Genomic DNA, 274,098 nt, shown 5'->3' with positions numbered 1-274,098 from the left:
ATAAGAGAAACTCTAACAGACATGAGCAACTCGATTTCCTCCACTTCCATAGTAGTTGGAGATTTTAACACCCCTTTAGCAGTCCTGGATAGATCCTCCAAGAAGAAGCTAACGAAAGAAATTTTAGATTTAAAAGCAACCATTCAACATCTGCACTTAACAGTCATCTACAGAGCATTTCCTCCCATAAAAACTGAATACACATTCTTGTCATCAGCCCACGGAACATACTCCAAAATCGACTACATCCTGGCCACAAATGTAACCTCAGCAAATTTAAAGAAATAGAAATTATTCCTTGCATTTTCTCAGACCATCATGGAATAAAAGTTGAACTCAATAACAACAGGAACCTGCATACCCATACAAAAACTTGGAAGCTAAACAACCTTATGCTGAAGACGGAAATCACCATAGTTTTGGAATAAAACAACAATCAAGACATGAATTACCAGAACCTCTGGGATACTGCAAAGGCAGTCCTAAGAGGGAAATTTGTAGCACTACAAGCCTTCCTCAAGAAAACGGAAAGAGAGGAAGTCAAAAACTTAATGGAACATCTCAAGCAATTGGAGAAAGAAGAACACTTCAACCCCAAACGCAGCAGAAGAAAAGAAATAACCAAAATCAGAGCAGAATTAAATGAAATTGAAAACAAAAGAATTATACAACAGATCAATAAATCCAAAAGCTGGTTTTTTGAAAAGATCAATAAAATAGATAAACCTTTGGCCAACATAACCAGGAAACAAAGAGTAAAATCTCTAATTTCATCAATCAGAAATGGTAATGATGAAATAACAACAGACCCCTCAGAAATTCAAAAAATCTTTAACGAATACTACAAGAAACTCTACTCTCACAAATATGAAAATCTGAAAGAAATCAACCAATACCTGGAAGCACGCCACCTACCAAGACTTAGCCAGAATGAAGTGGAAATGTTGAACAGGCCTATGTCAAGTTCTGAAATAGCATCAACTATACAAAATCTCCCTAAAAAGAAAAGCCCAGGACCAGATGGTTTTATGTCAGAATTCTACCAAACATTTAAAGAACTAGTACCTATACAACTAAACCTCTTCCAAAATATAGAAAAAGAAGGAATATTACCCAGCACATTCTACGAAGCAAACATCACCTTGATCCCCAAACCAGGGAAAGACCCAACAAGAAAAGAAAATTATAGACCAATATCACTAATGAATATAGATGCTAAAATACTCAATAAGAACCTAACAAACAGAATCCAACAACACATCAAGAAAATTATACACCATGACCAAGGCGGATTTATCCCAGGGTCTCAAGGCTGGTTCAATATACGTAAATCTATAAATGTAATTCAACACATAAACAAACTTAAAAATAAAGACCATATGATTCTTTCAATTGATGCATAAAAAGCTTTTGATAATATCCAGCATCCCTTCATGATCAGAGCACTTAACAAAATTGGTATAGAAGGGACATTTCTTAAACTAATAGAGGCCATCTGCAGCAAACCCACAGCCAATATCATATTGAATGGAGTTAAATTGAAATCATTTCCACTTACATCAGGAACCAGGCAAGGTTGGCCATTGTCTCCATTGCTCTTTAACATTGTAATGGAAGTTTTAGCCATTGCAATTAGGGAAGAAAAGGCGATCAAGGGTATCCACATAGTGTCAGAAGTGATCAAACTTTCACTCTTCACAGATGATATGATAGTATATCTGGAAAACACTAGGGATTCTACTACAAAACTCTTAGAAGTGATCAAGGAATACAGCAATGTCACAGGCTACAAAATCAACACCCATAAATCTGTAACCTTTATATATACCAACAATAACCAAGCCGAACAAACAGTCAAGGACTCTATTCCTTTCACAGTAGTGCCAAAGAAGATAAAATATTTGGGAGTATACCTAACAAAGGACGTGAAAGATCTCTACAACAAAACTATGAAACTCTAAGAAAAGAAATAGCTGAAGATGTTAACAAATGGAAATACATACCATGCTCATGGCTGGGAAGAATCAACATTGTTAAAATGTCCATACTGCGCGGCGCCTGTGGCTCAGTGAGTAGGGCGCCAGCCCCATATGCCGAGGGTGGCGGGTTCAAACCCAGCCCCGGCCATACTGCAACAAAAAAATAGCCGGGTGTTGTGGCGGGGGCCTGTAGTCCCAGCTGCTCGGGAGGCTGAGGCAAGAGAATCGCGTAAGCCCAAGAGTTAGAGGTTGCTGTGAGCCGTGTGACGCCACGGCACTCTACCCAAGGGCGGTACAGTGAGACTCTGTCTCTACAAAAAAAATAAAATAAAATAAAATAAAATGTCCATACTGCCCAAAGCAATATATAATTTTAATGCAATTCCTATTAAAGCTTCATTGTCATACTTTAAAGTTCTTGAAAAAATAATACTTCATTTTATATGGAATCAGAAATAGCCAAAGAATAGCCAAAACATTACTGAGCAATAAAAACAAAGCAGGAGGAATCATGCTACCAGACCTGAGACTGTACTATAAATCCATAGAGATCAAAACAGCATGGTACTGGCACAAAAGCAGAGAAGTAGATGTCTGGAACAGAATAGAGAATCAAGAGATGGATCCAGCTACTTACCGTTATTTGATCTTTGACAAGCAATTTAAAACATTCAGTGGGGGGAACAGCTTCCTTGCATCTGGGCACCGTGAGTCTGGGGAGATAGGACTCCAGGCATCTCTGGCTGGCGGGAACTGCCTATCATCACTCCTATGAAGATACAGGGAGTCAGCGAGAGACTTCTGGACCCCAAGAGGAGGACTAAAACAGTGGAAAACCGGCAAGTGGTCGCGTGTGTTCAATCCGTCCAATCCCGCCCACAACTTCCACAGGCACAAGAACTTATAGAGCAAGAGGAAGTGAAAGGAAAATTAGGGCAAGGAAACAGATAAAAGAAATCACCCATGAGGAAGAATCAGCAGAAAACTCCAGGCAACATGAAGAACCAGTCTAGAACAACGCCACCAAGGGACCATGAGGAAGCTACTGCAGATGATTCCACCAGTATAGAAATGTTAGGAATGACAGAAAGGGAATTTAGAATACACATGTTGAAAACAATGAAAGAAATGATGGAAACAATGAAGGAAATTGCTAATAAAGTGGAAAATAACCAAAAGGAAATCCAAAACAGAATCAAATAAGAGATGAACGATATGAAGAATATAAAAAGGATATAGCAGACCTGAAGGAACTGAAACAGTCAATTAGGGAACTTAAAGATACAATGGAAAGTATCAGCAACAGGTTAGACCATGCAGAAGAAAGAATTTCAGAGGTAGAAGACCAAGTTCTTGAGATAACTCAGACAGTAAAAGAGGCAGAAAAGAAGAGAGAGAAAGCATAACGTTCACTGTCAGAATTATGGGACTTTATGAAGCGTTCCAACATACGAGTTATAGGAATTCCAGAAGGGGAAGAAGAATGCCCCAGAGGAATGGAAGCCATACTAGAGAATATTATAAAAGAAAATTTCCCAAACATCACCAAAGAGTCTGACACACTGCTTTCAGAGGGATATCGGACCCCAGGTCGCCTCAACTCTAACCGAGCTTCTCCAAGACACATTGTGATGAACCTGTCCAAAGTCAAGACAAAAGAAAAGATTCTGCAAGCTGCCAGGAGTAAGCGCCAGTTGACCTACAGGGGCAAATCCATCAGAGTTACCGCAGACTTCTCTAATGAAACTTTCCAAGCAAGAAGACAATGGTCATCTACCTTTAACCTACTTAAACAGAACAATTTTCAGCCCAGAATTCTGTACCCTGCTAAGCTAAGCTTCAGAATTGACGGAGAAATCAAATCATTTATGGATATACAAACATTGAGGAAATTCGCCACAACAAGACCAGCTCTACAGGAAATACTTCAACCTGTTCTGCACACTGACCACCACAATGGATCAGCAGCAAAGTAAGAACTCAGAAATCAAAGGACAAAACCTAACCTCCACACTGATGCAAAAGATAAAACTAAGCAATGGACTCTCACCAAATAAGATGAATAGAATACTACCACACTTATCAATTATCTCAATAAATGTTAATGGCTTGAATTCCCCACTGAAGAGACATAGATTGGCTGACTGGATTAAAAAACACAAGCCATCCATTTGCTGTCTGCAAGAAACACACCTGGCCTCAAAAGACAAATTAAAGCTCCGAGTCAAGGGTTGGAAGACAATTTTTCAGGCAAACGGAATTCAGAAGAAAAGAGGAGTTGCAATCTTATTTTCAGATACATGTGGATTTAAAGCAACTAAAGTCAAAAAAGACAAAGATGGTCACTTTATATTGGTCAAGGAAAAACTACAACAAGAAGACATTTCCATTCTAAATATTTATGCACCCAATTTAAATGCTCCCAGATTCTTGAAGCAGACCTTACTCAGTCTGAGCAATATGATATCTGATAATACCATCATAACAGGGGACTTTAACACACCTCTTACAGAGCTGGACAGATCCTCTAAACAGAAATTGAACAAAGATGTAAGAGATTTAAATGAGACCCTAGAACAACTATGCTTGATAGATGCATATAGAACACTCCACCCCAAAGATAAAGAATATACATTCTTCTCATCACCCCATGGAACATTCTCCAAAATTGATCATATCCTGGGACACAAAACAAATATCAACAGAATCAAAAGAATTGAAATTTTACCTTGTATCTTTTCAGACCATAAGGCACTAAAGGTGGAACTCAACTCTAACAAAAATGCTCAAGCCCACCCAAAGGCATGGAAATTAAACAATCTTCTGTTGAATAACAGATGGGTGAAGGAAGAAATAAAACAGGAAATCATTAACTTCCTTGAGCATAACAACAATGAAGACACAAGCTACCAAAACCTGTGGGATACTGCAAAAGCAGTTTTGAGAGGAAAATTCATCGCTTTAGATGCCTACATTCGAAAAACAGAAAGAGAGCACACCAACAATCTCACAAGAGATCTTATGGAATTGGAAAAAGAAGAACAATCTAAGCCTAAACTCAGTAGAAGAAAAGAAATATCCAAAATCAAATCAGAGATCAATGAAATTGAAAACAAAAGAATCATTCAGAAAATTAATGAAACAAGGAGTTGGTTTTTGAAAAAATGAATAAAATAGATAAACCATTAGCCAGACTAACTAGAAATAGAAAAGTAAAATCTCTAATAACCTCAATCAGAAACGATAAAGGGGAAATAACAACTGATCCCACAGAGATACAAGAGATCATCTCTGAATACTACCAGAAACTCTATGCCCAGAAATTTGACCATGTGAAGGAAATGGATCAATATTTGGAATCACACCCTCTCCCTAGACTTAGCCAGGAAGAAATAGACCTCCTGAACAGACCAATTTCAAGCACTGAGATCAAAGAAACAATAAAAACGCTTCCAACTAAAAAATGCCCTGGTGCAGATGGCTTCACTCCAGAATTCTATCAAACCTTCAAGGAAGAGCTTATTCCTGTACTGCAGAAATTATTCCAAAAAACTGAGGAAGAAGGAATCTTCCCCAACACATTCTATGAAGCAAACATCACCCTGATACCAAAACCAGGAAAAGACCCAAACAAAAAGGAGAATTTCAGACCAATCTCACTCATGAATATAGATGGAAAAATTCTCAACAAAATCCTAGCCAATAGATTACAGCTTATCATCAAAAAAGTAATTCATCATGATCAAGTAGGCTTCATCCCAGGGATGCAAGGCTGGTTTAACATACGCAAGTCTATAAACGTTATCCACCATATTAACAGAGGCAAAAATAAAGATCACATGATCCTCTCAATAGATGCAGAAAAAGCATTTGTTAAAATCCAGCATCCTTTTCTAATTAGAACACTGAAGAGTATAGGCATAGGTGGCACATTTCTAAAACTGATTGAAGCTATCTATGACAAACCCACAGCCAATATTTTACTGAATGGAGTAAAACTGAAAGCTTTTCCTCTTAGAACTGGAACCAGAGAAGGTTGTCCTCTGTCACCTTTACTATTCAACGTAGTGCTGGAAGTTCTAGCCAATACAATTAGGCAAGACAAGGAAATAAAGGGAATCCAAATGGGAGCAGAGGAGGTCAAACTCTCCCTCTTTGCTGACGACATGATCTTATACTTAGAGAACCCCAAAGACTCAACCACAAGACTCCTACAAGTCATCAAAAAATACAGTAATGTTTCAGGATATAAAATCAATGTCCACAAGTCAGTAGCCTTTGTATACACCAATAACAGTCAAGATGAGAAGCTAATTAAGGACACAACTCCCTTCACCATAGTTTCAAAGAAAATGAAATACCTAGTAATATACCTAACAAAGGAGGTGAAGGACCTCTATAAAGAAAACTATGAAATCCTCAGAAAGGAAATAGCAGAGGATATTAACAAATGGAAGAACATACCATGCTCATGGATGGGAAGAATCAACATTGTTAAAATGTCTATACTCCCCAAAGCTATCTACCTATTCAATGCCATTCCTATCAAAGTACCTACATCGTACTTTCAAGATTTGGAAAAAATGATTCTGCGTTTTGTATGGAACCAGAAAAAACCCCGTATAGCTAAGGCAGTTCTTAGTAACCAAAATAAAGCTGGGGGCGTCAGCATACCAGATTTTAGTCTGTACTACAAAGCCATAGTGGTCAAGACAGCATGGTACTGGCACAAAAACAGAGACATAGACACTTGGAATCGAATTGAACACCAAGAAATGAAACTAACATCTTACAACCACCTAATCTTTGATAAACCAAACAAGAACATACCTTGGGGGAAAGACTCCCTATTCAATAAATGGTGTTGGGAGAACTGGATGTCTACATGTAAAAGACTGAAACTGGACCCACACCTTTCCCCACTCACAAAAACTGATTCAAGATGGATAAAGGACTTAAATTTAAGGCATGAAACAATAAAAATCCTCAAAGAAAGCATAGGAAAAACACTGGAAGATATTGGCCTGGGGGAAGACTTCATGAAGAAGACTGCCATGGCAATTGCAACAACATCAAAAATAAACAAATGGGACTTCATTAAACTGAAAAGCTTCTGTACAGCTAAGGACACAATAACCAAAGCAAAGAGACAACCTACAAAATGGGAAAGGATATTTGCATATTTTCAATCAGACAAAAGCTTGATAACCAGGATCTATAGAGAACTCAAATTAATCCACATGAAAAAAGCCAACAATCTCTTACATCAATGGGCAAGAGACATGAATAGAACTTTCTCTAAAGATGACAGACGAATGGCTAACAAGCATATGAAAAAATGTTCATCATCTCTATATATTAGAGAAATGCAAATCAAAACAACTCTGAGATATCATCTAACCCCAGTGAGAATGGCCCACATCACAAAATCTCAAAACTGCAGATGCTGGCGTGGATGTGGAGAGAAGGGAACACTTTTACACTGCTGGTGGGACTGCAAACTAGTACAACCTTTCTGGAAGGAAGTATGGAGAAACCTCAAAGCACTCAACCTAGACCTCCCATTCGATCCTGCAATCCCACTACTGGGCATCTACCCAGAAGGAAAAAAATCCTTTTATCATAAGGACACTTGTACTAGACTGTTTATGGCAGCTCAATTTACCATTGCCAAAATGTGGAAACAGCCTAAATGCCCACCAACCCAGGAATGGATTAACAAGCTGTGGTATATGTATACCATGGAATACTATTCAGCTATTAAAATAAATGGAGACTTTACATCCTTCGTATTAACCTGGATGGAAGTGGAAGACATTATTCTTAGTAAAGCATCACAAAAATGGAGAAGCATGAATCCTATGTACTCAATCTTGATATGAGGACAATTAATGACAATTAAGTTTATGGGGGGGGAAGCAGAAAGAGGGATGGAGGGAGGAGGGTGGGGCCTTAGTGTGTGTCACACTTTATGGGGGCAAGACATGATTGCAAGAGGGACTTTACCTAACAATTGCAATCAGTGTAACTGGCTTGTTGTACCCTCAATGAATCCCCGACAATAAAAAAAAAATAGTCATTAAAAATTTTATGAAATATTTATAAAAAAAAAAACAAAAAAACATTCAGTGGGGGAAAGATTCCCTATTTAACAAACGGTGCTGGGTGAACTGGCTGGCAACCTGCAGAAGACTGAAACTGGAACCACACCTTTCACCATTGACTAAGATAGACTCTCACTGCATAAAAGATTTAAACTTAAGACATGAAACTATAAAAATACTTGAAGAAAGTGCTCGGAAAAACTCTTGAAGGAATTGGCCTTGGTGAACATTTTATGAGGAGGACTCCCCAGGCAATTGAAGCAGTATCAAAAATACACTACTGGGACCTGATCAAACTAAAAAACTTCTGCAGAGCCAAGAACATAGTGAGTAAAGCAAGCAGACAGCCCTCAGAATGGGAGAAAATATTTCCAGGTTATACCTCCGATAAAGGTCTAATAACCAGAATCCACAGAGAACTCAAACATATTAACAAGAAAAGAACACATGACCCCATCACAGGGTGGGCAAGGGACTTGAAGAGAAACTTCTCTAAAGAAGACGGACGCAAAATCTACAAACACATGATAAAAAGCTCATCATCCTTAATCATCAGAGAAATGAAAATCAAAACTACTCTGAGATATCACCTAACCCCAGTAAGAGTAGCCCACATAACAAATTCCAAAACCAGATATGTTGGTGTGGATGGGGAGAAAAGGGCACATTTCTACACTGCTGGTGGGAATGCATACTAATATGTTCCTTCTGGAAGGACATTTGGAGAATACTTAGAGACCTAAAAATAGACCTGCCATTCGATCCTATAATTCCTTTCATAGGTTTATACCCAGAAGACCAAAAGTCACAATATAACAAAGACATCTGTACCAGAATTTTTATTGCAGCCCAATTCATGATTGCTAAGTCATGGAAGAAGCCCAAGTGCCCATTGACCCACGAATTGACTGGCAAATGGTGGTACATGTATACCATGGAATACTATGCAGCCTTAAAGAAAGATGGAGACTTTACCTCTTTCATGTTTACATGGATGGAGCTAGAACATATTCTTCTTAGCAAAGTATCTCAGGAATGGAAGAAAAAGTATCCAATGTACTCAGCCCTACTATGAAGCTAAATTATAGCTTTCACATGAAGACTATAACCCAACTATAGCACAAGACTATGGGGAAAGGACCAAGGAAGGGGAAGGGAGGGGGGAGAGCTTATGGCTGCAGTCCATGAAATTGTATTAACACAATTCGTTGAATTGTTTCAACTAGTACATACTTCAAAATGATTGACAATAAATGAAATTGGGTGCCCTTCTTTTCTTTTGTTTTAATTAATTAATTTATTTATTTATTTATTAGTTTTGTTTTTTTTTTTATTGTTGGGGATTCATTGAGGGTACAATAAGCCAGGTTATACTGATTGCAATTGTTAGGTAAAGTCCCTCTTGCAATCATGTCTTGCCCCCATAAAGTGTGACACACAACAAGGCCCCACCCCCCTCCCTCCCTCCCTCTTTCTGCTTCCCCCCCATAACCTTAATTGTCATTAATTGTCCTCATATCAAAATTGAGTACATAGGATTCATGCTTCTCCATTCTTGTGATGCTTTACTAAGAATAATGTCTTCCACTTTCATCCAGGTTAATACGAAGGATGTAAAGTCTCCATTTTTTTTTTTTTTTTGTTTTATCCATTTTATTTTTTTTTATTTTTTTTTAATTTTTTTATTAAATCATAACTGTATACAATGATATGATTATGGGGCATCATACACTCACTTCATAAACCATTTGACACATTTTTATCACAGTGGTTAACATAGCCTTTCCGGCGTTATCTCAGTTACTGTGCCAAAACATTTATATTCTACATTTACCAAGTTTCGCAAATACCCCTGTAATATGCACCACAGGTGTGATCCCACCGATTCCCCTCCCTCTACCCACCCCCCCCTTTCCCACTTCCCCCTATTGTTAAGTTGTAGCTGGGTTATAGCTTTCATGTGAGAGTCCCAAATTAGTTTCATAGTAGGGCTGTGTACATTGGGTATTTTTTCTTCCATTCTTGGGATACTTTACTAAGAAGAATATGTTCCAGCTCCATCCATGTAAACATGAAAGAGGTAAAGTCTCCATCTTTCTTTAAGGCTGCATAGTATTCCATGGTATACATATACCACAATTTATTAATCCATTCGTGGATCGATGGGCACTTCGGCTTTTTCCATGACTTAGCAATTATGAATTGGGCTGCAATAAACATTCTGGTACAAATATCTTTGTTATGTTGTGATTTTTGGTCTTCTGGGTATATGCCCAGCAGAGGAATTACAGGATTGAATGGCAGATCTATTTTTAGATCTCTGAGTGTTCTCCATATATCTTTCCAAAAGGAATGTATTAATTTGCATTCCCACCAGCAGTGCAGAAGTGTTCCCTTTTCTCCACATCCACGCCAACATCTCTGGTCTTGAGATTTTGAGATATAAGCTAGTCTCATTGGAGTTAGATGATATCTCAAAGTAGTTTTGATTTGCATTTCTCTGATGATTAAAGATGATGAGCATTTTTTCATATGTCTGAAGGCCGTGCGCCTGTCTTCTTCAGAGAAGTTTCTCTTCAAATCCCTTGCCCAGCCTGCGATGGGATCCCTTGTTTTTTTCTTGCTGATGCGTTTGAGTTCTCTGTGGATTCTGGTTATTAAACCTTTCTCAGAGTTATACCCTGCAAATATCTTCTCCCATTCTGAGGGCTGTCTGCTTGCTCTGCTTACTGTGTTCTTAGCTGTGCAGAAGCTTTTTAGTTTGATCAAGTCCCACTAGTGTATTTTTGAAGCTGCTTCAATTGCCCGGGGGGTTCTCCTCATGAAATACTCACCCAGACCAATTTCTTCAAGGGTTTTCCCTGCATTCTCCTCTAGTATTTTTATAGTTTCATGTCTTAAGTTTAAATCTTTAATCCAATGAGAGTCTATCTTAGTTAATGGTGAAAGGTGTGGGTCCAATTTCAGTCTTCTGCAGGTTGCCAGCCAGTTCACCCAGCACCATTTGTTAAATAGGGAATCTTTTCCCCACTGAATGTTTTTAATTGGCTTGTCAAAAATCAAATAGCGGTAAGTAGCTGGATTCATCTCTTGGTTCTCTATTCTGTTCCAGATATCTACTTCTCTGTTTTTGTGCCAATACCATGCTGTTTTGATCACTATCGATTTGTAGTAAAGTCTGAGGTCTGGTAGTGTGATTCCTCCTGTTTTGTTTTTATTTCTGAGTAATGTCTTGGCTATTCGAGGTTTTTTCTGATTCCATATAAAACGAAGTAATGTTTTTTCAAGATCTTTAAAATATGACAGTGGAGCTTTAATAGGGAGTGCGTTGAAATTATATATTGCTTTGGGTAGTATGGACATTTTGATAATGTTGATTCTTCCTAGCCATGAGCATGGTATGTTTTTCCATTTGTTAACATTTTCAGCTATTTCTTTTCTTAGAGTTTCATAGTTCTCTTTATAGAGATCTTTCACGTCTTTTGTTAGGTAAATTCCCAAAGATTTCATCTTCTTTGGCACTACTGTGAATGGGATAGAGTCCTTAACTGCTTTTTCAATTTGACTGTTGTTGGTGTATATAAAGGCTACCGATTTATGAATGTTGATTTTGTAACCTGAGACGCTGCTGTATTCCTTGATCACTTCTAGGAGTTTTGTAGTAGAGTCCCTAGTGTTTTCCAGATACACAATCATATCATCTGCGAAGAGCGAGAGTTTGATCTCTTCTGACCCTATATGGATACCCTTGATCGCCTTTTCTTCCCTAATTGCGGTGGCAAAAACTTCCATTACAATGTTGAAAAGCAATGGAGACAATGGGCAGCCTTGTCTGGTTCCTGATCTGAGTGGAAATGATTCCAATTTAACTCCATTCAATATGATATTGGCTGTGGGTTTGCTGTAGATAGCCTCTATCAGTTAAAGAAAAGTCCCTTCTAGACCAATTTTCTTGAGTGTTCTGATCATGAAGGGATGCTGGATATTATCAAAAGCTTTTTCTGCATCAATTGAGAGAATCATATGGTCTTTGTTTTTTAATTTGTTTATGTGCTGAATTACATTTATAGATTTACGTATATTGAACCAGCCTTGAGACCCTGGGATAAAACCAACTTGGTCATGATGTATAATTTGTTTGATGTGTTGCTGGATTCTGTTTGTTAGGATCTTGTTGAATATTTTTGCATCTGTATTCATTAGTGATATTGGTCTATAATTTTCTTTTCTTGTTGGGTCTTTTCCTGGTTTGGGGATCAGGGTGATATTTGCTTCATAGAACGTGTTGGGTAGTCTTCCTTCTTTTTCTACATTTTGGAACAGGTTGAGTAATATAGGTACTAATTCCTCTTTAAAGGTTTGGTAGAATTCTGACGTGAAACCATCTGGTCCCGGGCTTTTCTTTTTAGGGAGGTTTTGTATAGTTGATGCTATTTCTGAACTTGATATGGGTCTGTTCAACATTTCCACTTGATTCTGGTTAAGTCTTGGAAGGTGGCGTGCTTCCAAGTATCGGTCTATTTCCTTCAGATTTTCATATTTCTGAGAATAAAGTTTCTTGTAATATTCATTAAGGATTTTTTGGATTTCTGATGAGTCTGTGGTTATTTTGTCTTTGTTGTTTCTGATTGATGATATTAGAGATTTTACTCTTTTTCTCCTGATTAGGTTGGCCAGAGGTTTATCTATTTTATTGACCTTTTCAAAAAACCAGCTTTTTGATTTATTGATCTGTTGTATTATTCTTTTGTTTTCAATTTCATTTAATTCTGCTCTAATTTTGGTTATTTCTTTTCTTCTACTGGGTTTGGGGTTGGAATGTTCTTCCTTTTCCAGTTGCGTGAGATGTCCCATTAAGTTGTTAACTTCCTCTCTTTCCGTTCTCTTGAGGAAGGCTTGCAGTGCTATAAATTTCCCTCTTAGAACTGCCTTTGCAGTGTCCCAGAGGTTCTGATAGCTTGTGTCTTCATTGTCATTTTGTTCCAAAAAATTGGTGATTTCTTTCTTAATCTCATCTCTGACCCAGCTATCATTCAGCATAAGGTTATTTAACTTCCATGTTTTTGTATGGGTATGCAGATTCCTGTTGTTACTCAATTCAAGTTTTATTCCATGATGGTCCGAGAAGATGCATGGAATAATTTCTATTCCTTTAAATTTACTGAGGTTAGACTTGTGACCTAAAATGTGATCAATTTTGGAGTAAGTTCCGTGGGCTGATGAGAAGTATGTGTATTCAGTTTTGTTGGGATGAAATGTTCTGTAGATGTCTGCTAAATCTAAATATTGGATGGTTAGGTTTAAATCTAAGATTTCTTTGCTCAGCTTCTTTCTGGAGGATCGATCCAACACTGCCAAGGGAGTGTTGAAATCTCCAACGATTATGGAGCTGGAGGAAATCAAGTTACTCATGTCTGTTAGAGTTTCTCTTATAAATTGAGGTGCATTCTGGTTGGGTACATAGATATTAATAATTGAGATCTCGTCATATTGAGTATTACCCTTAACAAATATGAAGTGACCATTCTTGTCCTTCCTTACTTTTGATGGTTTAAAGCCTACTGTATCTGCAAATAAAATTGCAACACCTGCTTTTTTCTGATTACCATTTGCCTGAAATATGGATGACCATCCTTTCACCCTGAGTCTGTATTTGTCTTTTAAGTTGAGATGTGACTCTTGTATGCAACAAATATCTGGCTTCAGTTTTTGTATCCAGTCAGCTAACCTATGCCTCTTTAGAGGACAGTTTAAGCCATTCACATTGATGGAGAGTAAGGATAAGTCTGGTGGAATTTTGGGTATCGAGTTTTTCAAAGGTCCAGTGGACATTTTTAATCCTTTCGCCAGTGTGGAAGTTGGAGTTGGATCCGAAGTTTCTGAGTGAGTTTACTTTTGTGGTATAGGATTGGGTTGGTCATTGTGGAGGATAGGTCTGAGAACATCCTGAAGAGCTGGTTTACTTATGGCAAATTTTTTCAACATATGAAAGTCATTGAAGTATTTAATTTCTCCATCATAGATGAAACTCAGTTTAGCTGGATACAAGATCCTGGGTTGAAAGTTTTTTTGCTTTAGGAGATTAAAAGTTGATGACCAGCCTCTTCTGGCTTGAAAAGTTTCAGCAGAGATATCTGCAGTTATTCTAATATTCTTACCTTTGTACGTTATAGTTTTCTTTCGCCGGGCTGCTTTGAGAATTTTCTCTTTCATGTTAACTTTAGTGAAGCTAATTATGATATGCCTGGGAGATGGCTTATTGGGGTTGAATCGTGCTGGGGTTCTGAAGCTGTCTGCTATCTGAATTTCAGATTCTCTAGGCATGTCTGGAAAATTTTCTTTCATAATTTCATGTAGAAGGGCCTCTGTGCCCTTGGCTGCCACTTCATCAGTCTCTGAAATTCCTATAACCCTTATGTTATTTTTTTTCAAATTATCTGAGAGCTCTCTGAGTGAGTGATCCGTTTTAGCTCTCCATTTCTCTTCCTCTTTGAGAGATTGGGAGCGTTCGAAGACTTTATCTTCAATGTCAGAAATCCTTTCTTCTGCTTGCTCCATTCTGTTACTGAGGGATTCTACTGTATTTTTCATATCTTTGAGGGCTATAAGTTCTTGTTTCAGTGTGTCTAAGTCTTTTGTGGTTTTGTCTTTAAATTCGTTAAATTCTTGAGACAGTTTTTGAATTTCTCCTCGAATTCCTAATTCCATTTTATTAATCTTGTCTGCAAACCAAATTCTGAATTCGACTTCTGACATCTCAGCCAGTTGTTTATGAATGGGATCTTCAATCACATCTGCCGTATCTTTTCTTGGGGGGGTTGATCTATTCTGGTTATTCATGTTACCAGAGTTTTTCCGCTGATTCCGCCCCATGGTTTACTCCCTTTGGTTTTTCCCCTGGGGTTTTATCGAGGGCCCGTACAGTGTTGTGGCCTGAGAAACTGGGGCCCTGTCTGGTGTGGTGGAGCAAAGTGGTTCTGTCTTGTTTTCAGCTGGTTTCTGTTTGATCCTATTGCAACTTCTACTCTGGCTTGAAGTCTCAGCTGTGTGGAAAAATCAGCAATTAAGTCACCCCGCCTGCCCACCTCTGGCCCCAGTTGGAAAAGGAGAATCAAACCTTCCTACAATCGCACACCCAGGGCACCACCTGAAAAGTCTTCAGTCTATTAGCCCAGTTCTAAAGGTCCGAATCAACTGTCTCAATCGGCACTTGTCTCAGGTGGAAGGGTTCAAGAGGTCTCTGGGAACTGGATCACAGGGGCCTGGTGACTCCTCTGAGACAGCTCACCCCAGTGCAGCGTGGAGTCAGGAGGAGCCACCCCGGAAACAGAGCAGTCTGGGAAGGTTGACGTCTCCTTCCCCACTTTGCCCCTCCGTCGGACCCAGTCACTGGTATCTCTGCAGATGGCTAACCCAGTTGCCTGCAGTGAACAGACACTCCAGGGGTTTGCACCTGCCTGAATTGCGAGGAAGTCTGCCAGGCCCCCACAGACTGCCACTATCTAGCAGGAGGAGATGGGGCCTGACATCTTTGAGTGTTTGATGCAGGTGATGGGAAGGAGGTGTTCACTCAGGCTTAGCCCCGTCCCTGATGGATGCTTTTGTTTGCGTCCTTGTGATCACAACTTGCCTCAGCGGTGTTGATGTGCGTTCTTCAGCCTTCTCTCTTGGTGAGGCTCAAGTCCACCAGGATACTTACTAAATTCCTGTCCCTTAACTCTCCTTCTGGACGGGAGCCTTTGTTGAAAGCTGGCTTCAGTCCGCCATCTTGTCTCCCCTCCTCCATTTTTTTAATGGCTGAATAGTATTCCATGGTATACATATACCACAGCTTGTTAATCCATTCCTGGGTTGGTGGGCATTTAGGCTGTTTCCACATTTTGGCAATTGTAAATGGAGCTGTAATAAACGGTCTAGTACAAGTGTCCTTATGATAAAAGGATTTTTTTCCCTTATTTTCTATCCTGTGTTTAGCTGCCAGGCCAGTTCAGTTTTCTGTGTAAAAGTCTTACTAGAAACTGCTCCAGGCCGGACATGGTGGCTCACGTCTATAATCCAAACAATCTAGGAGACCAAGGTGGGAGGATTGCTTGAACTCAGGAGGTCCAGACTAGCCTGCACAAGAGCAAGACTCTACTAAAAATAGAAATATTAGCTGGGTATTGTGGTGGTTACCTGTAGTCCCAGATACTCAGGAGGTGGAGGCAAGAGGATCTTTTGAACCCAGGAGTTTGAGGTTGCCATGAGCTATGATGCCACAGCACTCTACCCAGGGGACAGAGTGAAACTCTGCCTCCAAAAAATAATAAATACATACATAAATAAATAAATAAATGGAAACTACTGTATTTTGATTAGATCCTTCCATTCCAGCGGACTATATTAATTGGAATATAAGCTAGCTGCTACTATCTGAGCAATGCAAGTAAGAGCAAATATACAGTTGGTCTCTTTAAACCATCAGGACTTCAATAGGCCAGCTTCCAGGGTGACAGAAGTAAAGGCTGTCAAAGACAGAGGAGGGAAAGATAGAGTTAGCTAATAGATGATATCCACTCATTAGCAAATAGCATTTACAAATTATTCAAAATATTCCTATTGCTAAATAAGTCATGGGACACATTTTTCTTCTAAAACCAGTCTAGGATAAGGTGATGAAGTCCATTTAAAAGCCTGCGCTGAATCACTATGGCCCACCCCACATCTTTGGAAGGCTAAGAATGAGGAAGATAACAGAATTAATTCCTGATTTGCATATTGTGCTAATAAAGTGCACGTTCTTATGAAACAAACGCAACAGCTGCAAATTATGTAGTTATGTATCTGTATGCAAATTTGCAGACAGCTCATATGTGCTGGGATGCTATTTGCAATGCTAATTGAGTGGCTTTTATTGCAGCTGCATAATTCGTACATGTGATTCCCAGGTGTCACTGTAGCTTGTGAAACTTTCATTATCAGGTTAGCTGAGGTAGCACATGTTAACACCACTCACAAAACCTCTACCCGTAATTAAATTACTTGCAGTGACTCAGGGATTTTTCAGCATGTTCCTGTCTAACTCTGTTCCTCACACAGTATGCAGATTGCATGGTGACAGGAAGTTTTGGCCAAGGACATTTCTCTGTCTCTACATGCCCACACCAGTAGCCAATCTGTTTACTATCATCCGCATAAACTAAGTTCAAGAGTCTAACGGCCATGGGAAGCAGACAACAGACTGAGGGCAACACTGAATTGTTAGCAGATGCTATACGGTTTTATTTTACATTTTACAGTCATAAAAGAAGAATATTTCCTTTTGCTAGAATCTAACATCAGTATGTTAACAGCCTGAAGAATTAGTCTTTATTTTATAATAATACAAAATGTTTTGAGATCATACAGAGGGAGTTAGTACCATACTTTTAATTCACAAGCAAGAAAAAAAAGTGGCTTTAAGAAAAAAGAATACATATTTGTAAACCTCTCCTAAGAAAGGGGGATCATTATTGCTTTAGTCTTATTTGGGGGTCATAACCACAAATATACTATATGTGCCTTCAAATAGTTCACAAATACTTTGGCAGGCAAGGTGGAAAAAAAGTTCACAGTAAAATACAAGAATAATTTATAATTTATTTGTCTCTTCTCCTATCTCACTTCCATCAGAACCATAAAACTATAAGACAAATGAATTGCTCCTTTCTACTTCTTCTAAGAAGAATCAGAAAAATTATACAAGCACCCCTGATGCCTGAAGCACTGAGTTTCCTTTAGGCAATGCCATAATGAACATAATGAACACGGCATAATGGACAGCAAAAATTATTGTGAGTGGAAAAAACACCCAAAGAGCTGAGGGAGACTTTCTTGGTCCCTAGAGATGTGGTTATGACCCCAAAATAAGACTAAAGCAATCATGAGCCCCCTGCTCTGCAGATGAGTTCTGGACACTCCTGGGCCCTCCTGACAGGGCTATGAGGCAGCAGAGCTGATGTTACTTCCATTAACCACCAGAGTCACCCACCCCACCCCCCACCCTCATCACAACCTCCCATCCCCGCTGTCTGCAGACAATCTCAGCAGGGGAGGAAGAATCTGAGACTGTGGGAGTGTGCAAGGGTGGGAGTAGCTGTCATCACTTAACTTGAAACCTGCATAGCTGGTGGCCTGGAACAGAGTTGGACAGGACAGTGCCTAGAGATGGGATTCTGTACCCTGAAGGTGGGAGCACCTGTGAGCACAGAGATGATTGTTAGTTTCTCAGTTAAAGGACAAGCCAACAGGATTTGAAGGACTCCTCACAACCTACAGGGGAAACAAGAATGGGTCATTTCCCATCACAGTCCCCTATGGGCCTGGAGAAGCCTGAAAAGATAACCAGCAGCTCCCACAGCTCGCTGGGGAATCCAAAGATGTCCAAGGAGAAGTTACACCAGGTAAAGAAGCTCCAAACCTGGGGACACGATGGGGGGACAGGAAACGCTGGCAGTGCCAAAGCAAAACCAGTCTGCCCTCCATATAGTGAGACCAGGAGCCATGCTGAAGGTGGCACCAGTCTGAGGGTGACGTGAAGGCCACCCTGCGGACATCTCAGCGTGACCAAAGGCCACTGACATCAGGATGGACCAGACCCAACCAGCGTCAGAACAAGTTTGCTCCTCTGCACGAACACACGCCAGTTATCAAGAATATCTCAGTTCCATCATCTATCCTCTTACGCTGTCTGTGCCCCAACAGCAAAAGAGCCAGACCTGAAACAAAAGGGCAAGTTCCAGAAATGTCTGCCAGGATCTTTAAGATGTTTATAGTATGAACCACACAGGAGTGCTCACTTCCTTCTCTCCCTCCATATGTCATCCTATTTCCACTTTCCAAGAGACTTCACAGTTACTTAGCTCTAAGCTGATGAAGCTAAAAGATCTAAAGAAAAAGGAAAGTAAGTAATATGGCTATTGGTGGATTACGAAAATTGAATCATTTAATTTAAAATAAATGAAAGATTGTATGAGAACATGCCTGATGTTTATAGGTAGAACAGCCTTCTCTGGTTTATAGCATTTTATACAGTGACAGACAATTTCTTAATATAAGTATATAAGAAATCAATTCTGGGTGAAGACAAAATGATAGTGATCCCTGTCACGGGGCATGCTTTGTGAGAGAGCATCATTGTGGTTTTCCATGATGTTGAGTATATTAAATGAACCATATGGGTGTTTCATTTATGATTTTATTTAAAATTTACTTGTGTGTATATAAGAGGGTGCAAAAAATGTATACACATTTTAAGAAAGGAAAAAACTGTGTTAAAATTGTCATACTCAAATCACATTTGACGTCTGCAGTTACAAGAGGAGCTCCACAAGACTTGCATTCATCTTTTGCTATCAGTATAGATTGAGTATGAAAAATTTAATACAGTTTTTTCCTTTCTTAAGATGTGTCTGCATTTTTTGGCACCCTCTGTATATACAAATTCTCTTTATTTTTTTATCTCTTATTTGGAGGCATAAAGATTGTTTCTTCATGGCTTTCTAGGTGGTTCAGAAAAATGCTGAGTCAGATGACAAAATGCTTTAATGTACAATTTGCTGAGGGTATATATTCATATATTCTCTTTTATTACAGATTAATATGAGGGTACGATTGGTTAGGTAAAGTCCAAGTTGTAGCTGTGCCCTGCCCCCAGGGGTATGTCATATGCCCCTACATTATGCACATTAGGTGGGAGCTCACTATTCCCCTCTCTCTTCCCTCCTTCCCTCTCCCCCCAACTTGAACTGAACTGTGTTTTTCTCTTGTGTGGGTGTGTATTAGTTTGTATACTGGCTTCATATTAGGGTTGAGTACATTGGATACTTACTTTTCCATTCTTATGATACTTTACTAGGGAGAAGGTTATTCAACTCCATTCATGTTGATATAAAAAATGTAAATTCTCCATCTTTCTTTATGGCTGAATAGCACTCCAGGGTATATATATGCTGTAAAAAATCCAACTTGATTTCAACTTTAAAGTATTTATAACTCTTTAAACCCTTAAATACCAACATTTCCCAGACATAGTCTGATATAAGATAGTCCTGTATAATAAAATAATAACTAAGACTCATTTAGGTCTTGAGCTAAATCCTCAAGGACCATCAGGAAGCTCTTTGACCAGACTTGCAAGCTTCACACCTCAGTCTCACCTCTACTCAGTTGTGAATGATCATTTTTGTACGATCCTCTGCAGCTGTTTTGCTCACTGCTGCCCCAAGCTTGTCTCTCCACCAGAGTTACTGAAGGAGAAGTCTGTATGTACAGTGGACTGCAAACCTTCCGTTAACATGCAGTGAGTTCACTGTCTTATTCAGCTTGTGACCATAGTTGTGGTTAAATTTTCCCAGTATTTACTAGATTCCTTTCCATGGATAAAAAACCATTTACAGTTACAGATCATGTTTTTATCAATGAAGAGATTGTATTTCCAAATATAACTCTTATTTGTTCTTTCATTAGCTTAGCAACTTACAAACTTCACTTATCATCCCTCAGAAGATTCTGACTGTTTGGTAGAAGTTCAGCGTGCAAAATATAGTGTCCCTATCAGAGAGATCTACAGACAAAACTAATAATTTTAGAATGATCCTACCAAAAAGTAAAAATAAGAGGGCCTCAGCTGGGCATAGTGGCTCACACCTGTAATCCCAGCACTTTGGGAGGCCAAGGCAGGTAGATTGCCTGATCTCAGGAGTTCAAGACCTGCCTGAGCTCAGGAGTTCGAGACTAGCCTGAGCAAGAGTGAGACTTCATCTCTACTAAAAATAAAGAAAAATAGCCAAGTGTGGTGGTAGGTGCCTTATAGTCCCAGCTACTCAGGAGGCTGAGGCAGGAGAATCACTTGAGCCAAGGAGTTTGAGGTTGCTGTGAGCTGTGATGATGCCACAGCACTCTACCCAGGGCAACAGAGTAAAACTCTGTCTCAAACAAAAAAAATCCCATAAACACAGGGAACTCCTGAGCTCAAGATATCCACCAGCTCGGCCTCCCAGAGTGCTGAGATTACAGGCATGAACCACTGCCCTTGGCCTTGTTACAAATATGCATTGGCTTCTTTTTTTTTTTTTTTTTCAATTGTTTGAGATTCATTGAGGGTACAAAGAATTAGGATACACTGATTGCATTTGTTAGGTAAAGTCCCTCTAATAATTGTGTCCTGCCCCCAAGAGGTGTGCCATATACCATGACCCCCCATCTTTCTCCCTCCTCTCTTCTCCCCACTTGCTCATTCCCCTACCCCTCCACCCCCTTGTATTAGTTCATATTAGAATTGAGTACATTGGATTCTTCATTCTCCATTCTTGTGTTGCTTTACTAAGAAGAATGAAGACTGTGTTCCGGGCGGCGCCTGTGGCTCAGTGAGTAGGGCTCTGGCCCCATATACCAAGAGTGGCAGGTTCAAACCTGGCTCCGGCGAACTGCAACAAAAAAATAGCTGGGAGGGCGGCGCCTGTGGCTCAGTCGGTAGGGCGCCGGCCCCATATACCAAGGGTGGCAGGTTCAAACCCGGCCCCGGCTGAACTGCAACCACAAAAAAAAAAAATAGCCGGGCGTTGTGGCGGGCGCCTGTGGTCCCAGCTACTCGGGAGGCTGAGGCAAGAGAATCGCTTAAGCCTGGGAGTTGGAGGTTGCTGTGAGCTGTGTGATGCCACGGCACTCTACCGAGGGCCATAAAGTGAGACTCTGTCTCTACAAAAAAAAAAAATAAATAAAAATAAAAAAAAAAATAGCTGGGTATTGTGGTGGGCGCCTGTAGTCCCAGCTACTCGGGAGGCTGAGGCAAGAGAATCACCTAAGTCCAGGAGTTGGAGGTTGCTGTGAGCTGTGATGCCATAGCACTCTACCGAGGGCCATAAAATGAGACTCAGTCTCTACAAAAAAAAAAAAAGAAGAAGAATGTGTTCAACTTCCATTCAGGTTAATACAAAAGATGCAAAGTCTCCATCTTTTTTAGTGGCTGAATAGTATTCCATGATATACATATACCACAATTTGTTAATCCATTCCTGGGTTGGGGGGCATTTAGACTGTTTCCACATTTTGGCGATTGTAAATTGAGCTGCAATAAACAGTCTAGTGCAAATGTCCTTACGATTAAAGTATTTTTTTCCTTCTGAATAGATGCCTAGTAATGGGATTGCAGGATAAAATGGGAGGTCTCATTTGAGTTCTTTGAGGATTCTCCATACTTCCTTCCAAAAAAGAGTATATTAGTTTGCAGTACCACCAGCAGTGTAAAAGTGTTCTCTTCTCTCCACATCCACACCAGCACCTGCAGCTTTAAGACTTTGTGATGTAGGCCATTCTCACTGCTACTAACTGCTATCTCAGGGTAATTTTGATTTGCATTTCTCTGATGATTAGGAACAAAGAGCATTTTTTCATATGCTTGTTAGCTATCCGTCTGTCTTCTTTAGAGAAGATTCTATTCATCTCTCTTGCTCAGTGATATATGGGATTGTTTGGTCTTTTGTGTTGATTAATCTGAGTTCTCTATAGAGTCTAGTTATCAAGTTTTTGTCTGATGCAAATATCTTTTCCTATTCTGAAAATTGTCTGTTTGCTTTGGTTACAGTTTCTTTATCTGTACAGACGCTTTTCAGTTTAATTAAGTCACATTTGTTTGTTTTTATTGTTCTTGCCATAGCCACAGAAGTCTTCTTCATAAAATCTTTCCCCAGGCTGATATCTTCAAGTATTTTCCCCACACTTTCCTCAAGGATTTTTATTGTTTCATTCCTTAGATTTACCTCTTTTATGCATCTTGAATCAACTTTTGTAAGTAGTGAGAGGTGCAGGCCCAGTTTCAGTCTTTTACATGTGGTTATCCAGTTCTCTCAGCACCATTTATTGAATAGGGATTCATTTCCCCAGTGTATGTTCTTGTTTGGTTTATCAAAGATCAGGTGGCTGTAAGAAGTTAGTTTCATCTCCTGGTTTTCTATTCAGTTCCAAATGTCAATGTCTCTATTTTGTACCCATACCATGCTGTATCGATCACTATGGCCTTGTAGTACAGCCAAAAGTCTAGTAGGGTGATACCCTTGGCTTTGTTTTTATTACTAAGAATTGCATTGGCTATATAGTGTTTCTTCTAGTTCCATACAATGCAAAGAATTGTTTTTTCCAAATCTTGTAAGTATGACCTTGGTATTTTAATGGGAATTGCATTGAATCTATAGATTGCTTTGGGTAGTGTAGACATTTTCACAATGTTGATTCTTCCCAGCCGTGAGCATTGTATGTTCTTCCATTTCTTAATATTTTCTGCTATTTCTTTTCTTAGGGTTTCATTATTTCCCTTGTAGAGATCCTTCCCTTTTTTCATTTTATTTTTTTGTGGTTTTTGGCCGGGGCTGGGTTTGAACCCACCACCTCCAGCATATGGGATGGGCGCCCTACTCCTTGAGCCACAGGCACCGCCCCGATCCTTCCCTTTTTTGTTAGATATATTCCTAGGTATTTCTTTTTTCTTTTTTTTTTTTTTTAAGCTACTGTAAGAGAATTACGTCCTTGATTAGCTTCTCATCCTGGCTGTTATTGGCATACACAAAAGCTACTGATTTGTGGACATTAATTTTATAACCTGAGACATTGCTATATTTTTGATGACTTCCAGGAGTCTTGTGGTTGAGTCTTCGGGGTTCTCTAAGTATAAGATCATATCGTCAGCAAAGAGCGAGGGTTTGACCTGCTCTGCACCCATTTGGATGCCTTTTATTTCCTTCTCTTGCCTGAGTGCATTGGCCTCTTTACCTAGGAGCCAAGCTGCGTCATACGCCCCTCCCTTCTCACAGACAGCCACTCTCTTGGTTCCGAGGCAAATGACACTGTATCCTGTTAAATTCACTCAGCATCTTCCTTCTGAACTGTGTGATGACTTCGAGTGTATAAATCTTAACTGGGGTCCTGTCTGCATCTTAGGGGTGGGAAAAATTAGGAACAAAGAGAGGAAACTGAGATAGCAACAGCTGCAGAAGCCCCAAGTCCATGTCTAAATAGACATCATCTCCAAAAGAGCAAAAGCCACTGCAATCACTACTAGTGTTTACTTTGTGACGCTGCCCTGGGACAGGAGAGCTTCCTGGGGGCAGTCTCCTGAAGGGGTTTGCATTTGGCGCAGTGAGCTTGGGGCATTAGGCAGGAAGAATAGATGCCTGAGTCTCCACACTGTCAGGGGAGAGTCCCAGGCTGTGCCGGTGACACTCTGCCTGAAGGGCAGGAGAGTTGCCCAGCCAAGGGGCAGGTTAAGGGAGCTGACAGTGAAGTCACAGCCTGGAGTCTGCACTACAGTGCTATAGAATGGGTTTCTTCCAAGACCCACTTACCAGAGGACAGGATATGGTGGCTCTGAGGACACACTGTCACGGCTGCCCTCCAGAGGGTTGTGTGGAGACCAAGGCACATGCTAGCCTAGGCTCAGCGAAATGCTGGAGACCAGGATGCCTCCATGGAGTTCTGTGCCCACCAGCTGCACACAACAGCAAAAGCTGTATCAGCAAACCTCATTGTCTCTGACACTGAGACAATCAGGTCAGAGTCACCAGAAACAGTCTCATCCAGGATGTGGGGCTGGTGGCCCTGGTGTATCAGGGCTCCACAAGTCTGGTCCTCACTACCTCCTGCTGTGGTACACTGCCCCCTCCTGAGGGTCTTTCCCCAAGGAAGTGCAAAAGTGAGGGCCATGGGGTGATTTCCAGAATAAGGTGACATCATTGGTCAGCCCTGCCACAGGCGCTCACTGCCCACCTCTGCCCTCTCCATCTGGTGCCAAGCTGCAAGTGTGCAGGGAACAAGGTGATGGTCACTCTCATGGAATGTGTGATTTAGAGAGACACACACAAGAAACACACAAAAAATAAACAGGTACACTTTGGGGTAGGAGCTGAGATAGAGACTCCTGGGGCTTGGGAGGGATCTCCCAAGAGCCATGGGGAGGCCTTGTGGAGGCTGGAGTTCAGCTCAGGCCAGGGCGATGGGGACCAACCAGGCACAGGGAGTGTGTTTTGTATACCTGTGTGTGCCTAACAGATGTGGTGGGATGGAGCATCTCCTACAGGGAAATTTGGCTCAGAAAGGAAAATATTGGGTCTAAGGAGTAGAAAAAGGGAGAGACATCAAAGATAAAGGTGGGGAATTGGTCAGGGAATCTGGGAGAGAAGTCTGTTTTATACTCTAGGTGTAAAAAAATATAATAATAATGAAGGATTTAATTCAGAGGAGAAATATGATTAGGATAAATATCTGCTGAATGAATGAACGGATCACTTCCTTCTAGTTAGGCAGTTTCGGATAGAGTCTGTGCCCATCCTCGCTCCTCCCCTCCCTTCCCTCATATGTTGCTATCCCATCATCACCGTTCGGCTTCCTGGACCCCACCCTCTCTCCCTCACAACCTGCTCTCTCCACTTTTGCATGTGATAAAAAAAAAAAGCTGTTTTGCAATTTGCTAACCTCCATCACTAGTTTGCCCCCCTCTCCGTGGGACACATAATGTCGTTAATGGAGATTCCACAGGAACAGGACACTCATGGTCTCTGCTGTAGTTCCATGTGAATATGGAATATATCCCCTGATTCTAGGAAAAAGTTGGGGAAGACCACAAGCAAAGGACTTTAGCCCATGTTTCTGGAGAAAAATACCTTCCCTCTCTAGCAGGGGAAATGTTTTGATTTAAGGTAACTTTTTTAAACCAAAGTTTGTTTTATGAGATTGGTAGGGAAATCTCCTCTGTTCTTAGCCTTTGTGCAGTTTAGCCTTTGTGCAATTTTAAAGTACCAGAAATCTGACCTTATCTTTCCACAGAGAAGCCTGGTGGCTTCTATCCAAAGCAATTCTTCACATAGGGTGTGTTTTGTGTAAGTTAAATTGGTAATGGATTACTCAAGGGCTGTGTAATATTCTGCATTTGTTTTTCTTCTCTTTATCTTTTTTATTTTTTTCCTCCCTACCTCCTTAACATGATTCATCCAGTGAACTTCTTGATCCAGCTAGGAGAGATGAAGAAACATTATTTGCATTCCTAAGAAGACATTTCAGATGAGGAGCAATCTACCTATTGAATACATTCATATAAATGGAACAAATGTTTTAAAGCTGAGGGGAAAAAAAAGCAAGCAAGAGGCACCTGGGAGTAGAAAAAAAAAACTACCTCTCACCATGAACAGTATGGGACTTTGATCATAATTTCAAATGAGACCAGTGTGACAGGCACTGGGTCCACACAGACAAGCCCCTCTCACTTCTCACCTGCATCTGAACAGTGAGAGCACATGGAGCGAGGAAGGAGGAAGAGCTTCAGGCTGAGGGCGAGAAGCCTTTGTGCTCCACTTTCAACTGAGCTGATAACAAATGTAATTATTCCTGGTAAGATTAAAACTCAAGGCATAGTTTTAACAATATTAACAATAAATCCCACATTAGAGCTACATATGTGTCCTGTATTATACAAGTGTTAAAAAATAGCTTTAAACAGCCTAAGCCTGAGTTTATTTGAGCAAAAGTGAACTGAGTAAGACTCTAAACTAAAAGGGGTTCAGAGAGCTCTGCTGGGGAGGGAGGCAGTGAGCCTTCGTAAACGTAAAGTACACAGAAAATGGTTGGGTCACCTCCAGAGAGATGTCTGCTTTATTTGGACATGGCCTGATAGGTAAGTTGGCTACCTGTGTTGGCAGAAGCTTGGCTGCTTGTGATTGGCTGAGGCTTGATTGTATATGACAAAAAAAAATAGGCAGTAAGTTCTTGAAGAACATAACTTCATTCCACGTCATTTTCTTATATTAGTGAGAAAAAGAAATCATTTCCTGGCTCTGGCTACCAGCCACCTTGGTAACAGGTGAAATAACAGACTTGAAACAGACTTGAAAATGAATGAACAAATGAATATAAATTATCATAAAATTAAAATTCATAAAGTTTATGATAATTATACAAATGCACTGCCTTAAAAAATGAGGCACAAAAGCATGTCGCCAGCTGGCCATATCCATTTGACTGTGGGGTTGTAGGGAATGCTCCTTACAATTTCCACTTTGCAAACTTTTAATTTTTAAATTTTTTATTTTTGAGGCAGAGTCTTACTCTGTTGCCCTGGGTAGAGGGCAGTGGCATCCTCCTCAAACTCCTGGGCTCAAGCGATCCTCCTGCCTCAGCCTCCCAAGTAGCTGGGACTACAGACAGCCACCACCACCATGCCCAGCTAGTTTTTCTATTTTTAGTAGAGACGGGGGTCTCATCTCTTGCTCAGGCTGGTCTCAAACTCCTGAACTCAAGGAATCCTCCTGCCTCAGCCTCCCAGAGGGCTGGGATTACAAACATGAGCCTCCACACCCAGTCCAGACTTATCAATATTTCTTGAGTGGAAACTAATTTTTAGCATCTTGGAAGGTTTTAAGTTTGTTCCCAGGTATCTTAATAAATGCTTACAATTCTAGTAAAGGAATGCTATGAGAATAACACAGAGAGCACCTGATAACATTTTACCGATTTATCATTTGTTTTCTGTCTCCCTGTGTCTGTCTCTCCACCTTTCTTTATATATACAGAGGGTGCCCAAAAATGTATACACACTTTAAGAAGGAAAAAAAGTATTAAAATTGTCATACTTATTATAAATCAATAACAAAAGATACACACAGGCCACACTGAGAACCTCTTGTAATTACCGAAGTCAAATGTGACTTGAGTACGACAAACTTAATACAGTTTTTTTTTTCCTTTTGTAAAATGTGTATACGTATTTTGGCACCCTCTACATCAGCTTTTTCAACTCTTTTTTTCTCATGGCACACTTGAACCTATAGTCAAACTTCCGTGGCACACTTAAATTATGTATGTGGATCAAATAAAAAAAGTGAAAATAAAAAAGAATATACTTATTGTGCTTTGAACTTCTTTTGAAAATAATTTAATTAATGGTCTTTTAAAATTTTTGCTGCGCACCTAAGATCCTAATGGATCTTAGTGGATCCTTAATGGCACGCCGGTGTGCTATGGCACACCAGTTGAAAATCACTGCTCTAGATAGATGACATAATATAGAGAGATGACATTAAAATATGAGGGCTTTTCAGAAAGTATGCAGCCATTGTTAATGCTATTGTCATATTACATGCCTGGATACTTTTTGAAATCCTGTGTGTACATCATGTCATAAAATATATGCTTTTAGCCTTTACCTTTCAGCTTTTATTTCCTAAGAATAGGGATATTCTTTTACATAATCTCAGTATTATTTCCAACTTTAGTAAATTGATACAGTAGTTTTATGCATTGCTTTTGTATAATTTTCTATCTACTTTACTATCTTTTCAATTGGTCCAATATTATGCCTAATACCATTTTTCTCATCCATAAGAGAAGGCAATCTAGGATCAGAAATTTTATGTGGTCATCATGTCTCTGTCTTTGATGACATTAATATTTTTAAAAAATATGCTCCATAGCTATTTATGAACAGAATCCTTTTCACTTGGGGTTTGTCTGATGTCTATGCATAATTAGATTCATGCCATGCATTCTTAGCTAGAGTACTAAGAGGTGGGTTTTATTCCTCTCAGTGTAACATAATGTCCATCTGCCCACATTTGTAATGTTAATTTTTATTACCTGGGCAAAGTGTTGTCTGGTTTCTCCATTATAAAATTACTGTTTTCCTTTGGAACTAATAAGCTGTCTGTGGGTGGGCAAACACTTCAATTTGTTCTTCAGCAAAAAGATTTATCACCAAGGATGATTCTGGAGGGATCCCATTTTTCAGCCACATCCCAAATTATGGGAACAATGTTTATAAACAAAAAAGAATGAGAAAGAGGGAAGGGGAGAGGGAGAGAAAAGCAGGGAGACCAAGAAGATAATGAATTTACACTGAAATTGGCACACTTCATTGCTCTACATAATTATTCATTTTTTGTCCACGATTATATTAAGTTTCCAAGATCAAAAAGAAGAAAACACTGGTGCGTCTGTGTGCGTGCGCTCTCTCTCACTCCTACCTCTCTAAATTCCAGAAAGATTGATATTTCAAAGGATGATATTTTTTATTTCCTAAACACATTCTTTTACTTTGAGCATAGGCTGACTTTAATGTAAAGATTTTCTACATCTACGTTACCAGAGAATAACAGCACTATTTTTCCAGAATCAATCCAAATTCACGTTAGCTCTGGATCTCATTTTCAGTCTTATAATCCAAGTGGCAGTGAACCTAAGTGGTGCTTTTGCTTCCATTAAACATGAAAAGAAGGTATATCTTATTGAAATTTATTCTTACGGGGATGTGAAAAAAACCATGAGATTAAGTGAAATGAAGACATAATTCCACAGATGACACATCTGAATTCAGATGCATGTACGCCCTGGAATACTATTCAGCCATAAAAGGGTGTAGACTTTGTATTTTTTGTATTTACCTGGAAGGATCTGGAGAACACTTTCCAGAGTAACTAACTCAAGAATAGAAAGACAAGCATCCCATATACTCAACACTATGTCTCACTAGTAGATCAACAACTACAGGCCCACACAAGAGAAAAACACAAGTATATTCAAGTCGGGGGGTCAGTGAGCTCCCACCTGATGACCACAATGTAGAGGTACATGGTTCACCTCCTGGGTGAAGGACTCAGCTACAACCTGAACTTTCCTTACACATACAAACAATGTAACCCAATCATATATAACCTCATATTAATCTGAAAAGAAAACTCTTAAAAATATATATATCAAAAACAAAAATCTTTGCTTCTTCATGGAATGAAGAATTCACCTTTCACTTTGGAAGTAAAATCAAAACTCTGTAAAATAAATTTGAATTTGGATTCCTGATTAATATATTCAATAGTTACTGAATTGAATTCCCTCTGTTCAGTCATTAAGAGTAATGATCCCGGGCCAGGTGCAATGGCTCATGCCTGTAATCCTAGCACTCTGGGAGACTGAAGCAGTTGGATTGCCTGAGCTCATGGGTTTGAGACCAGTTTGAGCAGGAGTGAGACTCCGTCTAAAAATAGATGGGCATTGTAATGGGTGCCTGTAGTCCCAGATACTTGGGAGGTTGTGGCAAGAAAATTGCTTGAGCCCAAGAGTTTGAGGTTTCTGTGAGTTATGATGCCATGGCACTCTAACAAGACAATTAAGTGAGATTCTGTTTCAAAAAAAGAAGAAGAAAGGAAGAAAGGAGTAATGAACCCTCTTCATAAATAATTTTTGTTTTTAATTAAGTCTTTGGGGAAAATCTTTCATAAAAATGGGTAAGGGCTTCTTCACATATGTGAAACTCTAAAGTACTTTCTGGCAGCAAAGAAAGGCGAGGACAACCATTTGAGATCCTTTTAACATAAATACTAATTAATCTGCATTATGGATGCATAAATATTAGATTCAATTTAAAGTATAATTGGAGGGTATCTATTTAAAAATTACATATATATAAAAAGAAATTTGTTGTCTGTAGAGGTTTGTACTATCTTCTTACACTAAGAAATGGCAAAAATTAAAGAAAACATTACTGATGATAATCTGTATTTTTCTCTTTCATTCCAAGGGAAAATCTCTTCACCATTTTTGGTTTAGTATATAAAAAATGGCATTGGTTTATCTTATAAATTTCAGTGATATGGACCATCTGTTCCACATGATGAAATAAAGATGGTGATTTACTTAGGTACCTTTTTCATACTAATAAAACCCAACTCAGATTTGCATCAAAGAGCAAGACCAAATTAATTATACATTGAGATGAATATAAACACAAACTTCTCAAAATCTTCATTGTGAAGAGGTAGGTCTTAATTGATTATAATCCAAATCAGATTCAGGTCAGATTGATCAGGGTTTTTATAATTTATATGAATATAAAACAAAAAAAAAAGGAAAAATTCAAATGAGATTCTCCAAATGAATAAAGTATTTGCCATTCTGTGCCCCACTCACTAAGTTAAAATGGAATTCCAGTTATCAATCAAGTCTTATATAAGAACTATCAAACAATCTGGAAGGGTGCAGTGGAACCTGTAATGAAACATTAGGTACAGCTCTTGAGAAAATAAAAAAGAAAAAGAACAACATTTGAAGACAGAGATTGCTTTGTGCTTTTGGAGATCTAAGGAATGCTGATATGTCTTTATTTTGTCAGATTCCCCAAATATCTACCAGGTTCTAATGTAATCATATCATGAGGAAATATACATTTTTGGAAATTCTATCTAACCCTTGGAAGCCAACAAGTTAAATGAAGTAAACTTGGTGGTTTCTTTTATTCCTGTCTCTTTCCCCCATTTATCTTACATGTTACCTCTCTTTGTTTCTCTAGTTGAAAGAAACAAGAGTAACTCCAGGGACATGAAAGTGAGTTATCGGCCAAGGGCTGACCTTATAATGGTAGTCTTCAGAGCATTCAATAAAACAATCACTTTTGGTGGAACTTCCTTCTTCTCAGACTGTCATTAATTGTGCTCCTTGTAAGGATGTGACAGTTGAGGTATCAGCATATCATCTGTTTTTTGGTTGCTTTTCTGGCTGAATGCACACATTACATCTTCCTTCTGGTTATCCCCATGAAAAAGTGTGCTACAGCAAATTTATTGGGCCTCTTGAAGATCAATATTCTCAGGGTCTTTCTTATTCTTTTTTTAGCTAAAACTCAAATAATAACACCAAATTCACATATTTTATCTGGATCAAATCAGACCTAGAAGCTAAAAAAGTGTATACTACACTAAATGCTTATAAGTATTTGTCAGATATGAAAATCCTAGTCTCACTAGTGATTACACATAACATATACACAAACTGAGGGAACAAAGAATGATTTCTTCTTTAAAAAGATTAGCAGATTTAGAGGCCAAGATCTTCAGTCCTTTATATTTTAAACCAGAAGTGGCCTCACAGAGAACATGGACTTAACCATTACTGCTGCGGCTACTGTCCCAAAGTGAAAAGCAAAGGCGCTCATTACCTCACATGCAGAGTTTGGATTCTGCCAAGTTTGCCAATGCTGCCCATGTCCTGAGAAGAACATTTAGAGTAGCACCACTGTGTCACTGGTGAAGATCCAAGGTGGACTTGCAGCCTGAGGAAGTGCCAGAATAAAGTCACTGCAGAGAACCATCATTCTCCTCCAGCCCGGGGTGGGGAGAGACTCCAAGAGAATCATCTCTGAAGATAGTGATCCCTGCACAAAGAGAAGGGTGGTTTTTGTTGTCTAGCAATGAGTTATCCCGGTCTGGCGAAGGTTCTGAGAGAGGCTGAGGCAATGTGAGCACCCTGTGAGTATGGCAACCCATGGGAAGTAGCCGTGTTTGAAGCTTCTTGTTGCTATTCCTCTCAAAGTGTCCCTCAGACAAAGGGACCTGGCAGCAAGATAAGGATGGAAGGCTGTGTGGGGGTGGAGAATGGAGCAGAAAGGCAATGGCAGGACACAGTGGGGAGGTCCCCTGTCCCCTGGCTCTTTGAGGAGCCCACACATGCCCAAGAGGACAGGCCACAGCCCAGCCACCACTCAGAGTAATGTGAGAGAGCAGCAACCAGCAGAGGAACCTTCCCTAGGCAATTATGGAAAAGGGTTTCCATTTTTTTTCTTCTTGAAGTACCCTAACACACACTGAAGGTGCTGCCTACCAGAGAAAGAGAAAGGGACATTGGAAAAAGCAGATACACCTCCTGCTCCCCCCACACACATCCACAGTGGGATCAGGTTTCTGTAACCACATTAGAAAGGAAAGGACATTTCTTTTCTTTTTTTTCTCTTTATTTTTTCAGAGATAGTCCCACTACATTGCCCAGGTGGGAGTGCCATGGTGTCCGCCTAGCTCACAGCAACCTCAAACTCCTGGGTTCAAGTGATCCTCCTGTCTCAGCCTCCCAAGTAGCCGGAACTACAGGCACTCACCACCACATCTGGCTAGTTTTTCTATTTTTAGAAAATGGGTTCTCTCTTTACTCAAGCTGGTCTCGAACTCTTGAGCTTAAGGAGTCCACCTGCCTTGGCCTCCCAGAGTGCTAGGATTACAGGTGTGAGCCACCACACCTGGCTGGGAGACCTTTTTGGTAGAACATCACAAATCAGTGCTAACATTTATATGCAAATATAAAGGAACAAAAATAGCCAAAATAAAGAAAAACAAGGGTGGAAAATGTACACTCTCCCAGATTTCAAGACTTTCCATAAAACTATAGTAATTAAAACAGTGTGGCTTTGGTGCAAGCACAGGCTGTAAAAGCCTGTTAGCTCCCAAAACCCCAGCCACCACCACCACCCCTCCCTAGGTAGATTCCGAAAAACATTTAGCTCCCAAAAGCTCAGTCTCCCAGTCACCCCCCCCTTCCCCGGGGAGATTCCAAGAAATGGCTTCAGAACGAGAAAGCACAGAAAGTCCCCAAGTTCCCAAAAACCCCCCTAGTTCCTGGTGAACAAATAATAGTGAAAATTTACTCAAGCTGTGTTTCTCAAGCTGTAACCCCCCCTGAGCTAACCTCAATATTCCGCTTCTGTACTAGCTTGCTTGCCACGCGGCACTAAAAAAGGGTATAAAAGTCAACCTGCCTTCCACTTCAGGGCCACCTGCCTCTTTGAGCAGCAGTCCCCTGCGCAGGTGTAATAAAATCACCATCTCATTTTACCTAAGTGGGGTCCAAGTCTATCTTTACAGGCTGTGATGGATACTACAGGCCAATAGGACAAGGGCACAGAATAGAGTGTCCAGAAATAAACCCACACATAGAAGGTCATTTGGGCCACAAAGAACAGCACTGGAGCAATTGGATATTCAGGTGGTCAAAAAAAAAAAAACCTCACCTTCACACTTACTTTACATTCTACATAAAAATTAATTTGAGATGGATCATAGACCTAAGTGAGAGATACTAAGCAATAAATCTAGTAGAACTGTGCTACATTTCATTCCATGCATTTCTTTGCAAAATTAGATGCTCAATGGTGGCTGTCATAAAAAGCAAGGACTATGCAAAAATTACCATGGAACCAAGTATTGGTGTTGAATTGATAAGATTTGATAAGATTTGATAATTGATCAAATTGATCAGATTTGATTTCAGATAATTGATAAGATTTGATTTCACAACTTATCAAGATTTGATAAGTTGTGAAATTTAATAGGCATACATCCCATTAGTAAGAAGTTCTGGCTATTTATGAATAAAATGAAATAGTATTTTTATTTTGTTTGTATTATTTTCCCAAGAATCTGCTGTTTTTTTAGGACACAAATCTCTTAAAATTGTTTGGACCTGACCATTTAATGAACAGAATTGTTAGATGTTTCTTTTATCTTAGCAGCTCCATGAAAATATTAAATATTAAAGGCTCCATAAGTCAAGAAAGTTTGGAAAACTCTGCTGTGGGAGAAAATATAGAGGAAAAACATTCATAACCTCAGAGCAGGGAAAAATGTCTTAAACAGGAAAAAAAAACGCTAAACACAAAATACTTTTAAAATACTTACATGCTGGTTTCTCTTCAGATCACATAAAATACAGGCTTTATTTTATGTTGCTTTTTATTTTTATTTCAGTGTATTAATAGGGAACATTTACAGAGATGTTCTGTAGATAGAAGTTCTGTAATAGATGTTCATCTCTTTACAGAGATGTTCCCTATTTTAATAGGAAGATGATTTATAGAGAGCGAAGGCTTGCCATAGACTGAAGGACAATATTCACAATGCATATATCTGAAAAAGAATTCCTCTCTAGAATATATAAAGAGCTCCAACAAATTGATGGCAAAGACAACTCAATTTTTTTAAATGGGCAAAGAACTTGAACAGACATTTGTGCAAAGCAATTGTTGAAATAGTCAATAGGGCCAGGCGTGGTGGCTCACACCTGTAATCCCAGTACTCTGACAGGCTGAAGCGGGTGGATTCCTTTGAGCTCTGGAGCTCAGGACAAGACTGAACAAGATTGAGACCCCATGTAGACTAAAAATAAAAAAAGTAGCCGTGTGTTGTGGCAGGCACCTGTAGTCCCAGCTACTCGGGAGTATGAGGCAGAAGGATTTATTGAGACCAAGAGTTTGAGGTTTCTGTGAACTATAACACCCCACTCCAGCAACAGAGTCAGACTCTGTCTCAAAAAAATAAATAAATAATATATACAAAAGTATAGAAAGTCAGTTTCATTGCTTATAAAGGAAATGCAAATTAGAACCTTAGTGAGACACCACCCTACACCCATCAGAATGCCTAAAATAAAAAGAATGGTTAACGTCAAGTGTAGGTAAGAATGTGAAATGATAGGAAACTCTGACACTTTCCCAGTGAGAACATACTGGTGTGACCACATTGAGAGACTGTTAGCATCACACTAAAGTTAACACACAGCTATCATCAGCTCACTGATTCCGTTACTACCTACATACCCAAGCAATATGAACATATGTGTCCATCAGAAAACATCTTTGAAAATGTTTAGAAGAGATTTATATTTGTGATAGTCTGTTGTGGTTTCTCCTTAATTTGGTCCTAAGGCTTCTCTCAAAGTGGCCATAAGCCAAGATAAACAGTCTTGTGGGGCACTTTGAAAGAGAATTGGTTTCAGGTGTGTGTGTCAGGTGAGCTGCAACGAAGAAGTGAAATTAAATTTCATGAAGCAGAAGAAACATGCTATAGGTCCCAGAGAAGTTAGCAGTGCTGACAGGAGGTTGACAAGAAGGCCAGTGGAGGCAGTGAGGTGGAGAGAGACAATGTGGGACTAGGTCTTCATTAAGGGCAGGGCACCATCCCTTAGGTTTCCTGTAGATTGGCTTATTTAAAGAAAATACTTGCAAAGAGGGGGAAACTAGTCCCATGACTTAGGTGTTGACCATTAGGTCTCCTGGTGGTAAGCATCTGTGGGTGTGCCTTGTGCAGTGAGACACACCACACACGGGCCACGCCTCAGACCACCACCACTGGACCAAAGGAGCCAGGGTGTGGCGCCACTACTGGGGCAGCAGCTTCAGCCGACATACAGATGAGAGTCCAAAACCAATGAGTACCAGCATCTCCTAACAGAGAGCAAATTAATAAGCCGTGATATCCTCAAACAGTAAAATATAAAAGAACTAACTGCTGTTTCTGTAACAATACAGATGACTCCCAGGCTTTATTTTATCTTGCTTTTTATTTATTTTTATTTCAGATTAATGTGAGGATATAAATGATTAGGCTACAATGTTTGCATTTGTTAGGTAAGGTCCCTGTTATAGCTGTGTCCCATACCCAAGAGGTGTGCCATATACCCTTACATTGTGCCTTTTAGGTGGGAGTTCACCCGCCATCTTCTTCCTCTCCTCTCCTTCCTTCCCCCATCTTGAAATGAATTTTTTCTCTTGTGTGGACATGTAGATCATCTGCTGGCTTCATATTACTAATAAGTACTTTGGATACTTGCTTTTCCATTCTCATGGTACTTTACTAAGAAGAATGTTCTTCAACTCCATCCAGGTTAACACTAAAGATGTAAAGTTGCCATCACTTTTTATGGCTGAATAGTATTCCATGTACTCATATACCACAGTTTGTTAATCCATTCATGGGTTATGGACACTTGGGTTGTTGTCATATCTGGAAAATTGGGAATTGAACTGTGATAAACAATCTAGTGCAAATGCCCTTATGATAAAATTATTTTTTTTCCTTTTTGGTAGATGCCTAGTTGGAATTGTGGGATCAAATGGAAGGTCTAATTTGAGTTCTTTGAGGATTCTCAAATCTTTGAGTATTCAATTTGAGTTCTTTGGATTCTTGCCAAAGAGGCCAGGCCCTACAGAATACATGTTCTGTGATTTCATTTAGCAAGTATCCAATGTCTGGCAAAACTGATTATTGAATTCAGAACAGTAATCACTGTGAAGGGAGCACAGTTATCAGGCCTGATGCAGGTATAGTAAACGTTCTGCATCTTAACGTAGGTGGTACTGATTTTGTGCATAGGTAAAAATCTATTGAGTTGCCATTTTATGTACTTTTCTGTACTTGTACCTCCATAAGTAAATAACCAGGACTGAGTTTCAGTCAACACAATAAGAGGTTTCTAAAATTAAATGTCTATATTATGATGTAACTTGAGCAAACTAGATTAAGTGCAAGGGATTAGGCCTACTTAGCAGGATTTGTGGTAGTTATTTTAGATCTCCAACAATTTGATATTCCTTCATATGCAGATTAGTAAATACAACATAGCAGATTTGATTTATAGTTACATTACTTATCATGTGTGCAATTCTGAAAAGTTGCCCAGCTTCTATTTACAACCAAAAATGTCACCTACCATACTAGATTGTTGAACAAATTAAAGAGGATATCGTGTGGGGGGCAGAATCTAAGAACTAAATACATTTTGTGTTTTATCATTATAATAATTATTATCTCTACGCCTGTAATCCCAGCACTCTGGAAACGGAGGCAAGAGAATCCCTTGATCTCAGGAGTTCCAGACCAGCCTGACTAAGAGTAAGACCCCATCTCTACTAAAAATAGAAAAACTAGCTTGGCATGGTAGCAGGTACCTGTACATCCAGCTACTCAGGAGGCTGATTGTAGGAGGATTGCTTGAGCCCAGGAGTTTGAGGTTGCTGTGAGCTAAGATGACGTCATAGCACTCTAGCATGGGCAACACAGTGAGACTCTAAATCAAATTAAATAGTTATTATTATGGTCAGCACCTGTGGCTCAAAGGAGTAGGGCACCGGCCCCATATGCCAGAGGTGGCGGGTTCAAACCCAGCCCCGGACAAAAACTGCATAAAAAAGTTATTATTATTTCTCTTCCACAGATCTCTGGTAAACTTGACTATGCTTTTATAGACAATTTGTGCAACCATAAAGGGTTATCATTAACTGTAGCGTTATATCATTTTCAGCATATACACAATTTTAATCACTCTGATTGAGGTCCTTTTAAGACCAGGAAAGTGCCCCGGCCCGCGGAGAATTCAACGGGGACCTGGGAAACAAAGGGGTCAGTCAAATGAGGGGACAAGAGACACGAAAGAATGAGAGCAAGTCAAGAGTCTGATCAAGCTCCGTCGAGTTTATTTTTCAGCTGGACTTATAAGCACACAAACGAGGAAGTAACTAAGGGCTATTCCTAACAGGGCGGGGAGGGGGCTAGTTCCTGGAAAACTACTAGGAGAAGGACCCTAAGGCGGGGGGTGCATTTTTGAGGAGATATGCAAGGGGAAAGTACCGTTGCTGTTTACGGTTGAATTCCTGAGAATAGTTTGCTCGTAAAATCAAGATAACAAGGGGTATTCTTGTGAGATGTTTTGGCTCCCGGCATCTCCTCCCTTTTAGTTTTTTAAATTGTTGGGGTCTGTCAGTTGTTGGTGTAGAAGAGAGGGCATTAACCTTTTGGGGGGAAGTATTGACCTGATTCCTCCCGAGGGCATAATGACCGCATGATAAGTTTGAGCGTCTTTTGGGGAGGAGAGGAGAAATTTTTACGACGCTAACCTCTATGCATATCAGGTTTGCTTCTAAGGGACTCAGAGAGGCTGTTTATGCCTTCCCTCTGCAGTGTCTTTATTGCACCCCGTAAAAAGGTACCCAGGTTGTACTCACATATGATGGTGAGTCAACGTGCATAGCTCTGAGTGCTTACGCGGTTCCCGGAGGAATATCTTCGTTGGCAAGGCCCCGGTCTGTAAGGTCGAGTCTATGATAATGGACTTGAATGGGTTCTGATGCCAGGGAGTCAATCTGTGATTTGATAAAATTCATGATTTTGTTAAGAATAATGGGTCCAAGGGTGATTATTAATAGCAAGAATAAGGGGACCTGCAAGGGGTATGAGTAAGGAGTACATGGAGGATTTCCATCACTCGTTTGCCTCAGAAGAAAATTTTTGTTTTTGTAAATCTAAGCTAAGCTTATGAAGTTTGTCAATCTGTGTTTTCATCAGTCGAGTTTTCAGTTAAATAAAAGCGCCAAGCGAAGGGCTTGGTAACTGCTGGAACAGGTTGGCCCAGTGCCGGGAGGCAGAAGATCAGGAGATAAGGCAGCATCATGGATGGAAGTCTGTGGTTCTGGAAGGGAAAGGAGAAAGATAATCTCAGGGAGGTTTTTCTCCCTGGATTTTAGAATTGCTATCAATTTGTTTTACTAATCTTTCAGGCAGCCATCTGGCTGCATTTTCTTTCATATTTGGACTGCACATAATTAGTCTTAGTTGGGCCAGGATGTCTCTGCCCCAGAGATTGACTGGGAGGCCAGGCACAACATAAGGTTGGACAGTACCAGTGTTGCCTTCCTTGTCTGTCCATTTGAGGATTTCAGCACTCTGTTGGGGGTTGGAGGTTTGGCCAATACCCCGGAGATGGGTTAGGGAAGTAGTGAGGGGCCAGGAAGGGGGCCAGTATTTACTGGCGATTACTGTGGCATCTGCCCCAGTGTCAAGTAATCCTTCAAAAGTTTTGCCGTTTAATTGTAGCTTAAGGAGGGGTTTTTCTTGTGTGATTTGTCTGACCCAATAAGCGTCAGAGGAACCGAGGTTATGAGTACCCCGGGTTTTTAGAGAATAAGGATGGTTGGAGGGTAAGAGGGGAAGTAATATTAGCTGAGCTATTCTTTGGCCTGGGTGAATGGTTATAGGGCCGAGGGAGGCGGAAGCAAGTATTTTAATTTCTCCGGCGTAATCATTATCAATGATGCGGGGGGAATAGTGAGGCCTTGCAGGGTGGTACTGGCATGGCCAAGAAGAAGTCTGAAAGTGTTGGGGGGCAAGGGGCCATAAATCCCAGTAGGGAGGATTTGGATGCCCATTTCAGGTGTTAGTATTGCGCTGGTGGAGGAACAGAGGTCCAGTCCTGCACTGCCGGCAGTTGCTTGGGAGAGGGAGAGGAGGCTTGGACTTGAGGGGGCGGGTTTTGGGGGACAAACCTGATAGCCCCAGATTTAGAGTTTTTATTTTGGAAGGTTTGTTAAATATCAAAGGCCTAAAACATTTGTTTAAAGAAAATTACCAGCCAAAAGATTTTAAAGGAAATACATAGTCAACTGGATCACATGTAAATTCTTTCACAGAGTCTCTTTTATGAACTTCATTTAACCTGCACAGACCATCTACAAACATTCTAAACTTTCTTTAACTTTTGCCCTGCCTTTCACTTTCTTACACAACCATTCTGTTTCAGGACAAAATTTATCATACAAGATTCTTTCTTTACACAATGCCATTCTCCTGTCTAATTTCTCTTACTCTTAAAAACTCACTTTCCACAAAACAGGATCCCAGTTTACCATGAAGTCACCCATTCACTCAGCCAAACTGATAACTAGAAGGTTTAAAAGGTAAGAATCTTACCCTAAGACAAAGATTCAGTTTCCCCAACAATTTAAACAACCAAATTATTACATTTTACAAATGAGAGGCATTTATGAGATGTAACATTGATACAGGATTTTCCCACTCAGGGCTGGACAGGGAACCCCCGTTTTTCAGGCTCAGGCATAGGAACAGAAACAGAAGGGCAGGCTGAGGGCGGTCTGGAGTGTTCTTTAAGCGCCTTCTCCCCTTCTTTAACAACCTCTTGGACATCAGGCCATTGGTTGTAAGTTTTTAAAATATCATAGATCCAGTTCCAGTAGGAAAATGCCTGAACGGGGATTTTTTCGGGGCCGAATGTTCTATAATAATCTTTTAGACAATCACCGACTCTAGTCCATCTCAGAACATCAATAGTGCCTTCTTGGGGGAACCAAGGACAGATATCACCAATAAAAACAAAAAATTTATAGAGATCCTTTTTCTTTACCCGAATTCCTCGTGTCTTGAGGGACTCCTTGAGTCCCTGAATAAACAAGTTATGTTTACTTAACGTTTGTCCCATAAACTCGTTGCTTTTTCTTACCTTGACGGATCAGACTCGCAGGTGGGCAGTTCTGCGGCGATCTCAGTGCGGATCTTCACTCACGTCCTTCTTGTGGCGCGGCGATCACAGTGCGGATTTTCACTCACAACCTTGGTGTTGCGGCAATCCAATGATAAGGGTACCCTTACTGTCAGCAACGTTCGATGACACCCCCGTACCCTTGCCCCACGTCGGGCGCCAATTGCCCCGGCCCGCGGGGAATTCAACGGGGACCTGGGAAACAAAGGGGTCAGTCGAATGAGGGGACAAGAGACACGAAAGAATGAGAGCAAGTCAAGAGTCTGATCAAGCTCCGTCGAGTTTATTTTTCAGCTGGACTTATAAGCACACAAACGAGGAAGTAACTAAGGGCTATTCCTAACAGGGCGGGGAGGGGGCTAGTTTCTGGAAAATTACTAGGAGAAGGACCCTAAGGCGGGGGGTGCATTTTTGAGGAGATATGCAAGGGGAAAGTACCGTTGCTGTTTACGGTTGAATTCCTGAGAATAGTTTGCTCGTAAAATCAAGATAACAAGGGGTATTCTTGTGAGATGTTTTGGCTCCCGGCAGGAAAGCAAATAGAAGTGAAAAGGAAAAGGTGAGGCAACCTTAAATGGATAAGGGAGGAAGAGTCAGAATAAAGATATTTGCAACATATCTTTGAAAGCAGAAAACAAAGCTGATGAACAATATCCTAATTATTAACATAGTATTTCAATGTCTGCAGACAAGGGGCCTGGTCACCACAATGGGGTAATGCCACCATACAACCTCATATGTTATAGAAGAGGGTAGAAAAATAGCCATTCAGCTGGTACCAAGATGGCGCCAAACTTGTCCAGAGGAGTCATCCCCTCAGAGTTGTGAAGTCACCAACAGACATTTGAGTACCTGATGAAAGAGGAGAAAATGGCTCTGTGTGCATAATGTGTATGTCATAGCAAAATTAATTATAGTCATATTTTTGCAAATTGCAGGAGAATCTGAATATTGCTAGTGATTATCAGATAATAAATGAAAATAAATAGTACTGTACCTACTAATTTAAGATGTGTAAGATGTTTTTGTATCTAACTACTGTGCCTTTTCATTGGCTTTCATAAAGAGAAAAAATGATTCATATTTTCATTTAAGACCCTACAGCACTGTCTTCCAGCACACTTAAACCTATAGTTAAACGTCTGTGGCACACTTCAAATTATGTTGATTTAAAAAAAGTAAAAAAAAAAAAAAAAGAATATATTTAATGTGTTTTGAACTTCTCCTTCAAAAATAATTTAATTAATGATCTTTAAAATTTTTCACATCACACAGGTTGAAAACCACTGCCCTAGGCTTTTAACCTAGGATACGATGTATTGAGTTTTTCTAAATGAGAGTTCTCCTATGGTGTAATTATTTTAGAATGGTGATCAAGAAATGGGACATAATACTTTAGCAAAGCCCCATTTTGAGCCAATACCTGCAATTCTAAGATTTTTAAGTCCACTTAAAGGTCTACAGACTGTTTTAAATTCCTGATTATTTGTGTTGAAATAATGGAGCTTTTTCTCCTTTTCTTTACTGATAGGTAAAACTTAATTTTTTCCTAAGCAAAACTGATTTTTAAGGCCAAAATCTCTAAGAAGGATATTTGCCGGCCTCCAGAGACAGAAACATTTTAAAGAAACACTTTCTTCTCCATTTATGGTAAATTGTGTAAGTAGTGATGTTTTCACCACAGACAGGTGAAAGTGGGATGAGTATATTCTTTCAAATTTCCACTTGTGCCTGGAATTCTGACCCCTTCATATGCTAATTTTAGCTGTTAGGACCATAGCCAGTTGGAATTGACCTCTTTGGTAAATAAGGGCAAATTAGAGGGTAGAAAGATATAGAAGACATTTGACATGGATCCTGAAATAATACAAAAGCAAAGAAACCTAAGAGACCAGTTTCTTGGGCAGGAATGTGAGGGACTTTGATGTTGTCCAGGATGGCATGGCTGAAATGAATACAGTGACTGTTCTGGACCAGGGAATGGGCTGAACCCACAGCTGTGACAACAGGAGCCCTGTGACCCATGACTACATCTTGGCTAAATTGCAGGTCTTGAATCTAATCATATTGTTAAAAAGAAGCATTGAGCCCATGAAAGAAGGGCATGTCCAGACAAAGAGATACAGCAATTCATCAAAGCCAAACTATAACCTCAGGCCCACAGACGCAGGTCACCCCGCCCGTTCTTTGTTCCAGCCAGAGCCATCACCTGGTGATGCAGGGATGAGCAGGGCCTGGCAGTTTGTCTAGGAGTCACAATGTGGTGGGTTTAAGAGGCCTGTCTGTTAAATAAAAGGCCACCTTACTATATCTTGTCATTTCCGTCCCTTGGGTGCTGCTTTGTGAACCTCCACCAGCCTGGGGATTTCTACTTTTTTTTCTATTTTTCTAACAAGAGAAATGATTAACCAGTATTCCTTACATGTTGAGCAATATCACACACTGAAAATCATATCAGGCTGAAAATAAAAATGTATTCTCCAAGGAAGTAGGCCCTATGTCCACTTTGTAAATTCTCTTCTATGTCAGTGTCCCAGAAGGTCCCTATAACTCAACAGGAACAGCTTCTGGAAAGTGAGATCGGGAGAAGCTGGCAGGAAGAGACTATCATCTGTACCTTTTGGTCATAGGTTTATTTTCCACATGTGAGTAGTTCCATATACAAGGCCAAAGCCTAGTAATTATAATGTCTTACATTTATATAATACTTGGCAGCTTCAAGAATCTTTTTTTGTGTGTCAATTGTCCCCCTTGCGACCGAATTGCATGAGGTTGCATTATTAACTCTGTCCCACGCATGGCAAATTGAAATTAAAGAGCTTTAGAGATTTGCTAAGAGTGAATCCTACAAAACAGACTAAAATGCCAGCTTCTAACACTCTGCCAATACCCCATCAATGACACCACCTTACTTTCAGGGAAGAGGAAGAGGGGAAATGAGAAAAGAAAGTCAAATTATTTCCTTCCAAGGAATGTATTCAAAAATCATAGATTTAGCAGAGTGTTATCAATCAAACAGCCAAGGTGGTAGCCCAAGGGTTGTCTGATTTGCGAGTTAATGCAAATTATTTGAGTTATTAGCCAATAAAAGATTTCTTCCCTTCACATTTAATTCCCTAAACATAAATAACAATATAAATTTGATGGGGTACAGTGGCTCACACCTCTAATCACAGTACTCTGGGAGGCTGAGATAGGTGGATTCCTCGAGCTCAGGAATTCAAGACCAGCCTGAGCAAGAGCGAGACCCCATCTCTACTAAAAACAGAAAAACTAGCCAGGAGTGTTGGCAGGCCCCTGTGGTCCTAGCTACTTAGGAGGCTGAAACAGAAGGACCACTTGAGCCCAAGAGCCTGAGGTTGCTGAGCGCTATGATGCAACAGCACTCTATCCAGTGTGACAGAGTGAAACTTCATCTTAAAAAAAAGGGGTGGCCACAGGGGCCTACTTTCACACCCAGCCATGGTGTCATAGCTCACAGCAACCTCAAACTCTTGGGCTCAAGTGATCCTCCTGCTTCAGCTTCCTGAGTAGCTGAGACTAAAGGTACCTGCCACAATGCATGGCTGGTTTTCTATTTTTAGTAGAGACGGAGTCGCGTTCTTGGTCAGGTTGGTCTTGAACTCCTGAGGTCAGTCGATTTTCCTGCCTGGGCCTTCCAGAGTGCTGGGATTACAGGCATGAGCCATTGTGCCCAGTCTTGATATGCAAATTTTTAAAAATAAGACTGGCCAAAAAAAAAAAAAAATCCCCTCAAAATAGTGATGTGTCTACTAAAGAAAGCTAGAACACTCTGCTGGTGACCTCAGTCAGGAAGCAGAAGGAAAAGGTTACATCTGTCTGAACAAAAGACTATGGTAAGCACAAAAACAAAATTGTGATAAAACCAAGACCAGTGGAAGAGACATCTCTAGGCCAGAGCTGAGCACGTGGAGAGGCCTCAGTGTTCCCAAGCGTGCCTGACACACACCTTCCACGTGCCCAGGGAGGCACTCTCAAGTCTGTGTTGAAGCAGGGGTGCAAATCCTTCTAGACAGCTCTCCAAGAATGTGGCTTTTATAATCGTCACTAGGTTGGTTTTATGTAATATGGAAGATTTCATTATGTGCTGGCCCTTAAAGAACTTGTAATTCAGAACAAAGAACCCAAGCCTTTGGTGGCCATCTGACTCCAAATTCACCACTTACTGTCCAGAGTAGAGTCAGAAAGCAGGGAGTGAGTTATGTCTCCATAGAAAATAAACATTCAGCAAGGTATGTCTGCTTTATTTTTTTTTAATTCTGAACTATACAGTTAATATGATTCTTGGTTACATTTTTTTTTTTTTTGGCTTCTCCAGTGTTACTGTGCAAAGAGGGTCTGGCCTCCTGCCAGTGTCAGCCAATATGTAAAGAAAGGGCTAGGATCACCCAACGTTGTCAGAAGGCCCAGATTCTTGTGAACAGGGAGAGTAGCCTCTCCAAGACTGTTCTGTTCTTCCATTTCCAAAATCACAGTTCTATACATAAAATTAAAAACAAGAACCATACTAACCCTTATCTTAAACAACAGTAATTAACCCTTACCTTAAATAAGAGTATTCACCATAACCTATGACCCATAATAAACACGAATTTTTGGTTTTATTGAGACAGAGTCTCACTCTGTCACCCAAAGCAGAATGCCATGGCATCATAGCTCACAGCAACCTGAAACTCTTGGGCTCCAGCAATTCTCTTGTCTCAGCCTCCCAAGTAGCTGGGACCTAACATCACATCTAGCTAGTTTTTCTATTTTAGTAGAGACAGGGTCTTGCTCTTGCTCAGGCTCGTCTTGAACTCCTGAACTCAAGCCATCCACCCCTCCCAGCTTCCTAGACTGCTGGGATTACAGGTATGAGCCACTGCACCCAGACCAATAAAGTGTAATTGTCATAATCCACGACTCATATAACAACAGGCAAATGCAAAAATTAATCTCCTAAATTAATTGCCCTAAAGTACTCAAGATACACACTTTCAGGCTAAAGCTGAAATTACAAAATAAGGATGGAAGTCAGGAGGTGACGGTCAGGGAGGACCCAAGCTTGTGTCATCTCAGCCCCAGCCTGACACACTCCTTATTCTCACTACTTGTGCTCTCAGCAGGATCCAGTCACAGCTTTCAGTGACAAAAGCTTTAGGTGATCACAGTGGTCAGGGGAGATATCAGGACAGGAGGGGTGGGGAGAGGTGTGGTAGGTGGGGCCCAGCTCTGTTGAGGCACCTGCTATTCCTTTGATTCATGAGTTATTTCTACTCAAAACTGCCTGTCTTGCTGTTAAGATGGACTGAGAAGGCTACCTCATGAAAAAAATTCTGTTTCTGGGCAGCGCCTGTGGCTCAAGGAGTAGGGCGCCGGTCCCATATGCCGGAGGTGGCGGGTTCAAACCCAGCCCCGGCCAAAAACCACACAAAAAAAAGAAAATTCTGTTTCTTTTTTTTTAATTAATTTTAAATCATAGCTGTGTACATTAATGCGATCATGGGGCACCATACATTGGTTTTATAAACAGTTTGACACATTTTCATCACACTGGTTAATATAGCCTTCCTGGCATTTTCTTAGTTATTGTGTTCTTCTGATAAACTGACTGGGCTCCCTCCACAGTGAATGCCCCAAAGGCCACTGGTCTGACCACCTTCTCACACACCTGTATAAGGCGTCTAACTCTACAGGCGAGAGCCGGCTCCCAGGCTACAGCTCACATGGTCTTAGTTTGGACCTGTCTCTCTCCCCTCCTTCACTCTGCTCTGCACTTATGGATCCAGCCCCTGCCAGCTCTGGTTCCAGGGCTCAGCTGGCTTCTGGCAGGTGCAGCAAGTGGAAGCCCAGGCAGAAGACTGCAGCACAGAAGGGAGGGGGGACAGCTGCATTCCTCGTCCTCTCTTGACCTCTGGCAGCATGCCCACAGTCAAAGGAGTTAAAAGTTTAAAAGTCTGCATCTCCTTCCAGATTGGCTGGGAATCTTCTTTAACATATAAATACTCCGTATATTTGCATTTGTTTCAGTAAAGCCTTTAAGACTTGACCCTTGGAGATTTGACATCCAAAAAAAAAAACAATCACCATGAAATTCCAAGTCCCTGAGCCCATTGAGATTGGGCAAGGGAGGGAACAAAAAACAGCTCCAGTCTCAGGTCACCTTCCTGAGGGCACTGAGACTGATCCTCAAAATGTCCCAGACCTGTGGCTCAGCAGCTAGGGTGCCAGCTGCATACACTGGAGCTGGTGGGTTCGAACCCAGCCTGGGCCTGCCAAACAACAACTACAATCAAAAAATAGCCGGGCGTTGTGGTGGGTGCCTGTAGTCCCACCTACTTGGGAGGCTGAGGCAAGAGAATCACTTAAGCCCATGACACTCTACCCAGGGTGACATAGTGAGACTCCGTCTCAAAAAAAAAAAAAAAATTGTCCCAGTCCCACGTGTATTCTGTCCTGCAGGTAACATCCAGAAAGAACAAATCTCTGAGAGGCAGGGCTTGGGTGTGGTGTTTAACAAGCCCTAGATGATCCTCAGAGCACAAAAATATGAGAGTGACTTTAGTCTCACTAGAGCCGCGACAAAGCTTGGTAGACAAACATGCAGGGTGGGATTTGTTTTTCTTCCCCCTTTTCGTGTCCTCACTCCTACCTAACATCAACCAGGCTTGGAAACACGAAAAAAAGGTACATGTTTCTTGATACAAGGACTAAATACATACAGGCACCTTTTCATTCACTTGTACGTGAGAAAGGACAGGGAATAAAAAGAAATATCACATGATGTCTCAAAATGAAGGACGTAACGTTTGGAATATTCATAAACACAAGACAGGCTTCAGAATCACATCCATATTTAGTCATTCCTTAGAGATCACTGGGGAAATAAACTCTTCCTTCCTTCCTAGGACTCCTTTTAGGAAACAGTAGAGGAAGCTTCCTCTTATTTTTCCTTTTGTCTTTCATAACTCTGAATCAAATGAAACAGTTCTCTACTTGTAGGAGACAATTAACTTTTAAGGCTTTCTCCTTTCTACTGAGATAATAAATACAGCTACCTGTAACTACCATGCTTTGACAGTGGGTGGGACCACAGCCTATGTTCTGGTACAAACAAAACTGGCTTCTGGAAATGGCGTGGCTATTAATATTTAAAGCCAACCCACTGAGTCAAAGGCAACCTAGACAGAGTTTAAAGCTCTTTTCAAGTCCATCCTGCTGACATATCTACATTTCAGGTGGAAACCAAGTCCTCATTGCTACTGGAGTCTTAATATTTCTTAGATTATAAAAAGACTTTCATCCAATGCATAACTTGACTTGGGGGTGAATTCTGATTCTGCCACAAAATTGTGGTGCAAAACACTTAAACTTTCCTGGATCTCCATTTTCTCATCTTTAAGATAAAATCCTAAAATTTCAGAATACTTCCCACTTCAAAACATGTCATACCACTCAACAGAGAGGCAGACTCCTGCTGTGAATTATAGTCCATCTTGTACGTTTTTTGCAGTTTGTAAAATGTGAATGCTAGCTGACACAACCACCCTTGTGTCACTGACTACAGAACAACGTCAGGTTACTCTAAGTGTATCCTAAATGTTACATTAAGGAACACCTATCCCCATGGCGTGAAGTCTGGTATCAGAGGGAAAAAGAAGACCAGCCCTGGGGACTACTGCCATCCCCAGTGGCTACCTGATTAGTAAAGAAGGTTGAGGGCTCCTAAGAATTATCATCTGCTTGGGGAGCCGGGTCGTGGCAGCTCTGACACACCTATCTCCTAACAGTTCAGCCTGAATTGCCTACAGAATAGAGAGAGAGAGTGGTGACCCAGGCCTGCCCAGCTTTTCAGGGTGTACTCTGAGGGGCTGGATTCTCACCTGCTGCTGAGAATACCAGCACCTGGGCTCAGAAACCAAACTGCGGCCTAGGGCAGCCCCTAGCGGATGACTCTGGAATTGCTTTACTACTACCTTTCTTATCCATCAACTCTCTCATCAATGGCATATAGAACCTTGTGTTTCAATCCATTATCATCCTTTCATGTAGGTTTAGAAATGCCAGTTTGGTGCTCTATTTTTGTGTAAAGTTAACAACATTTGAATGAATGTCTCTTTTCTTAGACTTCTTTTCCAGATAGTGTTGCACATGATGGAGGCCGGAGTGAAAGAGAAGGGGACCAAGGAGCCAGTGTGATTTAATCCCGAAATATTGCAAGGGTGTTGGTGCTGGTTTGTGCAGGGAATAGCTTTAATTTTTATTTTATTTGAACTTGGGTTTCATCACTTTAGGAACAAATTAGTCAAAGACAGCCAACTAATGTTTATGCTTATTTCTTAGATAAATACATACAAAAAATTAATTACATTTCAACAACCACACAGACAACAATAAGAAGGCGATCACAGCCTTGGTTTATGCAACCTTGGCTTACTTCCCCATTAGATATTTTATTAAGAGAATCAAAAAGTAAGAAGATTCCGTTCTGCCATGTAAACTTAAAGCCATCTAGTCAATGAGAAATTGAAAACCACAAAGCTTGAGAAGAAAAACGAATGCTTTGGAGCATAAATTTTTCCATTAAATTATGCCAATAAACTTAGGACCTTGAAAGTTACTACCTTCAGAATGATGCCCCATGAATATATCAATGTACACAGCTATGATTTAATAAAATAAATAAATAAATAAAAAGAAAGTTACTACCTTCAGATATATTTTAAAAGGAAAGAAATGCATTTTGCTGCCTTTGTACCAGGACTAGAAGTTGAATGAATAGATTAGTAAGATTTTGTTTTAATCCCATTCAGATAAATGGATTAATTTCTTACTTTCTTATTAATTTAATATCAATCAGTTTGAATTGAATGTAAATTAATGTAGGAGGGAACCGTTCCAATTTAAAAAAATAACAACCATAGGCTGAGCCCTAGTTATATCCCCTAAGCTTTTTTTGAAAGCTTTTTTTTAAATACCTGTTTTTCCACTGGTGGAGTAAGAACATTAAAGATTAATTAAAGGTCATTATATTAAATCACAATACGAACAATTTCCAAGATTTACAAACCACAGGAAGTTGCTGAGCTGAAATTATTCTATCTCATACTAGTTTGGGATAATAGGGGAGCATGTATAATTTAGGATTGGATTAAGAGAAGCATCCCACATTTCCACAGGCATAGCAGAGCTACAAATTAACAGGAACCACAGGATGAAATAAAGGGAATTTATTATGGGCACACTATTGTTCTCTTCCATTTCTTTCTCCTCTTCTTCTCCAGACACTATTTTTTTCTCCGTCTTCACCCACTGAATAAAAACAAGTCACTTCTAGGATTTAGTAGATAGAGCATGGATTGGTGATCAGGACTTAAGGATCACAAGACAATTTTTACCAGTAAGTAACAATGTCATCATCCAGGTATTTAATTTCTTTTGTAGATGACAGCAGTTGAAATGATTTCTCAATACTCCATGATTCTAAATTTAAAAGACACTTTTGCTCAATTTTATCATAAAGAGGTGCAAAATAGGAGAGCAAAGGGGAATAGAAATTGAGGCTGAAAATTAAATTTGCAACGTAATCCTATTATTACCTTCAAAAATTCTTAAGTCTGTTGTTGGCTGTATACAACTGATCCGTGTAGGCCCTCCTGGGATTTTCTTATCTGTAATAGAAATATTTTGATTCCACTGTGACCTGTCTCTTTTAGCTATTAGATGGTAATAATTCAGGAAAAGTCACAAAATCACATCATGGGAACAGGTTTGTTCAACAGCCACATATACAGCAACCTCTCCGTGACGTGGCCCAGGGTGCATCCCCCTTGGCAGCTGAGGGATGACTTAATTCCTAAATTGTTATTTTCCATCCAAATATCACATTCCTCCCACCTTCCATCATCCCTCACTCCCACTTCTGTCAACTTATGCCACGGTCAGCACCCTAAGCCGCCTGCTCACACCTTTTCAGCACATGCATGTGGGCCATGTTACTCATTCTGCACTCAAATCCCCGTTCTTCTCCTTCAGGTGACCTGACCTAACAGACCTGCCCTTATCACCTTTTATATGTTCCAATCCTCTTACCCCCCCAAACTGATCCCCTCAATAAAGGCTTACACAGAAGTTGTACAGACAGCCAAACATGCCAGGAGCAGACATTTAATACACCCACTAACTGACACTTTAGTAAGGACACCCTAGGAGTGAGTTTTCAAGAAAGAATAATTTGAACAGAGGAAGCCGTGGAAATTCATCAATGGAAATGTTCCAATTTTGGGAACATGGTAGAAGTGACATCCTGGGAGAGATGGAATTTCCAGAACTGCTGATTAAGGTTCAGTGTTCTTAGTCGTGAGGGGATTGCATATCTTCTCATTTCATCAGTATCTACAGTATTTGAAATGCCAGTGATCTCACTGAAATACTTCCTTATCATCATGTCCAAAGCAACTTTGAAGATGAATCTGCTCTGAGTTGCATTATCTTCCCAGAAAATTCTGACAATAAGTGAGTTTCTGAGGTTGTGGGACACTCAGAGTCACCTTCCATCTGGCATTCCCTGTCGGTCCCACTGGTTGTTTTAACACATTCTTATCCCATGTGAAACTTTATTTATTTGTTTATTTACTTATTTTTATTTTTTGAGACAAAGTCTCACTATGTGGCCCTCGGTAGAGTGCTGTGGTGGCACAGCTCACAGCAATCTCCAACTCTTGGGCTTAAGCGATTCTCTTGGCCTTAGCCTCTTGAGTAGCTGGGACTACAGGCACCTGAGACCACACCCAACTATTTTTTTTTGGTTGCAGTTGTCATTGTTGTTTAGCAGACCCAGGCCAAGTTCAAACCCACCAGCCTTGGTGTATGTGACCAGCGCCCTACTCACTGAGCTACGGGTGCCAAGCCCCATCTGAAACTTTAAACATAGCCGTGCTGGTAGCTTCAAACGACACCAACTCACCTGCAAGCATATGGGGCTGTCCACTTTCTTAAATAACAGTGAGAGTAAAATAAATAAAGTGGTTTTAGCAACAACAAAACATCTCACAAAATACTTTTGTTTCAATATTTACTAAATTCTTCCCCAGTGATCACAACTGAAAGCCTTAAGACACAAATAGCAAAATAGTCTGGGCAAAGAGCATATTAGTCCAGGCGAGTTGTAAATAGTACAGTAAGGGAAGGGCAACATGAGCACTTCTTTGCTTTAAATGTTCTAAATTAGTTTTATTTTTCCTTCAAATTCATATGAGGCTAAAAATTTGTAGGTTACATTTTTCTCACTTCCAGGGTAAAGTTCAAGCTGTAGTTGAGACTTTCAACCAAGGGGTGCACTGAACATTTTCACATTATGCACATTAGGTGAGATCCTATCAATCAGCCTCCCTTCTCCCCCTTCCCTCACCACCCTCCCCTCCACCTTGCTAGGCTGTATTTGTGTTTTATAGTTCACGTGGGTGTGTAATTGCTTATATATTGGTTTCACATTAGTATTGAGTACATTAAGTATTTTTTCCCATTCTTTAGATACTTTCCTAAGAAGAAAGTGTTTCAACTCCATCCAGGTAAACACAAAAGATGTAAAGTCTCCATCTTTTCTTATGGCTGAATAGTACTCAGTGGTGTACCACAGTTTGTTAACCCACTCACAGGTTCATGGGTATGTGAGTTGTTGTGGGTATGTTGCTCCACGTCTTGGCTATTTTGAGTTGAGCTTCAATAAATTGGTTTATTTTTCATCATACACACATCTTCCACTCTGGGATATAGAATGATAGTGTTTTTAAATTCCAGTTTGGTTAATTGAATGAGGGAACAGATTCTTCTAATGGGTGCTCAGAAGCAGAATTTATGCTTTCTGCTAGATAAGGAATTCCTTCAAATGGAATAGTCTCGATTAAAGAGCCCAGACAATACAATTCATGTGGAGGGCAGGAAATTTGGCTTCAGAACATAATGAGAAAAAAAAAATGCAGCTTTTCCCATTCTCAATCACAATATTCACCTTAAAAATAAATTCATACTGTGGCAATTTCAACACCTATTGTCTTCTGTCAACAGCACAAGGTGTTAGAATTCTAATGCCTGGGCGGCGCCTGTGGCTCAAGGAGTAGGGCACCGGTCCCATATGCCGGAGGTGGTAGGTTCAAACCCAGCCCTGGCCAAAAAAAAAAAAAAACAGAATTCTAATGCCTAGTAAGTCCTGACCCTGACTCTGACCCTGACTGCAGAATCCTACACCAATATTATTTTATGCATCTGGACAGAGAAAATACTCAGATATATTGCTAATCCCACTGGCTACAGGGGAAGATCAGAATATCAACAGTCAGATCAGCAGACAGGATTCTTAACAAAATCTGCAAGGGAGGGTATCACTTTGCATCTTGGAACATAAAGACGATTAAATTCTGATCACATACTCTGTAACAAATGATAACAATGAATGTTGCATCCCAGGACATACTTAGACCCAAAACACATTTTAAATTCTGGAAGAACATCACCCACAGTCCCTAGAGTGGGAAAAGGTTCCACCATCCTATTTCTCAGAGCTGGACCTGATTGGCAGCACACTGATGTTTACATAAGGCAACAAGATAGATGCCAAAAGGCCACATTCCCCCTCCAGGAACCAGATATGTAGTTTATATACAACAATTTTCCAAGGATATGATTTCTTTTTTTAGCTCAGAGTTCAAAAAATTCAGGCCTAATGTGGGACCCACTAGTTATTAGCTTCTGGAGGTCCTTTTTCTTCATCCATAAAATGGAGATCATGGTACCTGCTTTGTGTACCTAACAGAATTTTGGCAAGAATTGAATGAGAGGATGTGGTTGCAAGTTCTTGAACTAGTTAGTGCAAAGTGCTCTTAAATATATGACATAATCAGGGACCAGTGCAGTGGCTCACGCCTATAATCCCAGCACTCTGAGAGACCGAGGTGGGTGGATCCTTTGAGCTCAGGAGTTTGAGACCAGCCTGAGCAAGAGCAAGAACCCATCCCTAAAAATAGCCAGGCATGATGGCAGGTCCTAGTCCTAACCACTTGGGAGGCTGAGCAAAGAGGTTCGCTTGAGCCCAAGAGTTTGAGGTTGCTGTGAGCTATGACACCACAGCACTCTACCCAGGGCCACAGAGTGAGACTCTGTCTCAAAAAAAAAAATGACATGATCATTATTAAATTATCTTTAAGTTGGGTGACCTGACTGCTTAGTGAGGTCCTGTTATAAAATTCATAACTGAGGCCTCTAACTTTGAGGCCAGGTGGTGGCATCAGCCTGCATCGAACAGTCTTGTGTTGAGAGGGGGAGCAATTATAGGATGCTTGGCTGCACCCCGTTCCAGCTCCTTCTGCAACACCACACAGTGGGGGCAGGAGCCAGTCTGGTACTGTCTGTGAGTTTCTCTTCAAGCCATTCCTTTGACATAGTTGAAAAATTCTCACACTAAGGACGGTGATGTAAATCCTGCAGGGTTGTCACTTATCCTCCTAGCCAGCGTTGGCTCTGGGGAAATGAAAAGGCTTATGACATATTGAAACTTAGCAGCAAAATTCTAACTGAGGTGAGAACAATATTTTTAATCCTGCTTGGAAAGATCAAATTAAATCAGTGGCAAGCTCTGCCTGATATGGCTCTGTGTCACTGACTGTTCCAGATGAGAAACCTAAAACGTCTTGAAGCTCTTGACTTTGTAACTCGTGTCTTTGTGGAAATTCAGTGACAAGCCATCCCTGCATAAACTTTAGCCTCAAGACAGTGAAATGGTGTCAGATGAGAGGGATGGGGACACAGACACACATTCTCACAGGCATTTGGAGTCAGCCAAAAGCCATCAAATTTCACAGCTAAACTTGAAACACGACTTAGAGATTTGATTTTCCTCCTCTTCCCAGCAAGGCAATGTGGCTACATCCATCAGTCCATTCAGCTGTGAATTTTAGTGATTCTATATGAAAAGCAGATTCTCTCATTCTGAACAATAATTCAGAAATTATGGCTGTATTCATTAAAAGTTCTATTAAATGGCAGTCAAAACTTGAGGGCAGTGGTTTTCAACCTTTAGTATGTAGAAGAAACATCTGGAAAGCATAAAAAACACAGATTCTAGAGGCCTGCCTGCAGAGTCTCATTGAGATCTGAAATGAAACCCCAGAAATTGCATTTTTTAACAAGCACCCTGGATGAAACTTATCCTACAGTGTTCCAATCTTAATGTGATTTTTATAAGTCAAATTGCATTTAAATCCTTTGAAGAAATGAAAAAAAAAAATGGAAGGAGGACAGAGCCAAAATATATCTTGACAGTTCTGTTAATAGTCTTTCTCTGGATTTTAGAGATTTTAAATCAAACTTTTATGACATATTAATCCATAATATGAATGCTCTCTTTCTGAACCAAACAAATCAAAGAGATGTGTCCCCAGAGAATTATTCAGCTCCCCCATGAAAGCAGATTATATTTTATATGGGAAATTTTGAGAAGCCTAGTTTTATATATGTTCAAGTTAATAGTCTTAGCCATGGTATTTAATTTAAACATAAGGCTTTAAGTTTTTGCATTCACTTTGACAGTAAACAAAACAGCATAAAAAAGTAACAAGTAACAAGACCAACTCAAAATGCTCAAATATCGGTGACATACTCACCACCTGTTCTCCCACCAACAGGAATTCCAGTGTTTCCATGCTTGCATTTATTTTTTAATATTATAAGTCTAAGACCTTAACTCCTAAGGTTGCATAATGATGACATTAAGTATCGCAAATCTTACTGGACCAATGTTGTGTAACATTGGAGTGTAGAGTAACTGCTCTTTTCAACTTAAGCTATTCTTCTTCAGAAGAAATTTTTGATTCTTCAGTCCTAGAGAATTTAGAAACTACGTGGTATTGTTTATTTTGTTGTATTTTTGTTCTTTGCACTTGAAATTGCCCCCCCCCCTGCAGTTCATTACTTCTCTTTTCCCTCCTTCCTGTTTTTTCATCAGGCTTCACAGGTCTCCCTTCCTCACGTGTGATTGTTTTCAGCTGGGAAATCTTGGCGTCTGTGCTTTGACTTTGGGTTTTGGACCTTCTGAGGTTGACGTGCTGCTGAGATTCCTCCTTTAAATTTTTGGCTGCTTTTCCAGTTCTAAATTCTAATTTTAGTGACTTTATCCAGCATGATGTTATTTTTTTCTCTCTTTCCATAGTCATAATTCTACATAGGTTTACATACATACTAACAGACACACTGTACCTATTATTCAACATGTGAGGAGATTGGAGTTCTGTCTGAAATTCAGGTAATATCAAATATTGTGCATTTCTGAAGAACAATAGAATTATTCCCTATTTAGGTGACAGTGGTGGAGTCACTCAGCTATCATGGCTCATAGGGGCACTTGTCCCCATGAGAGAATTTCTCAGTAGCACCTGAAGATGACCCGGAAGACAGTACTAATTTTTTCTTTTCCCACTTGAATATGCATCCTGGTTTCTCCACAAACCAAATTTGAGACACAGGAGACACATCTGATTTTATTTTTACATGCACACATGCTGGAAACCCCATGCATATGCTTTGTGAAAGGGCACAGATGGGCCAGCCTGCAGTCAGTGGAAGACGCAGGGTGCAAGTCAACAGCAGTTATTCTCAAAGCTTCATTGTAGACAGCAAAATATATTTAAAATAATGAGCTGTAGAGTGGCCATGTGTGCGCCTCAAGAACAAAATGCCTGGTAACAGATCCTGTTTCCTGCCGAGAAGTTAAGGGATGGAGGGCAGGGTAAACACATCCCCAGGGGTCCGGCCCATCGGGAGATGCAGCTTCTGGTCACACCTCCCTGCCTTGTGGCCATCCCACTGGGTTGTTCATTCAGCAGGGAGGATTTCCCCCAAAAGACACCAACATATTAACTTCCTAAGTACTATAACCATGTTTTTGCCATAGTCAGTCTCTACCTCTGAAACCCCTTTCAGAATAAGTTACACTATAGATGAAAGATTTTCACACACTTAAGGTTTGACTGTTCTATGTGCTAACACTCTGTTTTCTCTTTGGAACAATGAATTATATGACTTGGTCTTGTCTTTATAAATTCTATCAAATCTACCGTATTTGATGGAAAGTCTTCTAAATGACCTGATTACAATTTAGATAATAGAATAAATATTTTCTAACCAAGATGAAGAGTTTTTATTCTCTCAACTGAAACAACTAAAAATCCAGAAACATTGGTGTGCTCCCACCTAACTAGTACAATGTAAGGGGGAATATGGCACACACCTGGGTGAGGGGTACAACTACAACTTGAACAAATATTGTTACTTCATCATCTATACCCTGATATTAATATGAAATTAAAAAATTATTGAAAATGAATAAATAAATAAATAAATAAAAATCCAGAAACAAACATGTATGAGGACCTAATTTTCAAGGCACTGTACCAGCTAACAAAGCATAGTAATCCTGGAGAGAGGATAAATAGATTATGAGGTGAACCCTACAATTGCCCCAGCTTACTTCTGTGAGAAAATTTCCAGGGTGTGACACGGGGAGGTGGGACTTGGGAGGATTTCATTACACTTCATAAATTGTAGACATGGAACTGACAGTCTAGGGACACCTGGTGTCTAAAGCAATGGAGAAGATAGAAAGTCACAGAAAGAGTTCCCGTATGAGCCAGGGTTCTCCAGAGAAACAGAAAAAATAGGATATATATATTTATATGTAAATATCCTATTTTTATATACATAAATATGCATGTCCTAATATATGTCATATATACACGTTATATATATATGTACATATATGTGTATACATTATATAGAGAGAAAGAGAAAGAGAGGAGAGAGAATTATTATAATATAAGAAATTGGTTCAGGAATTGACTCACATGATCACATGATTATTGGGGCTATGAGGTCCCAATATCTACAGTCAGCCAGCTGGAGATTCAGGAGAGCTGATGTGTAACCTGAAAGCCACCACAGACAGACAGAACACCAGAAATCTCAAAGGTCCCAACTCCAGCATTGAGCCTAAAGGAACCCCTCTTATCCAGGCTTTAAATTTTTATTATTATTTTTTTATTAAATCATAACTTTGTACATTGATGCATTTATGGAGTTCAGTGTACCGCTTTGATATACAATGTGAAATGCTTACATTGAACTAAGTAACATCCATCACAATTACACTCATTTCTTTCTATTCAAGTCTTTAACTGATCTGATGAAACCCATGTTAGAGAGAGCAATCTGCCTCACCCAGTCTACCAATTCAAATGTTAACTTCACCTGAGAACATTCTCTCAGACACACCCAGAATCATGTTTTGCCAAGTTGGCACATTAAAATTAACCATCTCATCCACTTAGAGTATTGAGAAACATACTGATTAGCACATTGGTGCAAGGAAATTTCCTGAGTTAAGAAAAAAATTCAAATGAGTTAGAAGAAATGAGAATAGTGTGTTTTGGTTTTTTTTTTTTTTCTTTCCTATAAGTCATTCAGGGAGAATTCAATAGAGAATTCACAAAGGGTCTTGCTTCCATATCAGGAGATAATTAGCTCTAGATTAAGTGCTTCTCTGTTCTCATCTAACAAATTATACTTTTCCAACTGAAATTATTGTGTCCCAGGAAAAAGCTCAGTAATATAAAAAAAATTAAAGAACAATAAACTAAAAGATAAAATTTACAATCTCTGGCATTCCATCAAAAATCACAGGCATGTAAAGAAGCAGGAAAACACATCTCACAATGAAGAGAAAAATCAATCAAGTGAAATACACCCCAAATTTACATAGATGTTGGAATTACCAGGTAGGGACGTTTGTATCTTTCTGTATCTTTAATAAGTTATGTAAAAACACAAGTAATAAAAAGACCCAAATTGAACTTTTAGAGATGAAAACGACAATTTTCCAAGTGTTAAAATATATATATATGGGCAGGAGAGCAAGATGGCGGCCGAGTAACAGCTTCCTTGCATCTGGGCACCATGAGTCTGGGGAGATAGGACTCCAGGCATCTCTGGCTGGTGGTATCTGTCTATCATCACCCCTGTGAGGATACAGGGAGTCAGAGAGAGACTTCTGGACCCCAAGAGGAGGACTAAAACAGTGGAAAACCGGCAAGTAGTCACGTGTGTTCAATCAGTCTAAACCTGCCCGCAATTGTAAGTTAAGTAGCAGTGAGACTGCAAACCAGAAAGGCCTTACCTGTGAACTGTTTCGGTGTCTTTGGAATTGGCACTCAATTGAACTGCCTTGGGGAGACCCTGAGCGGGAGTGCGGAGAATTTTGGCTGTTGTCTAGTGCTCCAGTCTGAGCCGCTGAGCCAGACGGAGCTAATAGTGTTTGGCTGTGGGCCACAGGGAGCCATTGTGAGTGATCTGCCCCGGAAAGCTCTGGCCTCAGGGTCGCAGAGCTAGAATCGGGTGGAAGCTGGTAACCTAGCAACTGAGTAGCTTAAGGGTGGGGTCTGAGCCACCTTGAAGCCCTAACCATCAGGGGCAGGGTGAGACGGGTTTTGGCACACTGGGTAAGTGGATAGCCACTTCAGCAGTGACTCCAGCGACAAGCACTTTCCTGGGAAAGCTTCTGCTCAGAAAGTTTACAAGTTCAAAGTGCCTTTTAAGTGGGCTGAAGAGAGATTTAGGGTGTCTACCCGCTGGGGTTTGAGAAATCAGCAGCCTCCAGTCGTATCAGAACTGTGATTAACATCTCATACCCCAGAAGACCACGTGTTGCCCAGACAATATTCAACAACATATACATACTGCTTTGTTTTTGGTTGTGTTTTTTTTTGTTTTTTTCTTGGGTTTTTTTTGTTTATTTTGATGTTGTTTTGTCTTTTAATTTCAACCTTTTCCATACAGATCTTTGTTCTTTCTCAATTTTTCTAGTTTAATTATAATTTCCCATTGCTGCCTTTTTCAATAACTAGAACTTCATTTTTGCTACTGTCTCTACAACTATTATTTGGTTCTTCACCCAATTTTATCCCATAAAGTTTTCTGTTTTCTTGTTTTGGTTTGATTTATAGCATTTTTGTCTTTCCTCTCTACTTGGTGGAGGTGGGGTACTATGTCTGATCAGGTTAGCAAAGAGCTGAAGACCTCAAGGGAACCACCCAACTGGGCACCCCCAGAAGGTGTTTTTTTTTTAAGGTTGTGTCAAAGTAATCTACTGTACACCTATATTGCTCTGTCTCCCTCTTTCTGTGCCTCTCTTCTTTTTGGAAATATTCCTTTTACCCACCCCCACTCCTTTGTCTATTTTTTTTTCTTTTCACTCAGTACTCTTTTCTTTCATCCCTTTCTTGCTCTTCAACCTTCTCACCCTTCTGGTCCTGTACCAAAAGGATTCATCGAACCCTTAGTTCACAGGCACAAGAACTTAAAGAGCAAGAGGAAGTGAAAGGAAAATTAGGGCAAGGAAACAGATAAAAGAAATCACTCATGAGGAAGAATCAACATAAAACTCCAGGCAACGTGAAGAACCAGTCCAGAACAATCTCGCCAAGGGACCATGAGGTAGCTACTGCAGAGGATACCACCTATAAAGAAATGTTAGGAATGACAGAAAGGGAATTTAGAATACACATGTTGAAAACAATGAAAGAAATGATGGAAACAATGAAGGAAACTGCTAATAAAGTGGAAAATAATCAAAAGGAAATCCAAAAACAGAATCAAATCAGAGATGAATGATATGAAGAATATAAAAAGGATATAGCAGAGCTGAAGGAACTGAAACAGTCAATTAGGGAATTTAAAGAGGCAATGGAAAGTATAAGCAACAGCTTAGACCATGCAGAAGAAAGAATTTCAGAGGTAGAAGACCAAGTTCTTGAGATAACTCAGATAGTAAAAGAGGCAGAAAAGAAGAGAGAGAGTAAGCAGAACGTTCACTGTCAGAATTACGGGACTTTATGAAGCATTCCAACATATGAGTTATAGGAATCCCAGAAGGGGAAGAAGAATGCCCCAGAGGAATGAAAGCCATACTAGAGAATATTATAAAAGAAAATTTCCCAAAGATCACCAAAGATTCTGACACACTGCTTTCAGAGGGATATTGGACCTCAGGTTGCCTCAACTCTAACCAAACTTCTCCAAGACACATTGTGATAAACCTGTCCAAAGTCAAGACAAAAGAAAAGATTCTGCAAGCTGCCAGGAGTAAGCTCCAGTTGACCTACAGGGGCAAATCCATCAGAGTGACCGCAGACTTCTCTAATGAAACTTTCCAAGCAAGAAGACAATGGTCATCTACCTTCAATCTACATAAACAGAACAATTTCCAGCCCAGAATTCTGTACCCTGCTAAGCTAAGCTTTAAAATTGATAGAGAAATCAAATCATTGACGGATATACAAACATTGAGGAAATTCGCCACAAGACCAGCTCTACAGGAAACACTTCAACCTGTTTTTCACACTGACCACCACAATGGATCAGCAGCAAAGTAAGAACTCAGAAATTAAAGGACAGAACCTAACCTCCACACTGATGCAAAAGATAAAACTAAGTAATGGACTCTCACAAAATAAGACGAATAGAATACTACCACACTTATCAATTATCTCAATAAATGTTAATGGCTTGAAATCCCCACTGAAGAGACATAGATTGGTTGACTGGATTAAAAAACACAAGCCATCCATTTGCTGTCTGCAAGAAACACACCTGGCTTCAAAAGACAAATTAAAGCTCTGAGTCAAGGGTTGGAAGACAATTTTTCAGGCAAATGGAATTCAAAAGAAAAGAGGAGTTGCAATCTTATTTTCAGATACATGTGGATTTAAAGCAAATAAAATCAAAAAAGACAAAGATGGTCACTTTATATTGGTAAAAGGAAAAATACCACAAGAAGACGTTTCAATTCTAAATATTTATGCACCCTATCTAAATGCCCCCAGATTCTTGAAACAGACCTTAGTCTGAGCAATATGATATCTGATAATACCATAATAACAGGGGACTTTAACACTCCTCTTACAGAGCTGGACAGATCCTCTAAACAGAAATTCAACAAAGATATAAGAGATTTAAATGAGACCCTAGAACAACTGTGCTTGATAGACACATATAGAACACTTCATCCCAAAGATAAAGAATAAACATTCTTCTCATCACCCCATGGAACATTCTCCAAAATTGATCATATCCTGGAACACAAAACACATATCAACAGAATCAAAAGAATTGAAACTTCAGCTTGTATCTTCTCAGACCATAAGGCACTAAAGGTGGAACTCAACTCTAACAAGAACGCTCGACCCCACACAAAGTCATGGAAATTAAACAATCTTCGGTTGAATAACAGATGGGTGCAGGAAGAAATACAACAGTAAATCATTAACTTCCTTGAGCATAACAACAATGAATACACAAGCTACCAAAACCTATGGGATACTGCAAAAGCAGTTTTGAGAGGAAAATTCATCGCTTTTGATGCCTACATTAGAAAAACAGAAAGAGAGCGCATCAACAATCTCACAAGAGATCTTATGGAATTGGAAAAAGAAGAACAATCTAAGCCAAAACTCAGTAGAAGAAAAGAAATATCCAAAATCAAATCAGAGATCAATGAAATTGAAAACAAAAGAATCATTCAAAAAATCAATGAAACAAGAAGTTGGTTTTTTGAAAAATAAATAAAATAGATAAAACATTGGCCAGACTAATGAGAAATAGAAAAGTAAAATCTCTAGTAACCTCAATCAGAAATGATAAAGGGGAAATAACAGCTGATCCCACAGAGATACAAGAGATCATCTCTGAATACTACCAGAAACTCTATGCCCAGAAATTTAACAATGTGAAAGAAATGGACCAATATTTGGAATCACACCCTCTCCCTGGACTCAGCCAGGAAGAAATAAAGCTCCTGAGCAGACCAATTTCAAGCACTGAGATCAAAGAAACAATAATAAATCTTCCAACCAAAAAATGCCTTGGTCCAGATGGCTTCACTCCAGAATTCTATCAAACCTTCAAGGAAGAGCTTATTCCTGTACTGCAGAAATTATTCCAAAAAATTGAGGAAGAAGGAATCTTCCGCAACATATTCTATGAAGGAAACATCACCCTGATACCAAAACCAGGAAAAGACCCAAACAAAAAGGAGAATTTCAGACCAATCTCACTCATGAATATAGATGCAAAAATTCTCAACAAAATCCTAGCCAATACATTACAGCTTATCACCAAAAAAGTCATGCATCATCATCAAGTAGGCTTCATCCCAGGGATGCAAGGCTGGTTTAACATACGCAAGTCCAGAAACGTTATCCACCATATTAACAGAGGCAAAAATAAAGATCACATGATCCTCTCAATAGATGCAGAAAAAGCATTTGATAAAATCCAGCATCCTTCTCTAATTAGAACACTGAAGAGTATAGGCATAGGTGGCACGTTTCTAAAACTGATTGAAGCTATCTATGACAAACCCATAGCTAATATTTTACTGAATGGAGTAAAACTGAAAGCTTTTCCTCTTAGAACTGGAACCAGACAAGCTTGTCCTCTGTCACCTTTACTATTCAACGTAGTGCTGGAAGTTCTAGCCAATACAATTAGGCAAAACAAGGAAATAAAGGGAATCCAAATGGGAGCAGAGGAGGTCAAACTCTCCCTCTTTGCTGACAACGTTATCTTGTATTAGAGTACCCCAAAGACTCAACGACAAGACTCCTAGAAGTCATCAAAAAATACAGTAATGTTTCAGGATATAAAATCAATTTAATTTTCATTAAATCAATGTCCACAAGTCAGGAGCCTTTGTATACGCCAATAACAGTGAAGATGAGAAGCTAATTAAGGACACAACTCCCTTCACCATAGTTTCAAAGAAAATGAAATACCTAGTAATATACCTAATGAAGGAGGTGAAGGACCTCTATAAAGAAAATTATGAAATCCTCAGAAAGGAAATAGCAGAGGATATTAACAAATGGAAGAACATACCATGCTCATGGATGGGAAGAATCAACATTGTTAAAATGTCTATACTTCCCAAAGCAATCTACCTATTCAATTCCAGTCCTATCAAAATACCAACATTGTACTTTCAAGATTTGAAAAAAATGATTCTGCGTTTTGTATGGAACTGGAAAAAACCCCATATATCTAAGGCAGTTCTTAGTAATAAAAATGAAGCTGGGGGTATCAGCATACCAGATTTTAGTCTGTACTACAAAGCCATAGTGCTCAGGACAGCATGGTACTGGCACAAAAACAGAGACACAGATACTTGGAATCGAATTGAAAACCAAGAAATGAAACTAACATCTTACAACAACCTAATCTTCAATAAACCAAACAAGAACATATCTTGGGGGAAAGACTCCCTATTCAATAAATGGTGTTGGGAGAACTGGATGTCTACATGTAAAAGACTTAAACTGGTCCCACACCTTTCCCCACTCACAAAAATTGATTCAAGATGGATAAAGGACTTAAATTTAAGGCATGAAACAATAAAAACCCTCAAAGAAAGCATAGGAAAAACACAGGAAGATATTGGCCTGGGGAAGGACTTCACGAAGAAGACTGTCATGGCAATTGCAACAACAACAAAAATAAACAAATGGGACTTCATTAAACTGAAAAGCTTCTGTACAGCTAAGGAGACAATAGCCAAAGCAAAGAGACAACCTACACAATGGGAAACGATATTTGCATATTTTAAATCAGACAAAAGCTTGATAACTAGGATCTATAGAGAACTCAAATTAATCCACATGAAAAAAGCCAACAATCCCATATATCAATGGGCAAGAGACATGAATAGAACCTTCTCTAAAGATGACAGACGAATGGCTAACAAACACATGAAAAAATGTTCATCATCTCTATATATTAGAGAAATGCAAATCAAAACAACCCTGAGATATCATCTAACCCCAGTGAGAATGGCCCACATCACAAAATCTCAAAACTGCAGATGCTGGCGTGGATGTGGAGAGAAGGGAACACTTTTACACTGCTGGTGGGACTGCAAACTAGTACAACCTTTCTGGAAGGAAGTATGGAGAAACCTCAAAGCACTCAAGCTAGACCTCCCATTTGATCCTGCGATCCCATTACTGGACATCTACCCAGAAGGAAAAAAATACTTTTATCATAAGGACACTTGCACTAGACTGTTTATTGCAGCTCAATTTACAATCGCCAAAATGTGAAAACAGCCTAAATGTCCACCAACCCAGGAATGGATTAACAGGCTCTGGTATATGTATACCATGGAATACTATTCAGCCATTAAAAAAAATGGAGACTTTACATCCTTCATTTTAACCTGGATGGAAGTGGAAGACATTATTCGTAGTAAAGCATCACAAGAATGGAGAAGCATGAACCCTATGTACTCAATTTTGATATGAGGACAATTAATGACAATTAAGGTTATGGGGGGAGGAAAAGCAGAAAGAGGGATGGAGGAAGGGGGGTGGGGCCTTGGTGTTTGTCACACTTTATGGGGGTAAGACATGATTGCAAGAGGGACTTTACCTAACAATTGAAATCAGTGTAACCTGGTTATTGTACCCTCAATGAATCCCCAACAATAAAAAAAATAAAAAGAAGAAAAAAAAAAAGACTGAAATTGGACCCACACCTTTCTCCACTCAAAAAATTGATTCAAGATGGATAAAGGACTTAAATTTAAGGCATGAAACAATAAAACTCCTGAAAGAAAGAATAGGAAAGACACTGGAAGATATTGGCCTGGAGAAAGACTTCATGAGGAAGACTGCCATGGCAATTGCAACAACAAAAATAAACAAATGTGACTTCATAAAACTGAAAAGCCTCTGTACAGCTAAGGAGACAACAACCAAAGCAAATAGACAACGTATACAATTTGAAAGGATATTTGCATATTTTGAATCAGACAGAAGCTTGATAACTAGGATCTATAGAGAACTCAAATTAATCCACATGAAAAAAGCCAACAATCCTATATATCAATGGGCAAGAGACATGAATAGAACCTTCTCTAAAGATGACAGACGAATGGCTAACAAACACATGAAAAAATGTTCATCATCCCTATATATTAGAGAAATGCAAAGCAAAACCACCCTGAGATACCATCTAACCCCAGTGAGAATGGCCCACATCACAAAATCTCAAAACTGCAGATGCTGGCATGGATGTGGAGAGAAGGGAACACTTTTACAATGCTAGTGGGACTGCAAACTCGTGCAAACTTCTGGATGGAAGTATGGAGAAACCTCAAAGCACTCAAGCTAGACCTCCCATTTGATCCTGCAATCCCATTACTGGGCATCTACCCAGAAGGAAAAAAAATCCTGTTATCATAAGGCCACTTGTACTAGACTGTTAATTGCAGCTCAACTTACAATCGCCAAAATGTGGAAACAGCCTTAATGCCCACCAACCCAGGAATGGATTAACAAGCTGTGGTATATGTATACCATGGAATACTATTCAGCTATTAAAAAAATGGAGACTTTGCATCCTTCATTTTAACCTGGATGGAAGTGGAAGACATTATTCTTAGCAAAGCATGACAAGAATGGAGAAGCATAAATCCTATGTACTCAATTTTGATATGAGAACAATTAATGACAATTAAGGTCACAGTGGGGGTGGGGGAAGGGATAAGCAGAGAGAGAAAGAAGGAGGGAGGGGTGGTGAAAGGAAGAGCAGATCGAGGGAAGGAGGGAGGGGGGGTGGTGTCTTGGTGTGTGCCACACCTTTTGGAGGCAAGACCCGATTGCAAGAGAGACTTTACCTAACAAATGCAATCACTGTTACCAGGTTTATCGTACCCTCAATGAGTCGCCAACAATAAAAAAAAAATCAGAAGTTGAATCATACAATTTTGCCATCTCAACTTTTCTGTATTTGAAGTACTTGTTGAACATAAAAACTATTTTGAAAACTTTGTATATTGTGTTAAATTAACTTTAATCATGTAATTATATATAGTAAAATAAAGACCTGCATTTTATTTTCCTTTTTAGGTTTTCTTCTGAAATGCTCTTATTTTGACAAGAGTTTTTTTTTTGTTTGTTTGTTTGTTTGTTTTTTGTTTTTGTAGAGACAGAGTCTCACTTTGTTGCCCTGGGTAGAGTGCCGTGGCAGCTCACAGCAACATCCAACTCCTGGGCTTAGGCGATTCTCTTGCCTCAGCCTCCTGAGCAGCTGGGACTACAGGCGCCCACCACAATGCCTGGCTATTTTATTTTTTGTTGCAGTTTGGCCAGGGCTGGGTTTGAACCCGCCACCCTCGGCATATGTGGCTGGCGCCCTACTCACTGAGCCACAGGCGCCGCCTTGACTAGAGTTTTTTGGGTTTTGTGTTTGTTTGTTTTGTTTTTTGTTTTTGAGACTGAGCCTCAAGCTGTTGCCCTGGGTAGAGTGCTATCGCATCACAGCTCACAGCAACCTCCAACTCCTGGGCTCAAGTAATTGTCTTGCCTCAGCCTCCCAAGTAGCTGGAACTATAGGCACCTGCCACAATGCCCGGCTATTTTTTCGTTGCAGCCATCATTTTTGTTTGGTGGGCCTGGGCTGGATTCAAACCCACCAGCTCAGGTGTATGTGGCTGGCGGCTTAGCTGCTTGAGCCACAGGTGCCTAGCCGGTCTTCTTGAAATATTAAGACCACTGAGAGTTATAGGAAAACAAATTAAACTTAATCAATTTTTTAAAAATATATAGGAAACATTCTCAAAATGAAATAGTGATTAATTTTGTATGGGTTATGGTTACATGTATGTTCCCATATTATAAAGCATTGGTCTGTCTTAACATATAAGACATCCATCTGTCCTAACATATATTGTCAGTAATAATTTCAATTCATCTAAAAAAAGAAAGTGTTTTTTATGTAACTGGCTGAGTCCAAAGTTTATCCTAAAAAGAAAAAGAAATATTCAGAGAGGCTGATGAATTGTCTCGAATTCAAATTAGTGATGTCTTTGGAAATTGAGTACCTTTGAACTAAAAGCAGATTTTTAGAACTTTCATTGGAGAGTTAAAATGTCTATGAGTACTGCAAACCTAACTTCAAACAGAACAGAAATCAGTTACATGGAATTGAGCTAGTTTGTTATGGCTTTTTGTTTGAAATATTGTTTCTGTCTATGTTCTGTTTTCCAGAAGTAAAAAAAAAACATTTTCTGTCTTTTGAGCAATTTGTAGCTTTTCAAGCAAGGTATGTACTTATGAGCAGAATTTGAAACATGTATTTTTTCTCTCTGCTTGATTTCTCTGGAATTTGAAAGCCATTGTAAGTTTTTTCTTTTTTCTTTTCTTTTTTTTTTGCAGTTTTTGGCCAGGGCTGGGTTTGAACCGGCCACCTCCAGCATATGGGGCCAGCACCTTGAGCCACAGGCGCCACCTGCCATTGTAAGTGTTCTTAATTTCTGACAATACAGTTATTTGCATAAGTTCAATAAGGATCTGTTTTGTTCTACAGGACATTATGAAGGCACTGGTTATTTTAACAAGGCTTTGGCTGGAATAGCATTTCCAGAGTTGTCCAGACTGCATTAAGGAATTAAGGTTGACTTTATAAGGCCAATTGAAAAAAGCCCTTTGGAAAACTGGCCAGATGCCCATCAGTAACATTTCCTGATCTGTGGTAAGTAATGAAGGTCCACTGGCTGATGGGTCTGGGAATTGAAATGTGCTTGGGGACCTCAGAGAAGAGGAATTTTCCCAATTCATACAGGTATCTAATGGCACAGATGAAACCTGGCCTCATGAAAGGTTTTCAAGAAATTCCAGCCTGAGATTCCTTATAAAAGCTTCCAGCAAAGCCAATTTTAAAGGAAAAAAGAGCCTAGATGGCTAATAATTATTCTTACTGCACTTTATGCAAATAATTAGACCCAGTATACTGAAGGTACAGTTTATTTTGGCAACTTAGTTAGTTCTGCTATAATTTGTATTTAGTAAAGAGAGGAACAGGACAGCAAAAAATGATTCAAAGAGAAAAGAGGCTGTGCCCACCTGTATGAAATCCAAGCCTTGTCTGTAATGTCAACTCGTAAAATTAGACATAAGTGTTTTACTAAACTGATCTGGGGACTAAGAGACTGGCCAAAGAGTATTGAATTATATACAGTAGTTATATTTGCTCTGAAGCCTTAAGACTTAACAAAGGTCACCTGTTGGCTACACTGGAAAAATGTGTGCAGTATTAAATGTTATATACTATGTCTATATAGATACCTCAGGAAAAATTAAAACCTAAAATGAGAATTTCCCAGTAAATGGTATAACTGTAACACTGCATACTACTGTGCCTAATCCATGTACTCTGCTGAGTATGTTGCCAGCAGAAGCCAAGTGGCCCATTGCCTGGACTTAAAAGATGCCTTTTTCAGTATAAGACTGGCTCCAGGAAGCCAGATTCTGTTTGCTTTCCAGTGGGAGAAACCAGACACGGAAACTGTGATCCAGTACACATGGACCAGATTGCCACAGGGGTTCAAAACACCCACAATTTTTGGAGAAGCACTGGCTTGTGACCTCCAGGAATTCCCAGCTGAGGAATTAGAATGTGTGCTGCTCTAATATGTCAATGACCTCTTTTTAGGGCACCCAACCCAGGAGGACTGTGCCCAAGGAATGGACTGTCTTTTATGACATCTAGAGGTATGTGGCTACAAAGTATCCAAATGAAAGGCCCAGATTTGCCAATGGCAAGCATGTTATCTAGGATTTACTATCCAGCAGGTGTAAGAGGTATCTAGGCATGAAATGGATGCAGGTCATTAATCGCCTCCCCACCCTCATGAGCCAAAAGCAGGTTCAGGAATTCTTAGGTGCAGTGGGCTTTTCTTGTCTTTGGATTCCCAATTTTGCCATCTTGGCTAAGCCCTTGTATGAGGCAACTAAAGGAGAGGAAGGAGAGCCCTCAGAATGAGGAGGAGAAGAGGAACATGCCTTCTCCCAGCTAAATATGATGCTGATAAATGCCACCTGCATTGGGGCTACCAGACTTGAAGCCAAGCCCTTCACTCTGTATATCTCAGAGAGAGGAAAGATGTCTGTAAGTCTGTTAACCCAGCTGGTTGGGTCCTGGCCAAGGCCTGTAGCTTACCTCTCTAAGCAGTTGGATGGAGTGGCAAAAGAATGGCCACCATGTTTACGGGCTCTAGCCACTACTGCTCTCCTTGTGCAAGAAGCTGATAAGCTGACTCTAGGACAGGATCTCAGACTGAAAGTACCCCACTCTGTGGTCACTTTAATGAACACAAAGGAACATTTTTGACTCTCTAATGCAAGAACACCCTGAACCCAGCCATGCTTCTTCCAGTCAGTGGAAGAGAGACTGAGCACAACTGTACGGAAGTTATAGATAATGTGTATTGTAGCAGACCTGACTTTCATAACCATACTTGGACAGTTGCAAACTGGGACTTGTATGTAGACTGAAGCAGTTGCACAACAGGGCAAGGTGAGCAGCAGGCTGGGTATGCAGTGGTTACCTTAACAAGCACTGTAGAGGCTAAGCCCCTACCCCAAGGAACATTGGCTCAGAAGGCTGAGTTAATTGCCCTGACATGAGCCTTAGAACTAAGTCAAGGGAAAAATGTGAATGCTTTTCTGACTCTCCAAGTATGCCGGGCATTGTACAAGAAACAATGACAAATTCTGGGGAAAAGAGCATTAAGTATCAGCAGGATACACTTCAGTTGCTAGAGGCAGTATGGAAACCCTGGAAGGTGGCAGTGATGCACTGTCGTGGACATCAAGGAAATGCTTCCACCATCACTAAAGGGAACACTAGTGTCAGTACTAAGGCAAAAAGGGCTGCATCCAAACTGTACCAGGTGTCATGAGTGGCTCCTCTTATCCCCTGGATTCTGGAGCTCTCATCTATCTACTCCCAAGAAGAGAAGGAAAAGTTGGCAGCGGAGAAGAGCCAGGAAATTGATGGATAATGGATAAAGATGCCAGATGGATGAGTAGCAGTTCCCCAGCTTCTAAGAGCGACCATGGTGATGACGGGAGTATTTGATGAAATTGCTAGGCTGGTACCTCTACATTTCCCACCTGGCATCCCTGGCCAAAACCATCAGTCAACAGTGTGTTACCTGCAGCCAGTTCAATGGGCATCAAGGACTGACAGTACCCCCAGGAATCCAGTCGTATGGAACAGCGTAACGTATGGAGCAAGTTCGAGAACCTCCAGGTGGACTTTACTCAAATGCCCAGGTCTAGAAGGAACAAGTACTTGCTGGTGATGGTCTATCAGACTTGGAATAGGTAAAAGCCTTCCCCACCAGGAAAAAAGGATTCCTGAAATAATAAAAGTATTGCCCAGAGAAATCGTCCTATGGTTTAGATTGCCACTCTGATTTAAATTTAACAATGGGCTAGCCTTCATAACAGAAGTAGTGCAAATAATAAGCAAAAGCTTTGAATACCTTATAGGCCTCAAAGCTTAGAGAGGGTAAAGTACATAAACAGGACCATAAGAACAGAAATTGAGGCTCAGCCACCTGTAGCTCAAGTGGCTAAGGCACCAGCCACATACACCAGAGCTGGCGGGTTCAAATCCAGCTCGGGCCTGCCAAACAACAATGACAACTACAACCAAAAAATAGCCGGGCATTGTGGTGGGCGCCTGTAGTCCCAGCTACTTGGGAGGCTGAGGCAAGAGACTCGCTTAAGCCCAGGAGTTAGAGGTTGCTGTGAGCTGTGACACCACAGCACTCTACCCAGGGGGCCAACTTGAAGCTCTGTCTCAAAAAGAAAGAACAGAAATTGATAAACTCTTCCAGGAAGCAAAGATTATTTGGATACAGGCCTTGCCACTGGTGTTGCTCAAAGAGGCCTCTGTCAATCCTCTACAATTTAGCACGAACTCCTAAAAGAACTGGGAAATACTAAACTGAATTGACAAAAACCCTAGAAAATGTAGCAAGGAAAATCTCCACTGGGGTAATTAACCGTGTTCTGTTTAGTCTTTTGTGTCTGTACATCCTTTCTCTCTGGAGGATCAAGGGGACCAAGTTTAGGTCCAGAATCAGAACCTGGTCCCCCTCAAACCAAGGTAGAAAGGACTTTACACCATTATCCTGACCACACGCACAGCAGGGAAGGTGAAAGTAATCCTCACCTGGAGTCATCACAGCTGGCTAAACAGAGCTTCACTGCCCCTTGAGAAGTAAAGGTAACTTTTAAGACAGTCAATATGCCCTGCTCCAGGCACATACTTGGAGCTGGCTGGTCAATGCATGGCTGAAGCCTGAGGAAATTCCTTGAGGGACTTGTCTTAATTGGCTTTTGAACTTTGAGGAAAAGGGGGGGGGGGATGTCACAGGGAAAAGTAAAATCTCTATGTATATTAGCCCACCACCCTGGTACTATTAAGGCCTGAGAATCCAAGAAGAGTCACAATCCCTAAAACCTCAGTGCTAAAAAGTAATTAATATCAGCACCTGCAGAAACAAGCTGATATTGAGACCCCAAATTAAAATATACTGGAGTCTCAAAAGGGGGGAATGAGAGAGGATACCTGAGAAGGGTGAGATCTAGGAAAACAGGTCTTCTCAAGGAGACCACAAGGATACACCTGCAGGGTCCTCTCCATGGTAACTCAGCCCTTTGCAATTTGTAAAAAACTTCCTGGAATGTGGAAATTTCCAAGTTCTGTGAAAGCCTGTAGTTCTGTAGGTGCTGGCATAACATCTCCCACTTGATTAAAACTGGCCAGTAAGAAGATAACCTGTGTAGTAGAAATTTTTGGCTGTTGATAAAAAGAGAAAGACCAAGCCAGTTGGGGAGTGCAGCCATTTGGAATTCTATGCCATAGGCTCCCAGCCGGTAAATTAAAGCCCTTCCTCTTATAAACATGGTGTTTGGGTGCTTTCTCTCCATTGGGCCTCATCTTCCTGCAACACTAACTAATAGGCCAGTCTCTATCTCTTTACCTTTCCTCAGGCCTCTCTATTCTTTGTGACACAACAATATTAAAATCAGGAAAATTAGTCACCCTACAATGGCCTCTAAGTTTTCAAGTGTATAGAAGAGTTGCTTTTGTAATCTAAAGGTAAAAATGATGAAGCTTAATGAGAAAGGCATATCAAAAGCCAAGATAAGCCGAAAGCAAGGCCTCTTGACACAGCCAAGTTGTGAATGCAAAGGAAAAATTCCCGAAGGAAATTAAAAGTGTTAACTTCAGTGAACACACATATGATATGAAAGTAAACAGCCTTGCTGATAGCGAGAATTTTTCAGTGGTCTGGAAAGAAAATCCAACCAGCCACATTATCCCCTTAAGCCAATACCTGATCCAGAGCAAGGCCCTGACTGTCTTCAATTCTACAAAGACTGAGAGAAGTGAGAAGCTTCAAAAAAAAATGTTTGAAACTGATACAGGGTTCCCCCACTCAGGGCTGAACAGGAACCCCCATTTTTTAGGCCAAGATGAGTTCAGAAATCAATCTCATCAAAGACCCCCATCTCTAGGCACATAGGCTGCCCTTTCCAGGGACCACTCTCTGGGCTCTAGCAAAGTCAGAAACTAAGTAATTTGATTGGTTGTGGGCAGTTACTCTGTGAGTAGGGAGCACACGCCCTAATTTCTTGCCAGGGGCAAAGACTGCAAGAACCACATTCCTTTGCTAAATTTTAGGATTATTCTCTGCCCAAACACTGGCCAATTGTGACATACTTCCCCCCAAACCGCCTGCCTGTAGGATAAGATTTAAACCCCTGGATGAAGATATTGGGTGGTTCCTACTTGGGTTCCCCCACCACCCCCGCTGCCAGAGGTTCTGTTTCCCCTCTTATGTTTTTTTCTCTTTTGCTTATCAATCGTTCCATCATAAATTCTGTCCTCTCATTGATCCACATAGTCTCTGGCTTCTTCAAAGCCCAAGATCAAAAAGACTTGACAAAGAGAGAAATTCTGGCAAAAAAGCTAGCAGGGGTTGGTTCATGAGGTTTAAGAAAAGAAACCATCTCCATAATATAAAAATGCAAGAATGAAGTAGAAAGTGCTGATGTAGAAGCTGCAGCAAATTATCCAGAAGTCTGGATAAGATCATTGATGAAGGTGTTTCCACTAAACAACAGATTTTCAATATAATGGATAATGAAGATTTCAAATATAAGGACATTTGAAGAAGGTGCCATCTAGAACTTTCATGTTTATAGAGAATTTAACACCTGGCTTCAAAGCTTTAAAGGACAGACTGACCCTCTTATTAGAAGCTAACGCAGCTGGTAAATTTAAATTGAAATCAATGCTGATTTACTATTCCAAAGATTCTAGGGATCTGAAGAATTATACTAAGTCTACTTTGCCTGTACCCTATAAATGGATAAACAAAATCTAGATGACAGATAACACCACATCTTTATTTATTTTTTGAGGCAGTCCCACTATGTCACCCTTGGTATTGTGTAGTGGCATCACAGCTCACAGCAACCTCACACTCTTCGGCTTAAGTGATTCTCTTGCCTCAGCCTCCCAAGTAGTTGGGACTATAGACACCCACTACAATGCCTAGCTATTTTTTTTTTACAGTTGTCATTGTTATTTAGCAGAACTGGGCCGGGTTCAATCCCACCAGCCTGGGTGTGTGTGGCTGCAGCTGTAACCACTGTGCAACAGGCACCGAGCTGACACCCCATCTTTTACAACATGGTTTACTGAGTATTTTAAGCCCACTGTTGAGAACACCTGCTCAGAACAAAAGGTTCCTTTGAAAATATTATTGCTAGGGGCTGGCTCAGTGGCTCACCCCTATAGGGAGGCTGAAGTGGGTGGATTGCCTGAGCTCAGGAGTTTTAGACAAGCCTGATTAAGAGTGAGATGCCATCTCAAAAAAATAGCTGGGGTGGGGGGCGGGGGGGCTCAGAGACAAGATGGCTGACTGAAGCCAGCTTTCCACAGAGGCTCCATCCAGAAGGGGAGTTAAAGGACAGAAATTTAGCAAGTAATCTGGTGGATTAGAGGTGCACCAAGAGAGAAGGTTGAAGAACGCACATCAACCCTGCTGAGGCAAGCTATGACCCCAAGGACACAAACAAAGGTACAAAATCCATCACCAAGCAGATGGGAGTCCCCTCCCCCATGAGAATGGCTCAGAGTGCCTCATAAACAAACGAGCAGAGTTCAAAGGTCCTCCCACTACACTCTACGGGAGAGACCCTCAAAAACTGGACCTACCTCCCCTACTAGGGTGCCCCGGCATTCTCCTGCCAGGCATAAAACTGTATATATTCTCTACCTGCAATTCTGAGCACCCAGCACTCCCCTCCACTCTCAGTATGAGGTCTGGAGACCTGTCCCCCAGGAGTCCAGATCTTGGATGATTTCTCGAGGGGTGTGGACAGGGCCTAGACTGCAGCTGGTCAGTGCTGATTCTGCAGCACAGGCGTGAGGAGAGGACGGTCGGCTGAGAGGGAACAACACCGGAGCAACAGTACCCCGAGGCGCAGGGCAGCAGCCATTTTTGGCAACAATAGGGCTCACTCCAAGATATTCTGAAGCCACACCCCCTGTCTCCCTGGGCAATCAGAGGAGGTCCGGCATCTTCTCAGGTGGCAACCACGGTGGAACAGATCTGTGACAGAAACACAGGCCCCATGAGTAAAGTGTTTCCCTGAGGCAGTACAAGGCTGGGTGGAACATGGGGACTAGAAAACACACGCACAGAGCCATAAAATTCCCAGGGCAGGGTTGACCCAGAGGACCGCTTTACTGAGCCTAAGATGCACCCAGCCCTCAGGGGATCGTCAGCCTATAGACAAAGGAAGACAGGAGACTAGAACTGACAGGTAACTGAATACAAACCTGCAGGAACAAAGACAGGGCCTGAGGCGCAGGCTCTGGGAACTCAAAACAGCTTCTTTTCTGCAGGGGAATTTAGCAGGGACAGAAACAAATTCCTGCAAAGTTGTTCTGTTCTGTTCTGTCAGTAACGTCAATCAGGGGCGTGGCTGGAACTGAGTGAACACCCCCCAGCCTCCATCAAGCACCCGAGGTTGTCAGGGCTCACCTCCCCCTGTTAGATAGAGGCAGAGCACAGTGGCCTGGCTGAGCAGAAATAGATTTCCTTGTGATTCTAGGCAGGTGTAAACACCTGGAGTATCTGTTCACTACAGGCAACTTGGTAACAGCCCTGCAGGATTATCAGTGACTGGGTGTGACAGAGGTGCAAGGCAGAGAAGGAGGCATCAACCTTCCCAGACTTATCTATTTGCTGGGTAGGTCCTCCTGACTTCACGGAGCACCGGACCAAGTCATATCTGAGTTGTCACCAGACCCCTGTGATCCAGGTGCCAGAGACATTTTAAACCCTCCCACCAGAGACAGGTACTGACTGAGACAATTCATTTGGACCTTTTGACGTGAGCCAATCACCCGAGGACTATTCAAGTGGTGCCCTGGGTGTATGGTTGTAGGAAGGTTTGATTTTCCTTTCCCAATTTTTGCCTGAGGGGGGCGGGGTGACTTAATTGTTGGTATTTCTCTACAGCTGAGACTTCAACCCTTTTCACTAGGGTTGAAAAGAGACCAGCTAAAAACAAGACAGAACCACTTAGCCCCATCACACCAAACAGGTCCCCAGTTTCTCAGGCCATAGCACTGTATGGGCCCTCGACAAAGCTCCAGGGGAAAAATCAAATGGTGTAAAATAATCATGGGGTGGAATAGGTGGAAAAACTCCAGTAAGATGAATAACCAGAATAGATCAACCCCCCAAAGGAAAGGTATGGCAGATGTAACTGAAGATCCCATTCATAAACAGCTGCCGAGATGTCAGAAATCGAATTCAGAATTTGGACTGCAAACAACATTAATAGAATGGAGGAAAATTTAGAATTAGAAATTTGAGGAGCGATTCAAAAGTCAGAATTAGAAACTCGAGGAGAAATTTAAAAGTTATCTCAAGAATTTAACAAATTTAAAGACAAAACGACCAAAGATTTTGACACAGTGAAGCAAGAATTTGCAGCCCTGAAAAATACAGTAGAATCCCTCAGTAACACAGTGGAGCAAGAAGAAGAAAGGATTTCTGACACTGAAGACAAAGCTTTTGAACACTCCCAAACTCTCAAAGAGGAAGAGAAATGGAGAGCAAACATGGATCATTCTATCAGAGAGCTCTGGGATAATTCAAAGAAGGCTAATATCCACATCATTGGAATCCAGCAGGTGAGGAAGTGGCCTCTCAAGGCACAGAGGCCCTTCTCCATGAAATTATGAAAGAGAATTTTCCAGACATGCCAAGAGATTCTGAAATTCAGATAGCAGACAGTTTCAGAACCCAAGCACGAATCAATCCGAATAAGACATCCCCGAGGCACATCATAATTAACTTCACTGAAGTTAATATGAAGGAGAAAATTCTGAAAGCAGCCAGTTGTAGGAAATCTATTACCTACAAAGGGAAGAATATTAGCATGACTGCAGATCTCTCTGCTGAAAATTTTTAAGCCAGAAGAGGGTGGTCATCGAATTTAATTTCCTAAAGCAAAATAACTTTCAACTCTGGATCCTGAATCTAGCTAAACTGAGTTTCATTTATGATGGAGAAATTAAATACTTTAATGACATTCATATGTTGAAGAAATTTTCCATAACCAAACCAGCTCTTCAGGATATTCTCAGACCTATCCTCCATAATGACCAGCCCAATCCTCTACCACAAAAGTAAACTCACTCAGAAACTTTGGATCAAACTCCAACTTGCACAGTGGCAAAAGGTTTAAAAATGTCCACTAGACTTTTGAAAAACTTGATATCCAAAATTTTACCAAATTTATCAACATTCTCCATTAATGTGAATGACTTAAACTGCCCTCTAAAGAGGCACAGGTTAGCTGACTGGATACAAAAACTCAGGCCAGATATTTGCTGCATACAAGAGTCACATCTTACCTTAAAAGATAAATATAAATTCAGGGTGAAAGGATGGTCGTCCATATTTCAGGCAAATGGTAATCAGAAAAAAGCAGGTGTTGCAATTCTATTTGCAGACACAATAGGCTTTAAACCAACAAAAGTAAGGAAAAATAAGAATGGTCACTTCGTATTTGTGAAGGGTAATACTCAATATGATGTGATTTCAATTATTAATATTTATGCACCCAACCAGAATGTGCCTCAATTTATAACAGAAACTTTAACAGACATGAGGAACTTGATTTCCTCCAGCTCCATAATAGTCGAAGATTTCAACACTCCTTTGGCAGTGTTGAATAGATCCTCCAATAAAAAGCTGAAAAAAGAAATTTTAGATTTAAACCTAACCATCGGATGCTGTGCCTGAGCGAGCACCAGCCATCCATTAATAAAATCATTGATAAAAAATAAATAAATAAATAAACCCGGGCGGCGCCTGTGGCTCAATGAGTAGGGCGCTGGCCCCATATGCCGAGGGTGGCGGGTTCAAACCCAGCCCCGGCCAAACTGCAACAAAAAAATAGCCGGGCGTTGTGGCGGGCGCCTGTAGTCCCAGCTACTCGGGAGGCTGAGGCAAGAGAATCGCGTAAGCCCAAGAGTTAGAGGTTGCTGTGAGCTGTGTGACGCCACGGCACTCTACCTGAGGGTGGGACAGTGAGACTCTGTCTCTACAAAAAAAAAAAAATAAACCCAACCATCCAACATTTGGATTTAGCAGACATCTACAGAACATTTCATCCCAATAAAACTGACTAAACGTACTTCTCTTCAGCCAAGGGAACATTCTCCAAAATCGATCACGTCTTAGGTCACAAGTCTAACCTCAGTAAATTTAAAGGAATAGAAATTATTCCTTGCATCTTCTCAGACCACGATGGATAAAAGTTGAACTCAGTAACAACAAGAATCTGCATACTCATACAAAAACATGGAAGTTAAATAACCGTCTGCTGAATGATAGCTGGGTCAGAGATGAGATTAAGAAGGAAATTGCCAATTTTTGGAACAAAACGACAATGAAGACATGAATTATCAGAACCTCTGGGATATCACAAATACAGTTCTAAGAGGGAAATTTACAGCACTGCAAACCTTCCTCAAGAGAACAGAAAGAGAGGAAGTTAACAACTTAATGGGATATCTCAAGCAACTGGAAAAGGAAGAGTACTCCAACCCCAAACCCAGCAGAAGAAAAGAAATAACCAAAATCAGAGCAGAATTAAGTGAAATTGAAAACAAAAGAATTATACAACAGATCAATAAATTCAAAAGTTGGTTTTTTGAAAAGTCAATAAAATAGATAAACCTTTGGCTAACCTAACCAGGAAAAAAAGAGTAAAATCTCTAATCTCATCAATCAGAAATGACGAAATAACAACAGACTCCTCAAAAATTCAAAAAAATCTTAATGAATATTATAAGAAACTTTATTATCAGAAATATGAAAATCTGAAGGAAATTGACCAATACTTGGAAGCACGTCACCTTCAAAGACTTAGCCAGAATCAAGTGGAAATGTTGAACAGGCCAATATCAAGTTCTCAAATAGCATCAACCATACAAAATCTCCCTAAAAAGAAAAGCCCAGGACCAGATGGTTTCACGTCAGAATCCTACCAAACCTTTAAAGAGGAACTAGTACCTATATTACTCAACCTGTTCCAAAATGGAGAAAAAGAAGGAAGACTACCCAACATGTTCCATGAAGCAAACATCACCCTGATCCCCAAACCAGGAAAAGACCCAACAAGAAAAGAAAATTATAGACCGATATCACTAATGAATATAGATGCAAAAATATTCAACAAGATCCTAACAGAATCCAGCAATACATCAAACAAATTATGCATAATGACCAAGTTGGTTTTATCCCAGGGTTTCAAGGCTGGTTCAATATATGTAAATTAATAAGTATAATTCAGCACATAAACAAATTAAAGAACAAAGACCATATGATTCTCTCAATTGATGCAATAAAAGCTTTTGATAATATCCAGTATCGCTTCATGATCAGAACACTTAAGAAAATTGGTATAGAAGGGACATTTCTTTTTTTTGTTTTTTGAGACAATTGATTTTTAATATTTTCTTTAAAAAATACGAAGGAAATTAACTCTGTAGGTCAATACAATTCAGGGAAAGAAGAAAAAATGGAATTTCAGAGCAAACGGAACGTGCATTCTTGTTTAGGTTATCATATCCCCATACTCCCAATACCCATAAAACAAGAATTTCACTCCATGACACAGATGATCCTTGAATGGTAGCTCAGAAATGTTGATAGCAGACATACTGGGACTAACTAAATTATTTTGTTTGTCATTGATTATTCTGTCCTGAGATGAATAAAATCTACTCTAAGGACAGCTAAGGGAAAGTTATAGCAGGAGAAAGACTAAAGTACCAAACGCAGCAGTAAAATCCAGTAGGGCAGCGCCTGTGGCTCAGTGAGTAGGGCACCAGTCCCACATACCGAGGGTGACAGGTTCCAACCCGGCCCCGGCCAAACTGCAACAAAAGAAAAAAAAAATAGCCGGGCATTGTGGCGGGTGCCTGTAGTCCCAGCTACTCAGGAGGCTGAGGCAAGAGAATCACCTAAGCCCAAGAGCTGGAGGTTGCTGTGAGCTGTGACACCGCAGCACTCTACCGAAAGTGACAAAATGAAACTGTTGTCTCAAAATTAAACAAACAACAAAAAAAGAACACTCCTTAGCAGAAGTGTGCCCTTAAACGAATGGGGCGTTAATCAGGTAGCTGCTCTACTAGGCTGCTGCCATCCCCACCCATCCCCAAATAAATAGTGTGGAAGTGTAACAGTAATAGTGTAGTAGTATTTGATTCAACAAAATTAAGTCTTTTACCCATTTAAAGCAAACATTGCCATGACTAGAAGAGCCCTGGCAGGGAATGAGAAGATTGTAAGATCACAGGTACTTCAACATCAGGTATACTGAACTCTCACATTTATGCCATCTCCTCCCATCCCAACATTTGTTCACTGTTATTTCCTCAGTCTCCAGTGCGAAGAGTCTGTAGATGCACAGCACTCAGTCTTGCAGGTTATACTTCAGTGGTGTTCTAGGTACACTCACATTCCATTAAATTCGATTACTTTTACTTACTCCAACCTTGTTCTTATATACCAAACCTGTCCCCCACCTCCCCCAAGGTAGTGTCACGTAAATCTCTCCCCCAACCCCCAAAGTTTAGATAGGGCTCTCCCTTTTGTTTTTTTCCAGAACGCAAGTGCTTTGCCCTACCTACCTGTAGATTACAGTATTTATTCCTAGGGAAAAAGAAAGACTTGGATTTTACCAAGTTTATTCAAGTTGGTATCCTTCTAATTATCTAGCCTGGATACTTCCCACATCTAGCAGGCCATACTTACCTTAGTTCTCTGCAATATATGAGGCATAACGTTTATATAGTCTCCCAAGCACATGGTAGTTACAAACGACAAGAAAGTGATCTCCAAACCAGAGGGAGAGGTGATCTGGTTTCTGACATCCATTCAGTGTGCGTTCTCTTCCCTTGGGTATCTGTTTGTTACCCACCCTTCTCAAGAAGGACCACCGGCACAAAGGGGAGTGTATGTCAAATAAGTACAATCATCACTGCACTGGTGCCTGTAATCACCCTGTGCACAGCGTGAGAAACAAACATTCTGGAAGGGATCCTTGATTCTCCCACAAACTATCCCTTGGACTGGTCACTAGCTCTGGATGGTGTTCCATCAATGGTCACTTCTCTCGGAGAACACACACACCAGCATCACAACGCTGGGTTCCCATGGATGTCGCTACTTCCCAGCTGTCGATGACAGGGTCATAGCACTCAATACTACTCAGCAGGGAATTACCATCATATCCTGCAATTGCATAGAGTCTTCCCCGAAGCACTGTGGCCCCTACATAGCATCGTGGAGTGGTCATACCAGTAACATTTGTCCAAGAATCAGTGCGAATGTTGTACGCGTCAACAGAAGAAAGGTGGGCTGTACCATCAAATCCCCCCGCCATATAAATATGGTCATTCAGCAGGGCTACTCCTGCACCAGAATGCTTGGTGGCCATTGGCGTAACATTGGTCCAGTGTCCTGTATGAGGATCATATTTCTAAACTGAATTTAAGATATTCAAGCCATCATATCCACCTAGATAGTAGATCACACTGCTGGCCACTACTAGTCCAGTGCCTTCTCTGGCTGTCTGCATATCTCCCAGAATGCTTCACTGGTCAATATTTGGGTCATATCGCTCCATACTGATATGGCACCTGCTTCCATCAAAGCCTCCAGAGACATAGATCATATCTCCCAGGGTTGTAGCTCCTGCAAGGCCTCATCGGACATTCACAGGGGCCACAGAATACCAGACCCCATCCTCTCTGCTGTGTAGTCCAGACATTCCACTGAACTGAGGCAGGAGCGGCCATAATAGACACCAATTACATAGATCCGATCATGCAGGGACACTGAGGCCACATAACGTCTCTTACGAGTGATGCTTGGCAAGAAGTTCCACTCCTGAGTCTTGGGGTCATATTTTCTACCACATCGATGGGAGACTGCTGGCTTCCAAAGCCCCCAACCACCAGAAGCACTTCACTGGCTCCTAGACGAGCCCTTGTCCTAGGGCCCTGCATCTGACTCCGAAGTTCAGGCCTCAGATGAAACTTCCTTGCTTCATCAACTAGATCCCTGCACTATAAACTACAGCGGATAAAAGGCTCAGCATCTATCACATCTGTGATGTACCTGGGCATCATCAGGGGCATCCACACATACTGTAGCAGGTCAGGTAAGTATTCTTCTCGCTCCTTCTTGGCATGCTTCACCCAGTTGATGACAGCCTCAAAGACTGGTTCTTCAGAATCTACCTGAATTTCATCACACTTGATTAGCTTTTCCACCTCTCCTTGACTTAGAAGAATGAACTCTTCATGCTGCACCACTTCAGGAAAGTGCTTCTGGCTAAAAACCTCAGCTGCTTGCATCAGGTCAACACAATTGTGGGTTTCAGCAAAATTCATGATACCCAGGCAATTAGAAGGGTCCAACTGACTTTCTAAGAACTCACAGCAGGCTTGCATCACACCTTTCAGCTGAAGCAGACAGGCTGCAGGAAGCAGTTCTTGTACATTTTCTACCGTCACATGTACTGTTTCTGTGTACGCAAAGTCTAACAGAATTTCCATGGTAGAGGCAGTTAAACCTTGAATATCAACATAAGGTTTCCCCTTCTCTGAAAGCTCACTAGTGAACATTGCACAGAAGTAGTCGCTACAGGCAGCCAGCACAATCCAATGAGCAGGGAAATCTTTCTGCTCTACCGTCAAAGTCACATCACAGAGGGTATTGCTCTTCCTGAGCGAGTTCATTGAGTTGAGGATGGATTTAGCATGAGTATTTGTCATTATGTCTTTGGGGGCCATAATGTCTCCCATCAAGTGATATGGAGAAAGAAAAAAGGGGTCTTTGGATTCCACAACTCAGTTCCCAGGCCCAGCCAGCCCCACCGGCCCGTCCCCAGCCCGTGGGGATGGGGTGGGGCGTGGGGCCAGCAGGCGGCTCAGGAGGAGCCAAAGCGCCACCGCGGCCCTGACCCAGAGGCTCTGGAGCCGTCCCAGTGGTCCTGGGTATTCTCGGAAGGGACATTTCTTAAACTGATAGAAGTCATCTACAGCAAACCCACAGCCAATATCATATTGAATGGAGTTAAATTGAAATCATTTCCACTCAGATCAGAAACCAGACAAGGCTGCCCATTGTCTCCATTGCTCTTTAACATTGTAATGGAAGTTTTAGCAATGGCAATTAGGGAAGAAAAGGAGATCAAGGGTATCCATATAGGGTCAAAAGAAATCAAACTTTCACTCTTCGCAGAAGATATGACCATATATCTGGAAAACACTAGGGATTCTACTACAAAACTCTCAGAAGTGATCAAGGAATACAGCAGCATCTCAGGTTACAAAATCAACATTCATAAATTGGTAGCCTTTATATATACCAACAATAGTCAAGCGGAAAAAACAGTTAAGGATTCTATTCTATTTGCGGTAGTGCCAAAGAAGATGAAATATTTGGAAGTTTATCTAACAAAGGACGTGAAAGATCTCTATGAAGAGAACTATGAAACTCTAAGAAAAGAAATAGCTGAAAATATTAACAAGTAGAAAAATATACCATGCTCATGGCTAGGAAGAATCAACATTGTTAAAATGTCCATACTACCCAAAGCAATATACAATTTTAGTGCAATCCCTATTAAAGCTCCACTGTCATACTTTAAAGATCTTGAAAAAATAATACTTCGTCATGCAGCACCTGTGGCTCAGTCGGTAAGGCGCCGGCCCCATATACCAAGGGTGAGGGGTTCAAACCCGGCCCCAGCCAAACTGCAACCAAAAAATAGCCGGGCGTTGTGGCAGGCGCCTGTAGTCCCAGCTACTCGGGAGGCTGAGGCAAGAGAATCGCTTAAGCCCAGGAGTTGGAGGTTGCTGTGAGCTGTATGAGGCCACGGCACTCTACCGAGGGCCATAAAGTGAGACTCTGTCTCTACAAAAAAAAAATAATAATAATAATATTTCGTTTTATATGGAATCAGAAAAAACCTCGAATAGCCAAGACATTACTCAGAAGAAATAAAAGCAAACCAGGAGGAATCATGCTACCAGACCTCAGACTATACTACAAATCTATAGTGATCAAAACAGGGTGGTACTGGTGCAAAAACAGAGAAGTAGATGTCTGGAACAGAATAGAGAACCAAGAGATGAATCCAGCTCCTTGCCATTATTTGATCTTTGACAAGCCAATTAAACACATTCAGTGGGGAAAAGATTCCCTATTTAACAAATGGTGCTGGGTGAACTGGCTGGCAACCTGTAGAAGTTCACTGAAACTGGACCCACACCTTTCACCATTAACTAAGATAGACTCTAACTGGATTAAAAATTTATTTTATTTTTTTTTAATTTTATTTTATTATTTTATTTTTTTTTAATATTTTTTATTAAATCATAACTGTATACAATGATATGATTATGGGGCATCATACACTCACTTCATAAACCATTTGACACATTTTTATCACAGTGGTTAACATAGCCTTTCCGGCGTTATCTCAGTTACTGTGCCAAAACATTTACATTCTACATTTACCAAGTTTCGCAAATACCCCTGTAATATGCACCACAGGTGTGATTCCACCGATTCCCCTCCCTCTACCCACCCCCCCCTTTCCCACTTCCCCCTATTGTTAAGTTGTAGCTGGGTTATAGCTTTCATGTGAGAGTCCCAAATTAGTTTCATAGTAGGGCTGTGTACATTGGGTATTTTTTCTTCCATTCTTGGGATACTTTACTAAGAAGAATATGTTCCAGCTCCATCCATGTAAACATGAAAGAGGTAAAGTCTCCATCTTTCTTTAAGGCTGCATAGTATTCCATGGTATACATATACCACAATTTATTAATCCATTCATGGATCGATGGGCACTTGGGCTTTTTTAGAGAACCAAGAGATGAATCCAGCTACTTACCGCTATTTGATTTTTGACAAGCCAATTAAAAACATTCAGTGGGGAAAAGATTCCCTATTTAACAAATGGTGCTGGGTGAACTGGCTGGCAACCTGCAGAAGACTGAAATTGGACCCACACCTTTCACCATTAACTAAGATAGACTCTCATTGGATTAAAGATTTAAACTTAAGACATGAAACTATAAAAATACTAGAGGAGAATGCAGGGAAAACCCTTGAAGAAATTAGTCTGGGTGAGTATTTCATGAGGAGAACCCCCCAGGCAATTGAAGCAGCTTCAAAAATACACTACTGGGACTTGATCAAACTAAAAAGCTTCTGCACAGCTAAGAACACAGTAAGCAGAGCAAGCAGACAGCCCTCAGAATGGATTAAAAATTTAAACTTAAGTCATGAAACTATAAAAATACTAGAAGAGAGTACCGGGAAAACCATTGAAGAAATCAGTCTCGGCGAGTATTTTATGAGGAGGACCCCGTGGGCAATTGAAGCAACTTCAAAAATACACTACTGGGACCTGATCAAACTAAAAAGCTTCTGCACAGCCAAGGACACAGTAAGTAAAGCAAGCAAACAGCCCTCAGAATGGGATAACATAGTTGCAGGTTATGTCTCCAGCAAAGGTTATTAAACAAAGGTTTAATAACCAGAATCCACAGAGAACTCAAATGTATAAGCAAAAAAAGAACAAGTGATCCCTTCACAGGCTGGGCAAGGGACTTGAAGAGAAACTTCTCTGAAGAAGACAGGCGCACCGGCCTACAGAAATGAAAAAATGCTCATCATCTTTAATCATCAGAGAAATGCAAATCAAAACTACTTTGAGATATCATCTAACTCCAGTAAGATTAGCCCATATCACAAAATCCCAAGACCAGAGATGTTGGCATGGATGTGGAGAAAAGGGAACACTTCTACACTGCTGGTGGCAATTCATATTAATAGACTCCTTTTGGAAAGATGTTTGGAGAAAACTTAGAGATCTAAAAATAGATCTGCCATTTAATCCTATAATTCCTCTCCTAGGTATATACCCAGAAGACCATAAATCACATCATATTAAAGATATTTGTACCAGAATGTTTATTGCAGCCCATTTCATAATTGCTAAGTCATGGAAAAGCCCCAAGTGCCCATAGATCCACGAATGGATTAATAAATTGTGGTATATGTACACCATGGAATATTATGCAGACTTAAAGAAAGATGGAGACTTTACCTCTTTCATGTCTACATGGATGGAGCTGGAACATATTCTTCTTAGTAAAGTATCTCAAGAATGGAAGAAAAAGTATCCAATGTACTCAGCCCTACTATGAAACTAATTTTTGGCTTTCACATGAAAGCTATAACCTAGTTATAACCTAACAATATGGAGAAGGGGGAGAGGGAGGGGAGGGAGGGGTAGATGGGTAGATGGAGGGTGATTGGTGGGATTACACCTGTGGTGCATCTTACAAGGGTACATGTGAAACTTTGTAAATGTAGAATATAAATGTCTTAACACAATAACTAAGAAAATGCCAGGAAGGCTATGTTAACCAGTGTGATGAAAATGTGTCAAATGGTCTATAAAACCAGTGTATGGTGCCCCATGATCGCATTAATGTGCACAGCTATGATTTAATAATAAAAAATAAATAGCTGGGCATTGTGGTGGGTGCCTGTAGTCCCTGCTACTTGGGAGGCTGAGGCAAGAGAATCGCTTAAGCCCAAGAGTTTGAGGTTTTTCTGAGTTTTGACGCCATGGCACTCTGCCAAGAGCAACAAAGTGAGACTCTGTCTCAAAAATATATGTATTGCTCATTTATAAGGCACCTGGTCACCCCCACAGCTCTCACAGAAATGTACGAAGTTAATGTTGTTTTCATTCCTACTAACATAATATCCATTCTGTAAGCCCACAGATCAAGGAGTAATTTGGAGTGGCACCTGTGGCTCAGTGAGTAGGGCACTGGCCCCATATACCAAGGGTGGGGGTTTCGAAACCAGCCACGGCCAAACTGCAACAACAAAAAAAAAAACAAGAAAAGAAAAGAAATATACTTCATAAGGCTATAGCTGCCAGGGATAGTGATTCCTCTGATGAATATGGGAAAAATAAATTGAAAATCTCCCAGAAAGGACTCATTCTAGATGCCAATATAGATTCCATTAAGAACATTTGTGGGCTTAGCACCCATAGCTTAGTGAGTAGGGTGCTGGTCACATGCGCCGAGGCTTGGGGGTTCGAACCCAGCCTGGGCCAGCTAAACAACAATGAAAACTGCAACAGCAAAAATAGCTGGACATTGTGGCAGGTGCCTGTAGTCCCAGCTACTTGTGAGGCTGAGGGAAGAGAATCGCTTGAGCTCCGGAGTTTGAGGTTGCTGTGAGCTGTGACACCACAGCACTCTACCGAGGGCAGCATAGCAAGACTCTGTCTCATTGCAGCCCCATTCATAATTGCTAAATCATGGAAGAATCCCAAGTGCCCTTCAATCCATGAATGGATTAATAAATTGTGGTATATGTTCACCATGGAATATTATGCAGCCTTAGAAAAAGATGGAGACTTTACCTCTTTTATGTTTACATGGATGGAGCTGGAACATATTCTTCTTAGCAAAGTATCTCAAGAATGGAAGAAAAAGTATCCAATGTACTCAGCTCTACTATGAAACCAATTTATAAGCACCCACACTTCCATATGAATGCTATAACCCAACTATAGCCCAAGATGAAGGGGAAAGTGGAGGAGGAGGGGAGAGGGGAGGATGGGTGTAGGGAGAGTAATTGGTGGGACCATACCTATGTTGCATTTGACAAGGTGCACCATATGGTGCATTTTACCTATGGTGCATTTACATTTTACATGTTAAATCTACTAAGTGTAGACTATAAATATCTTAATACAATATCTAAGAAAATGCGCTGAAAGCTTTGTTCACCAGTTTGATGAAAGTATTTCAAATTGTATATAAAACCAGCACATTGTACCCCATAATTGCATTAATGTACAGAGCTATAATTTAATTTAAAAAAGGAAAAAAGAAAAAAAAGAACATTTGTGATTTATAGAAACAGGTCAAAATATCAACATTAACAAGACTTTGAAACAAGTTAGTTCCAATCCTTATGGATGACTTTAAGGGCTTCAAGATTTTAGTACAGGAAATACATATGTATTGGTAACAGCAATAGAACTAGAAATAGATGTAGGACCTGGAGATGTGAGTGAATTATTGCAACCTCATGATGAAACTTTATTGGATGAGGAGTTCATTCTTAAAGATGAGCAAAGAAAGTAGCTTCTTGAGATGGAATCTACTTCTGGTGAAGATACTGTGAACACTGTTGAAGTTACAAAAGATTTAGAATATTACATAGCCAGGCATGGTGGCTCACACCTGTAATCCTAACACTCTGGGAGGCTAAGGCAGGCGGATCTTCTGAGCTCAGGGATTCAAGACCAACCCAAGCAAGAGCTAGATCCCATCTCTAAAAATAGCCAGGAGTTGTGGCTGGCATCTGTAGTCCCAGCTACTTGATCACTTGAGTCAAAGAGTTTGAAGTTGCTGTGAGGTATTGTTGTGGGAAATAAGGCCAAATGGAGAGAACAAACACCCAAACATGGTATTTAAGAGGAAGAAGGCTTTTATTCAGCCTGCAGAGTGAAAAGCATGGAAGAATTCAAAATGCCACCCTTCCTGACTGGCTTGGTCTTTTCCTTTTCATCTCCAGTCAAAAAGTTCCAGCCCATGGGTACCTTTCTTTTCTTTTTCTTATTTATTTATTTAGTTATTTATTTATTTATTTATTTTGCCAGGGCTGGGTTTGAACCCACCACCTCCAGCATATGGGGCCAGCGCCCTACTCCTTTGAGCCACAGGCATTCCTCCCGCCATGAGCACCTTTCTTATTTGTCAGTTTGAATCAAGTGGAAGAAGCGGGCTTCACCTCTTACAGAACCAGGGGCCTTTACAGAAGTCGAACCAAGAGTTAGTTTTCAGGTCCCAGGAAGTCTACAAATACCACAGGGAGGACCTTGCCGGTGTTCTCCTTGAAAAGACCTCTGTTCTTTTAGACTGTACTTTTTCCAGACATCTTCCCTCACTATGACACCACAGCACTCTACTGAGGGCAATTAAATGAGACTCTATCTCAAAAAAAAAAAAAAAAAAAAGAAAGAATATTACATAAACTTAGTTGATTAAGTAACAGAAAGGTTTGAGAGAATTGATTTCAATTTTGAAAGTTCTATGGAGGGTAAAATACTATTAATCAACATGACATGCCACACAGAAATCTTTCTTGAAAGGAATAGTCAATCAACATGGCAAACTTTATTGTTGTTTTACTTTTAGAAATTGCCACAGCCACCCCAAGCTTAGGCAACCAATGCCCTAATCAGTCAGCAGTAATTAACATCAAAGCAAGACCCTCAATCAGCAAAAATATTATGACTCGATAAAGACTCAGATGACCATTAGCAAAAGTATTTTTAAATAAGGAATATACATTGTTTTTTAGACCTAAAGCTATTGCACACTTGATAGGCTATAGTATTGTGTACAAGTAACTTTTATATTCATTGGGAAACCAAATTACTTTCTTTATTGTGATATTTATTTTATTGTGAGGATGTGGAACCAAACTCACAATATCTCCAAACTATGTCTGTGTATTTTTTATGAATATAGAGTTCTGGATTGAAAAGGGTTTTCCACATTCAGCTATTTAAAGATATTGTTACATTGTCTTACAACTCCACTGACTCTGATGAGAAGTTGCAGTTATTCAAATTGCCTTTTTCCTTTACTTAATGTATTATTCTTCTGACTGCATTCAGAATTTTCTCTTTATTTTTGGCTTTCAGAAAATTGACTATAATGTGCCAAAAGGTGATTTCTTTGCTTTTAATATCTAAGGGTTAGGGATTCACTGAGCTTCCTGAACCAGTAAATTTTTGTCTTTTACCCAATTTGAGAAACTTTCTATCATTCAAATATTCTTTCTTTTCCTGCTGACAATTCAACTAAATAATATTAGACCTTTTTGCATTATTCCACAAGTCTCCACCTCTTAAATTTTCTTTTTTTGAGACAGAGTCTCAAGCTGTTGCCCTGGGTAGAGTGCCATGGCATCACACCTCACAGCAACCTCAAACTCTTGGGATCAAGAAATCCTCTTGCCTCAGCCTCCCAGGTAACTGGGACTACAGGTGCCCACCACAATGCCTGGCTATTTTTTGGTTATGGTTGTCATTGTCGTTTGGTGGGCCCAGGCTGCATTCAAACTCGCCAGCTCCAGTGTATGTGGCTGGCACCCTGGCCACTTGAGCTACAGGTGCTGAGCCCACCACCTTTTAAATTTTAATACTTTTATTTTTTCTCCATTTTTCATATTAATATATATGCAGTAACTGAATTTTTGTCATCATTTTTCTGATGTTAACCACATTCATTGGCATTTTTATTTCAGATTGTGTGTTTTTTAGTCCTGAAATTTCCATGAGTTCTTTTGTAACCTATATTTCCTTTTTCTCTGTTGAGATTTCTTATTTTTTTATGCAATGTGAGTATATTTTCCTTTATCTCCTCAAGGAACATGTAATAGCTTATTACATGTTCTAATATAATAATTACATACTTGTGGCCTGGAATTTGAGGCTAGTAAGATGGCAGCCGAGTAACAGCTTCCTTGCATCTGGGCACCATGAGTCTGGGGAGATAGGACTCCAGGCATCTGTGGCTGGTGGGATCTGCCTATCATCACCCCTGTGAGGATACAGGGAGTCAGTGAGAGACTTCTGGACACTTGTACTAGACTGTTTATTGCAGCTCAATTTACAATCGCCAAAATGTGGAAACAGCCTTAATGCCCACCAACCCAGGAATGGATTAACAAGCTGTGGTATATGTATACCATGGAATACTATTCAGCTATTAAAAAAAATGGAGACTTTACATCCTTTGTATTAACCTGGATGGAAGTGAAAGACATTATTCTTAGTAAAGCATCACAAGAATGGAGAAGCATGAATCCTATGTACTCAATTTTGATATGAGGACAATTAATGACAATTAAGGTTATGGGGGGGAGGAAAATCAGAAAGAGGGATGGAGGGAGGGAGATGGGGCCTTGGTGTGTGTCACACTTTATGGGGGCAAGACATGATTGCAAGAGGGACTTTACCTAACAATTGCAATCAGTGTAACCTGGCTCATTGTACCCTCAATGAATCCCCAACAATAAAAAAATTAATAATAATAATTACATACTTGCAATAATCCTTTTTGCTAATCACAACATCTAGGCCATGTCAGAGTTAGTCTCCAATAACTGTCTCTTTTCTTGAACATGAGCCACATTTTTTTTAATTGTGGATTTTATCCTCGACCTGGTGCAGTGTAAACTGACACGAATGCATTCTGGTGTTGTTGCATGAAGACGAGGCCCAACGGAGAGAAAGAGCACCCAAACATCATGTTCATAAGAGGAAGGGCTTTATTTACTGGCTGGGAGCTTACAGCATAGAAGAATTCCAAATGGCCATGCTCCCTGACTGGCTTGATCTTTCCCTTTTTATCGACAGTCAAAAAGTTCCAACCCATAGGTACCCTTCTTATTGGCCAGTTTGAATCAAGCCAGTGATGCTATTCCAGCCCCTACAGAACTATAGGATTTCACAGAAGTTGAAATTTCCAAGTAAAGTTTACAAATTCCAAAGAGCTGAGTCACCATGCAGAAGACCCTGCAGGTGTATCCTTGTGGTGTCCTTGAGAAGACTTGTTCTAGACCTCACCCTTCTTGGTTATCCTCTCTCATTCCCCACTTTTGAGACTCCAATATATTTTAATTTGGGGTCTCAATAGAAGCTTGTTTCTGCAGGTGTCAATATTAATTACTTTTCAGCACTTAGATTTTAGGGACTGTGACTCATCTTGGGTTCTCTACTCAGGCATTAATACTATGTGGTGGTGGGCTAATACACATACGAGTTTTTACTTTTCCCTGTGTGACATCCCTCCCCCCACTTTTCCCAAAGTTCAAAGTCCAATTAAGACAAGTCCATCGAGGAGGTTCCTCAATCTTCAGCCATGAGTTGACAAGCCAGCTCCCAGTATGTGACTGGAGGAGGGCATGTTGACTGTCTTAAAAATTACCTTTATTTCCCAAGGGGCAGTGAAGCTCTATTCAGCCATCTGTGATGACTCTAGGTGAGGATTCCTTCCAACTTCACTGCCATGGGTATGGTCAGGATGATGGTGTAAAGTTTTTTCTACCTTGGTTTGAGGGGGACCAGGTTCTGATTCTGAACCTAGACTTGGTCCCCTTGATCCTCCAAAGAGAAATGATGTACAAACACCAAAGACTAAACAGAACACGGTTAATTACCCCAATGGAGATTTTCCTTGCTACATTTTCTAGGGTTTTTGTCTATTCATTTCAGTCTCTCCCAGTTCTTTTAGGAGTACCTGCTAAATTGCAGAGGATTGACAGAGGCTTCTTTGAACAACACCAGTGGCAAGGCCCATATCCAATTAAGCTTTGCTTCCTGGCAGTGTTTACCGATTCCTGTTCTTATGGCCCTGTTTATGCACTTTATCCTGTTCAAGCTTTGAGGCCTATAAGTTACATATAATTTTCAGGTGATAGTCAAAGCTTTAGCTTATTATTTGCACTATTTCTGTTATGAAGGCTAGCCCACTGTCAAATTTAAACCAGAGTGGAAATCTAAACCATGGGATAATTTCTCTGGGCAACACAATTACTACTTCAGGAGTCCTTTTTATTCCCGATGGGGAAAGCCTTTACTTATTCCAAGTATGTGCAGACCATTACCAGCAAGTACTTGCTCCCTGTACACCTGGGCATCTGAGTAAAGTCTACCTGGAAGTTCTCAAAGAGTGTTGCTCCATATGATTGGATTCCTGGGGGTACCATCAGTCCTTGGTGTGCATTGAATTGGCTGCAGGTGACACACTGTAGACCGACGGTTTTGGCCAGGGCTACCAGGTGGGAGATGTAGAGGTACCAGCCTAGCAACATCAAACACTCCTGTCACCACAGTGGCTCCCAGAAGCTGGGGGACTGCTACTCATTCATCTGGCATCTTTATTCATTCTCCCTCCATTTTCTGGCTCCTCTTTACCGCCAACTATTTCTTCTCTTCTTGGGAATAGATACGTGAGAGCTCCAGAACCCACGGGATGAGGGGAGCCACTTGCAACACCTGGTATGGTTTGGATGCAGCCCTTTTTGTCTCAGTACTGACCCTAGTGTTCCTTTCAGTGATGGTGGAAGCATCTTCCTGATGTCCACGGCAGTGCATCACTGCCACCTTCTGGGGTTTCCATACTGCCTCTAGTAACTGAAATATCTTCTGTTGATACTTAATGTTATTTTCCCCAGAATTTAATAGTCCCTTTTCCTTGCACAATTCCCTGTGTACTTGGAGAGTCAGAAAAGTATACTTTGAGTCTGTAGTTATTTACACTTTTCCCTTGATCTAGTCCTAATGCTTGAGTCAAGGCTATTAACTCAGCCTTACAAGCCAATGTTCCTTGGGGTAGGGGCTTAGCCTCTACAGTCTCTGTTAAGGTAACCACTGCATACCCAGCCCGCCACTCACCTTAAGCCATCATGTTACTGCTTCAGTCTACATACAAGTCCCATTCTGCATCTGTCCAAGGCTGGTCACACAAGTCAGGTCTGCTAGAACATACATTATCTATAACTTCCATATAGTCAAGCTCAGTTTCTCTTCCACTGACTAGAAGGAGTGTGGCTAGGTTCAGGTTGTTCTTGCATTAGAGAGCCAAAAATGTCCCTCCATGTCCATTAAAGTGAGCACAGAATGGGGTACTTTTACTCTCAGATTCTGTCCTAGAGTCAGCCTATCAACTTCTTGCACAAGAAGAGCAGTAGCAGCTAGAGCATGGTGGCCATCCTTTTGCCACTTCATCCAACTGCTTAGAGAGGTAAGCAACAGGACTTGATCGGGACCCAACCAGCTGGGTTAACACACCCACAGCCATCTTTCCTCTCTGAGACATACAGAGTAAAGGACTTGGCCAAGTCTGGTAGTCCCAATGCAGGTGCAGTCATCTGGGAAAAGGCACATTCTTGTTCTCCTCCTCATTCTAAGCGCTCTTCTTCCTCTCCTTTAGTTGCCTCATACAAGGGCTTAGTCAAAATGGCAAAGTTGGGAATCCAAAGACAGCAAAAACTGACCATGCCTAAGAATTCCTGGACTTGTTTTTGGCTCGTGGAGGTGGGAAGGTGATTAATGACCTGCCTCTGTTCCATGCCTAGATTCCTCTCCCCCTGCTGGATAGTAAATCCTAGATAATGTACTTGCTGCTGAAAAATCTGGGCCTTTTGTTTAGACACTTTATAGCCACATACCTCTAGATGTTGTAAATGACAGTCCATGCCTTGGTTGCAGCCCTCTGGGGCAGGGTGCCCTGAGAGGAGGTCATCAACATACTGGAGCAGTACACACCCTAATTCCTCTGCCAGGAATTTCCAGAGGTCATGAGCCAGCACTTCTCCAAAAATCATGGGTGGGTGTTTGAACTTCTGTGGTAACCCAGTCCATGTGTACTCAATCGCGGTTCCCGTGTCTTGTCTCTCCCACTGGAAAGCAAACAGCCTCTAGCTTTCTGGAGCCAATCTTATACTGAAAAAGGCATCTTTTACATCCAGGCAAGTGAGCCACTTGACTTCTGCTGGCAGCAGACTCAACAGAGCTTACTGATTAGGCACAGTAGGTTCATTTTTCATTTCATTTAGGTTCTAATTTTTCCTGAGGTGTCCATATAGACACAGCAGATAACATTTAATACTGCACAAGTTTTTCCAGTATAACCAACAGGCAACCTTTGTTTAGTCTTAAGGCCTCAGAGCAAATGTAACTAGTGTATATAATTCTATACTCTTTGGCCAGTCTCTTAGTCCCATTTAACAGATCCCTTTAGTAAAACAGTTATGTCTCATTTTATGAGTTGATGTTACAGACAAGGCTGGGATTTAATACAGGTGGGCCACAGCCTCTTTTCTCCTTTTATTTATTTTTATTTTATTTATTTATTTATTTATTTATTTATTTATTTTAGAGACAGAGTATCACTTTATCACCCTTGGTAGAGTGCTGTGGCATCAGAGCTCACAGAAACCTCCAGCTCTTGGGCTTAGGTGATTCTCTTGCCTCAGCCTCCCAAGGAGCTGGGACTACAGGCACCTGCCACAATACCTGGGTATTTTTTGTTGCAGTTTGGCCAGAGCCATGTTCGAACCCACCACCCTCAGTATATGGGGCCTGCGCCCTACCCACTGAGCCATAAGTGCTGCCCACCTTTTCTCCTATTAACCACTTTTTTTCTCTCTGATTTTCTTTCCACTAAAGACAAATTACAGCAGAACCAATTCAGTTGCCAAAATAAACTGTACCTTTAGTATACTGGGTCTGATTATTTGCATAAAGTGCAGCAAGAAAAATTAATTATTAGCCATATAGGCTCTCCTTCCCTTTAAAATTGGTTTTGCTGGAACCTTTTATAAGGAATCTCAGGTTAACACTTGGAAGCCTTTCACGAACCCAGGTTTCATCTGTGTCAATAGATACCTGTGTGTATTGGGAAAATTCCACTTCTCTTGAGGTCCCCAAGCACATTTCAATTCCCCAACCTGTTAGAAAGTGACCTTCATTACTTACCACAAATCAGGAAATGTTACTGATGTGTATCTGGCCAGTTTTTCCAAAGGGCTTTTCTTATTGGCCTTATAAAGTCAACCTTAATTCCTTAATTCAGTCTGGACACCTCTGGAAATGCTACTCCAGCCAAAGCTTTGGTAAAATAACCAGTGCCTTCATCATGTCCTATAGAACAAAACAGATTCTTATTGAACTTATGTAAATAACTGTATTGTCAGAAATTAAGAGTACTTACAAATGGCTTTCAAATTCCAGAGAAATTAAGGAGAGAGAAAAAATATGTGTTTTAAATTCTGTCCATAAGTACATACTTGGCTTGAAAAGCTACAAAGTACTCAAAAGACAGAATATGGTTTTCTTGACTTCTGAAAAACAGAATACAGAAAGAATCAGCAATCTTTCAAACAAAAAGCCATAACAAACTAGCCCAGTTCCACATAACTGATTTCTGTTCTGTTTGAAGTTAGGTTAGCAATACTCATAGACATATTAACTTTCCAATGAAAGTTCTAAAAGTCTGCTTTTAGTGTGAAGGTACTCAATTTCCAAAGACATCAGGAATTTAAATTCAACAGAATTTTTTAGTCTTTCTTAGTATTCTTTTCTTTTCTTTTTTTTTTTTTTAGGATAAATCTTGGACTCAGTAACAAAAAACACATTTTTTAGATGAATTAAAATTATTACCAATGGGGCGGCACCTATGGCTCAGTGGGTAGGGCGCTGGCCCCATATACCAAGGGTGGTGGGTTCAAACCCAGCCCCGGCCAAACTGCCACAAAAAAATAGCCAGGCGTTGTGGCGGGTGCCTGTAGTCCCAGCTACTCGGGAGGCTGAGGCAAGAGAATCACCTAAGCCCAAGAGCTGGAAGTTGCTGTGAGTTGTGTGACGCCATAGCACTCTACCAAGGGTGATAAAGTGAGACTCTGTCTCTACAGGAAAAAAAAAATTATTACCAACGATGAATGTTAGGACAAACTAATGTCTTATATGGTAAGACAGACCAATGCTTTATATCCAGTCAACCAGTCTATGCCACTTTAAAGGGGAATTCAAGCCATTCACATTTACTGAGAGAATTGGTGCAGTTTTTTTTGTTTGTTTGTTTTGAAGAGGTCCTTTCCTTAGTTTTATCCCTTACACACTTGTGGAGGCTAGAATTTGTTTTTCTAATTTGTAGATGTGTTTACTTTGGCAATGGACCATCATGCTGGTCAGTATGAGGAATGGGTCAGAGTACTTGCTGTAGAGTTGGTCTAGTTGTGCAAATTTCCTCAATGTTTGCATGTCGGTGAAATATTTGATTTCTCCACCACACATGAAACTCAGTTTAGCTGGATACAGGTTCCTGGGCTGAAAACAGTTTTGTTTAAGAAGGTTAAAAGCCAATGAGCACCCTCTTCTGGCTTGAAAAGTTTCCACTGAGTAGTGTGCTGTCATCCTGATATTTTTTCCTTTGTAGATAAGACTTTTCTTATGCTTGGCTGTTTGCAGGATTTTCTCTTTTATATTCACTTTGCCAAAGTTAATTACAAGGTTTCTAGGATATGTTTTGCTTGGTTTGAGTCACACTAGGGTTCTGAAGCTATCTACTACCTGAATTTCTGTGTCTTTCACATTCTTGAGAAATCCTCCACCATAATGTCTTAGAGCATCAGTGACTTTAGGACCATTCTCTTTTCCTTCAGGAATCCCCATAATTCTGATGTTTAATGTTTTGGAATAATCTGATAACTCCCCTGGAGAATATTCTGTCTTTATTCTCCTTTTTCCCTGCCTCTTGAACAATTGGGAAGTCTTCTCTTCAGTTCCTGAAATTCTTTTTTCTCCATATTCTACTCTACTACTGAGGCTTTCTACTGTGTTTTAAAGCTCCTTGAATGCTTCTTTCAATTCTTTAAGCTCTGCTATATCTTTCCTCATTATATCCATATTCTTGTCCATATCCTTTGTCTTTAAATTCACTAATGTATTGAGACAACTTTTTGGACTACTTTTTCAATTTCTATTTTTAACTTCTCAATTCCAATAATATTATTTGCTATCTATATTCTGAATTCTATTTCTAACATTTCAACAATTTCTCTCTATGGCAGTTTCTGCTGTAGCTCCATGTGTTCTCTTGGGGTAGTTGATCTTCTCTGATTTTTCATGTTGCCAAAATTGTGCTGGCTCCTCCCCATGAGTATTTTCAGATTTTCATAATACTAATTATATTTTTTTAGTTGAAATGTTAGGTTGTCTCTGAATAGGTATTGAGAGATAATTTAATTGGGGACCCTTAGGAAACACCATACAGACCTATTTGGAAATTAAAATTGGTGGGGTCAACTGTATCAGCATGCCCCATGTACTGGAGATGCCTGTAACCCTTCTTCTACAGCCTCACAAAGCTCCTTTTCAGGGCTCCATCAAGACTCTCTGAGATCCAGTTTGGTTAGATAACTCAACCTAGTCCTGTCCTAGTGTCAGCCCATCCCCTACCCAATTCAAATGAGTCACAGTGTTTAGCTATATCTTCTGCTTCAAAAAGATGTGGGCAGCTGCTTCCCTGTCCCCCACCAGGGATAACTGAAAGAAGAAAATCCACCAACATATCCGCTGGTTCCACCCCTCACTTTTCCAGCACCCCTTGCAGTAAGTCAAATAAGCAGTGAACCTACAACCCTAGCCTGTGGTGGGCAGAGAATAAGAATTCACAGACATTTCTGACTGATGGTTCCAGTTAAACTTTCTCAGGCAGTGTGAGGAACACCCACTGTGTCTCTCACAATGCATGGGAAATTCTCCACCATAATGTCTCCAGAGCTTACCCACTAGACACAGACATCAGGCAAGGTCTCTCCAGAGGGCTGGAGAAAGCTCTCCTCTAGCAGGAATGAGAGCCAGTAGAGTCCACACCTCCCCACACCAAAGTTAGAACTGGGGCACCACTGTTTCCTCTCTGCAGCCTGCTCCTTGGTTCAAAGGCCTACACTATGCAGGGGACTCTCATAGAAGTCACCAAACACACTGGCCTCTGCAGAGGCAGTCTTTCAGGCAGCCAGAGAAAGTAGAGGGTGGGCTGTGGGCTCAGGACTACAGAAAGAATATTTGTTCACTTCTGCATCAGGCAGGATGGGGACTAGATTCAGAGGTGGAAATTCCCAGGTACACAAGAACCAAGACTTCACGGTTCCCTCCTGTGGGTTGAGGTGAGAGTTCGCTTGTTCCCCAATTGCTTGTGGAAAGCCAGTGGCAGGCCTCACAGTTGGGCTGGAGTCTCCATCCCCTTGACAACAGGGGCCTTCAGACTAGTCACTCCATACCTCATCTGTTGCCTTTTTTCCTCTTTCTCAGCCTCACAGTTTGTCAATGGGGATAATGTGCACCTTGATTTTTTTCTCCTTGTGCTCAACTCCTCACTTTCAACTTCTTCAAGTTCACATTCATCCAACTTTTCTCTTTGCCTCTAGGTGGCCTTGCCCTCATCAAAATGTAAAACTGTGCTTCAAAGGACACAATCAATACAATAAAAAATAAAGTACTTGCAAGTTATATATTTGATAAAAAGTTAATATTCAAACTATATAAAGAACTGCAACTCAATAAAAAAACCCAATTCACACTGGGCAAAGAAGACATTTATCCCAAGAAGATATATAAATGGCCATTAAGCATATGAAAAGATGCTCAACATCATTAATCATTTGAGAGTGAAATCAAAACCACAATAAGATACCACTTCATAAAAAAAAAGATACCACTTCATACACTTTAGGATGGCTACTATTTAAAGAAAGAAGGATTAAGAATGGGAAGGGGAGAAAAAAGGGGGAAGGAAAGAGGGAGGGGAAGAAGGAGAAAAATGAAAATAAATGTGAATGAGGATGTGGAGAAATTGGAACTCTTGTGCACTGTTGGTAGTAATGTAAATAGGTGCAGCCACTAAAAACAAAACAGTACAGTGGTTACTCAAAATATTTAAAAAATAATTACCACATTATCCAGCAATTCCATTTTTGGTTATATAGCCAAAATAATTTAAAACGGTGACTCAAAAGGAAATCTGCATACCCATACTTATAATAGCATTTTTCACAACAGGCAAAAGGTAAAAGCAATCTAAGCATTTATCAATGGATGACTAACTAAAACTTGACATATACATACAATGGAATATTATTCAGCCTTAAAACAAAAAGAAATTTTGACACAGGCTATAATATGGATGAAGTTCGAAAACATCATGCTAAGAGAAAAGCCAGTGACAAAAAGAAAAACAGTATATGATTACATTTAAAAGAAGTACCAAAAGTAGTTAAACTCAGAGACAAAAAGTAGAATGGTAATTGCCAGGAATGATGGGAGGGGGAAAGGGGGGTTATCGTTTAATGGATAGAGTTTCAATTATGCAAGATGAAACAAGTTCTAAAGATAGATTGTGGTCATAGTTGCCCAATAATGTGAATGTTCTTTTTCTTTTGTTTTTGTTTTTGAGATAGTCTCACTATGTCGCCCTCGGTAGAGTGCTGTAGTGTCCCAGCTCACAGCAACCTCAAACTCCTGAGCTTAAGTGATTCTCTTGCTTCAGTCTCCCAGTAGCTGGTTCTGCAGGCACCTGCCACAGTGCCCCATTATTTTTCATTGCAGTTCTCGTTGTTTAAGCTGGCCTGGGCTGGATTCAAACCCGCTAGCCTTGGTGTATGTGGTTAGCGCCATAACCACTGTGCTATGGGTGCCAAGCCAACATGAATGTTCCTTAGTACACACTGAACTGTGTACTAAAAATTAACATGGTATCTTTTGTTACATGTATTATACCATAATTTTAAAAAATAAAAATAAGTGTCAATAAATTTTTTCAATAATGTAAAAAAAGACAGTTTAGACAAAAAACTAGGCACAATTTGTGAGAAAAAATGATACAAAGCATATGGTAGATAACTTGTATCCAGCACAGAATTCTCAAAACCCAACAATAATAAAAAGGAGGTAGAGCAAGATGGCAGACTTAGAGACAGATCCTTTGCAGTCATGCATAGTGAAATTGGGGAGAAAGGATTCCAGCCACCTCTGACTGGGGGAATCTTCCCAGGAACATCACTTCAGGGACACAGGGAGGCAACAGGAGACTCCAGGAGTGAAAGAGGACATCAGGAGTAGTGGAAAATCAGCACAGAGGGCAAGTGCCTGCATGCCAGCAGAGACCAGCTGGTGCAGTAGTGGTGTTCAAACAGAGAGGGCCTGCCTTGCAGGACTTTTATTTTATTTACTTATTATTATTATTTTTTTTTTGGACAAGGGCACATGGTAAAGTTACCTTGGGGAGAGCTTGGAGAAGGGAATGATCTTGAACATCACCCAGGGGCTGTACTGACCCACCAGATAAAGCAGAGCACTCCATGTTTGGCTGCTAGCTACACCAAACCATTGTGAGATAGCCGCCTTGCAGGAACAACCTGAAGTGTCCTGTAAGTGTGAGGCCTGTTATGGAGTACCTGCTAGGCAGGGAGATCTGAGTGACACATGCTTTCCTGGGAAAGCCACAGTGGCCAAGGAACACAGTTTGAAAAGGTTGAGGCGTGTTATACAGGCTAACAAGAGCTTCAGGCCCCAAACCTGTGGGGATTGAGGGCAAAGAAATCAAGTAGATAGGACCAGATCTCCTCAGCAAGATACAGGCTTCCAGCCCCCACCTCATCTTATAAAGCTGTACCAGTGTCATGATTAGTATCTCATACCCCAGAACATCACCTGTTGTCCAGGCAATACAATATATGGCAATATATATATATATATATTTACTTTTATTTAAAAATAATTTTTAAAAATTTCCCCCTGGATTGTTCTTCTTTTTTTTTTTTTTTTTTTTTTTTTGCAATTATCATTTTCCAGTGATTCTTTCTTCAATAGTAAGGGCTCCATTTTTTTTTTGGCCGGGGCTGGGTTTGAACCTGCCACCTCAGGCATATGGGGCCAGCACCCTACTCCTTTGAGCCACAGGCGCCGCCCTAAGGGCTCCATTTTTGCTACTTTTCTGCTCCTGTTATTGTTCTTTCTCAATTTTATTCCTTAAGGTTTTTTTCTTTGTTTTTGCTTTGTTTTGTTTTATAGTACTTTTATTCTTCCATTTTTATTTTTGCAATGGTTTTCCCCACCCCTTCTATTCTTTTTCTTTGTTTGTTTCGTTTTGTTTTTTCTTTGACCTTTATTTATTTATTTTTTCCGAGACAGAGTCTCACTTTGTTGCCCTCGGTAGAGTGCCGTAGCATCACAGCTCACAGCAACCTCCAGCTCTTGGGTTTAGGAGATTATCTTGCCTCAGGCTCCCGAGCAGCTGGGATTATAGGTGCCTGCCACAACACCCGGCTATTTTGTTGTTGTTGTTGCAGTCCTTTTATTCTTTCTTTCCTTTCCATTTCTTCCTTTTCTCTCTTTTCTTTCCAACAATAGCTTCCAAATAACAACTAAGATATACCCCACTTTATTTTACTTCTTATACAATTTTATTTTCAATTTTTTATATACTTCTATTATTATAATTATTTTTTCTGATCTGTATTTTATTTATTTTTTTTGAGACAGAGTCTCACTATGTCACCCTCGGTAGAGTGCCTTGGCATCACAGCTCACAGCAACCTCAAACTCTTGCATTTAAGAGATTCTCTTGCCTCAGCCTCCCAAGTAGCTGGGACTACAGGCGCCCACCACAACACACGACTATTTTTTTTGTTGTTGCAGTTGTCATTGTTGTTTTAGCAGGCCTGAACGTGGTTTGAACCTGCCAGCCCTGGTGTATGTGGCTGGCACCCTACCCACTGAGCTACAGGCACTGACCTCTTTCTTCTTTTTGTCAGTCTTTACTTTTGCACCCCATTTCCTTTTTAATTTTTCTTTTTCTCTCCTTTCTCCCTTTTTGCTATTCACTCTTCTTACTTTTAGTCCTATATCAAAAGGAATCTTCAATACCTAAGCACAGAAACAAGGTACTTGAAAGAGAAGGAAGTGAGGGTGACACCTGTAGCTCAAGCAGCTAAGGCGCCAGCCACATACACCAGAGTTGGCAGGTTCAAATCTGGCCTGGGCCTGCCAAACAATGACTACAGCCAAAAAATAACCGAGCATTGTGGCAGGCGCCTGTAGTCCCATCTACATGGGAGGCTGAGGCAAGAGAATTGCTTAACCCCAGGAGTTTGAAGTTGCTGTGAGCTGTGATGCCACAGCACTCTACCCAGGGCAATAGCTTGAGGCTCTGTCTCAAAAAAAAAAAAAAGAGAGAAGGAAGTAAAAGGAAAAAGTAGGATAAGGAAACAGACAAGAAGAAAACACTGACAAGGAGGAACCAAAAGGAAAATTAGGGCAATGTGAAAAACAAGAACAGAGCAACAATCTCCCCCCCAAGTGATCATGAGGTAGCTACTGCAGAGTATTTCAACTATGAAGAAATAGTAGAAATGACAGAAGAGAATTTAAAATATGGATGATAAAAACAATAACAGGAATTGAAGGTAAAGTGGAAAATCAACAAAAGGAAATCCAAAAATAGAACCAAATATAGGATGAATGACATAAATAATATAGAAAGTGGCTTGGTGTCCGTAGTTCAGTGGTTAGAGTGCTGACCACATACACCAAGGCAGGCGGGTTTGAACCCAGCCTAGGCCTGCTAAACAACAATGACAACTGCAACAAAAAAATAGCCAGGTGTTATGGCAGGTGCCTGTATTCCCAGCTACTTGGGAGGCTGAGGCAAGAGAATTTCTTAAACCCAAGAGTTTGAGGTTGCTGTGAGCTATGATGCTGTAGCACTCTACCGAAGGTGACAAAATAAGACTCTGTCTCTAAAAAAAAAAAAAAAAAAAAAAGACAAAGATGGACACTTCATACTGGTCAAGGGAACAATACAACAAGAAAATATTTCAATTCTAAATATGTATGCACCCATGTTAAATGCTCCTTAGATTTATGAAACAGACCTTAATTGGTCTGAGCACTATGATATCCTATAACATCACAATAGGAGGGGACTTCAACACTCCACTTACAGAACTGGACAAATCCTGTAAACAGAAACTAAACAAACACACAAAGGATTTAAATGTCACCTTCCTAGACTTATCCAGAAGAAACAGATCTCTTGAATAGACCAATATCAAGCACTGAGATTGAAGAAACAATAAAAAAAGCTTCTAACAACAACAACAACAACAAAAAAGGCCCGGGATCAGATGGCTTCACGCCAGAATTCTAACACACCTTCAAAGATGAGCTTGTACCTACAGTGCAAAACCTATTCCAAAACATTGAGAAGGCAGCTTGGCATCTGTGGTTCGAGCGGCCATGGCGCCAGCCACATACACCTAAGGGGGCGGGTTCGAATCCAGCCCCAAGCCCGCCAAACAACAATGATGGCTGCAACCCAATAATAGCTAGGCATTGTGGTAGGTGCCTGTAGTCCTAGCTACTTGGGAGGCAGAGGCAGAACAATTGCTCGAGCCCAGGAGTTGGAGGCTGCTGTGAGCTGTGATGCCATGGCACTCTCTCTACCCAGGGCGACAGCTTGAGGCTCTGTCTCAAAAAAAAAAAAAAAAAAACTTTCAGAGGGAAGGAACCTTCCCCAACATGTTCTGTGAAGAAAAAGCCACCCTGATTCTAAAACCAGGAAAGGATCTAACTAAAAAAGGTGAACTACAGACCAATTTCACTGATGAATAGTGATGTAAAAGTATTCCATAAAATCTTCACAAATAGATGATGGCTACACATTAAAAAAATCATACAAGGTGATCGAGTAGGCTGCATCCAAGGATTACAAGGTTGGTTTAACATATGCAAATCCATAAATGTATTTCACCATATCAACTGAAGCAAAAGCAAAGACCATGTTATCCTCTCACTACATGCAGAAAAAGCATTTGACAAAATACATCATCCTTTTCCAAAAAGAACACTTAAGAAAATAGGCATAGGCCAGATGCAGTGGCTCATGCCTGTAATCCTAGCACTGTGGGAGGCCAAGGTGGGTGGATTGCCTAAGCACGGGAGTTTGAGATCAGCCTGAGCAAGAGTGATACTCTGTCTCTAAAAGTAGTAGGGTGTTGTGGCAGGTACCTATAGTCCCAGCTACTTTCGAGGCTGAGGCAAGAGGATCACTTGAATTCAAGAGTTTGAGATTGCTGTGAGCTATTATGCCACAGCAAACTATGAAGGGTGACAAAGTGAGACTGTGTCTCAAAAAAAAAAAAGAGAGAGAGAACAGGCATAGGTGGCACAATTCTTAAGCTGATTGAAGCCATTTAAGACAAACTTACAACTAACGTCATACTCAGTGGAGTAACTGAAAGCTTTTCCACTAAGAACTGGAAATAAACAAACATGTCCTCTATCACCACTACTATTCAACATAGTTCTGGAAGTTCTAGCAAATGCAATAAGGCAAGAGAAGGATGTAAAGGGCATCCAGATGGGGGAAGAGGAGGTCAAATTCTCGCTCTCTGCTGATGATATGATCTTATACTAAGAAAACACCAGAGATGGCTTGGAGCCTGTGGCTCAAGTAGCTAAGGCACCTGCCACATACACCTGAGCTGGCGGGTTCAAATCTAGCCCGGATCCACCAAACAACAATGATGGCTGCAACCAAAAAAATAGCCAGGTGTTGTGGCGTGCCACTGTAATCTCAGCTACTTGGGAGGCAGAGGCAAGAGAATCGCTGAGCCCAGGAATTGGAGGTTGCTGTGAGCTGTGATACCACAGTACTCTACCCGGGTCCAACAGCTTGAGGCTCTGTCTCAAAAAAAAATAAATAAATAAATAACCCACCAGAGATTCAACCACAAGACTCCTGAAGTGACCAGGAAGTACAGTAATGTCTCAGGGTATAAAATGAATGTCCACAAATCAGGAGCTTTTGTTTATGACAGTAACAGAAAATTTCAGAAGCAAATCAAGGACACAGTTCGCAGTGGCTTCTAAGAAAAGGAAATACCTAGGAATATGCCTAACAAAAGAGGTGAAGCATCTCTCCAAAGAGATTTATGAAACCCTAAGAAAGAGATAGCAGAAGATATTAACAAATGGAATAACATAGCATGCTTTTGGCTGGGAAGAATCAACATTGTTAAAATGTCTATACCAGGGGGGCACCTGTGGCTCAGTGAGTAGGGCGCCAGCCCCATATACCGAGGGTGGTGGGTTCAAACCCAGCCCCGGCCAAACTGCAACAAAAAAATAGCTGGGCGTTGTGGCAGGCGCCTGTAGTCCCAGCTGTTCGGGAGGCTGAGGCAAGAGAATTGCCTAAGCCTAGGAGCTGGAGGCTGCCGTGAGCTGTGACGCCATAGCACTCTACTGAGGGCAACAAAAGGAGACTCTGTCTCTAAAAAAAAAAAAAAAAATCTATACCACTCAAAACAATCTACAGAGTCAAAGCAATCCCCATTAAAATACCAACAGAATACTTTGAAGAATTAAAAAAAAATCCTCATTTTGTATGAAAACAGGAAAAAAAATTTTTTTTTTTTTGAGACAGAGCCTCAAGCTGTCACCCTGGGAAGAGTGCCGTTGTATCACAGCTCACAGCAACCTCCAACTCCTGGGCTTAAGCGATTCTCTTGCCTCAGCCTTCTGAGTAGCTGGGACTACAGGCGCCCACCACAACACCCGGCTATTTTTTGGTAATAGTTGTTGTTTGGTGGGCCAAGACTGGATTCAAACCTGCCAGCTCTGGTGTATGTGGCTGATGCCTTAGTCGCTTGAGCTATAGGTGCTGAGCCAGGAAAAAACTCTTATAGCCATGGCAATTCTTAGTAACAAAAACAAAGCCAGAGGCATCACTGTACCAGACTTTAGGTTATATTACCAGTCCACAGTGATCAAAAGAGCACTATATTGGCACAAAAATAGAGACATAGACATAGAACAGAATAGAAAACCTAGAGATGAAACCAGCCTCTTATCGCCATCCGATCTTTGATAAACCAAATAAAAGCATACAGTGAGGAAAGGAATCCCTATTCAATAAATGGTGCTGGGAGAACTGGATAACCACATCTAAAAAACTGAAACTGGACTCGCACCTTTCATCACTTATAAAAACTGACTCATGTTAGGTAAAAGATTTAAATCTAACACATGAAATGATAAAAATCCTAGAAGAAACTGTGGTAAAAACTCTTGAGGATGTCAGCATGTGGAAAGATTTTATGAAGACTTCAGTGGCGAGGAGGAGACAAGATGGCTGACTGAAGCCAGCTTTCCACAGAGGCTCCCATTCAGAAGGAGAGTTAAAGGAAAAAATTCAGCAAGTAACCTGGTGGATTTGAGCTGTACTAAGAGAGAAGGTTGTAGAACCCGCTGAGGTGAGCTGCGACCACAAGGATACAAACAAAAGGTACAAAATCCATCACCAAGCTGACGGGAGTCCCCTCCCCCATGAGAACGGCTCAGAGTGCCCCACAAACAACCGGGCAGAGTTCAAAGGTCCTCCCACTACACTCCATGGGAGAGACCATCTAAAAACTGGACCTACGACCCCTACTGGGGTGCCACGGCGTCCTCCTGCCAGGCATAAAACTGTATAAACTGTATATAGTCTCTACCTGGAATTCTGAGCTCCCAGCACTCTCCTTCGCTCACACTGGGGTCTGGAGGCCAGTCCCGGTCAGTCGGTGGAGAGGGGACTGCACCGGAGTGGCGGTTCCCTGAGGCGCAGTGCGACAGCCGTCTTTTGGTGATAATACGGCCAGGCATAAAACTGTGTAAAGCTGTGTGTGTTCTCTGCCCGCAACCCCAGGCTTCCAGCGCTCCCCGCACTCCCCTCTGCTTTCGCTCCAAGGTCTGGAGGCCTGTCCCCCAGGGGTCCAGACTCTTGGGCGATTGCTCGAGGGGTGTAGACAGTGCTGAGCTGCAGCCTGTCGTGCAGACTCTGGGGTGCGGAGCGGAGAGAGGACGATTGGCCGGAGGGGAGCTACACCGGAGCAATGGTTGCCTGAGCCATAAGGCAGCAGCCCTCTTTTGCAAGCAATAGGGCTCACTACAGAATATACTGAAGCCACACCCCCTGTCTCCCTGGGCAACCAGAGACTCTGAGTTTGCCTGAGGCAACATAAACTTGCAAACCAGGGAAACTCCGAGGGCGGGGCTGACCCAGAGGTCCGCTTTACTAAACCTAAGACGCACCTGGCCCTCAGGGGATTGTTACCCTATAGACAATACAAGAGCAAAGACAAGCTGATTTGGAACTTAATTCAGCTTCTCTTCTGCAGGGGAAACGCAGAGTTGTTCTGTTCTGTAGTGTCAGTAACATTAATCAGGGGTGAGACTGGATATGAGTGAGAACCCCTCAACCTTCATCTAGCGCTCAAGGTTGTCAGGCCTCACCTCCTCCTGCTGGAGAGAGGCAGAGCACAGCGGCCTGGCAGACTTCCTTGTGATTCAGGCAGGTACAAACTCCTGGAGTACCAATTCACTACAGGAAACTGGGTCAGCCAACTGCAGGGCTATCAGTGACTGGGTGTGAAGTGGTGCAAGGTGGGGAAGGAAGCAGCAATCTTCCCAGACTGATTTATAGGCTGGGTGGCTTCTCCTGACTCCACGCAGCACTGGAGCAAGCCACACCAGATTAGTCACCAGACCCCTGTGATCCAGTTCCCAGAGACGTCTTAAACTCTGTCACGCAAGACAGGTGCAGACTGAGACAATTGATTTGGACATTTTTGAACTGAACCAATCACCTGAGGACAAATCAGGTGGTGCCCTAGGTGCACGGTGGTAGGAAGGTTGGATTTTTCTTTTCCAATTGTTTGCCGGTGGGGGGTGGGGTGACTTAATTGCTGATATTTCTCCACAGCTGAGACTTCGACACAAAGTATCTGTTTCACTAGGGTGGAACAGAAACCAGCTGAAAACAAGGCAGAACCATTTAGCCCAACCATACCAGACAGGGCCCCAGTTTCTCAGGCCACAACACTGTACGGGCCCTCGACAAAGGCCCAGGGGAAAAAATCAGAGGGAGTAAAACAACTATGGGGCGGAATCAGCGGAAAAACTCTGGTAACATGAATAACCAGAATAGATCAACCCCCCCCAAGGAAAGATATGGCAGATGCAATTGAAGATCCCATTAATAAACAACTGGCTGAGATGTCAGAAATAGAATTCAGAAGTTGGATTGCAGACAAGATTAACAAAGTGGAATTAGGAATTCGAGGAGAAATTCAAAAGTTGTCTCAAGAATTTAACAAATTTAAAGACAAAACCACCAAAGAATTAGACACACTGAAGCAAGAATTTGCAGCCCTCAAAGATATGAAAAATACAGTAGAATCCCTCAGTAACAGAATGGAGCAAGTACAGGAAAGGATTTCTGACAACGAAGATAAAGCCTTTGAACACTCCCAAACTCTGAAATAGGAAGAGAAATGGAGAGCAAGAACGGATCACTCACTCAGAGAGCTCTGGGATAATTCGAAGAAGGCGAATATCCGAATCATAGGAGTTCCAGAAACAGATGAAGTGGCCTCGCTGGGCACAGAGGCCCTTCTGCATGAAATTATGAAAGAGAATTTTCCAGACATGCCTAGAGATTCTGAAATTCAGATAGCGGACAGCTTCAGAACCCCAGCACGACTCAACCCCAATAAGACATCCCCCAGGCATATCATAATTAACTTCACTGAAGTTAATACGAAGGAGAAAATCCTCAAAGCTGCCAGGAAAAAGAAAACCATAACCTTCAAAGGCAAGAATATTAGAATGACTGCAGATCTCTCTGCTAAAACTTTTCAAACCAGAAGAGGGTGATCACCGACTTTTAATCCCCTAAAGCAAAATAACTTTCAACCCCGGATCTTGTATCCAGCTAAACTGAGTTTCATTTATGATGGAGAAATTAAATACTTTAATGACATTCATATGTTGAAGAAATTTGCCATAACCAAACCAGCTCTTCAGGATATTCTCAGACCTATCCTCCATAATGACCAAACCAATCCTATACCACAAAAGTAAACACACTCAGAAACTTCGGATCAAACTCCAACTTCCACACTGGCGAAAGGATTAAAAATGGCCAATGGACTTTTGAAAAACTCGATACCCAAAACTTCACCAGACTTATCAATATTCTCCATTAATGTGAACGGCTTAAACTGTCCTCTAAAAAGGCATAGGTTAGCTGACTGGATACAAAAACTCAAGCCAGATATCTGTTGCATACAAGAGTCACATCTTAACCTAAAAGACAAATACAGACTCAGGGTGAAAGGATGGTCGTCCATATTTCAGGCAAATGGTAATCAGAAAAAAACAGGTGTTGCAATTTTATTTGCATATACAATAGGCTTTAAACCAACAAAAGTCAGGAAAGACAAGAACGGTCACTTCATATTTGTTAAAGGTAATACTCACTATGATGAGATCTCAATTATTATTATTATTTTTTCTTTTTTTTTTTTTTTCTGGTTTTTGGCCAGGGCTAGGTTTGAACCTGCCACCTCTGGCATATGGGACCGGCGCCCTACTCCTTGAGCCACAGGCACCGCCCCGAGATCTCAATTATTAATATCTATGCACCCAAGCAGAATGCACCTCAATTTATAAGACAAACTCTAACAGACATGAGTAACTTGATTTCCTCCAGCTCCATAATCGTCGGAGATTTCAACACTCCTTTGGCAGTGTTGGATCGATCCTCCAACAAGAAGCTGAGCAAAGAAATCTTAGATTTAAACCTAACCATCCAACATTTGGATTTAGCAGACATCTACAGAACATTTCATCCTAACAAAACTGAATACACATTCTTCTCATGAGCCCATGGAACTTACTCCAAAATTGATCACATCTTAGGTCACAAGTCTAACCTCAGTAAATTTAAAGAAATAGAAATTATTCCATGCATCTTCTCGGACCACCATGGAATAAAACTTGAACCGAGTAACAACAGGAATCTGCATACTCATACAAAAATATGGAAGTTAAATAACCTTATGCTGAATGATAGCTGGGTCAGAGATGAGATTAAGAAAGAAATCACCAACTTTTTGGAACAAAACAACAATGAAGACACGAACTATCAGAACCTCTGGGACACTACAAAGGCAGTTCTAAGAGGGAAATTTATAGCACTGCAAGCCTTCCTCAAGAGAACGGAAAAAGAGGAAGTTAACAACTTAATGGGACATCTCAAGCAACTGGAAAAGGAAGACTATTCCAACCCCAAACCCAGTAGAAGAAAAGAAATAACCAAAATTAGAGCAGAATTAAATGAAATTGAAAACAAAAGAATAATACAACAGATCAATAAATCAAAAAGCTAGTTTTTCGAAAAGCTAAATAAAATAGATAAACCTTTGGCTAACCTAATCAGGAAAAAAAGAGTAAAATCTCTAATCTCATCAATCAGAAACAACAAAGACGAAATAACAACAGACTCCTCAGAAATCCAAAAAATTCTTAATGAATATTACAAAAAAATTTATTCTCAGAAATATGAAAATCTGAAGGAAATTGACCAATATTTGGAAGCACGTCACCTTCCAAGACTTAGCCAGAATCAAGTGGAAATGTTGAACAGGCCCATATCAAGTTCGGAAATAGAATCAACCATACAAAACCTCCCTAAAAAGAAAAGCCCAGGACCAGATGGTTTCACGTCTGAGTTCTACCAAACCTTTAAAGAGGAATTAGCACCTATATTACTCAACCTGTTCCAAAAGGTAGAAAAAGAAGGAAGACTACCCAACACGTTCTATGAAGCAAACATCACCCTGATCCCCAAACCAGGGAAAGACCCAACAAGAAAAGAAAATTATAGACCGATATCACTAATGAATATAGATGCAAAAATATTCAACAAGATCCTAACAAACAGAATCCAGCAACACATCAAACAAATTATACATCATGACCAAGTCGGTTTTATCCCAGGATCTCAAGGCTGGTTCAATATACGTAAATCTATAAATGTAATCCAGCACATAAACAAATTAAAAAACAAAGACCATATGATTCTCTTAATCAATGCAGAAAAAGCTTTTGATAATATCCAGCATCCCTTCATGATCAGAACACTTTAGAAAATCGGTATAGAAGGGACATTTCTTAAACTGTTAGAGACCATCTACAGCAAACCCACAGCCAATATCATATTGAATGGAGTTAAATTGGAATCATTTCCACTCAGATCAGGAACCAGACAAGGCTGCCCATTGTCTCCATTGCTTTTTAACATTGTAATGGAAGTTTTAGCCACTGCAATTAGGGAAGAAAAGGCGATCAAGAGTATCTATATAGGATCAGAAGAGATCAAACTTTCACTCTTCGCGGATGATATGATAGTATATCTGGAAAACACTAGGGACTCTACTACAAAACTCTTAGAAGTGATCAAGGAATACAGCAGCATCTCAGGTTACAAAATCAACATTCATAAATCAGTAGCCTTTATATATACCAACAACAGTCAAGTTGAAAAAACAGTTAAGGACTCTATCCCATTCACAGTAGTGACAAAGAAGATGAAATATTTGGGAATTTATCTAACAAAAGACGTGAAAGATCTCTATAAAGAGAACTATGAAACTCTAAGAAAAGAAATAGCTGAAAATATTAACAAATGGAAAAACATACCATGCTCATGGCTGGGAAGAATCAACATAGTTAAAATGTCTATACTACCCAAAGCAATATATAATTTGAATGCAATTCGTATTAAAGCTCCACTGTCATACTTTAAAGATCTGGAAAAAACAATACTTCGTTTTATATGGAATCAGAAAAAACCTCGAATAGCCAAGACATTACTCAGAAATAAAAACAAAGCAGGAGGAATCACACTACCAGACCTCAGACTATACTACAAATCAATAGTGATCAAAACAGCATGGTATTGGCACAAAAATAGAGAAGTAGATGTCTGGAATAGAATAGAAAATCAAGAGATGAATCCAGCTACTTACTGTTATTTCATCTTTGACAAGCCAATTAAAAACATTCAGTGGGGAAAAGATTCCCTATTTAACAAATGGTGCTGGGTGAACTGGCTGGCAACCTCCAGAAGACTGAAACTGGACCCACACCTTTCACCATTAACTAAGATAGACTCTCACTGGATCAAAGATTTAAACTTAAGACATGAAACTATAAAAATACTAGAGGAGAATGCAGGGAAAACCCTTGAAGAAATTGGGATGGGTGAGTATTTTATGAGGAGGACCCCCCAGGCAATTGAAGCAGCTTCAAAAATACACTACTGGGACTTGATCAAAGTAAAAAGCTTCTGCACAGCCAAGAACACAGTAAGTAAAGCAAGCGAACAGCCCTCAGAATGGGAGAAGATATTTGCAGGTTATGTCTCCGACAAAGGTATAATAACCAGAATCCACAGAGAACTCAAACGCATTAGCAAGAATAGAACAAGGGATCCCATCACAGGCTGGGCAAGGGATTTGAAGAGAAATTTCTCTGAAGAAGACAGGCATGCGGCCTTCAGACATATGAAAAAATGCTCATCATCTTTAATCATCAGAGAAATGCAAATCAAAACTACTTTGAGATACCATCTAACTCCAGTGAGACTAGCCTATATCACAAAATCCCAAGACCAGAGATGTTGGCACGGATGTGGAGAAAATGGAACACTTTTGCACTGCTGGTGGGAATGCAAATTAATACATTCCTTTTGGAAAGAGATATGGAGAACACTTAGAGATCTAAAAATAGATCTGTCATTCAATCCTGTAATTCCTCTACTGGGCATATACCCAGAAGACCAAAAATCACGTCATAACAAAGATATTTGTACCAGAATGTTTATTGCAGTCCAATTCATAATTGCTAAGTCATGGAAGAAGCCCAGGTGCCCATCGATCCACGAATGGATTAATAAATTGTGCTATATGTACACCATGGAATATTATGCAGCCTTAAAAAAGATGGAGACTTTACCTCTTTCCTGTTTACATGGATGGAGCTGGAACATATTCTTCTTAGTAAATTATCTCAAGAATGGAAGAGAAAGTACCCAATGTACTCAGTCCTACTATGAGACTAATTTAGGGTTTTCACATGAAAGCTATAACCCAGTTACAATTTAAGAATAGGGGGAAGGGGGAAAGGGAGGGGAGGGAGGGGGGAGGTGGGTAGAGGGAAGGGGATTGGTGGGATTACACCAGCGGTGCATCTTACAAGCGTATATGTGAAAGTTGTTAAATGGTCTGTGAAGCTAGTGAATGATGCCCCATGATCTTATCAGTGTACACAGCTATGATTTAATAAAAAAAAAAAAAAGGCTTCAGTGGCAATGACACCAAAAATAAACAAATGGGACTTAATTAAACTGAAAAGCTTCTGCATAGCTAAGTACACAACAATGAAGCAAGTAGACAACCTTAAAATGGGAAAAATTTGCATGCTACGAATTTGGCATAGGTTTGATAAGTAGAATCTACAGAGAACTCAAATTAACAGAAAAGGAACCAACAATCCTATCTATCACTGGGCAAGAGACATGAACAGAACCTTCCCTGAGGAAGACAGACGAATGGCTAACAAACATATGAAAAAATGCTCATTGTTCCTAATCATAAGGGAAATGCAAATCAAAACCACCCTAAGATATCACCTAAACCCAGTGAGAATTACCCACATCACAAATTCCCAAAGTTGCAGATTCTGGTATAGATGTGGAAAGAAGGGAATACTTTTACTCTGCTCATGGGACTATAAATTAATATAGCCTCTTTGTTAAGAAGTATAAAGAATCTTCAAATAATTCAAATTAGACCTCACATTTGACCTCACAATCCCATGACTAGGCATCTATCCAGAAGGAAAAAAAACTCATTTTATCATAAGGACATGTGCACTAGATTGTTTATCACAGCTCAATTTACATTCACCAAGATGTGGAAACAATGTAAATGTCCACTAACCCAGGAATGTATTAACAAACTGTGGTATATGTATACCATGGAATACTATTCAGCCATTAAAAATATGGAGATTTTACATCTTTTGTATTAACCTGGATGGAGTTAAAGCACATTGTTCTTAGTAAAGTATCACAAGATCGGAGATGCAAGAATCCAATGTACTCAATACTCATATGAAGCCAGCAGATGTTCTAATGCATGCCCACATACGAGAAAAACTCAATTCAATTTTATTGGGGGGAGGAAAGAGAGGAGGGGACGGAGGGATATTTGTGTATTCCCACTTATGAGGCACAATGTAAGGGTATGTGGCACACCTCTTAGGTACAGGACACAATTATAAGAGGGACTCTACCTCTATAAATGCAAACATTGTAAACTAGTTGTTTGTACCCTCACATTAACCTGAAATTATATATATATATATAAATATATATGTGTATATATATACACACACATACATATATATGTATGAATCAAAATTATATAAACTATGTTCTCTGACCATAATGTAATTGAACTATGAATCAATAATGGAAAGATAACTGGTGTATCTCCATACCCTTGGAAATTAAATGCCACACATCTAAACAATCTATGGGTCAAAGAAAGTCCCAAAAGATATGAGAAAATACTTTGACTAAATAAAAATAAAAACAGAGAAAGGAACATTTTCACACTGCTGGTGGGACTGCAAACTAATACAACCTTTTTGGAAGTAAGCATGAAGAAATATCAAAGAACTCAACCTAGACCTCCTATTTGATCCTGCAATCCCATTACTGGGCATCTATCCAGAGGGAAAAAAAGAACTTTTATTATAAATACACCTGTACTAGGCTGTTTATCGCAGCCCAATTTAAAATTGCCAAAATGTGGAAACAACCTAAATGTCTTTCAACCCAGGAATGGATTGGTAGGCTGTGGTATATGTATACGGTGGAATATTATTCAGCCACAAAAAATGGAGATTTTTCAGCATTTGTACTAACCTGGATGGAGGTGGAACACATTATTCTTAGTGAAGCATCACAGGAGTAGAGAAGTATGAATACTATGTACTCAATTTTGATTTGAAGACAATTAATGACAATTAATGACATGGTGGGGCCTGGGGGATGGGGAGAGCAGACAGAGAAGGAGTGAAGGGCTGAGGGAAGGGAAAAGAATAAAAAAAAAAAAAGAACAAGAAAAGAAAATGGTGACTACTTAAACATTTATTTTCAACTCAACATGTTAATATGTTCTTTAGGATATTGTATCCTCATTTATAAGTGACATATGTTTTTAATTATTATAAAATATTATTTTCTCCAACTTTAATGTCAAGTGTACCCACATCAAGTAGAATGATTTTGATGCATTTCTTCTTTTTCTATTGTCTATAAGATTTAGCATGATCTGTGTTTTGAAATTATCTTTTATTTATAAATATTAGTTGTCTATTTTCTGATACTTAAAAAATTAATAAGAAATTAACTGATGACTACATACTGAATCTCAGAGTCAAAGCATTCTATAATAGACATACTGTTATTTGACAATGTAAATGTTACTTTCTTTAATTATATTGCTTAATATTTCGATGTAGCAATTGTCTGATTCCTTTTCTGAATGTATTTATGTTCATCGTTCTTTACAAAGTTTTTGTTTCTAATCCTTTTTTTTTTTTTTTTTTTGAGACAGACCCTTAAGCTATTGCCCTGGGTAGAGTGCCATTGCATCACAGCTCACAGCAACCTCCAACTTCTGGGCTCAAGCGATTCTCCTGCCTCCGCCTCCCAAATAGCTGGGAATACAGGCTCCTGCCACAATGCCCGGCTATTTTTTGGTTGCAACCGTCATTGCTGTTTGGTGGGCCTGGGCTGGATTGGAACCCTTCAGCTCTGGTGTATGTGGCTGGCGCTTTAGCCACTTGAGCCATAGGCGCCGAGTCTTTGTTTCTAATCCTTATCTTAAACATTGTTATCATTATTATATTTTAAGTCTTTTTAATTTTGTGAAGGCAAAAAAATGGAAACCTAATTAACACGTGTATATGTAAAAATAAAAATAAAAACACACACATAAAAATTTGTGAGATGGCTCGGCACCTGTAGCTCAGGCGGCTAGGGTGCCAGCCAGCCACATACACCAGAGCTGGCAGGTTCAAATCCAGCCCTGGCCTGCCAAAACAACAATGACAACTACAACCAAAAAAAAAAAAAAATGGCAAGGCACTGTGGCAGGCACCTGTAGTCCCAGCTACTTGGGAGGCTGAGGCAAGAGAATTGCTTAAGCCCAGGAATTTGAGGTTGCTGTGAGCTGTGACGCCACAGCTCTCTACCCAGGGGCGACAGCTTGAGGTTCTGTCTCACAAAAATGAAATAAAATAAAATAAAAAGGGCGGCGCCTATGGCTCAAAGGGGTAGGGCGCCAGCCCCATATGCCGGAGGTGGAGGGTTCAAACCCAGCCCTGGCCAAAAAAATGCAAAAATAAATAAATAAATAAATAAATAAATAAAATTTGCGAGATGAGGTTAAAGCAGTTCTTCTATGGTGTGACTGTATGTACAATTCATACACTGTAACTTAAATCCCAAGGTGATGGTGTTAAGAAGCGGGGCCTTCGGGAGGTGATTAGGCTAATAAGATGGGGTTAATGTCCTTAGAAAAGGGCTTGAGAATGAGTTCATCCCTTTTTTGTGTTTCTACCATGTGAGGATGGAGCAAAAAGGTGGCATCTTGGAAGCAGAGAGCAAGCCCTTACCAGACACCAAAGGTGCTGCTGATGCCTTGATGTTGGACTTCTCAATCTCTAGAACTTGAGGAAATAAACTATTGTTTATAAATTAAAAAAAAAAACCTGAAATAATGCAATGCTCACCCATTTTAAATGTGTCCACTCAGGCTGATTTCTAGGAACTGAAATTGTGCGCATGGCCCAAAAAAACCCTGATTTCAGTTGTAATCTTTCACCTCAGTCCTTTTCTGAGGGCCTCTTGCCTTCTTTGGGCCCACTGTCATTGTCTGATGGTGTAGGATCACTGAGAGAAGTTAGCTATTATACTTTAATTGGGTGCCTTTCACTGAAAGAAGTTAGCCATTATACTTTAATTGGGTGGCTTCCGGATGCTAGAAAAGGAGTTGGTTGATGGGTCCCTAAATATAGCAGCCCTCTTGAGGATAGCCTTTGAATAAATAGTACCAGAACCTTCTTGAATTATGGAATTCAAATGCTGGTGCTGGATGAAACATGGGTACACAAGAGCAGGGCCCAGCCAGAGTACTTCAGTTAAAGGGATTCCTTCAATTCACAATCTACCCCCAAAAGCTCCAAAACAGGACTTGCCTCTGAAGTGTCCAGCCTCCCTACCAAGAGGTGGCTTGTTTTCTCTTCATGTGAACAAGGCAGTGCCTACTATATACTTCAGCACCAGCCTGGCTTATTTGTTACCTTCTTCCCTCTATCCTGTCCCCAGACCTTTCCAGAGACATAGAAGGCTCATCCTTGTTCCCTCTACTCCCACTGTGACCCAGATGAGGACCTATGGACTTGGAAGATGTGTGGCATGAAGCTCACTGTAGGAATACCTTATTGCTAAAATCTGTTGTGTAGTGGTAAAGAAGTCATAACCCTCCTAGGGACCCCCAGATCATACATTCAGCCATTTAAGAAGTTGTGTGGGTGGCTTGACACCTGTAGCTCAGTGGCTAGGGTGCCAGCCACATACACCAGAGCTGGCGTGTTCGAATCCAGCCCGGGCCTGCTAAACAACAATGACAACTACAACCAAAAAAACAAAAGAAAAAAAAAAAGGGTGGGGAATAAATAGTTAGCACTTGGACTTTGCTAATATATTTTTTATTTCTTCTGTGAAACAATAGGAGCTAAATAAAGGGTAATGGGTATGGCAACTCCAGCCTCTTAGGATTCTTTTTATCAGAGAAAGTGGAAGAAAATGAGGGGGCACATGATAGGGAAGGGATTCTTTTAATATGCAGGTGCTTCAGGCGGAACCAAACTATTTCACTGGTATTCTCCCATCCCACTGGAACCGGTGCTTCTAGGAGCGAATGAGATGAGTCCATCAGTCACCAGTACTGTCATCAGTGTTGCCAGAGAAATCAAGGACAGACATCATGGAATCAGACAACTTGTTGGCAATTTTATCTGCAGATGAAGAAATACAGGCAATCTCTTGGTGGCTGGCTTGCTAAAAGGCAGCCTGATAATGCTGACCTACCTCTACTTTGGTCTGTACCAAGCTCTCAAACCAGTTCATTCACCTCCAAACACTAAACCAAAGAACTAGGGGGCTGCTGGAAGCCACTGCTCAACCTCACAGGTAGATCCATTTGTCTATCTGTGAAATGATTACCCCAACATAGCTTTTAATTTGAGGTTTCAGACTTACTGAACTCCCAAATATTTTTGTCCCTTCCAAATACTAAAACAGTAATTTGCCTTCACTGTGTTGAACTTAGTGCTTTGATGTTACCCTCAAAACAAGACTTCTCACAGAAAAGGGGCAGCATGGCAGTAAAAGCTTTGAGCTTGCCATGCATACCTCTCATCCCCCAGACACAACCTGATCTCAGATGTCCCTCATATTTTACCTCCTCCAGAAAGCCTTCTCTGATTGCCCCTACCTAACCACCATCCCCAGGTTGGGTTAAGCTCCTTCACTGGGCTAGGAGATGTTGTGTTTCCAGAATGATCACTCTGTGCTGCAAAGTCTTATCTTTTCCCCACTCCCTAATAAGACTAGGTATTCGAGGGCAATTCATCTGGAATCCCAGGACTCTGTGTGAATCCTAGTTATGAAAACAATCTAGTTCAAAGAATAGGTCTGATGATGTCAATCGTACATTTGCACTTTGGCTCCATCAGTTACTAAGTTGTCTTATATTGAATGTGTGCCTCTGGGTCTCAGTTTCCTCACTTACCAAATGAGGATAATATTTTTGCGATAAGTTAGTGAAGGTAGGGCAGCGCCTGTGGCTCAAAGGGGTAGGGCGCCGGCCCCATATGCCAGAGGTGGCGGGTTCAAACCCAGCCCTGGCCAAAAACTGCAAAAAAAAAAAAAGTGAAGGTATAAATGTAGCATAGAGATCTGAATGTGCCAATTACACAATGGAGCATCAATAAAATTAAGGGAAGCTCTTTTGTGTACTGATATGGAACTATCCCTAAAATATACTAAATGGGAAAATGATGGAGCAAAACTGTGTGTCCAGTAGAGTAGTAGTATTTGAGTAGAAAAAGAGAATATACAGCTATTTGCTTATGTATCTATCTCAGGAAAGGGACACAAGAAATTAATTAACAGGTTGACTATGGGGGAAGGCTTGGATAACTAGGAGATGGGAGAGATTTTACTATATACTTTTTCACACATTTTAGATTTTTTTTTTTTTTTGTGGTTTTTGGCCGAGGCTGAGTTTGAACCCACCAGCTCCAGCATATGGGACTGGCGCCTTATCCCCTTGAGCCACAGACGCCGCCCAACACATTTTAGATTTTGAACATACTGTCTATTGATAAAGTAAAAAAAGATACAGCCTACAAGCTACCCAACACATAGAAAGTATCTCATAAATAAATGGTGGCTATTTGATACACAGACTAGGCCAGTGGTTCTCCAAGTATGGTCCCCAGAGGAACCTGTTAAAAATATGAATGCTTGGCTTGGCGCCTGTAGCACAGTAGTTACTGCATCGGCCACATACACCAAGGCTGGTGGGTTAGAAACTGGCCCAGGCCAGCTAAACAATGGCAACTGCAACAACAACAAAAAATAGCCGGGGCTCGGCGCCTATAGCTCAGCTGTTAGGGCGCCAGCCACATACACAGCGGCAGGTGGGTTTGAACCCGGCCCAGGCCTGCTAAATAACAATGACAATTGCAACAAAAAAAATAGCCAGGCATTGTGGTGGGTACCTATAGTCTCAGCTACTTGGGAGCCTGAGGGAAGATAATCACTTAAGCCCAAAAGGTAGAGGATGAGCTGTGACACCACAGCACTCTACCAAGGGCAACATAGTAAGACTCTGTCTCAAAAAAAAACCTTGCAGACAATTCTAATACAAGCTAATGTTTAAGAACCACTGAGCTAGCAGCTGAGCCTCCTAACCCATCTCTGCCCCCTAAACCTTAGCCTGGAGCTGGACACAGATATACTCATTCAAGAGCCCAAATCAAGGATCCAGGCAGGCCCCTTTAAGAATATGGATGCCCAGGTGCCCCCACCTGTACGCTTCTGCATCCTCTTCTTATTCTTCAGGGCAGACGCCAGAGCCTGGCCCTGCTGCAGGGGATCTATTTCCATGATCCTCTGCAACATCGGGCGGCGGTCCACTGCACAGACATCCACAGTACTGTTGTTCTTGGGGCAGCAGCCCACCTCATGTTTAGCCCACCCCACCTGATGATGGTTTGGTTTGGTGCAGTACCCAGTGAGATCTCCAATCTACAAAAAGAGATAAGAAGGTCAAGATCTCCTGGAGTACTTCCAAAAACTTCTACAGAGGCAGCAGGGAAAGCCTGGAGCCATAAGGAACTAAACTACAATTCCGGCTCCACCACACACTAGCAGGAGCTTAGTTAACCTCTCAGTCTTAGTTTGCTTATCTGTCAAATGGGAGGATTGAAAATGGGTAGCTTACATGGCTTAACAAAAATAAAATGAAAAGGTACAGTTATTTGATAAATGACAATTGATATTACAATGATTCTTTACTTATGTAACCCTTACTCAATTTAACAAATATTTTCTGACACGTATTTTATGTCCTGCTCTGTGTGGGGAAATGCTGGGGACAGAGAATGCATCATCTTCAGTTATACTTTAAGGAAGCAACCAGGCAAAAAAGTATACAACAATCTATACAAGTCAGAGGAGACTTGTAACTTCCCACTGTAGACAGGAAGGATGAGTGACCAAGAGATTAGGGGCAATGCTGGTGGTCAACATACTACTAATTGAGAGGGTCATTCCTGACTAAACATTGAAAAGCACAGACTATACCTGGGCACCAAAAAGGATTATCTAATTGGGAGAAGTTTTAAAAGGTCAATGTGGGCAGTAAAAGCCAATATTGACAGAAAGCTTATTATATGCCAGGTACCACTGTAAGCATACATATACACATATATATGTAATATATTTAAGTATTAATTCATTTAATCCTTCTAACAATACTATGACAAACAAGATACCGAAAGTCACGTAGCTAGTAAGCAGTAGAGATGATTAGAACTCAAGATATATGGTTCCAGAGTCCATGACCCCCTACTACACTATAGTGGGGAAAAGACAAGATGGGATGGGTCTGAACAACGCGACCATATTATAAACCTCTGGGGTTGGAGACAGGGCCACCATTCACAATATAGTATACCTAAATGGTGTCTCTTAGAGTTGTGCAATAGGTGGCCTAAGCCTGGAACCTGTAGTAGAGTAGGAAACTACTGTAGGTTCTTGAGGGAAAATGCTATGTGGGCTCAGTAAGAAAGATTGGGGGAGTGGCCTTAAAAGCAACAAAGGAACCTCTGAAACTACATGAGGATGGGAATGGTGTGATTCCTGCTACTGCCAGAGTTCAGACCTCATCTTCTCTTACAGACTGACTACAGGATACAGTTTCCTCTCTGGACTCCTTACCTTCACCGTGGCCCTCTCTTTCTAAAAAAATCTGATTTTTACTCCAGCTGCCAGAGTGATGTTCTAATATACAAACCCGACCATGTAGTTTCCCTGGTTAAAACCCTTCTAGATTAGTATGCAGCCATGAAAAATAAAGGACAGCTCTTTAATAGGTAAAATAATCTCCGAGATGAATGTGTAAATGAAATAAGAAAAATGCGGAACAACACAAATAGCATACTATTTGAATTAAAATAGTTATCTCTATCTGCTTCCATGTATGTATTTGTATATATAAATATGGATAGCTCTGAAAGGACATTCAGAAGTCTGCTAAATAGTGACCACCTCCAAGAAAGGGACAGGGTGAGTGGGAGATAGAAGAAGGAAAGAGACTTATTTTCACTGGATAGCCTTTAATAAATATTTTAAATTTTATTCCATGTATACATATTACCCAGTTAAAAATACAAATAAAAAGGAAAAAAAAAAACAAATAAATATAATAGGGGGAAAAAAATCTTCACTCAAAAAAAATAACCAGCTTTTCTATGGTTTAAAGTCAGACTCAAGGCCTTCTGTGATCTGATTCCAGACTCATTTTCTCTGCCTCCTACCTCCTACTACAGCCATAGCTCACCACTAGCAATTTCCCCAACACACCACACTTCTTTTGGGGCCTCAGCATTAGCATAGGTTGAGCCCTTGCCCATATGCTGCTGGCCCCCTTGCCCAAAGAACTCATCAGCTTTCAATGCTTGGCTCAAGTGAGACTTCCCTAACCTACAAGTAGTATAGGTTAGGGCCTTCACAGCCATGATGTCCCAACTCCCAACTTCTGCCCCCCTCGCCATGAGTCTTTCATAACAGTGCAGATGTCTGTGTCTAAAACCCTCTAAAAATGTGAACCCCTGAAAGGCAGAGATGGGGGCACTAGCATAGGAAGAGGCTGAAAAAACCTTCAAGAGTCATATCACACCCTGCAGGTTTTGAATAGCAGGCCTCAGGCATGTAGACTTGTGCCTGTAGATGCTGGGGTGCCATGGAATTTAAGCGGGAGAGGTAACATGGTCAGATTGGGCCATTAGAAACCACACAATATACATTGAAGTAAGTAAGGATTTTAAGATTTAGTCTAGGGTTATAAGAATGGCAGGGATGAAAAGAAGTCAACAGCTTCTCAAGAGATTTAGGAGGGAGAAGCCACAGGACTTGGTGACTGACAGTGGGATCCTAGATACTAGTTAGGAGGAAGGAATAGTTACTTGCAACTTGGACAATTGGGTAGTTAAATAGTGAAACAGGTTCTACGGGCTAGAATCAAGGCTGGGGAAGCTGCTTGGGAGAGGGTGCCTTCTCCTTGAACCTATCATCGTTTAGCAAAGGATACACCAGGCCGGGCATCCAGGAGCCCACAGGAAGTGAATAAGCCACCCACATCTCGCCACATGAGAGATAGGAAGAAGGGAATAAGTACTCCCCAGAGCCCTGGGTAGAGAAGGTTGCCATGAAGAAAAGGGTTAGGTACCTTATACATGGTGGTTTTATTTTCAGTGGCATCTGCTATTTTCATCATCGGAGAATGGAGCCACTTGATCTCCATTGGGAGTGTGTCTGTGTCACCCAAAAGCTCATCAGATTCTCCAGTGGCCAAGCCTTTAACACAACGAATACCACTCTCAAGGACACAGTTCTGAAGGACCCAGTGGCGCCATTTTGGTCTTTCATTCTCCAATTTAGAGCAAACCTGAAAGTTCCTAGTTTCGTTTCTTAGTAAGCCACACCCCTCCCCATCTCCAGGAGTGCATCCGCCCCCCATCCCCACCCCGCCGTTAGAATTGGCAGGACCAAATCAGCTTTAAACTCTAGTATAGGTATAAGAAATAACCAATCCAGGGACCACCCTTTGTTTCCCACACCCCTCACCCCATATCCACCTCATAACCACCACCACCACCACCCACCCCCACCCCCACCCCCGAGCACGGGGCTCTCCGTCCCAGCTGCGTCTGGGAGTGCTGGCAGCCCAGGCTGGAGCTTGAATAAACGCCCTCGTGTGATTGCATCCGTGTCTGGCTCTCTCATATGGTCATTGGGGACCCCGATTCTTGGATGTAACAGTTCCACCCTGCTGCCTGCCCCATAGATAGGCCTCAGCAAAAAAGGCATGTGGATGCTGCCAGAGGAGTCGAGTGGGAGAGTATTTTTGTTCCTGCTGAGAGGCCACATGACAAAGGGTTAAAAACATGAGTTTTGCAGTAGGACACCTAGACTCACCTGCTCGGAGCTGGCCTCAGAGCCCCACTCTGGAAAATAGGAATGCCACAAGCTCTATTCACACCTACAATGGTTTGGCACGAGATGCTGCTCTGTAAATGGTAGCCCCTGGGATTCTTTTCCCAGGATTAGGACCCTCTTCTTCTCTCTCTGGCACCTTGCCTGGAACTGATCTCCACAGCAATCTTCAGATGTGCCTACTGCTCTTGGCACCACTACCCTCACACCTGCTTCTACAACTTTGTTCCCATCCCCTTCCCAGGGCCATCTAATCCCTATTCACCCTTATCAATTCAGCACTAGGGCCAACTTCTCCAAGAAACCCTTACCACTAGCCTCTCTCCCACCCTATTCAATTTCCCATACCTCAATCTTTTTGCCAAAATGTACTTTCAAAGATGAGGTACTTTTTTTTTTTTTGAGACAGAGCCTCAAGCTGTCACCCTGGGTAGAGAGAGTGCCATGGCATCACAGCTCATAGCAACCTCCAACTCCTGGACTCAAGCAATTCTCTTACCTCTGCCTCCCAAGTAGCTGGGACTACAGGTGCCCGCCACAAGGCCCGGCTATTTTTTGGTTGCAGCCGTCATTGTTGTTTGGCAGGCCTGGGCTGGATTTGAACCCGCCAGCTCAGGTGTATGTGGCTGGTGCCTTAGCCGCTTGAGCTACAGGCACCAAGCCGATGAGGTACTTCTTGCCCTCACATCTAGCCAGAGTCAAGCATCATAAGAATGTAAGCTCAAATCCTGCTCAACTGCCCACTTAACAGAAGAAAAAAACTAAAGTTCAGAAAGTAGACTAACTTATGCCAAAAGCCCCATGAGGAATAAACCAGGAAGCAGGCAAATATTCCTTTCCTCATGTGTAAACCAGGGACACTGAAAGACCCAGAAAGGGAAAACTATGGCCCTCAAGAAAAACAGAGAACCTAGAAGGCAGGGTTTTCCCAACTACCCACGAGTATCTACAAACAGGCCCAGAGAACACTGGGCACCTTTGTTATGCAGAGTTGAGAAGAAAGCAAGAGCCACAAGCCAGGGCTGCAGAGAGTAGAATCTAAAGAGAATACTCTCAGGAGTTTCTGAAAGTTATCACCATAGCCCAGCAAATACTCATCTTAATAACAGCTAACATTGGTCTCTCTCTCTTACCTCTCCCTTCATGAGAGGGACCCACTTCCAACTCTCCTTGGAAGTGCTATAACTTTTCTCTTAAAAAAATAACAGCTAACATTCACTGAACATTTGTTTACTATATATTTACATATATGCTAGATGTGATTGTTCTAAGTGTCTTACATATTAAACAAATCTTCACAACTACCTTATGGGGAGGTGTTATTGTCCTCATTTTACAGATGTCACTGAGAAAGGAAGAAGTGAAGTAACTTCTTCAGCATCATACAGCTATAAGAAAACAACACTTGGAATTTGAAACCAGGTAGTATATACTTTTGTCTACCTAGCTGGAAGAATCTAAGACAAGAGGGCAGGAGAGCTGGTTCACACCTTTCTGTGACTTGGATACCTCCCTCACCAATGGGAGTAAAGAAGGAAAACCTAAGATCCCCAACAATAAAAAAAAAGAAGGAAAACCTAAGAATTGACTGGAAATGGCTGTGAAAAAGCTCAGGGCAACATTAGAGAAACAGTTTTTGAGAGTAACGTCTCAGCCCATTTCCAGGTCCTGATATAAGAATGGAGCCTCACATTTCTGGAGCACTTTAATGGGGGTAAGCACATACTTGGCTGATTTCTTTTATAGCTACCAAAAGCTCACAACTACTACCACCCTATAGCCCATATTAGAATTCTCCACCTTGCAGGAAAAGAAATTAAGCCTAGATCTATTTAAACAACTTGTCGAGGCCGGAGGCAACATCTCGAACCTGTAATCCCAGCACTCTAGGAAGCCAAGGCAGAAGATTGCTTGAGGTAAAGACCAACCTGAACAAGACATCCCATCTCTACCAAAAACAGAAAAATTAGCTGGGCAGTGGCAAGTGCCTACAGTCCCAGCTACTTGTGAGGCTGAGGCAGGAGGATCAATTGAGTCCAGGAGTCTGAGGTTGGAATGAGCTATGATAATGCCACTGAATTCTACACAGGACAATAAAGCAAGACTTTGTCTCAAAAAAACAAAAAATCCTACCCACAGCTCAAGCAGAACCAGGGGAGGAGAAGGTCAAACGTGGGAAAGGACATCAGGTTTATGTGGCTCCACTAGTGCAACATCAAGTGCACCCACCCTCCCACACTTACATTCCATGGTGTCTTCATTGGCCTGCTCAGTATCCCCGATGTCAAAGACCTCAGTCATTTCCTTAACAATCTCAGCACTGAGATGGGTGGGCAGAGTGTGGGTAGGTGGTGGTGGTGTGTAGAAACTGATCTTCCCACTGCATTGGGAGGTAGGGGAGATTAATGGTGAAGTCATTGAGAAAACAGATGACCAAAGAGAGAATGAGTTAACAGCCAGAAACAGTGAAGGACAACAAATTGTAGGCAGTGGCTTCTGAACAATAAGGAGTTGCTGGATAATCACTGGACATAATGTCCCAGGTAGGAAATGACCTGCTGCCTTGGCCATCCCCTGCCCTGGACCCAGGAAATAAGGCTGTTCCACTGACTGCAATGAGTACAGATGAGCTCCATTCTGGACCTGGGCTTCCAGAAGACCTTAAACCTGCCTCCTCACCTCACCCAGTCAGCCAGGACAGCTTTAGCTGCCTGCTCCTGACTGTATAAGCCTCCCTTCTTCTTCTTCCCCAAGCGGTGGGCCACTGCAGTCAGAAAGTACTCAGTGTTCTGGAACCCAGGGATGCCATAATACTTGGAAATCTGGTAAAGGGAGGATGGAGAAAAGTCATGAAGAATGAAGAGCCCTTGTAGTGGGGTAGGGCATCAGCCAGACCCCTGCTGCATACCTCCTCCAGATTACAGTGTTGCAGGATGGTCTCTACTGGGGTCACAGGGTCTGTCAGCTTCTGTACGTGGACACAGTTGCACAGGATGGTACCCACCTCTGAGTTGGGGCCTGGGACAATGCCTGGAGCATCCAGCAGCCTGATGAACTTGTCCAGATAGACCTCTTGCATGAATCTGGAGCAGGAGAGAAGGTGTGAATGAGTCCGGCATCCCCAATCACAAAGTTAGGCTGGGAGAAGGGTGTAAAGGAGTAAGGGGAGTGTGTATTAGAGATGAAGATGGAGAAATGTAGGGCTAGGGGTAGGAGCTCTGGGGCCCTACATATCTGGGGCTGATTCTAATCTAGTCTCTGCCACTGAGAACTGAGATGCAGGAGCTTAGGCAAGTTTTTGACTCTCCTAGGCTCAGGTGCTTCATCTAGGCAATGGAACTATTCATTATTATCCCAATCTTGCATGGCTGTTACAAGGCTACAAGGAGCTAATGGGGAACACCCAGTTGAGCACCTGGTCCACACCTAGGGTATGTCAGGTACTTGAGGGCTATTAGTGAGATTGTCATGCCTGGGTGAACAAGTAGAGGACAGTCTAAAATAAAGACAGGAGGGTGGTGCCTGTGGCTCAAAGGAGTAGGGCGCTGGCCCCATGTACCAGAGGTGGCAGGTTCAAACCTGGCCCCAACCAAAAACTGCAAAAAATAAAAATAAAATAAAAATAAAGACTCGGAGCCTTGGGACATGGGAGTTGAGGAGAAATGGTAGGATCAAAGAGCTGTAGAGTAAGGGAGCACGCAGATACTTACTTGGTGACCCCAGGAACAGCTCCCACACTGCATGCACGGTTGCGCTTCAGGCTATTGATCAGGCTGCTCTTCCCGACATTGGGAAGGCCTACAAAGTAGCAGCAGATGGCTCATGGCAGAAAAAGCTCTCAAGAATATTTGGGCCCGCCTGTGTGAGGCCCAGACAGGGGGAGTGACCAGGCCATGGTCACTCCCCCAAGCCAAAAATTGGTCCCCAAAATTTTGATCCCCAAGCCAAAAATAAGAGTGTCACCCTGCCTTCCCTCCCCATGCCCTAACCAAGCCTTTCTACCTACTGGGACTTTCTCTCTCCCCCATTTGTGAGCATACTAGGTAGACTAGAGTTCCTCTCTCTAGATGTGGTGTGGCACCTCCCACCCACAACCAGCCTGGGAAATGATGATCATTGCAAGGCCTCAGTGATATGATCCAACAGAAAGTATAACATCCAGAAGCATCTACGAAACAGAGAACCTAGTGTAATTCCCTTGGAGGCCAGTAGAGCTGTCCTCCAGATGCTGGTTCTCTGTGCAGCTATCTGACTGTGGTATGTGTTTTTCTGTATGGGTACCTGTGAGTCATTTTCAGCCTGTGGATGTCTTTGTGTATTTCTCCCTTAAGGGGTCTGTCACCATTCTTTCTGTATGTGCTCAAGTTTACATGTACATACTACCCATGCATATGCCTGGGTATACCCCTTATGTGAAATCTCCCTTAATGGGTCTCGCTGTCATCATTCTTTCTATATGTGCTTGAGTTTACATGTACATACTACCCATGCCTGGGTATATCCCTTACATGAAACCTCTGTTCACTTCTCTTGCACTCTGTCTCTTGGGTCATTTTCATTCTACGTGTCACTGCTTTTCCTTTGTTTCTCTCCCACTCAGTCTTTTTCTCTATCACATCTGTTTTTCTGTATAACTCTGTATATGCCTATATCTCTGCTGGTTTCGCTCTCATTCTGGTCATCATCCTTTCTCTGATTCTCCCCACTCCACCATTTCTGCCTCTTTGTAATTCCCTCTATGCCAACTCTACCAATCTCTGCCTATGTTCCTCTTCTCTGTATGTATTCCCCTCCATGCACACTGTATGTTTCACTGTGTCTCCCTAATCTGTCTCTATTCTCTCTATGCATATAAATGTATCTGTCTCATCATAGACAAGTTTGTGTATTTGTATCTCTCTGTGACTCTAGGAACATGATTACATCTGAGAGTTGTAGTATACCTGGGAAATGTGTTGTCTCCCTGTGACTCTATATGCATGGGTGAGGGGGGGAGGCTTGGTCTGCATGCATTCTGCCTTGGGTCTGTGTCTCTAGATATGCCTCCTCCAGACCTACAGTGTGGATCTGTATACGTATTTAGATCTATGTATATGTATTCCTCTACACAAATATTTACAGCCTGGTTCCAGCCTGTTTCTACGAGTATCTCTCTCTGAATGAGTCTCTATCCCTGCATGTCTCTCTCATTCTTTCTTTGGGTATGCATGTCTACATATCTATATACATGGGTCATCTCTATCCTTCTTATACCTCCTTCTGCAGATCTCTGTACATGTGCCTGTCTGTATGTCTCTTTTGACATTTCTTTCTGATTATATCCCCTTCTGTCTGAATGCTTCTATTACTTAAATTTGTCTCCTCTTTCAATTCCCCACGAGCTCTTCCATCTGGCTTCCTAGTTCTTTTTCTGTCATCTTCTGTGTCTATTCATGTATGTATACCTACATCTTCAGTGTCCAGCTTTCTCCCCAATGTCTTTCTCTATTGGCTTCACTTTCTCTCCCTGATGATCTGTCTCTGCCTCTATCAATTCCCTATTCCTGTTCCACTGTCCCTCCCCTTCAGTAACCTAAGTACCAAAAAGACCCAGGTTTGAGGCTTAGCTCTGCCTTGTCTTGCATAAGGCTGAGTTCCACAAATCGGTTTTCCTTTCTTTGAGCCTCAATGTTCTCACCTATAAAACTGGCATGGTTACTCCTCCCTCCCACAGCTGATAGAATAAGATGGTAATAACTCCAAGTCTGGTGATCCATGATTCTAACTCTTAACACCACCATGATAATGGTAAGTATGCTTTCCCACACGGAGCAACACAAATTGCAAATCACAAACTGCTTTCTAAACTACTCCCTGCTTCTTTAAAAAGGCAACACAGGTGGTGCCTGTGGCTCAGTGAGTAGGGCACCAGCCCCATATACCCAGGGTGATGGGTTCAAACCCGGCCCTGGCCAAACTGCAACAAAAAAACAGCTGGGCGTTGTGGCAGGTGCCTATAGTCCCAGCTACTCAGGAGGATGAGGCAAGAGAATCGCCTAAGCCCAAGAGCTGGAGGTTGCTGTGAGCTGTGATGCCAGAGCACTCTACCGAGGGCAACAAAATGAAACTGTCTCTAAAAAAAAAAAAGCATCACTAAGTTCCCAGCATCCTTTCCTCCAGTGAAGTCTCAGCCCAAGAAGGAGCCTGGGCCCCATAACTGCTTGCCAGACCTTACCCACAACACCCACACGGATGTGAGTGCGCACTTCACCAAGACGGCAATAGTTCCCTAGAACCCTCATAAGATTTTCAGCTCCAAAGCAGGCTTTGCTTTTCAGCAGCGACTCAGAGGCCTGCTCCACTGGCACACTGCAACGATTCTGGAAAACAAGGGATGGAAAAGACTTTGGATGGGAAAATAAGAGAAAAGAAGAGGCACTGGGTGGGAAATGTGGTTATGAGCTCAGATTTCCAACTTTCAGGTCTCCATATGATCACTGAGCTCCTGAGTCTAAAATGAAAGGCTTCCCATGTAAGTCCCTGAACACCTGCCATTTCCTTATTGCCCCCTCCACTGTCTTTGCATCTCCGGTTTTCTGTCCCTGCCCACCACTGCCTCAGCATGTATCTTTTGCCTCCCTTAGCAACAGCAGGATAGTGTCCTAGGCTGTAGAAAGGCCAGGTTTGAGTTCCAGCTCTACCACTCACAGATTATGCCCTGCAAAGCCTATTTGCCTTCTCTAGGCCTCAGCACTCTCCCTGTGTATGCAGGGATGAGATGGTGCCTGACCCAAAGGACTGTGAAGTTGCTGTGAGCTATCATGAAACTGCTATTACTTTAGACCAGGCAACAAAGCTGAAACCCTATCTCAAAAACCAAAAAAAAGGGGGGGGGGCACGTGGCAAAGGGGTTTCTTTAGTAGGACTCAGGAATAAGAATGTGAAAAGGAGGATATGGCAGCCTAACTATTCATAAGCCTTCGTGGGGAGCGTTTGCAAGGGACAAAGCTTTCCTTTTCAAAACTGAAAACTGAAGATTCAGCAAAATTACAAGAAATTGTTAATGGAGGCAACAGAAGACTGAAACATCACAGAAATCCCAATTCAAAGATCAATACCCAGATCATCTGAAATATCTTTATTTAGCTATAGAGGAAAGACTGAAAAAGCAACAAAGAAAAGTCAATCAGCCTTTGTCAGAAGAACAAATTGACCAGGCTTTGCCTGAAGAACAGTGCAGCACATTGACCAGGCTTTGTCTGAAGATCACTGTAGCTTTGACTGGCCTCAGCCAGAAAAACAATCTAGTAAAACAGTCAAGTCCTTTAATATTCTAAAGAAAAACACAAAGAAAACATCCAATCAAAAAGCACAAGAAGGCTTGGCACCTGTGGCTCAAGCGGCTAAGGCGCCAGCCACATATACCTGAGCTGGCGGGTTCGAATCCAGCCCGGGCCCACCAAGCAACAATGACGGCTGCAATGTAAAAGCATAAGAAGAGGTGGTGCTCGTAGCTCAGTGGGTTGGGTGCTGACCACATACACCCAGGCTGGTGGGTTCAAAACCAGCCCAGGCCTGCCAAACAATGACAACAACAACAAAAAAAAAATAGCCAGGCACTGTGGCCGGTACCTGTAGTACCAGCTCCTTGGGAGGCTGAGCCAAGTATATCACTTAAGCCCAAGAGTTTGAGGTTGCTGTGAGCTGTTGACGCCACAGCACTCTACTGAGAGTGACATAATGAGACTCTGTCTCAAAAAAAAAAGCACAAGAAGAATATAAACAGGTAAAAGCTAAGCGTGCTGCTAAGAAACAAGAATTTGAGAGAAGAAAACAGGAGAGAGAAGCTCAAAGATGCTACAAAAAGAAAATGGATGACTCAGTGCCCATAGCACAGTGGTTACGGCACCGGCCATATACACGGAAGTTGGTGGGTTCGAACCCAGCCCAGGTCAGCTAAAACAACGACAACTACAACAAAAAATAGCAGGGGGCTGTGGCAGGCTCCTATAGAACCAGTTATTTGGGAGGTTGAGCCAAGAATCACTTAAGCCCAAGAGTTTGAGGTTGCTGTGAACTGTGACACCATAGCACTCTACTGAGTGTGACAAAATGAGACTTGAGGTCTCAGGAAAAAAAAAAAAAAGAAAGAAAGAAAATGGAAGCGTTCAAAATATTAAGCAAAAAGAACAAAAATGGTCAGTCAAACTTGAATTTATAGATCTTCCTCAGAAAATACAAGAAAAAAATTAAATCAGACATTTTGTGCTTACAGGTTAAAAATGTCTATTGTCTATTGAGTTCTTTTGTATGTATAATGGGCACCTTCTAATAGTGAAGTAAATTTGCCAACAAACTAGATTGATAAACTGTATATAAAATGCCTAAATATTTTTATTCTTGTAAATGAAACTTTTTATCTATGTTCTACATAATATGATATGTTCCTTATTTATTTGCCTCTGAAGGAACACTGGCCTAAAGAACTGAAAGAACCTTCTATTTGCGAAACAGGGTCAATCATGTAATACTCTGATATTATATGAAATCTGTATGAAATAAAATGTTTTGAAAAGAAATTAAAAAACCAAAAAAAAAAAAAAAAAGACTATATCCTCTCAAAGTAAAATACAAATGAAATACACCTGTTTAAAAAGAATGCTATCGGGGCGGCGCCTGTGGCTCAGTCGGTAAGGCGCCGGCCCCATATACCGAGGGTGACGGGTTCAAACCCGGCCCCGGCTGAACTGCAACCAAAAAATAGCCGGGCGTTGTGGTGTGCACCTGTAGTCCCAGCTACTCAGGAGGCTGAGGCAAGAGAATCGCTTAAGCCCAGGAGTTGGAGGTTGCTGTGAGCTGTGTGATGCCACGGCACTCTACCAGGGGCTATAAAGTGAGACTCTGTCTCTACAAAAAAAAAAAAAAAGAATGCTATCACATTTTTGCCATCAAAAAGGCCAAAAAAAGGGCAGTGCCTGTGGTTCAGTGAGTAGGGCACCGGCCCTATATACTGGAGGTGGCGGGTTCAAACCCAGCCCTGGCCAAATTGCAACAAAAAAATAGCCAGGCATTGTGGCAGGCGCCTGTAGTCCCAGCTGCTCGGAAGGCTGAGGCAAGAGAATCGCCTAAGCCCAAGAGCTGGAGGTTGCTGTGAGCCGTGTGACTCCATGGCACTCTACCAAGGGCGATAAAGTGAGACTGTCCCTACAAAAAAAAAAAAAAAAAGCCAAAAAAATGGCTCGGCGCCTGTGGCTTAAGCAACTAAGGTGCCAGCCACATACATCAGAGCTGGCGGGTTCAAATCCAGCCCAGGCCCGCCAAACAACAATGACAGCTGCAACCAAAAAATAGCCAGGCCTTGTGGCAGGTGCCTGTAGTCCCTACTTGGGAGGCAAAGGCAGGAGAATCACTTGAGCCCAGGAGTTGGAGGTTGCTGTGAGCTGTGATGACACAGCACTCTACCCAGGGCGACAGCTTGAGGCTCTGTCTCAAAAAAAGAAAAAAAAGCCAAAAAAATTGTAAATGAGATAATCATGTTTCTCAAAGATCCAAAAGTTTAATACTAGCAAGTAGTTGGCAAGGATATAGCAGTGTTTTTTTCCACCTTTTTTTATCTCACAGCACACTTGAACATATAGTTAAAACTTCCACGGCACACATAAATTATGTCAATCAAAAAAAAAGGGTTAAAAAAAGAATATACTTAGCTGTGCTTTCAACGGGTTTTGAAAATTATTTATTTATTTACTTATTTATTTTTAGAGACAGAGTCTCACTTTATCACCCTCAGTAGCATGCCATGGCATCACAGCTCACAGCAACCTCCAACCTCTCAGCTTAGGCAAGTCTCTAGCCTTAGCCTCCCAAGTAGCTGGGACTACAGGTGCCCACCAAAACACTTGGCTATTTTTTGTTGCAGTTTTGCCAGAGCTGGGTTCAAACCCACCACCCTCAGTATATGGGGCCGGCCACCCTCAGTATATTGGGTCCACTGAGCCACAAGCACCACCCTGAAAATAATTTTATTAATAATCTTTAAAAATCTTCATGACATACCTAAGATCCCCTTATAGCACACCAGTTGAAAATCACTGGTATAGGAAAAGAGGCCCTGTAATTCATCTACCCCACTTGTGGGAGAATAAATTGGTACAGCCAATTTATTTTAAGAAGGGCAATTTGGGGCGGCACCTGTGGCTCAGTGAGTAGGGCACCGGCCCCATATTCCGAGGGTGGTGGGTTCAAACCCAGCCCCAGCCGAACTGCAACAAAAAAATAGCTGGGCGTTGTGGCAGGCGCCTGTAGTCCCAGCTGCTCAGGAGGCTGAGGCAAGAGAATCACATAAGCCCAAGAGCTGGAGGTTGCTGTGAGCCGTGTGACGCCAGGGCACTCTACTGAGGGCAGTAAAGTGAAACTCTGTCTCTACAAAAAAAAAAAGAAGGGCAATTTGTCAGTGTCTAGAAAAACATAAATACATAAAAAGCCTAGGACCCAGCCACTCTACCTCTCAATACCTCACCTACAAAACACTTGTCTACATGACAAGGAACATGTGTGAGGGCATTTGTTATAACAATGAAACTAATATTCTTCATCAAAAAAAACCATCTACGGGGGCAACTCCTGTGGCTCAAAGAGTAGGGCGCTGGCCCCATATACTGGAGGTGGTGAGTTCAAACCCAGCCCCGGCAAAAAAAAAAAAAGACATCTATGCTACACGCAGTGGCTCATACCTATAATCCTACCCACTTAGGAGTTTGAGATCATCCTGAGTAACAGCAAGACTCCGTCTCTACCAAAAATAGAAAAATTAGCTGGGCATTGTGGTAGGCACCTATTGTCCCAGCTACCTGGGAGGCTGAGGCAAGAAGATCACTTGAACCCAGGAGTTTAAGGTTGCTATGAGGTAGGCTGACACCACTCCAGTCTGGGCAAAAGAAACTCTGCCTCAAAAAACAAACAAAAGTGGTACATATCTATAGAAAGATATCCAAAAGAATAAAAAAAATCAAGCTGAAGAATAACACACACTGACACACTACACCTCCCAACAGTATTTCCTCTGTATATATACACATCTATGTACATACACATACAAAGCACAGAATAAAGTCTTCAAGGACACACACCAAATGACAACGGTGGTTACCTCTGAGTATGAAAAAGGGAAAGTAGAATTAGGGAAAATGGTGAAAAGGTATTTAAGCTTTATGTGTATTTGCTTTTATTTCTACTTTATTTTTGAGACAGAATCTTACTACATCATCCCTCAGAAAAGTGCTGTGTCGTCACAGCTCATTGCTTGGGCTCAAGCAATTCTCTTGCCTCAGTCTCCCAAGCAGCTGGGACTACACGCGCCCACAACAATATGGGGCTATTTTTCTGTTGCAGTTGTCATTGTTGTTTAGCAGGCCTGGGCCTGGTTCGAACCCACCAGCCTCAGTGTATATGACCAGCACCCTAACCATTGAGCTGCAGGCACCAAACCTACTTTATTTTTCTTTCTTTTTTTTTTTTTTCAGAGAGACTCTCACTATGTCACCCTCGGTAGAGTGTCGTGGCATCACAGTTCACAGCAAACTCTTGGTGATTCTCTTGCCTCAGCCTCCCAAGTATCTGGGACTACAGGAACCCACCACAATGCCCAGCTATTTTTTGTTTGGAGTTGTTGTTTAGCTGGCCCAGGCCAGGTTCGAATCCACCAGCCTCGGTGTATGTGGCACCCTAACCACTGTGCTATGGGCACCAAGCTGAACCTACTTTATTTTTTAATAGAGTATGTTTTAACACCTGGTACAAACTTGAAAAAAAAATATCCTCTAGCACTCAATTTCTTTCCCCAGTAGCAACTGGCATTTCTGTAATAACTTAATGTTCTATGATGAAAACATATTCTGTATTAACAATATGATTAGAAAGTAGTGTGATTTGTTTTAAACAGAAAAATGAATGGAAGTATATATATATATATATATATATATATATATATATATACATATTTTTATGGGGGAGAAGAGTCTCACTTTGTCACCCACGGTAGAATGGGTGATTCTAACTCTTTGGCTCAAGTGATTCTCTTGCCTCAGCCTCCCAAGTAGCTGGGACTATAGGCACCCACCATAACACCTGGATTTTTTTGGTTGTAGTTGTCACTGTTGCTTAGTAGGCCCGGGCTGGGTTTGAACCCACCAGCCCCAGTGTATGTGGCTGGCACCCTAACCACTGACCTATGGGAGCTAAGCCTATATACATACATACATACATATATATATGGGTTTTTTTTTGCAGTTTTTGGCTGGGGCTGGGTTTGAACCTGCCACCTGGCATATGAGGCCGGCACCATACTCCTTTGAGCCACAAGTGCCGCCCATATATACATATTTTTAAGTTACAAGCACTTAAATGGACTTTAAAAATTTCCTACAGATAGTATGGATTATCCTGATGGCTGAAAAAAAAAAATACTTCATGAAAAGCAATTATATAGGAAGGAATTAAGTGAAAATAATATTACGGGGAGAGGCCTGTGGCTCAGTGAGTAGGGCGCCGGCCCCATATACCAAGGGTGGCAGGTTCGAACCCAGCCCCGGCCAAACTGCAACCAAAAAATAGCCAGGTGTTGTAGCAGATGCCTGTAGTCACAGCTACTTGGGAGGCTGAGGCAAGAGAACCGCCTAAACCCAAGAGCTGGAGGTTGCTGTGAGCTGTGATGCCACAGCATTCTACCAAGGGTGACAGAGTGAGACTCTATCTCTAAAAAAAAAAAAAAAAATGAAAGAAAATAATATTAAGAAGTCACCCAAAAGAGGAAAGTTCATAGTTGAAGGCCTAGTTCAATTACTAAAGGGTTGGAGGTCCTGGTCCAAGTTACAGCCCCTAACCTTGGCCCCAAGCTACCTAGAAAGAGGCAAGACGCCCCCGGCCCCAGGCTTACCAGGTTTTTGAGCTGATGCTGGGTACTGGCTTTGAAAGCCACAGTAGGCAGCTCATTCCGAAGGTAATCCAACCACTTCTCCACAACCTCCTTGGGGACCAGGTCTGAGGAAAATAGGAACAGATGAGGCTGGTAAGGAGAACACATCTCCATGGCTAACTTCAAAGACATATCTACCCATCCCCAAGGCTAGGCCTATCTCCTACACACAGGTCTCTCCACGGGCCCTGTCAGTCTATAGGCTAGAATTAGAAAGGACAGTCTGGTCTACGGGGCCAGTTGGCCTTCCCTGAGGGGTCCTCTGTCCCCTCAGGGTAAATGGACAAATTACCTCTGTGGTCCTAACACCCTCCTTCCAATACAGAGTTCCCCAGGGTACCAGAGGCCTCTTAAATATTATTTCCCATCTTCTCTCTGGATCATTCTAGGCTGGGCCAAATGTCAAGAAAAACCCTGACAAGACTTTATGAGGAGGACTCCACAGGCAATTGAAGCAGTACCAAAAATACACTACTGGGACCTGATCAAACTAAAAAGCTTCTGCACAGCCAAGAACATAGTAAGTAAAGCAAGCAGACAGCCCTCAGAATGGGAGAAAATATTTGTAGGTTATACCTCTAATAAAGGTCTAATAACCAGAATCCACAGAGAACTCAAACGTATTAGCAAGAAAAGAACACGAGACCCCATCTCAGAGTGGGCAAGGGACTTGAAGAGAAACTTCTCTAAAGAAGACAGACACACGATCTACAAACACATGAAAAAAACCTCATCATCCTTAATCATCAGAGAAATGCAAATCAAAACTACTTTGAGATATCACTTAACCCCAGTAAGAGTAGCCCACATAACAAAATCCCAAAACCAGAGATATTGGCGTGGATCTGGAGAAAAGGGCACACTTCTAAACTGCTGGTGGGAATGCACACTAATACATTCCTTCTGGAAGGATGTTTGGAGAATACTTAGAGACCTAAAAATAGACCTGCCATTCGATCCTATAATGCCTTTACTAGGTTTATACCCACAAGACCAAAAGTCACAATATAACAAAGACATCTGTACCAGAATGTTTATTGCAGCCCAATTCATCATTGCTAAGTCATGGAAGAAGCCCAAGTGCCCATCGACCCACGAATGGAATAGCAAATTGTGGTACATGTATACCATGGAATATTATGCAGCCTTAAAGAAGGATGGAGACTTTACCTCTTTCATGTTTACATGGTTGGAGCTGGAACATATTCTCCTTAGCAAAGTATCTCAGGAATGGAAGAAAAAGTATCCAATGTACTCAGCCCTACTATGAAGCTAAATTATAGCTTTCACATGAAGGCTATAACCCAAATATAGCACAAGACTATGAGGAAGGGGCCAAGGAAGCGGAAGGGAGGAGGGAGGTTAGGGTGGAGAGAGGGTAATGGGGTGGGGCCGTACCTACAGTGCATCTTAAAATGGGTACAGGCGAAACATACTAAAGGCAGAATACAAATGTCTACATACAATAACGAAGAAAATGCCGTGAAGGCTATGTTGAACAGTTTGATGAGAATATTTCAGATTGTATATGAAACCAGCACATTGTACGCCTTGATTGCACTAATGTACACAGCTATGATTTAACAATTAAAAAAAAAGAGAATAGAGGCAGAGCAAGATGGCGGCCGAGTAACAGCTTCCTTGCATCTGGGCACCATGAGTCCGGAGAGATAGGACTCCAGGCATCTCTGGCTGGAAGGATCTGCCTATCATCACCCCTGTGAGGATACAGGGAGTCAGTGAGAGACTTCTGGACCCCAAGAGGAGGACTAAAACAGTGGAAAAACGGCAAGTGATCGCGTGTGTTCAATCCGTCTAAACCCGCCTGCAACTGTAAGTTCAGTAGCAGTGAGACTGCAAACCAGAAAGGCCTTACCTGTGAACTGTTTTGGTGTCTTTGGACTTGGCACTCAGTTGAACTGCCTTCGGGAGAGCCTGAGCGGGAGTGCGGAGAACTCTGGGCAATGTCTAGGGCCCCAGTGTGAGCCGCTGAGCCAGACGGAGCTAATAGTGTTTGGCTGTGGTCACATTGTGAGTGATCTGCCCCGGCAAGCTCCACCCTCAGGGTCACAGAGCTAGAATCAGGTGGGAGCTGGTAACCCAGCAACCAAGTAGCCTAAGGGTGGAGTCTGAGCAGCCTTGCAGCCCTAACCCTCAGGGGCAGAGTGAGACCCGTTTTGGAACACTGGGTAAGTGGATAGCCACTTCAGCAGTGATTCCAGTGACAAGCACATTCCTGGGAAAGCTTCTGCTCAGCAAGTTTACAAGTTCAAAGTACCTTTTAAGTGGGCTGAAGAGAGATTTAGCGTGTCTACCTGCTGGGGTTTGAGAAATCAGCAGCCTCCAGTCATATCAGAACTGTGATTAACATCTCATACCCCAGAAGACCACGTATTGCCCAAACAATATTCAATAACATATACATATTGCTTTGTTTTTGGTTGTGTTTTTTTTTTTTTTTTTGGTTTGGTTGGTTTTTTTTGTTTATTTTGATGTTGTTGATGTTCTTTTGTTTTTTAATTTCAACCTTTTCCATACAGATTCTTTTTCTTTCTCAATTTTTCTACTTTAATTATAATTTCCCATTGCTGCCTTTTTGCAATAACTAGAACTTCATTATTGCTAGTGTTTCTACCGCTATTATTTGGTTTTTCACCCAATTTTATCCCGTAAAGTTTTGTTTGCTTGTTTTGGTCTGATTGATACCATTTTTGTCTTTCCTCTCTACTTGGTGGGGGTGGGGTACTGTGTCTGATCAGATTAGCAAAGAGCTGCTGACCTCAAGGGAACCACCCAACTGGGCACCCCCAGAAGGTGGGTTTTTTTTAAGGTTGTGTCAAAGTACCCTACTATACACCTATATTGCTCTGTCTCCCTCTTCCTGTGCCTCTCTACTTTTTGGAAATATTCCCTTTATCCACCCCCTCTCCTTTCTCTATTTTTCTTTTTTTTTCCTTATCACTCAGTCCTCCTTTCTTTCATCCCTTTTTTGCTCTTCAACCTTCTCACACTTCTGGTCCTGTAACCCTTAGTCCACAGGCACGAGAACTTAAAGAGCAAAAGGAAGTGAAAGGAAAATTAGGGTAAGGAAACAGATAAAAGAAATCACTCATGAGGAAGAATCAGCAGAAAACTCCAGGCAACATGAAGAACCAGTCCAGAACAACCCCGCAAAGGGACCATGAGGTAGCTACTGCAGAGGATTCCACCTATAAAGAAATGTCAGGAATGACAGTAAGGGAATTTAGAATACACATGTTGAAAACAATGAAAGAAATGATGGAAACAATGAAGGAAACTGCTAATAAAGTGCAAAATAACCAAAAGGAAATCCAAAAACAGAATCAAATAAGAGATGAATGATATGAAGAATATAAAAAGGATATAGCAGAGCTGAAGGAACTGAAACAGTCCATTAGGGAACATAAAGATGCAATGGAAAGTATCAGCAACAGGTAAACCATGCAGAAGAAAGAATTTCAGAGGTAGAAGACAAAGTTCTTGAGATAACTCAGATAATAAAAGAGGCAGAAAAGAAGAGAGAAAGGAAGCAGAACGTTCACTGTCAGAATTATGGGACTTTATGAAGCATTCCAACATATGAGTTATAGGAATTCCAGAAGGAGAAGAAGAATGCCCCAGAGGAATGGAAGCCATACTAGAGAATACTATAAAAGAAAATTTCCCAAATATCACCAAAGATTCTGACACACTGCTTTCAGAGGGATATCGGACCCCAGGTCGCCTCAACTCTAACTGAGCTTCTCCAAGACACATAGTGACGAACCTGTCCAAAGTCAAGACAAAAGAAAAGATTATGCAAGCTGCCAGGAGTAAGCTCCAGTTGACCTATAGGGGCAAACCCATCAGAGTGACAGCAGACTTCTCTAATGAAACTTTGCAAGCAAGAAGACAATGGTCATCTACCTTTAATCTACTTAAACAGAACAATTTCCACCCCAGAATTCTGTACCCTGCTAAGCTAAGCTTAAAAATTGATGGAGAAATCAAATCATTTACGGATATACAAACATTGAGGAAATTCGCCACAACAAGACCAGCTCTACAGGAAATACTTCAACCTGTTCTGCACACTGACCACCACAATGGATCAGCAGCAAAGTAAGAACTCAGAAATTAAAGGACAGAACCTAACCTCCACACTGATGCAAAACATAAAACTAAGCAATGGACTCTCACAAAATAAGATGAATAGAATACTACCACACTTATCAATTATCTCAATAAATGTTAATGGCTTGAAATCTATGAAGAGACATAGATTGGCTGACTGGATTAAAAAACACAAGCCATCCATTTGCTGTCTGCAAGAAACACACCTGGCTTCAAAAGACAAATTAAAGTTCTGAGTCAAGGGTTGGAAGACAATTTTTCAGGCAAATGGCATTCAGAAGAAAAGAGGAGTTGCAATCTTATTTTCGGATACATGTGGATTTAAAGCAACTAAAGTCAAAAAAGACAAAGATGGACACTTTATATTGGTCAAGGGAAAAATACAACAAGAAGACATTTCCATTCTAAATATTTATGCACCCAATTTAAATGCTCCCAGATTCTTGAAACAGACCTTACTCAGTCTGAGCAATATGATATTTGATAATACCATAATAACAGGGGACTTTAACACTCCTCTTACAGAGCTAGACAGATCCTCTAAACAGAAATTCAACAAAGATATAAGAGATTTAAATGAGACCCTAGAACAACTGTGCTTGATAGACGCATATAGAACACTCCACCCCAAAGATAAAGAATATACATTCTTCTCATCACCCCATGGAACATTCTCCAAAATTGATCATATCCTGGGACACAAAACAAATAACAGAATCAAAAGAATTGAAATTTTACCTTGTATCTTCTCAGACCATAAGGCACTAAAGGTGGAACTCAGCTCAAACAAAAATGCTTAACCCCACCCAAAGGCATGGAAATTAAACAATCTTCTGTTGAATAACAGATGGGTGCAGGAAGAAATAAAACAGGAAATCATTTACTTCCTTGAGCATAACAATGAAGACAAAAGCTACCAAAACCTGTGGGATACTGCAAAAGCAGTTTTGAGAGGAAAATTCATCGCTTTAGATGCCTACATTCGAAAAACAGAAAGAGAGCACATCAACAATCTCACAAGAGATCTTATGGAATTGGAAAAAGAAGAACAATCTAAGCCTAAACTCAGTAGAAGAAAAGAAATATCCAAAATCAAATCAGAGATCAATGAAATTGAAAACAAAAGAATTATTGAGAAAATTAATGAAACAAGGAGTTGGTTTTTTGAAAAAATAAATAAAATAGATAAACCATTGGCCAGACTAATGAGGAATAGAAAAGTAAGATCTCTAGTAACCTCAATCAGAAATGATAAAGGGGAAATAACAACTGATCCCACAGAGATACAAGAGATCATCTCTGAATACTACCAGAAACTCTATGCCCAGAAATTTGACAATGTGAAGGAAATGGATCAATATTTGGAATCACACCCTCTCCCTAGACTCAGCCAGGAAGAAATAGAGCTCTGAACAGACCAATTTCAAGCACTGAGATCAAAGAAACAATAAAAAATCTTCCAACCAAAAAATGCCCTGGTCCAGATGGCTTCACTCCAGAATTCTATCAAACCTTCAAGGAAGAGCTCATTCCTGTACTGCAGAAATTATTCCAAAAAATTGAGGAAGAAGGAATCTTCCCCAACACGTTCTATGAAGCAAACATCAACCTAATACCAAAACCAGGAAAAGACCCAAACAAAAAGGAGAATTTCAGACCAATCTCACTCATGAATATAGATGCAAAAATTCTCAACAAAATCCTAGCCAATAGATTACAGCTTATCATCAAAAAAATCATTCATCATGATCAAGTAGGCTTCATCCCAGGGATGTAAGGCTGGTTTAACATATGCAAGTCCATAAACGTTATCCACCATATTAACAGAGGCAAAAATAAAGATCACATGATCCTCTCAATAGATGCAGAAAAAGCATTTGATAAAACCCAGCATCCTTTTCTAACTAGAACACTGAAGAGCATAGGCATAGGTGGCACGTTTCTAAAACTGACTGAAGCTATCTATGACAAACCCACAGCCAATATTTTACTGAATGGAGTAAAACTGAAAGCTTTTAGTCTTAGAACTGGAACCAGATAAGGTTGTCCTCTATCACCTTTACTATTCAACATAGTGCGGGAAGTTCTAGCCAATACAATTAGGCAAGACAAGGAAATAAAGGGAATCCAAATGGGAGCAGAGGATGTCAAACTCTCCCTCTTTGCTGATGACATGATCTTATACTTAGGAGAACCCCAAAGACTCAACCACAAGTCTCCTAGAAGTCATCAAAAAATACAGTAATGTTTCAGGATATAAAATCAATGTCCACAAGTCAGTAGCCTTTGTGTACACCAATAACAGTCAAGATGAGAAGCTAATTAAGGACGCAACTCCCTTCACCATAGTTTCAAAGAAAATGAAATACCTAGGAATATACCTAACGAAGGAGGTGAAGGACCTCTATAAAGAAAACTATGAAATCCTCAGAATGGAAATAGCAGAGGATATTAACAAATGGAAGAAGGGAGAGTAATTTGTAGGTGTGGTTCCACCAATTACTCTCCCTCCACACATTCTCTCCCCTCCCCTCCCCTCCCCCTTTCCCCATATTCTTGGAACCAAATTTTTAAAAATATTCATTGTGACAATTCATAAAACATGATATATCTCTCCATATATTTTTTCTGTAATTTCTCTCAGCAATGTTTAGTAATTTTTAGTGTAGAGGCCTTTTGATAAATTTATTCCTAAGTATTTAATATTTTATAGTGCTATCATATATTCAATATTTGCTTCCAGTATATAAAAATACAATTGATCTTTGAACATTAACTATGTATCTTATGAATTTTCTAAATCAATATATTAATTAAAGTTGTGTATTTCTTGAAATTTTATATTTAAACAATCATGTAATTAGCAAATAAAGACAATTGTATTTCTTTCTTCCCAAAAAAAAAAAAAAAAAAACAAATGGAAGAACATACTATGCTCATGGCTTGGAAGAATCAACATTGTTAAAATGTCTATACTTCCCGGGCGGCGCCTGTGGCTCAGTGAGTAGGGCGCCGGCCCCATATGCCGAGGGTGGCGGGTTCAAACCCAGCCCCGGCCAAACTGCAACCAAAAAATAGCCGGGCGTTGTGGCGGGCGCCTGTAGTCCCAGCTGCTCGGGAGGCTGAGGCAAGAGAATCGCGTAAGCCCAAGAGTTAGAGGTTGCTGTGAGCCGTGTGACGCCACAGCACTCTACCCGAGGGCGGTACAGTGAGACTCTGTCTCTACAAAAAAAAAAAAACAAAACAAAACAAAAAAAAAAAAAAAAATGTCTATACTTCCCAAAGCAATCTACCTATTCAATGCCATTCCTATCAAAATACCAACATCGTACTTTCAAGATTTGGAAAAAACGATTCTGCGTTTTGTATGGAACCAGAAAAAAACCCGTATAGCTAAGGCAGTTCTTTTTTTTTTTTTTTTTTTGTAGAGACAGAGTCTCACTTTATGGCCCTCCGTAGAGTGCTGTGGCCTCACACAGCTCACAGTAACCTCCAACTCCTGGGCTTAAGTGATTGTCTTGCCTCAGCCTCCCGAGTAGCTGGGACTACAGGCGTCAGCCACAACGCCCGGCTATTTTTTGGTTGCAGTTTGGCCGGGGCCGGGTTTGAACCTGCCACCCTCGGTATATGGGGCCGGCGCCTACTGACTGAGCCACAGGCGCCACCCAGCTAAGGCAGTTCTTAGTAATAAAAATAAAGCTGGGGGTATCAGCATACCAGATTTTAGGCTGTACTACAAAGCCATAGTGCTCAAGACAGCATGGTACTGGCACAAAAACAGAGACATAGACACTTGGAATCGAATTGAAAACCAAGAAATGAAACTAACATCTTACAATCACCTAATCTTCGATAAACCAAACAAGAACATACCTTGGGGGAAAGACTCCCTATTCAATAAATGGTGTTGGGAGAACTGGATGTCTACATGTAAAAGACTGAAACTGGACCCACATCTTTCCCCATTCACAAAAATTGATTCAAGATGGATAAAGGACTTAAATTTAAGGCATGAAACAATAAAAATCCTCAAAGAAAGCATAGGAAAAACACTGGAAGATATTGGCCTGGGGAAAGACTTCATGAAGAAGACTGCCATGGCAATTGCAACAACAACAAAAATAAACAAATGGGACTTCATTAAACTGAAAAGCTTCTGTACAGCTAAGGAGACAATAACCAAAGCAAAGAGACAACCTACACAATGGGAAAGGATATTTGCATATTTTCCATCAGACAAAAGCTTGATAACTAGGATCTATAGAGAACTCAAATTAATCCACATGAAAAAAGCCAACAATCCCATATATCAATGGGCAAGAGACATGAATAGAACCTTCTCTAAAGATGACAGACGAATGGCTAACAAACACATGAAAAAATGTTCATCATCTCTATATATTAGAGAAATGCAAATCAAAACAACCCTGAGATATCATCTAACCCCAGTGAGAATGGCCCACATCACAAAATCTCAAAACTGCAGATGCTGGCGTGGATGTGGAGAGAAGGGAACACTTTTACACTGCTGGTGGGACTGCAAACTAGTACAACCTTTCTGGAAGGAAGTATGGAGAAACCTCAAAGCACTCAAGCTAGACCTCCCATTTGATCCTGCAATCCCATTACTGGGCATCTACCCAGAAGGAAAAAAATCCTTTTATCGTAAGGACATTTGTACTAGACTGTTTATTGCAGCTCAATTTACAATCGCCAAAATGTGGAAACAGCCTAAATGCCCACCAACCCAGGAATGGACTAACAAGCTGTGGTATATGTATACCATGGAATACTATTTAGCCATTAAAAAAATGGAGACTTTACATCCTTCGTATTAACTTGGATGGAAGTGGAAGACATTATTCTTAGTAAAGCATCACAAGATGGAGAAGCATGAATCCTATGTACTCAATTTTGATATGAGGACAATTAATGACAATCAAGGTTGGGGGGGGAAAGCAGAAAGAGGGACAGAGGGAGGTGGGTGGGGCCTTGGTGTGTGTCACACTTTATGGGGGCAAGACATGATTGCAAGAGGGACTTTACCTAACAATTGCAATCAGTGTAACCTGGCTTATTGTACCCTCAATGAATCCTCAAGAATAAAAAAAAAAGAGAGAGAATAAAAAAAAAAACCCTCACACGAATGGCTATCATGTGTGAAGTACTAACCATGTATCAAGCACCTTCTGTCATTAATTCTCAAAACAGGGTAGCACCTGTGGCTCAGTGAGTAGGGCGCCAGCCCCATAGACTAAGGGTGGCGGGTTCAAACTGGCCCCAGCCAAACTGCAACAAAACAATAGCCGGGCGTTGTGGCAGGCGCCTATGGTCTTAGCTACTTGGGAGGCTGAGGCAAGAGAATCGCCTAAGTCCAAGAGCTGGAAGTTACTGTGAGCTGTGATGCCACAGCACTCTGAGAGTGACAAAGACTCTTTCTCTAAAAATAATAATAATAATAATAATAATAATTCTCAAAACAAATCAATAAGACTGGAACACTCATGGGCCATTTCATAGCTAGAGAAACGTAATTTCTCAGGGGTGACATGACTTGTCCAGTATCTCAGAGAAAATAGCACAGGTGAGATGAAACTCACACCTGAGTGACTCCTGAGATCCCTGTGCTCTTCTGCACCATTCTTTGGGTTCTAGCTTGGGGAGAAGAGAGGAATTTTCCAGGGTTGTCCAGTCATAGAGATGGCTCAAAATGGCAAGAACAGGGGACTAAAAGGCAAATAGGCTTGGACTACATTCCCAACTTGCACTATACTGTGTGTGTGTGTGTGTGTGTGTGTGTATGTGTGTGTGTGTATGGTTGTTCAGACAGCATTTCTGACTTTGGAAATTAAAACAAGAATTTCTACCTGGCATGACTATTACAAAGACCAGTGAGTTGGTGAGTTGCTAGGTCTCAGTGGCTGGTCTAAGACAAGACTTTCAAGAGGCCTAGAGCCTTTCCCATCTTACCCAATACCAACCAACACCCACCAATCTTATTCAAGACCAGGACCAGTTTCTTGTTGCCTTCTGCCCGCAGGACAGCCTCCTCCATTTGGAAGCAGCGGCAGCCCAATGGGTCTCTGGCATCTAGGACTTCCAGAATCACATCAGAGTATTCCACCACCTGCAGGGTAGAGGACAGGGAGATGAAGGAAGGGAAAGGAAGGGAAGTTCCACAGGACTGTGAAAGAAAAGGTCTCCATCTCATTGAGGAAAAAACATATTTGGGGAAGAAATGGGACTAGATTGGGGTCCTTCCCAAAGGGCCTTAAGAAATGGATCCCCGGGCAGCGCCTGTGGCTCAGTGAGTAGGGCACTGTCCCCATATACCGAGGGTGGCAGGTTCAAACCCAGCCCTGGCCAAACAATAAAAAAATAGCTGGGCATTGTGGTGGGTACCTGTAGCCCCAGCTACTCGGGAAGCTGAAGCAAGAGAATCACCTAAGCCCAAGAGCTAGAGGTTGCTGTGAGCTTTGTGATGCCACAGCACTCTACCAAGAATGACAAAGTAAGACTCTGTCTCTAAACAAATAAAAAGAAATGAAAAAAATAAAAATAAATGGATCCCTGGGCATCACACATAGCACAGTGATTATAGTGCCAGCCACATACAACAAGGGTGATAGTTTCAAACCCGGCCCGGACCAGCTAAACAACTGCAACAAAATAAAAAATAACTGGGCATTGTGGCAGGCGCCTGTAGTCCCAGCTACTTGGGAGACTGAGGCAAAAGAATCACTTAAGCCCAAGAGTTTGAGGTTGCTGTGAACTGTGACGCCATGGCACTCTACCAAGGGCAACATAATGAGACTCTGTCTCAAAAAAAAAAAAAAAAGAAAGAAATGGATCCCTGTACCTTATGGAACTCCTTGTAATAAGCCTTCCTTGTGGCCTCATCATCCAGCTGATGAAACATATTTAACTCCTGCAAAACTTCTTCCTAAAGGAGAAAAAAAAGAATGGTCCAGAGGAGAAGGCGAACGGGAGGAGAGAGAAAGACAGAGAGGGAAGGAGAAGAGTGCCTTTGAGAGAGAGAGAAAGGGGCCAGGCCTTTGGAAACCATAGGGGCCTGGCGAAGCCAAGTGAGCCTTAACCCATTGAAATATAGCTTTGACCAACCAACAAAGCCAGGAACTAGAAGAATGGACAAACCCCATGGTTCATGTGTGCATGTGCACACTCGGACCTCCAGGTGGTGTTCAAACTCATGGATCCCAAAACATGTTTTGAGAATATGCCTATGTGCATGCATGTGTTTGAACACTACCTGGAGGTCTGAGTGTGCACATGACTGTGTAAGGGAGGAACAGCAGAGGGAGGTGTGAGAAAAACAATCTATTGGGAATGTGGAATAGGGGAGGCAAAATATGCACCAAATTTCAGAAAAGAAAATGAGAGTCAGCAAGTGCATATTCTGTGTGTGAAATAAGATCATCTGCCAGAAGCTGGGCACAGTGGCTCACGCCTGTTATCCTAGCACTCTGGGAAGCCAAGGCAGGGGGACTGTTTGAGCTCATGAGTTCGAGACCATCCTGAGCAAAAATGAGACCCCTATCTCTACTAAAAATAGAAAAACTAAAGCAAAAGGATTGCTTGAGCCCGAGTTAGAGGTTACTTTGAGCTATGACACCACAGCACTCTACCTAGGGTGACAGCTTGACACTCTGTCTCAAAAAAAAAAAAAAATCTACCAAAAAAGGAGCAAGAAGCCCTAGAAGGAAGATGATGCCCCCTCATATGTGCTTCTCTCTGTCTATCAATCATCCTCTCATACTCCAACTCCTTTTTCCCCTACCCCTGTCCCCTAGTCACACCTCTGCCAGCCCCAGTCTCTAGATTCAAACCTGGAAGAGCCAGCTATAGGTAGTGCTCAAAATGGCATTTTATCTCCCAGTCTTCCTCCCTCCCTCCGTATCCAACTGTCTCCATTCTTTCTGCACTGATACCCTCCTTCCCTTCCAACAACCTCACATCCTTCCTCTTTCCCTGTCACAGAACAGTAAAAATTGTTTTTGAGTAAACCCACAGCAGTCTGACTTGGGGGCTAGGGATGCTACCTTACCTTGTGTTCAAACTCCTTCTGGCGTCTCAGGACATCCTGACAGTAGCTCTCCATGCTCCTGTGTCTTTGTTTCTCCTGTTCCCGGGCAGCTTGCTGTTTCTCCCTCATCTCCTCAACCTAACAAGTGAACAGATGCTGGGACTGTAGCTGAATAGATCTGCAGCCTTAAGGGAGGAATAGCTGACTAACAGAGAAAACAGTGTGATGTGGTGAAGGTGGGAGGAGCAGGAGCACAGGGAGGGGACAGATACAACAGCAGGAAATGAGGATTTGAGTGAAAAAACGACAGAAAGATGAAGGGAGGAAAAGAATGGAAGAGAAAAATAAAAAGAAAGTGTATGAAGCAGAGGGTGAATGCATTCTATACAGAACTACTTAAGAGCAGAGGTCAGGACCGGGTACGGTGTCTCAGGCCTGTAATTCTAGCACTTGGGAGGCCAAGGCAGGTGGACTGCCTGAGTTCACAGGTTCAAGACCAGCCTGAGCCACAGTGAGACCTCATCTCTAAAAATAGCCGGGCGTTGTGGCAGGCACTTGTAGTCCCAGCTACTCGGGAGGCTGAGGCAAGAGAATTGCTTGAGCCCAATAAGAGTTTGAGGTTGCTTAAAAAAAAAAAAAAGGCCGGGCATGGTGGTTCACGCCTATAATCCTAGCACCCTGGGAGGCCAAGGTGGGTGGATTGCCCTGAGCTCAGAGGTTCAAGACCAGCATGAGCCAGAGTTGAGACCCCGTCTCTACCAAAAAAAAAAAAAAAAAGCTGGGCAGGCACCTGTAGTCCCAGCTACTTGGAAGGCTGAGGCAAGAGAATCGCTTAAGCCTAGGAGGTGGAGGTTGCTGTGAGATATGAAGCCACAGTACTCTACTGAAAGCCACAAAGTGACACTCTGTCTCAATAAAAAAGAAAGAAAAGAAAAGAAAGGGGAGGGGAGGGGAGGGGTGGAAGGAAGAAAGAAAAGAAAAGAAAAGAAAGAAAATGAAAAAAGAGCAGAGGTGAAATGAGGCCTGGGATGCTCCATCATTTAAATATCAGGAAGAAGAAAGAACAGTAAAAGAGACTGCAAACAGGTTTGTCAAAGAGGAAGGAGGAATGAAGGCAAGTAAAATGATGTGAAAGTCAAAGTTAAGAGTGCTTTAAGGAAAGCATGGTCTCAGATGCTGAGTACTCCACTAAAATGAAGGAAGAAACTGTCCATGAATGTGATATCAGGGAAGGCACAGTTGAGGCCAGCAGGGGTAATTTCAGTGGAGCAGTGGGAGCATAAGCCAGACAGCAATGGACTAGGTGTATAAGGGGAAGTTGAACAAATAGAGACACTACTAAATCTAGTATCAAGGTAACTGCCTTCTTGTCCCCCTTTCACAAATAACCACAACAACCCTAATAACTCTGGCCTTTGCCCTTCAATCTGGACACTTCTATAGACCTAGCATTCAAGCCAGAGCCTCTATCTCTCCCAAGGTAAAGGCTTACCCTCTTCTTCTTTAATTCAGCCTCTCGGTTATGGTGGTTATGGTGATCATTGAAGTGAATAAACTGGGGATCTGAGGGCACTATGGAGGTTGCTTTCTTCCCATTTTGCTTTGCAGGCTGGTCACAAGAGAAATATACATAAAACAAGAGATAATAAACCCATGGAAACCATCTCCAGGGGAGAAAGTACAGAGGTTAATGCTGCTCAGAGAAGAGTAGTTGCACTGTTGACAGGAGAAAGAAAAGTGAGTAGAAGGGAAAAAGGGCTCTGTCCTCAGAGATCTCTTCCATCTGGCTACAGAGTGCCCCCCCAACCTATAGCCAGGCAAGGACTGAAGAACCCGAGGGGGGGCGCAGCTGAAAAGGTTTCCCAAGGCCCAGGGAAAAGGTTTCTAGATAAGTAGCTCTCAAAATGTGGTCCTTGGACCACCAGCACCTAAGAACTTGCTAGAAAGATAAACTATAGGATGTTGTGCCAGACTTACTGAATCAGAAATTTTGAGTTGGGGCCCGGGATCTGTGTTCTCACTAGCTTTCAAGTGATTCTGGAGGGCTGATTAAAGTTTCAGAGCTTTACTCACAATAAAATGTGAGAACCCAAGCCTTCTCTAAACCATACCTTCTTCTCACTGCTCTATCCTAAGCCTCAATTACCCACACGTTTCCCAGTAGGACCAGGAGATCCAGGATCTGGGGCCAAAATGATGTTTTGGCCTCCTTCCTCCCCCATAAGCAACAGGGAATTAGTACAGACTTTAAGTCCTGTCTATGTTACCTTGAACCTAGGACTTTTCTCACTGAGAAAGTTTCTACATCTAAAAAATGGAGGTAATAATCCCTACCAAAGTAAATCAAGCACAAAACAACATATGGCTTATGGTAGATAAATGCTGCTGATTCTCTACTGCAGCCACTCAAAAAAGGGCAAGAAAGCTAGATCACGGATTCCAACATGGTACTCTGCCCAGAGTCATCCATTAGAATCTACTGGGTTTGTGGGCTTCACCTAGGGCAGACAATGTTTTCCTGAACTTATCCCCCAAAAATGACATATCTCACCTCACAGTAGGGCCAACTTACCTTCTTGCAGCTTCTAGAAACTTTACCTGGCTTTTTATTTTCTACAAAAGAAAAAAATAAATAAATAAAATAGCCATCATTCACTGACCCAACATTTGTTGACACCTTAATCAAGGCCAGGCTACCCTGGGAACCTAGAGAGCCTGACATCATGTCTGTCTATATCTAGCACAAGACAGAGATGCAGATGGCAGCAAAAGTGTCAGAGAAGGCTTGGCGCCTGTTGCTCAAGTGGCTAAGGCACCAGCCACATACACCAGAGCTGGCAGGTTCGAATCCAGCCTAGGCCCTCCAAACGACAATGATAACTACAATCAAAAAAAAAAAATAGCCAGACATTGTGGTGGGTGCCTGTAATCCAGCTACTTGGGAGGTTGAGGCAAGAGAATCAATTAAGCCCAAGAGTTGGAAGTTGCTGTGAGCTGCAACGCCACAGCACTCTACCCAGGGCAACAGCTTAAGACTCTGTCTCAAAGAAACAAAAAAAAAAAAAGTGCCAGAGAAAGTACTGAATAGGCTGCATGGAACATTACTTCAATGCAAATGCACACAATTCTGAAAGGAATTCTATAAAGATGGTGACATGAATGTGTTCTTATAACTCCTCTTCCCCCCCTCCAACTTCCTATTGGAGAGAACTCAACAATGAAGGTGATCTGAGGAGTCCTAGCTGGCTAAGCCTGGGCAAATACTGACATATGTAGGGAATTAAGTATCCCTTCCTGATGATCCTGCTCAAACCATTGACCCCAAAAGGACCTGACCTACACCAAACATCTGCCTCCCCTGGACACACAAGAGCTGCTCCTTCTTCAACCATGCCTTAACAAATCCCAGGAACTTAAGAGTCCTCTCACCCCTCTTCACTGAGAAGTCCCATCTCTCATCCCCTACACAGTCAGACTACTGGGAAAGAATGGTTTCCCTTAATTCTCACCACCTTCAAGGGGGCCAAAGGAGTTCCTAGAGAAGAAGAAGGTTCTGGAAGGCCAGAATATATAGAAACAAATATATCAAATATATAAGGAACTCAAGATTACATGTAGACAACAGGCTCTACAATCCCATTAGGTGGCTCCCACTGAAGCAGAGTTAATGTAGGAAAAAAAAGTTAAATACTGGCTCGGCACCTGTAGCGCAAGAGGCTAAGGCGCCAGTCACATACACCAGATCTGGCAGGTTACAATTCAGCCCGGGCCCGCCAAACAACAATGACTACTACAACCAAAAATTAGCTACAAATTCTTTTTTTTTTTTAAGACAGAGTCTCACTATGTCGCCCTTGGTAGAGTGCTGGGGCATCACAGCTCACAGCAATCTCAAACTCTTGGGCTTAAGCGATTCTTTTGCCTCAGGATCCCAAGTAGAGGTGCCCGCCACAACGCCCAGATATTTTGGGGTTGTAGTTGTCATTGTTGCTTGGCAGGCCCAGGCTGGATTCGAACTCGCCAGCTCCAGTGTATGTGGCTGGCATCCTAGCCACTTGAGTTACAGGCGCTGAGCCACTACTACAAATTCTTAAGGTGATTCAAGAAGATACTTCAAAAGATACTCAAAACTTAACATTGAACAAAAAAATTCAAAAGCCAGGCAAGGTGGTTTACACTTGTAGTCCCATCTATGCGAGAGGCTGAAGTAGGAGGATTACTTGAGCCCAAGAGTTGAGTCCAGCATAGGCAATATAATGATAACACATCTCATCAATAGATGTGGTGAAAAACAGAACAGAAGCTAGACGAGCAAGGGAGGGAGCTTCCTTAAGACAGAACAAAAATCTAAAGAAATGAAAATGACGAGTTAAAATATAAAAATAAAATATGGAGAATGGACTCAGGAGAGTTAGTATCTAAGTAACAGGAATTCTCTTTTTTTTTTTTGAGACATAGTCTCTCTTTGTCACCCTCAGTAGAGTGTCATGGCACTCACAGCAACCTCAAACTCTTGGGCTCAAGCGATTCTCTTGCCTCAGCCTCCCAAGTAGCTGGGACTACAGGTGCCGGCCACAAAGCCCAGCTATTTCAGCTATTTTTAGAGACAAAGTCTCACTCTAGCTCAGGCTGGTCTCCAACCTGTGAGGTCAGGCAATCCACCCACCTCGGCCCGCCCAAGTGCTGGGATTACAGACATGAGCTACCGAGCCCAGCCAATAACAGGAATTCCTAAAAGAAAAACAAGGTACAAAGAGAAGCAATAATTTTGTTAAATAATAGAGGAAAGTTCCTTAAGTTGAAGATAGGCCTGAGATTTCAGACTGGAAAGTCACAAGGACCATCAAGATTAACAATGTTGGCTTAGCACTCGTAGCACAGTGGTTATAGTGCCAGCCAAATACACTGAAGTTGGCGGTTCAAACCCAGCCCTGTCCAGCTAAACAAAGACACTGCAACAAAAAATAGCCGGGCGTTGTGGCAGGTGCCTACAGTCCCAGCTACTTGGGAGACTGAGGCAAGAGAATCGCTTGAACCCAAGAGTTTGAGGTTGCTGTGAGCTATGACGCCAAGGCCCTCTACCAAGGGGACATAGTGAGACCCTGTCTCAAAAAAAAAAAAGAAAAGAAAAGAAAAAGAAAAAAGATTAACAATGTTAAAAAGACTAACCTGGAATATGCAAACGTAGTTGAGAGCTTAAAAAAAAGAAATAAGAAGACATATCCTGGGCCTATCTTGATGAAATTTCTGAACTCCGAAGGATAAATACAAAAAATTTCAAACAGGAATTTTCAACAAATGGGAAAGCAGCAGACAGGCTTCTCAAATCTACAACTCTGAAAACTTATGACAGAAGAAAAACCATTGTAAAGTTCTGAGAAAAGGCACTGTTTCCAAGCCAAACTCCCCTACCTGACCAGTAGATCACTTACATGAAAGTAAAAGAAAGACATTTTCAGATGTACAAAGATTACCACCTATGTTTCCTATCTGGTAAAACTACTGGAAAAAAGGGGTGGCGCTTGTTGCTCAAAGGAGTGGGTGGCAGCCCCATATACCGGAGGTGGTGGGTTCAAATCTGGCCCCGGCCAAAAACTGAAAAAAAAAAAAAAAACTACTGGGAAAAATTAAAATTAAATTAAAGGCTCGGCGCCTGTAGCTCAATGAGTAGGGCGCCAGCCACATACACGGAGGCTGGCAGGTTCATCTGGGCCTGCTAAACAACAATGACAACTGCAACCAAAAAATAGCCGGGCATTGTGGCGGGCACCTGTACTTGGGAGGCTGAGGCAAGGGAATCACTTAAGCACAGGAGTTTGGGGTTGCTGTGAGCTATGACACCACAGTATTCTATCAAGGGTGACGAAGTGAGACTCTGTCTCAAAATATCAAAAAAAAAAAAAAAATCTCAAGCTTAAAGGAAACAAACAGCCATGAGCAGGAACTCTATTAAAACTTACCACTGGGGAAAATGGTGGATGGGAAGGTGGAAGAGGGGAAGCCTTAAAAGTGCTGGAGCCAACAAAAGACCTGGAGAAGCAGCAGAAAAACCTGTGAAAACTAAGACTGTTTCTTCCAGTAATTGAGGGGAAATTTCCAGTCCCAGCACTAAGAAGAGATCAGCTGGGCTGGGCGACTGCTAAACAACAACTGCAACAACAATAACAACAAAAAACAGCCAGGTGTTGTGGTGGGCACTTGTAGTCCCAGCTACTTGGGAGGCTGAGGCAAAAGAATCGCTTAACGGAGTTTTCAGAGAGTCTTTCTGCCGAGGTAGGAGACCTGTGGTTAGGTTCTCGGAGTTTCCCGGCAGCATGGCCCCCAAACGCCAGTCTCCCTCCCGCCTCAGAAGAAGAAACCAAGACTGCCTACTGCTCCCAGATCGGAGGACACCTCAGGCTCTCAGGGATTGCCGAAAAAGAAAGAAAAAGAACAGCAGGAAGCAATTGAACATATCGATGAAGTACAAAATGAAATAGACAGACCTAATGAACAAGCCAGTGAGGAGATTTTGAAAGTAGAACAGAAATATAACAAACTCCGCCAACCATTTTTTCAGAAGAGGTCAGAATTGATCGCTAAAATCCCAAATTTTTGGGTAACAACATTTGTCAACCATCCACAAGTGTCCCCGCTGCTTGGGGAGGAGGATGAAGAGGCACTGCATTATTTGACCAGAGTTGAAGTGACGGAATTTGAAGATATTAAATCAGGTTACAGAATAGATTTTTATTTTGATGAAAACCCTTACTTTGAAAATAAAGTTCTCTCCAAAGAATTTCATCTGAATGAGAGTGGTGATCCATCTTCAAAGTCCACTGAAATCAAATGGAAATCTGGAAAGGATTTGACGAAACGTTCCAGTCAAACACAGAATAAAGCCAGCAGGAAGAGGCAGCATGAGGAACCAGAGAGCTTCTTTACCTGGTTTACTGACCATTCTGATGCAGGTGCAGATGAATTAGGAGAGGTCATCAAAGATGATATTTGGCCAAATCCATTACAGTACTACTTGGTTCCTGATATGGATGATGAAGAAGGAGAAGGAGAAGAAGATGATGATGATGATGAAGAAGAAGAAGGTTTGGAAGATATTGATGAAGAAGGGGATGAGGATGAAGATGAAGAAGACGAAGATGATGATGAAGGGGAGGAAGGAGAGGAGGATGAAGGAGAAGATGACTAACAGAACACTGATGGATTCCAACCTTTTTTAAAATTTTCTCCAGTCCCTGGGAGCAAGTTGCAGTCTTTTTTTTTTTTCCTCTTGTGCTCAGTCGCCCTGTTCTTGAGGTCTCTTTTCTCTACACCATGATTCTCAACTTATTTTTGGGGGAAATACCTTGAGCAGAATACAATGGGAAAAGAATCTCTACTCGTTTCTGTTCCAAATTCATTTTTATCCCTTCCTGTCTCAACAAAAACTGTATGGAAGCAACACCACCGAGCTCTGTGGGAAAAAAGAAAAACCTGCTCCCTTCGCTCTGCTGGAAGCTGGAGGGTGCTAGGCCCCTGTGTAGTAGTGCGTAGAATTCCAGCTTTTTTCCTCCTTTCTCTGTATATTGGGCTCAGAGAGTACACTGTGTCTCTATATGAATATGGACAGTTAGCATTTACCAACATGTATCTGTCTACTTTCTCTTGTTTAAAAAAAGAAAAAAAAAACTTAAAAAAATGGGGTATAGAAGGTCAGCAGAGAGTGGGTTTGAGATGTTTGGGTGGGTTAAGTGGGCATTTTGACAACATGGCTTCTCCTTTGGCATGTTTAATTGTGATGTTTAACAGACATCCTTGCAGTTTAAGATGACACTTTCAAAATAAATTCTCTCCTAATGATGATTTGAGCCCTGCCACTCAAATGGGAGAATCAGCAGAACCTGTAGGATCTTATTTGGAATTGACATTCTCTATTGTAATTTTGTTCCTGTTTATTTTTAAATTTTCTTTTTGTTTCACTGGAAAGGAAAGATGATGCTCAGTTTTAAACATTAAAAGTGTACAAGTTGCTTTGTTACAATAAAACTAAATGTGTACACAAAGGATTTGATGCTTTTCTCTCAGAATAGATGTACTTTCTATGCTCTTCCAAGTTTGACTTGTATAGCATCATCGTCAAACTTTGTCACCCCCAACTTCATATTTTTTGATAAGCACTTTGCAGGATGACCTCAGGGCTATGTGGATTGAGTTAAGGGATTTGAATCAATGTGTTAAATGTCTTCATGGCTAGGAAACATGGGTACAATTTGTCATTGGTTTCTGAAATTCATTATTTGGGATATCAGATTGCTCAAAACTCAGTTCTGAATATGTTGTGCCCTTGATTTTTATCTCCACAATTGGCAGTTTTAAAATGGGCCTTTTAGCTGGATATAAAATAGTGCCTGCCACCACCATCAGACCAGGTGCCCTAATGCCAAGTTATGCTTTGGGGCAGTTACTGGCATGTCTCCCTTGGCCCTATAAAGTGCAGTCAAGAAGACAGACTGTCAGAGTAATAAGGCCTTGTTGGTAGTTAGGAGTCACTTTAAGTCCCAGCTCTCTAGCACAAAGCTCTCATGACTGTGAATCTAGGTGGTATGATGGACTCTGTCTGCTCAGTGCCATTGTGCAGAGAAGCTCCCTAATGCATAAGCTTTTTAACGCTGTAAAATATAGTAGCTGAAATTAAATGCCACTTTTTCAGAGGTGAATTAATGGACAGCCTGGTCAAATTCAAAGCTTTTTGATGTATAAAACTTTATAAATGGAACTATTCCATTAATAGGCAAAGTGTAACAAAAACCTGTCTAGATGGATAGTATGTAATTTCTGCCCAGGTCTCTGTTTAGTAAATACATCACTGTATACCAATCAGGAATCTTGCTCCAATAAAGGAACATAAAGATTTTAAAAAAAAAAAAAAAGAATCGCTTAACCCCAAGAGGTTGAGGTTGCTGTGAGCTGTGATGCCATAGCACTCTACCAAGGGTGACAGAGTAAGACTGTGTCTCAAAAAAAAAATAATAATAATAAATAGCCGGGCATTGTGGCAGGCGCCCGTAGTCCCAGCTACTCAGGAGGCTGAGGCAAGAGAATTGCCTAAGCCCAAGAGCTGAAGGTTGCTGTGAGCTGTGACGCCACAGTACTCTACTGAGGGTGACAAAGTAAGACTCTGTCTCTTAAAAAAAAAAAAAGAGAGAGACTAGTATATGAAGCGAGCAGAGCCTGAGATGAGACCAGAGGCCGAACTCAGGATCTGAGAAGATGGCCAGGCTGTCCCACATTATTATCAAGGAAACCCAGCATTTGCTGGCGTAACCAGTTCCTGGCATTAAAGCAGAACCAGATGAGAGCAACGCCCGTTATTTTCATGTGGTCGTTGCTGGCACCAGGATTCCCCCTTTGAGGGAGGGACTTTTAAACTCGAACGTTTCATGACCAAAATTTATCATCCTAATGAAGACAAGTTGGGAAGAATATGTTTAGATATTTTGAAAGATAAATGGTCCCGAGTACTGCAGATCCACACAGTTCTGCTATCAATCCAGGCTTTGTTAAGTGCTCCCAATCCAGATGATCCATTAACGAATGATGTAGCAGAACAGCACTCTACTGAGGACAATAAGGTGAGACTCTGTCTCTACAAAAAAAAAGAATATCCTCTCTAGCCAAGTCTAAATTTATTTAGACACTGTAGATGGACAAGCTTGATTGTTTGTTTTTTTTTTTTTTTTTGTAGAGACAGAGTCTCACTTTATGGCCCTCGGTAGAGTGCCGTGGCATCACACAGCTCACAGCAACCTCCAACTCCTGAACTTAAGCGATTCTCTTGCCTCAGCCTCCCGAATAGCTGGGACTACAGGCGCCTGCCACAAGCTTGATTGTTTGAACCAAAATGGAACATTAAACAAACCTCACAGTCCTCACTAATAACATCCTGACTTTGCTGTCAAGTGTAGATTTCCCCCCCACTTCAAAAAAAAGCTTGTGGGCGGCTCCTGTGGCTCAGTGAGTAGGGCACCAGCCCCATATACCAAGGGTGGCGGGTTCCAACCTGGCCCAGCCAAACTGCAACAAAAAAAATAGCCAGGTAATTGTGGCAAGCACCTGTAGTCCCAGCTACTCAGGAGGCTGAGACAAGAGAATCGCCTAAGCCCAAGAGCTGGAGGTTGCTGTGAGCTGTGACGCTACAGAAGGTGACAAAGTGAGACCCAGTCTTTAAAAAGAAAAAAAAATCAAGGGATAAAGGCATAAGTGCCCCACCTCTTCCCACATGCCCTTTGTTTTTTGTTTTTGTAGAGACAGAGTCTCACTTTATGGCCCTCGGTAGAGTGCCGTGGCCTCACCCAGCTCACAGCAACCTCCAACTCCTGGGCTTAAGCGATTCTCTTGCCTCAGCCTCCCGAGTAGCTGGGACTACAGGTGCCCGCCACAACACCTGGCTATTTTTTGGTTGCAGTTTGGCCAGGGCCGGGTTTGAACCCGCCACCCTCGGTATATGGGGCCGGCTCCCTACCAACTGAGCCACAGGCGCCACCCCCCACAGGCCCTTTGAATGTGCGGTCTAGCCCAGCTACCCCATACTGCCATACTGCATCTAGGCCTTGTTTGGCCTGGCAGATGTTCTCTCTGAAAGTTCAAATACAAAGTTCAGTCATGTGTAAAAGGGCAGAAGGAGCTGTTTACAGAAATCTTGTAGCTCTGACATAACTGCATTCCCTCATCCTCCCTCTGCCCTTACATCAAATTTCCCCCAATGACCTATGAAACTGCCACTTGGGTGATCAGCACTCTCAATTCTTCAGCCTCTCCCTGGGATAAATTCTCCAACCTCTTGCCTTGAGACTTGGTGTGCAAATACAGACAATGCTTTATTTGAACGCCTCTCAAAAGGTGCATGGTTATCCTGGGTGATGGTGGTAAATCTCTGGATTCACTATTGCCAAACTTAGACTATTTCTCCCTCTCATTAAAAGGGAAAAGTCTGGGGCGGCGCCTGTGGCTCAGTCGGTAAGGCGCCGGCCCCATATACCGAGGGTGGTGGGTTCAAGCCCAGCCCCGGCTGAACTGCAACCAAAAAATAGCTGGGCGTTGTGGCGGGCGCCTGTAGTCCTAGCTACTCGGGAAGCTGAGGCAAGAGAATCGCTTAAGCCCAGGAGTTGGAGGTTGCTGTGAGCTGTGTGATGCCATGGCACTCTACCGAGGGCCATAAAGTGAGACTCTGTCTCTACAAAAAAAAAAAAAAAAAAGGGAAAAGTCTGGCTCAGCACCTATAGCTCAAGCGGCCAGGGCGCCATCCACATACATGGGAGCTGGTGGGTTCGAATCCAGCCCAGGCCTGCCAAACAACAATGACAACCAAAACCAAAAAATAGCCAGGCATTGTGGTAGGCACCTGTAGTCCCAGCTACTTGGGAGGCTGAGGCAAGAGAATTGCTTAAGCCCAAGAGTTTGAGGTTGCTGTGAGCTGTGACACCACAGCACTCTACCCAGGATGACAGCTTGAGACTGTCTCAAAAAAAAAAAAGTGTAAATTTTTAAATGCAATACTTAGAATACTTACAGAGTGCTTATTATGTGCCAGGCACTGTGTTTTACCTCTGCTAACTCATTAAATCCTCACAAAAATATATTATGCAAATACTATAAATTATCTTTGTTTTGTTGATAAGGAGACCAGAGTTAAGTAACTTGCCCAAAGTCACACAACCACTAAATAGGAGAGCTGAGATTCAAATTAAGTCTGGCTCCAGGGTCTAAGCTCTTAACCACCAGAACAATTTATCAACTTAAAAGTATAACTTATAGGTGCCTGTGGCTCAAGCGGCTAAGGCGCCTGCCACATACACCTGAGCTAGCGGGTTCAAATCTCCAGCCTGGGCCAGCCAAACAACAATGACGACTGCAACCAAAAAATAGCCGAGTATTGTGGCAGGCGCCTGTAGTCCCAGCTACTTGGGAGGCGAAGGCAGGAGAATCGCTTGAGCCCCGGAGTTGGAGGTTGCTGTGAGCTGTGATGCCACAGCACTCTACCCAGGGCAACAGCTTGAGGCTCTGCCTCAAAAAACAAAAAAACAAAAAAGTATAACTTATAAAGACAAATTTTAGGCCAGGTGCAGTGGCTCACGCCTATAATCCTAGCACTCTGGGAGGCTGAATTGGGTGGACTGCCTGAGCTCATAGGTTCAAGACCAGCCTGAGCAAGAGCGAGACCCTGTCTCTAAAAATACCTGGGCACTGTGGTGGGTGACTGTAGCTACTTGGGAGGCTGAGGCAAAGAGAATCACTTGAGCCCAAGTGTTAGAGGTTGCTGTGACCTGTGAAGCCATGACACTCTACCAACAGCAACAAAATGATATTGACCTCAACCATATAAAGACATGTCCCCCTCCTCAGCTGAGTAATGCAGATTTCAGAAAGCTGACTTAGTCACCTTTCCAGCTTGGCTTAAGACAGAAAAAAAAAAAAAGACAATTGCAAAAAAAACTATAAGGAGGCGGAGCAAGATGGCAGCCGAGAAACAGCTTCCTTGCATCTGGGCACCGTGAGTCTGGGGAGATAGGACTCCAGGCATCTCTAGCTGGTGGGATCTGCCTACCATCACCCCTGAGAGGATACAGGGAGTCAGCGAGAGACTTCTGGACCCCAAGAGGAGGACTAAAACATTGGAAAACCAGCAAGTGGTTGCGTGTGTTCAATCCGTCTAAACCCGCCCGCAACTGTAAGTTCAGTAGCAGCGAGACTGCAAACCAGAAAGGCCTTACCTGTGAACTGTTTTGGTGTCTTTGGACTTGGCACTCAGCTGAACTGCCTTGGGGAGAGCCTGAGCGGGAGTGCGGAGAACTTTGGCCTTTGTCTAGGGCCCCAGTCTGAGCCGCTGAGCCAGACGGAGCTAATAGTGTTTGGCTCTGGGTCACAGGCAGACATTGTGAGTGATCTGCCCCGGCAAGCTCCACCCTCAGGGTCCCAGAGCTGGAATTGGGTGGGAGCTGGTAACCCAGCACCAAGTAGCCTAAGGGCGGGGTCTGAGCCGCCTTGCAGCCCTAACCCTCGGGGGCAGAGGGAGACACAGGGTAAGTGGATAGCCACTTCAGCAGTGATTCCAGCGACAAGCACCTCCCTGAGAAAGCTTCTGCTCATCCACAGGCGGGAGAACTTAAAGAGCAAGAGGAAGTGAAAGGAAAATTAGGGCAAGGAAACAGATAAAAGAAATCACCCATGAGGAAGAATCAGCAGAAAACTCCAGGCAACATGAAGAACCAGTCCAGAACAACCCTGCCAAGGGACCATGAGGTAGCTACTGCAGAGGATTCCACCTATACAGAAATGTTAGGAATGACAGAAAGGGAATTTAGAATACACATGTTGAAAACAATGAATGAAATGATGGAAACAATGAAGGAAACTGCTAATAAAGTGGAAAATAACCAAAAGGAAATCCAAAAACAGAATCAAATCAGAGATGAACGATATGAAGAATATAAAAAGGATATGGCAGAGCTGAAGGAAATGAAACAGTCAATCAGGGAACTTAAAGATGCAATGGAAAGTATCAGCAACAGGTTAGACCATGCAGAAGAAAGAATTTCAGAGGTAGAAGACAAAGTTTTTGAGATAACTCAGGTAGTAAAAGAGGCAGAAAAGAAGAGAGAGAAAGCAGAACGTTCACTGTCAGAATTATGGGACTTTATGAAGCGTTCCAACATACGAGTTATAGGAATTCCAGAAGGGGAAGAAGAATGCCCCAGAGGAATGGAAGCCATACTAGAGAATATTATAAAAGAAAATTTCCCAAATATCACCAAAGATTCTGACACACTGCTTTCAGAGGGATATCGGACCCCAGGTCGCCTCAACTCTAACCGAGCTTCTCCAAGACACATTGTGATGAACCTGTCCAAAGTCAAGACAAAAGAAAAGATTCTGCAAGCTGCCAGGAGTAAGCGCCAGTTGACCTACAGGGGCAAACCCATCAGAGTGACCGCAGACTTCTCTAATGACACTTTGCAAGCAAGAAGACAATGGTCATCTACCTTTAATCTACTTAAACAGAACAATTTCCAGCCCACAATTCTGTACCCTGCTAAGCTAAGCTTCAAAATTGACGGAGAAATCAAATCATTTACGGATATACAAACATTGAGGAAATTCGCCACAACAAGACCAGCTCTACAGGAAATACTTCAACCTGTTCTGCACACTGACCACCACAGTGGATCAGCAGCAAAGTAAGAACTCAGAAATTAAAGGACAGAACCAAACCTCCACACTGATGCAAAAGATAAAACTAAGCAATGGACTCTCACCAAATAAGACGAATAGAATACTACCACACTTATCAATTATCTCAATAAATGTTAATGGCTTGAATTCCCCACTGAAGAGACATAGATTGGTTAATTGGATTAAAAGACACAAGCCATCCATTTGCTGTCTGCAAGAAACACACCTGGCTTCAAAAGACAAATTAAAGCTCCAAGTCAAGGGTTGGAAGACAATTTTTCAGGCAAATGGAATTCAGAAGAAAAGAGGAGTTGCAATCTTATTTTCGGATACATGTGGATTTAAAGCAACTAAAGTCAAAAAAGACAAAGATGGTCACTTTATATTGGTCAAGGGAAAAATACAACAAGAAGACATTTCGATTCTAAATATCTATGCACCCAATTTAAATGCTCCCAGATTCTTGAAACAGACCTTACTCAGTCTGAGCAATATGATATCTGATAATACCATAATAACAGGGGACCTTAACACTCCTCTTACAGAGCTGGACAGATCCTCTAAACAGAAATTAAACAAGGATATAAGAGACTTAAATGAGACCCTAGAACAACTGTGCTTGATAGACGCATATAGAACACTCCATCCCAAAGATAAAGAATATACATTCTTCTCATCACCCCATGGAACATTCTCCAAAATTGATCATATCCTGGGACACAAAACAATTATCAACAGAATCAAAAGAATTGAAATTTTACCTTGTATCTTCTCAGACAATAAGGCACTAAAGGTGGAACTCAACTCTAACAAAAATGCTCGACTCCACCCAAAGGCATGGAAACTAAACAATCTTCTGTTGAATAACAGATGGGTGCAGGAAGAAATAAAACAGGAAATCATTAACTTCCTTGAGCATAACAACAATGAAGACACAAGCTACCAAAACCTGTGGGATACTGCAAAAGCAGTTTTGAGAGGAAAATTCATCGCTTTAGATGCCTACATTCGAAAAACAGAAAGAGAGCACATCAACAATCTCACAAGAGATCTTATGGAATTGGAAAAAGAAGAACAATCTAAGCCTAAACTCAGTAGAAGAAAAGAAATATCCAAAATCAAATCAGAGATCAATGAAATTGAAAACAAAAGAATTATTCAGAAAATTAATGAAACAAGGAGTTGGTTTTTTGAAAAAATAAATAAAATAGATAAAACATTGGCCAGACTAATGAGGAATAGAAAAGTAAAATCGCTAGTAACCTCAATCAGAAATGATAAAGGGGAAATAACAACTGATCCCACAGAGATACAAGAGATCATCTCTGAATACTACCAGAAACTCTATGCCCAGAAATTTGACAATGTGAAAGAAATGGATCAATATTTGGAATCACACCCTCTCCCTAGACTCAGCCAGGAAGAAATAGAGCTCCTGAACAGACCAATTTCAAGCACTGAGATCAAAGAAACAATAAAAAAGCTTCCAACCAAAAAATGCCCTGGTCCAGATGGCTTCACTCCAGAATTCTATCAAACCTTCAAGGAAGAGCTTATTCCTGTACTGCAGAAATTATTCCAAAAAATTGAGGAAGAAGGAATCTTCCCCAACACATTCTATGAAGCAAACATCACCCTGATACCAAAACCAGGAAAAGACCCAAACAAAAAGGAGAATTTCAGACCAATCTCACTCATGAACATAGACGCGAAAATTCTCAACAAAATCCTAGCCAATAGATTACAGCTTATCATCAAAAAAGTCATTCATCATGACCAAGTAGGCTTCATCCCAGGGATGCAAGGCTGGTTTAACATACGCAAGTCCATAAACGTTATCCACCATATTAACATAGGCAAAAATAAAGATCACATGATCCTCTCAATAGATGCAGAAAAAGCATTTGATAAAATCCAGCATCCTTTTCTAATTAGAACACTGAAGAGTATAGGCATAGGTGGCACATTTCTAAAACTGATTGAAGCTATCTATGACAAACCCACAGCCAATATTTTACTGAATGGAGTAAAACTCAAAGCTTTTCCTCTTAGAACTGGAACCAGACAAGGTTGTCCTCTGTCACCTTTACTATTCAACGTAGTGCTGGAAGTTCTAGCCAATACAATTAGGCAAGACAAGGAAATAAAGGGAATCCAATTGGGAGCAGAGGAGGTCAAACTCTCCCTCTTTGCTGACGACATGATCTTATACTTAGAGAACCCCAAAGACTCAACCAGAAGATTCCTAGAAGTCATCAAAAAATACAGTAATGTTTCAGGATATAAAATCAACGTCCACAAGTCAGCAGCCTTTGTGTACACCAATAACAGTCAAGATGAGAAGCTAATTAAGGACACAACTCCCTTCACCATAGTCTCAAAGAAAATGAAATACCTAGGAATATACCTAACGAAGGAGGTGAAGGACCTCTATAAAGAAAACTATGAAATCCTCAGAAAGGAAATAGCAGAGGATATTAACAAATGGAAGAACATGCCATGCTCATGGATGGGAAGAATCAACATTGTTAAAATGTCTATACTTCCCAAAGCAATCTACCTATTCAATGCCATTCCTATCAAAATACCAACATCGTACTTTCAAGATTTGGAAAAAATGATTCTGCGTTTTGTATGGAACCAGAAAAAACCCCGTATAGCTAAGGCAGTTCTCTGTAACAAAAATAAAGCCGGAGGCATCAGCATACCAGATTTTAGTCTGTACTACAAAGCCATAGTGCTCAAGACAGCATGGTACTGGCACAAAAACAGAGACATAGACACTTGGAATCAAATTGAAAACCAAGAAATGAAATTAACATTTTACAACCACCTAATCTTTGATAAACCAAACAAGAACATACCTTGGGGGAAAGACTCCCTATTCAATAAATGGTGTTGGGAGAACTGGATGTCTACATGTAAAAGACTGAAACTGGACCCACACCTTTCCCCACTCACAAAAATTGATTCAAGATGGATAAAGGACTTAAACTTAAGGCATGAAACAATAAAAATCCTCCAAGAAAGCATAGGAAAAACACTGGAAGATATTGGCCTGGGGAAAGACTTCATGAAGAAGACTGCCATGGCAATTGCAACAACAACAAAAATAAACAAATGGGACTTCATTAAACTGAAAAGCTTCTGTACAGCTAAGGAGACAATAACCAAAGCAAAGAGACAACCTACACAATGGGAAAGGATATTTGCATATTTTCAATCAGACAAAAGCTTGATAACTAGGATCTATAGACAACTCAAATTAATCCACATGAAAAAAGCCAACAATCCCTTATATCAATGGGCAAGAGACATGAATAGAACCTTCTCTAAAGATGACAGACGAATGGCTAACAAACACATGAAAAAATGTTCATCATCTCTATATATTAGAGAAATGCAAATCAAAACAACCCTGAGATATCATCTAACCCCAGTGAGAATGGCCCACATCACAAAATCTCAAAACTGCAGATGCTGGCGTGGATGTGGAGAGAAGGGAACACTTTTTTTTTTTTTTTTTTTTATTGTTGGGGATTCATTGAGGGTACAATAAGCCAGTTACACTGATTGCAATTGTTAGGTAAAGTCCCTCTTGCAATCGTGTCTTGCCCCCATAAAATGTGACACACACTAAGGCCCCACCCTCCTCCCTCCATCCCTCTTTCTGCTTCCCCCCCCATAACCTTAATTGTCATTAATTGTCCTCATATCAAGATTGAGTACATAGGATTCATGCTTCTCCATTTTTGTGATGCTTTACTAAGAATAATGTCTTCCACTTCCATCCAGGTTAATACGAAGGATGTAAAGTCTCCATTTTTTTTAATGGCTGAATAGTATACCAAGGGAACACTTTTACACTGCTGGTGGGACTGCAAACTAGTACAACCTTTCTGGAAGGAAGTATGGAGAAACCTCAAAGCACTCAAGCTAGACCTCCCATTTGATCCTGCAATCCCATTACTGGGCATCTACCCAGAAGGAAAGAAATCCTTTTATCATAAGGACACTTGTACTAGACTGTTTATTGCAGCTCAATTTACAATCGCCAAAATGTGGAAACAGCCTAAATGCCCACCAACCCAGGAATGGATTAACAAGCTGTGGTATATGTATACCATGGAATACTATTCAGCCATTAAAAAAAATGGAGACTTTACATCCTTCGTATTAACCTGGATGGACATGGAAGACATTATTCTTAGTAAAGCATCACAAGAATGGAGAAGCATGAATCCTATGTACTCAATTTTGATATGAGGACAATTAATGACAATTATGGTTATGGGGGGGGACAGAAAGAGGGAAGGAGGGAGGTGGGTGGGGCCTTGGTGTGTGTCACACTTTATGGGGGCAAGACATGATTGCAAGAAGGACTTTACCTAACAATTGCAATCAGTTTAACCTGGCTTATTGTACCCTCAATGAATCCCCAACAATAAAAAAAAAAAAAAAAATTCAGTGGGGAAAAGATTAAAAAAAAAAAAAAAGACAATTGTTAGAACACGTTAGGGTTACAAGCAGTGTAATATGGTATTCTCTACTATTTAACTCAGATCTGCTTGTTATACCCTTACTAGGCCTCAGTTTCCTCATCTGTAAAAGGGAATGGGGGATAAGGGGAGCATTACCCTAAAAGGAAGTCAGGTGGACAGCAATGATACTATATGTAAAAGACTAGACTGAGTGATCTGGAACATACTGAGCAAATTTTAAAAGATGCTATGAAATACTACGACTATGCATTCAAAGCACAGGATTGGAAGGGATGTAAAGGAAACTTACTGTGTCTAAGTTTCATCATGACGATGAGCTTGAAAGCAGATAAGTTTAAATCTGCCAGCTTTCTTCCTGTCAGAATGAGAAGAAAAACAATTTGAAGATCAAGCTGGGAACCACAAAGCCACAAGCTCCCCAAAGGTAAAATAAAATGTTAAAGAAAATGATGAAGAACCCCTAAACTAGAAGGGGCTTTACTGGAGTTAGGACCTGGTATTGCTTAGGCCATACAGGGAAGGCAGTGTCACACCACTAAAGGGAGGTATAGGCTAAACCTCTCCTCCTAGATAGTCAGTGCCTCAGCACATCAGACAGGGTCCTTGGTCCTTAACCTTCCACCCTGTAATGTTATACCCTAAGTAAGGTTCTAGTACTAAAGCTTTCACACTGAGGGAAGAGGGACATATAAAGATGGTCTGTTTCTACATGATAGTGCCTCCTTTCCCAAATAGGGGACATCTATCTCATCTACCCTGGGAAAGGTGGGAGAAAAAAATAGACCACAGGAGTCTATCCTGATGAAAAGGAGCCTGAGAACAGAGTTTCCTATCTGGGTGTTTCTGTGGACTGAGATGAGTGCAAAATCTCAGAGAAGGGAAAAATCTCTGCCTATTATGTGGCTGAGTCTGTACCTTGGCAATTGGTGGGGGGATTGCCATCTGTCCTTCTACTCTAGGGTACAGAGAAATTGAGGAAATCCACACAGTAGATGTGTGCATCTCTGCTGCGTGGAAGAGAAACACAAGTCCATATATCTCTAAATTTCAGGGAAGGAAGGGGAAAGGTCCTTGATCTCTTTACCCTGGAAAGGGCTGTGGGGCAGGATTGATATGCCTGACTCAGCTATGAGGTGGTATCAGTGCCACACTAACAAAGAGATAAATTGCATAACCATGAATGAGTAAATGAGTAGGGTCTGCAACTTACTTGTAGTGGGCTATTCTACATACTAGACCCTTCCATGGTAGGGATCCTAGGACAGATTGTGTATTTTTTATGTGGGCTGAAGTCAGCAGCAAACTAACACTGAAAGGAAATAATAGGGCCTCTGGTTCTCTGCATGGGTAGGGGGTGAAAGGGGTGGGTAATGCAGCCATAAATTCAACATATCAACCTAACTAACACTTGGGGGAGGGGTGTCTGTGTCTTTTCCCTGAGTGGAGGGAAACAAATCTGAGCACCTATACCTTGGGTAAATAGAGAGCCCATATGCACTGCACTTCACTGCAGAGTGAGGAGCAGTGTTCTCCTGCATTTGTTGATTCTAAATCCTTGGGGGGGGCAATCTGTGTTTACCTCAAATGGGTGGATACAAATCTCAGCTCCTCTGACTGTCTCTTCCTGGATTAAAGTCTGTTCCTATTTGCTGCGAGGCACATTGGGAAAACGCTGTCTCTTCACTGAAATAGGGATTCAGTCCAGTTCTCCAGAACAGAGACTCACTCTAGCGCAGGAGGATGGAGAAATTGGCTTGGTCTTCCAGAGGCTGAAGCCTGTGCCTCCAACCACTTAGGGGAGGAGTGGTTTATAGTCGCTACAGGAATGGGGGCGGGGCTTCCGTCAATTAGTTCCTCAGCAGAAGTTAAGGAGAGATAGGGGGAGCTCTAGGTCTCTACACGAAGCGAGGAGGTCCCCTTCCTCTGCGTATTAAATGTTTCTTAAGTTCTCTATACTGATGGTGGTGGGGAATATAGCAAAGCCTCTATCCTGGGGGAGGCAGTACCTTGAGGACATCTTAAGCCAAGCTGGAAAGGTGACTTAAGTCAGAAGTCTGCAGTAGTCAGCTGAGGAGGGGGATATGTCTCTATACGATTGAGGTCGATGGCACCACACCTTTGGTGGGTCGACACTTGTCTACACCAGAGAATGCGGAGCCTCACTACCCTAAAGGGCAGAGGACGATGGACGCTTTTCCACACAAGTGAGGTCTGTGACTCACAATAAAGTGTGTCCAGGGTCTGCGCCTTTCTGGGTGGGGTGAAGCTGTACCCTTCTACCCTACAAGAATCCAGTTAGGCGCGTCTCCACGTGCGGGACGATCCCCTGCAGCTCTTCCGGGACCTTCTACTCTGGCAGGCATCTCTGGTTTTACTTCCAGTAGATGATCCTAACGCCCTGCGGGTTAGGTGTGCGCTCACCGTGTGAAAAGAGGAGAGTAGTCTCTTACCTACACTTCCAGCAGGGATCTGAGAAGAGAGAGTAGCAAGACAATCCGGTAAGCCTAGCTATGCTCGCACCACTAGGCTCCGACTTCCGGTTCCCGACTGTCACCCACAGGGGCGGGGCCTCAGATTGACGGTTAGCGCCCGCCGGTCCGTTCCTCCGGACCAGGCTGGCCCCACCTCCTTGGCTGCAGGGTAGGTAAGGAAGTAGTGGAGCGGAGAGGAGGAGGCGGGGAAGTGGTAGGGGAGGCGGGGAACTGGTGGAGGAAAGCGGTGATTGGCTGTGTAACTTACTTTTAAGCCAAAATGTTGTGTGCGGACCTGGTCTGGGATTAAGTGATGCGTGTTCCCACCTTTGCTGACCAGGGAATCTTACTGCGTTAGACAAGGGTGGGGGCCAGTGTCTTTGTCTTCTTGGAAGATGGCGACGGCAGAGTGAGAGAAAATGGCTGCCTGGGTCACATGTCTGCCTGAGTATTTCCCACCTGAAGTAAGGAATTGGTTGGCTGTTCCCAAGCTTCTAGGGGCGGCGCCTGTGAGTCAGTGGGTAGGGCGTCGGCCCCATATACCGAGGGTGGCAGGAACGAACCCGGCTCCGGCCAAACTGCAACAATAAGAACAAAAAATAGCCAGGCGTTGTGGTGAGCGCCTGTAGTCCAAGCTACTCGGGACGCTGAGCCAAGAGAATTGCCTAAGCCCAAGAGTTGGAGGTTGCTGCGAGCTGTGACGCCATGGCACTCTACCGATAGCCATTAAAAAAGAAACTTCTAGGCTTCTAGGGCCCTAGACAAACTCTCAGTGCTTTCAGCAACTTTTGCAGAAGCTCAGATCCATGGCCAGGCCCAATCTGAGCTGGAGCAGGAACCAAGACTGGTAACCTCTCCCACTCTGTTTGCCCTCTTCTATTTCCTCAGTCCAAGAATAGCATTTGCAGAGGAAATGAATTTAAATCTGTCAATGGTAAAGAACCCAAACACTGTGAAATAATTTAAAGAGTTTTGTTCTGAAATGAGTATAAGAGACTGTGTCTCAAGAGTGCTACACCCAAGAAACGTAGAGCAGGTGATCTCGCATGTTTTTGGTTTATATGTTTCAGGGACACAGGAGTGACACATAAAGTCACAAATCAAGATATGGAAGGTATATATTGGTTTGGCTTGAAAAGGAAAGATATGTGAAAGCAGGAAATTACCGGTGGCCTAAAGATTCTGTGATTTGTTATTGGTTAAAGAAATGCAGGGCAGAGGGAGGGTGATTGGTGGGATTACACCTGTGGTGCATCTTACAAGGGTATATGTGAAACTTAGTAAATGTAGAATGTAAATGTCTTAACACAACAACTAAGAAAATGCCAGGAAGGCTATGTTAACCAGTGTGATGAAAATGTGTCAAACGGTCTATAAAACCAGTGTATGGTGCCCCACGATCGCATTAATGTACACAGCTATGATTTAATTTAAAAAAATGCAGCTCTGGCTCGGCGCTTGTAGCTGAGTGGTTACGGCGCTGGCCTCACACACCGAAGCTGGCGGGTTCGAACCCGGCCCAGGCCTGCTAAAACAACAATGACAATCTATAACAAAAAAATAGCGGGTATTGTGGCGGGTGTCTGTAGTCCCAGCTACTTGGGAGGCTGAGGCAAGAGAATCACTTAAGCCCAAGAGTTTGAGGTTGCTATGAGCTGTGACGCCATACACTGCACAATGCCGAGGGTAACATAATGAAACTCTGTCTCAAAAAAAGAAAGAAAGAAATGCAGCTTTGTTTAGGCTCTGCGCCTGTGGCTCAAGCGGCTAAGGCGCCAGCCACATACACCCAAGCTGGCAGGTTCAAATCTAGACCGGGCCGCCAAACAAGGACAACTGCAACCAAAAAAAAAAAGTAGCTGGGAGTTGTGGCGCGTGCCTGTAGTCCCAGCTACTTGGGAGGCGGAGGCAGGAGAATCGCTTGAGCCCAAGAGTTGGAGGTGGCTGTCAGCTGTGATGCCAGGGCACTGTACCCAGGGCAACAGCTTGAGGGTCTGTCTCAAACAAAAACAACAAAAAAGAAAAAGACAGAAGAAAAGAAAAGCAGCTTTGTCTAAATGCCTGTAATGTTTTTATGGTAAGCAAGTATGTTAATCAGAGAATAGCCACTGTCTGTACCCAGACTCTGGTGATCAGTTGGTTAAAGCGATGACCTGCTGGTGTGATTTAAGCTTTGCCTTGCATAGCCTTTGGCCTGTTAATAATTTACAAAGGATATCCCCAAGAAAGGAGGGGGCATGCCAGGTATGTCTCACCTCCCTTCTGGTGGCCAACAGCTTAGCTTTAGGGTATTTCTGGGGTCTCCTTGGCCAAGACGGGATCCATTCAATCAGCTGGGGGGCGTAAGATTTCATTTTAAGTCACGTGTCTCTGGAGTGCAGACAGGTAGGGGTTTCCTCACCCACAACATACAAGAGCTCCTGACTTAACTGAGGAATTTTTTTCTCCCTCTAAAAATAGTAAATATTTGCCTGAAGGAGTCATTTTCCTAATATTTTTATTCCAGCCTCTCTTTCTCAAGCCTAAAAGCTGGGGTGGGGCACTGGGTAAGTGGAGGTCTACCCAGAGGGTATAGTCCCCCCACCTCAAGCACATTGGGGCTGATAAGTGACTCTCTATGCTTGCTTACCCCTTACATACTACAGGACTCACTACCACTACATCCACTAACCTATAATCCTAGAGATCCCACAAAATTCCTCTGGACCCCAAGCCAGCCCTGGCCATCTTCACCTTTCCCCCTACTTTGCAAATTTTTCCTATTTCTCTGAAACCTAACTCTTGTCATTCCTATGAATCCTTCCTTGACTTTCCTACATTAGCTAGAAACCCAGAGCACCTTAATACAGCTAACCTAGCACTAATCACCTAATACTATGGTGGTTTATGTGAATGTATCTCCATGGGAGGGTGAACTCACTAAAAACAGGGTCCATTTAACTCCAAACCCTCAATAAGACCTAGCACAAGCCTGATACAAGGCAGACTTCAGCAAATGTTAAGTGTGTGAGTTTACAGTCCTGCACCACAAATGAATGGGAAATGGACAGTTTACTAGATGGCATTGGGAAATTTGGCTCACCACAAAGAGAACTATGAAACTGGATCACTACTTATTCCACATAAGAGGGTGGACTATGAATGTAAAAGGTAAAATTAAAAGTTAATATAAAATATGCAAGAGAATATCTTTGTGACCAATGACTGAGGAAGGACTTTTTAAACAAAATCCCAAATGCAAAAAAAAAAAAAAAAAATTACAAACTATAAGGGAAAAAAATAGGGCAGCACCTGTGGCTCAGTGGGTAGGGTGCCGGTCCCATATACCCAGAGTAGTGGGTTCGAACCCGGCCCCGGCCAAACCACAACAAAAAATAGCTGGGCATTGTGGCGGGCACCTGTAGTCCCAGCTACTCAGGAGACTGAGGCAAGAGAATCGCTTAAGCCCAGGAGTTGGAGGTTGCTGTGAGCCGTTATGCAACGGCACTCTACTGAGGGCGATACAGTGAGATTCTGTCTAAAATAAAATAGGAGTGAAAATTGGTATTACTACTTTGGAAAACAATTAGGAAGTATCTACAATAATTAAAGATGGAACTGGTACCCAACAATTCTACGCTTGGAGGAAGATAGATAGATATTGTCCCTAGACTTTTAAATCCTAGAGAGCATCTTACACATTTCCTCAGGGAAGCATGTGGGTACTGATACAGTGGCTTATTCATGTAATCCTACACTTTGGGAAATGGGAGGATTGCTTGAAGGTAGGAGATTGAGACCAGCCTGAGCAATATAATGAGACCCTTTCTCTACAAAAATTAAAATTATCCCGGCACGCTGACACGTGCCTATAGTTCTAGCCACTGGGGAGGCTGAGGCAGGAGGATGACTTGAGCCCAAATGTTTGAGGTTGCAATGAGCTGTGATGATCCCACTGCATTCTAGCCTGAGCAACAGAGAAAGACACTGTCCAGGCATGGTGGCTAAGGCCTATAATCCTAGCACTCAGGGAAGCTAAAGCTGGAGGATCCTTTAAGCTCATAAGTTCAAAACCAGCCTGAGCAAGAATGAGATGCCATGTCTACTAAAAATAGTAAAAAACTGGGTGGCGCCTGTGGCTCAGTGGGCAGGGCACCGGCCCCAAATAGCGAAGGTGGCGGGTTCAAACCCGACCCCGGCCAAACTGCAACAAAAAAATAGCCGGGCATTGTGGCGGGCACCTGTAGTCCCAGCTACTCTGGAGGCTGAGGCAAGGGACTCGCCTAAGCCCAGGAGTTGGAAGTTGCTGTGAGCTGTGTGACGCCATGGCACTCTACTGTGGGCAATAAAGTGAAACTCTGTCTCTACAAAAAAAAAAAAAAAAAAAGGAAAAACTGGCCGGGCACAGTGGCTCACGCCTATAATCCCAGCACTTGGGAGGCCAAGGTTGGTAGATTGCCTGAGCTCACAAGTTCGAGACCAGCCTGAGCCAGAGCAAGACCCCATCTCTAAAAAAAAATTAGCCGGGCGTAGTGGTGGGCACCTGTAGTCCCAGCTACTTAGGAGGCTGAGGCAAGAGAATCACTTAAGCCTAAGAGTTTAAGGTTGCTGTGAGCTGTGATGCTATGGCACTCTACAAATGGTGACAAAGTGAGACTCTGTCTCAAAATAAAATAAAAACAGAAAAAAATTGGGCTGCACCTGTGGCTCAGTGGGTAGGGCACAAGCCCCATATACTGAGGGTGGCAGGTTCAAACCCGGCCCCAGCTGAACAGCAATGAAAAAATAGCCGGGCATTGTGGCGGGCGCCTGTGGTCCCAGCTACTCGGTAGACTGAAGCACCAGATCTCCTCCTGAGGCTGATTCTACTCAGGAGGAGAATCGCCTAAGCCCAGGAGTTGGAGGTTGCTGTGAGCAGTGTGACGCCACAGCACTCTACTGGGACTCTGTTTCTACCAAATAAATAAATAAATAAATAGGGCAGCACCTGTGGCTCAGTGGCTCCGGCCCCATATACCGAGGGTGATGGGTTCGAACCCAGCCTCAGCCAGCTAAAACAGCAGTGGCAAGTGCAACAATAATAGCCAGGCATTGTATTGGGTGCCCGTAGTCCCAGGTACTAGGGAGGCTGAGGCAAGAGAATTGCCCTAGCCCAAGAGCTGGAGGTTGCTGTGATGCCACAGCACCCTACCGAGGGTGACAAAGTAAGACTCTGCCTCAAAAAGATAATAATAGAAAAAATTATCTGGGCATTATAACAGATGCCTGTAGTCCCAACTACTCAGGGAGCTGAGGCAGAAGGATTGCTTAAGCCCAAGAGTTTGAAGTTGCTGTGAGCTAGGCTGATGCCATGACTCTCTAGCCTGGGCAACAGAGTGAGACTTTTTTTTTTTTTTTGAGACAGAGTCTCACTATGTTGCCCTTGGTAGAGTGCCATGGCATCACAGCTCACAACGACCTCAAACTCTTGGGCTTAAGCAATTCTCTTGCCTCAGCCTCCCAAGTAGCTGGGACTACAGGCGCCCACCACAATGCCCAGCTATTATTTTTTTTGCAGTTGTCATTGTGGTTTAACTGGCCTGCGCCAGGTTCAAACCTGCCACCCTCGGTGTATGTGGCTGGCGCCGTAACCACTGTGCTATGGGTGCTGAGCCAGTGAGACTCTAAAACAAAACAAAACAAGGGCAGGTGGAAGAATAGTCATTGTAGAATGGTTTGTAATATAGAAAAAAATTTCAACAACCTAAAATTCCACCAGCAAAAGAATGAATAAATAATGTATGGGGTATCTATACAATAGAATACTGTACAACAGTGATAAAGACAGTTGTGGCCAGGTTTAGTGACTCATACACATAATCCTAGCTCTTAAGACCACCAAGGCATGAGGATTGATTGAGGGCAGGAGTTTAAGACCAGCCTGAGCAAAGTAGGGAGACTTTGTCTTGGCAATTTTTATTTATTTATTTATTTATTTTGCAGTTTTTTGGCCAGGGCCGGGTTTGAACCTGCCACCTCTGGTATATGGGGCAAGTGCCCTACTCCTTGAGCCACAATTGCCTCTCAGTTTTTTTTATTTTTTACATTAGCCAGATAAGGTGGCATATGCCTGTAGGACCAGCTACTACTCAGGAGGCTAAGGCAGGTGTATCACTTGAGCCCAGGAGTTTGAGTTTGCAGTGAGCTATGATGATGCCACTGCACTCTAGCCTGGTCTCTAAAAAAGAAAGGAAAGTTGCATGCATCAACTCGCATAAATTTTAAAAATACAATTCTGAGATAAAATATAAGTTGCAGAAGAAGACATGATGTATAAGACCATTTACATAGTTTTAAAATCTAAAAAAAATGAGAAATACGGCTTGGCGCCAGTGGCTCAAATGGCTAAGACGCCAGCCACATACACCTGAGCTGGCGGGTTCGAATCCAGCCCAAACCTGCCAAACAACAATGATGGCTGCAACCAAAAAATAGCTGGGCATTGTGGCGGGCGCCTGTAGTCCCAGCTACTTGGGAAGCAGAGGCAGGAGAATCGCTTGAGCCCAGGAGTTGGAGGTTGCTGTGAGCTGTGATGCCACAGCACTCTACCCGGAGCGACAGCTTGAAGCTCTGTCTCAAAAATAAATAAATAATAAAGAAAATAAATTAATTAATTAAAAAAACGAGAAATACAAAATACAGAATGGTGATCACCTCTGGGGAAGAAAACAAACAGAACAAGAAAGAGATACACAGGGGATTTGAACTGTTTGTCTAATATTTTACTTTCTAAGCTGGGTACTAGGTACATGGATGTGTGTTATATTATTCTCTATACTCATTTGTATGCCTGAAATATTTCATAATTTTTTAAAAGACCCTACGGATCTACAACAAATGTTAATAATAGTTAAGTCTAGGTCTGTGGTTCTCTAACTTTTGCCAACATCAGAATCACTGGGAGGGCTTATTAAAACACCAATTACTGGCCCCATGCCCAGTTTTGATTAAGTCTGGTTTAGGGCCCAGAAATTTACTTTTTTAACAAGTCAAAGTGAGATTACCAGTGAATTTAATTTTCTTCCTTGTGCTTTTCTGTTTTCCATGTATTCAATGTATTATTTTAGCGAGAGGTTTTTGTTATATTTTTAAATCACTTTCATCTCTACTTCCCACTTTAATTTCCCTCCTAGATATAGCCATTCTAAGGTATGTTATGTATATCTTTTTGTTTATATGCATTCTTATAAAATATGTATTGTTGACTCAGCGCCTGTAGTTCAAGCGGCTAAGGTGCCAGCCACATATACCAAAGCTGGCGGGTTTGAATCCAGCTTGGGCCTACCAAACAACAATGACAACTAAAACCAAAAAATAGCCGAGCGTTTTGGCATGCACCTGTAGTCCCAGGTACTTTGGAGGCTGAGGCAAGAGAATTGCTTATGCCCAGGAGTTGCAGGTTGCTGTGAGCTGTGATGCCATGGCACTCTACCCAGGGTGACAGTTTGAGGCTCTGTCTCAAAATATATATATATGTATTGTTGTTTTCTATGTATTTTCTCCAAATTTTTATTTTTTAATTTTGCAAAACTTAGAACACTTGAAAGAATAATATAATGAAAGCCCATATATCCTTAATATTTTGCCAGATATTCTTCTGTATAACAATACCATTATCACACCTAAGAAAATTTAACAATAATTCAATAATATCATCAGATATAGCCCATATTCACATTTCCCAACTATCCTCAAAATGTTTTAGAGCTGGCTGGGTGCCTGTACTCAGCAGTCAGGGCGCCAGCCACATATACCGCAGCTGGTGGGTTCGAATCTAGCCCCAGCCTGCCAAACAACAATGACAACTACAACCAAAAAATAGCTGGGTGTTGTGGCAGGTGCCTGTAGTCCCAGCTACTTGGAAGGCTGAGGCAAGAGAATCACTTAAGCCCAAGAGTTTAAGGTTGCTATGAGCTATAATGCCATGGCACTCTACCCAGGAGGACAGCTTGAGACTCTGTCTCAAAAAAAAGAAATGTTTTAGAGTTACATTTATTTTTTGATCCCAGGACCTAATCAAGTTTATGTATTACATTTGGTTATTATATCCCTTTAACCTCTTTTAATGTAAAATAGTACCCCTATATTTTTTGTGTGTCTCAAATAACATTCATGTTTTTGCAGAGTCTGGACCAGTTGTCTTATAGAATGTCACATGCCAGATTCATTTGCTCTTTCCACATGATTAGATTCAGATTAAATGTTTTTAGCAAGAACAGTACATAAGGCCTGCCCACCCTCTTCGCCTTCCCTTCAGTAAAAAGGAGCTCAACTCCAACCATGACGGGGCCGACAAGACCTCAGAAAAAGAACAGCAGGAAGCAATTGAACATATCAATGAAGTACAAAATGAAATAGACAGACTTAATGAACAAACCAGTGAGGAGATTTTGAAAGTAGAACAGAAATATAACAAACTCCGCCAACCATTTTTTCAGAAGAGGTCAGAATTGATCACTAAAATAACAAATTTTGGGGTAACAACATTTGTCAACCATCCACAAGTGTCCCCCGCTGCTTGGGGAGGAGGATGAAGAGGCACTGCATTATTTGACCAGAGTTGAAGTGACGGAATTTGAAGATATTAAATCAGGTTACAGAATAGATTTTTATTTTGATGAAAACCCTTACTTTGAAAATAAAGTTCTCTCCAAAGAATTTCATCTGAATGAGAGTGGTGATCCATCTTCAAAGTCCACTGAAATCAAATGGAAATCTGGAAAGGATTTGACGAAACATTCCACTCAAACACAGAATAAAGCCAGCAGGAAGAGGCAGCATGAGGAACCAGAGAGCTTCTTTACCTGGTTTACTAACCATTCTGATGCAGGTGCAGATGGATTAGGAGAGGTCATCAAAGATGATATTTGGCCAAATCCATTACAGTACTACTTGGTTCCTGATATGGATGATGAAGAAGGAGAAGAAGATGATGAAGAAGAAGAAGGTTTGGAAGATATTGATGAAGAAGGGGATGAGGATGAAGGTAAGAAGAGGAAGATGATGATGAAGGGGAGGAAGTGTACAGGTTGCTTTGTTACAATAAAACTAAATGTGTACACAAAGGATTTGATGCTTTTCTCTCAGAATAGATGTACTTTCTATGACCTTCCAAGTTTGACTTGTATAGCATCATCATCAAACTTTGTCACCCCCAACTTTGTATTTTTTGATACGCACTTTGCAGGATGACCTCAGGGCTATGTGGATTGAATAAAGGGATTTGAATCAATGTATTAAATGTCTTCATGGCTAGGAAACATGGGTACAATTTGTCATTGGTTTCTGAAAATACATTATTTGGGATATCAGATTGCTCAAAACTCAGTTCTGAATATGTTGTGCCCTTGATTGTTATCTCCACAATTGGCAGTTTTAAAATGGGCCTTTTAGCTGGATATAAAATAGTGCCTGCTACCACCATCAAACAGACCTGGTGCCCTAATGCCAAGTTATGCATGGGGCAGTTACTGGCATGTCTCCCTTGGCCCTATAAAGTGCAGTCAAGAAGACACACTGTTAGAGTAATAAGGCCTTGTTGGTGGTTAGGAGTCACTTTAAGTCCCAGCTTAGGAGTCACTTTAAGTCCTAGCACAAAGCTTTCATGACTGTGAATCTAAGTGGTATGATGGACTCTTGTCTGCTCAGTGCCATTGTGCAGAGAAGCTCCCTAATGCATAAGCTTTTTAACGCTGTAAAATATAGTAGCTGAAATTAAATGCCACTTTTTCAGAGGTGAATTAATGGACAGCCTGGTCAATTTCAAAGCTTTTTGATGTATAAAACTTTATAAATGAAACTATTCCATCAATAGGCAAAGTGTAACAAAAACCTGTCTCGATGGATAGTATGTAATTTCTGCACAGGTCTCTGTTTAGTAAATACATCACTGTATACCAATCAGGAATCTTGCTCCAGTAAAGGAACATAAAGATTTTTTTTGGACTGGGAAAAAAAAAAGAACAGTACATAAGGAATATGCTGTACTTTATATTGTGTGACTTCAGGAGGCACATAATATCAGGTTATCCCACTATATGTAACAAGTATGCTTTGTGTATTTTTATTTTGTATAAATATCTCAGTCTGTCTCTTTCTTTTTTCATTCAGCCTTGTGTTTTTCAGGTCTATCCATATTGCTGTGTATACATTTAATCCGTTGCTTCTAATTAGTCATGGTAACCACAGTATGCCTTTACTACATTTTCCCTGAACAATTTCCCGGGAATAGACAGCAAGATTGCCTCCAGCTCCCCAATAATACTTCAATGAACTTGTACTTGTCCCCTTATTGACCTATGTGAGGATTTTTTTTTGAAACATACCCCCAAGAGCTAAATGGGTGGGCTAAAGTGGGCATATACTTAATGTGACTAAGAACATCAGTACCCCGTTTTCCCGAAAATAAGACATCCTCCAAAAATAAGACCTACTTACAGGAAAGATAAGACATCCCCTGAAAATAAGACCTAGTGCATCTTTGGGAGCACACCTTAAAATAAGACACTATCTTATTTTCGGGGAAACAGGGTACTTCTAGATCAGTGGTTCTCAACCTTCCTAATGCCACACTGTATTTTCATTGTTAAAAAGGGATTGTGACCCACAGGTTGAGAACTGCTTTTCGAGATGGTTCTCTGAGATGACTGCATTAGTACACATTTTTACCATGTATGAAGATTTTGTATCCCCACATTCTCACTAACACTTAACATTTTTCATCTAATTTTACCAGTCTAACAGGCATAAAGTAATATCTTACTTTGTCTTAGTTTGCATTTCTGTGATTACTAGTGAATTTCTGAGCATCTCTTTGTATATGTTTGTTAAAAGCCTCTTCTGTAAATTGCTTGCTTGTATAGTTGATCCATTTTTTTTCTATTGGAGTTCCTATCTCTCCTGTTGATTTGTTGGAGTTCCTTACAGAGTGGAGCTACTAATCACTTTCAGATGTTGCAAATATTCTTTTTACTATTTCAACGATGCCTACAATAGTCTTCTTTGAGCAGAAATTGTTGATTTTGATGAAATCAAATTCATCAATTTAATTTTGCTATGTGGTTTTTGGTTACAGGGTTGTTGTTTTTTGTTGTTTTGTTTTTTTTGAGACAGAGCCTCAAGCTGTTGCCCTGGGTAGAGTGCCGTGGCATCACAACTTCCTCCAACTCCTGGGCTCAAGTGATTCTCCTGCCTCCACCTCCCAAGTAGCTGGGACTACAGGCACCCACCACAACACTCAGCTAAGCAGGGCCATACCACCTTTATCATATATTATGGTGTACACACACATAAACACACATAGTCTATTTTTGTTCTTATACTAAATACTACCTTGGTTTTAATATTTTGTGATGTATCTTAATGTCTGATGGTACATTTCCTTTTAGTTTTCTTTTAATCTTGTCTTAAAGCTATATTACTACGTAAATTTATTTATTTATTTATTTATTTATTTTTTGCAGTTTTTGGCCGGGGCTGGGTTTGAACCCGCCAACTCCAGCATATGGGGCCGGCGCCTACCCCTTTGAGCCACAGGCGCCACCCATCAATTTAAATTTTAAATGAATCTAGCATGATCTTCAAAAATTCAACTGGTCTGGGAGGCCAAGGTGGATGGATTGCTTGTGCTCATGAGTTTAAGGCCAGCCTGAGCAAAAAAGTGAGACCCCCCCCCCATCTCTACTATATTCTTAAAGGTTACTTTGAGCTGTGATGCCATAGCACTCTACCCAGGGTGAGCGTCTGAGATTCTGTCTCAAAAAAAAAAAAAAAAAAAACAATCAACTGGGATTTTGATTGGGACCACACTGAATTTGTAGATTAATTTGGGGAACTTAAATTATTGTGATAATAACTTATTCCATCCAAGAACATGGAATATATCCTTATTTGTTCAGTTCACCTTCTCCTGTATTCTTTATTAGAGTTTAAATTTTTCACTTTAGAATGATTTTTGGTTTTTGTTTTTGTTTTTGTTTTTTCTTTTTGAGACAGAGTCTCAAGCTGTCGCCCTGTGTAGAGTGCTGTAGTGTCATAGCTCCACCTCAGGCTCAAGCAATCCTCTTACCTCAGTTTTTCTATTTTTAGTACAGTCAGGGTCTCCCTTTTTGCTCAGGCTGGTCTTGAACCCATGAGCTCAAGCTATCCACCCGCCTCAGCCTCCCAGAGTGCTAGGATTATAGGCGTGAGCCATCATGCCCAGCCTAGAATTGTATACTTTTATTAATTTAATTTCTAGTTGCTTCCCACAGGGGTGGAGATCCTACAGACTGAAGGCCACATGTGGCCCTCCAGATCCCCAAGTGCAAGCCCCTGAACAAATCCAAACTTCACAGAACAAATCCTTTTAATAAAGGATCCACAAATCCCTTTATTAAAAGGATTTGTTCCATAAAATTTGCATTCAGTTAAAAGGCCACACTCAAGGAACCAGAAAGACACATGTGGCCCCAAGATCGCAGGTTCCCCACCCTGCACAGTCTGCTATTATTTTTTCCTATTTTCTAATAGATAATACACACATTTTAAATATCAAAACTGTTTACAAATTATACTTCAGAATATCATATGTACCCTTGTCCACTCCAACCATTTGCCCCCACATACCCCTGCCAGTTTTGTTAGTTTGTTTATTTTATTTATTTTTTTTTTGAGACAGAGCCTCAAGCTGTCACCCTAGATAGAGTGCTGTGACATCACAGCTCACAGCAACCTCCAATTCCTGGACTCAAGCAATTCTGCCTCCGCCTCCCAAGTAGCTGGGACTACAGGCACCCACCACAACACCCAGCTATTTTTTGGTTGCAGCCGTCATTGTCGTTTGGCAGGCCTGTGCTGGATTCAAACCCATCCGCTCAGGTGTATGTGGCTGGCACCTTAGCGGCTTGAGCCACAGGCGCCGAGCCTTCTTAGTTTATTTTTATCTGTTTCCAGTATTTCTTTATGCAGACACAAACAAATATAAATGTATAGCCTATGCCACCTTACACAAAAGGTATGATAGTATATATACTGTTATACATGTTGCTTTTTCACTTAATAATACATCCTCAGGGCGGCGCCTGTGGCTCAGTGAGCAGGGCGCCGGCCCCATATACCGAGGGTGGAGGGTTCAAACCCAGCCCTGGCCAAACTGCAACAACAACAAAAAAAAATAGCCGGGCGTTGTGGCGGGCGCCTGTAGTCCCAGCTACTCGGAGGCTGAGGCAAGAGAATTGCCTAAGCCCAGGAGTTGGAGGTTGCTGTGAGCTGTGTGACGCCACAGCATTCTACCAAGAGCAATAAAATGAAACTCTGTCTCTACAAAATAATAATAATAATAATACATCCTCGGTCTTTCCTTATCAGAGCATTAGAGAGTTTCTAGTACATAGAAAGCCACTGTATAAAAGCATATAGAGTACTGCCTCAAAGTGTTATTTTATGTAGATGTACATTTTGTGGGTATTTACTTAATGTCTGAAGTCCCCTATTGATGCTTTGTGTGTTTTTACTGTTTAGTATTACAAACAGTGCCACAATGAATAGCTATTCATACATGTACAGATAAATAAGATAAATTTCAAGATTTACATTTGTAGTTTTGATTGATATTGTCAAAATTTCTCTCCACACTTTTTTATTTTTATTTATTTATTTATTTATTTTTGTGGTTTTTGGCCGGGGCTGGGTTTGAACCCTCCACCTCCGGCATATGGGACCAGCACCCTACCCCTTTGAGCCACAGGCGCCTCCCATACTTTTTTTTTTTTTAAGACAGAGTCTTATTATGTCGCCCTCGGTAGAGTGCCATGGTGTCATAGCTCATGGCAACCTCAAACTCTTGGGCTTAAGCAGTTCTCTTGCCTCAGCCTCCCAAGTAGCTGGGACTACAGGCACCCACCACAATGCCTGGCTATTCTTTGGTTGTAGTTGGCCTGGGCTGGATTCGAACTCACCAGTTCAGGTGTATGTGGCTAGTGCCATAGCTGCTGAGCTACAGGCACCCAGCCATCTTCATACTTATTGTACCATTTTGCATTTCTGCCAGCCACACATGAGTGTATCTGTTTCACCACAGCCTCCTGAGCAACAAAGTGTATTGTTTATTAGACTTGGGTTTTTGACAGTGTGATAGGTGAGAAATGGTATCTCAATGTAGTTTTAAGTAACATTTCTCTTATGTGTGAGGCTGAGCATTTTTTCATATGTTTAAGAGCCATTTTTATGTCTTTCTATGAATTATCTTTTTATATCCTTTCTCCCTTTTTCTGTTGGATTATTTGACTTGCCTTGAGTTCTAGAACCTTCTTATATTATTAGAAAGATTTTGTCAGTGATATCAGCTGCCAGTATTTTTTCCCAGTTTGTTATTCTTTAGACTCTGCTAATACAATTTTCCAAACAAATTTTATATTTATGTAAACAAATGTATCTATGTTTTCTTTTATGGATTCTAGATTTCCAATCATAGTTTTTGTGATAGATTGCATTAATGACCTCAATTTTTTTTTTTTTATGTATCTCTATCCACACCCTTTGGTAGTACCCTCCCATGCTGACTGAGTTTGACCATATGACTTGCTTTAACCAACAAGATAAGAGCAAACTTGATGTAAGTAGAGACTTGAAAAAGTATTTGCATATTCTGCTTCCTCTCTTAGACTCCTTCCATAGCTAGGAGAACATACCCAGGCTAGCCTATTGGAGGAATGTAAGAGACATTTGGAAATGAGTTTACTGATAAGATACAGCCTATGTATCCTATAGTAGCCAACCTCCAGCCAAGTGCAGACACATGACCTAGCCTTGCTGAGATCAACAGAGCCTGGTTCAGATCATAGAACCTCCCAGCTGACTCATATACTCTGCCTAGTTTTGGTACTCATTCATTTTGGTTTTTATAGAGCATTGCTATGGCAATAGTCTGCCTTCATTGTTCTTTCTTTCTTTTCAGGCATATCCTGGCTATGCTTGCTTGTTATTTTTCCATGTTAACTTTAAAATCAGTTTGTCTAGTTTCAGAAAAAGGAAAAAAGGCCAGGCATGGTGGCTCATGTCTGTAATCCAAGTACTCTGGGAAGCCAAAGCAGGTAGATTACCTGAGCTCCGGAGTTCCAGACCAGCCTGCGCAAGAAGAAGACCTCCTCTCTACTAAAAAATAGAAAAAAATAGCCAGGCGTAGTAGCACTAGCCTGTAGACCCAGATACTTGGGAGGCTGAGGCAAGAGCATCACTTGAACCCAAGAGTTTGAGATTGTTATAAGCTATGACACCAGAGTACTCTACCCACAGTGGCAGAGTGAGACTTTGTCTCAAAAACAAAAAAAAAGGGGGGGAATGGTATTTTTTAGTGGGTTTGTACTATATTTATAAGTTAATCAGACATCTTTATGCTTTTGAATCTTCCTATCTAAGAACATAGCATGCTTTGTTTTTGTTTTTGTTTTTTTGTTTGTTTGTTTTTTGCAGTTTTTGGCCAGGGCTGGGTTTGAACCCACCACCTCTGGCATATGGGGCCGTCGCCCTACTCCTTTGAGCCATAGGCGCCGCCCATAGCATGCTTTGTTACATTTGTTACTTTAGGGTATTATAAATGTTTCTCATGAGGTTTTAGACATTGCCTGTTAAGGTTGTTTGTAGGTATTTTTATCTTTTTTATGACTATAATAAATGGAACCTTCTTTTTCCATATATCTTCTAGTTGAATTATTTGGTATGTGTTTTTGTTTGTTTGTTTGTTTGTTTTTTGTAGAGACAGAGTCTCACTTTATGGCCCTCGGTAGAGTGCCATGGCATCACATAGCTCACAGCAACCTCCAACTCCTGGGCTTAAGCGATTCTCTTGCCTCAGCCTCCCAAGTAGCTGGGACTACAGGCGCCCGCCACAACGCCCAGCTATTTTTTGGTTGCAGTTCAGCCGGGGCCGGGTTTGAACCTGCCACCCTCAGTATATGGGGCCGGCGCCTTACCAACTGAGCCACAGGCGCCGCCCCATGTGTTTTTTTTTTTTTTTTTATCTAACCTTTCTGAATCATGAACAAATTCTATATATTAATTTTATATTCTACTGCCTTACTGAATTCTCTTCTTTGTAGTAGTTTTTTATGTTTGTTTGGATTTTCTGGCTATACAATCTTGTCTATAAATAGTGATAGCTTTACCTCTTCCATTCCAATTGTACACTTCTAATTTATTTCCCTTTTCTAATTGCAATGATTTCTACCTCTAATACAATATTAAACTGTAGTGGAGAGAATACATAGATACCCTTACCTGGTTTCTGATTGTAGCATGTAAATACTACTAGTGTTTTCTGGTTAAGTAAAATGCTGGATTTGGGGATCTCTTTCTGTCTCCCCCCTCCCCTGAGAGAGACAGAGACAGAGAGAAAATATATCAAGAAAGAAAATATACATTTTTCAGGCAGCGCCTATGGCTCAGTGGGCAGGGCGCTAGCACCATATACCAAGGGTGGCAGGTTAAAACCCAGCCCCAGCCAAAACTGCAACAATAAAATAGTTGGGCGTTGTGATGGGTGCCTGTAGTCCCAGCTACTCGGGAGGCTGAGGCAAGAGAATTGCCTAAGCCCAGGAGTTGGAGGTTGCTGTGAGCTATGTGACACCACGGCACTCTACCTTGGGCAATAAAGTGAAATTCTGTCTCTACAAAAAAAAAAAAAAGAACATACATTTTTCTTTTATTGAATGTTTTTTATAAAGAATGGGTGTTGGGCCGGGTGTGGTGGCTCACGCCTGTAATCCTAGCACTTGGGAGGCCGAGGGAGGGTGGATTGCCTGAGCTCACATGTTTGAAACCAGTCTGAGCCAGAGCAAGACCTTACCTCTAAATAAATAGCTAGGCATTGTGGCAGGTACTTGTAGTCCCAGCTACTCAGAAGGCTGAGGCAAGAGAATCCTTTGAGGTGGTGCCCATAGCTCAGTGAGTAGGGAACTGGCCACATACACCCAGGCTGGCAGGTTTGAACCTGGCCAAGGCCAGCAAACACAACAATGACAATTGCAACAACAACAAAAAAATAGCCAGGTGTTGTGGCAGGCACCTGTAATCCCAGCTACTTGGGAGGCTGAGGCAAGAGAATCCCTTAAGCCTGAGAGTTTGAGGTTGCTGTGAGCTGTGACATCACATCACTCTACCCAGGGCGACAGCTTGAGACTCTGTCTCAAAAAAAAAAAAAAAAAAAGAAAGGGGGGGTAAGGAGAGAATCACTTGAGTCCAAGAGTTTGAAGTTGCTTGGATCGATGCCTGTAGCTCAGCGGCTAGGTTGCCAACCACATACACAGGAGCTGGCGGGTTCATACCCAGCCCAGGCCTGCCGAACAATGACAACAACAACAAAAATTAGCCGGGCATTGTTGTGGGCACCTGTAGTCCCAGCTACTTGGGAGGCTGAGGCAAGGGAATCTCTTAAGCCCAAGACTATGAGGTTGCCGTGAGCTATGACGCCACGGACATTCTACAGAGGGTGACATAGTGAGACTCTGTCTCAAAAAAAAAAAAAAGAATGGGTATTGAATTTTGTCAAGCGACTCTTTGGCATCTCTGGATATGATATGATTTTTCTACTTAAATTTAATAATAGGTTAGACTGTATTTAACGGGTTTGCTAAAATCGAACAATCTTGCGTTCCTGGAATAAATCCCACATAGTCATGAATTCTCTTCGTTAATGTTTTATTTAGAATGTTGCATTGATATTCATAAGTTTATATGACTTTCTCTTTTTGTGAAATCTTTGTCAGATATTATTATCAGCATTATACTCACTTCATAAAAGTATTTTGAAAATATCACTTATTGGGTGGCACCTGTGGCTCAAAGGGGTAGGGCACCAGCCCCATATGCCGGAGGTGGTAGGTTCAAACCCAGCCCCGGCCAAAAACTGCAAAAATAAATAAATAAATAAAAATAAAATAAAATAAAATAAAAACATCTTCAAAAAAAAGAAAGAAAATATCACTTCTTTAGGCTCAGGAAAATAAAAATAGCATTGGAATTATCTGGTTTGGGTTTTTTTTTGTTTTTACATATACATTTGTTTATTAGGTTTCCATTTTTTTGCCTTCACAAAATTAAAAAGGCTTAAAATTTAATAACAATAACAATGGTTAAGATAAGGACTAGAAACAAAAACCTCGTAAAGAACAAACGAACATAAATACATTCAGAAAAGGTATCAGACAATTGCTACATCAAAATATTAATAATAATAATAGTAATGCAAAGAAAGTAACATTCACATTGTCAAATAAGAATATGTCTATTATAGAATGCTTTGACTCTGAGATTCGGTATGGAGTCATCAGTTCTTCTTATTTTTTTTAAGTATCAAAAAATAGACAACTAATTTTTATAAATAAAAGTAAAATATAATTTCGGAAAACTGATCATGCCAAATCTTATAGATAATAGAAAAAGAAGAAATACTTCAAAATCATACTACTTGATCTGGGTACACCTAATATTAAAATTGGAGAAAATATATTATTATAAAGGGGAAATTACCAAACATGTCACTTATAAATGAGGATGCAATATCCTAAACAACATATTAACAAGTTGAGTTAAAAATTAATGTTGGCTGGAAGCGGAGCTCCGCGCTGAGACTGGTTCCTTCGCAGCCATTTTCTGTCCAACCAAATAGCCGATTGGAGATGGGAGCCAACTAGGACTGCATTGGAGGCTGAAATTGAGTAAAGATTGGACACATTTTTAGAAGTGTTCTTGAGCACCACTGACAACACCATTCTGACAGTATTTCATGACAATGGATGGTGACAGTTCTACAACAGATGCTTCTCAACTAGGAATCTCTGCTGACTGTATTGGAGGAAGTCATTACGTTATACAGCCTCATGATGATACTGAGGACAGCATGAATGATCATGAAGACAAAAATGGTTCAAAAGAAAGTTTCAGAGAACAAGATATATATCTTCCGATTGCAAATGTGGCTAGGATAATGAAAAATGCCATACCTCAAACGGAAAAGATTGCAAAAGATGCCAAAGAATGTGTTCATGATCTGAAGAAATGGAATGGAGAATGTAGAGAAGCGAGAATCTGATTCTGAAGCAGAGATATCAGAAGGAAATGACTGGTGAAAAGATGTCTCTTTGTACATTAATAGCTGTAATGTAGCTTCCTGATGCTTGACTAATTGAGGTGTTAATTCTGACTTGAGAATCTTTTTCATGAATAATTTTAAAGAAAAAATTGGATTTTAAAGGTATTAAAATATTTTTGTTTTGTACAAGAGTTTGTTGCTCTGTATGACTCCTGTATGCATTGTATATTGCAATTTATTACTGTCAGAGACTTGTAGACAGTTTCTTATTTTCATATTGAATCATGTTACTTTTTTAATTCAAGTAAGCAGCTGGGTTAATTCATGATGTTTGCCCTTTTAATAAAATATAAGGGCAGAGTTCATTTTGAATGCAAGTTGCCTTTATTAAAAATTTGAGTCTGTCTTGGTTATATCTCTTGCATGATAACCTAACTAGGGTTTTAGGATTTGCCATATTTATTAAAAAAATTTTTTTCAGTAAAACATTCATAGCTTAAGTGGCACCGTTTAAAAAAATATAATTGAATAAGTGTGAATGCAGAAGCAAATATTGTCTACCCTATTAAACTTGGTGCCCATTAACAGTGTTTACACTGTCCATTGTGCCTGTTAATGTAGTTTTAGTTATTGGAGCTTTTGTTAAGACTAGATTTGTTTTTCAGTTACATTATTATGAGTGTTGGAATTCACTTAGGTTCAATGTACTCCCACTGGTCTTGAAATGGTGCCCTTTTCATTTGGCATATGATTTTTTTTCAAAACATGTCTCAAGTACTATAGTATCCTCTTTCAGGAGAGAATTTTATAGTCTGATGGTAAATGTCCTCATTTTACCTTTTTAATTGAAATGTTAAGTTTCCTATTTAACTATAGGAGCCAAGAGACATTGGACATCCTTGTGTGTCAGACCTTTGGGATGAAAGAGTGAATGAGATTCAGGACAGAGTGAGTGCTTGGAAAAGGCTAACATAGAAGCCCCCTACTCTTAGTGTGCTGTCTTGATCTTTGCAATAAACTAAATTTAGATAATGTACTTTGTATAATTTAGTAATATGTACTTGGGTTGCTTCTCTTTGAAAGTGAAAATTTGAAATAGCCGAGTGTTGTGGCAAGCGCCTGTAGTTCCAGCTGCTTGGGAGGCTGAGGCAAGAGAATGGCATAAGCGCAAGAGTTAGAGGTTGCTGTGAGCCATGTGACGTCATAGCACTCTACCCGAGGGCGGTACAGTGAGACTCTGTCTCTACAAAAAAAAAGAAAAAAGAAAGTGAAAATTTGTATTTTCTTGTCTATGCTTTTTGGTTTTAATTAAATAGAGGTTTTTTTTAAAGTTTTAATTATCAAAATTTCCATTTTATATTTTGCCTAAAAGGGAGCTTGAGTGATTGTAAATCTTGGAAGGACACTCAAATTTGTAAGGTAGAAGCAATTTCCCAGATACAGGCTGAACAAAAAAAACATTTACTTTTGCCAGAAGGAGCCTTGGGTGGCATATTTGAACTAATCTGAAGTTAGTAATTCCCTCCCTTCCTATTCTTCATTTAAAAAATAATCTTCAGGGCGGCACATGTGGCTCAATCTTCAGTAGGGCACTGGCCCCATATACTGAGGGTGGCAGGTTTGAACCTGGCCCCAGTGAAAATGTAACAACAACAAAAAATAACCGGGCATTGTGGCAGGCGCCTGTAGTCCCAGCTACTGAGGAGGCTAAGGCAAGAGAATCACCTAAGCCCAGGAGTTGGAGGTTGCTGTGAGCTGTGATGCCATAGTACTCAACCGAGGGCGATAAAGTGAGACTCTGTCTCTATAAAAAATAATAATAATAATATTCTTCATTATAGAAAATTCAAATAGGGGCTCAGCGCCTGTAGCTCAGGGGCTTTGGTGCCAGCCACATACACCTGAGCTGCCAGGTTCAAATCCAGTCCAGGCCTGCCAAATAACAATGACAAGTACAACCAAAAAATAGCTGGGCATTGTGGTGGGCGCCTGTAGTCCCAGCTACTTGGGAGGCTGAGGCAAGAGAATTGCTTACACCCAAGAGTTTGAGGTTGCTATGAGCTGTGACGCCATGGTACTCTACTGAGGCCAACATAGTAAGACTGCCTCAAAAAAAAAAAAGATTCACATAGGAAAACCAGGGGTGGGAGTAGTTAAGCAAAATCAACAATCATCCTACTATGTTGAAATAATTAATGTTAATATTTTGCTAAATATGTATATTTTTATAAAAATGGGCTCATATTGTGCATACTGTTTTGTAACCTGCTTTTTTCACTTAACAATATATTTTGAACATCTTTTCCAGGTCAAAAAAAAATTAATGTTTAAGTAATGTACTTTGGTCAAAATCAAATCCAATTTATGTGAGAATTAGTCACTATTTTCTTTTCTTTTCTTGTCTTTTTTTTCTTCTTTTCCTTTCCCTCACCCACTCCCTCCTTCTCTGTCTGATCTCCCCTTCCCCCATTCCATGTCATTAATTGTTATTAATTGTCTTCATATCAAAATTGAATACATAAGATTCATACTTCTCCATTCCTATGATGCTTCACTAAGAATAATGTGTTCATCCTCCATCCAGGTTAGTACAAATGCTGCAAAAATCTCCATTTTTTTAATGGCTGAATAATATTCCATGATATACATATACCACAGCTTACCGATCTATTCCTGTGTTGAAGGACATTTAGGTTGTTTCCACATTTGGGCAATTATAAATTGGGCTGCGATAAACAGCCTAGTACAAGTGTGCTTATAATAAAAGTTTTTTTTTTTTCCTTCTAGATAGATGCCCAGTAATGGGACTACAGGATCAAATGGGACGTCTAGGTTGAGTTCTTTGAGATATCTCCATACTTCCTTCCAAAAAGGTTGTATTAGCTTGCAGTCCCACTAGCAGTGTAAAAGTGTTCCTTTCTCTCCACATCCACGCCAGCATCTGCAGTTTTGAGATTTTGTGATATAGGCCATTCTCGCTGGGGTTAGGTGATATCTCAGAGTGGTTTTAATTTGCATTTCTCTAATAATTGGGGATGATGAGCATTTTTTCATGTGTTTGCTAGCCATTTGTCTGTCATCTTTAGAGAAGATTCTATTCATCTCTCTTACCCATTGATGTATGGGATTGTTGGTTTTTTTCTTTTTTCTTTTTTTTTTAGAGACAGAATTTTACTTTGTCGCCCTCTGTAGAGTGCTGTGGCATCACAGCTCACAGCAACCTCCAACTCCTGGGCTTAAGCTATTCTCTTGCCTCAGCCTCCCAAGAAGCTGGGACCACAGACGCCTGCCACAATACCCGGCTATTTTTTTGTTGCAGTTTGGCCAAGGCCGGGTTTGAACCTGCCACCTTCGGTATACGGGGCCAGCGCTCTACTCACTGAGCCACAGGCACCACCCTGTTGGTTTTTTTCTTGTGGATTAATTGAAGTTCTGTATAGATCCTGGTTATTAAGCATTTGTCTGATTCAAAATATGCAAATATCCTTTCCCATTGGGTAGGTTGTCTATTTACTTTGATTATTGTCTCCTTAGCTGTACAGAAGCTTTTCAGTTTAATTAAATCCCATTTGTTTATTATTGCTGTTGTTGCTATTGCAGTGGCAGTCTTCCTCATAAAGTCTTTCCCCAGGCCGATATCTTCCATTGTTTTTTCTATTCTTTCTTTGAGGATTTTTATTGTTTCATGCCTTAAATTTAAGTCCTTTATCCATCTTGAATCAATTTTTGTGAGTGGAGTCCAGTTTCAGTCTTTTACATGTGGATATCCAATTCTCCCAGCACCATTTATTGAACAAGGAATCTTTCCCCCAGTGGATGCTCTTGTCTGGTTTATCGAAGATTAGGTGGCTGTAAGTTGTTGGTTTCATTTCCTGGTTTTCTATTCGATTCCAAATGTCTATGTCTCTATTTTGTGCCAATACCATGCTGTCTTGAACACTATGGCCTTGTAATACAGCCTAAAATCTGGTATGGTGATATCCCTGGCTTTGTTTTTATTACTAATAACTACCTTAGCTATACGGGGTTTTTTATGGTTTTATACATGGTGCAGAATCATTTTTTCCAAGACTTGAAAGTAGGATGTTGGTATTTTAATAGGGATGGCATTGAATTGGTAAATTGCTCTGAGAAGTATAGTCATTTTAACAATGTTGATTATTCCCAGCCATGAGCATGGTATGTTCTTCCATTTGTTAATGTCCTCTGGTATATCCTTTCTTAGGGTTTCATAATTTTCTTTATAGAGTACCTGCACCTCTTTTGTTAGGTATATTCCTAGTTATTTCATTTTCTTTGGGGCTATGGTGAAGGGAGTTGAGTCCTTAATTAACCTCTCATCTTGGATGTTGTTGGCATATACAAAGGCAACTGACTTGTGGACATTGATTTTATATCCTGAGACATTACTGTATTTTTTGATGACTTCCAAGAGTCTAGTGGTTGAGTCTTTAGGGTTCTCTAAGTACAAGATCATATCATCAGCAAAAAGGGAGAGTTTGACCTCCTCTGCTTCCATTCAGATGCCCTTTAATTTTCCTGTCTTATCTCTTTCTCTTTCTGTGAAATCTTTGTCAGATATTGTTATCAGTGTTACACTCACTTCATAAAAGTATTTTGAAAATATCCCTTCTTTAAGCTCAGGAAAATAAAAATAGCATTGGAATTATCTGGTTTTTAATGTTGAAAGACTTCCCCTTGTGAAAGCATTTTGGTCTGGTGCTTTAACTGTCCATTTCTGCCATGGAAATTGGTCTAAATGGACTTTTCTCTTTTAGGGTCAGTTTTGGTAAATTATATTTTCCTGAGACATTATCATTTTCTTCCAGGCTAAAATTATTTGCAGAGAGTTATGTGAAAAGTCTTTTATGATATTTAAAATGTCCTCTTATTATAGTTATGTCCAAGGTTTCATTTCTTATTTTGCTTTCTCCTTCTAGATTATGTTATCTAATAGCTAATTTTTTTATTCTTTTTTTCTTTTTTCTTTTAATAAATGAGAATCAGCTCATTTATTTATTAGGCTTATTGTTATCTAAATTTTTTCAGATCTTTAATTTCAACTTTTTTTTTTTTTTTTTTTTTGAGACAGAGTCCCACTATCTCACCCTTGGTAGAGTACTGTAGCACCACAGCTCACAGCAACCTCAAACTCTGGGGCCCAAGCGATTCTCTTGCCTCAGCCACCCAAGTAGCTAGGACCACAGGCAGCCGCCACAAAGCCTGGCTATTTTTTTGTTGTTGCAGTTGTCATTGTTGCTTAGCTGGCCGGGGCCAAGTTCGAACCTGCCACTCTTGGTGTATGTGGCTGGCACCATAACCACAATTCTACGGGCACGGAGCCCATTTCAACTTTTATCTTTGTTAATTCTTTCCCTCTACTCTCCTTAATTTTCTCTATCTCTAACTTTCTTTCTAACTTTTTAATTTGATGCTTATTTAATTTTTTTCCTTGTTTTCTTATCTTATCTTTTTCTTTTCTTTTTTTTTGACAGTGTCTCCACTGTGTTGCCCTTAGTAGAGTACTGTGGCCTCACAGCTCACAGCAACCTCAAACTCTTGGGCTTAAGAGATTCTCTTGCCTCAGCCTCTCAAGTAGCTGGGACTACAGGCACCTGCCACAACACCTGGCTATTTTTGGTTGTAGTTGTTGTTACTGTTGTTTGACAGGCCTGGGCTGGATTCAAATCTGCCAGCCCTGGTATATGTGGCTGACTCCCTAGCTGCTGAACTATAGGTGCTGAGCCTTTCTCCTTGTTTTTAGTATCATTATTTTAAGCTATGAACTTTCCTCTAACCACTGCTTTAGCTATATTCATAAATTCTGATATATGTCGTATTTTCATCACTATTATTATCTACAAATTCAGCAATTTTGGTTTGAGTGTCTCCTTGACCCAAGAATTGTTCGAGAATTTGTACATATTTAGATGGAATATCCATTTTTACATTGATTTCTAGTTTTATCCAGTTGTGCTCAGTGAACATGATCTGTATTAGTTTTACCTTTTGGAATTTATTGAGATTTTATTCTTGGCCTAATACCAATACTGTTGTTTAGATTTTTTGTATTCTTACTGGGTTTTTGTTCCTTTACTCTGCCCTAGAATAAAGAAAGATGAATTAAGGGCTGGACTTGGTGGCTCGCCCCAGTAATCCTAGCAGTCTGTGAGGCCAAGGCAGGTGGATTGCCTGCACTCACGGGTTTGAGACCAGCCTGAGCAAGAGCAAGACCCTGTCTCTAAAAATAGCGGATGTTGTGGTGAGTGCCTGTAGTCCCAGCTACTTGAGAGGCTGAGGTAAGAGAATCACTTGAGGCTCGGTGCCTGCGGCTGAGGCAGCTAAGGCACCAGCCACATAAACCTGAGCTGGCGGGTTTGAATCCAGCCCAGGCCTGCCAAACAACGATGATGGCTGCAAAAACAACAACAACAAAAAAGAGAGAATCACTTGAGCCCAAGAGTTTGAGGTTTCTGTGAGCTATGATGCCAGGGCACTCCGCCGAGGGTGACAAAAGCTCTGTCTCAAAAAAAAGAAAAAGAAAAAGAAAGGTGAGTTAAATTTTTCCTGTATTTAGTGTACTTCAATCTTTTATCCCTTTCTCTTTATATCTATCACCTTTTCAGCTTTGTGAAGGTCGCTTTGTTGGCCAGGTGTCATGCTCATGCCTTAAATCCCAGCACTTTAGGAAGTTAAGACAGGAGGATCAGACTTGGCGCCTGTGGCTCAAGCGGCTAAGGCGCCAGCCGCATACACCTGAGCTGGCGGGTTCGAATCCAGCCCAGGCCACCAAACAACAATGATGGCTGCAACCAAAAAAATATCCGGGCGTTGTGGCGGGCGCCTGTAATCCCAGTTACTTGGGAGGTGGAGGCAGGAGAATCGCTTGAGCCCAGGAGTTGGAGGTTGCTGTGAGCTGTGATGCTATAGCACTCTACCCAGGGGGACAGCTTGAGGCTCTGTCTCCAAAAAAAAAAAAAAAAAAAAGACAGGAGGATTGGACAGTACCTGTTGCTCAGTGGGTAGTGCGCTGGCCCCATATAAGGAGGGTGGTGGGTTTGAACCCAGCCCCAGCCAAACTGTAACAAAACAATTGCTAGGATTGTGGCAGGTGCCTGTGGTCCCAGCTACTAAGGAGGCTGAGGCAAGAGAATCACCTAAACCCAGGAAGTGGAGGTTGCTGTGATGCCAGCATTCTACCGAGGGTGATAAAGTGAGACTCTGTCTCAAAAAAAAAAAAAAAGACAGGAGGATCACCTGAGGCCAGGACTTTGAGACCAGCCTGGACAACATAACAAGACCCTATCTCTACAAAAGCAATTTTAAAATTATCCAAGTGTGGTGGTGCACACCTGTAGTCTTAGCTGCTCAGGAGGCTGAGGTAAGGATCATTTGACCCAGAAGTTGAAGGTTGCAGTGAGCTACAATTGTACCACTGTATTCTAATCTGGGTGACAGAGTAAGACCCTGTCTCATTAAAAAAAAAGAAGAAGTTGCTATGTTATTTGATACAAAAATATTCATAACTTTATATCTTCATGGTTAATTATATTTTATATCCTCATTGGCCACCATTGTCTTAATTAGTGCTTTTTTGTAATAAAGTTTTTATTTGGGAATAATTTTTGGTTTTCAGAGAAATTGTAAACATGTTATAGGGTTTCCATATACCCTTCACCTAGTCGCCCCTTGTGTTAACATCTTGTACAACTACATTTGTCAAAACTGAGATTAACATTGCTACATTGCTATTAACTAAACTCCAGAATTTATTCAGATGTCACCAAGTTTTCCACTAATATCCTTTTTCTGTCCTAGGCTTCAATTAGGGATACCACATTGTATGTATTCATCATGTCTCCTCCGATCTGTGACAGTTCCCCAATCTTTCCTTTTCTTTTTCTCATCACCTTGACAGTCAGTTAATGCTTTTTGTTCTGAATTTCTAACTCAGCTGCAAGATTGCAACTCTTGCTTTCTTTTTTGTGTTTGACTAGTATACCTTTGCCCGTTCTTGTATTTTAACCTTTCTGAATTAATTCATTTTAGTTGATTCTCTTGAATACAACAGTAGGTTTTGTTTGGCGATCCAATGGGAAAACATTTTTGTTGGGAGGCGCCTGCAGCTCAAAGGGGTAGAGCACTGACCCTGTATGCCAAGAGGTGGGGGGTTCAAAGCCAGCCCTGGCCAAAAACTGCAAAAAAAAAATTTTTTTTCTGTTTAAACACATGAGCTAAAACCATTTCTATTTATTGACATGAAAGATATTTGATCTTATTATTGTTATATTATTTGAAGTTCTTTTCTTAGGTTAAGGAAAGTGGCTTTTATTTATTTATTTTTATTTATTTATTATTATTTTTTTTTTTTTTTGTAGTTTTTGGCCAGGGCTGGGTTTGAACCTGCCACCTCTGGCATATGGGGCCAGTGCCCTACCCCTTTGAGCCACAGGCGCTGCCCTATTTTTCATTTTTTAAATTCTTTTTTTTTTTTTTTTCTGAGACAGAGTCTCAAGCTATGGCCCTGGGTAGAGTGTCGTGGCGTCACAGCTCACAGCAACCTCAAATTCTTGGGCTTAAGCGATTCTCTTGCCTCAACCTTCCATAGGGACTACAGGCACCCACCATAATGCCCAGCTATTTTTTGGTTGTAGTTGTCATTGTTGTTTGGCGGCCCAGGCTGGATTCAAATCCACCAGCTCCAGTATATGTGGCTGGTGCCCCAGCCGCTGAGCTACAGGTGCCGAGCCTATTTATTTTTTAATTTTTTATTAAATCATAACTATGTACATTAATGCATTTATGGAGTACAATGTGCAGATTGATATACAATGTGGAATGCTTACTTCTAACTGATTAACATGGCCACTTCCTTGCTTACTTATTTGTTCTGGCAAAAAAAAATTATACTCTATTTTTTTTTTTTGGAGACAGCGCCTCAAGCTGTTGCCCTGGGTAAAGTGCCATGACATCACAGCTCCCAGCAACCTCCAACTCCTGGGCTTAAGCAATTATCTTGCCTCAGCCTCCCAAGTAGCTGGGACCATAGGTGCCTGCCACAACACCCAGCTATTTTTTGGTTGTAGTTGTCATTGTTTGGCAGCCCCAGGCCGGATTGCAACCCTGCTGGTTCTGGTGTATGTGGCTGGCACCTTAGCTGCTTAAGCTACCGGCGCCAAGCCTATATTCTATTCTTAATAGTATTTTAAGCTTTATTTTCTTTTTGACTACTGTGTAGTCATTCTTTTTTTTTTTTTTTTTTTTTTGAAACAGCATTACTGTGTCCCCCTGGGTAGAGTGCTATGGCGTCACAGCTCATAGCAACCTCAAACTTGTGCACTTAAGCAATTCTCTTGCCTCAGCCTCATAAGTAGCTGGGACTACGGGTGCCAGCCACAATGCCCAACTTTTTTTTTTTTTTTGGTTGTTGTTGTTGTCATTGTTGTTTTGGTAGGCCTGGGCTGGGTTTGTAGTCATTTTTGGTTTTGTAGTTATCCTAATATTTAGAAAAATTTATATTTTGGTCTGGTGAATTATTTTGGGTATCTTATTTTTATTAGTTTTTTCTCGTTGTTTAATGCTAAGGTAAATATTGATTTTTATAAGTTGATTTTGTATCTGGCAACCTTGCTGAACTCCTTTTAATCATACAAGTATGTCTGTTGAATCTTTTGTTTGGTTGGTCTATTTTTTTTTTTGACAGAGTATTGATCTGTCACCTGAGGTTGTGTGCAGTGGTATAATCGTAGCTCACTGCAACCTCAAACTCCTGGCCTCAAGTGATCCTCCCACCTCAGCCTCTTGAATAGAAGCCATGACTCACTGCACGGGTCTTGTTGAATCTTTTTTCTTTTTTTTTATTTTAGTTTTTTTTCCCTGACAACTAGATCACCAAGGATTGTTTTCTTCTTTTTTTGTTTTTTAAGAGACAGAGTCTCAGTTTGTCGTCCTCGGTAGAGTGTCGTGGTGTCACAGCTCACAGCAACCCCCAGCTCTTGGGCTTAGGTGATTCTCTTGCCTCAGCCTCCCGAGTAGCTGTGACTACAGGCACCCACCACAATGCTCAGCTATTTTTTTGTTACAGTTTGGCCAGGGCCAGGTTCGAACCCGCCACGCTTGGTATATGGGGCCGGCGCCCTACTCACTGAGCCATCGCCCTCACCAAGGATTGTTGAATCTTTCCCTCCCTTCTTTCCTCTCCTCTCCTCTCCTCTCCCCTCCCCTCCCCTCCCGGCCTCTCCTCTCCTCTCCTCTCCATCTCTGTCTCACTTTGTTGCCCTCAGTATAGTGCCATGGTGTCATAATTCATGGCAATCTCAAACTCTTGCCTCAGCCTCCCGAGGAGCTGGGACTACAGGTGCCCACCACAACGCCTGCTCTTGTTCAGGTTGGTCTCAAACTCCTGAGCTCAAGGATTCCACCCACCTCGAACTTTCAAAGTGCTAGGATTAGAGGAATGACCCACCACACTCAGGCTGCTGAATTTTTTTTTTTTTTTGAGACAGAGTTCACTTTGTCACCCTCGGTAGAGTGCCATTGTGTCATAGCTCACAGCAACCTCAAACTCTTGGGCTTAAGCAATTCTCTTACCTCAGCCTCCCAAGTAGCTGTGACTATAGGCGCCCGCCACAATGCCCAGCTATTTTTTGGTTACAGTTGTCATTGTTGTTTAGCAGGCCTGGGCTGGGCTTGAACCTGCCTACCTTGGTGTATGTGGCTGGTCCTGTAAGCACTGTGCTATGGGCTCTGAACCTATTTTTTTTTTTTTTTTTGAGACAGAGTCTCACTTTGTTGCCCTCAGTACAATGCCCTGGTGTCATAGCTCACAGCAACCTCAAACTCTTGGGCTCAAGTGATCCTCTTGTGTCAGCCTCCTGAGTAGCTGGAACTACAGGCACCTGCCACAACGCCTGGCTATTTCTTAGAGACAAGGTCTCACACTTGCTCAGCCTGGTCTCGATCCTGTGAGCTCAGGCAATCCACGGGCCTTGACCTCTCAGAGTGCTGCGATTATAGGTGTGAGCCACCACTCTCCCTTTATAGTATTGATTGAGCCTTCTGGTTCTTGGTTAAATATTAGCTGGTGAGAGTATCTAGTCTTAATCTCATTTTTAAAGGAAATGCATCTTAAGTGTCTCCATTTAGCAGAAAGTATAAGTTTTAGGCATGTACCTTTCACCAAGTTAAGAAATTTGCCCTCTTCCTAGTTTGCTAAGATTTTTGTTGGTTTTTTTTTTTTTTTTTTGCAGTTTTGGCCGGGGCGGGGCTTGAACCCGCCACCGCCAATATATGGGACCAGCGCCCTACTCATTGAGCCACAGGAGCCACCCTTAGTTTGCTAAGATTTTTAATCATAAGTAGGAGTGTAACATGCATTTTCTACATTGGGATAATCATATGATTACTCTCCTTTAGTCAATGTCCTAAATTATATTAATAGATTTTTCTGATATCGAACTATTTCTCCTTGCATTCTTGGAATAAATTCTATTTGATCATGATATATTTTTTTCAAAACAGTATGATCTAAATCATGTATTTGCAACATTTTGTTGAATTCCATGTATTATCTAATATTGAATATTTGTCTGTCTAGATTTATAAGCGAAGTGAGCCTAAATTTTTCTTTTTTGTATTATCCTTATCAGGCTTTGGAATCAAGATTTCAGGATTGTAGTAGACTAATAAAATGAACCCGATAGCTTTCTCTTCTTTTCTAATTTTTTGGAATAACTTGTGGAAGAAGAGAATTAACTGTTCCTTAAAGAGTCTAGCATAATGTAAACCATAAAGTAAAACCATCTGGGTTTGAATTTGAGGGAAAGGGAGGCTCTTGACTGTCATTTCAACTTTATTACTACATAGTGATCTATTCAAGTTCTCTACTTCTTCCAATACCATTTTTTTCACTTTACGTTTCTCTAGAAAAAAATCTTATCCAAAATTTCAGAGTATTATTCCTATCTAGTTTCTAATGGTCAGATTTCCAACTTTAGTGCCTGGCAGTGCCTTCACAGAGAGGGGGCTGCCAAAGAGCAGCATGTCTGTCATTTGGGAGCCAGAGGGAATTTGGCTACTTTTGTATTTCCAGAAAAGCAATAGCTGTGTGTGATTCTGTGTGGCTTTGAATTTTTGTGACTGTATACAATTATGAATGTTTTTATATGTGATGTTCTGCTGTGTTTCTGTTTATATGGAAATATAAGACTGAAAGAGAACAGTTTTTCAAGAGGCCGTTGGCTAAATGATTCTCTGTAGCCATTCATCTGTATCTGTTCACACAGGTCCCTGAGCTAAGAAGGGGTAATTCCAGGGGTCTCTCAGTGTTCCTGTGTACATCTACATCTCTGCCAGGTGTTGATTCATTCTGTGTGCTTTACCATATTTGAGTATCTGCATCTGTGAGATTCAGTGATTCTATGTATATCTGTCTCTGCATGTGTCTGTGTCTCTAAGGGAGGGGGATTCTGTATGCATCTCTGTATTTCACTGTAGAAGCTTATACATAGAATATGCATGCTACGTGGCAAGTTCAGACTCTCCAAGTCTGGAAGAAACATTACAACAGGAAATACTCTGGATTCCAGCTTCCGGATGGAATTTCACTCAGAAAAATACCCCTTCCTGGTCCTCTCAATAAATTTAGCATTCTTTGTCTTTCTTCGGAAGACTGAGTTGAGGGGATTTATGCTAACCTTCACCTCAGAGACCACGTGTTTCAGGAAGTTTTGGCAGAGCCATGAAATTCCACACCCTGCCACTCGCCTTTTGTTAGGCCTAGTTCTTCCTCTTGAACCCTTTTCTGGCATGTTATCTACAAGACCAATTCCAATCAGAACTGCCCAGAGAGGCCAGACATGGGGAAATGGGGACAAAGAAATAGCGTAAGATTTAAGTAAATAGATAAATAAAGATAGATATGGGGGCAGAGAGAAAAAGACAGAGACAGAGACCATGAACTGGGGTTTGAAAGGTAGGGGCAGATAGTCAAAAATGGAAGTAAAGGAATAGAAGGATGGAGACAGATATACAGAGAGATGAAATGAGTAGGGTGATAAAGAGGGACTGGCTGAAAGAAGGCAGGAATGTAGAGAGAGATATAGAATTATGGGGACAGAGATTAGGATCAGAGAAGCAGCTACATTTAAAATGAGAGTAGGCCAGGTATGGTGGCTCGCACTTGTAATCCTAGCACTCTGGGAGGCTGAGGTGGGTGGATCACCTGAGCTCATGAGTTTGAGACTAACCTGAGCCAGAGCAAGACCCCATCTCTAAAAATAGCTGGGTGTTGTGGCAGGCACCTATAGTCCCAACTACTTGGGAGGCTGAGGCAATAGAATCACCTAAGCCCAAGAGTTTGAGGTTGCTATGAGCTATAATGCCACAGCACTCTACTGAGGGCGACAAAGTTGAAAGTCTGTCTCCAAAAAATGAATAAAATGAGAGTAGAGAGAGAGGCACACCACAGAGAGTTAAATAACAGATAGAGAGTGACTGGGATTAGGTAGTCAAAGATGTGGAAACAGATAGTGATTACAAGGAAGAGGAAAATATTGATGACGTTGGAACTAATATTTTTGAACATTTTTTTCTGTCTGAGGTATTTGTTCAAAGGGATGTACATGTATTAATTCATTTAATCCGGCTCGGTGGGACATACACCAAAGGTGGTGGGTTTGAATCCAGCCCGGGCCTGCCAAACAGCAATAACAACTACAACCAAAATATAGCTGGGCGTTGTGGCGGGCGACTGTAGTACCAGCTACTTGGGAGGCTGAGGCAGGAGAATCACTTAAGCTGAGGAGTTGGAGGTTGCTGTGAGCTGTGATGCTATGGCACTCTACCCAGGGTGACAACTTGAGGCTCTGTCTCAAAAAAAAAAAAAAATTCATTTAATCCTCATAGTAACACTATAAAGTGCAGGTGCTGGCTCGGCACCTGTGGCTCAGGTGGCTAAGGCGCCAGCCACATACACCTGAGCTGGCGGATTCAAATCCAGCCCAGGCCCGCCAAACAACAATGATGGCTGCAACCAAAAAACAGCCAGGCATTGTGGCAGGCGCCTGTAGTCCCAGCTACTTGGGAGGCGGAAGCAGGAGAATCACTTGAGCCCAAGAGTTGGAGGTTGCTGTGAGCTGTGATGCCACATCATTCTACCCAGGGTGACAGCTTGAGGCTCTGTCTCAAAAAAATAATAATAAAAATAATAAAGCGTAGGTGCTGTTATCAGCCCTATCTTATAGATGAGGACACTGAGGCACAGAAAGTCAATGGCACAGTTGGGATTGGATAAAATAGTCTAGCATCAGAGACCATATGTTTGACTGCTCTGTCAATGTATGACACAGAGTCAGAGACAGAGGAACATGGAGCTGGGGGCAAGATGTCAAACAGATGAAACACCTAGGGATGGAGAGATAGGGACATGAGAAGAATGACCCAACAAGAGAGATGCTAAGATATGGGAGATGTGCTAAGAGATGGGAGATAAAACAATAAGGAAAGAGAATCAGGGAGAAGGAGACAAAAAGACTAACATATAGGGGTATATGTGTGTGAAAGAGACAAAGATGGAAACAGAGAGAAAGAATGTAAATGTTAAGAGAAAAAAAGAAGAAGAAATACAGAGACTGGAACAGAAAGGGGAGAATACTGTAGAGAAATATGGGGGTGGAGAGGAATAGAGGCAGATGCTTGCAACAACATAAGTAGAAAGATAGGGCCTGGCAGACAGCCAGAAATAAAACAAATAGGGACAGAGCAATGGGGATAAAAGAACAGAAGATAGGTCAAAAACCAAGGGAAATTGAAAGATAAACAGAAAAGACAAAAATCTGGAACACATCAAAATTTAGAAACAGATGAGGGAGAGAAATGTGGTCATATGAATAAGGACAGAGACACAGGATATAAGGATATCACTGTTTCTGCAAGGATAAAAACAAGGTGGCCCTCAACATAACTAATATGGAAACAGTGAGACAGCAAAAGTAAGAACTGGAGAGAGTTTAAGAAAGAGGATAGGAGAGACAGGAAAAAGAAACAGCCAGACAGATATAAACAGAAAGATAACAAAAAGCAAAATAGAGATGGAGGGTGTCAGAGGTGGTGACAGTGATGGCAAACTGGGAAGAGATAAAAACAAGAAAGAAATAGAGATAAAAGGATGAAGTCGTTGTGATCCAACAGTCATTCACAACTCTCTTGGATTTATCAGGGCCAGCAATAAGCTAGCCATAATGAAGCCCACTAGACTGTGATCTCAAGAAAGTGGAGTGTGACTTTTGTTATTCATTACTTGTATCCTACACCCACAGTACAGACTTTTGTTGTTGTTTTTTTTTAATTTATTTATTTTCATTGTTAAATCATTGCTGTGTACATTAGTGCAATCAAGGGATACAATGTGCGGGTTTCATATACAATCTGAAATACTCTCATCAAACTGTTCAACGTAGCCTTCATGGCATTTTCTTAGTTACTGTATGTAGGCATTTGTATTCCGCATTTAGTAAGTTTCGCCTGTACCCATTCTAAGATGCACCCGAGATGTGCCCCCACCCATTACCCTCCCTCCACCAAAACCTCCTGCCTCCCTTCCTCTTCCTTAGCCCTTTCCACATAGTCTTGTGTTATAGTTGGGTTATACCCTTCATGTGAAAGCTATAATTTAGCTTCATAGTAGAGCTGAGTACGTAGGATACTTTTTCTTCCATTCCTGAGATACTTTGCTAAGAAGAATATGTTCCAGCTCCATCCATGTAAACATGAAAGAGGTAAAGCCTCCATCTTTCTTTAAGGCTGCATAATATTCCATGGTATACATGTACCACAATTTGCTAGTCCATTCGTGGGTTGATGGACACTTGGGCTTCTTCCATGACTTAGCAATTATGAATTGGGCTGCAATAAACATTCTGGTACAGATGTCTTTGTTACATTGTGACTTTTGGTCTTCTGGGTATAAACCTAGTAAAGGAATTATAGGATTGAATGGCAGGTCTATTTTTAGGTCACTAAGTATTCTCCAAACATCCTTCCAGAAGGAACGTATTAGTGTGCATTCCCATCAGCAGTGTAGAAGTGTGCCCTTTTCTCCACATCCACGCCAACATCTCTGGTTTTGGGATTTTGTTATGTGGGCTACTCTTACTGGGGTTAAGTGATATCTCAAAGTAGTTTTGATTTGCATTTCTCTGATGATTAAGGATGATGAGCTTTTTTTCATGTGTTTGTAGATTTTGTGTTGGTCTTCTTTAGAGAAGTTTCTCTTCAAGTCCTTTCCCACCCTGAGATGGGGTAACGTGTTCTTTTCTTGCTAATACGTTTGAGTTCTCTGTGGATTCTGGTTATTAGACCTTTATCGGAGGTATAACCTGGAAATATTTTCTCCCATTCTGAGGGCTGTCTGCTTGCTTTACTTACTATGTTCTTGGCTGTTCAGAAGCTTTTTCTTTTGATCAAGTCCCAGTGTATTTTTGACACTGCTTCAATTGCCTGGGGAGTCCTCCTCATAAAATATTCACCCAACCCGATTCCTTCAAGAGTTTTCCCTGCACTTTCTTCAAGTATTTTTATAGTTTCATGTCTTAAGTTTAAATCTTTTATCCAGTGAGAGTCTATCTTAGTTAATGGTGAAAGGTGTGGGTCCAGTTTCAATCCTCTACAGGTTGCCAGCCAGTTCACCCAGCACCATTTGTTAAATAGGGAATCTTTTCTCCACTGAATGTTTTTAATTGGCTTGTCAAAGATTAAATAATGGTAAGTAGCTGGATTCATCTCTTGATTCTCTATTCTGTTCCAGACATCTACTTCTCTGCTTTTGTGCCAGTACCATGCTGTTTTGATCACTATCGATTTGTAATACAGTCTCAGGTCTGGTAGCGTGGTTCCTCCTGCTTTGTTTTTATTGCTGAGTAATGTTTTGGCTATTCGAGGTTTTTTCTGATTTCATATAAAACAAAGTATTATTTTTTCAAGATCTTTAAAATATGACAATGGAGCTTTAATAGGAATTGCATTAAAATTATATATTGCTTTGGGTAGTATGGACATTTTAACAATGTTGATTCCCAACTATGAGCATGGTATGTTTTTTCATCTGTTAACATCTTCAGCTATTTCTTTTCTTAAAGTTTCATAGTTCTCTTTGTAGAGATCTTTCACATCCTTTGTTAGGTATACTCCCAAATATTTCATCTTCTTTGGCACTACTGTGAAAGGAATAGAGTCCTTGACTGTTTTTTCAGCTTGGTTATTGTTGGTATATATAAAGGCTACAGATTTGTGGGTGTCGATTTTGTAGCCTGAGACATTGCTGTATTCTTTGATCACTTCTAAGAGTTTTGTAGTAGAATCCCTAGTGTTTTCCAGATATACGATCATATCATCTGCGAAGAGTGAAAGTTTGATCTCTTCTGACCCTATGTGGATACCCTTGATCACCTTTTCTTCCCTAATTGCGAAGGCTAAAACTTCCATTACAATGTTAAAGAGCAATGGAGGCAATGGGCAACCTTGCCTGGTTCCTGATCTAAGTGGAAATGATTTCAATTTAACTCCATTCAGTACGATATTGGCTGTGGGTTTGCTGCAGATGGCCTCTATTAGTTTAACAAATGTCCCTTCTATACCAATTTTCTTAAGTGTTCTGATCATGAAGGGATGCTGGATATTATCAAAAGCTTTTTCTGCATCAATTGAAAGAATCATATGGTCCTTATTTTTAAGTTTGTTTACGTGTTGAATTACATTTATAGATTTACGTATATTGAACCAGCCTTGAGACCCAGGAATAAATCCCACTTGGTCATGGTGTATAGTTTTTTTGATGTGTTGTTGGATTCTGTTTGTTAGGATCTTATTGAGAATTTTAGCATCAATATTCATTAGTGATATTGGTCTATACTTTTCTTTTCTTGTTGGGTCTTTCCCTGGTTTGGGGATCAAGGTGATGTTTGCTTCGTAGAATGTGCTGGGTAATATTCCTTCTTTTTCTATATTTTGGAAGAGGTTTAGTAGTATATGTACTAGTTCTTCTTTAAATGTTTGGTAGAATTCTGATGTAAAGCCATCTGGTCCTGGGCTTTTCTTTTTAGGGAGATTTTGTATAGTTGATGCTATTTCAGAACTTGACATAGGCCTGTTCAACATTTCCACTTCATTCTGGCTAAGTCTTGGTAGGGGTGGCATACTTCCAGGTATTGGTCAATTTCTTTCAGATTTTCATATTTGTGAGAGTAGAGTTTCTTGTAGTATTCATTAAGGATTTTTTGAATTTCTGAGGGGTCTGTTGTTATTTCATCTTTACCATTTCTGATTGATGAAATTAGAGATTTTACTCTTTTTTTCCTGCTTAGTTTGGCCAAAGGTTTATCTATTTTATTGATCTTTTCAAAAAACCAACTTTTGGATTTATTGATCTGTTGTATAATTCTTTTGTTTTCAATTTCATTTAATTCTGCTCTGATTTTGGTTATTTCTTTTCTTCTGCTGCGTTTGGGGTTGGAGTGTTCTTCCTTCTCCAGTTGCTTGAGTTGTCCTATTAAGTTATTAACTTCCTCTCTTTCCGTTTCCTTAAGGAAGGCTTGCGGTGCTATAAATTTCTCTCTTAGGACTGTCTTTGTAGTATCTCAGAGGTTCTGGTAATTCGTGTCTTGATTGTTGTTTTGTTCCAAAAATTTGGTGATTTCCTTCCTAATCTCATCTATAACCCATCTATCCTTCGGCATAAGGTTGTTTAGCTTCCATGTTTTTGTATGGGTATGCAGGTTCCTGTTGTTATTGAGTTCAACTTTTATTCCATGATGGTCTGAGAAGATGCAAGGAATAATTTCTATTTTTTTAAATTTGCTGAGATTATATTTGTGGCCTAGGATGTAGTCAATTTTGGAGTATGTTCCATGGGCTGATCTGAAGAATGTGTATTCAGTTTTTTTGGGATGAAATGTTCTGTAGATGTCTGTTAAGTCCAGATGTTGAATGGTTGAGTTTAAATCTAAAATTTCTTTGGTTAGCTTCTTTTTGGAGGATCTATCCAGCACTGCTAAAGGGGTGTTAAAATCTCCAACTACTATGGAAGTGGAGGAAATCGAGTTGCTCATGTCTGTTAGAGTTTCTCTTATAAATTGAGGTGTATTGTTGTTGGGTGCATAAACATTAATAATTGAGATCTCATCATATTGAGTATTACCTTTTACAAATATGAAGTGTCCATCCTTATCCTTAATTATTTTGGTTGGTTTAAAGCCTATTGCGTCTGCGAACAGGATTGCAACACCTGCTTTTTTCTGCTTTCCATTTGCCTGGAATACAGATGACCATCCCTTCGCCTTGAGTCTATATTTGTCTTTTAATGTTAGATGCGATTCTTGTATGCAGCAGATATCTGGCTTGAGTTTTTGTGTCCAGTCAGCCAACCTGTGCTTCTTTAGAGGACAGTTTAAACCATTCATATTAATTGAGAATATTGATAAGCCTTTCGAGAGTCTGGTGGACATTTTTAATCCTTTTATGACTGTGGAAGTTGGAATGTGATCAAGATTTTCTGGGTGAGTTTACTTTTGTGGTGGAGGATTACGCAGGTCTTTATGGAGGATAGGTCTGAGAATACCCTGGGGAGCTGGTTTAGTTATGGCAAATTTCTTCAACATGTGAATGTCATTGAAGTATTTAATTTCTCCATCATAGATGAAACTCAGTTTAGCTGGGTACAGGATCCTGGGTTGAAAGTTATTTTGTTTTAGGAGATTAAAAGTCGATGACCATCCTCTTCTGGCTTGAAAAGTTTCAGCAGAGAGATCTGCAGTTATTCTAATATTCTTCCCCTTGTAGGTAATGGTTTTCTTTCGTCTGGCAGCTTTCAGAATTTTCTCCTTTATATTAACTTTAGTGAAATTGATTAAGATGTGTCTGGGGGATGTCTTATTCGGGTTGAGTCGTGCTGGATTTCTGAAACTGTCTGCTATCTGAATTTCAGAATCTCTTGGCATGTCTGGAACGTTCTCCTTCATAATCTCATGGAGAAGAGACTCTGTGCCTTGTGAAGCCACTTCATCGCTTTCGGGGATCCCTATAAGATGAATATTGGTTTTCTTCTAATTATCCCAGAGCTCTCTGAGAGAGTGATCTGTTTTTGCCCTCCATTTCTCATCCTCTTTGAGAGTTTGGGAGTGTTCGAAAACTTTGTCCTCAATGTCAGAAATCCTTTCTTCTGCTTGCTCCCTTCTGTTACTGAGGGATTCTACTGTGTTTGTCAGATTTTTGAGGGATGCAACTTCTTGTCTCAGGGTGTCAAAATCTTTGGTCATTTGGTCTTTGAATTTGTTGAATTCTTGAGATATCTTTTGGGTTACTGCTTGGAGTTCTAATTCAATCTTATTTGCTATCCGGATTTTGAATTTGATTCTGACATTTCAGCTATTTGTTTGTGCATGGGATCTTGTGCTGTGTCTGCCCCATTGATCCTTGGGGGAGTTGATCTACTCTGATTATTCATATTGCCAGAGTTTTTCTGTTGATTTTGCCTCATGATTTTTTTCACCGTTGCCTCTGGCTGTCCTCAGAATTAGGGAGGGGGTCTCTCCAAGATTAGATCCCAGCAGGATCACTCTATTGTTGCTTGATCTTTGTAGGGAGTGACCCTGTGTAGTTCCTCTGGGGCTGCTCCAGCTAGGGAGTTCTGGTTGTGGAAGTAACTCTGGCATGTGACACACCCGGATCCAGCAACAGGGCAGGAGGTGTTGCTCACGGTTCTAGGAGTGCCTGGCACCCAGTGACTTTGGCACAGAGAACCCAACGCTCCAGCAGTCTCTGGCCAGTAGAAGGGCTCTGCGTAGAGGCAGGGAGGGCTCCAGAGGGCCCGCGGCTACCAATATCCCTGGCCAGACAAGCGGGCCAGTGTGGAGGCTGGGAGGACACAGGAGGGAGGACACAGGGTTGCACGGCTCCCGCAGTTCCTGGTCAGGGCATGCGGAGGCCTGGTTAGTGCGGGGTCACAGCACAGATCTTATGGAGGTCCGGGCAGCACCAAGCCGAGGAATTTGAAGTTGCTATGAGCTGTGACACCACGGCACTCTACCTAGGGCAATAGTCCGAGCCTCCAGTGTGCCAAAACCGTGTTAGTCTGTTCCTAAGGGTTAAGGCTGTAAGGCAGCTCAGTTCCCGCCTTTAGGCTGCTCACTCGCTAGGTTACTAGGTCCCACCCGATCCTTGCTCTGGGACCCTGAGGGCGGAGCTTGCCGGGGCAGTTTTCTCACACAATGGCTCCCTGCAGCCCAGCTCAGTGGCTCTGTCTGGGGCCCCAGACAATGCCCAAAGTTCTTTGCACTCCTGCTCAAGCTCTCCCCAAGGCAGTTCAACTGAGTGCCAAGTCCAAAAATACCAAAACAGTTCACAGGTAAGGCCTTTCCAGTTTGCAGTCTCACTGCTGCTTGTACTTACGGTTGCCAGCATGATTAGGTCGATCGAACACAAGCAACCACTTGCCAGTTTCCCACTGTTTTTGTCCTCCTCTTGGGGTCCATAAGTCCCTTGCTCACTCCCTGTATCCTCAAAGGGATGATTATAGGCAGATCTCACCAGCCAGAGATGTCTGGAGTCTTATCTCCCCAGACTCACGGTGCCCAGTTGCAGGGAAGCTGTTACTCGGCCGCCATCTTTAATCCAATCCACAGTACAGACTTTTGGAGAGCTCCCATTTATTAAACATGAAGTGTCAAAGACTGCATGCATTTGTGCAGATTATGTCATTGAATCCTTATAGCTCTGATGTAGTAGGTATTATTATCTTCTGAAGTTTACAGATAGGGAGACTGGCACTCCAAGTGATTAGTAACTTGCCTGAGGTCACAGAGGAGCTAGGAGTGAAGTTCAAGCTTGCACCAATGATGAGATTATGTCATGAACCAAGGATTAGAATGAGTATTATTCCATACACCTGAGATACAAAAGCCAAATTCTTTTTTTTTTTTGTAGAGACAGTCTCACTTTGTCACACTCAGTAGAGTGCTGTGGCATCACACATCTCATAGCAACCTCCAACTCCTGGGCTTAGGCGATTCTCTTGCCTCAGCCTCCCAAGTAGCTGGGACTACAGGCGCCCGCCACCGTGCCTGGCTATTTTTGTTGTTGTTGTTGTTGTTGCGGTTTGGCCAGGGCCGGTTCTGAACCCGTCACCCTCGGTACATGGGGCCAGCGCCCCACTCAGTGAGCCACAGGCGCCGCCCCACAAAAGCCAACTTCTAATCTGCCTGCCTCCAAGGCTTACATATTTGACCAACATGGCTATATGGCTTCAGTAAAGGTTTGCTAATAGACTAATGAGGACTATTAGAGCCTCTAAGGTAAGTGCATCCTGACTCCTTATTCCTTGGAACTCCCTCTATTTTGTAGAGGAGGTAGACCCATCTAGCTCATGTAGAAGGGACTGTCCTGTGAATGGCAGAAATAAAGCCCTGAGGGGGAAACCCAGCCTGGGAAACAGCTTCCTGGAGGAGGAGATAGTTCAAAGAGGCCAAAGGCAGATTTATATAGAAGTCACTAAAAGCTTAAGCTTCAAGGCCACTTTTTTGTACAGGTCCCTCCAAAGGCCCTGGTTAAACAACAATGAAAAATCAAAGAGTAATGAAGATTTGTTATTCAGAAAACTTGAAATGCCCCCAAATCTTTTACTTCACATATGAAAGAAATTAGACAGAGGTTGCCCCAAATTTGACAGTGGTCCTAAAAATGTGTAAGATATTATTGTGAAGCTGAAATTTTGCTAAACTACCAACTAATTTTCTTTTGAGATAGAGTCTCACTCTGTTGCTCCAGGCTAGAGTGCCATGGCGTCAGCCTAGCTCACAGCAACCTCAAACTCCAGGGCTCAAACGATACTCCTACCTCAGCCTCTCAAGTAGCTAGGACTACAGTACTTCCACAATGTCCGACTAATTGTTCTATTTTTAGTGGAGATGGGGTCTCACTCTTGCTCAGGTTGATCTCAAAATTTTGACCTCAAGGGATCCTCCCACCTTGGCCTCCCAGAATATTAGCATTACAAGTGTGAGTCACTATGCTCAGCCTTAACCAAATTTCTATCTACCATACTATTAAGAAAAACTGACTAGGCTTAGCGCCCATAAGCACAGTGGTTATGGCGCCAGCCACAGGCACCCAAGATGGCAGGTTCAAACCCGGCCCCGGCCAGCTAAACAACAATGACAACTGCAACAAAAAAATAGCTGGGCATTGTGGCAGATGCCTATAGTCCCAGCTACTTGGGAGGCTGAGGCAAGAGAATTGCTTAAGCCCAAGAATTGGACATTGCTGTGAGCTGTGACACCGACACCACGGTACTCTACAGGGAGTGACATAGTGGGATTCTGTCTCAAAAAAGAAAGAAAGAAAGACTGACTAATATTTCTATTCTCTCTGTAGAAAATGACCTTACCTCATGCGTCAGTGACAAAATAGAAGCCATCAGAAGTGAAAAATTGTTACAGGAGAACTTTTCATCTTCCCACCACTGAATCTCTACAGTTAACCTGTATCTTCATTTGTCCTTTTTTCAATTATCCCTGTTAATTAGGGAACTAGGGTGGGTGAGCTCTCCTCCTCTCTGAGGCCCAGCACCCCAGATTTAACCCCCACCCCTCCTTTCCCTAATGTTACTCCCTTTCTATCCCTCTCTACTATATCATTCCCAACAATAAACATAGTCCAGTATCTCCCATCTTAAAAAAAAAAAATTGGGCGGCACCTGTAGCTCAAAGGGGTAGGGCGCTGGCCCCATATGCCTGAGGTGGTAGGTTCAATCCCAGCCCGGGCCCCAAAAACTCATTCTTTGATTTATCTTTCTCCTACCATTATACTGTCTCTCTGGGCTGTTTCCCTTCACAACCAAATTTCTCAAGGAAATTGTCTACGTACCTAGCCCTGCTTCAGTGGGGTAGAGAGAGTTGTTCTGTTGCCTCTGACCTCAGCAAGGGTTCTATAACAATCTACATTCCCTCCAGCATTCTAGCCAATTAATCCTGTTTTTTTTTTTTTTTTGCTTTTGTTTTGTTTTGTTTTTGTTTGTTTGTTTTTATTTTTGAGACAGAGTCTCATTATGTCACCCTGGGTAGAGTGTCGTGGCATCATACTCACAGCAACCTCAAACTCTTGCGCTTAAGCAATTCTCTTGCCTCAGTCTCCCAAGTAGCTGGGACTACAGGTGCCCACCACAACACCTGGCTATATTTTGGCTGTAGTTGTCATTTTTGTTTGGCAGGCTCAGGCTGGATTGGAACCCACCAGCCTTGGTGTATGTGGCTGGTGCCCTAGCCACTGAGCTACAGACATCTAGCCGATTAGTCCTGTTTTTAAAAGTTAATTATTTGGCTCAGCGCTTGTGGCTCAAACAGCTAAGGCGCCAGCCACATACTCCTGAGCTGGCGGGTTCAAATCCAGCCCAGGCACGCCAAACTGCAATGACGGCTGCAAAAAAACAGCCAGGCATTGTGGCAGGTACCTATAGTCCCTTGGAAGGCGGAGGCAGGAGAATCTCTTGAGCCCAGAAGTTGGAGGTTGCTGTGAGCTGTGATGCCACGGCACTTTACCCAGGGTGACAGCTTGAAGCTCTGTCTTCAAAAAAAAGAAAAGTTAATTATTTGTTTTATATGATATATGTTATAAATTTAAAATTTATGTCTCTACAGTTTGAATGTATAATAAAACAAATACCTGTGTATCTTATCATCCAGCTTCAATAAAAGATCATTTACTAGTGACAAAACTCCCTGTGTAACTCTCCCCATCACACCTCCTTCCTGTTCCTGAGAGGTAACCACTATCTTGAATTTTTAGTTTTTCATTCCTTGCCTTTATAACATATAAATGCATTCACGTGTTGTTTAATTTTGCATGTTTGTCAGATTTGTATAGACATATTCTTCCACGACTTTTTTGAATCCAGTATTACGTCTCCTGAGTCTTGAGACATATAGCTACAGTTCATTCATTTTTTATTTCCTTACAGCATTCCATTGTATAAATTAATCTCAATGTATTTATCTCATGCTCTTGTTTACAGTTTCTCACTGTTACAAACAGACTTTTTTGAATATTCTTGTGATGTCTCCCAGTACATATGTGAAGGGTTGCTCTAGGGAGTAATCCCCAAACTTTTTGGTCTCAGGACAGACCCAAAGAGCTTTGGTTTATGTGGGCTGTATCAACTGATATTTGTTGCATTAAAAGTTAAAACCATAGCAGGTGTTGTGGCGGGCACCTGTAGTCCCAGCTACTCGGGAGGCTGAGGCAAGAGAATCGCCTAAGCCCAAGAGCTGGAGGTTGCTGTGAGCTGTGACGCCGTGGCACTCCACTGAGGGCGACAAAGTAAAACTCTGTTTCTAAAAAAAAAAAGTTTATATTAATTTTAAAATGACAATTATAAACTCAAACATTTAACATAAATAATATATTTTTATGAAAAATAACTATTTTCCAAAACCAAAAGAATTTTGTGAGAAGAGTGTCATTGTTTTACATTGTTATACATCTGTTCACGGTATGGCTTAATAGAAGACAGCTGGATTCTCATATCTGCTTCTGCATTCAATCTGTTGTGATATCACATGTCTTACAGCCTCTGTAAAACTACACTCTACATTCTTTAGAGAATGAGAGTTAAAAAAAGGAAATAAAATCTTACTAGTATTATGGTTTTGTTCTTTCCCGCCTCCACACTCTACACACATAATCCCCAGATCACACTGTGAGAACCATTGCTCTGAGATGTATACCTAGAACTGCTGGGTCATAGGGTATGTGCATCATTCATCTTTAGTAAAAAAAATACCCAACTTTTCCTAGAGTGGTTGTATCAATTTGCACTTCCATCAGTGGTATATCCATTCACTCTTCATCCATTCTGGTGTTCACCTCCACTGTTCCTCCAAAACTACTATCAAGGTCACCAAAGATATCTGTGTTGCCATATCAAATGGACCCTTGTTAATTCTTATCTTACTTAACTTCTCAGCACTCTTGAAACATCCCTGACATACTCCTACTTGTGTCCTCACCTCTTTGTCTCTTTCTCGGTATCTTTGCCAACTCCTGCTCCTTTACCCAGCCTGTAGGTTTGGAGTTCTTCAGAGCTCAGTTATGGATCCTCTTCCTTTCTTAATCTTTGGTCTTTTCAGGCTGACTTTTTCTACTCTTGTGATTTTTAATGCCATTTCTAACTGACAATGCTCATTTTTTTTTTTGAGACAGAGTCTTATTATGCCACCCTCAGTAGAGTGCTGTGACATCACAGCTCGCAGCAACCTCAAACTCTTGGGCTTAAGTGATTCTCTTGCCTCAGCCTGCTGAGTAGCTGGGACCACAGGTGCCTGACACAATGCCTGGCTATTTTTTTTTGTTGCACTTCGGCTGGGGCTGGGTTTGAACCCGCCACCCTCAGTATGTGGGGCTGGCGCCCCTCTCACTAATATTTCTGAGTGCAGAAGGTTCCTAATCTGGTCCACCTTTAATCCAATTCACACCAACCAAAATCATCTTTTTTAGGCTTGGCACCATAGCACAGTGGTTATGGCACAAGCCACATACACCCAGGCTGGCAGGTTCAAACCCAGTCCAGGCCAGCTAAGCAACAATGACAACTGCAACAACAACAAAAAAATAGCTGTGCGTTGTGGCAGGCACCTGTAGTCCCAGCTACTGGGGAGGCTGAGGCAAGAGAATCGCTTAAGTCCCAAGAGTTGGAGGTTGCTGTGAGCTGTGACACTACGGCATTCCTGGTGAGGGCGACATAGTGAAACTCTGTTAAAAAAAAAAAAAAAATCATCCCAGGAGTTGGAGGTTGCAGTGAGCTGTGATGCTATAGCACTCTACCCAGGGTGACAGCTTGAGGCTCTGTCTCAAAAAAAAAAAAAAAAAAAAATCAGGTTGGTGCCTGTGGCTCAAGGAGTAGGGCGCCAGTCCCATATACTGGAGGTGGTGCATTCAAACCCGGCCCTGGCCAAAAACTGCAAAAAAAAAAAAATCATCTTTTTAAAAATGTTAAATATACTCTGTCAAACAAGAAAAGAGCAAACAATCCCCTTAATCTTTTTTTTTTTTTTTTTTTTGAAACAGCATCAAGCTGTCACCCTGGGTAGAGTGCTGTGGTGTCACAGCTCACAGCAATGTCCAACTCCTGGGCTTAAGCGATTCTCTTGCCTCAGCCTCCCAAGTAGCTGGGACTGTAGGTGCCTGCCACAACGCCCAGCTATTTTCTGGTTGTAGTTGTCGTTGTTTAGCAGGCCCGAGCTGGATTTGAACCTGCCAGCTCTGGTGTATGTAGCTGGCACCTTAGCCGCTTGAGCTACAGGCACCGAGCCACAATCCCCTTTATCATCAGACAAGAGACATGAACAGAGCCTTCTATGAAAAAAATGCTTATCGTTCCTAATCATCAGAGAAATTCAAATCAAAACCACCTTGAAATATCACCTAACCCCAGTGATGCTAGCCCACATCGCAAAGTCCCAAAGCTGCACATGCTGGCATGTATGTGGAAAGAAGGGAACACTTATACACTGTTGGTGGGACTGGAAACTAAAACATAGCTTTTTGGAAAGAAGTATGGAGAATCCTCAAAGAACTAAAAGTTGATCTTCTGGGTGGCGCCTGTGGCTCAGTGAGTAGGGCGCCAGCCCCTTATACTAAGGGTGGTGGGTTCAAACCCGGCCTCGGCCAAACTGCAACAAAAAAAATAGCCAGGCATTGTGGTAGGCACCTGTAGTCACAGCTACTCGGGAGGCTGAGGCAAGAGAATCGCCTAAGCCCAAGAGCTGGAGGTTGCTGTGAGCTGTGATGCCAAAGCACTCTACAAAATGAGAGTCTGTCTCTAAAAAACAACAATAATAATAATAATAGTAATAATAAAAGTAGATCTTCCATATGATCACATTACTAGGTATCTACCCAAAAGAAAAAAAAAATCATTTTACCATAAGGACATTTGCACTAGTATTTTTTTTTTTTTTGAGACAGTCTCAAGCTGTCACCTTGGGTAGAGTATTATAGTGTCATAGCTCACAGCAACTTCAAACTTCAATCACTTGGGCTTAAGTGATTCTCTTGCCTCAGCCTCCCGAGTAGCTAGGACTACAGGCGCCCGCCACAAGGCCCAGCTATTTTTTGTTGTTGTTGTTGTTATAGTTGTCATTGTTGTTTGGCAGGCCGGGGCCAGGTTTGAACCTGCCAGCCCTGGCGTATGTGGCTGGCGCCCTAGCCACTGAGCTATAGGCGCTGAGCCTGCACTAGTATGTTTGTCATAGCTCAATTCACAATTGCCAAGATGTGGAAACAACCAAAGTGCCCATCAATTCAGGAATGGATAAATGAACTATGATATAGGTATACCACAGAAAGAGAGGCAAGAGAATCACTGGAGCCCAACCTTCCTCATGATCCAGTTTAGTATACGGTAGAAATGGAAAAGTTTCATAAAACATACTTACCCTTCCTACAAGATCCTATGATATACTCTGATATTTTCTACTCTTTTCTCAAATTGATGTCATTCTTTCTCCAGTTTGACCCATATTTAAAAGCACTGATTTAATATATTTTCATTGATTGTAGAATAAAATTCATTCTCCTTATCACGGCCTAGAAAGCCTTACATAATCTGGCCCCTGCCTACCTCTTCGACCTCATATGCCATCCCTCTTACCTTCAGTGCACTATTCAGTCCCACTAGCCTTCCTATATCTTCTAAATATACCATTTCCCTTCCTCCTCAGGGCCTTCCCACTTACTGTGTCTTTTGCCTGGAACACTTTTGCCTCTACTCATAGGCTGACTCCCACTCTTCACAGCTCAGCTTAAATATCAGACTTTGCCTGACCCCTCAGGCTAAATAACCCCCACCTCCTTATTCTCTTATCTATCACCCTGTTCTGTCCTTTTATAGCCTTATTACAGTTTGTAATTTTGTGTGTTTATTTCACATCCTCTCCATTACCAGACTGCAAACGCTGAAGGCAAAATGTCACAACTGTCTTGTTCATGTCTGTCTTATTCACTACAGCATAGCTAGTGCCTCACATGATGCCTGGCCCAGAGTGTGTGCTCAAAAGACATGCACTGAATGAGATGAAATGGGAAGAATAAATGAAGTGGAAGTAGGGAGCTATGGAAAGAGTTTCATGAAGAGGCAACAGCATGTGCAAAATCTCAGAAGCTAGAGAGGCTAAGGAACAGAGTGAGAATTTCAGCACAGAGTCTATAAAGACTGGCAGTAGGCCAGATCCCGAAGGGCCCAGCTTAGCCTTCCCTGTTAAGGAAGGTAGGTTTCCTTTGTAGCCAGTGGGGACTCATTGAAGATTTCTAAACATGGGAGTGATATGATTATTTTTTTGTTTTTTGAGACAGAGTCTCACTTTGTCACCCTTGGTGGAGTGCCATGGCATCATAGCTGACAGCAACCTCAAACTCTTGGGCTCCAGTGATTCTCTTGTCTCAGCCTCCTAAGTAGCCGGTACTATAAGCACCTGCCACACACCTGGCTATTTTTAGAGACTGGGGTCTTGTTCTTGCTCAGGATGGTCTCGAACCTATGAACTCAGGGCAATTCACCCGCCTCAGCCTCCCAGAGTGCTAGGATTATAGGCATGAGCCACTGTGCCTGGCAGTGAGTGATACGATTTGATTTACCTTTTCTTTTCTTTTTTTTTTTTTTTTTGAGACAGTCTCAAGCAGTCATCCTGGGTAGAGTGCCGTGGCATCATAGCTCACAGCAACCTCCAACTCAGGCTCAAGGGATCTTCTTGCCTCAATTTTTCTATTTTCAGTAGAGATGGGGTCACGCTTTTTTGCTCAGGCTAGTCAAACTTGTGAGCTCAAGCAATCCACCCACCTCGCCCTCCCAGAGTGTTAGGATTATAGGTGTGAGCCACCGCACCCAGCTGATTTACCTTTTCAAAAGATACACACTGCCTATAGTGCAAAATATAGATTCCAAAGAACAAGACTGAAACATAGAGGCTGTGAAAGTATTACAGTTTTTTTTCTTTTTCTTCTCTTTTTTTTTTTTTTTTTTTTTTTGAGACAGAGCCTCAAGCTGTTGCCCTGGGTAGAATGCCATAGCATCACAGCTCACAGCAACCTCCACCTCCTGGGCTCAAGCAATTCTCCTGCCTCTGCCTCCCAAGTAGCTGGGACTACAGGCGTCTGCCACAACGCCTGGCTATTTTTTTGGTTGCAACCATCGTTGTTGTTTGGCGGGCCTGGGCTGGATTCGAACCCGCCTGCTCAGGTTTATGTGGCTGATGCCTTAGCTGCTTGAGCCACAGGCGCTGAGCCGAAAGTATTACAGTTTATAAATGGGGTTGGCCTAAACTAGGATAGTGGTATCAGAAATGTAGAGACTATATACATAGATTTGGAAACTATTCTGGAGGTAAAAATGCTGGGACTTAGTGATTGCATGGGAGAGTAAAGGAGAGAGAAGAATCAGGGGTATATCTCAGGCTTCTGCTTTGACTGGGGTCATTCACTAAGGTAAAGTAAAAAGAAGGATAAATAGGTTGGGAGGAGGATGCCTTCAGTTGTGGAGAAGTTGAGGTTTGGTGTGTTTCTGGGATACTTGGGTAGAGCTGTCTAATAAACAGTTTAATGCCTGGGCCTGGAGAAATAACCCGTCTTGAGGTACCAATTTGGGAGTCATAAACAAAGAGATGATAACTGAAGCCATACAAGTGAATGAGATAATTGAAGGAAAGAACATAAAGACAGAAGACAAGAACTCAGGCCAAAGCCCTGAAGAGCACCAACATTAAGGGTTAGACAAAGAGGAGCCTGTAAAGTAAAAGGGAATTACCAAGAACATAGGAGAAAAACAAGAAGAGTATAGTGTCATGGAAGTGGTTTAAGGGGGAGGGACTGGTCACCAGTGCCAGATGTTACCAAGAAGTGAAGTGATTCTACTGCATTTAGTGACATAAATCATGGCAGACTTTAATAGAAGAGCAGTTATTTTTTTTTTTGAGACAGTCTCTTTTTTCTTTTAAAAGTATATTTTTTATAGATTTTTTATTAAATCATAGCTGTGTACAATAATGCAATCATGAGGTACAATGTGCTGATTTTATATACAGTTTGAAATATTTTGTCACCCTCAGTAGAGTGCTGTGGCGTCACAGCTCACAGAAACCTCAAACCCTTGGGTTTAAGAGAGTCTCTTGCCTCAATCTCCCAAGTAGCTGGGACTACAGGCACTCACCACAAAGCTTGGCTGTTTTTTTTTGTTTGTTTGTTTGTTTGTTTTTTGTAGAGACAGAGTCTCACTCTATCGCCCTTAGTAGAGTGCCATGGTGTCACACAGCTTATAGTAACCTCCACCTCCTGGGCTTAGGCGATTCTCTTGCCTCAGCCTCCCGAATAGCTAAGACTACAGGTGCCCACCACAATGACGGGCTATTTTGTTGTTGTTGCAGTTTGGCCCGGGCCAGGTTTGAACCCTCCACCCTCCATATACGGAGCTGGTGCCCCACCCACTGAGCCACAGGCGCTGCCCAAGCTTGGCTATTTTTTTGAGATAGGGTGTTGCTCCTGCTCAGGCTGGTCTGAAACTTGTGATTTGATTTATAGGAAATCCACTGGCCTTGGCCTCCCAAGTGCAGGGATTACAGGCATGAGCCACAATGCCTGGCCAATAAGAGCAGTTTCAAGTAAGTAGTGGAGGTAGATCGTAGTGGGCAAAAAGCTAAGTGGGAGGTGGGAAAATGAAGACAGTTGAGTGTAGTCAATTCTTTTGAGGAGTTATATAGAAGAACAATTCTTGGTTAATTGTGTTTTTTAGATGGAAGAGACCTGCATAAGTTTAGATGCTGATGGGAAAGAGCAAAGATGAATTCCTAGGCTTGATGGCAAGAGGTCAAGAGTTTCCTCTTTAGTGGTTTCTGTTTACTCTGTGAAATAGGAGGTAGGGTTATCTGCTGAATTTTAGGGGGAAGAGGGAGAAGTTGGGGGTTTAAGGGGAGGGGAGAAGGTTTGAAATAATCACAGTGGAGAGTGGGAGAAAGAGCCAACTAGTAGGGTCAGTACTGAAGGCCTGGTAGAAGCTGGAAACCATGGGTTTATAGTGGCACAAATATGTGAGGTTGAATAGTTTTCTCCAGCATTGTTTAGCTGCCTGGACACAGGCATGGAAAAGGAGAACAGTTGGACTGATCTAAGGTTGGGATGTTGCCAGGCGGATGCAACAAACCAGGCTATTCGTAAGAGAGTGATGAAGGATCATGATGTCTGATCTGAGCAGACTGAAGATTATCAGAGACAAGTCCTCTATAAGATGAGCCCTAGGAAAGTTCTTGAACATATGGATAGGGTTCTGGAAAGAGAATAAAGGGTGAGGGGAAGGTGCGCTGCCCTGGCTGATGCCAGTAATCCCAACACACTGTGAGGCCAAGGCAGAGGATTGCTTAAGGTCAGCAGTTTGAGGCCACCTTGTGCAAGAGCCAGACCTTCTCTCTATTAAAAACAGAAAAATTAGCCAGGCTTTGTGGCAGGCACCTGTAGTCCCACCTACTCTGGAGGCTGAGGCCAGGAGTTTGAGGTTGCAGTGAGCTATGATCACACCACTGCACTCTATCCCTGGTGACAGAGACAGACTCTTGTCTCAAGAAAGAAAGAGAGAGGGTGGTGCCTGTGGCTCAGAGGAGTAGGGCGCCAGCCCCATATGCCGGAGGTGGTAGGTTCAAACCCAGTCCTGGCCAAAAAACTGAAAAAAAAAGAAAAAAAGAGAGAGAGAGAAGAAAGGAAGGGAGGGAGGGAGGAAAGGAAGGGAGGAAGAAAGGCAGGCTGGCTCTGCGCCTATAGCTCAGCGGCTAGGGCGCCAGCCACATACACCGGAGCTGGAGTGTTTGAACCCAGACCGGGCCAGCTAAACAGCAATGACACTACAACCAAAAAATAGCCAAGTGTTGTGTCAGGTGCCTGTAGTCCCAGCTACTTGAGAGGCTGAGGCAAGAGAATGGCTTAAGCCCAAGAATTTGAGGTTGCTGTGAGCTGTGACACCATTGCACTCTACCGAGGGTGACATAGTGAGACTCTCTGAGAGAGAGAGAGAGAGAGACACGGGTGAGGGATGGAAGACCTGAGATGGGATGGAAGGGCAGATTTGGGCGATTGAGCCCCGAGACCTGACTATGCGGGATCAGGGAGAAATGGGAAAGGCAGGCTGAGGTGGAATTTTTAAGGGTCAGCAGGGCCCTAAGGGCGGTCACGGCGAAAAGTGAGGCAGACCAACCGAGGGGGCTTGGTCAAGTGCTAATCCCGGGCGAGGGGGCGGGGCCCCGGCAGACTGGGTCCCAGAGGCGCTTAGGCTGCTGCCGTCTCAGCCACCGCTCCAGCCTCCCCATCCCCCTTCTTGGGGCTTCTTCCCGCTCGCCGCCTGCAAGACCCAAGCTGAGGCTGGCGAGGACTGTTGAGCGCAGCCCAGGCGGTTCCCCTGCCCCCGCGACTGAAGCTTCGTCTGGGAGGACTGGCTGAAGGCAAGCCCTGTAGCCCAGGCACGCGGCTTACACGCACGCCCCCAGCCACCTCCGTACTCTCTCCCCTCCCTTCCCTTACTCTCCCCTCTTCTCTTCTCCACTCCCAGTCTCCGCTGCGGCGGGAGGAAGAACCTTTTGGACCAGCCAGAAGAGCCCAGATTGATTCCCATTCGTGGAGAAAGAAGAGCCCCAGCACTCGGACCCGACCAAACACTCGCCCCGGGCCACGGAAGTGGCTCGCCGTTCGCTGAAGAGCCCGCTCGGATCACAGCCTCTTCAACCCTCGCCCAACTGCAGCCGCATAGACAGCGCTCCCCAGTAGGCCCCCGGCCCCGCCGAGCCCACACCCCGCGCGGGGCCGGGGTTGGGGCCGGCGATGCCTGGCACAACAGCGGCGGTGGCCGCGGCTTCTACTACTGCCACCGTTGCCAGGGCTGCTGGCCCGAGCCCGGGCGGGGGTCTCCAGTCTCCGCAGTGGGGCTGAGCCTGCAGCCCCGCCCCCGAGCCTGAGGTCGCTGCTCCGCTGGGCGCCTGGCCTCCTCCGCCCGCGCCTCCGCCCCAGGAGCTGGAGCCAAGCCGGGAGCCCAGGCCCCGCACCCAGGCCAGGACCATGCACGGCCATCGAGCCCCTGGGGGAGCTGGGCCCTCGGAGCCGGAATACCCGGCCGCAACCCCCGCCGGCGCCGCTCCACTGGCCTGCGCGGACTCGGACCCTGGAGCCTCGGAGTCTGTACTGCCAGCGCACAGGGGCTCAGGCTCCGCTCTTGGCGGCTCCCTGGATCCCCAGTTTTCCGGACCCTCGGACGTCAGCCTGGGCGCCGCTCCAGGCCCCCGGATATTGCCCTGCGGCCCCAATCCACAGCACCACCGGGCCCTGCGCTTCTCCTACCACCTGGAAGGCTCGCAGACTCGGCCTGGTGAGTGATTGAGAGAGCATGGGAGCCCAGGCCATGGGCCTGGTACTGGGAGTGTGTCCTTGTACTTGGGCTCTCTAAACCCCACCTCGGGGCTGGCCCTCTGAGTACTTTCATCCCCCCACCCCTCGGGCCTCCATCCAATCCTTTCAACTTCTGTCCTTGTCTCCTCTCTCTGTCCCTTATAACCCCTCAACCAACCTCTCTGACACCCATCTCTTCTGTCTGCTGAAGCTAATGGGAGAGAGAGCACTCCAAGAAAAAGGGGCAGGGTTGCAAAGCAGCAACTGGGATTTGGTTGGGAGAACCAGGGAATAGTTGGAGGAATAGGAGAAAAGGAGTCTCTTCCATTTGCCAAGTGCCTACATTGTGGCAGGCCCTGGACTACGTGCTTTATATGGGTTCTCGTTTCAACTTCATTCAGGAGCCCTCTGTAAAGTAGATATCATTAGTCCAATTTTGTAGGGGAGGAAGCTGAGGCCCAGAAAAGTTAAGTAACTTCCCTACTGTCACACAGCCAGTATGCAGCCAGGATTCAAAACCAGATCTATTTGTGTCCAAAGCCTGTGGTCTTTCCACTTCCCCAAACTGAGGCTGGAGACCATGAGGTAATGCCAAGCTTTCTGCTTATGTGATTTTCCCCTGTACTATTCAGCAGCCTTGGAGTATGAGTGGAAAAAGAGAAAGACGGATGGTGGATTGATCCAAGGTTGGGGTATTGCCAGGTGTGTGTGGTAGGAGGACAAGGGAATAAGGGAGTAGAAAGTGCTGATGAGAGAAAGGTGGAAAAGGTGGACCTTAGGAGCAGTCTGGTGGAGAGTGTTGGAGAGGCCGGTAGGGTTCTAGGTTGGGAGACAGCAGAAAGGTCAGCAGGGCAGAAGCCAGTGTAGGAGAGATGTAGGACCATAAGGTTGTTTTATGAAGAGGAATCAGATGGTTTCCTGGATTTGGATAGGCAGGGAGCAGCTCTAGGTCAGGCTTGAGCCATACCACTGCAGGTCTTTACATTGTATAGACCTGAACAGCCCAGCGGGACCTCCCCCATCTGGGAACATTCTTATGTGTGCCTGCACCCAGGAGTCATGTAAAAAGAGCAGTGCATATCTGCCCTGCCTTCCACTGGGAATGAAGTCGTTGAGCCTCTGGAGGCTCTCAGGGTTCATATCCCAGGCTCCACAGGTCTTTGAGACTATAGCCTAGTACCAGGTAACAGTAGTGAAGCATAAAGCATGGGCAGGATATGCCTCTTGCTGCTGTAGTGACTTTGGGCTAGTCGTGGAACCTCTGGGAGATTTCAGAGGTTCCACGTGAGCTGGAGATAGCCAGCTGAGAACAGGCCCTTAACATTGTGCCCTGCTTAGCTGGGCATTATGGTGGGTGCCTGTAGTCTCAGTTACTCAGGAGGCTGAAGCAAGAGAATCACTTGAGCCCAAGAATTTGAGGTTGCTGTGAGCTGTGATGCCAGGGCACTCTACCTAGGCCGACATAGTGATTATCTGTCTCAAAAAAAAAAAAAAAAAGACATCATGCCCTGCTTGCTGATTCTGCTTGTTTTCCAAACTCACCTTGACAGATGCTGTGTGAAGCAGGCTACTCACTCCTTTACTGCAGCACCTTCCTTCAGATTCCAAAACATGTAACAACCATTCCCACCTCAGGGCCTTTGCATTTGTTTTTTACTCTCCCTAATTTTCACTTTTCCCCCAGCCTCCATCTGGCTTGCTCCTCATCTTTCAGCTCTCAGATCAAATGTCCCTTCCTCCAAGAGACCTTCTCTGACCACTTTTTTTAAAATGTATTTTTAATTTATTATTAATTAATTAATTTTTTTAGATAGAGTCTCACTATGTCAGCCTGGGTAGAGTGCTGTGACATCACAGCTCACAGCAATCTCAAACTCTTGGGCTTAAGAGATTCTCTTGCCTCTGCCTCCCAAGTAGCTGGGACTACAGGTGCCCACCACAATGCCCAGCTATTTTTTGGTTGTAGTTGTCATTGCTGTTTGGCAGGCCCAGGCTGAATTTGAACCCTCCAGCTCTGGTGTATGGAGCTGGTGCCCTAGCTGCTGAGCTACAGGCGCCAAGCCTATTTTTTATTTTTTTGAGACAGAGTCTTACTTTCTCCCCCACAGTAGAGTGCCATGGCGTTATAGCTAACAGCAACCTCAAACTCCTGGGCTTTAAGCAATTCTCTTGCCTCAGCCTCCCAAGTAGCTGGAACTACAGGCACTCACCACAACGCCCAGCTATTTTTTTTTTTTTTTTTTTTGGTTGTAGTTGTCATTGTTGTTTGGCAGGCCTGGGCTGGATTCAAACCCTCCAGCTCTGGTGTATGTGGCTAGTGCCCTAGCCACTGAGCTACAGGCATGACACAGGCTATTTTTAGAGATGAGGTCTCTGGCTCAGGCTGGTCTGAAACCTGTGAGCTCAGGCAATCTACCAGCCTTGGCCTCAAAAATGCTGGGATTACAGGTGTGAATCACCGCGCCAGGCTCTCTGACCATTTTATTTTTTATTTATTTATTTACTTTTGAGACAGAGTCTCACTGTTGCCCTCGGTAGAGTACTGTAGTGTCACAGTTCACAGCAACTTGGGCTTAAGTGATTCTCTTGCCTCAGCCTCCCAAGTAGCTGGGATTACAGCTGCTACATCGCCTGCCACGATGCCGGCTATTTTTTTTTTAGTTGTTGTTGCAGTTGTTTAGCTGGCCCTGGCTGGGTTCAAACCCACCACCCTCAGTGTATGTGGCTGGCACTGTAACACTGTGCTACGGGCGCTGAGCCTCTCTGAGCACTTAAATAGGTCCATTTGTGAGTCTGCATCACAGCTGCCAATGTGCTTCTATCATTGTACCTACTATAGTCTGAATTTCTTATTGTATGTACCTACTTGTTTATTGCCTGTCTTACTTCACTAGAAGGTGAGCTTCATGAGGACAAGGAGGTTATAACTGTTTTGCTAACTATTGTATTACCAGCGACTAGTGCAGTGCCTAGCACACAGTAGATGCTCAATACATCCAGTTGAATAAATGCCTGAACATATACTAAGGGAGCACATAGTGGGCCCTCAGTAATTATTGCCTAAGACAAGGACACTGAATTCCTGCCTTTCAGATACTTTTGGTCTGGGAGTCAGTAGCTGGGCAGTGTCTCAACCACTCTGGCCTCTTTCATCAACATATGGTGGGGATTCTGAATATGCCTTCCCAATCCATCAAGCCTTTCAAATTGCAAATCATAATACTCTTTTTAAACCACTCCCTATCTTCCCCCCAAAAGAAACAAGTTCCCAGGATCTTTTTCCTCAGTGAGGTCCCTGCCTCTATAATTGTATGGTGAGTGCCTTTTTTTTTTTTTTTTACAGAGACAGAGTCTCACTTTGTCACCCTCAGTAGAGTGCTGTGGTGTCACAGCTCAGAGCAACCTCCAGTTCTTGGGCTTAGGTGATTCCTCTGCCTCAGCCTCCTGAGTAGCTGGGACTATAGGCGCCCGCCACAATGCCTGGCTATTTTTTGTTGTTGTTGTTGCAGTTTGGCTGGGGCCGGGTTCAAACCTGCCACCCTCAGTATATGGGGCCAGTGCCCTACTCACTGAGCCACAGGCACTGCCCGAGTGCCTCTCTCTTTTTTTTAAATTCAAGATGGGCTGGGGTGGCGCCTGCGGCTCAGTGAGTAGGGTGCCAGCCCCATATACCGAGGGTGGCGGGTTCAAACCCAGCCCCAGCCAAACTACAACAAAAAAAATAAAAAATAAATAAAATTCAAGATGGGGATTGGGAATAAGAAGGACCTGGCCTCCCATCCAACCTTTCCTAGTTAACTCACTATGTGATGCTGGGTGATTGACTTTCCTTCTCTATACCTCAGTTTCCTGAGAAGGGAAAGTGTATTCCATGAGGAGCATGAGATAATGGTTGTAAAGCCTGAAGCATAGTCTAAAACCCTCAGCAAGCATGGGTTTTAAAAAATGAAATTAGGTGGCTCCCGTAACTCAGTGGGTAGGGCAGTGGCCACATACACCAAGGCTGGAAGGTTTGAGCCCAGCCTGGGCCTGCTAAGGAACAATGACAACTGCAACCAAAGAATAGCCCAGGCATTGTGGCAGGCGCCTATAGTCCCACCTACTCGGGAGGCTGAGGCAAGAGAATCACTTAAGCCCAAGAGTTGGAGGTTTCTGTGAGCTGTGATGCCACAGCACTCTACCAAGGGTGACATAGTGAGACTCTGTCTCCCCCCCAAAAAATAAATAAATAAAATAAAAATGAAACGAAATGTACTTATTTATTTATTTTTGAGACATAGTCTCACTATGTCACCCTGGGTTGAGTACCGTGTTGTCACACTCACAGCAACCTCCAGCTCTTGGGCTTAAGCGATTCTCTTGCCTCAGTCTCCCAAGTAGCTGGGACTACAGGCACCTGCTCCAACGCCCAGCGATTTTTTTGTTGCAGTTGTCATTATTGGTTAGCTGGCCTGGGCCGGGTTCGAACCTGCTAACTTTTTTGAATGTGTCTTATGCCATACCCACTGTGCTATGGATGCCTAAAAAATGAAATTAAATTTAAAAAATAAAAAGAGAGAAAAACCTTTTGAAGAGGGGGAGATAAGGCCCTGATAAGGTGGGTGCTGGGCCATGTGATTCACAGCATGGGTTGTGAGAGGCACACCTACCTCCCTCCTGCTCAGCCAGTAGGCACAAGTGACTGACTTGATTTTCTCTCCACTGAGACTTACCTGTAACTGGCCCTAAGAGCGAAGGGTTGGTCGTTGTCGGGTATGTGTGTAAGAGAGAGCAAGAGAGTTTCCTGAGCTTCAATTAAAGGGTTGAAATATTTTAGTCCACATGTTAAGGTTTTGTGTGACAGCTGACTTCCTCCTTCAGACTGCTGCAGCCTTTATTGAATTGCCTTCCTTAGGGCCATTGGCCTATCTTTGGTGGAGGGGGGGGCTTTTAAAATAACTAGTATACCTTATGCATGTGAATAGCTTTGAATTGCTGGTAAGTGCTTTTTCTTTTAGTTCTCTGGATTTCCTGGTGAGGGGAGGGATAATTACTATGCCTATTTTCCAGGTTGATTTAACCTAAGACCTCACTGAGTCACTAGAATAACCCAGTGAGATGCCAAAGAAGGCTTTGAGAGAGTCAGAAAGGGGTTCCCAAGTATAAGTTTACTTATAGCAGTGGTTCCTAACCTTCCTAATGCCGTGACCCTTTAATACAATTCCTCAAGTTGTGGTGACCCCCAATGATAAAATTATTTTCGTTGCTACTTCATAACTCTAATTTTGCTACTGTTGTGAATTGTAATATAAATGTCTGATATGGAGGAGACTCCCAAAGGGGTTGTGACCCACAGGTTGAGAACCGCTGACTTATAGAGATTTGGGGAGAAGCCTATCCTGTTCCTCATGATTGAGGCCTAGAATGTCCTTCCAGATGCTAGGGAGTGGGTCTTGGTGCCTGATCAGAACTCAGTCAAAGGAATTGCACCGATGTTAGAGCCATTTTGTGGGTAGTAGGGGAAACTGAACAAGTTGAGGTGGGCAGAAGGAGAGGATAGCTCTGTTAGATTTTGAGCCTGGGACATCATCAGGGACTCCTAGAGTTAAAATTGGAGATGGAAAAGTCCCTAGACACTGTATGGTTCTGGGTTTTTCAAACAGTGAGCATCAGAATGCCTTGTTGACCTTAAAAAAATGTGACTCTCAGGCTTTACCTCAGAACTCCAGAATATTGGGGTTGGAATCCAGGTATCTATTCAAAAGCTCCTAAGGTGATTCTGATGCACAGCCTAGAGTGGGAACCCTTGGTCAAGTCCATTTTCCAGATGAGACAGTAGAGGCTCAGAGAGGCAGTGATTTAGACATGGGTAGTGCTACAGTGTGTCAGGATCATTAGGGTCAGGAGAATACACAGGGCTGCCCCTCTAAGGTCTTTTTGTGGGGGCACTATGTGGGCTTCCCTCAAATCCCAACCCCAAAGGGAGACATGGGATCTAAAAGAAAGGGACTGTGAGTCAACCTCTTGCCCACATACACACAAACACTGGCTTCTAGCTCTCATGAATGGTTGCCATTTGGCAATTTAGGTTGGAAGGCAGTTGCAGTTCTGGGACTATAGGCAGAGGAAATCCTGGCATCATCAGGCTCAGTACAGGGCCCATCCCTAGGGGAGGACTCTAGAGGGGTGTCAAGAAAGGGTTATAGAGCTAGAAAGGGACATGGAGGGCAGTTCAGGTAAGATTCAGTGGGAACAAAGTCACCAAGACATGGGACACTGGGACTGGGAAACGGGCTGGTATTGAGAAGAGTAGAGCTATAGGTTGGCAAAGGGACTTTCTCTGGAAGACAAAGAGAAACATTGAAGTGTTTATTAACAGGGTACTGATACTCTCAGATGTGGGTGTTTGGAAGCTCCTTGTAACTGTATGTGGAGTATGGATAGAAGTGCAAGGGTGGAAGCAGAGAGACATGCAGAGTCCAAGATGGCTCCACGTTGTTTTCTAAAACCAATTACAGTGACCTGGTGGATGCTGGTAGAGCCATCTACATAAAAGAGAAGGAGCAGGTTGGGGGAAAATAGTCAAGTGTATGTGCCGCAAATCGTGTTTGAGAAGCCTGGGGGAACAGCCAGGTGACAATAGCCAGCAGGCATTTGAATGTGGACTGGAGAGAGGTCTGGGCCAGAGATGTTTGGGAGTTTTCACCACCAACATATACCATGGACCACCCAGTGCCTCATGGGAAGAGTATGTATGTAGGAGCCCAGTCCCATACTTGAAGGCAGACATTGAAGGTAGCAGAGTCACTCTCAGATAGATCATTCATTACCTGCACATACTTTGCCTTAGAAACGTGTTTTTGGGGCTGAGCATAGTGGCTCACACCTCAAGCCTACATAATCCCAACACTTTGGGAGGCTGCATTGGGAGTATTACTTGAGGCCAGCAGTTCAAGATCAGCCTGAGCAACATAGCTAGATCTCATCTCTACAAAAAAAATGGAAAAAAAATAGGCAGGTGTGGTGGCAAGCACCTATAGTCCCAGCTACGCAGAAGGCTGAGGCAAGAGGAGTTTGAGGGTATGATGATGGCACTGCATTTTAGCGCACAACAGAGCAAGATGACCCTATCTCAAAAATATGCCTTTTGGGCAGCGCCTGTGGCTTAGTGAGTAGGGCACCGGCCCCATATGCCCAGGGTGGCGGGTTCAAACCCAGCCCCGGCCAAACTGCAACAACAACAACAACAAAAAAAAAATAGCTGGGCGTTGTGGCGGGCGCCTGTAGTCCCAGCTGCTCGGGAGGCTGAGGCAAGAGAATCGTGTAAGCCCAAGAGTTAGAGGTTGCTGTGAGCCGTGTGACGCCACGGCAGTCTACCCAAGGGCGGTACAGTGAGACTCTGTCTCTACAAAAAAAAATAATAATAATAAAAAAATATGCGTTTTGTGGGGAAGAAAGCAGTTTTAAAAGCATATTTGCATGGAGTGGCGCCTGTGGCTCAGTGGGTAGGGTGCCGGACCCATATATCGAGGGTTTCCAAACTGCAACAAAAAATAGCCGGGCGTTGTGGCGGGTGCCCGTAGTCCCTGCTACTCCGGAGGCTGAAGCAAGAGAATTGCCTAAGCCCAGGAGTTGGAGGTTGCTGTGAGCTGTGATGGCACAGCACTCTACTGAGAGTGAGACTGAGACTCTAGCTCTAAAAAAAAAAAAGCATATTTGCATGAAGCTGAGACTCATTTTATATACACCCAGAGTAACTAGGTATTGGAAAGAACTGGGAGAGTACTCCTGAAAAGCAATCAAATATCAGGAAATTTGTGTGGCTCCTTCAATATTACTCCTAATGAGGACAGCCCGAGAGGCTATAAAGGGGGCTTACTCATGGAAAGATGAGGGGGCTCTGGGCAGGAGGCAGTAGAGGGCTGTGCTAGGAATTTTTGGAGTGCAATAGTTTGAGATTCCAGGGGAGTGTCTGGGAAAAGACCCAGACTTGGTTCCTACTCAGCGGGGGCCTCCCTAACAAACACAACAAAATGTAAAGACTCTGGGTATCTGGGAAAAGGATTTCCCTGACAGAAATAACAGAATTGAAGTTTCCAAGTGGCCCTCCCACTCCTCGGCCCTTTCAGGTACCTCTGTCCCTGGGGGAGGGTTCTGCTGGGGCTGCCTGCTCCCTCATAGATGAATGGCAGCTAACAGTGCCCTAGACTGACAAGGCTTTCTGGGGGCCAGTTAGCTAAATGCCTTGGGCAGATGTGGTGCTGGCCCGAGATGGGTGGTTGGGGCTAGGACCTATCTGAAATGAGGGGAGGAAGCCTATACTTCCCTCATCTGAAGAGAGCAGATTATCTTTGGAGCATGAGTCCAGCCTGTAAGAGCTCCAATGCCCAGTTCTTTGAACCTGGAAGGCATCATACCTCCAAAAGGTGACTCAAGACACACAGGGCTGAAGACAAAGCTGCACAGCAGGAGCTGAAGGAGCCTTAGCAGCAGGCTCTGCCTTGGTTCACTGTGCCTCCAGGCCTCCCTTTCCCTTTTGGGGCCTTAGTTTCCCTATTTTTAACACTTAGACCTGGTTATCATATTTGTCTGGCATATAATATGGGATCATTAACACTTGGTGAGTGAGTGAGGGAGAGTGAAAAGGGGAGGAAAGAAGGCATTTCTTTATTTAAGGTATGTCTATTGAGTAACTACTACATCAGTGGTTCTCAACCTTCCTAATGCCGCGGCCCTTTAATAGACCCACAGGTTGAGAACTGCTGTACTACATGTTAGCAAAGCCCTGTGCTAGGTTCTGGGTGGGCAAGAAGACAGGCATAATCCCTGTCCTCATGGAGATTGTATCTAACAGGAAAGACACACCACAAGTAATTCCAGGAACAGATGCTGTGGGAACACATGGTGGGGGTGAAGGGGGTGGGCAGGGAAAAGAGGACACTTGAGACCTGAAGGATAAATAGGAGTCCAGAAGTAGGGAGAAGGAGAAAAGCAGTTTAGGCCCTGGGAACGACATGTGCCAAAGCCTTCAGCGGAAGAGAGCACTTTCGAGGAACAGACAAGAGGCCATTGTGGCTGGAGGGTGGGGGTGGGGAAGTGTTCATTAGCTAGGCCTTCCTTGTCCCTGTGCTCAGAAGTTTGGAGTTTACCCAGAAGGAAGAGGAGCCCTTCACATGGCTGCATAAATTGAAGGGAGCTGTGTTTTCCAAAAACTGGCTATGGTGTGGAAAATGCCTTGTATAGGGTCCTGTGGATGGGAGGGAAACCAGTTAGGAGGCTGGGGGGAGGGTAATAGGGATTCTAGAACAACTGAGGAGTTGCATCTACAGGACTTGGGTCTCAGCTGGAAGTGTGAATTGAGGGAGAAGGAATCATGGAGAAAGTTGAGCCTTGGACTTGGGCAACTGAATGGATGGAGATGCCCTCTCTGGGGTGGGGAAAGCAGGGGGAAGAGCAGACTAGGTGCTGTGGTAGGGGTGTATTCAGGATGCAGTGAGTCTAAGGAGCCTGAGAATAGGACATCTAGGCGACAGTGCCCAACCGGCATCAGATGCGCCTATCTAGGCCCCAGAGTAAGGGCAAGAGGGTGAAGGGCACAGGTGTGTGGCTGAGGTTGAGAGGGATCAGCAAGCTTTTCTGGTACTAACAGTTTTTAGCCCTGCGGTGCTTCCCTGTGGCCTCTGCAGGGAAGGGGTTAAGGCAAAGAGGGAAGGCTCCTGTGGAAAGTGGGAAAGGCGGAACTGACTGGGCTGGCCCCAGGGAGCTGCAGCTGGCATAGAAGTTCTTCCAGGCCTGGGCCAGGCTGCAGCTGCCTTAGCCTTGCCTTACCTGTACACCTTCCAGCTTCTTCTTGGCTCCCCCAGGCCAGACCTCCCTACCTAATGATTCTAGGTGTGGTTGCGGTCCCTCCCCCACCAAGGCAGGAGAGGGGGCTGGGAAGGCCTGGGTCTCTTTCCCTGTGTATCTCTTAGAAAGCAGCTCCCAGTCTCCCTGACTACTTCTCTTTCTGGAGAATTCCCTCAGGAATTTCTGTTTGGACCCCCTGTCTATGGTTAGGGGCTGGCAGTGGGAAAAGCCCCCCAGAACCAGGTCTGCTATTTCCTAAAGTTTCATGTGACCTTAGGAAAGTCATCTCACTTCTGGGAGCCTCAATTTTCTCATGTATAAAATCAGGTTGTAATGCCTACTCCCTAGGGTTGTTATAAGGATAATCCCATAGGTAAAGCCCACAGCCCTGGGCATGGCACATTATAGCCATGTTCAACAAATGGCCTTGGCCTGGCCTTTTTCTCCCTGCAAACTCTCTGGGCCTGTATCCCTCACTAACTCTCATGCCCTATGTGGATCTTTTTGTCTCTGTCTCCCTTCTGACTTGTCCCCATTTTTTTATATCTTCCTCTATATCTATCTCTGGGTCTCTGTAGATTTTCTGTCTTCTCTCTTCTTGTCCCAGTGTCTTTCTCTTATTATCTTTTTCTGTTATAATCCCTCAGTTTCCAACTCTCAGATTTGGCCAGGCCTCTGATAAATGGAAAGGGAGATAGGTGGGTGTTGGGGTCCCTGAGGTCAAGGCAGGGATCAGATGGACCGACCCTCTGGCAGCTTTGCCTCATGGGTAAGGGAATCTCAGCCAGCATGGTAGTGACAGCACTGGGTAATTACTGCCCACAGTGTTCCCAGCTGAATCTCTACTCCCTTCCCTTCCTATCCTCTGAAGTCCTCAGCTCCTGGGGGTGAGGTTTGGAGCTACCATCCCCTATCCGTCTCTGGCTTCTGGTCCAGAGAAGCAGGGAGGAGGTGGCCAGGCCCTCATAGTAATCATGTGACTGGAAGGGGATGAGCTGCTTGTGCTCTCATGTGGCTGCATGGTGTGTGTGTGTGTGCATGTGCCTATGCGTGTGCCTGGCTGCCTGGCAGTCTGTCTCCATGGCGCTGTTTTGTATGTGTCTTAATGCTCTTGTTTCTGTTTGGCTATGTGTATGTTTGCATGTGTCTGCATATATCCATGTGTATCTTTGAGACTGTATGTGTTGTATGTCACCTTGGCTCTGTCTAAGCCTGGGAGGTTCCAGATGTTTCTATATGTAATTCTACCTGGTTCCATGCCTGCCTCTGGATGCCCCCTATAGGTCCCTGTTTTGATGGTGGTGGTTGGTGGTGGTGTGTGTGTGGGGGGGGGGTTTTGCCTGTTTGCATCTTTTGGCCTTTCCTGCCCCTTCTTCCTGCTCTGGCACCTTCTTGAAAAATTCTCTGCCCTTCAAACACTGCTTCACTGATACACCCTCCCCAGGATCCACACTTTTGTCCACTCTTCATCTCCTGTATACAGGATGGTTCCAAGTCCATCTATACCTGTAGAAACATACTCCATCCTGGATGGGTCCACTAAAAACCAACTCCTTTGGAGTTTTCTCCCCTCCCCCCTCCAAATGTGATTTCTTTCCCAGCTTAGCAAACTTTCACTGAAGATGTGCTCTTTGATTCTGGACATAGACACAATTGAGATCTAGTCCTAGCTCAGCCACTTTTAGCTGTGTATCCTCAGGAAAGTTACAGTAGAACCTCCATAGTTGACTACTTCCCTACATTGACCACCTCCTTAAGTTGACCTAATTTTCATAGACTAGACATGTACCACATATACTTTATCAGTACAGTAGGCCTAGTTCCTTCAGTTGATTACCTCCAAATGTTGACCAGTTTGCTACAGTCCCTTGGGTGGTCAACTTACAGAGATTCTACTGTATTTTGTTTCTCTTTACCTCAGTTTCTTCATCTGTAAAATGGGGCTAATAGCTCAGAGGGTTATTAGGGGGATTCCACATGGGAAAGCATCAATACAACACCTGGACCAGAGTAGGTATTCAACAAACAGTTGAGTCCCCGTACCTTATATTCTCTACTAAAAAGTGAACAGCTTCATTTCCAGACATTTCCAAATGTTCTTACGATGCCCTGCTTTCTAGGGATCCTACACAGAAAAGAAGGTGAACTAGGCCAGAAAGAACAAAAGACAGACTCCAATTCAGGGAACTCCAGATGTGTATTGCATGAGCCAGCTTCCTGAGATTGCTCTGGCCCAGAGAAGACTGGGCCCTTTTAGAGAGTGGGAGAGGGGACCTCCAAGGCTGCTGCCCAAGGGCTATCGCATGTTAGATAGAGCAAGAAGTAAACAGCAGCGGTAAAAAGGGGGTCTTGAGGACACTCTAACTCAGACATTGCAACGTGATAGGCTACAAGCTGAAGTTGACTCATAAGCAAAGAGTGGAGGTCCCTTTTGGGAAGTCAGCTACTCTTAGTTTTTAAAATTAGGGGGTGTCACATAAAAATCTGGAGTTCTGGCTTGGCGCCTGTGGCTAAAGCGGCTAAGGCACCAACCACATGCACCTGAGCTGGCGGGTTCGAATCCAGCCCAGGCCCACCAAACAACAATGGCGGCTGCAACCAAAAAATAGTCAGGCATTGTGGCGGGCGCCTGTAGTCCCAGCTACTTGGGAGGCAGAGGCAGGAGAATCACTTGAGCCAAGGAGTTGGAGGTTGCTGTGAGCTGTGATGCCACATCACTGTACCGAGGATGACAGCTTGAGGCTCTATCTCATAAAAAAAAAAAAATCTGTAGTTCTGGGGTGGCACCTGTGGCTCAGTGAGTAGGGTGCTGAGCCCCATATACCGAGGGTGGCGGGTTCGAACCCAGCCCCTGCCAAACGGCAACATAAAAATAGCCGGGCGTTGTGGTGGGCACCTGTAGTCCCAGCTACTCAGGAGGCTGAGGCAAGAGAATTGCCTAAACCCAAGAGCTGGAGGTTGCTGTGAGCTGTGACACTACGGTACACTACTGAGGGTGACAAAGTGAAACTGTCTCTAAAAAGAAAAAAAAATCTGGAGTTCTGGATCCTTTTGAAATGTTTGAAAATGTGCTAATACAGAGCCCCATTACTGCAAAGTGACAACTGGATGCAGAGGTGGAGCTGCTGTCCCTACTTAAGGTGAGGCATATGTTCTCTAGTTTACCCCAGTACCCACCATTCCCTATTGCTTTCTACTGTTCCATTCTATAGAAAGTTCCTTGCTTTACACAAAGGTCCACACTTTACAAAAATATCCTTCACTTTATAGAAGGAACTTTACTTTACCAAACAGAGTTCCTCCATTTAACAGATGAGTCTTCTGTTTTTTCAAGGAGTCCCTCATTTATATACAGGTCATCTACTCAGCTCACTTTACAGAGTCTTTAAAGAACTCACTTGACAGCCATGCCTATAGCTCAGTGGGTAGGGTGCCGGCCACATACACCAGAGCTGGTGGGTTCGAATCCAGCCCAGGTCTGCCAAATAACAATGACAACTACAACAACAACAACAACAAAATAGTCGGGCGTTGTGGCAGGTGCGTGTAGTTCCAGCTACTTGGGAGGCTGAGGCAAGAGAATTGCTTAAGCCCAAGAGTTTGAGGTTGCTGTGAGCTGTGACGCCACAACACTCTACCCAGGGTGACAGCTTGAGACTCTGTCTCAAAAAAAAAAAGAACTCAATTGATTTTACAGAATGTTCCTCCACTTTGAAGAAGGTGCCTCCATTTTGTAGAAACTTCTCTTTACAGTAAGAGCATTCTTTTTTTTTTTTTTTCTGTAGAGACAGTCTCATTTTATCAACCTCGGTAGAGTGCCGTGGCATCACACAGCTCACAGCAACCTCCAACTCCCGGGCTCAAGCGATTCTCCTGCCTGTGCCTCCCAAGTAGCTGGGATTACAGGCGCCCACCACAATGCCCGGCTATTTTTTGGTTGCAGCCGTCATTGTTGTTTGGCAGGCCAGGGCTGGATTCGAACCTGCCAGCTCAGGTGTACGTGGCTGGCACTTTAGCCGCTTGAGCCATTCTTTTTATCAAAGAGACCTGCATTTCACAACAAGTTCCTCTATTTTACAAGATGGAATACTCTTTTGGACACTCCTTACTTACTAGAATGGCTCCTACTTTCCAAAAGTGTCTTCATTTTACAGAAGGTGCCTCCATTTTTCTGCAGAATCCTTATGTTCAGGAGATTGACTAGTTGACTTCAGGTAAAGGAAGCTGTGAACTACCCACAAGATTCCTGTAAACAGCTCCTTCTGCCCATTTTACACATGACAGAACTTTGTATTTGAACTCTTAGAGAGAACATCTATCAGGCCAAACAAGGCCTAGGTGCAGTATGGCCTTGAAGGTAGAGTGGGGTAGCTGGGCTAAAGCTCACATTCAAGGAGCATGTGGGAAGAGGTGGAGCACTTATGCCTTTATCCCTTGATTTTTTTCTTTTTAAAGACAGAGTCTCACTTTGTCACCCTCTGTAGAGTGCTGTAGCATCACAGCTCACAGCAACCTCCAGCTCTTGGGCTTAGGCGATTCTCTTGTCTCAGCCTCCTGAGTAGCTGGGACTACAGGTGCCTGCCACAATACCTGGCTATTTTTTTGTTGCAGTTTGGCCAGGGCCGGGTATGAACCCGCCACCCTTGGTATATGGGGCTGGTGCCCTACTCACTGAGCCACAGGCGCCGCCCCCCTTGATTTTTTTTCCTCAAGGCAAAGGACTTCTCTTACCCCCACAGAGCTGACTTCCCAAAAGGCATTCCACTCTTTGCTGTTATTCTTTCTTCTCCACTTGTCTGTTCCCTTTCCCCACTCCACCCTAGCTCACTCCACCCCCAGGAATTGCAGCTGTCCCTGGAGTCTGCCTCTCAGCTAGAAAAGGCAAAGACTTGAGGGTTGTTAGGGAGAAGTTTGTATCAGCCATAAGGAGGCCTAAGTGCTAGAGCTGGCTTTTACCCACCTTAGCATCTCACTGATTCATCACAATGAGCAGCACATTTTGCAAATTGGAGTCCAGAGCTATGAAGCCATTTGCCCCAGGACACCAGGGAGTTAATGGCTAGGGTACAAGTCTTGGGCCCTAATAGCTGTCTTGAGATTAAGCCAAGGCTACAGCTGGAATAAGGGAGAGAGGGTGCTATTGGCCAGGGAAGAGGAAAAGCTGACAGCTGAAATTCCCAGGAAGAGGTGAGGGAGAAGTAAAATCCAATTCCAGTAGGAATGAATGAAAGGAAGAGTCTTTGTCCTCAAACCCAGCTAGATACTGGACCTGCCTGCCAGTAAACTCAAAAGCATGTTCTCAGAGTACCTGCTAAGCAGAGGCACACAGCAACCAGAAACAATTTTGGAATGATCTTGCTATTTCAACAACGATAAGTTGTCATGGGAAAATTCAGACCTCAGCTATATTTCTTGACACTTGTTCTACAGTTTTGTGTGGTTTGAATTTTGAATTGAATTTGAATGGGGCACCACTTTCTTTTCACTGCCCTGACACCTCTAATAGGAATCTGGCCCTCATCTGCAGATTGTCCTGGTGAGTGGGGCTGGGTTTTATATTCATCTTTGACTGAATTTGTGTTTCTCAGTGTACCAGCAGCTTTGTGTTGGGTTGAAGCCTATGGGTTTATAGATTTGTGTGTATAGTTTTCTGTCTTTGTGGATGTGTGATTCTGTTGGTTTTCAAATTTAACCCAAATCACTCTGTGTACTGTGCCCTTTCCCTTCATTGTTTCAGACACCTGCAAACTAGAGAGCTGTTCTTATTATCCTATTTTCCCCACAAGGAAACTGAAACTCAATTAGATGGGGAGGTTTGCCCAGGGCCACACACCTAGTAAATGGTAGTGCTGGGATTTACGCTGGGGTCTATGTGACTCCTAATCCAGCTATTCCTACTACAGGTGCTACAACACCTGAATCCATGCTGTCCAATCAGTGATCTTGATGACACTACCCTTGTTTGGAATAGTCAAGTATAATGTTTTTTTTTTAATTTTTTGACTCTGTTTTTTAATAATTAAGACCAGATTCAAGGTTATGCCTAAAATAACATCACTGTCACAAGAATGCAGGTGCCCTTTTACAGGGGAAATTGGGTAGAACTTCTAACCTGTGTGAGTCTTAAGTGGACAAGAGTCTGGGGGGACCTTGGACGCCAGGTGCTGCCTTCCACGCTTGGCTCTACCATGTTTACTCTGAAGCCATCTCTGACTATGGTTGCCAAAGTTAGCCCCAGTAAAAGAACAATTAAGATTTTAATTTCAGATATACAAGTCCTTTAACATAGCATAACAAATTTTTCTAGAAGTATCATGAGATATACTAAAAAATATTTATTGTTTATCTTCAATTCATATTTAACTGGTGTCCTGCATTTTGTCTGGCCACCCCGTCTCTCCTGTTCCTCATCTCAGCCTTTCCTGAGCTTCTCCAATCCTGACAGGCTGACCCCTTGCATTTCCTGAGTCACTGCTTAGCTTTTCCTGAAAGAGATTCTTTTGTCTTTGAAATGGGAACTCCCTGAGGGTAAGGATCAAGATTGTCCTTCCAGCCTACTGAGGGCCTAGAGGAGTGAGGGTGGAGTGGGGAGGATACACACCTCAATCCCACAACAGAGCTGGGACTTCTGCTTTCTATAGGTGACAAGAGATGTCTGAGTGGCAATGGTGGTCATATGTGTGTGCAAGTTTGCCAAGCTCTGTGGTTCTCCCTAGGTCTTTGAGGGCTATGTACAGTTGGTATGTGGCTGAGTATATTTTCACAAAGTGTTATAAGATTTGGTGGTGTGATTTCACTGTTGTGAGGAGGCTCCTTTGTGGTCTCTGCTCTAATGGGCATTGGGTACTGTGGTAATCCCAGCAGTGGAGAGAGCAGTGCTGGTGGAGGGCCTTGTCAGGTATGTGGGTGTGGTTGTGAGTATGTGTATACCAGGGAATATTGTGGATTATCAACTGTAAGAAAAGTGGGCTGGAGAAAACCAGTGATGAAGATGGGTTGGGGAAGAGGGGAAGTTCCGTGATTTCTCCGAAGAGAGAGGGGACCTACCCTGGGAGCTCCCAAGGGCAGGGATAGGATGTTCTCATCCCTTAGCACAGAGTCTACCAGGTTCAGAAATACTGGGGAACCAACCTATGCCAAAGAAAGCCAGAGAGTTCAGCAGTCAAAAGGAGAAGCAGAAACCTAGCTGAGAAATTACTACCTTCCCACTGGCAGTGGGGAGTTACAGAATGTTCTTGTGCAGATAAGTGGCATGATCTGAGCTAGACTATAAGAAGGTTTATCCAACCACCTGGAGAAAGCAAGAAGTGAGGTCAAGGGAGCAACTGAGGGAAAACAGGAGACAGGAAAATGTAGGCAGGGAGACATGGGAAACAGGAAAATGTAGGCAGGGAGACTGAAACAGGAAAGGGAGAGGTGTTAAACCTTTTCCCTTTCAGTGGAGCCTAGCCTTGTTCTTGGCCAGGCCAGTCTCCTGAATTGGAATCCTATTGTTCATCTCCCTGTGGGAGGGGTTGGAGGTGTCCCCTCTCACTAGCCACAGTGCAGTTTGTTACTTTCTGAAGCACTGGGCCCACTCCTGCCCCTTATGGTCCCCTTCTTTTCCAGCTTCCCCTTGGAGAGCAGGGATAAAAAAGGAATCCTCCAGGACCAATTTTCCTGAAAGTCTGCCATTGACCTGCTAAGCGAACTTGGGCAAGTTACTGCCTCTCTCTCTGTCTTCAACTCCTTACTAGAAACGGGGCCGACAGTCCCTGCACGTCTCACCTGGGACTCTAGGGTGTCCCAGAATCTTTGAATTTCATTCATCCTCCTATCCTGGAGAGAAAATTTAGAGACAGGCCCATCATTGGGCTCCCAAGTGAGGTGGGTGAGGAGGGAGGAGAGATTGGGCCATGACAGGGCCATGGAGGGTGGTGTGGTTGCCTTATCCAGAGAACCAGCAGTAGAGCAGAGGGAGAAAAGCCCCAGCTGGGGGCCCTGCTACCCTGCTACAGAGTTGGGGAGGGTTTGCCAGTTGGGTGTGGAGAATAAGCCAGGTGGGCTTCTCCAGGTCTGAGAAGGCAGACAAGGGGCACCAGGAACACTAGTATATACCCAAGGAAAGGGAGTCTCTGCATGGTGGGGTATCTAGCTTTACGCACTACATCTGTGGCCTTCGTAGCTACTCTCTTTGTTCTCTCCCTTTCTCTGGCCATTTGTCTCTCCAGCTGCATCTCTGTCTGTGCAGCTTTCCAGGTGATTCATCTTCAACCCCATGCCCGGGGGGGGGGGGGAGGCAGGGCAGGACCAGGCCAGGATGTGCTGAGCAGGGCAGGGCAAGTAGACCAGCTGAGTGGAGAGGAGCACCTCCTCTGCCCTGGCTGTCCTAGCCAGGCCCTGCCTGCTCAGGTAGGAAAGGAAGTGAGGAACTGCACCCAAAGCAAGGTACAGGGTTGGGGAGGGGTGCTCAGCCTGGGCCTGGGGCCCCATGTTCCCTCAGGGGTGGGGAAGGACCCTGGCCTGAGTCCTTTGAGGCCTACCTGTCTGGAATGTAGCCAAGGTGGGGTCAGAGGCTTGGGGAAGCTGTTGGAACCCTGTGGTTTGGGCTACTTCTTCCCTCTAGAACTGGGAGACCTAAAATCCACTGTGACTCTTTCTGCCTATGTGATCCTGTAAGGGACTACGTGGATGTTTTGGTGTGTGTCACAGCTGTATGTTTTTTTGTAGCAAAGGCCACATGAGACACCATGATTGTTTAGACTAGGAAGAAGCAAGTGTCCTATGTGTGTGTATCCCAGAACCAATGGCTAACACCTCGGTACACCACGAACATGTTTGTTTCATTAGTATAACATAGTAAATTACAGTCAATCCTTGGTGTGCACAAAGGATCAGTTCCAGAACCCCCTGAGGATACCAAAATCATAGACACTCAAGTTCCTTATATAAAACGATGCAGTGTTTCCATATAAACTAAATATATTCCTATATTTTAAATCATCACTGGATTACTTATAATACCTAAACTATGTAAATGTTATATAAATAGTTGTTATACTGTATTTTTATTTATATCATTCTTATTGTTGTTATTTTTTATTGATTTTTTTCCCAATATTTTCAACCAACCAACCCAAGGATGTAGAAGTCATGGGTATGGACGGCCAACTGTACATCATGCATCTGTGATTGTGTACCTGTTTCTGAGTATGTGATGGCATGTGACTTTATGCTGTTTTGCCATTGTGTAATGTTGTATCTGACATGGTATAATTGACCCTATGTGACTATAGTCTTTATGTATAACCACATATGCAGGTTCATGTGAAGGCATATTATGGTGTGTGTGACGCTCCATGGCCCTACAATTATGAGACACAGTATAAATGCTACTGTGTATCTTTGTACTTCAGTGGAACCATGTTTGAGGAGCATATAACAGGATATATGATGGTACATGTTTAGGCACTTTTTCTATGAAGCTGTGCGTGAGATGGTATCAACAGAATTGCCATTGTGTGTCTTTCTGACTGTGCATGGCCATGTTTGTAGGTGTGTTTGATACTGTGAGACTCTGTGATTATATGTGAGGTTGTGACCATGGGTCTTTGTGACTGTGTAACCAGGCGTTCAGGAGAGTGATGGCAGATGATTAGATGGTTGAATTTGTGTAGCCCCAGTTGTGTGAAACAGTGTAAATAACACCATGTGGTTTTTTGTGATTGAGTGGCCCCATTTGTGACTGGTCAGTTACAAGACTATGTATGATACAGGGTAATAGCCCCTTTGTGGCTGTAAGTGAGAGCCCATACAGCTGTGACATAACATAACCAACAAAACGTGCCAGTGGTACCTCTGGGAGCTCTTGACTGCTGCACATTCTCTTGTCCTCACACCTATTTGCCTGCATCTCTGCCTATGTAAAGGCTTTTCATGGCTCTCGTATGTCACAGGATGGATGTCTGGCTTCATCCTGGCATACAAGGCTTCTCCCTTTTCTCTTTGACCCTACCTGACTTCTATCATCTCAGGCACTTCCACAGTCCCCTCCCTAGCCAGGACCACATGAACCCACACTCCTTCCCTTGGACTATGTCATCCCTTGGTCCCCCATTGTTTCTCAGACTGAATCTTTTCTCATAAGTATGACCTATCATCTATTCCAGGGCCGAAGATAGAGGTGACTTTTGGGGATCCTCATGAGTGAGGAAGGACAATACAAAAAGGCTTCTCTTTTTTTCTGAATTTTCTGCTTCTTATTTTAAAATTGCTCCTATGACCACAAACTCTGGGTTTGTGTGGGTATGTATAGACTGATAAGAAGCTAGGATTTTAAGAAGCAAAATTTTTGCTCATGAAATACAATTGCATCATTTTTAAGTATACTAAGGTATACAAAATTTTAGACAAGGAAGTCTAGATATTCTCAGGCCCTTAAACAAAGGGTAAAGAATGGTTTATGCTGAGCATACCATTGTGACTATATAAACAAGGGCTGCAAACACATATACTCCCTAATAATGCCTGTTGAGATAAATGGAACCAATGCACTCATCACAAAGAACTCTCATATGTTGATAAAAACAGCTAGCCCCGTGGGCAGCGCCTGTGGCTCAGTCGGTAAGGTGCCGGCCCCATACACGGGTGGCGGGTTCAAACCCGGCCCCGGCCCCAGCCAAACTGCAACCAAAAAATAGCCGGGCGTTGTGGCGGGCGCCTGTAGTCCCAGCTACTTGGGAGGCTGAGGCAAGAGAATCGCTTAAGCCCAGGAGTTGGAGGTTGCTGTGAGCTGTGTGAGGCCACGGCACTCTACCTAGGGCCATAAAGTAAGACTCTGTCTCTACAAAAAAAAAAAAAAAAAACAGCTAGCCCCAGCCCTGGGCCTGCCTCTCCATCTTAGGACTACAGTAGGGGCTTCCCAGAGAAACAATGTGGCCAGGAAAGGGACTCAGGGAAACCCAATAGCCCAGATACCTGCTAAGATAGGCAACTCTCTGGTCCTGTCTGGGGTAAAGTCAGTCACTTCACACCTAGTTTCTCCCCTTCTGCAGGACTATACCAGGGAAACCGGATCTTGGTTAAAAGTTTATCCCTTGACCCCGGCCAGAGCCTTGAGCCTCATCTAGAAGGTCCCCACCGGCTTCGCTCAGACCCAGGTCCCCCCACTGAAACCTCCAGCCAGCGTTCTTCACCACTGAAGCGGGTACCGGGCCCAAAGCCACAGGGTAAGTAGTCCAGAAAGGAGTAGGAAAAAGGTCCAGGGGAGGGAACAGAGTGGAAGAGAAGTTAGGCAGTAACAGAGGATAGGACTTGTTAGAAGGACAGGAAGGCACCATGGTCTCAAGGGCAGTGCTACCCTACCTAGCAGGCACAATGCTATGGTGTGGGGCTAATATGTGCCTACGACCCTGTTTCCCCGAAAATAAGACATCCTCCGAAAATAAGACCTACTTACAGGAAAGATAAGACGTCCCCTGAAAATAAGACCTAGCACATCTTTGGGAGCACACCTTAAAATAAGACACTGTCTTATTTTCGGGGAAACAGGGTAGGATCTCACCTCAGGAGCGGCACCTGTAGCTCAGTGGGTAGGGTGCTGGCCACATACACCGAGGCTGGCAGGTTTGGACCTGACCCTGGCCAGCTAAAACAGCAATGACAACTGCAACAACAACAACAAAAATAGCCCCGTGTTGTGGCAGGCGCCTGTAGTCCCAGCTACTTGGGAGGCTGAGGAAAGAGAATTGCTTAAGCCCAGGAGTTGGAGGTTGCTGTGAGCTGTGACACCACAGCACTCTACCCAGGGTGATAGCTTAAGGCTCTGTCTCAAAAAAAAAAAAAAAAAGTAGGATCTCACCTCAGGCCTGCTGTGTGCCTACCTCAGGCAAAGGTGCATACCTAGGGTTTGCGAAGAGGGGGTGGTGGCCTTTCCAACCACCTCTAAACCCAGCTTATTGAGATCTCTCTGATCTCTTTCCCATCTGTCTCTCCAGTTCCCCCAAAGCCCAGCTATCTACAAATGCCCCGGGTGCCCCCACTATCTGAGCCTATCCCCCCTCCACCATCACGTCCACTGCCTGCAGACCCCCGAGTGTCCAAGGGCCTGGTCCCCAGGGTGGATGCCAACCTGAGTTCTGCAGCTGTATCCTCACTGATTGAGAAGTTTGAAAGGTAAGTCTGAAGTCTGGTCCCTGGATGACCCTGTGGAGGGAAGGGGGAACCCAGGACAAGAAGGAATAGGAGAAGCCTGCTAGTCAAGCTCATACCCTGCCTCCATATGTGTCCACTGCCCACCTCAGAGAGCCTGTGATTGTCACCACGGATAGGCCAGCCCCTGGCCCCAGCCCAGGGACCCCAGAGCCAGCCATGTTGCCACAGCTACCCCCACAGCCACCAGTCCCTCAGCTCCCTGAGGGTGAGGCCTCCCGCTGCCTGTTCCTGCTGGCTCCTGGGCCCAGGGATGGTGAGAAGGTACCCAACCGGGACAGCGGTATTGACAGCATCAGCTCGCCATCCAACAGTGAGGAGACCTGCTTCGTCAGTGATGACGGGCCCCCCAGCCACAGTCTCTGCCCTGGGCCCCCTGCCCTGGCCAGTGTGCCTGTTTCCTTGGCCAACCCCCACCGGCCCAACTCCCAGGAGGTTGACAGTGACCTGGAAGAGGAGGATGACAATGAGGAGGAGGATGAAGAGAAGGACCAAGAAATTTCTGTACCCCCGATGGAGAGACAGGCATCTGTGGAGGTACTTGACCCATGTTCACCAAGAGGCAAGACTATGTGGAGAAACAGGGAGCCTGGATTTTATGCTTAGTTTTTAACCTAGCTCAGTATTACTTAAAATAGGACATTGTTTCCATTTTAGATGTTTATCTTCTCTGGTCTCCTGGCATTAAATGCCAGTAGCAAACACCTGGCCCTGCCTCCATCACTGTGATTACCAAAATGACCGTGCCTGGTTCCAGTTGCTCACAAGGAAGGTTGTTCTATCCTCATCAGAGAGCTACTAGCTGAACCCCACTTTTTCCATCTGGAAAATGGGCATCCTGGTTTCTTTAAAGCCCTGTTCCGTTTGGAAAATCCCATGTGTGACATTGGGCAAGTTTCTCTTCTCTCTACTCCTTGACCACAATCCTTACTCAATTTTCTTATTTGTAAAATGGAAAGTCTCTTGCATCTAAATAGAATTCCCAATAGATAAAAGAAGGGCATAAGAGCTAGAGCCCCATGGAGACCTGAGGCTGTGGAAATAAAGGCTCTTGGCATTACAGACCCCTAGCAGCCTACCATTTCTTTAGAAGGCATCTTTGTACCTGAATTAGGTCTAAGCCAGAACATCTCCTCCATCAGAACCAAACTCAAGTAGGGGGGCTAAGGCCAAGGACTGCCAAGATGACAGTTACTCAGCAAATACAGTCTAACAATTAGGAAACTGAGTCAACAGGCAACAAGTTTTATATATATATATATATTTTTTTTTTTTTTTTTGAGAGAGAGAGTCTCACTATGCTGCCCTTGGTAGAGTACCATAGCGTCAGAGCTGACAGCAACCTCAAACTCTTGGGCTCCAGTGATTCTCTTGCCTCAGCCTCCCAAGTAGCTGGGACTACAGGCACCCACCACAACATCTGGCTATTTTTTGGTCATAGTTGTCATTGTTGTTTGGCAGGCCCGGGCTGGATTTGAACCTGCCAGCTCCAGTGTAGGTGGCTGGCACCCTAGCCACTGAGATACAGGTGCCAAGCCTGAGTTTCATATATTTTTATACTTTTGTGTTTTTCTCACACCCCAGGTACTCAGCAAGACCTTGCTGATAGTGGGTAAATAAATAACTAACACATGTAGACTACTTATTCTTCAACATTCTATGTTATGTTTATATTAAATCATTTAGACTGGGCATGGTGGCTCACATCTGTTATCCTAGAACCTTGGAAGGCCAAGGCAGGAGGATCACTTGAGGCCAGGAGTTCAAGACCAGCCTGAGCAACATAGTGAGATATCTCTACCAAAAAAAAAGAAACAAAAGTTAGTCAGGCATGGTAGCATCCATCTGTAGTCCCAGGGAGGACTGAGGTGGGAGTATCACTTGAGACAAGGAGTTCGAGGCTACAGTGAGTTATAATCGCAGCACTGCACATCAGCCTGGGTGACAGAGTGAGACCCTATCTAAAAAAAAATCATTTAATTGTCTCCATTAAAAATGGACTTAGGGCTCGGCGCCTGTGGCTCAAGTGGCTAAGGTGCTAGCCACGTACACCTGAGCTGGTGGGTACAAATCCAGCCTGGGCTCACCAAGCAATGATGGCTGCAACCAAAAAATAGCTGGGTGTTGTGGCGGGCACCTGTAGTCCCAGCTGCTTGGGAGGTGGAGGCAGGAGACTTGCCTGAGCTCAGGAGTTGGAGGTTGCTGTGAGCTGTGATGCCATGGCACTCTGCCTAGGGCGACAGCTTGAGGCTGTGTCTCAAAAAAAAAAAAAAAAAGTGACTAGAATTTGATAGAAGAAAAAAAATGGACTTAGGAGGGTGATTGGTGGGACCACACCTACGGTGCATCTTACAAGGGTACATGTGAAACTTACTAAATGTAGACTGTAAATGTCTCAATACAATAACTAAGAAAATTCCAGGAAGGCCATGTTAACCATTTGTGATGAAAATATGTCAGATGGTATATAAAACCAGTGTATGGTGCCCCACGATTGCATTAATGTACACAGCTATGATTTAATAATAAATAAAAAAAAATTAAAAAAAATGGACTTAGTGGGGGGGGAGAGGTTTAATAGAGGGAGGGTAAATGGTAGGACCACACCTATGGAGCATATTGCAAGAGTACAAGTCAAATCTATCAAGTATAGAACATAAATGTCTTAACATAATAATTAAGTAAATGAAGTGAAAGCTATATTAATTAGTTTGATGTAAGCCCTCCAAATTGTATAAAAAATCAACACATTGAGTGGTGCCTGTGGCTCCAAGGAGTAGGACGCCAGCCCCATACACTGGAGGTGGCGGGTTCAAACCCAGCTCTGGCCAAAAACAGCAAAAAAAAAACTCCAAAAAACACATTGTACCCCACAAATGCATAAATGTATTCATGATCTATGTGTGTATGACTTAATAAAAGGAAAACAAAAAACAAAAAACACAACAAAATGGATTTCAGTTTTATTATTATGTTTATAGATGAGGAGTTGTCAGTACAAAGAAGTTAAACAACTTATGCAAGCTAGTGAATGGCAGAGCTAGGATTTGAACCCAGGAAGTCTGCCTTCCCAGCCTACATGCTTAACCACTACACTATGCTGAATGAATAGAGCAGATAAATGGGTGAATGAGTGGCTGGCTGAGTGAAGGAGCACATGTCATTGGAATTGAAGAGTGGGCTTTATGACAGACTGGAAAGTCTGGGACAAAGCCAGTAGCCTCATAGATGGAGGTCAGGATTATCTCATGGTGGCATTAAGCATAGAGTAGCTGTGAGCTGTTCTAAGAATTCTCATGGCTTGGGTGAGGATTAGGGTAGAAGATGGTAGCTCAAGGGTCCCCTCTTCTTTCCAGTTGACTGTGCAGCAGAAGGTGTTTCACATTGCCAATGAGCTCCTGCAAACTGAGAAGGCTTATGTTTCCAGACTCCATCTCCTGGATCAGGTGAGTGGCCTCTCAGGGGTCCCGGGTCCCCAGGACCTAGTAGGTGGGTTCTAAGGAAGAAGTGATAGTGCCTGAGCTCAACCCTACCATTGTGTTCAGAATTTAGAGATGGTAAATCCCCTTTCTGACCTTGAAGTCAACTTGCCTCTGAAGCCAACTCTGATTATGACTCCAAGCTTGATCCTCATACTTACCCTTACTCCTAACCCGAACTGTGACTCTGAAACTAATGCTGACTCTGACCCAGATCCTAAATTTACCCCTGGATGTGAACCTCATTCTAACCCTGGCCCTATTCCTCATCTCAAATCCACCAGACTTCTTCAGAACAGATATTTTTGACTGCTTTATTCATTGCTCTATCCTAACCTCTAAGATAATGTGTGGCACACAGTAGGCACTCAAAAATATTTGTTAACTGAGTGGATCTAATTCCAACTTTCTCTCTGAACCTGAATCTAATTCCAGCCTTGACCCTGATCTTGACTTTTCATTGTTCCAATGCCTAGCTTCAGGTCTTACCTTTGACAACTTAAATTGTGACCCAATATATAATTCTAACTCCATTTCCTCTCTCCTTGGTCTCAAAACCAACGCTGATCCCAAAGCTCCATAAAGCTGCACACAAACATTGCCCTCCCTCACCACAAGCTGCCCCTTCCCCAGCCAAGTCCTAGGCCCAGCTGGGCTGAGCACTCCTGCCTTATCCTACAGGTGTTCTGTGCTCGGCTGCTGGAAGAAGCTCGGAACCGCAGTTCCTTCCCTGCTGACGTTGTCCATGGCATCTTCTCTAACATCTGCTCCATCTATTGCTTCCACCAGCAGTTCCTGCTGCCTGAGCTAGAGAAGCGCATGGAGGAATGGTAAGACCTAGACCTAAGGTCCCCAGACGTAAGCTGCCTTCTCCCCTGTCCATGTGCCTGCCAATCCTAGACCCAAATGGATACAAAAGAGTTCATTCCTGCCTGACCTCTCCCCTTATTGACTTTTACAGAAAGAATCAGGTTCAAGCTCTGCCTTCTAGGCCCTCTGAGTCTAATGTAGAACACAGACCAGGACTCAGAAAATTACAACAGAGTAGTATACCCCTCAGGGGTGTAAGGTTAGGAGATCAATTGGCTGGATTCAAATTCTCGCTCTTTCACTTGCTTGCTTGAACAGGTTTCTTAAGTTGCTGTGCCTCACTTTCCTCATCTATAAAAAGGGGATAATAATAACATCCTACCTTGTTTTAAGGATTAAATGAGTATTCAGTGAATGTGAACTGTTGTTATTTTCTTTTTTTTTGTTGTTGTTGTTTTTTGTTGTTGTTGTTGCAGTTTGGCCGGGGCTGGGTTTGAACCTGCCACCCTCGGCATATGGGGCCGGCGCCCTACTCACTGAGCCACAGGCGCTGTGATAGAACTTGAAATGGGAGTCTGTGGGAACCCAGACAAGTAGACCAAACCTAGCTTTGGGATTAGAGAATGATTCAGGGAGGAAGTGGTGCCTAAGCTAGTCCTGAGGTAGAAGGGTAGGGTTTACAGGCAGCCTCATGGCCTCCAGGCTCTCCTCTTACAATCTATCCTTTAGGGTCTATACCACCTGTCAAAATAGTCTTTCTAAATAATAACCAGATCATATTAATCCTGCTTAAAATTATCTCCATGTTCCCTATACCTACAGTATAGTTTGTCCCCCTTACCAGACTGTGACCATGGAGGGCTGGCATGAAGCCTGGTTCCTATATCTCCCCACCAGCCTGTGACCCCAGAGGCTGGGACCAGGTCTGATTTGTTTATCTCCCATAAGATACTGTGATCAATGAGGAATGTGACCAGGCCTGGTCACTTTGCCTCTCCTACCACACAGCGTATGGGCCCATACAAGTCTCAGGGCCCAGCTGGACTTGTGTGACTCATTTCTTTTTCTTTTTTTTTTTTTTTTTGTAGAGACAGAGTCTCACTGTACCGCCCTCGGGTAGAGTGCCATGATGTCACATGGCTCACAGCAACCTCTAACTCTTGGGCTTACACGATTCTCTTGCCTCAGCCACCTGAGCAGCTGGGACTACAGGTGCCCGCCACAATGCCCGGCTATTTTTTTGTTGCAGTTTGGCCGGGGCTGGGTTTGAACCCACCTCCCTTGGCATATGGGGCCGGCACCCTACTTACTGAGTCACAGGCACTGCCCTTATGACTCATTTCTATGTCCCCTGCATCACCCAGGACAAGGCTAAGCACAGAGTCAATAATCAGTGTATGAAGTGGCCCTTGCAGGAAGTTCAGGAGAGTTATTCCAAGACGCATCATTTCTGGTGCTCAAGCAGGACAGAGTTGGGCAGGTAGCATTGAAGACCATAGTTTCAGGTCAAGCTGAGCCTCTTGGTCTATTTAAAATTGGCTTATAATGTAAGCAGCATTTCTTAAGGTGCAAACTAGCTGAGAAGTGGGTTTCCAGGACTAAGATGAGAGTGGAAGACCTGTGGGGGAGGATTTTAGGGGACAAGGATCAGCAGGACCACATCAGCTCCTGCTTCCACCCCAGGGATCGCTACCCACGCATTGGGGACATCCTACAAAAGCTGGCGCCCTTCCTCAAGATGTATGGAGAATATGTGAAGAACTTTGACCGGGCTGTGGAGCTGGTCAACACCTGGACAGAGCGCTCTACCCAGTTTAAAGTCATCATCCATGAAGTACAGGTAAGTGACAAAACTGGATGCAACAGCCTGAGAGAAGAGAAGTCTTCAGGGACTTGGGGGAAATCTGCAGCCAGACCTCAGCTTCTCTGCTCCTCTTGTCACAGAAGGAGGAAGCCTGTGGCAACCTGACATTGCAGCACCACATGCTGGAGCCTGTGCAGCGCATTCCCCGCTATGAGCTACTTCTCAAGGACTATCTGCTAAAGCTTCCCCATGGCTCCCCAGACAGCAAGGATGCCCAAAGTGAGTGTGTGCACCCAGCCCTTGTCCTGCTCCCCCACACTGATAGCCCTAGGCCAGACTTCTGAGGCAGGACTCTAAGACATTATTCACAGAGTCAGCCTTCCATGCCCACATGATTGAGATCTCAGAGTGACATCTCCAAACTGAAAGGCCTACATTGAAGCTCTGAAGCAAGACCCTAGGATGAACCTCCAGGTTGAAATCCCTAGACAGAACATGTAGAAGCCCCCCAGTCTGAACTTCCCAACTAGAATCCCACAGTTTGAGGAGCATGCCCAGAATGATTCCCTAAAGGAAGCCATCCACGTTTTAGGCCAAAACACCAAGGCTGTTTCCTTGACTCATTCCTGAATGAATTTATAACAAGTACAAAATGAAACCCCCGAGGACAATGCCATCAGGTTGTAAGCCCAAACTGACCCCCCACAGGCCAAGCCTTCTTCACTGAGTCTCCCTGGCTGAGCTCCCCAGAGAGAGCCCTGTCTTATAAAGCTCATTATTTTCCATCCTCCAGATTTAGAGCTTCAATCCATGTCCACCAGCCACTACCCAGAATGAACCTCCCAAAAGAACCTCAACTCTGATCAGAGTCCCACATACTTACCTTTCCAGAACTGAGCACCCCACACTGAACCACGTATTTTCTTTTCTTTTTATTTATTTATTTTTGAGACAGAATCTCACTCTGTTACCCCAGGCTAGAATGCTGTGGCATCAGACTTGCTCACAGCAACCTCAAATGCCGGGGCTCAAGTGATCCTCTTACCTCAGCCTCTCAAGTAGCTGGGACTACAGGTGCCCTCCACAATGCCCTGCTATTTTTTGCTATTTTTAGTAGAGATGGATGCTCACTCTTGCCTAGTCTGGTCTCAAACTCCTGAGCTCAAAGTGCCTTAGCCTCCCAGAGTGGTAGGATTACAGGTGTGAGCCATGGTGCCCAGTGTGGATTCCATACTTTATATCTCTCAGATTTAGATTTCTAGGCTGATGATACCTCCTCCCCCGATTTATTCCTACATGTTGAACCACTAAAAAAGTGTTTCATTCTGGTTTCAGCCCCTCCCCATAGAGTCATACCACAAATAGAGCTCCCCAGGGCATACTGTACTTTCTTTTCCTCAGACTGTTATTTCCATTAATTAACTTAGCAGCTATTTACTGAGCTCGTCAATGAGTTGTGCATTGTTCTAGGCACTGATGATATGGAGGTGAACAAAATAGGCAAGGTCTTTGATATCAGAGAATATATCAAGGTCTTTGACATATTCTAGGTGGGGAGAGAGACAATAAATAGAATTAATATACAGGAAAATATTAGATAGAAACTAAATGTAATTCAGAGAATTAGAAGAGTGTGATGTGACAGTGACTAGGGTGCCTACTTTAGATTGGGTAGCCTCTCTGAATAGAAGGCATTTGAATCAAAACCTGAGTAACAAAAAAAGAAGGTAGCCATGTGCTAGTTGGGAAGGAGCACATTCTAGGCAGAGGCAACAGGGGGTGCAGAATCCCTGAGGCAGGGAAGGGTGAGATTTAAAAAGGTGGGGTGGTAGGCAGCTTACATATCTCTGGGCCAAAAAAGAGGGCCAGTGTAACCTGAACATGTCAAGTGAGCATAGAATGGTAGAAGTGAGATTAGAGAGAGGACTAGGACTTTGAAGGCCAAGATAAGGATATGGATTTTATTCTGAGTGTAGTGGGTAGCCATGGAAAAGTTTTATTTTTTATTAATTAATTTATTTATTGAGACAGAGTCTCACTATGTCACCCTCGGTAGAGTGCCATGGTGTCACAGCTGTGACGTCAAACTCTTGGGCTTAAGTGATTCTCTTGCCTCAGCCTCCCAAGTAGCTGGGACTACAGGCACCCACCACAATGCCCAGCTATTTTTTTGTTGCAGTTGTCATTGTTGTTTAGCCGGCTCAGGCCAGGTTCAAACCCACCACCCTTGGCGCATGTCGCTGGCGCCGTAACCACTGTGCTATGAGCGCCAGTGAGTGAGGTCTTTTTACTGAGACAAGAAGGGCTCCTCACTGCCATACTGAGTCTCCACATGTTATACCTGTCTGACTGGGGTCCCTAGAAGAAGCCTCCCATCTCATTTTTCCACTTAGACCCCCACAGAACCACATGTCCACATTGAGCTCCCAGGACTCAGTTCTGCAATTTTACTTCCACACTAGATCCCCAGCATGACATTCTAAGATGGAAATTCCCCAAATGAGCTCCCTGGCCTAGACACCCAAAGTGATCTCACTAGTCAGGGCTCCAGGTCGAGGCCCTTTCGTCAACTGTGTATCCTTGGGAAAGCTGTCCAGCCTCTCCACCTCAGATTCCTCCTATGTAGAATAGGGGTGATAACCCTAACCTATCACAAAGAGTTGTTTTGCGAATAATGAGATAATCCAGGTAAAGCTTTTATTTTATTTATTTATTTATTTATTTATTTATTGAGACTGAGTCTCACTATGTCACCCTCGGTAGAGGGCTGTGGCATCACAGCTCACGGCAACCTCAAACTCTTGGGCTTAAGCGATTCTCTTGCCTCAGCCTCCCAAGTAGCTGGGACTACAGGCACCTGCCACAACACCCAGCTATTTTTTTGTAGCAATTGTTTAGCTGGCCTGGGCCGGGTTTGAACCCTCCACCCTTGGTGTATGTGGCTGGTGCCATAACCACTGTGCTATGGGAGCCGAGCCAGGTAAAGCTTTTAGCACAGTGCCTGGTACATGGTAAAGGCTCAATAAATGTTTGCTGTTTTATTGTTGAATGCCCTAGCTATTGCCCTCTATACTGAATCCCCTTAAAATAAGTCCCAAGATTGAGCTTACCAAATTTAGCTTCCTGTTTTATATCAATCTCAACTCTATCTGAGCCCCAGAAATGAATCTCAGACCTTGAGTTTGGCTGACTGAGCTCCCCTAATGGAGTCTGCTACACGGAGCTCCCCACATATTGAGTCCAAAGATGAAACTCTCAGAAAGAATTTCACAATCTGGTTTTCTGAGATGTTCAGAATGAGAATCTTTGCATGAGAACTAGCCTAAGATGTGCCCATTCAATACCCCAGCCCAAGATCCTAAGCGGAGCTCCCTACTTTTTATTTCTCAAACTAAAATCCCAGTTTTACAGGTGTATTGCTTGAGTTCAGGAAGACCAACCTGAGCAAGAGTGAGACCCTGTCTCTATGAATAATAGCCAGGCACTGTGGCAGGCACCTGTAGTCCCAGCTACTTGGGAGGCTAAGGCAAGAGAATTACTTGAGCCCAAGAGTTTGAGGTTGCTGTGAGCTATGCTATCACAGCACTCTAGTGAGCGCCACAAAGTGAGACTCTGTCTCAAGGAAAAAAAAAATTAGTCCACCAACCTGAGCAAGAGTGAGACCCCATTGTGGCAGGCACCTGTAATCCCAGCTACTCAGGAGGCTGAGGAAGGAAGATTGCTTGAACCCAGGAGTTTGAGGTTGCTGTGAGCTAGGCTGATGCTAGGACACTCTAGCCTGGGCAACAAAATGAGAATCTGTCTCAAAAAAAAAAAAATGACAGGGTGGCACCTGTGGCTCAGTGAATAGGGCACCGGCCCCATATACCGAGGGTGGTGGGTTCAAACCCGGCCCTGGCCAAACCGCAAAAAAAAAAAAAAAAAAAATAGCCGGGCGTTGTGGCAGGTGCCTATAGTCCCAGCTACTCGGGAAGCTGAGTCAAGATTATTGCCTAATCTTGGAGGCAATTGGAGGGTTGGAGGTTGCTGTGAGCTGTGATGTCATAGCACTCTACCAACGGCAATAAAGTGAGACTCTGTCTCTAAAAAAATAATAATAATAAAAATTAAAAAGACAATAAAAACCACTCATAGTCCCACCATCCAGAGACAACTTGTTAAACGTGAGTATGTTTCATTCCAGTTAGATATGTAGCTTTTACTATTATTACTAATGATAATAATGATCTTGGCAAGCCTGTATTTTATTGGCTGTCAGCTAGTCCATGTACTGGGATTCTGCTATTGTGAATGTTGAGACAGTTTCTGCTTTTATTTTATTTTATTTTATTTTATTTTATTTTATTTTTTTAGAGACAGAGTCTTTGTTGCTCTCGGTAGAGTGTCGTGGCATCACACTTTACAGCAACCTCCAACTCTTGGGCTTAGGTGATTCTCTTGTCTCAGCCTCCCGAGTAGCTGGGACTACAGGCGCCTACCACAACGCCTGGCTATTTTTTTGTCGCAGTTTGGCCAGGGCCAGGTTTGAACCTGCCACCCTCAGTTTATGGAGCTGGGGCCCTACTCACTGAGCCATAGGCACCGCCCCAGTTTCTGATTTTAAGTGATATTGCTGTGGAAATCTTTGAGGCTAGTGCTTTCTGGGATGGGGAGGGTGAAGTTAGGCCAGGAAAAGGTATTCACAGAGGAAAAAATCTCTGTGGGAGCCTCTTTTGCTAGGTTCCCATCTGACCTCTCTTCTCTGTGCCTATAGAGTCTCTGGAACTGATAGCCACAGCAGCAGAGCACTCTAATGCTGCCATCCGCAAAATGGTGAGTCTCCCTGCTAGCCCCTGCCCTTCCTTGGTCAGCCACCTGTGGTGTCTCTGTCCCCAGGGGAGGAGGGGCTTGTGAATTTTAGGCATCTGAGATGAGCCTGGAAACCCTGCCTTTTGTTCCCTGTCTTCTGCCAGGAGCGAATGCACAAGCTGCTGAAGGTATATGAGCTGCTAGGGGGTGAGGAAGACATTGTTAGCCCCACCAAAGAGCTCATAAAAGAAGGCCACATCCTTAAGCTGTCAGCAAAGAATGGGACCACTCAAGATCGATACCTCATACTAGTAAGTGTCAAGCATGGAGTTGTAGGTGGGCCATGCCACCCCCAATACACACACATATTGGAGCTGGTATTCACTCAAGACTATACCTCCCACTTTCCATCCTTTCCTGTAGTAATTCATTGTATTTTCACTACCTACACTAGGAATTTCTCTTCTGTACCTTATAAATGAGGTAACTAAGGTTTACAGGGAAGAGACTTGCCCAAGGCCACCTACTAGGAAGTTTCTTACATGTCTAGGCTTTTTCCTTGTTGACTTCTGTTTCCAATCAGGGATATCTTTTTTTTTTTTTTTTTTTTTTTTTTTATGCAAACAGCAAGAGTATTTTATTCCAGCATGCTGGGGCTTGACTCGCAACTCTTTTAGGAGCCAAGGAGTCAAGCCAATCAGGGATATCTTTACTCCATCTGTTGCCTTGAGTCCTCAGCAGTAAATCCCATAAGGGGAGGGAGCTGGGCTATATCCCACTAGGTACTCTGCACATATATCCCCAAACTTTTCCTTCCTAGTTCAACGACCGCCTACTTTACTGTGTGCCCAGACTGCGGCTCCTTGGCCAGAAGTTTAGCGTGCGGGCACGCATTGATGTAGATGGCATGGAGGTAAGCATCAGAAGGATGGAAATGGGAACCTGGAATGGGACATTTTTGTTGGGAGGAACAAAGTTGTGCTGGTTTTGAACCCAAGTCTGTATGTACAAGTGTACAGAGGGCTAGGGCCCTGTGGAACTCAGTGGGCCTCACCATGCACCTTTTGCCCTCCATTCAGCTAAAGGAGAGCTCCAACCTCAATCTTCCTCGAACCTTCCTGGTGTCAGGAAAGCAGCGCTCCCTGGAGCTCCAGGCCAGGTACTTGCCCTTGCCTATGCCTCTCTAGGCCCTTCTTTCCTCCAGATATGCTAAGGCATTCCAGCCCCAGAGATTGTTCCAGAGAAGAGGTGGGTACCTTTCCCCAAAGATGCTAGCCTGATTTTCAGCAGTGGGAGTAATCCCTGAGGGTTAGACACTATTTGGACTCAGGGTGAATACTTCATTATTTGGGGAAAGGTGGCACTGCTACCAGGAGGGTCTTTTGGAAAATGAATAAACTCTCCCTGATTAAAACAAGAATACCTTCTGGTGAGTTTTGTTAGAATAAAAGAAGAGTGGGCTACTAACCTAACATGAATAACACCACAAATAGTTTAGATTTAAGAGAAATGTCAATCAAATGCAATGCTTGGTCCATGATAGGAGCCTCGTTTGGGAAAAAATAGCCCTAAAAGACATTTGTGGTACAATAAGGAAAATTTGAATATGAACTGAGCATTAGATATTGAAGAATTATTGCTAACTTTCTCAAGTGTGATAAGTGATGCATCCTAAGGATTTATTATCATGATGTCTGTAAATTACTTTAAAATGTTTCATCACCCAAAAAGACATGTGTGTATATATATATATACACACACACACACACATATATACCATTATATCTATATACACATATATACATACATATATATGCACATATACAGTGTGCCCCATAACAACATTTTGGTCAATGATGGACTGCATATACAACAGTGGTCTTATAAGATTATAATTTGTATTTTTACTCCTAATTTTCTATGTTTAGATACACAAATACTTACCACTGTGGTACATTTGCCTACAGTATTCAGTATAGTATAAGTGTGTAGGAGGTTATACCATCTAAGTTTATAAGCATACTCTATGATATTATCACAAAACTAATTTTTTTTTTTGTTTCCTTGTTTGTTTTTTAAAGACAGAGTCTCACTATATTGCCCTTGGTAGAGTGCCTTGGCGTCACAACTCACAGCAACCTCAAACTCTTGGGCTTAGGCGATTCTCTTGCCTCAGCCTCCCAAGTAGCTGGGATTACAGGCGCCCACCACAAGGCCCAGCTATTTTTTGTTGCAGTTGTCATTGTTGTTTAGCTGGCACAGGCTGGGTTCAAACCTGCCATCCTGTGTGTATGTGGCCAGCGCCCTACCCACTAAGCTACGCTCGCTGCCCAGAAAACTAACACTCATTTTTCAGAACTCTTCCTCATTAAGTGACATATGATTGTCATTAATGTGACACATTAAGTGACACCATGGCAAAATATAGAAAATTTTTGATCTATATAGTAGATATATAGATATTTATTATACTTGTGCTATAACTATCTACTTTTCAGTATGCTTGAAAAGTTTTACAATAAAAATTTAAAGGCTGGGTGGGGTGGTTCACCCCTGTAATCCTAGCGCTCTGGGAGGGCAGATGGTTTGCTTGAGCTTAGGAATTTGAGACCAGCTTGAGCAAGAGGGAGACCCTTCTCTACTGAAAAAAAAAAAAAATAGAAAAACTAGCCAGGTGTTGTGGCAGGCACCTTGTAGTCCCAGCTACTTGGGAGGCTAAGGCAAGAGGATCACTTGAGCTCAAGAGTTTGAGGTTGCTGTGAGCTATGATGCCACCGCACTCTACCCAGGGCAACACAGTGAGACTGTCTCAGAAAACAAAATTTAAAAATAGGCTAGGTACAGTGGCTAACACCTGTAATCCTAGCACTCTGGGGGTCTGAGGTGGGAGGATCACTTAAGTTCCGAAGTTCAAGATTAGCCTGAGCAAGAGCAAGACCCTTTCTCTACTAAAAATAGAAAAATTAGCTGGGCGAGGTAGAGGCTGCTTGCAATCCCAGTTACTTGGGAGGCTGAGGCAGGAGGATCACTTGAACCCAGGAGTTTGAGGTTGCTGTGAGCTATGATGCTATGGTACCCTAGCCGGAAGAAACAGAGTGAGACTCTGTTTAAATATACATATTTTAAACAAACTGGGATACTACAGGGTATCCCGAAGCTATAATGTTGCTATATATAGGGAAAATGGAAAATTTTGTAAAATATTTACAAAATATTCTCTACATGTTGACCACCTCTTTGTAAAGTTTTGCTGTGAATATCTGGTAAATAAAGATACATTTAGGAACAATTTCCCATTTTCCCAATGTATGGCAACTTTATAGGTAACCTTTGGGACACCCTTTAGAAAAATTTGGCGAATGTTCTTTACATTTAACATATTGGAAACATTTTTCTGCATCATTATTGTTCTCTTGCAGTAGTGATATGCCATCATTTTTTACAACTCTTGGGCTTAAGCGATTCTCTTGCCTCAGCCTCCCAAGTAGCTGGGATTACAGGTGCCGCCACAATGCCCAGCTATTTTTTGTTGCAGTTGTCATTGTTGTTTTAGCTGGCATGGGCCAGGTTCAAACCCGACAGCCTCGGTGTATGTGGCTGGCACCGTAACCACTGTGCTATGGGCACTGAGCCTATATTGTATTTCACTATAATATACAGTATCCGTTGCAGTGGATGTTCTTGTGGTTCTAAAGATGCAATCAGACTTTCGTATTAGAAAAATGCTTCTGAAAAAAAAAAAAAAGAAAAATGCTTCTGGGCGGCGCCTGTGGCTCAGTCAGTAAGGTGCTGGCCCCATATACCGAGGGTGGCGGGTTCAAACCCGGCCCCGGCTGAACTGCAAACCAAAAAATAGCTGGGCGTTGTGGCGGGCGCCTGTAGTCCCAGCTACTCGGGAGGCTGAGGCAAGAGAATCGCTTCAGCCCAGGAGTTGGAGGTTGCTGTGAGCTGTGTAATGCTATGGTACTCTACCGAGGGTGATAAAGTGAGACTCTGTCTCTACAAAAAAAAAAAAAAAAAAAGAAAAATGCTTTTAATGTCTGGAGTGTAGATATGGAAGGAAATTAAAAGAAATCAGATAGGAGGTAACAGAGAGGCTGGGTCCTAGTCCTACTGATGAGACTATAACAGGACAGAGGCCTTGGAGACCGAAGGGAAAACAGGAGAGTCATGGAAGAAAGGCAAAGGAAAGGAGAACTCACATTGATTGAGCATCTAGTATACCAGACATCATGCTGGGCACTTTATATAAATTACCTCAGTTACTGATCAGAACTCAGTGATAATCATCCTCTCCAGGCTGGGCACAGTGATCACACCTGTAATCCTAGGACTATTGGAGGCTGAGGTGGGTGGATGGCTTGAGCTCAGGAGTTTGAGACCAGCCTAAGCAAAAGCAAGACCCTGTCTCTAAAAATAGCCAGGTGTTGGGCGGCGCCTGTGGCTCAGTTGGTAGGGCGCCGGCCCCATATACCGAGGGTGGCGGGTTCAAACCCAGCCCCGGCCAAACTGCAACCAAAAAATAGCTGGGTGTTGTGGTGGGCGCCTGTAGTCCCAGCTACTCGGGAGGCTGAGGCAAGAGAATCGCTTGGGCCCAGGATTTGGAGGTTGCTGTGAGCTGGGTGAGGCCACAGCACTCTACCAAGGGCCATAAAGTGAGACTCTGTCTCTACAAAAAAAATAGCCAGGTGTTGTGGCGAGCACCAGCTACTCAGGAGGCTGATGCAAGAGGATTTCTCGAGGCCAAGAGTTTGAGGTTGCTGTGAGCTATGACTCCACAGTACTCTACTGAGGGCAACAAAGTAAGACTCTGTCTCCAAATCAACAAAAATAATAATCATCTCCATTTTATAAATGTAAAAATAAATAAATAAACCTGCCCTTTTTTCAAACTTGACATCCCAGCAACAAGAAATTATTGGTGTGGTTTCTTGTATGTTCTACACTCATTCTCACATACTTATTCACCCTTACACTTGTACCTGAGGTCTAGTACCTCCTTGAGAAAACCTTCCTTAAAACCCTCCACCCGGGCGGTGCCTGTGGCTCAGTGGGCAGGGCGCCAGCCCCATATACCGAGGGTGGCGGGTTCAAACTCGGCCCCATCCAAACTGCAACAAAAAAAATAGCTGGGCGTTGTGGCGGGCGCCTATAGTCCCAGCTACTCAGGAGGCTGAGGCAAGGGAATCGCCTAAGCCCAGGAGTTGGAAGTTGCTGTGAGCTGTGTGATGCCACAGCACTCTACTGTGGGCAATAAAGTAAAGCTCTTGTCTCTACAAAAAAAAAAAAAAAAAAAAGCCTTCACCTTAACTTCAGGCCAGGGCATGTCCCCTCCTCTAGGTTCCTCAGCCACATTTGCACAGAACTGATGCATCCCCCTGTGTTGTCCCTTTCTATCTCCTCCACTAGACCATGAGCTCCTTTTAGTCAGGACGCTCTCTGAAGCCTAAGATCCTAGCACAGGGTCTGAAAGGTATTAGTAATTGTTGAATAAATAAACTCAGGTTAAGAGACATGCCCAAGGACACACAAATAATAGATGAAGAAACTGAAGGTCTATCCCAGGTTTGTCTGATTCCAAAACACCTGATCTTTACCACTTCCAGTTGATTTTTGTTGGCCTGCCTAACCCAATATTTTTTTCTCCCCAAGGACTGAGGAGGAGAAGAAAGACTGGGTCCAGGTAACATCCAAGAAGACTTTGTAGTAAGGGGCTGGAATAGTATTAACAGATCTCTGAGGGGTTGGTGGACTCTACTCCAAAACACATCTAACCAAAATGGGCCTAGACACCTGCCTTCCAACAAACTTTACCATCCCTATATTACAGATAAGCAAACTAAGGGGTACAGAGGTTAAGTAGAAACCCGCAAACTCTTCTTTTAAAAAGCTGGTTACTTTTAGAGTATAATCCCAGTGAGTCAAGCCCTGTAAAATCTTAAACCCAGACGATGGCCAGGATGTCTGCTTGAGGTGTTTCTGCCACTGCTCCTGCCTCATTTTACTATTATTAACACTATGACCTAGATTTGGGAAGGGATTTGCTCAAGGTCATCTGCCTAAGAGAGACAAAGCTAGATCTAGAACCCATCTTTTCTGACTCTAGGCTAGGACATAGGAAAGAAAGGAGAGGGTAGAAATGGGTGGCTTGTGGGGTGATCTGACCTCTCACTTCTTACATCTCCTCCTCAGGCCATCAACTCCACCCTCCTGAAGCATGAACAGACGCTGGAGACCTTCAAACTATTGAACTCAATAAACAGGGAAGATGAAGATACCCCCCCAAATTCTCCAGTAAGAGTCTGTACTCTCTCCCCCTGCACTGGCCCCCCTTTTAGGCCTCTAAGTCCTCACTAGACCTTGAAATGATCCTCTCCCCTTCCCAGAAAGTAAAGACCAAAGAGGCAATGCATGACCTTAGAAGCACAGTCTTTCATGGTAGGATTACACAGAAAACTTTGGGGAAGCCAAGCCTCAGAAACTAAAAATGACTTTTCTTCAGTAGCACAGTGAAGTAGGAGCAGAGGCAGGAATCAGAGGCAGGTCTTATAAAAGTATCGGCTGACACCTACCCTCCTTCCATGATAATACAAGCCTAGGGACAAAGGCTGTCTGGACTGGGCTGGGGAGTAGGTGTCTCTGATCTGGGACCTGGCCCTCCCTCCAGAACGTGGATCTTGGGAAGCGGGCACCTACACCCATTCGGGAGAAGGAAGTAACCATGTGCATGCGCTGCCAGGAGCCCTTCAATTCCATCACCAAACGCAGGCACCACTGCAAAGCTTGCGGGCATGTGAGTGTTGAGGGCACAGGGGCAGACCTAGGGAGGGGACAGACTGGCAGCCGGGAAGGCCTTAAGTTTTCTGTGGGAGTTGGTACACTGAAGGGAGAGGATTACTAGAATCAGGCTGCTCTTGCCTCCTTGCCCCCAGGTGGTTTGTGGGAAGTGCTCTGAGTTCCGGGCCCGCCTCATCTATGACAATAACCGCTCCAACCGTGTATGCACTGACTGCTATGTGGCCTTGCATGGGGTGCCTGGAAGCAGTCCAGCCTGCAGTCAGCATACACCCCAGCGCCGGAGATCCATCCTGGAGGTAAGAGCTAGGCCCCCGACTAATTTTCTCAGTGACTTAATGGGCTCAAATAACTAACCCAGTATGACTAAGGCCTGGGTACCTGGGCACCTAGCACAGTAGGGTGCTATGTGAATTCACTAATCAAATGACCCAGGCTTGAGTAAAATGAGTGCTAGAGTGAATGGAAGACAGTAATTTTTATTGAAGTACTTTATTTTTTATTTTATTTTATTTTTTTTAGAGACAGAGTCTCACTTTGTCACCCTCAGTAGAGTGCTGTAGCATCACAGCTCACAGCAACCTCCAGCTCTTGGGCTTAGGCAATTCTCTTGCTTCAGCCTCCCAAGTAGCTGGGACTACAGGCACCCGCCACAACGCCTGGCTATTCTTTTGTTGCAGTTTGGCCAGGGCCAGGCTTGAACCCACCACCCTACGTATATGGGGCCAGCACCCTACTCACTGAGCCACAGGCGCCGCCCAAAGTGCTTTAGACATTTAAACCTCACAGTAACTATTTTGTCCATGCTATTATTATCCTTATTTTACAATGAGGAAACCAAAGCCCAGAAAACTTATTTTTCCAAGATAACAACAAATGAGTGGCAGAGCTGGAATTAAAAAAAAAATAACAAATTGCCTTTTCTTACTATAAAGTAGGATAAGTAGGACAATATGAAGAAAAAATAATAAAATACCATATTCCTTCTACCCAAAAGTTACCACTGTTAACACATATCTATCTATCTTTCGAGGCATATGCACATACACACATTTTTTAGATTTGTTTTTATGAACAAATGTATTTAACACTTAAAGAACACTTAGCCTGTGCCAGAACAATTCAAAGGGCTTTGCATATATTAATTCATTAAACCTCACAACAGCTCTGTGTTCTCCTTCCAAGTCAATACATTTTCATCTGGAGCTGAGATTCTCAGCTCGATTGCATTAACCACCCCCCAACCCGCTAACCACAATGCTTTACTGCCTTTCACTGAGTATAGGGAAATGGATATATGATGAAAGAGGAAAAGATGAGGTGTAAATGCATGAATGACTTGAGGAATAAATGACCTTACTGAAGAAAGAACACCTGCCTGGCATTTAGATGCCTCCACTGAGATCCATACACCCCTTCCACTGGTTTTTAGAGGCAACAGCCATGGTCTGAATCAGGTAGACAAGCCTGGCTTTGAATCTCTACTCTAGTTGACTCACTGGGTGACACTGGGCAAATCACTCCTGCCACCCAAGTTTCAGTGTCTTCATCTGAGACATGGAGTACCAGTCCCTACACTGAGTGGGTAATAATGTCAAGAAGAGCCAGAGTAGGCCTTCTGTTAACATTGATTCCACCCCTACTCACCCCCACCCCATGTCTCTGGCTACAGAAACAGGCCTCAGTGGCTGCGGAGAACAGCGTCATCTGCAGTTTCCTTCACTATATGGAGAAGGGTGGGAAAGGATGGCACAAGGCATGGTTTGTGGTCCCTGAGAATGAACCCTTGGTGCTGTACATCTATGGAGCCCCTCAGGTGTGGATTCTACTCCTTTGAATCCTTTCAGCCACCCTCCCTCTTCCCCCCTAATCTTTGACCTCTCCTTGGCCTTGGGGGATTTATGCAAATCTAGCTCAACCTAGAGGGAATTCAGAAACCCTATCTATCCCTAGGAGACTAAAATCTGCTAGAAAAAAGGAGTGATTATGGGCCAAGGTATGTAGGGAAAACTGGGGTGAGATGGGAGGGGGATGGCTTCCTGGAGAAGGAGTGAAGATTGAGCACTGCTTGGTCCAGTTTGGAGTGGGGAAGAGTATGTAGACAGCAGCAATACAACACAGGCCTGAAAACATTATTGGGTATTCTAAAGAGAATAGCCTAGCTGGTGTGGGATGCAGGAGAAAATAGGTATTTGAACCAGCCTACATTTTAGCCCTGGTTCAGGTAGACATTCTCCTATTATTAACAGTGGAGTCACAGAAGGTTTTTGAGCAGGGGAAGAAAAAAAGGAGATCAGATGAAAAACCAGTTAGAAGTTGGGGCAAGGGAGAAGGTCCAGCCCCAAGGTAACCTCAGCTCTTTTTTTTCTTCCCAGGATGTGAAAGCCCAGCGTAGCCTGCCCCTCATTGGCTTTGAGGTGGGGCCTCCTGAGGCAGGAGAGCGGCCTGACAGAAGGCATGTCTTCAAGATCACCCAGAGCCATCTCAGCTGGTACTTCAGCCCTGAGACAGAGGAACTACAGCGACGCTGGATGGCCGTGCTTGGTCGGGCAGGCCGTGGGGACACGTTCTGCCCAGGGCCCACACTGTCTGAGGACAGGGAGATCGAAGAGGCACCAGTGGCAGCTTCAGAAGCCACTGCTGAACCCGCTGAAACACCCCAGACCCAAGACAAGATCTAGAGCATTTGGGGGGAAGTGGGAGCCCCCATCCCACACTCTAGCTGCCCTTGTCCAACTGGGGGCTCCAGCCCCTTCCCTCCCAGCTCAGTCAATACTTGAACTCCCATCACGGGCACTTTCAATCCTGAATGCTGGGTCTTGGATTTTTAATTCATCTTTTCACAAAATGTGGGCTTTAAAAAAATATTCCTATAGTGACGTCAATTTTTTTTAATCCCTATCCCCAGGGAGGGTGGGAGCTATTAATAGACCTACCTGAATTAGGCTGACTTCCCCCCATCCCCCAATACCTTTCAGATCCTGCCTCTACGCAGTTCCCTCCAAGGCACCAGAGGCAGGAGAGCTGTATCCAAGTGCCAGCTCTGCCACTGACCCTGGGGCCCTGTCCCAACCCTGCCTCCTCAGCCAGTGTCTTCACATGTATGACTACATATGGTGGTTACTAGAACCCTCCTGCATCTCCCATGGCTTATCCAGACCCATGGCAGGGCCACTGGGCAGGACAGGAGAATTGGAGGAGGACAATGGATACTTTGTTTTGTTTTTTAAGAAAAATACAGTTTATTTCAGGCTTACAGTAACTTTCAGAACACTGTTGTGCTGTTTGTCTAAAGTACCAGGCTACAAGGGTGGTACTTTGCTCTCTTGCTGAACTCTGAAGCTCAGCTTTTAAAGAGGCTGATTCCAAGGCGACTCAGGTCAAGCCACAGATTAAACAATAAGGTCCTATTTATTAGAATTTTAAGCCTCATCCCTGGACTTAAATGGGATGGGATAGTTAGGGAAGAGGTGGGAGGAGACAGAAAACAAAGCCCAGCTCTCCCAAGCTCGCTACCTAACCAAGGTCTTAGAATTCCTGCAGAAATGCAGGGAGGGAGGTTAGAGTTCAGGAAGGGAACATTCCTAAGAGGTTCCATGTTCTGGGCAGGGATACAGCTGTTCTATCCCTGTGTGTATAGTGTATGGTGGGGTGGAATAGGGAGAGGCCCCACAGCAACTTTTGCTCACATCTTCCCAACTCACCATTCCTAACCCAGCCATCCCCCTAACATTGAGTACAGGTCGCCTATAGGTCCTCTCCCTCCACAAATCTACCTATCCACTGTCAACCTGCATCTAGCTCCTCCAGCCATACCCATACACATTCCCCTCTTCACAATGACTATTACCAAGAGACACAGCTGACAAATCTGTCCTCATCACTCAGATGGTAACTTTAAGGCCCAAAGGGCCATGCTGGACCAGGTTCCACTACCCCCCAAAACCAAGGACCCTAGGGCTTTTCTTCCCAACTGGACAGGGGAACAGGGGAAAGGGAGGGATAGGGTAACCAGTCCAGAAGTCAAGAACTCTCCAAACAAGTCTCAAAACTAGCAAATAAGAGCCCAAACCACTCATTTCTTTCTCCGGACAATGGTCCAGCCATCTTCCACTATATCTTCTTCCTTAATAGCCTGAGAGGCTGGATGACAGGGTTCAGGCTGGGTGCAAACCTCATCTGTAGCAGCCTCATCATTTGTAGCTGAGACCTGGAGGAGAAATATAAGACAGAGCTAAATACATTGGCTAATGGGGATTCAGGCTTTGCCCCCAGCTTTTCCACGACTGGCTGTGTGAGTTTAGGAAAGTTCTCGGCCCTCTCTGTATAATACCACCACCAACAACAACATCCTCCCTGTGAATCTAGCTGATCTCCCAGAAAATTGAAAATGTCTGTATCACCCCCACATCCAAGGAACACCCACTTCACCTCCATCTCTTCCACACTGTCCGTATCATCATCATCATCATCAATCTTTCTGGCTGTCCTAAGTGCAGTGGCTGTGACTCTGCACTTTCTTTGAGCGATTTGGGAAGCCATCTCCCTCAGAGCAGCCCCATCACCCCTCTGGAAGTGGTGGAACATGGTCTGTAGCTGCTGGCTCACCTACCAAGAAACATTCAACCAGGTTGGATTTTTGAGAGAATCTACTATGCAACCAGCCCATATTTGCAGCAAAAGTGGGGAGTGGGTTGGAATTTTCCAAAGGAAAACAGGTCTCTTTCCTCCCCAAGGAGCTCATCAATGAAGCAACCACATTTGAAGGGGTCAGGTGAGGGCCTGAAGCAGAGAAGGTAATAGAACTGGTCTTTGAAAAAGATATAAAAGGGAAGGCAATCCTACTAAGGAGACCAATGTTAACCAAAGCAGGAATAAAAATGCACCTGGCCTGACCCTCCCTACCCTTGGGGTGGGGGTTAGTGAGGTATAGGCCAGCCTGAAAATGGTATATAGAAAGACTAGACTTGTTCCTCTAGGCAACAGGGAATCATAGAAGGGTCTTGTGCAGAATTCTAGAGAAGAATGGTTAGAGACAAGAGTCTTGTCCCAAAACAGATAGTTGGGGGAAAGACTGCAGGCAAGGAGATGGCAGCTGGGCCCACGATAAACTCACCTGGGGCAGACTCCCATCCTCCACAACCGTATCAAATTCGTTGGTCATCAGCTCCCCAAGGAAGTCCTCCACCTCATCTAGCTCCAGGTTGGCTAAGTAGAAAAGGACAGGTCCCTTTGGTCAAAGACCAGCCAATCTCATCACTCCTGCCCACCAGTCTTTAATACTTACTTGGTGGATCTACCTGTGGTTGATGGGTAAAGGGCCAAACTATGAGCCTTTTATTTGGTAGAGTGCTGAGCATTCTGGGTTTAACATGATTAAAAAAAGAAAAACACTAGGGCGGCACCTGTGGCTCAGTGGGTAGGGCACCGGCCCCATATACCGAGGGTGGCGGTTTCAAACCCAGCCCTGGCCAAACTGCAACAAAAAACAGCCGGGCGTTGTGGCAGGTGCCTGTAGTCCCAGCTACTTGGGAGGCTAAGGCAAGAGAATCACCTAAGCGCAAGAGTTGGAGGTTGCTGTGAGCTGTGACCCCACGGCACTCTACCAAGGGCGACAAAGTGAGACTCTGTCTCTACAAAAACAAACAAACAATCAAAAAAACCACATTAGGGCGGCGCCTGTGGCTCAGTCGGTAAGGTGCCGGCCCCATATACCAAGGATGGTGGGTTCAAACCCGGCCCCGGCTGAACTGCAACCAAAAAATAGCTGGGCGTTGTGGCGGGCGCCTGTAGTTCCAGCTACTTGGGAGGCTGAGGCAAGAGAATCGCTTAAGCCCAGGAGTTGGAGGTTGCTGTGAGCTGTGTGATGCCATGGCACTCTACCGAGGGCCATAAAGTGAGACTCTGTCTCTACAAAAAAAAAAAAAAAAAAAAAAAAAAACACATTAAATATTAAGACCTAATTTCCAATCTCTTGAATCCTACCAAGTCCTCTTCCCATAGCACCCAGCCCCACACTCACCCTCTTTAATTCAGCCTATTCTAACTGGCCTCCCCTCTGCAACCTTGAGCAAGCTACTTATTCTTCTCTGAGCCTCATTTTTCTTATCTGTAAGGTGGGTTTAACAGTGATCTCAAAGGTCTATTATGAGGTTGTCATCCAACACAAAGCCTGGTACAAGGAAGATCCATTATCCCTATCAATTCTTATCACTCAAGTGCTGAAGTTTTTTTTTTTTTTTTGAGAAGGAGTCTCAAGCTGTTGCCCTGGGTAAAGTGCTGTGGCATCACAGCTCACAGCAACCTCAAACTCTTGGGCTTAAGCCAGTGGTTCTCAACCTTCCTAATGCCGCAACCCCTTTAATACAGTTCCTCATGTTGTGGTGACCCCCAACCATAAAATTAGTTTCATTGCTACTTCATAACTGTAATTTTGCTACTGCTATGAAATATAATGCAAATATCTGTGTTTTCTGATGGTCTTAGGGGTCGTGACCCACAGGTTGAGAACCACTGGCTTAAGCGATTCTCTTGCCTCAGCCTCCCAAGTAGCTGGGACTACAGGTGCCTGCCACAATGCCTGGCTATTCTTTTGTTGTTTTACTTGGCCCAGGCTAGTCTTGGTCTATGTGGCCGGCACCCTTCCCACTGAGCTATGGGCGCTGCCAGGGCTGAAGTTTTTTTTTTTTTTTTTTTTTTGGTTAGAGACAGAATCTCACTTTGTTGCCCTCAGTAGAGTGCCATGGCATCGCATCACAGCTCACAGCAACCTCTAGCTCTTGGGCTTAGGCGATTCTCTTGCCTCAGCCTCCCAAGTAGCTGGGACTACAGGTGCCTGCCACAATGCCTGGCTATTTTTTTTGTTGGGGCCAGGTTAGAACCTGCCACCCTTGGTATATGGGGCTGGCACCCTAGTCACTGAGCCACAGGTGCTGCCCAGAGCTGAAGTCTTTTCAATGTTGAGATTTTCACAACTGTGGCTCCACTAATATGGGAAGCCACAGACCAATGAGACAGGTGAGAAGAAATGGATGTAATACTTTCAATGATGAAACTGTCATAGCCTTGACACCAACACCCTGCTGTGTGACCTTGGCTGAGCTCTAGTTATATTATGGGTACATGCTCTGTTTTTTCTTAATTAGAGAGTAACTCAAGAAAGTCTTCCACAGAGCTCCTCACCTTTCTACCCTCTGTATTTTCTCCTTGGGACAGCTCATCCACCCATTTTCCCTACCTCTCAAATCTAATATTCCCCAAATCTGCCTCTAACTCATACTACTCTGTGCCTGAATGTTTCACAGGTGCCTCAGATCCTCCATATCCAAGGCCAGACTCATCACCTTATCCTCCAAACTTGTTTCTCATCCTCCCAGGTCTCTTTATTCCATTAAAGGAACCAAATACACCCAGCAACTCAAACCTGTCCTTTTCTCTCCCCATCTACAGTCGAGCAATCTCCAAGGCCCTAATCCACCCTTTCTTTTCCATGTCTATTGCCATTGTCCTACTTCAGGTCACACCCTCTCCAGTCTATACTCCATCCATACTTTCTGAACTTTTCTAGCCAGTAAATCACATCCTATTACTCACCTTAAAACCTGCCCATGAATTTTTATCACCTACTGCAATGTTTTACAGTTTGCCTTTGAGAAATATCTGTTCTGATTGGTTTTAAAGGAAGTTATCCATAAAAAGCTAATAGGAAACAAAAGCAAGTAGGTTTCTTTTTGGTGGTTCTTATTCTTATTTAAGCCTTTAATATGTTAATGAGCACTGAAACTCAAATGGGAGCCAAAGAAAAGAGCTTCTTACACAATTTGACTGGAGAAGCTCTTTCTTCACTGAACATTCTTCCAGAGCATGCATTTTAGCAAATACTGGCCTAAATGATAAAATCAAAGGCACATAAGGCCTTCCATGTCTTACCCTTTGGGGGGAAGACTCTTCATCCCCTATTTCATTCTCTACCATCCTCTACTTCACCCTATGTGCACATCCCCTTACTCCAATACTGAGCTCCCTGTTCCTTTCCAAATACAACACATTATCTTCTCACACTGCAGAACTTGAGTGTTGTTCTCTCTGCCTCCCCCACCTAGTTAACTCCTTCTCATCCCTTAACACCCAACCCAATCACCATCTACCCTGAGAAGCCAGAATCTCCCCAGTCTCATGTTACCCCATGTACCCTGAGCTCCTCATTAGAACACCTATTACCCAGTGTTTTAACTGTCTGTTTATTTGTTTGGATCCCTCACTGGATAGTAAACTTTCCTGAGAGAAATTATTCTGCTTAGAGTCTAGAACATGAAGAATTTAATAGAAACCATACTATGCACAGGCCTGGTCCTCTGCTGAGCCCCTTGTTCTTGTTTCACCCTCAAGACCAACCTAAAACTGTAGATCTTTGCTGTCCAAATAGCCACATGTGGTTACTAAGCATTTAAAATGTGGTTGGGCCAAACTGAGATGTGCTAAAACTGTAAAGGACCAGATTTTAACGACAATACTAAAAAAGGTGTAAAATATCTCAAGAACGTTTTATACCGATTACATGTTGAAACATTTTGGATACATTAAGTTTACTAACAAATATTATTAATTTCATTTGCTTAACTTCACGTTATTAAGGCGGTTGCTAAAAATGTTTAAATTACATGATGTGACTCTATATTTCTATTGGACAGCACTAGACTAGATACTTATATACCCATTTTAGGAACTAGGAAACTGAGCCTCAGGGAGCTAAATTGCCTTGCTCAGCATGATACCATGAATCACTAGCACAGCCCGTAAGGCAATGGAACCAGGATTCTGCCTCCGAAGCCTGTATTCATTCCACCTTGCCTTCAGGTACCAAGTACAATTGTTCAAGAGGAAATGCAGGCTCTGCAAAATGGAGCTCCTCTTCTCCACACCCCTACACAGGTCGCAGAGCCTCACATGCACTCACCATTGCGAATGAAGTAATCCTCTACTGCACCTCCCAGCCACTCGGCCTTCTCTTGACTGTGGAGGCCCCCGAAGCCATTCTCCACAGCGATCTGCGAACACAGGCATAAGCCCACCATGTCAGAGCTGGTCTGGGGTAGCCAGAGGGTCCGCCGCTTACACCACCTAGTCAAGCCTCAGGACCCTCGCCCAGCCAATTCCTGTTTTTCTCCGGGCCACAATCTTGACACTGCCGTGGCCCCACTGACCTGCAAGGCCGGCCAGGCCTCTAGCACCACGCGGATCCCAGCCCGGAAAAGGGTTCGTACATCTTCTGCAGCGCCCGCCATCTTCCGGTCCGGTGCACGTGACTCCCAGGCAGCCAAATCCCCGCGCAGCTCGGCCCAGGCAGAACAAGCTGAAGCCGAGCCTGAGAACATACACTATGTTTCCTCAGACCTGGCAGCAAGACAAGACCAATAGAAAAGTGTATCAGAGAAATCGATGACACCACCACAGTTACTCTCTTTTTTTTTCTTTTATTAAATCATAGCTGTGTACATTAATATGATCATGGGGCACCATACACTTGGTTCATAGCTCGTTTGACACATTTTCATCACACTAG

At 42.6% G+C, this 274,098-nt stretch overlaps 4 protein-coding genes and 3 pseudogenes across 11 annotated transcripts; 4 read left to right on the top strand and 3 right to left on the bottom strand.

Moving 5' to 3' along the window:
• Nucleotides 1–81,209: 81,209 nt before the first annotated feature.
• Nucleotides 81,210–83,531, bottom strand: LOC128577185 (kelch-like protein 12; annotated as a pseudogene).
• A 35,381-nt stretch (nucleotides 83,532–118,912) lies between these two features.
• Nucleotides 118,913–171,705, bottom strand: GNL3L (G protein nucleolar 3 like). Of its 6 annotated transcripts, XM_053579280.1 has the most exons (17): nucleotides 171,579–171,640; nucleotides 171,290–171,308; nucleotides 169,129–169,194; nucleotides 152,705–152,745; nucleotides 151,625–151,741; nucleotides 150,154–150,270; nucleotides 148,948–149,031; nucleotides 148,080–148,215; nucleotides 137,916–138,019; nucleotides 131,217–131,361; nucleotides 128,713–128,800; nucleotides 127,911–128,085; nucleotides 127,682–127,824; nucleotides 127,246–127,382; nucleotides 124,236–124,363; nucleotides 121,312–121,531; nucleotides 118,913–119,232 (listed from the first exon to the last, which is right to left on the bottom strand). In XM_053579280.1, exons 3-17 carry the CDS (start codon nucleotides 169,145–169,147, stop codon nucleotides 119,150–119,152), a joined length of 1,737 nt encoding a protein of 578 aa, XP_053435255.1. In that variant the 5' UTR covers nucleotides 169,148–169,194; nucleotides 171,290–171,308; nucleotides 171,579–171,640; the 3' UTR covers nucleotides 118,913–119,149. The 6 variants fall into 6 exon arrangements, with proteins under 6 accessions (XP_053435255.1, XP_053435249.1, XP_053435253.1 ...); XM_053579274.1 differs by lacking the exon at nucleotides 171,290–171,308 and having other exon boundaries at nucleotides 171,579–171,705; XM_053579278.1 differs by lacking the exons at nucleotides 171,290–171,308; nucleotides 171,579–171,640 and adding an exon at nucleotides 171,648–171,699.
• LOC128577913 (thyroid transcription factor 1-associated protein 26-like) lies at nucleotides 131,760–133,509 on the top strand (annotated as a pseudogene).
• LOC128577186 (protein SET-like) lies at nucleotides 156,432–157,703 on the top strand. The gene is given in 2 exon segments (XM_053579281.1): nucleotides 156,432–156,468; nucleotides 156,471–157,703. Coding segments are annotated over 2 exon segments (870 nt in total). The 5' UTR covers nucleotides 156,432–156,446; the 3' UTR covers nucleotides 157,319–157,703.
• On the top strand, nucleotides 171,421–267,415 carry FGD1 (FYVE, RhoGEF and PH domain containing 1). 3 transcript variants are annotated; one of them, XM_053579272.1, is made up of 19 exons: nucleotides 171,421–171,479; nucleotides 224,017–224,826; nucleotides 245,705–245,878; nucleotides 246,647–246,824; nucleotides 246,953–247,397; nucleotides 250,217–250,306; nucleotides 251,021–251,169; nucleotides 252,833–252,989; nucleotides 253,094–253,232; nucleotides 257,707–257,765; nucleotides 257,906–258,052; nucleotides 258,562–258,654; nucleotides 258,821–258,900; nucleotides 263,394–263,424; nucleotides 263,934–264,035; nucleotides 264,409–264,534; nucleotides 264,674–264,835; nucleotides 266,209–266,352; nucleotides 266,912–267,415. In XM_053579272.1, exons 2-19 carry the CDS (start codon nucleotides 224,520–224,522, stop codon nucleotides 267,215–267,217), a joined length of 2,889 nt encoding a protein of 962 aa, XP_053435247.1. In that variant the 5' UTR covers nucleotides 171,421–171,479; nucleotides 224,017–224,519; the 3' UTR covers nucleotides 267,218–267,415. The 3 variants fall into 3 exon arrangements, with proteins under 3 accessions (XP_053435247.1, XP_053435248.1, XP_053435246.1); XM_053579273.1 differs by lacking the exon at nucleotides 171,421–171,479 and adding an exon at nucleotides 171,657–171,774 and having other exon boundaries at nucleotides 247,175–247,397; XM_053579271.1 differs by lacking the exon at nucleotides 171,421–171,479 and adding an exon at nucleotides 171,657–171,774.
• On the top strand, nucleotides 174,369–224,160 carry LOC128576831 (protein SET-like; annotated as a pseudogene).
• Nucleotides 267,416–267,567: 152 nt separating the features above from the next.
• On the bottom strand, nucleotides 267,568–273,869 carry TSR2 (TSR2 ribosome maturation factor). Its single transcript, XM_053579282.1, has 5 exons — nucleotides 273,740–273,869; nucleotides 273,493–273,583; nucleotides 269,653–269,744; nucleotides 268,968–269,144; nucleotides 267,568–268,746 (listed from the first exon to the last, which is right to left on the bottom strand). Exons 1-5 carry the CDS (start codon nucleotides 273,818–273,820, stop codon nucleotides 268,612–268,614), a joined length of 576 nt encoding a protein of 191 aa, XP_053435257.1. The 5' UTR covers nucleotides 273,821–273,869; the 3' UTR covers nucleotides 267,568–268,611.
• Between the last annotated feature and the right edge of the window lie 229 nt (nucleotides 273,870–274,098).

This window comes from Nycticebus coucang, chromosome X (assembly GCF_027406575.1).
Source record: "Nycticebus coucang isolate mNycCou1 chromosome X, mNycCou1.pri, whole genome shotgun sequence".
In the NCBI taxonomy this organism is placed as follows: Eukaryota; Metazoa; Chordata; class Mammalia; order Primates; family Lorisidae; genus Nycticebus; species Nycticebus coucang.
This window is presented reverse-complemented; position numbering and strand designations above follow the sequence as displayed.

Coding starts and splice junctions, on each gene's coding strand:
- GNL3L (XM_053579274.1), bottom strand. Junction 151,742..152,704: donor TTTCTAGAAGCTGCAAGAAG/GTAAGTTGGCCC, acceptor TCTTGTGACCAG/CCTGCAAAGCAAAATGGGAA. Junction 127,825..127,910: donor AACACTGTAATCTGGAGGAG/GTATGCAGCAGG, acceptor TCCCTTTACCAG/ATTTCCAAGTATTATGGCAT.
- FGD1 (XM_053579272.1), top strand. CDS start 224,520: ATGCACGGCCATCGAGCCCCTGGGGGAGCTGGGCCCTCGGAGCCGGAA. Junction 250,307..251,020: donor GACTCCATCTCCTGGATCAG/GTGAGTGGCCTC, acceptor CTTATCCTACAG/GTGTTCTGTGCTCGGCTGCT. Junction 258,901..263,393: donor TCCCTGGAGCTCCAGGCCAG/GTACTTGCCCTT, acceptor TTTCTCCCCAAG/GACTGAGGAGGAGAAGAAAG.
- TSR2 (XM_053579282.1), bottom strand. CDS start 273,820: ATGGCGGGCGCTGCAGAAGATGTACGAACCCTTTTCCGGGCTGGGATC. Junction 273,584..273,739: donor AGGCCTGGCCGGCCTTGCAG/GTCAGTGGGGCC, acceptor CTGTGTTCGCAG/ATCGCTGTGGAGAATGGCTT. Junction 269,145..269,652: donor AGGATGGGAGTCTGCCCCAG/GTGAGTTTATCG, acceptor GTTTCTTGGTAG/GTGAGCCAGCAGCTACAGAC.